General features: G+C 40.9%; 6 protein-coding genes and 1 non-coding gene across 12 annotated transcripts; 3 read left to right on the top strand and 4 right to left on the bottom strand.

Annotated features, from left to right (window-relative positions):
• The first annotated feature begins 70,984 nt into the window (after nucleotides 1–70,984).
• Nucleotides 70,985–143,963, top strand: LOC131685318 (tetratricopeptide repeat protein 28). 2 transcript variants are annotated; one of them, XM_058968962.1, is made up of 6 exons: nucleotides 70,985–71,033; nucleotides 135,302–139,281; nucleotides 139,342–139,481; nucleotides 139,537–139,719; nucleotides 139,780–141,123; nucleotides 141,184–143,963. In XM_058968962.1, the coding sequence occupies exons 1-6, from the start codon at nucleotides 71,004–71,006 to the stop codon at nucleotides 143,481–143,483; spliced, it is 7,977 nt and encodes a 2,658-aa protein (XP_058824945.1). In that variant the 5' UTR covers nucleotides 70,985–71,003; the 3' UTR covers nucleotides 143,484–143,963. The 2 variants fall into 2 exon arrangements, with proteins under 2 accessions (XP_058824945.1, XP_058824944.1); XM_058968961.1 differs by lacking the exon at nucleotides 70,985–71,033 and adding an exon at nucleotides 135,055–135,171.
• LOC131686474 (U6 spliceosomal RNA) lies at nucleotides 78,992–79,097 on the bottom strand. The gene has a single exon (XR_009305130.1). It is a non-coding gene; the product is annotated as a U6 spliceosomal RNA (small nuclear RNA).
• Nucleotides 143,964–159,803: 15,840 nt separating the features above from the next.
• LOC131680959 (uncharacterized) lies at nucleotides 159,804–165,419 on the bottom strand. Its single transcript, XM_058961673.1, has one exon. It carries the CDS (start codon nucleotides 165,417–165,419, stop codon nucleotides 159,804–159,806), a length of 5,616 nt encoding a protein of 1,871 aa, XP_058817656.1.
• A 14,327-nt stretch (nucleotides 165,420–179,746) lies between these two features.
• On the bottom strand, nucleotides 179,747–181,993 carry LOC131685317 (CDP-diacylglycerol--inositol 3-phosphatidyltransferase). Its single transcript, XM_058968960.1, has 5 exons — nucleotides 181,807–181,993; nucleotides 181,460–181,594; nucleotides 181,014–181,167; nucleotides 180,789–180,952; nucleotides 179,747–180,733 (listed from the first exon to the last, which is right to left on the bottom strand). The coding sequence occupies exons 1-5, from the start codon at nucleotides 181,853–181,855 to the stop codon at nucleotides 180,561–180,563; spliced, it is 675 nt and encodes a 224-aa protein (XP_058824943.1). The 5' UTR covers nucleotides 181,856–181,993; the 3' UTR covers nucleotides 179,747–180,560.
• A 15,678-nt stretch (nucleotides 181,994–197,671) lies between these two features.
• On the top strand, nucleotides 197,672–283,901 carry LOC131685315 (homeobox protein 5). Of its 4 annotated transcripts, none has more exons than XM_058968956.1 (8): nucleotides 216,799–217,376; nucleotides 217,476–218,410; nucleotides 244,587–244,685; nucleotides 255,550–256,233; nucleotides 256,302–256,736; nucleotides 256,825–260,017; nucleotides 260,080–260,868; nucleotides 280,357–283,901. In XM_058968956.1, exons 2-8 carry the CDS (start codon nucleotides 218,054–218,056, stop codon nucleotides 280,407–280,409), a joined length of 5,610 nt encoding a protein of 1,869 aa, XP_058824939.1. In that variant the 5' UTR covers nucleotides 216,799–217,376; nucleotides 217,476–218,053; the 3' UTR covers nucleotides 280,410–283,901. The 4 variants fall into 4 exon arrangements, with proteins under 4 accessions (XP_058824941.1, XP_058824939.1, XP_058824938.1 ...); XM_058968955.1 differs by having other exon boundaries at nucleotides 216,799–217,877; nucleotides 217,951–218,410; XM_058968958.1 differs by lacking the exons at nucleotides 216,799–217,376; nucleotides 217,476–218,410 and adding an exon at nucleotides 197,672–198,182.
• On the bottom strand, nucleotides 198,196–199,802 carry LOC131685316 (uncharacterized). The gene is made up of 3 exons (XM_058968959.1): nucleotides 199,742–199,802; nucleotides 198,630–199,661; nucleotides 198,196–198,573 (listed from the first exon to the last, which is right to left on the bottom strand). Exons 2-3 carry the CDS (start codon nucleotides 199,282–199,284, stop codon nucleotides 198,200–198,202), a joined length of 1,029 nt encoding a protein of 342 aa, XP_058824942.1. The 5' UTR covers nucleotides 199,285–199,661; nucleotides 199,742–199,802; the 3' UTR covers nucleotides 198,196–198,199.
• Nucleotides 219,325–227,131, top strand: LOC131685314 (uncharacterized). Of its 2 annotated transcripts, XM_058968953.1 has the most exons (4): nucleotides 219,325–219,791; nucleotides 219,857–219,917; nucleotides 219,981–226,788; nucleotides 226,854–227,131. In XM_058968953.1, the coding sequence occupies exon 3, from the start codon at nucleotides 220,180–220,182 to the stop codon at nucleotides 226,552–226,554; it is 6,375 nt and encodes a 2,124-aa protein (XP_058824936.1). In that variant the 5' UTR covers nucleotides 219,325–219,791; nucleotides 219,857–219,917; nucleotides 219,981–220,179; the 3' UTR covers nucleotides 226,555–226,788; nucleotides 226,854–227,131. The 2 variants fall into 2 exon arrangements, with proteins under 2 accessions (XP_058824936.1, XP_058824935.1); XM_058968952.1 differs by having other exon boundaries at nucleotides 219,325–226,788; nucleotides 226,854–226,914; nucleotides 226,978–227,131.
• Nucleotides 283,902–288,358: the final 4,457 nt, after the last annotated feature.

Below are 288,358 nucleotides of genomic sequence, written 5' to 3'. Positions count from 1 at the left end.
TGATATTTTTTACATTGATTAAATGTACTGTACTGAGGACAAAAGATAAAACGTTTTCGCAAAACAGCACACGAAAACATAAACGACGCCGTAACTAATACCAGAGCTAAACAAAATTGACATCCCTGCGTGAACTTGGAAGAAAACGAAATTCAATTCATGCCCGGCGCGATGAATGCTATGTTTGATTCGTTTCCCTCGTCATTCGTTCTCCCGACACAGTGCATTCAGGTTCGGATATGTTCGGTTTCAGAGACAAACTGAATTTTGTTTCTGTGCTAGCTCTGAGGGGGATTATAGAACAAAAGTGCACCAGATATAGATTATGCAGTTCACTTATGCTCGAAAATGTAGAAGATGCCAACTTCTGCCTTCAAACTGTCCACATAATAACAAATGAATGCTTTGATGAAGAAATTTATGTTTCCTCTGGACTAAGGCATTCGATTCTGCATGAACTTTCAGCCAGTTGGAAAGTTAATGAATGAGGGAGGCCGTGAATCTGAATGTTGGTTTCGGTAAATACAGTCAGAAACAGGCATTTGATTTTGAATTTTCGCAGCACTGACTAATACTGCTGATCCACGGTAACAGCCGAAATGACAGTCGTCAACAATGTTCTCTAGCGTATATCTAAATCACGCAACATGAGTGACCTCTGCAATAACACAGCAAAGATAATGCCATATATCTATTGTTCCCCTATACCTATTTCACCCGATTCTACTCTAATATGGGGAGGGGGGTAGAAATTTGTGACAATTTGTTACGTGGGGGGAAGAGGAATCAAATTTGGACATTTTTGTGCTACGTACTTTATGAGAGGTTCCTAAAAGCGCTAGCATCCACGACATAAAAATATACCCGCGATAAACAGATAAAAGAACAAAATAATATGCAAACGCTCTTGCCTTTCGCGATAATGCAAACCCAGTTGCAAATGCGATCATTCACGTCCACGATATTGCAATCATATAAAGTGGAGAGCTCAATTTCTTCCTTCAACTGAACCGTATACACTGGAACCTCTACGAATTAAATCGGGGTTTCGTAAATTGAATTAGTTCGTAAAAAAGTGATTTTGTTCGTAAAAAAGATCGTTTCACATTCTTATTGAAATTCGTTGATTGAGCACTAACAATATGGGTATTTTTGGAACGGGTTTATCAAAGAAATGTTAAAAATATTCCCGATAACCCTAACAATATGGGTTTTTTTGGGACAGGCTTGAGAAGTAGATGATGAAAATGTATATTTTGCGTCATTTTGAATGTGGCGACTTCTGATTGAGCAATATGCTCGATAACCCCAACGATATGGGTATTTTTGGAAAGAGCTTGACAAGTAGATGATGGAAATGGATGTTTCTCGATATTCTCGATAACCCTAAAAATATGGGTATTTTTGGAACTGGGAAATTTAGGAAGGTTACTTCCAGTTGAGCAGTATACAGTGAAGACCCGATTTTATCAGCCCCCGATGTTGTCTGCCATCGATTTTGTCTATCCCCGATTTTATCAGCTCCCATGAAAATCCTCCAAGTCGAATACGAGTAAGTCCTTTTTCTCATCTCAAAGATGCAAAATGCGCAAAAAACTGTCCCAACAAATATGTCCCGTTTTTGTCAAAGTCCTTATTTTGTCAGCCTAAAATACACCAAGGGGCTAATAAAAACGGGTTTTCACCGTACTCGACAACCCTAACAATATGGGTATTTTTGGAACGGACTTGACAAGTATATGATGGAAATGGTACTTTGATACCATTTTGGAAGCCAGTTGAGTGAAATTATGAATAACCGAGGTAGTTTTGAAAAGGGCTTGACCAGTAGATGACGGAAATCGATGGATGGCGACATTTTGAAGGCCAAGATAGAAACCAAATTTTTCTATGACATATCATCACTAATCACTATATCAAATGGTCGGCGTTAAGTCAGACCGGACTAAGTGATAAAATATTGATGTAGAGAAAAACGAGTTTGAAATTTGAATCGTAGAATCCTTTACATTATAATTGATAATTAATTTTTGCCATAATTCTTGTTTATTGTTACATATTTCAAATCTACCAAAGTTGAATGTAACTGACGAAATTTCTTATCCAGTGATATCATTATCTCATTTTTTGATGTTTTGCGACTTAGTCCGGTCTGACTTAACCGTTCAAATCTACTCTATGATTCTCCCATTTCGAAAATTCCCATATTGTTTAGATTATGGAGAATTTATCTAAAGAAAAAATCGCCATCTTGGGTTTCAAAATGGATTGAGATATCGATTTCGATCATCTATTCGTCAACCACATTGCAAAAGTACCCACATTGCTGAAGCTATTAAGAATTTATCTAATCCGGAACTCGCCATTTTAGATTTAAAAATGGCTTCAGGCATCGATTTCCGTCATGTGCCTGAAGCCATTCCGGAAATAGCCCCATTCCGGAAATAGCCATATTGTTGAGGTTACAGCAAATTTATCTAAACGGGAAATCGCCATCTTAGATTTCACAATGGCTTCAAACATCAATTTTCGTCATCTACTCGTCCACCTCATTCCAAAAAGACCCATATTGTTGAGGTTACACAGACTTTATCTAAACTGGAAGTTGCCGTCTTGTGTTTCAAAATGCCTTCAGACAGCGATTTCCGTCATCTACTCGTCAACCTCATTCCTAAAAGACCCATATTGTCGATGTTATAGAGACTTTATCGAAACCGGAAGTCGCCACTTTAGATTTCAAAATGGACTAAGTAAGACAGCGATTTACATCATCTATTCGTCAACCACATTTCAAAAGAACCAATACTGTTGAGGTTGAGGATTCTCAACCTGGGGTCCGCGGACCCCTAGGGGACGCGAAGTCGCTGCAGGGGCTCCGCGAAGAAAAATATACCTCCCAAGTGCGGACTGAAATTTCAAGTCTTGTTTCCTAACAAACAGAAAATAACATATTGATTGCATACAAAATCGATGTTTATCGATGGGCGTCCGCTGCAACCCCGGGCGATTTCTAAAGGGGTCCGTGGTGCGAAAAAGGTTGAGAACCGCTGGTATAGGTATTTATCTAAAAAGTTACGTCAATCGAATATTACGTAAAAAAGAGTTCGTAGATGAAAGTTCCAGCGTACTCAAAATTGAGCGTCAGAATGACGATCGGTGCCAACATTCAAAACCCCCCGCCAATATGCAAACGGCTACACGGTTTGATAAGCGATTTCAAGTACGCGAAGTTATACACATGCTAGCATACGTGACAAAAAAAATCCCACACGATCAAATTCGTTAACATAGATGCGCTCGCGCCCTTCGCGATAATACACACCTGGTCACGCATGCAAACATGTTTTTTTACTTTTATTTTATTTAGAGATCAGAAAAGATGCTCAAAAACATCCTGAGCATGAACAAAATATACAAAAACCAACCACTCAAGGAACGGGTTTGAGGTGCTACCCGGCCCGCTTAAACACCTACTCTTTAACGGAACCTTATTCCTTCCCTGCACTACTATACGACAGATCTTCAGGAAGGGTTTTTTATGTGCGTAGCACACATCCAACTACGATTTTTGATGCTTTAATCACGAGTAGTGTAATTTATGTTCATGATTTCAGGATCTTGGTCACGTTTTTCGTAATTTATATGCACGTTATCGTGATAATTTATTCTTGAGCTCACGTTCGAATTCGACATGGTTCACAAAATCGTAAATGATTCGCGGTATCTTGTTTTGTGAACTACATCACTAATAAGATTCGTGACTGTACAATATATTTTTGAGGCTCAGCGCAGCTTTCGCTTTCTGTCCAGACATCACATTGAACCTTATCGACTGAATAATGATGTTCGAGGTCCTAATAGTTTTCTTATGACTGCCAACACTGTTTGTGAAAGTTTAGTTTGTTTTTCGCGCTCCTCAATTTTTGTTTATATCATTGTAATTATTGCCTCGATATCCTGCAAAACCGTTCAAACTTGTTATCCAGCCTCCGTGTTCACTTGCCGAATGACGGTGTTTTGCTCACACGCAAGGTAGGACCGCAATATCAAGGTATTCTGGACAAGCTGAAGCAGTTTGCTGATTTGCCACTACCGCCATACCACCGCTACACCGCCACCTCGCCACTCCGTCACCTCGCCACTCCGCCATCTCGCCACTCCACCACCATCACTTCCACTCGCAGTTTACAAAAGTGTCACCATCCTGAACAAAATATCAACATAACACACGACCAAATACCGCCCATCAATTTGCTAATTCATCATACAGCAGAAATAAACATCATCGCCGCTGCTCTGTTTTATTTCTGCCAACCGAAAGAACATATACATCCATCAGTTGTCATCCGCCTTCCTGAACTCCAGGTGCAGGACAAAGGTGAGAAGTAATTCGTAGTTGTTTTGGTTAGTACTTTCTTGCGCTCCTTCGATCTTGTACCTAAGTGAATTTCGTACCCAAAAACATACCTGTCATCATCTTGTAGAGTGTAAGTGGCGCCATCTGTTACTGAGCATTTCAACTAGTAACCCTTACACTACCGCATATCGTAAAATGCCTGGATTTTGTGAGAGTTGTACTGATAAGTTTTCCGATGGTCGTATGCTGTAAAATGTGGCGGTTTTTGCTCTTCGTCATTTTGCGCTAAATGTTGTGGACTAAACGACGAATTATTTGCCGCTGTTGTTAACAAGTCTAACTTATTTTGGATGTGTAACACCTACAAAAATATGGACAAAGCACGTTTTCGTAACGCATTAGTGTCCGTTGAGTCCGCAAACCAAATGGTGATCGAGGAGCTTAAAAATTCAATTCGCAACGACATACTAGAGGAATTAAAGGTAGAAATTCGGACCAACTTCAAAACGTTGATAGACGCTGTACCAAAAACGCCGATTCCTGGACCGCGACAATTTTCCTTTAATTCTGCTAAAAGAAAGAGAGACAACGTCGATACAGGCTCCAATCCTTCTAAGCTGCTACGTGGTACTGATGCCGCCGGTTCATTGACACCATCCATCGCTGTCAATCGTGAAGATAAAAAGTTTTGGTTGTACCTGTCAGGAATTTCGCCCGATGTCTCTGATGAAAGCGTCACCAAGCTAGCTGCGGATAAACTCGGAAATTCGAACATCACTGTCGTCAAGTTGGTCCCTCGTGGCAGAGATCCTAGAACGCTGAATTTTGTCTCCTACAAAGTTACATCCTGTATTGCCTGTTCCCGAAGTTACTGCACATTCCGAGCAGTTTCTTTCCGTTTACTACCAGAACGTGCGAGGAATGAGAACGAAAACACAAGAATTCCATCTAGCGCTTTCTTCTAGTGACTACGACGTCATTGTCCTTATTGAAACCTGGCTGCGCGAAGACATATTAAACGCTGAGCTTTCGTCGAACTACGTAATATATCGCTGCGACCGCAACTCAATAACCAGTCATCTGCGTCGAGGCTGTGGCGTCCTAATAGCGGTAAAGAACAACCTCGTAGACTCGCAGCTAAGCTTGTCTGGAATTGAACGCCTGGAGCAAATCGCCGTGCGTATCGCCCTCCCGAATCAATCTGTATATATTAGCTGTGTTTATCTCAGGCCAACTCGTGATCCGGATTAGTATCACGCGCACGCTAATGCCGTTCAAACAATTCTAGACAATGCGGGCAGCACCGACACTGTTCTCGTCTTTGGAGACTACAATCTTCCACGCCTTCAGTGGTCGCTCGATAACGATCTAAAATGTTATCTACCTATTAATGCCTCTTCAGAACAAGAAATAACTGTAACGGAGTGGGGTGGGCGTAGCGTATTGGTAAATCGATTGCCTTGTACGCAGCGCATGTGGGTTCGAGTCCCGACCCCGCACATAGGGTTAGAAATTTTTCATAAGAGATTTTTCCAACCCGAAGAGGCGAATGACCTTAAGGTTAAAACTTCTATAATCGAAATAAAAAAAAAAAAAAAAACTAACGGAGTCTATGGTTGCAGGCGGTCTGTACCAGATCTGCTCATTGACGAATGTGAACGGGAGGATCCTCGATCTTGCATTCGTAAACAACACGGATATCGTAGAGCTGCTTGAACCTCCGACTGCTATTCTCAAAGTCGATCCTCACCACAAACCGTTTGTCCTGCGGGTAGATGTACGTACCAACACTGGAGATGATTCATTTCATTCGATTGACGAGCTTGATTTTGACTTTAACCGTTGCAACTTTGACGAAATCTCCGCACTGATTGCCACTGTCGACTGGACCGACTTAATGTGATGTAATGAGCTTGACGAAGCAGTCGCGCTATTTTATGGCAAAGTATATGACATACTCCGCCTAAAGGTTCCACTGAAACGAGTCAACATGAGGGTGGATTTCAAATTTCCATGGTGGAGCGCTGAGATTCGTCGTTTGCGTAATGCACTGCGAAAACGACGCAAGCGTTATTTCCGCCATAAATCAGACGAAAACAAAGTTTTTCTTCGACGGATAGAACTGCAATACGAAACGGCCCCGAATTCCGCTTTTCGTGAGTATTTGAATCATGTGCAAAATAGCCTTCGCGATCACCCCGCAACATTTTGGAAATTCGTTAGCAGCAGAAAACGATCTGGTAGTACTCCCACTGATGTTTTCCTTGGAAACGCAAGCGCGCAATCTCCAGCTGATACCGTAAATTTGTTTGCTGATTTCTTTCGCGGAGTGTTTAGAAGCGACTATACCGTCCCTTCGGAAGAGTATTTGGAAACATTACCATCGTACAACATAAATCTCCCCCGTCCCACTGTAAGCCGAGCTGACGTCTTGAAGGCTTTGACTGCTGTTGATTCGTCGAAAGGGCCTGGCCCCGATCATCTCTCGCCCCAATTTATAAAAAGCTGCGCCCACTGTCTCTTCCGGTGTGCATCATTTTCAATCGCTCTCTCGCTGAAGGCATTTTTCCTATCGCCTGGAAAGAAGCTGCTATCGTTCCCATTCACAAGGCTGGAAATATTCACAACATCGAAAATTACATTGTCTCGGAGTATCAACACGGGTTTGTCACAAAACGATCAACAACTTCTAACCTGACAGCTTACACTTCTAAGTTGTTTCCCGCCGTCGAGAAGCGTCATCTGGTGGACGCAATTTACATCGATTTCTCAAAAGCTTTCGACAAAGTACCGCACAACATCGCAATCTTGAAATTAAAGCGTTTGGGATTTCCCACCTGGCTGACTAACTGGTGCAGTCGTATCTTACCGATCGTTCGGCATTCATGAGTATAAAAAACACGCGCTCAAGCACATTCAGAACACCCACAGGTGTCCCGCAAGGCAGTCATCTGGGCCCGCTTATTTTTATTCTGCTTATTAACGATATCTGTAGTCGGATCAAGTCTGGGAAATTGCTGTACGCGGACGATCTCAAAATCTTCCGAACTATCGCTTCTGCACTTGACGCCGTAGTGCTTCAAGAAGATATCTGTACTATTCAAGAATGGTGCACGCTTAACGGAATGGAAGTCAACGTTAATAAATGCACAGTAATCAGTTTCGGACGCTTGGTTACTCCAGGACGTTATGAATACAGCCTAGTAGGAAGAACAATTGAAAGCGTCGACTCGATCCGAGACTTGGGAGTGCTCTTCGATTCAACTTCGAGCTTTTCCGACCATATCACCGCGACAACTGCTAAGGCTTTCGGAATGCTGGGCTTCTTAAAGCGGAACACGGCGGACTTCGATTCTACGCACTAAAAGCACTTTACTGTGCCCTGATCAGAAGTGTTCTGGAGTATGCTGTGCAAGTGTGGTCACCATACCATGCCGTTCAAATTGACCGACTAGAGCGTATACAAAGATGTTTTGTGCGATTCGCCCTCAGGAAACTACCATGGAATGATCCAGTTGTGTTGCCTCCTTATACCGATAGATGTATGCTACTCGGTCTGCAGACTCTGGCGACTCGCCGTATCTTCCTGCAAAGAGCTTTTGTTTTCGACTTGCCGTTAGGGGATATCGACAGTCCCGATCTTCTCTCGGGCGTTAATTTGTATGCGCCTCCTCGTGTTCTCCGTAACCCCACTCTGTTCTGGATCCCTAGACACCATACTTCATATGAACAAAATAATCCACTGGAAAGATGTTGCCGCAGATTTAACGAAGCTTCTTCAGTGTATGATTTTAACGTTTCCAAGCATAGATATAAGATATTAATAAGAAATATATAGTTTTAAAATGTGTCTGTACGGTGTATACCGAAGATAAGGAAATAAATAAATAAATAAATTATATCTGCTTTTCGCACCTATTACTAGCCGCTATAGGCTAGTAATAGGTGCTAGAAATCTGGAATCAATTTACGTATACATGAATAACAGTGTGTTATTTTATGCACTATTTCGCGAGCACGGATATTGAATTGTGACTATTATATTTGGAATCATGAACTCGTTCATGACGATTGAAAGGATTCATGAATAATATTCCGGGTTTCGTGAAATAGTGCACGAGTATGTTTTCCAAAAGCTATGAATAAGATCACGATTCAACCTTTGTTTTTATGAATAATACTCATAAAATTGTGAACTAGTTCACGTACGGAAAAAGGATTTAGTAATGTTATCGCGGAAACTGTGACTGAAGTTCACAAAGCAAAAACAAATATTTTCCCAAATAAAAAGCGTTATTTAGGCGTCATCGACTTAAAATGAAACATAATTATAAAACACTTGTTTTTATTTCATGGTCCTGTTTCCGTAACGTAAATGGCACATGGCACATTATTCACGTTTTTGGGAACAATTTTTTCGCGGGTAGTGACAGGACTAGCGCTGGATTTCTTGCGAGGATTCACGCTTGACTAGGGGATTGCTTAGGAACACAAATTGTGTCTCCGTTTTTTTTGAGCTAGCGTCAATCCGATGCTAGCTTAGTCCTGTCACCAAGTTAGTGTCGAATTCTGGTGAGACGAAGTCTAAATGGAAATTCCATGACTAATTTAACATAAGGAAGGCCCAATAAGCCCTCCCGGCCTCTTCGATGCATCACTATCGAAGCGTGTTGCAACTAAAATCTCAAAAAAACTTTCTGTCTATATGAAAAGCTACAATTGTGTTCAATAGAGTATGAATGGATATTTTCCTGGGTCACACTGTAAATGGAGATTCACGAGTAAACTAGTATTAAGTGTTGCTAATAATCTGGGAACCAGCATACGAGGCAAAATTGAATTCATGTGCTGAGTATCTTGAACTATACACACGGTATTGAATGTGAAAATGGTTAAACATATTTTTTTAACTCGTGAACTTATTCATGATCACGTAAAATAGATCGTGATTAAAATGATATAAGTCAAGAACATCCTCTCGAAGCAATAATGAATCCATAAATAATATTCTGATTTCAGTGAAATTGTTTACGTTAAAATTATTGAACCATGCACATATCATACGATGTAAACTAAATCATGAAAGGGGAAACCTATTTTATGGTTTTGTGAATGGATTCATGAATAATATTCTGAATCGTTTGAAAATAATTCACAAGCAAATATCACGACTTTTGTTTTTATGAAACAATTCGTAACCACGAAAACCAGATAACGATCGAGATCGAATGAATCATGAATCAGTTCACGTCGTACAGTCGGGTCACAAACAGGTTTTTTTTAATCCTGACAAAGGGGATTGTACCCTTTGCGCAATTTTCACCATTTGTTTCAAAAAACTTTGCAGTCGATTTTCTACGATCCAAGTGACCCTATGAATCCTTCCTTATCGAATAATAAAAGCGATAATAAATAATAAATTATCATGAAGTTATGAACTAGATTCAATTAGCTAGAGATTACTGGGTAGGGAAAGTTATGAAACTTAGAGCCATAGTACTCAAGTGAGAGCAAGGATGTGAAGTAAACAGATCGGAAAACTAGAAGTGGCAGGGTCATTAGAACAGGCTTAATATCGTGCGGGCTTAATTTTTGCCTTTGCCGGTTGTCACGGTAAAGATAGATACGTCTACCTTTATCAAGGACACATGATAGTGAACTCGAGTGATTCGTAGTTATTCTGCCTAAGCTCGACCCTCATTATCAGAAGGCAAAAATTAAGCCCGCACGATATTAAGCCTGTTCTAATGACCCTGCCACTTCTAGTTTTCCGATCTGTTTACTTCACATCCTTGCTCTCACTTGAGTACTATGGCTCTAAGTTTCATAACTTTCCCTACCCAGTAATCTCTAGCTAATTGAATGTCGTTAAAACGTAAAAAAAAAAAAAAAAAAAGAAAATGTGACTAACATAGTCGAAATAAAAAAGGGAAAAAAGTTATGAACTAGCTCACGGGCAAAAAACGCATAGATATTAACGTAGTTGAAACCACGACGGAAGTTTCCAGGTCAACATAGCCTTAAAATAAATGAAAACAATATTAATTTCTAAGAAAATCGAAATTTAATTCCGCCCAATTCCGTGCGGTGTCTCATTAGTTGTGAAGAAGTTTCAACCGCCCAAGCAAAAAATCCTGTAAAATGTGAGGGTAATCTCACAACTACGACAAGTTTCCAAATCTAGCTCCGCCCCGGTAGTCGAAATGTGCCATGCCATGTACCAACGCCGCATTCCTATCAAAATTATATTAATTGAAGATAATAAAATGTCCACGACAGCCGAAGCCCTGGGCTTGCCGAGCGTCCGAATATCCAATCCTTTCCAATTTACCTCAGCAGCAGCGACGGTTTCGCAGTGGCACCTGTTCGGGTAGCGCTCAGCTTCCTCCGATGCCATCATCTCGGAGGGTTTGGCTATATAGGTATACATTGTGCACAGTAGTTGTAATTAATTAGATATTTCAGCAGACCGCGGCAAGGCAGGCAATCAAGTCGAAGACCTTCGAAGTCGGAGATTGCAAAACCCTAATAACAGCGAACAGGAAACTGGTTCTGGATCACTCCGCCGTCAGCGCCTTAAGGGGCGAATCTGCCGGGAACAATCTGCGATAATTTATCTCATTTCTGCCGAAATGACAATCTATTATTTTTATTTTTATCCATTATCTTGATTCCGACTGCGCGCGGGGAGATCCACGCGAAGCGAAAGCCCGAACCCCGGGAACGGAGATGCTCGAGCGCTGATAATGCTCTTGCGATTGCGAGAATGCACTGAACCATCCCACAGTCACAGGGGAGTCGAATGGATTCGGTGGATTGGTTTAGCGAAAATAAATGCCGCAGTCTTTCCCATTCTCAACCCTGTATCGGTCGACGGTGATTATGCTGCAAATTCGGTGACATCCAAGCCGGGAACTATTCAAATTAGCCCGAGATTCGGCTGACACTGACGGCGGGAAGTTGAGTATCAATCAATTCCCATGCAGGGTTCGTCGCTTGGAAGCGGTTGAAGTCGCTTTCAATCGAGGTAAAAATAGCCGTGGCAGGTTGCATTCTTCCATTCAACCGATCACAGACCGGTGTAAATCGAGGAAGAGCACCATTTGAACCGCATACGGCAATAAATTATCTCGCGCTGAACGCCTTCAGCAGCTACGTAGTCAAATAAAAAGCTGAGGCGACGACAGGTAGAAGCGAAAAAAGCCCCCTCTTTCGGAACAACAAGCAAACCATTAACCCAGTGAAGAAACAACAGCCGCGCTCATCAGAAGCTCCCTCCGTTTCTGGCTGCCACCGGCAGTCAGTGCCTAGATTTGTGGCGGCGCAATCTAGGCTCTGCTGTGGCATTGCATTGCATATAGTCCAGTGTTGCACCTGTGGTACCTCATAGCAGCCAGGACAGGTAACCGCGCTAGAGCGCGCTCTGATTTATAGCAGTCTTCCGTGGAACTTTACAGCCGAAGCCGGTGAAATCAGTCCAGTGTCAACTGGAATCGAACCACGTGTGGCGGATAATTTACGACCGGGAACGGGAGCCGTTCCGATGATTTCCGGTGGAGGGGGTATAGGCTGTCCGGTATGGGACTGTGGAAAGCTGTTGAAATTGAGATAGTTATCGTTGACTTGAACGATGTTGTTACTGTAGATGATTCTAAAGAAATTTATTAGGATTCCTTACATTTAAATATAATTCTAGTAAGTCAATTCGGGAAAGTTCGGTTTGCAGAATCCGCTTCAGGGTATTGTGTATTGACAGGGCCGCAACGTAGCGCCCTTGGTGGAGTCGCAGTTTTGTGAGCCTTTGGTGTTTACTTTGGCAACTTTGACCTATTTTATGCTAACGCCTTGGTGGGGGTCATCCTGTGGTGAGTTGGTTGGTTGTAAAATAGTAAGCCGAGAAAAACGCTGTTCAAAATTTACATTTTTTTAATTCGTTTATTTGACACGGCTCAATGCGTTAGCTTAGAGGAGCCAGGGGTCTTTTATATATTTACAAGATGCAAAAATAAAAAAAAATACGGCAAATTTTATTTTCAGCCTGTAAGATCTCCTGCGCGCAACTTGCTATTGCAAGCGGAGATCTTTTTTCGCGTCGGGAAGAGGTCCCTTCTCTCGTCAACTTCAGGGATATCCATGTCTCTCTCAATTTACATTTTCATTGAATTTTTTTCGATATTTTCTAAACAAACCTGGTAATCTTAATTATGCATCGTAATTCAGTGGTGATACAGAAAACAAACCAACAGATAACTCATTTTAGACAAAAATCCATACGGGACTCTTATGCTTTTATGGGCAGTAAACGGTGCACATCATTAGATTCAAATTTGCAGTCCAAGTGCCGTCACAAGTTTTTGTTATATTAAATATTTTTGCACATGCCAGTCAAAAAAATTCTACGATCTATTGCTGATTACACATTCTTCGTACTATTTGCTAAGAAACTTGGTAGCATCCAGTCATACATCAAATGATAAAAGATGACCACATTTACTACACTCTGACTTTTCTTGCACTGTATTATATATTCCTTAATTTCTGTCTCTGTCCATATCTTATTTTCTTTTGCATCAAACATGATCCGCTAAGTATTCTAAAGACTTCGAAAGAACTGACGCAGAAACATTCAGCCGCTTTAGAATTATGATATTCTGCTGGTGACGACAGATCTTTTATGATAAACTACAGCGTTCACAATCCCGCTCACAAAGTTGAAATCGGCGGCGGGGTCATCGATTCAAGTTTGTCATGAATTGTTCAATAGCGATAATTTTGAATGGCAATCACACTGGACGGGACCAAATTGTGTGTCCCTTCAAGTTCGTATCGTGTGACTTTCGGCAGGGTTTATTTGAGACTAATTACACCACTGCATTAACCCTTTCATGCCCAACTTTTTTCTATTGCACGTAGGGTTTCAAACATATTTTGCCTAAAAAATGGTGGGATCAAGAAACACGAAAAGACCATTTTCATAAAGAGGGTGCTCCCTTGCAGTGTTAGAAGCTCAATTTGTACCTTCCAATGCTCAATACAATTCTCCAAGAATATTTACAATAGTCCAATTGCATGGAAAACGTAGCCAAAGACAGCCTAAGTTGATAAATTTTATCAGTTTTAAATAATATATGAATAATATATGAAAAAAATCATTTTCCTTTGTCAACATTAATTCATTAGCCTAAGTTGTTTTTGTAAGAAAATCTTGTCTCAATCAAAAGTTATAGCTGTTTAAAAAAGTTGTTGTCCGCAAACAACATGGGCATGAATGGGTTAAATACAAGCATATAGGCCAATGTAGCAATATTGCCTGCTTGGCGATTGAGTAGAGAACCATTAAGATGTCTCTTGCATTGGGAATGCTGACAAGTGCTACCGCGTCCACATGCCCGCTCACAAAGTTAAAATCGACGGTGTTGTCACCTTCTTGATTTTGTCATGTGAGGATCTACTGCAGGACGGGGTTGGCTGTTTTAAGAACTCGTTGCGCAATCGAGTGAAAATGGGACATAATTTTGTGTCCCTTCAAACTCGCATCGTGTGACTTTCAGTCTGCGACTAATTACGTCTTTGTACTAAATACAAGCCAATAGATCATTGTAGCAATAATGCTTGCTGGGAAATCGCGCAGAGAACCATGAAGATGGCTCTTGCATTGGGATTGCCGAAAAACGATTGTTGGGACAGCCCAAATGGTCCTGGCCCGTGTTCAAACAGCACCAGAGGAATGTGAATCGTTTCCTTAAATTACACTCTAAACTCTGCACACATTCTAAGCAGCCACTCACCACGAAAAATCATTATGCTCTCTTCGCTCTGGACGAGTGTGAATCTGACCATGTGGGGACATCTTTTACTGCTACTAAAACTATAGGCAATCGCCAGAGCCGTAGCGAAGTCTTCTGCCGCCCTTGGCGGAGACTCAGTTTTGCGCCATTTGGTGTTAACTTTGGTTTTCTTTTTACAGTTAGACTTTCGAACATTTTTATTGTGCATAAAGAATGGCACACTTGTCCTAACTAAGTTTATAAATCAGATGAAGATTTCAGCGCTCTGCTAATGCTGGCGTCCGAGCCGTGGGTCTCGAATTGGCACATAGGGTTCTACCCATGATGTGTAACCGGTGTTTTGTGAGTATATTGAACTCCATTTAATCGATTGGAACAGTCAGATAGGAGGGGATAGGTTTTATCGGACGCATTCGCTACACATGAACACCGTTGGGAACATCCAAGAAGAAATTTATCGAACAGAGACTACCTCTCCGTAATTTGCGCCAGGTCGTGCAGTCATACCTCGATTGAAGCATTATCCATGTATGCTGACTTTAACGTTCTCATATTCGGCAGCGTGCTGCATATTGTTCCACTTGATGAACGACTCTATTTATACTATTTCTGTGTTTTTGGCAGTGAAGCCAATTTTCATCAAAATTAACGCTCATCACCAAATCAAACCTGATAGTAATCCATGGTTTCGTTGCACGAACATGTGTACAGACGAAAACCTTCCATGGTAACCTGTTTTCAAGTTGCAAATAAATCTGAATCGATGAAAAGCGTAACCAAGCTCGCTTGTTTGCAATCCTTCCATTCATTCATTCCGCGTGATCATTTTTCAATCTGAGTATGCTACACTATCTTCGATCGTTATCCATTCAGTATTAAGGCACGAGCTCTATAAAATTTTCCGCATTCAATCGAAGTGATTAAATCAGTTTTGACACTTTAATTTAAGATGAGCTTTTAACAGCTATAGTTATGGGCCCTAATGGCACTAGAACTTCGACTATATCATTGTCAATATACCAAAATATCCTCATTTTAAAACTGACAGAAATTTCAACGAATTTTATTTGATTCATTCATCAAGCATCGAAAGTTATCGATTGCGATGAGAAAACATCTCCATTTGCCCGATCATCACTCAATGCTGAGTGGCCTCTGACAACACGTGGTACATAATTTATTGACGAATGAAAATTGCTATTTGGCGCGTTATGTATTTGGATTGTACCGCCTACTACTAATGCATCACTTTGGATCATCAATATTTTCATCAATTACCATCACTGGTTTTTGGAATACTTCTGTTCTTTTTTCGTGTGCTGTATGTTTTTGTCTTTTTCATCTTTCCTTTCATTTTTTATTCGTTTTGCGCATGATTGTCACAATACCTAATATCTTTCTCTAATATAATGCAGTGTACGTGTCCTACGTCCATCTAACCTTTACTGAATAAATATTTTATTAATGTGTTGTTTCTTCCGTTGCTGTTTCTTTCTCGGCGACACTCATGAGTGCAGATGAGAATGTGTAAACGACTGCACGGTTTTAGAGATGCAATAATACAAGCAAAATTACAAACGTGCTAGAATACACGACATACAAACGCCCAGGCGATAAAAAAGAACGCACATAATAACATACAAACGCTCGAGCATTTTACGATAATGATAATCCGGTAGCAAACGCGATCATTCATGTATAGCTACGCCCATGATCTCGCATACATGAAATCCTCTCTGAGATTAAATCAACGTATTAACACGTACGAATTTATAAGTGCGGTCTCAAACGCCGACTTACAAACGCCCGCTCTCACAAAATCATAAATCGTACTCTTTCGGGAGCTCCAATTCTAAAATACGGAACATTTATACACTAGACAAGTTTCAGAGCGCCATTACTAGGGACTCCAATAAGCACGGTGAGCTCACTTTCTCCCTTCATCTAAACCATGTACTCAAACTTAAAGATCAGAATGGCTTCCCTTGCGAACACTAAAGCCACGCGAATATACTGTAGTCGTAAATAAACGAAATTAAACACGCGAAGCTATTCACACGCTAGCATACGCGAGATAAAAACACGCGATCAAACATGTTACCATATAAACGGTTTTGTCCTTCGCGATATTACAAATGTGCTGACGCACGCGAACGTAGAATCGCGATCATTTGCGCACACCTACGGCCGCGATCTCACATACATAAAATGCTCCGGTGATCAAGTCAAGTCAAGTCAAGTGATGATAGCACTTACGAATTGATAAACGCGGTCTAGAGTGCGATTATCAACGCGAAGCTACATACACGCGACACAGGCAAGCGTACGCGATCAAAACCCGTTAACATACAAACGCTCGAACCCTGCGCGATAATACAACATCAATGCGAACATGCAATTGCAATCGTCCACGCAAACCAACGCTCATGATGTCGCAAACATAAAAACGTTGTGCTTTGGTTAAAAAGCTCACCCACCAACTTACAAAGGCGATCTTTTCTGCAATTATACAAACGCACGTTCTCTCGCATGAATCCGTCACGTCTGGAAACCCCAAGCGTCGGTCTTAGCAGTCTAAGTCTAGGACTTTAGTAGGACAATTCTCAAAAAAAATCGCCCAAGTACACTAGAGACTAGACAACAAGTATCAGGGCAACAAAACCGGGAACTCTAGTTGTGTGAGGGAACTCATCCTCTTCTAGCATCAAGAGCCAACGCGAATATGCGAAAAGTCACACGGTTATACAATCGAACTTGTACACGCGAAATTACGAAAAATCTGGTGATATTTGAATATTTTGATAACTTTTGTTTTGATCTATATAACTTGAAACGGATCTGAATCAGTTCTATCGTTTTTATGGAAACGTAATAGAAAAAAACTTTCCTCTGCAAATTATTTTGTTGTTTTTAAATTAGTTATGGAATAAACTTTTCGACTTCGTCTTATCAGAATCCGACCCGAACTTAGTGCCAGAACTAAGTTAGCGCCGGATTCACGCTTACTTCAAACGACGTAGGCACTATTTGTGTTCCTGAGTGAAGCACGATGTCCCGCAATGTCCTCCATAGGGAGAAATACACCTTAGGGCAGTGGTTTTCAACCAGGGGTGAATTCACTCCCAAGGATGTATCAGACTATTGTAGGGAATAAATTGTGCGAAGTAAACTTTAATTAGCAAACATTCCCGTCGGATATTTGTCATTAAATATTGTTTAAGTGTGTCTAGAATTAAGATGTTGGCTGAATGTCTTCAGGAACAGGTTTCCAATTGAAAAAGTAAGGTTTCGTCAAATTAAAAATCAATTTTTGATGGGTAATAGTTGAAAACTACTTTAGAAAGGGGTTACGTAAACTACTTTAGAAAGGGGAACGAAAAAGATCGAAAACTACTTGCATAGTGCATCTTGCATTGGTTTGCTAAGCCGAACCAAGTTTCGATTACATTAATTGTCGCCAGAGGTTTTATGAAATGGTTTTAACGTAGAACTACATTTTTGTTTCCAATAGGGAGGGTGCACTTTTCAACTTCAATAAAAATAATATGTAATGATAAGTGATTAAGTTTTGAACGCTGATAATTTCAGCCATGTCAGGATACATTTTTCATATCTTTGCACAGATCGCTAAGAGGTATTTTCAAGTCTGAGTCAGTCGAGTGTTTTCAGTTTTGGGAATCACGATGAAACTTGCACCCGTATCCAAGCGACTGGTTTTACTCCCGCTGCCATCAAATCTTAGCCGTTACAGAGTTATTGTATTTTCCTGAAATTGACTTGTTTGTCTTCAAATCGCTCTAATTCAAAAAGTATACTTTGACTTTCAACTCGACTATTAGTTTCATTGGAATGGTGAGAAAATTTCATATTAAATGGCGTCCCCATATCTTTGAGTTATTGAGTTTATGTAACATTTGAGAAGGACAGTATCTAAAAGTCAGCGTTGTGCCTTTTTCTTAGAGAAAGGTTATACAATCACTCTGAACATCGCGATCGCCTGGAGCCATTCGAGACCGTTCATCGAGATCGGAAAATGTCTGTATGTGAGCTTATGTGTGTATGTGGCAAAAACATGTCACCTCTGTTTCTCAGGGATGGCTGGACTAATTTTCACAAACTTAGGCTCAAATGAAAGGTACTTCCCATCGGTCGCTATTGATTTTTTTATTGATCGGATTTCCGGTTCCGGAGTTACGGGTCGAAGAGTGCGATCACACAGCAAATTCCCACTTAAACTGGAACCACCAGGATATCGAAATGATGTAAAACTTATTAAAACGGGTGCAACGTTTCTTGAATTTGCTAGTCTAGATCAATAATGACTAAGCAAAAACGCTTTCACGACATTGGCCACCTACGAAAGTTCTTGATTCCATATAAGCAGGAACTGAAAAATGCATTTAATATTGAATTCAGCAAATCAAAGAGAGTTATAGGAAATGTTGATTTGTAGCTCAATTCTTGCTTATGCTTTTGTATCTTACGTGTTCACGAACACATTTAGAAGACAATCATTTGCACTGTCTTGAAACTCTGTTTATGGTCTTAAAATTATCACGTGAACTAATTCACAAAACTACAACAGAAAGAGTAACTTAACCCAAATCATGCCCCACTATGTTCAAACCGTTGTTGTTAGTTGTATCATTCATTCGAACAGCCCAGCCGCTCAATAATTTTCTATTCATTCTCAATTTTATTCGCTCTGCGAATGTCTCTATTATAGCAAAACTACCTTGAACATGCATTGCACTATTAATGTATGCTTGGAAATTCATGTCAATATGGAACCTAACTGGCCACTACAAAGCAGATGACGGTTTTGGTCGCCAACTTAAAATTTGCGTCACTGACAGTGGTTCGACTTCACAAAAAATTGGAATACTATTACTTTACTCATTTTTGTTCCGAGACCGAGTTCATGAAACATAGTTTTTCCCAACTGTTGGCGAGCTCCCATAGGTTCGAGCAATAGATATAATAAAGGTATTAGCACATCGAACTTTGTTATTTGTTTTACAAGGTTCAGTCAGTCTCATAACTCTCCGAGCTCTCGATCGAAGCAGTTCGTTTTCTGGTGCTGTGCATAAAGTGAACAAGAATATATATTGACAGTGAAGGTCAACTATTGTTTGAGGCAGTCTTTGTTCGCCGGTGCCCAGGCTGGTGAAGTGAATACCAGAATTGCCGGACACGCCGCTATATAAGCTAAGTATTATTTTTCTTTCTTTCGTTTCCCTTTCCCCGATCGGTCTACTTTTCCCTTTACCCTGAATACAAGTTTCATCTCTCGTTTACACCACGTGCTATCCTCGTGCCTAAATGGCCGAGGGCGAAGGAACATTGGATGGGAATGATATTCCCATGGATTTACCGGATAAACCCGATATTACTCCCTCCCCTGATCCCCCCAGTCCTCCCCGTATTAAAACATACCCAGCCAGTTCAAATGGACCCTGGGTGGTGTATTTCCGGCCCAACACGAAATCGCCCAATATTCTAGAAATATCACGGGAGCTGACTGCTAACTACACGGCCGTAGCTCAGATAACACGTGTTCGAGCTAATAAGATACGCGTTATAGTAAATGACCTCGATCAGGCAAACCAGATTGCTCGCAGCGAGCGTTTTACGAAACAATTCCGAGTGTATGTGCCTTGTAGGGCAGTGGAGATCGATGGAATAGTCGCCGAACCGGGTCTAAAGTGCGAAGACCTGTTGAAGTACGGGGTTGGCTGCTTTAAGGACCCTTCACTTCAAAAGGTGAAGATTCTGGAATGCAAGCAATTGTATTCCGCAAAAACAGAAAATGATAAGACGATTTATTCTCCGTCAGACTCGATTCGGGTGACTTTCTCCGGGTCTGCTCTTCCCAACTATGTCCTCCTGGATAGGGTTCGCTTACCCGTTCGCCTGTTTGTACCGCGGGTAATGAACTGCAGCAATTGCAAGCAACTGGGCCACACAGCCACTTATTGTGGCAATAAAAAACGGTGCGGCAAATGCGAGGGAGAGCATGAGGATGACGCTTGCGGTGGAGAAACTGAGAAGTGTATTTACTGCGGGGGCCCTCCGCATGCTCTTAAGTCATGCCCGGCGTACAAGCAGCGCGGGGATAAAATTAAGCGCTCCCTTAAGGATCGCTCGAGGCACTCTTATGCAGAAATGCTAAAGAATGCTTCGCCATCTGTCCCTTCCGAAAATTCCTTTGCTCTTTTGGCTGGCGTTGAGCAAGAATCTGACGACCCACAAGAGGGAACATCATTGGTTAACCCAGGGGAATCCAGGAAGAGGAGAAATCCAGCCTCCCCTACATTGCCTCGTAAGGGTGCCAAGGTGTCGTCCACTCAGAGTGCGCCATCTACAACCAATAAATCCAACGGAAGTGATGCACAAAAGCCGAAGCAATTTGCTCCAGGACTTGGAAATATTAATTCTAACAAGGAGTACCCACCACTTCCAGGGACACCAAAAACCCCAAGTGTCCCCGTTTTTCAAACAGATACTCAGTCCAGTAACGGACTAATGAAATTTTCTGACATAGTGGACTTAATTTTCACAGCTTTCAATGTTACTGATCCTCTTAAAAGCCTTCTGATACGTTTTCTCCCTATAGTGCAAACATTTTTGAAGCAGTTGACTACTAAATGGCCCCTCCTTGCAGCGATCGTATCCTTCGATGGCTAAGTCATCGAACGAGGTCACCGATTCGATCACTGTTCTACAGTGGAACAGCAGAAGTATCCTCCCGAAAATCGATTCCTTTAAATTTTTACTAAATAGTTTAAAATGTGATGCTTTCGCATTATGTGAAACTTGGTTAACTTCCGATATAAATCTCAACTTCCACGACTTTAATATAATTCGTCTGGATCGAGAAAACCCCTATGGAGGAGTACTTTTGGGGATCAAAAAGTGCTATTCTTTCAACCGAATTAACCTCCCTTCAACACCAGGCATTGAAATTGTCGCTTGTCAAGTTTTAATCAAAGGTAAAGACCTTTGCATTGCTTCCATCTACATTCCTCCTAGAGCCTCGGTAGGGCACCGAACGCTTTGTAATATCACGGAATCCTTACCGGCACCGCGGCTAGTTCTGGGAGACTTTAACTCGCACGGTACGGTATGGGGTTGTCTTCATGATGATAATAGATCAACATTAATCCAAGATCTTTGCGACAATTTCAACATGACCATCTTAAACACGGGAGAAATGACGCGGATTCCTACACCACCAGCACGCGCAAGCGCGTTGGATTTATCGCTTTGCTCGACATCGCTACAGTTAGATTGCATGTGGAAGGTGATCCCTGATCCCCACGGTAGCGATCATTTGCCTATCGTGATTTCAATTGCTAACGGTTCAAGACCATCGAAAACAATCAATGCCTCGTATGACCTCACACGGAACATTGATTGGAAGAGTTACGCGACCGCGATATCCGTTAAAATCGAATCCACTCAAGAACTTCCTCCGGAGGAAGAGTACAGGTTTTTGGCTGGCTTGATTCTCGACAGTGCGAATCAAGCTCAGACTAAACCAGTACCCAGCGCGAATACCCATGGACGGTCTCCCACACTGTGGTGGGATAAAGAGTGCTCAGAGCTGTACGCGGAGAAGTCCACTGCATATAAGGCCTTCCGGGAAGACGGGTTACCCGCTAGCTATCAACAGTACGCGTCGCTAGATAGGCGAATGAAGAGTTTAATGAAAGCCAAAAAACGCAGTTATTGGCGCCGGTTCGTCGACGGGTTAACGAGAGAAACAGCGATGAGCACTCTTTGGGGTACGGCTCGACGTATGCGTAACCGTAATAGTACCAACGAGAACGTGGAATATTCAAACCGTTGGATATTCGCTTTCGCCAAGAAGATCTGTCCGGACTCTGTCCCGGTACAGAAAACGTGCCGCGCCGCGTCTCCTCCCGATACCGCGAACGAAACACCGTTTTCGATGGTGGAGTTTTCACTTGCTCTCTTATCATGCAACAATAACGCCCCAGGGTTAGACAGAATCAAATTCAACTTGCTGAAGAATCTGCCTGACACTGCAAAAAGGCGCTTGCTGAACTTATTTAACAAGTTTCTTGAGGGTAACATTGTCCCTCATGACTGGAGGCAAGTGAAGGTCATCGCCATTCAAAAACCAGGAAAACCAGCCTCCGACCACAACTCGTATCGGCCGATTGCAATGCTGTCCTGTATTCGGAAGTTGTTCGAGAAAATGATCTTGTTTCGCCTCGACAATTGGGTTGAAGCAAATGGCTTACTGTCAGATACACAATTTGGCTTCCGCAAAGGCAAAGGGACGAACGATTGCCTTGCGTTGCTTTCTACAGAAATCCAAATGGCCTATGCTAACAAAGAGCAGATGGCATCAGTCTTCTTGGATATTAAGGGGGCTTTTGACTCAGTTTCTATCAACATTCTCTCAGAGAAGCTGCACCAGCATGGTCTTTCACCAATTTTAAATAACTTTTTGCTAAACCTGTTGTCTGAAAAGCACATGCACTTTTCGCATGGCGATTTAACAACATCGCGATTTAGCTACATGGGTCTTCCCCAGGGCTCATGTCTAAGTCCCCTGCTCTACAATTTTTACGTGAATGACATTGACGATTGTCTTGCCAATTCATGCACGCTAAGGCAACTTGCAGACGATGGGGTGGTCTCTGTTACAGGACCCAAAGCTGCCGACTTGCAAGGACCATTACAAAATACCTTGGACAATTTGTCTGCTTGGGCTCTTCAGCTGGGTATTGAGTTCTCCACGGAGAAAACTGAGTTGGTTGTTTTTTCTAGGAAGCGTGAGCCGGCGCAACTCCAGCTTCTATTAATGGGTGCAACGATCAACCAGGTTTTCACATTTAAATATCTCGGGGTCTGGTTCGACTCTAAAGGTACCTGGGGATGTCACATTAGGTATCTGAAACAGAAATGCCAACAAAGGATCAATTTTCTCCGAACAATAACTGGAACATGGTGGGGTGCTCACCCAGGAGACCTGATCAGGTTGTACAAAACAACGATATTGTCGGTGATGGAGTACGGGTGTTTCTGTTTCCGCTCCGCTGCGAACATACACTTCATCAAACTGGAGAGAATCCAGTATCGTTGCTTGCGCATTGCCTTGGGTTGCATGCATTCGACCCATACGATGAGTCTCGAAGTGCTGGCGGGCGTTCTTCCGCTAAAAAATCGATTTTGGGAACTCTCATATCGATTGCTCATCCGATGCGACATTCTGAACCCGTTGGTGATTGAAAACTTCGAGAGGCTCGTCGAGCTTAATTCTCAAACCCGATTTATGTCCTTGTACTTCGACTACATGGCACAGAGCATTAATCCTTCTACGTATACTCCCAACCGTGTTCGTTTCCTAGATACTTCTGATTCTACTGTATTCTTCGACACATCCATGAAGGAAGAGATTCGTGGAATCCCGGACCATATACGCCCTCAAGTGATCCCCAATATATTTTATAATAAATTCCGAGAAGTCGACTGTGACAAAATGTTCTACACTGACGGATCAAATCTCGATGGGTCCACTGGCTTCGGTATCTTCAACAATACTATCACCGCTTCATTCAAGCTCAATGATCCTGCTTCAGTTTACGTCGCAGAGTTAGCTGCAATTCAGTACACCCTTGGGATCATCGACACTCTGCCCACAGATCACTACTTCATCATTTCGGACAGCCTCAGCTCTATCGAGGCTCTTCGTGCGGTGAAGCCTAAAAAGCAATTCCCGTATTTTCTGGGGAAGATACAGGAGTCCTTGTGTACGTTATCTGAAAAATCTTATCAGATTACCTTTGTTTGGGTCCCCTCTCATTGTTCTATCCCGGGCAATGAAAAGGCCGACTCATTAGCAAAGGTGGGCGCATTAAATGGTGACATATACGAAAGACCAATCTGCTTCAACGAATTTTTTAGTATTTGTCGTCAGAGGACACTCAACAGTTGGCAAACCTCGTGGAGCAATGGTGAACTTGGACGATGGCTACATTCGATTATCCCAAAGGTATCAACGAAACCTTGGTTCAGGGGGATGGATGTGGGTCGGGATTTTATTCGTGTAATGTCCCGACTTATGTCCAACCACTACACCTTAGATGCACATTTGCGGCGTATTGGGCTTGCGGAGAGTAGTCTGTGCGCTTGTGACGAGGGCTATCATGACATCGAGCACGTTGTCTGGGTATGCGCCGGGTATTTGGACGCCAGGTCTCAGTTAAAGGATTCCCTTCGGGCCCGAGGTAAACCACCCAATGTCCCAGTTCGAGATATGCTGGCAAATCGTGATTTCCCCTATATGTCCCTTATTTATACTTTCATAAAAACGATAAATATCCCAATTTAGCCCCTCTCTTTTTATTTCTCGTTTTTAGAAGTTTCCTCTTGCCGTGTGGAACCGATATGCTTCAGACTGCCACTATATAACCGCCGTCGCCCTTATCACTACGGAATCTGAAGCGAGAGCGACTCGAGGTCCGAAGGATTCCCTTTGAAGGATTCCCCGCGGGTCCGAAGAATACCATCCGCCAATCCGACCTACTAGACTGAGGCGCAAATTTGTTTCGCTGATCTCCCGTTTGCCCGAAAGTTGCAAGTTTTGCTCTTCTCTACCGGTCACCATCTACGCCTTCTCTCCCCTGTCCTTGATACAACTGCTTCTACAACGATTTTGGAAATGACCAAGCATAAGTATCAGATAAAAAATCAAATTTGTATTCCGTATTCCTAGTTTTAAGATAGTTGCAAATTCTACTCTTTGTTAAAACTATTGTCCCCCATCTTGTAAATAGAATTGTATCCCTAGTTTTAAAACATCTGTGAAATTTTTCATAAATATTTGTTCCCCCTTTTGTGTACCAAACTATATTGTTAGTTTTAAGATAACTGTAAATATTTCCTAAAAAACTATTACTATTGAATTCCTTGTTTTAAAATTTTTCATAAAAAAAATCATTTGCCCCCTCTCTTATATATAGAATTTTTTTTTTCTAGTCTTAAGATAGCTGTAAATTTTTTCTCTTTTATAAAAAAAATATTTCAACATTGTAACCTCCTAGTTTTAAGATATTCAAAATGTAAAAACAAAAGAATTCGGCACCGCGAAGCTAACGCATTTGTGCCTATCAAATAAACGAAATGAAAAAAAAAAAAAGGTTCAGTCTGAAGTCCGCAAAGAAAATGAGAAATCAACTGAGCGTCAACAATACGTTACAGATCCACAATTCATACTTTCATGATCCAGTTCATATTAGAAAATTTGAATTTGAATGTTTCGTGTTCCACTCATCAGTAACTGACAGCAACTTGCTGCCAGTTAGAAGATACATCCAAACTAACGCCGAAATTGGCGTCAGTTAGACACTACATCCTGGGTACAAGACCTAAGTTGGATTTGTTTTCGAATTTTGCAAAATTAATAGAAAATTTAATAACTTTTACTTTTGTGTTACATTCAATTAATTGGCAAAATAAGATTTGTTTTTGAAATTTTTCTCATCGAATGTCTTTCAGTGTATCCCGTAGTGTAGTAAGTAGTGTGCTGTTTGCAAAGAATCAACCGAAGCGAAGTCCATCAAAATTATAATTATGGTACGGCATCGAAATGTAAAAGCAATACTTTGCTTATATTTTGTTCAAAACAATGCAGCGTAAGTTGAATGCTTTCAGAAAAAATAGACTCTGCGACATTTGAGCTCGACATTATTAGCAACAGAGGTCTGAAAGTGTATAAACATCACTTATCCACACTTTTTTGAATGGTGGTTACAAATAAACTGCAAGGTTAGGCGTACAAAGCTTCTAATAATCATTATCTGTGCCTGCACAGCTGTCAAACGTTCACCTTGGTGAAAAGGAGGTTATCGCAGGCGCAAGATCATAACCGCTTATAACTTCATAAATTTTCTCCTGTTCGGGGAGTAGGATGGGTGTTGCTGCGCGACTATGTGACATTTGTGGAATTTCTCACTCTAGTAGTAGCTGGGCAAACTTTTTCTACTGATTTTTCTTCCACCCAATTTCCCCTTGGGGAAATATTGCTACAAAGCGACCATGATCACATTCTTCTGTTTATCTCACAGATGAAAAGTCACATGATTATCTCGCCATTTCGCTCTCTAAATTCAACTTAGACAATCTTCGACGTCTCTCTAAATAGGCCCATTATAAGACAAGTTCCACCACACCGCTAGTTGGATAAGTGCAGCTTTTTAATTATACCGCAACAATAACTGCTTAACATCCCCGTTAGGAGGCAACGCGCATCGCAAGGGAAAAAATATTTCATCGCTTTTCTTGCTCACCGAGAGACCATCCCGCCGCCGAGGGTGCTGATCGGTTTAGCTGCCATCGGGAGATAGTGTCAGTGCGAATACTTTTCAGTGCGGTTCAACTCGGTAGCATACTCAAAGCTATCAGGAATCAGCTGATTGGATTACCCGTACGTTTCACCCGCCCTCAAGCCCAAATCATCATCTTCGCGGCGAACAACCGGTGAAACTGATAGTACCCCTCCGCGCCGGGAGGACGCCGGGTTGGCGAGGATCGCTAAAATTCCATCACGATGTTTTTACCCGCTGATGATGACAGGTCTCCGGTGACATCGCAGTACGTTCCGACCGGAGGGATTCGGTTAGATATAGGAATTTGTACTCTGGGGAGAGATAGATTAGATGAATGCCTTCAGCGGAGCTAATGGGGGGGAGAAGCTTTGACATAGTAACTAGCTTTGTAATTAGTGCTACCAATACCAATAATAATAAATTTATTTTTAAGGGAATGTTTTTTTGTAGTGAGATAAGCAGCAAATTCCTATCTGCCGACATTGAAAAAAATGTAACTTAGTTGTTTCAGAATTAGCCTTGGCCTTTTACAGTCAACACACTTAAATTCGCTAGAGTTTTTAAAGTCTTTTTCGTTCAGAACTTGGACGCTTATATATAATTACTCTTGCACATCATAGTTTTCATAGCAAGAAACTGATGGTAGCGTTTTAATCTTAAAAGGGTTGATTATCCAGTAGCGAAAACTTAATATACTAAAAAAATATTGTTTTGTTTCACTTACAATTTAAGATGTGTTCTTAACATACAAGTGAATAATTACCACACCGTCGATCTTAACTTTGTTCACGGGTACATAGACACGATAATCATACGTGAAAGATTCGTCACAAGAAAACCTCAACGTTTAAGTTATATGGGCGAACATTTGAGATGTCGCTCACGGCCAAATAGTGTTGTGTCAGAGCATCCGAAGTTTTCAGAATTCTATGCGGATTATATGGTCCGGCAGAAGATTTCATGCGGTTCGATCGAGATCGATGGATACGATTTCAAATGACTGCTATTTTTTACTGATTACGATAACTTGCTCACCGCTTGTTTAATCTTGTCGTCATCATCCTCCACTAAAAATCTTCATTGGCGAATCTACGCCCGCTGTTTTCGAGGACTTTTACAACACAGCATAGCCCTGATGTCCATCAAACGTACAAGTGTAACGCCATATATTTATGGTGTGAAATATTTTTTAGGAAAATTTAATTTATTTTAATCATGACTGTCGTAAACGATTCGCTTTACGAAGTCACTATATTTTTTAATTAATTTTTGAACAGATTTTTTCCGTGCTTGATTCAAAGTAAGTGATTAAATGCGAAAATAAAGTTTAAACATTTTGGAGGCTGCCCAAAAATAAAAATTACCAGAAGTTTGAGGTTTCTTAAAACCCAACGTGTCGGAAATTTTAGAAAAAAATTGGAATTGGTCTTCACAATTCAAAAGTGCATTGCATGGAGAACTAGGAATGTTCTCATGGGAAGGTGCCACTGACAACGGCCATCTTTCATCATTCCAGCAAACCATAACAACACGTAAGTGCTTCGAAAAAAGGCAAACCAAGCCTATACCAATAGTCTAATAGGACATCATTAAGGTATGCTACGTTCGAATTTAGAATTTTCAGAATCTGAAAAAGATTTAAATGGGAAGTATATGAAATATTCGAAAACAAACATTACGTTTCGATGAAAAATTCAAAATGTCAGGATCTGATGTCAAAGAAAAAACTAATTGTTTAAAAAAAATCTTCCCGGGACTTTTTTTGTAACCCTAATTTTTTTAGCGATCCGGACGGTGAAACAAATCCAAATATTACCAAGGGTGTGGGGCTCTTGCTAAATTTATTTTTTGAAAAACGTTAGAATGGAAAAGACTTTAGTTCAAAACCAAAAGTTGTATGAAGCTATTGTAAACAAAAAATCTTCCGTTTAGTCACAATTCTTCGCGGTAGTTTGCACATTTGTTGTGACCATCGAATTTTTCACACGTACTGAAACGCTAAATAAAACAAAACTAAAAATTACCAGCAGTTGGGAACCCCTTAACTAAACCGTTCTGAAGGAATTTTGGAAAACATGGACCGTAGCTTAACATTTTAAAAACAAACAAGTGGGAAATTTTCGAAAAAAGAACCGAAAATTTTTAGTAGTGTTATCTTTAAATTGGATATATAAAAAATTTAATAACATTAATTAGAAAAATAAATTGCTGTAGAACAAGACACTGAAAAATGGCTTTTTGGAAATAGAAAGGTAGAAAATGGAAAATTAAGAAATAGAACAATGTAAAATAAGAGGATGAAAACAGAAAATAAAAAAATTAAAACTGTTACATATACATTAAAAATGAAACACGGGAAATTTAAAACAGAATAAAATGTAAACTTTCGAAACACAGAGTCGGACCATGAATGTAAAACGAAAAATTTATGGCAGGAAAATAATTAAAAGGTAATTTAGCCTTTAACTATTTTCGAAAAATTCAGAATGGTAAATTGAAATATGGGAAAGAGAGAAATGGAAAATTCAAAACTGAAAATTTTAAAAGATGACAAACACACAAACAGAACATTGCTAAATGGAAAAGTGGAAAATCAAAGAATTGGACATTAGGACAATGGATGTTTAAAAATGCTGAATTGAATACTGAAAAAAGAAATATTCATAAATGGGAAGCTAAAACATAAAAAGTGTAAAAGGGAAAATTCCGATAAAAGAAAATAATTTTTTTGAAAATAATTAAATAAAAAATGAAAAAATCTGATTTACATAATAAAAAATCGAAGAAGGAAAAAAATTATGGAAAAGAAAATCAAAAATTGAAAATATCGAATAGGAATATAGAAATTTATTTAATAATTTTATTTTATTTTATTTACAATTGGTAAATAAGATATTGTTATCTGGAAAACATGACATTAACCTTCTTAGCAAAGTCACTCCCAACGATTTACTATACATATCCCCGTCAAACTGAAACGGCCGGTACGGTTGTCCTCGTTTCTTCTTTCTTTAAGATTCAAAACAATTCGTTAATTAAATTATTCATTAAATGAATAATTTTATTGCCGTCTATTTTTGAAACATCTTCAAACCCAACTCTGCACAGTAGGCCCATGCGACATATGAAAATATGCTTTAAATATTAATATTGACAAGAAAAACACTACAGAATAACTGCAGTGTTTTCCAGGATGCTTTTCAATACTGGCTGTGTAAGGGTTAGAATATAATAGAAAAATGGAAAATGCAAAATAAAAAGTCGAACATGAAAAAATAGAATATTTAAAAAAATAAAAATGGATCTCTCAAACATAGTAAATCGAGTATGAAAAATTGGAAGAAGGATTATCGAAAAATAGACGAGAAAGTGGAAATTTGTACACTGGTGAAATAAAGCTTGGAAAGTACTAAATAGCTTTGGGTAAAGTAGGAAAATGAAAAAATTAAAAATTTTAAATAAAAAACCTGTTTTAATCCACCTAGCGGTGCAATTGTGCCTTTCTCATTTCTCTAAACTATGGCACGGAGGCTTTTTATGTTCAACATAATTGTGGAAATGTCCATTACATTCTTAGGGGAGTGAACAGTAGAGGGGGGGGGGGTGTAACCCCTCTCCGTAAACCATCAACTACGCCCCTGTTAAAATTCAGAAACCTTATGCGAGTCGAAAAAAATTTGGCCTGGATTAGGTTGACGTTTTTCAGAGTGATTGCATAACCTTTCTATATGAGAAAGGCAAAAATGAATAGGTCGAAAAATGGTAAACTAAAGACTGAAAAATGCGAAAATGGAAACACATGTATGGAAAATAGAAAATTTATAAAATGAAAAATTAAAATATTAAAAAATTAAGACGGAGAAATGGAAATCAAAAAATTTAAAAAATGGTGGAATAGCGAATTAAAAAATAGAGAATTCGAAAATAAAATTAGGTTATTGAAAAACAGAAAAGTAAAAATTGAAAAATTGAATTTTGAAGATGGAAAAATGCCCCATTGAAAATTAGAAAATACTAAATCGAAGAATGAAAAAAAAAATTAAATTGGAGATTGAAAAATTAAAAATCGGGAAATGAATTGTAGAATAGAAAATAGGAAATGCTAAAACGAAAAATTTAGAACGGGAAATTGAAATGCTACAAAATGGAAAATCGAAATGTTCAAAAATGTTTAAATGTTAAATTGGAACGTAAAAATCAAAAATTCAGCAACGAAAAATAAAAAAAAACGGATAATTGGTAACCAAAAAATTGAAAAATTTATGGGAAAGTAAAAACTTTAAAATTGAAAATTGATACCCGCGCAAAAAAGGATGAGTTGCAAAACTTTAAATACTTTGAATTGAAAAATGGAAAATAAATAAAATGAAAACTAGAAAATTTGAAAATTTAAGATCTACAAAATGAAAAATACAAAAACGGAGAGTTTAAAAATTGGCAAATACAAAAATAAAAAATTGAACACTTCCCAAAAAGTGGATTTTTTCAAAATATGGTATTAAATTTTGGTGGTGGAAAATGCATAATTAAAAATTGGAAAGTTTTAAATAGGAAAATAAAAAAAAATGGAACATAAAATTAAAAATTTAAAAATCTGGACATGTATTATTAAAGAAAGGAAAATAGAAAAATGGTAAAATGAAAATCAATAGTTTGAACAATGGAAAATCGAAAAGTTAGAAAATGGAAAATAAAATTGTTTAAAAATATTAAATTGAAATTTAAAAATGGGAAATTCTAAAGAGAAAAATTAAAAAATGGAAAATAGAAGAATGGAAATTTGGAAAATATGAAATTAATTTTTTTTTTAATTATTGGGAAGAAATTTAAAGAATTCAGAATTGAAAAATGAGATAATGTGGTAAATCAAAATCTGAACAATGTGAATTAGGAAGATTAAGTAATGGAAATCAGATATTAATTAAAAAATTAAATTGAGCATTGGTAAGTAGAAAAAAAATTAAAGGTAAAATTGAAAAATTTAAAATCGGAAAATGGGAAATGGAAAAATGGTAAGATGGAAAATTGAATAAGAAAATATTGAAAAATGGAAATTAGAAATCAGGGGACGGGCATAGTTGGTAAATCGATTGCCTTGTACGCAGCTCACCTGGGTTCGATTCCCAACCCCGCATATAGGGTTAGAGATTTTTTCAAAAGAGCTTTCCCTAACTCAAAAAGAGGCGAATGACCCTAAGTTTAAAACCTCTAGTACCAAATAAAAAAAGAAATTAGAAAAATAAAAAAAAAGAAAATCAAATAGTTTAAAAATGTTGAAATCATAAATTATAAATTAAAAATAGAAAATTCACGAGCGAAAAATTAGAAAGTGGAAAATAGAAAAATGAAAATTCGGAAAAAATGAAAAAAATAGAATTGGTAGATTTATTAGGAAATGGAAATTTGGAAAATGGGATTTCAATAAATGGAAAATGAAAAACGTAAAAATTAAAGAAAATTGAAAACTTGAATTTTTTTAAATTAAGATGCGAAATATTAGAAACTGGTGCATTGAAAAATAAGAAAAAAAGGAAACATGTATAAGACTCAAATTTAAACATGAGGAAATGGAACTTAGAAAAGTGGTACATTGAAAACTGAAAAATGTTAAGGAGGAAAATTGAAAAAATAAAAATGGATATTAATAAGAGAATTTAATTTTGGAGATAGAAAAATTCAATACATTGAAAGCTGGAAAATCGGAAGAAAATTAAACTGAAAAAAAAACAAATTAAACGATTTAAAGTCGGTAAATGGAAAACAGAAAATTAATAAAATGGAAAATTGAACAATTAAAAATTGAGAAATGGAAAATCGAAATGTTAGGAAATGTTAAAATGTAAAATTTCAAATTAGAAATGAAAAATTAAAAAACGAGCGATTAAAAATGAAAAAAATAGGGAAATTGAAAAGTAGAGAATATAAAATTAAATTGTTTTAAAATCAAAACATTCATGGAAGAGATAATTTGAAAAAAAAAAAAAAAAGAGATTCAAAAATTGAAAATAATAAATTAGAAAACTGAAAAATTTAAAAAATTTAAATTGAGAAACAAAACATTGAAAACTGGCACATTTAACAACTGGAAAGGAAAAAAAATAAAAATTAAAAATTTGCCAATGTAAATTCGAAAAATGGTAAATTGAGAACTAAAAAATAAGAAGATGGAAAATTGAATATTGGAAAAAAGCAAAATAGAAAAATAGTAAATTGAAATATTCAAAATTTAAAATATAATTCTGGCTAAATTTAAAAACGGAAAATTCTAAAATAAAAAATATAAAATTAAAAAAGTTAAAAACTGAAAGTTGAAAAAGGTAAAGTTTTGAAAAATATAGATATAAAAATTAAAAAGTTGGAAATAGACAAATAAATATTTTATAAGGAAGCGGCAACTTCAGAAATTTAAAAAATAAAGAAATGATCAATGAAAAATTGGAAATTAGTCACAAATCATACATCGGAGTCTAAAAAAAGGAAATAGATCCGATGTCCTATTTGGTCACAAATCCGACATCGGAAACTAAAAAAGGGGAAATAGAAAATTGTAAAAAATAATGAATTGAAAAAATTAGAAATGGTAAATTGATAAATTGAGAATTAGAATAAAACTTAAAATGAAAAGTAAAAAATGGAAACTATAAAAATGTACCAATAGATAATATAAATTTTAAATATAGAAAATTTAAAAGTTTATGGGAAAGTTGAAATTTAGAAATCGAAAATGAAAAATGAGAAATCGGAGAAATGAAATTTTTATAAATTTAAAAGCAAAAAACAACAGAAAATCGAAAAATTGAAAACTGAAAAATGAAAAATTGGAAAACTGCAAAATGTAAAATAGGAAGCTGGGAGAATGGAGATCTGAAACATGGAAATATTATAAAATGGGGAATGTAGAAATGGAAATAAGAAAATTAGAAAATTATGGTATGGGAAAATTTTAATTTTTAATGTAAAAAAGGAATTAGAGAAATCGATAGAGGTAAATTGAAGCTTGAAACTCAAAAAGTGATGAATGGGTTATAAAAATGGATTTTTTTTATTTTGTTCTGCTAGCAGTCCAATTCGTTGTGAATATTTGATGGTCACATAAGGGGCCGTTCATAAACCACGTAGACTCATAAGGGGGACGGGGGGGTCTGGCAAAAGTCTACGTTTGTCTACGAGGGGGGAGGAGGAGTCTTTGAAAAAGTCTACGTAGACTTTTATTTTTTGTTATTCTCGTATTACTAATTATAAATGGGATTTAAAGAGAGTTGTATTCAAAATATCGGTGTATTCAGTATTTATGCAGACACTTCAAATCTAGTACACTATTGAGGTAATTACTCGTTAAGCGACCACTCAACCCAGAACCCACGATTTTTTTTGGACAACCTCACACAGTGTTGTTTCTTGCGTATATTTCGATATAGTTTTGATCTAGGAATAATACAGAAAGACGATCGCCCAAAATTCCTCTCGTCGGAAGATTTTGACTGTGAAATCATCTGAGACATCACTAGTTAGCAGACATGCATGGACCATTAAATGCATGAATCTTAAAAACGTAAAAAATGGTCAAAGTTAAGCATTGTAACAACAAAACACCCGATTTTTAACAATAAGTGGATTAATTTTATTTTTTTATTTATTGATTTCGGTGGTTAAAGCAGTAGTGTAGTTAAACTTCTACAACAAAGTGTTTACTCGAGTTAATCAGTTTCTCTTGCAATCATTTGCACTGATTTCAAAATCTTTAAACACCCGTTAAATTTTAGGTCTATATATTGAAATTTGTTCACGAAAAGTGAAATTTGTGTACATGTTTGGTTTATTATTTTATTCTAGATGATAGTACACATCGACAGTATTATTTCGTAAATGTTTCTTATAATTTAACAATTTTGAATGCACCAGTAAGGCTCAAAAAGTGTTTAGCAATTCTGCATTGTTCGCACACTTCGGCCAAAATTTAAGCTAGTTATAGCAATATATCTTTTTACATATATTTGAGTGACTAACCTTGAAAAGAACTATTCCAAACGTTGAACGAAAGAAGTACATAAACGTTGGAAAGCACCTTGAATTAGTACTAATTGATTTGATCAATTATAGACAAAAACCAATGTGAAACACCTTTCTTTAATATTTAAAAAGCTTGAAATAAATCTGAATGCTAATTTTTAATTGAACATTATAATGTGCTTCTTGCTAATTACACATTTCCCGCGAATAAAAAAATTAAAAGTCTACGTAGACTTTTGGTGGAGGGGGGGGGGGGTTTGGTAAAAGTCTACTAAGGTCTATTAGGGGGGAGGGGGGGTTAAAAATTCTCAAATTTCGGTCTACGTGGTTTATGAACGGTCCCTAAGATATTGAGTCCCAAAGAAGTATTTTTTTTTCAATGCAACGGTAATAACGTAGCTTGACGGTAAACCTCCCCCCCTTGACATCGAACAAAATTAAAAAAAAAAACTAAAATACGATGTTAGTTAAATGAAACGGGTAAGATAGTCTTATACCCCTTTAAAAAAGCTACGTAGCATGACATGACACCCTACCCCCCTGTCTTCACACACTATCACAAAATGCAAAACACCCTCCTGCCCCATATAATGCTCCGTCATTTATGGATTGTCCCTTATGATATTTTTCATCGAAAATTTTTGGTTTCAAACATTTTAAGTTAATGTATTTCAAGTAATAGGAATTTCGAACGTAGAACTCCTTGAAGAGTTACATATCTTTTCGCAGAAAAGATTTTTTTCAAAGGATATCAGAGTTATAGTTTTTTAAAAGTAGACACTTTTTCATTAAAAAAATAAGCATTAGTTTATAAAAAAATTATAATTGTCGTAGTTATTGCCTTTTTTCATAAACCTCTATCTAGGGATAGCCTTGTACGGATATATTTAGGACAAACGTAATGCAAATATATTTTTAGGCTTTACATATTTCGTTTTCTTTTTTTCAATTGACATTAAAATATGTCTTATTTTAGAGAATAGGGATTAATGTAGCTCTATATCTGCCTCCATAGTGCCTAGAAGCCCCGAGTTAGCTTACAATGGCTTTGTTGATTCTAATCAACAACAAAGTAGCAAAACACGCTACTGATTATGCTTAAATTATTGGTATTCGTTTGTTCCCGTTATCGACAATATCGAATAGTCGGATCCTGACTGGTGTAGACAATTATATCAAACCGCTTACTCTAATTAAGTGAACATAATATATCGACAAGGCTATAAGCAAATGAAACACTGAACATTGCATCAATTGATTGTACATATACTTTTTATTATCATGAGAAAGGTAAGCAGCTCAACTCTCCGTCACCACTGTTTTACCAGGAAAGCATACCCGATTGGTGACAGTTCAGTTGTAACCCGAACTGCAAACGGCTGCTACAGCCGCAGCGAACTCCTGGCAAGCTGCTTACAGTAGCAACTTTTTTGCGAGGCAAGGATCAATAAATTTGTTCTTATTACGGCACGAAACTGTTCGTATCATTCTGACCGCCCGACTCGGCATCGCTTGATAGCGCAGCTATTCTCACAGATGCGCAAAGATCTCATCATCTCGGTGCCGGCTGGGATGCGCAACCAACGCGACGACGCTCGGCGCAGCCCATCTGCAGCCATAATCAGATTTGCTTGCGCTGCTCTATGCACCAGGAATGAGGACACGAGAACCGTTCCCAGTGAAGAAGCACCTACATACTACTAGGCTGGAGCTGGCGTAAATACACAAAACGATATCGCGATATCTATTAAATCTAATTGATGACTAACTTCAATAGCATTACACGAACCACTTGAAAAAGAGCCGCTTGTGACCGAGATCGAAATCGAGAACATCTCCTCCGGTGCCTGCATAGCTGAGAATGGGGAGGATGTACAAGGCAAGAACCATCTCGGACTGTCTTTTGAATTTATTAATTACCAAAGATTGAGAATTAAATATTATTAGCAATAATTATCATTATCTCAGGGACGGGTTGTCGTTTTATCTACTTTTCCTACTCGTAACTGTCTGTAGCCATTCCAAGTGTACAAGATAGGTTTTGGGTTTCAGCAGCAGTCACATAGAGACGGCCGATCCAGAGGGAAAACAATATACCAAATGTGAAGAGGTACTCGGAACCTGTACTGATACTGAGACTGGTTGAAGGGTTTGCAGATAAACAGGGTCGATAAGGGCACTCTGCTATCCGCGGAAGAAAAGCTAAGAAGAATTAATGTCAACAAGCACTCGCAGAAGAAATAAATTGGAGAAGCTATTCACTAACCTTAAACCAAGGGGGAAGTGTTTTTTTGTTGTTATAATTGAGATATGTCTTCTGTCTAGATCTTCCCATGCTTTGAGTTCCAGCGCCCATTTCTTGAAGTAAATTGTAACTCGTAATCTAATGACACTTTTTTTATCTAATTTATGCAATTTGTTGGTTAACATGATGTCACAGCAATATTGAAGTAAAATCTAATCAGAAGGAAAGTTCACAACTCACATCTAGTCGTTTCGATTCTCTCCCCTAAACCATCATCGCCCTGAGTTGTACACATTTCAGCAGTGTCACTGGGTGAGAGAAAACGCCTTTTGTTATGATCCTACACCATTACATTGTGATTGCCACCTAATTGTCACCCTCTGGAAGCACCATCTAACTTTTAACGGTTCTTCCCGGTTTCTCACGCCACTTTGCTATTATCTCTTCGTCGAGTTCCCCAAAAAATCCAGCAGTTCTTCATGATTGCTACACGCTACACACAAACCCAGAAATGCGTGTCCGACGAGATTGTAGAGAAAAAAAAAAGAATCCACACTTCCTTACCTAACGGCAGTGGCAGGTCGGTGTTCCCGTGTAGCATCAGATATGCTAAATTATCTCAGCACCTTCTACCATGGCTTCTCCACTCACGCTGCCACTGCACGCACTCGCAGGGCAGGGATTCAGTAGCATGGCGTCCACGAGACAAAAGCACCATCATCATCATAATTGCCCGGTAATAATCGAATCTCTGGTTGCTCTAGAATTGCCCCACCGACCGTGGCTGAGTTCATCGTAGAACCCACCGGTTCCACCACGCACCGAGAGACAAGCCCGAAAATGATCGGACCACAACCCGTACATGTAATCAAAAGCTTCCACCTTTCACCCATTCGGATAGTTCGCTGGATCGATGGATGAATGTTGAGCGATAGAGGGCCGAAGAAAAAACCGGGCAGCTATCAGCAGCGAATTATTCCCGGGTCCAAAAAAAAAAACAGAAATCTCTGGGCAAGTCAGTGCGTTGTTTAATTTGTGGGTTCCGATAGAAGCGGAAATTCGGATTTGGAACTCGAGGTTATTCCGAGAAAAAATGGCGCAATTTTCCGCCAAAATACTGCTGATCGCTTGCGTCCCAGTAGGAGATTATAACCATCAAACATTTCATGGTTTTGTAAATGTTTGAACGATTAGTCGATTTGACTCTAATTGAACGTTGGATGAGTATTTATGTATACTTTTCAACAAACTCTAAAATCTTTTTCAATAGTCTACCTTCCTATTGATATTAGTGTATTTTTGATATTGATAATACAACAGACAAGAATAAACAGAATTGCCTTGCTGAATGTCAACTCTAGTTCCTTGACTCTGGTTTCAACATTCAAATATTTCGGGGTTTGGTATAACCGTACAATAACCGAAACATGGTGGAGTGCCCACCCAGGAGACCTGATCAGGCTGTACCAAACAACGATATTGTCGGTGATGGAGCACGGGAGTTTCAGTTTCCGCTCCGCTGTGAACATACATTTCATCAAACTAGAGCGAATCCAATATTGTTGTTTGCGTATTGCTTTGGGTTGCATGCACTCGACACATACGATGAGTTTTGAAGTGCTGGCGGGCGTCCTTCCATTGAAAAATCGATTTTGGGAACTCTCATATCGATTGCTCATTCGATGCGATATCTTGAACCCGGTGATGATTGAAAATTTCGAAAGGCTTGTTGAGCTTAATTCTTAGACCCGTTTTATGTCCCTGTACTTTGACTACATGGCGCAGAATATTAATCCTTCTTTTTGCAATCCCAACCGTGTGCATTTCATAAATTTCATTTCATTCTTCGACACATCCATGAAAGACGAGATTTGTTGAATTCCGGACCATACATAGTGGTGCCGAACATTTTTTATAATAAATTCCGAGAAGTCGACTGTTCTAAGATATTTTATACCGACGGATCAAACCTCGTAGGGTCCACTGGCTTAAAAACGGACGTGCCGAACCCCTTTGCGAAAAAGTGGTTTGGCGAGGTCTCCCCCCAGAGGGGAGGGTAGTGGAGCGACGGGGGCTGCATCCGACAGCACCAGTGACCCCCCAGCAGTGGTAGGAAATAGCCCTACCAACGCACTGGACGGGCCACTAACTGCGTTGCGTAAAGTTGTGGAGCAGCTCGATAGCATCATCGAGTTCGCAAATGCGAAACAAAACATCAGCAAGGAGCCTGCTGGTGCTCCGAATAGCTATTCGAGTCGTAAAACAGGCTGAGTTCCCCTCGAAGGTCAGGGGCAAGCGCAAGACGGCGCCGAACTTGAAGCAACCTAGGAAGTCACCAGGCGAAGATGCAAAGAGAAACACCAAACGGCGTGTAACCGTGGCGGCCAAACGCCATCTGGTCGATATAAACCGGGGCGCAAATGACCCCGCCAGGCAGAAAAAAGGCACCAGCAACCCGGCGCAACCGAGACAGGGAGCGAAAACCCCTGGAAGCTGGTCAGTATGAGGAAGCCGACGCCGGACGCACCTTGACCCGCAATGAAGGCCAAGGACAGAGCGAGGCCGTGTGGTTAAAGACCGACAAGGACAAATATGCCGACGTCCTAAAGTCAATGCGGGCGGCCGAAAGCCTCTTGGCCTTCGGGCAAGGCGTGCGCAGCGTGAGACGCACCAATACAGGCGAAATGCTCTTGGTGCTGAAGCGAGGCGCACAATCTAGTGCGGTATACAAGGCCTCAGCCCAAGAGGTCCTGGGTGAAGGCGCCCAGGTGAGATCGTTAGGGGCGGGTATCACTCTCCAGTGTAAGCAACTGAACAAGTTCACGACCGTAGATAATGTCGTCGCTGCCGTCACAGAACAATGTGGCGCAGTAATTGAGCGGGCCTCTGTGCGCTTGAGAGCGGGACCCTCTGGCACGCAAGTAGCCTACCTCAGGCTACTGAAAGTGGAAGAAAAAAAAGATACCGTGAAAGGAAAACTGAAGATCGGCTGGTCGGTATGCCCTATTAGCATACCCCAGCCGCCTTCAGTGGATAGGTGCTATCGGTGCCTTGAGTCCGGCCACAAAGCCTACGAGTGCAAGGGCATAGATAGGAGCAAACTATGTCGTCGCTGCGGCGAGGAGGGACATAAAGAGCGGGGTTGCACTAAGGCACACAAGTGCCTTATCTGCACCGCTAAGAAGCAAGCCCATAAACATGCTATGGGCGGACCTTCGTGTCCCTTCGGTGAGTTAAATAAGAAGAAGCCGTGAACGTCACACAGCTAAATCTTAACCATTGTGCAGCAGCCCAACAGCTGCTGTGGTAGTCGGTCTCGGAGTCGAGGACAGATGTCGCCCTCGTATCAGACCCGTACCGCATCCCTGCCGGCAACGGCAATTGGGTGTCGGACGGGTCTGGGATAGTGCCAATCGGTACAACGGGACGGTTCCCGGTTCAAGAGGTAATACACTCCTCCGCCGAGGGCGTTGCGATTGCCAAGATCAATGGTGTGTTCTATTGTAGCTGCTACGCTCCACCAAGGTGGCCCATAGAACAGTTCAACCAGATGATCGACAGACTCTCGTCCGACCTAGTGGGCCGGAAACCGGTAGTCATAGCGGGAGACTTTAACGCTTGGGCAGTAGAGTGGGGCAGCCGCTGTACAAATAGCAGGGGCCAAGCGCTACTGGAGGCGCTTGCGAAACTCGACGCTGTGATAGCCAATAATGGCTCTGCTAGCACATTCCGTAGAAACGGGGTGGAGGCATGGATTGACGTCATTTGCCAGCCCGGTTCTGGTTCCAGGCATGGAATGGAGGGTAGACGAGGGCTACACCTATAGCGATCATTTAGCAATTTGCTTTAGGATCAACTATGGTGTGCAGCATCCGAGGGCGGGAGATCCCTGTCAGGTACGCGGGTGGAAGTCCAATCACTTCAACATCGAAGCTTTCACCGCGGCCCTGGGACTGGAGACCAACACCGACAGTCTAAGCGGGGATGCGCTGGTAGCCGTCCTATCACGCGCGTGCGACGCCACTATTCCGAGGAAAACCCTGCCAAGAAACGGCAGACGCCCGGTATACTGGTGGAGTGCCGAGATTGCAGCTCTACGATCAGCCTGCCTCAGAGCTAGACGCAGGATGCAAAGAGCCCGCACCGAGGATGCAAGAGAGAACCGCCGTGAAGTGTTTCGAGCTGCGAAATTGGCTCTTAACAAGGCCAATAAAAGCAGCAAGAGGACAACCTGTGTGAGAGTGTCAACGCGAATCCGTGGGGTGACGCCTACAGAATCGCGATGGCCAAGACCAAAGGGGGCTCTCCACCACCAGAACAGCCTCCGGACCGGTTGGCGAAGATTATCGAAGTACTCTTCCCGTCTCGAGCCACAAGCCCCTGGCCACCTGCACTAGGAGATAGTGCGGGCACGGCCGAAACAGTGGCTCCGGTGACGAATGAAGAACTACTCGCAGTGGCTAAATCCCTAGCAATGAACAAATGGATGGAGTTCCAAACAGCGCTCTCAAGGCAACGATCATAGCGAACCCGAACATGTTCAGGCTAGCTAAGCAGAGATGCCTTGACGAGTGCCGCTTCCCCGATAGATGGAAAAGGCGGAAATTGGTGTTGTTACCGAAACCCGGGAAGCTGCCAGGCGACCCATCGGCGTACAGATCTGTCTGATCGACACGACTGGCAAATTGCTTGAGAGGATCATCCTCAACAGGCTAACCACATACTCAGAAGGTGCAGACGGCCTGTCAAGCAACCAGTTTGGCTTTCGGAAGGGTAAGTCCACGGTGGACGCTATCAACTCAGTGATAAAGACTGCCGAGATAGCGATCCAGCGAAAAAGGCGAGGCATTCGATACTGTGCGTTAGTGACACTTGACGTGAAGAACGCATTCAACAGCGCAAGCTGGGATGCCATCGCGCTCTCGGTACACCGGCTTAGCCTACTGGTGGGTCTGTACCGGATCCTGGAAAGCTACTTCCAGAACCGCGTACTGCTATACGAGACCGATGCCGGTCAGAAAAGGGTTCCGATTACCGCCGGAGTCCCGCAGGGCTCGATCCTAGGCCCGGTGCTATGGAACCTCATGTATGACGGGAATCTGAGACTGAAGTTCCCTCCTGGGGTCAAGATCGTCGGCTTTGCTGACGACGTAACCTTAGAGGTCTATGGGGAGTCAATCCCTGAGGTAGAACTAACTGCAGAACACGCGATCAACACGGTGGAGGAATGGATGAGCGCGAGAGGCCTGGAGCTCGCTCAGCATAAGACGGAGGTAGTTATCGTCAACAACCGAAAGTCAGCACAACATGCAGTTATCCATGTGGGAGAAGTCGTGATCACCTCACAGCGGAGTCTGAAGTCTCTCGGAGTCATTATAGACGACAAGCTGACCTTCGGCAGCCACGTCGACTATACATGCAAGAGAGCGTCGACTGCTGTTGCGGCTCTATCGAGGATGATGTCCAACAGCTCAAAGGTGTGCGCCAGTAGACGTAGGCTACTAGTAGGCGTTGCCGTATCTATCCTCAGGTACGGCGACCCGTCATGGTGAAGAGCACTGAGGATAACCAGTTACCTACAGAAACTGGAGAGCACCTACCGCGTGATATGCCTCAAAGTGATGACTGCCTACCGCACGGTATCACACGATGCATCCTGCGTGATAGCGAGCATGATGCCAGTCGGGCTGGTCATTCGGGAAGATGAGGAGTGCTTCTATCTGACACAATTCCTGTCAGGCCATGGCTGCTTCCGACAGTACCTCCACAGGTGCGGGCACGCGGAGGTCCCAGCCTGCCCTGACTGCCCAGGTGTCGACGAAACTGCCGAACACATACTGTTCGTATGTCCTCGGTTCGACGTCAAAAGAAGAGCAATGCTTGACGTCTGTGGCTGGGACACAACCCCTGATACCCTTATTCAGCGGTTGTGTCAATGTGGAGAAGTGGAACGCAGTCTCGACTGCAACCACCCAGATTGCTTGTATGCTACAGGGAATCTGGCGCACCGAGCAACAGACGACGGGCACGGCTAACTAGTGATTGGTTAGTTGGAGCGAAAAAGGCCAAGCGCAAAAAAAGGGAGTGAATGGTCTGTTCATGCTGAGGCAGGTTTGGCGCAGCGACTGGCAACCGCGTAAGGGGTAAACCCAGCCACCTCGAAGCAAGGCAGAAGAGCGAGTGTATAGGCGTATATGTGCACTGCCTCATGCCAAGATGGGAGGGTCGTAGCGTAGTATGTTGGGACTTAGCTATTGATACCTCGTGGCGTGGCAGAGGAGTGAAAGGGTGAGCATCCAAGTCAGCCTCACATGGTATGTTAGAGGTGAGTTACTGGACTTCATGTTATGTTTATTCAGTCTGAGTATCTGTCCTGCTCTGTATATTGTGTTTCAAATTAAACCAATTTAAATTTTAAAACTGCTTTAAATTATAAAACAAACCGCTATGCTGGTAATGTAATTGTTTCAGTTCTAGTTCCACATTGAAACAACTATATAAAATAAAACGCTGCAGAGCATGCACTAAGTTCATTATTAAGCTTCAAACTGAAACCAGTTTAATAACACTCTAATTTATTAAACAATTTCATTTGTATGGCCATTAATCGATTAAGCAACACTTAACCTAAAGATTGTTTACCTAAGTTCATTAGTATATTATTGAAAATTTAAATGAAAAATTAAATTTCATATTTCGTGGAAGAACAGAATATTTCCTTTGGCATTCATCATAGCCCTGCATACGAAACTACCCATTTTGAATATATTTTTTGGATAGACCAGCCTATTTTTGTTAGATGAATCAGCTAAATAATGCCAATCAACTAGTGAGATAATTGATTAATTGAAATAATTGTTTAGTTTAAAAGTATTGCAGAGAGTATGGTGTTGTACTTGGTTTTCGATTTTTCTTACTGTTAAATAACCTTCAATAAATTATGTTTTAATGGGGAGGATGTATGGAAAATTGTAACATATGGGAGAAGGAGAGTAAACTAGAACTAGTGTCGATAGTTGTGATAGATGAAATAGATAGCTATTGAAAACAATATTTTTGTAGTTTCCACTAGTATCACAACTTTACCACATATGATTCACTAGCACCTACATTGTTAGCAGTAATTCTCATAGGCCCCATCTCGGAACCCATCAACATTCCATCGCGAGTGAATTATTGTAAATATGATCCGCCAGATATATCCATCAGCAAGATCAAGTGCAGTCTCCTCCGTTGGAACGAAACCCATTCGGTTATTCTGCGGTCTGCACGGTACTTTGCGAAATGAGTATTAACTTCTCAGCATCGACAGTGCCTTGCCTGTGTAAAAAGCTGCGGCTAAAAGCAATCAAAGCGACACAGGAGAAATATCATTTTGCGTCGGATAAACTTTATGATAGATGCATTTTTAATTGAAACTATATCTAACTGATGTCATTGAAGGGGGGCTAAGAACATATTTTATCTGCACGCAGCCGCGCTACATTCCATCATCATTTGCTTCGGTCGATTGCGGCAGATTTATTTCCTTTCTTTTCTTTTACCCCCATGACCATCTGGTCTGGCCAGTAAAACCGACGAGATTGAAGAATTAGAGATGGTTTCCGATCTCAATGACCCCGAAGGTGATAAGCGCCTTTCGCCTGCGGGGTTAAGCCTTCCAGCCAGCCAGACAATGGTACATCTTCATACCTGTACCGGAGATTGCCCGAAGGGAGTTAAGGGGCTGCGAAGTTATTGGGTAATAAAATTCTGTACGCCCGATGCTGGAACGCATTGTGCAAGTGCATTCTGAGTGGGCCGTACGGAGGTTGAACAATTCAATTTGAGCCTGTGTCACAACATAACAACGTTCGGGAAGGCCCGATTTAATGGATTTGTGTTGGTCGTAAATCATCCAATCACGATCTTTCAGAGAAGGATGCCACCAACATCCTTCGCGGGGTTTGAAATCTCCGGGAAGGGGTTTACCGGGTATGCTACAATCCGAAAAAAAGGTATTTTCAGGGCAGCCAATGACCGATTACGATCACATCCTGATGCTTGCGATGAACCATAAAAGTACACTTAATTAATAAACAATTAATGGATACGGTCCGTTTTCGAGAGGAGGTTGACCTTCCCGCGTCAGCAGCTTTGCAGGTGTGGGCCGACTTTCGCCAGGCTTCATCACTTATAATAATAATAATCGATACGGCCCGTTAGAGTGGTTAGGAAGGATGAAATATGCTCCACCGTGAGGCTGCGTCGACACAGTATTTCACACTTTTTCCATACCACTCGCTCATTCATTGGTGGTAAGCTGCACCATAACGACCCGGTAAGTAAGATGAGGTTTGGCTTTGGATAATTATAGGCAGGCAGCTTAGGTCAGGGGAGGTCCGATGCGGTTCGGGAATCCATCAGCGCGCGGCAGCAGCCAGCGCGAGAAAACGATGACTTTTACGGCACACCGCTTATTAGGGAACAGGTCGCGAAAAGTCGTAAAAATAATAATTTAACAGCCCGGCTTAAGTGCAGTGCTAATTGAACAAAATGGCTGATAAGGAATACCTACGACTGTTTGCCCGTTTCGGATTTTCGCTGGTTCCGTTTGGGTTGGGGTTTGGGGGTTTGAAATCTACACTGGATAAACATTTTACTGTACATTTCTGAATCTTCAATCAGCGTATAATCTGACAGATATTAGATGTGTCCAAATGAGATAAATTTAATGTCGGTGTGGCTTGGGAACATTTTTGATGGAATTGAGTTGCGTTCACGTAGAATAGTCCAGAATATATTGGCTCAAATGGCACGTTCCCCGTATGTAGTCGGGGATTTGTGCCTTGCCGTGTGTTTTCATCATTTCCTGAGCGGAAGGAAAGGACAAGGAGGTGAGGGGAAGTAGAATTGGAAGGGTGGGAAAAATAACAGCACAAAAACAAAAATAAACAACCGGTAAGTTAAACTCACAAGTAGTTCAACTTGCCTGCGAATGAGCCTAAAGCTCTTTATCACATTGGATAAGAAACTTTAGTATGTCTCTGAGTTTCAGTCGTCCAAACATGGTTTCGTCTATATAAGGACGGCTGAAGACTCGAAATCGCAATTGCGCTACCGCTGGACAGTTGCATATCAGATGATATGAGGTTCCGTAGTCGGATTCACAAAGATCACACGAAAAAGACTCAGCGCGCTGAATAGTTGCCATGTGATAATTGAGTTTGCAGTGGCCGGTTAAAGACCATGGTCAGCATGCCGCAGTGGAGCTTCGAAAAATGTAAGAGATTTTTCGAAACCACTGGGCATGGTTGTTCTAGAAACGCCTTTGTTTGGCGACACGTTTGTAGATTTCTCCAATAATTGCGGTGCTCGGACGATGCCCAGGACCGTATTTTTTCCCTTATCCAACTTGTCGAAATTGGCTGCACGGGCTCAGGACCAACGAAGTCAATCGCTGAACCTTCCCTGGCCATTCCATTCATTTCCAGTAATACCGCAATGTCCGGGAATCCCGGACAAAGAAGATAGTGCTGACAATGCTTAGTTCTTCGATTTGGGTTCGGCACGCGATCACTAGCTTAGACCGGGATTTGTCTGAGCTAAGGGCCTTGATTGCAGCCTGACTATCGGAGCAGAAGTTTATAACTCTGCCGGACAAACTCAGTTGAAGGGGCGATTGCACCCCGTACATAATCGCAAAGATTTCTGCTTGGAATACAGTACAGTATCTACCTAGCGAGTGAGATTGTTCCTATCTCATTTCACGACAGTAGACACCAGCACCAGCACGTCCCTCCATCAGAGAACCGTCAGTGTAACAGACCACTTGCGTTTGTTGTTGTCTTTCCATAAAGCCAGATAACCACTCCTCTCGAGAGGGAATCTTCACATGGAATGTCCTGTAAGGAAAACTACAAGTGAGTGTAATATCGCTGGGAGCAAGAATATCTCCACCCCCTGTAACCATTTGTGACCACAATCGTGTATGACTGGTAGCAAGATCAACATGATTACTGTTCCAAAGCCCAGTAACCTGCAGTCTGTATGCATATGATAGTGCTTCTTGTTTGAGGTATATGTGTAATGGTTTGATATTTAGAAGTGCCTCAAGAGCAGCAGTCGGAGTCGTGGTGAAAGCACCAGTCAACGCCATGAGCGCCATTCTTTGCAGATGGTTTAGCTTTGACTGGACTGTCACCACCTCTCCCCTCTGCCACCACACAAGGCATCCGTATGACAGTATTGGACGTACAATTGTCGTGTAAATCCAATAGATGTATTTAGGTTTGAGACCCCAGGTCTTTCCAAAAGTTCGTCTGCACTGCCCGAAGGCCATGCACGCTTTCTTGACTCTGAACTCAATGTGAGCAGACCAATTCAGTTTGGAATCCAATATGACTCCAACGTATTTGACTTGATCTGCACACAGCAGCTCAGAATCAAAGAACTGCAAGGGACGAACCCCGGTTGTTATTCGCTTCTTCGTGAAAAGAACCATTGAAGTTTTGCTTGGGTTAACTGATAGTTTAACTTGTCGACACCACTGTTCGACAGCTCTTAATGCCTGTTGCATTAAGTCAAAGATTATTCCGATGCGAAATCCAGTAATTAGTATTTTGTAATCGTCAGCAAACCCGTAGGTTGGAAATCCAAGCTCATTGAGTTTCTTCAACAAGCCGTCAGCTACTAAGTTCCATAACAAAAGTGACAGAACGCCGCCCTGAGGACAACCGCAAATACTCAACTTCCGTATCTCAGCCTGTCGCAGTGACGAGCAAAGTATGCGGTTACTAAGCATTGCGTTTATCCAACCCGAGATACATGCAGGTATCCCATGACCGCGCGTCGCTTCCAGAATAGACTGGAAGGACACATTGTCAAAAGCACCCTAAATATCTAGGAATACACCCAAGCTAGATTGCTTGAGCGAGAAGGCTTTCTCAATGTTGTAAACAACATCGTGAAGCAGAGTGATCGTGGATGTCCCACACTGATATGCATGTTGCATTTTGTGCAGTGGATATTCAACTAAACTAACGTTCCTGATGTGATGATCGATTATCCGTTCTAAAGCTTTCAGAAGAAAAGAAATTAAGCTGACAGGCCTAAAACTCTTGCCTTCTTCATAGCTTGAGCGCCCCCCTTTGGTAATAATTCTAACAGTCATTTCTCGCCATGCTTTCGGGATATACCCGGTAGCAAGACTGGAAAGCAGAATCTTTTTCAAGACATGTTTAAGAATATCAAATCCCTTTTGCAGTAACACGGGAAGTATTCCATTTTTTCCGGGTGATTTGTATGGATCAAAGCTGTCAACTGCCCACTTGACCGATTCAGTGGAAACCAATGTGCGTGCTAACGCCCACGAGTCCGAATCACCAGAATGAGATCTGTGAACATTGTTCAACTCCGGATCGATACAACCTGGAAAGTGTGTGTCTAAGAGACAATTAAGAACATCTTTTTCGTCCGTCACATAAACACTATCTCTGGTTTTTAAGGAGTTCATCTGAAAATCATTCGATTTGGAGAAAATTTTATTTAACCTGCTAGCCTCGTTCAGACTAGAGACATTAGTGCATAGGTTTTGCCAGCCAGCCCGTTCTGCAGATCTAAGACATTTCTTATATGCACTACGAGCTGACCTGAAAGCCCTGGAGTCATCACGCTGACGCCGGTTCCAAGCTCTTCTCATGACTTTCTTCATTCTTTCAAGCTCAGCCCTCCACCAAGGGGTTCCCCTAGTCTATTTAACAGTACAAAGTGGACAAGCTTCTTCGTAGGATGCTAATATGAATAAGTTTGTCGTATCCACGACGTCATCTAAGTCGTCTAGTTGACTAATTGTTGGAAAATATCCATGAAATTTAGTCGCCAAGTTTTCCATAAAGAGGTCCCAGTTTGTAGATTTAGGATTACGATATGTCACCACATTGAAGGTGACATCAAAATGATCGAAAAATATATATTTATGATCGGATAGAGACGGTTCAGTTTCATTTGGAAGCTACCAATTTCCCAGTTCATGCAAAATTCAGAGCAAAGTTTTATGTCTAACACCTCCTCCCTCCCAGACCTCGCAAAAGTTGGTCGGTTTCCCACATTCAGAATATGGAGATTTGTACTACTTATGTACTCCATCAGTTTTGAGCCTCTCAGATTGATGTCTGAGCTGCCCCAAATGATGTGATGAGCATTCGCATCACTGCTGATAATGAGCGGAAGCCCATTTCTACTACAATATGATACAACGCTTTTGAAATCATCAGAAGGAGATGACTCGTTATGCGGTAGGTATGCTGAACAATATATATTTTTTTTGTCTACATTTCCGACAGTCAGTGTAACTGTGACAACACAGATATCGCGAGTTGTGAGCTCCGATATGAGACACGCGTCAATAGCCTTATTTGCAAGAATGCAGCAGGCATTTCACGTGGGTTAGTCATGCCTGTCTTGTTGTAAGCAATGAAGGCAGTGTTAAGCAACTTTCCAAAATAGAAGTTTCCTTTATGGAAATACGGTTCTTGAACCAATGCTATGGACGCTTTACCTTCCTGCATGAGTCGAGATAAATTCATAGTTGCTGTACATTTATGTTGGAGATTGATTTGTGCTATTCTAACCATTGTTGATTAGAGAACTGTACATTTCATCTCCAACATAAATTGCACAACAACCAGAGGACACCAAGCGAGTTGGGATGTTAACGCATATAACGAGCCATATCAGGTTTAAATGGGACACGATCATCTGATTCCCACGATTTGCGAAGAAAATGTGTCAGAGATTCGCATAACACAGTAAGGGCAAAACCCAAAATGCTCCGTGCGCGACTGGCATATTTTAGACCCTCCAGTCATCAAGTCCTCGGCATGGAACTACACCTTGACTTAGGGTCTCCTACTTTCGGTCGCCTCCTACGACATGGGAGCAGGACCCCAGTAGCTCAATTCTTGGCCGGATACCACACGGCCTCTGGGCAGGTTCATCTAAACACATCGAAATTTGATAATCGAAACTCAACAAAACTTCACCGAACTACCATCAGCCGAGAGTCTCAGCAAACCCCCAGCCAACAAAAATTCGGCAAAATTAAGTGGATCATCGGTGAAAAAACTTCGGTGTGTAGAGTGAACGTTCCGCTGCGTAATGCAGCATACTGGGGAGTTCGCCCAAATCTTCCCAGGCTCCGTTCGCCATTGAGAATGTTTTAAACCCCCTCAACAATTTTACCCATAGCACGGGTCGCATAACACTATGGAATTGGGGTTCCCTGTTTGGTGGATTTTTACCACTGGAACAGGTAGTCCGTAGTGTAATTCTCAGCCGGTTGAAACATCCACTACCGACACTACACGGCTTATCTAGGCTGTTCGGAGAAAGAAGCTGACAATAAAGGACAACTTCCATAGATGGCCGAACAGCCGCAACAGATGTGTCCAAATGAGATAAATTGAATGTCGGTGAGGCTTGGAAACATTTTTATTGGAATTGAGTTGCGTTCACGTAGAATAGTTACAGGATGAGTGAACCCGTTATATATTATAAATTAGTATCCAATACGATTTTAAGATTAGTTTTTAGCGTTTCGGATTCTGCTCATCAGTAACTAGTACCATCTTGGTGATAGATAATAAATCTAATTTAGCATGAAAATTGGCACTATAGTTTAACGCTCAATCCTAAATCCAAAAGATCATACGTCTTGCATGAACTAAGCAACTGGCTAGCTCCGAGTGATGTCTCGGGAGGTTCCCACAGAAGCTCTGGTTTGCTGATTAGATACGTATAGTTTGGTCTGAGTAGGATAGCGACTGATGTTTCTTGTTATCAACCAATAAGTGATCTCTGATTATAAAATTCTGCTATAAGATCGAGAAGAAATATAGCACAGTTGTAGTGAATAAAGTGTTCGCGAGTAAGGGCCAATACTGTTAGCATTTTTTATCATATTTATCAATAGTCGATTGATCCACTTTAGACTTAGGAGATGAAAGAGGAGCCTAAATACGAATTAGCACAAAAATGATTCGACAAAATTTTCGGGGCAGGAAACATAATACATAGGTTCATAACAAGCGTTAGGAATATTTCTTAGTCGGACCTGTGGGTGATGCAATTTCAGAAATTTTTTCGGTGATATGAAAACCTTCATCAATATGGGTGTCATTTGAAGGCGGGTGGTCAGTAGACATCGGAAATTGATGATTAGCGCTATTTTGAAATCCATGTTACCATAAAACACTGAAAACCGTTATCAATACTCGATGTCTACTGACTCAAATGACACCCATATCGATGATGGTTCCCTCCATTTTCTGGTAACCGGAAGTCGCCATCTTGGATTTCAGTATAGCGTGAATCATCCATTTTCGATGTGTACTAATCAACGTCTTTCAAATGACACCATTATTGATGATGGTTATCAGTTATGTGGTAACCGAAAGTCGCCATCTTGGATTTCGAAATGGCGGTAATCATCAATTTTCTATGTCTACCTACCTTTTAAATGAAACCCGTATTGATGATGATTTTCGCTGTTTTGTTGTAAGCGAATGTCGCCATCTTGGATTTTAAAACGGCGTTAAGTGGGGCGCCTGGTGTAGTGGGCAAAAAATCGACTACTAGTCGCTTAATTAGTAGTATTGAACCTCTAGAAAAGCAATCTCGGTGGCCACGCTGAAACTTCTTTTGCTATAAACAGCCATGCATTCCTCGCGCGTATTTGCTGTAAAACACGCAGATTTCAATCTAGAGGGATTCCATGAGAAGCCGGCCGACCACAAAATATGACCATCGTCGATTCGAACGAAACTTTGAAGTTGTGTTCGGTTTATTTATCTACATTATTTTCTCTGACAATTGCAATATTTTGATACAAGAGCAATTTTTCAAAAGTGTGTAAACATTTGTACATGCATCAATTTCATTTTTTTTTGTTCGATTACTGTATTTTATACAGCAAAACTTTCTGAGAACGAGTTTCAGGGAATAAATACTTATGTGCGAAAAAAATATACACTGAAAAAAATGTTGTCATTTTTCACAAAAACAAAAATTTGTGTTAAAAATTTAAATTGCAAAAAAACCCATTTCTTCTAATTTTTTATGTTTTAGAAACAAAAATGCGTTAGTTTTTGAGATATTTGGAATTTTGTTCCAACAAAAACAATTAATTCGTGTGATTAATCCCTTTTTAAAAGTGATTCGCGTTACCTCATCATAAAATGTCAAAAATCCAATGTTTATCGTTTTAAAGACGTAAAAGAAACTTTTTCAGTGTACTTGGATCATGGAGAAGCTTTCAATAAAATAGTTTTCGTAACAACAACTTTTGATATGTTTTTATAATTCATACTATTTGCAGTAAAAATACAATTTTCTTTTTGAATATGATTTTGAATGCTATTTTAAATCAAAATGCTAATAACAAAAATTTTCTGAAATGTAGTAGTTCTCGAGATATTTTAAATTTTGTTTTAACAACACAAATCTTTTGTTTTCTTACGACCTTTTCAGAAGTTATTAGCGTTTCTCCTTTAATAATAATTAGTTTTTCAAAAGGCCCATCAAATTTCCTGTAACTTTCTCTTTGACATCAAGGTGATATTGTAAACCAGTTACAGGAAATTTTATGGGCCTTTTGAAAAAGTTATTATTGTTGATGGAAAACGCGTATAACTTCTGAAAAGGTCCTAATAAAGCAAAAGAATTATGTTGTTAAAACAAAATTTGAAATATCTCGAGAACTACTACATTTCAGAAGATTTTTGTTATAAGCATTTTGATTTAAAATAGCGTTTAGAATCATATTCAAGAAGAAAATTGTTTTTTTACTGCAAATAGTAAGAATTATAAAAATATTCCAAAAGTAGTTGTCAGAAAAAAAATTTCATTGAAACCTTCTCCATGATCCAAATGCACTGAAAAAGTTTCTTTTACGTCTTTAAAACGATAAACATTAGATTTTTGACATTTTATAATTGGGTTACGCGAAAAACTTTTTGAAAAGAGCATAATTACACGAATTAACTGTTTTTGTTAGAACAAAATTCCAAATATCTCGAAAACTCTCGCGTTTTGGAAGATTTTTGTTAAATAAATTTTGATTTAAAATGAGAGTTAGAATTAAATTCTGTAATAAAATTACAGTTTTGTATGTCAATTAGCATGAAATTTAAAAACATGTATAAAGTTATTGTTAGAAAAACTTTTCTACCGATAAGTTCTCCATCATACAATCACATTCAAAATGTTTCTTTTCTCTCCAGGTTTTTATTGACAAAATTTAAAAAATCAGAAAAATGGGTTTTTTAACAATTTAAATTTTTAACACAAATTTTTGTTTTTGTTAAAAATGAAACAATTTTTTTTCAGTGTATATTTTTTCCGCACATTAATATTTATTCTCTCAAACTCGTCCTCTGAAAGTATTGCTGCATAAAATATAGTAATCGAACAAAACATTTTAAAGTAACGCACGTATACGCACTTTTAAAAAATTGCTCTTGAGTCGAAATAATCTTACTGATTGTGGAAAATGTTTAGTCTTTCATGCCGATGAAATTCATAGGAATCCAAGATGGTCGATACATGTGTATGTGTAACCTATCGATGAATCACAGAAAACTGAATACAAAATTTTCTTCCTATTATTTTGATGAGCGAATTTAACAGCAAAGTATGAGATTTTCCGGTTTACATGAAACCATTTTCCGAAACTCGAACTTTTTTCTATTTTATTTTGGTTCATCGAGTAACTACAAGTCCAAATGCAAATCTTATTGAAGTTCCAGAGTCAGACAATTCTATCGAGAGTTATCGTGTTCGTCGAGGCGCTCCTCGACGTACAAATGGTTGGACGTCTACTCTTGGAATGCTCGTATGTGTGGCTCTGGGTGACTGAAAATATTTTTTTCGTACACAATGAATGTAAAAATAAATCTTAACATTACACAAAAGATCCCATGTTGCCTGGCCTTCAAAATCGTAAAACAAAATAATTTTCGGTTTGAGCACTTTACACCAGACGCCCACCTTAACCATCTATCTCCGTAGTCTTCCGATCACTCCCTTTCAAATGACTCCAATATTGATGATGGTTTGCTCACTTTTCTAGTAACCGGGAGTCGCCATTTTGGATTTCAAAATTGCGTTAATCATCAATTTCCGATGGCTACTGACCACCACATTTCAATTGACACACATCCCGAGCAAACGGAAAGCCCATAATAACCCCATGGCCATGGTCCAATTTCACCCATCGCCATGGTCCGGTAGATCCCATATAAAAATCATATTTCGGTGTATTTATGGGTTATTGAGACCTTTTGATGGTATTGTGATGGTCGTGAAAATTGGCACGGACCATATTTATGGTCTTTCCAAGGGATTGTATGGTGTCTGAGAATTTGCTCAGGATATTGGTTTTGGATCTCTCTATATTCTGGTAACCTGAAGTCGCCATCTTGCATTTTGAAACGGCTTTAATCATCCAGTTTCATTGTCTTCTGAACACCCCAATTTCAAATCATCCATTTTGATTATGGTTTCCACAGTTTTGTGGTAAATGGAAGTTGCCATCTTCAAAATGGCGTTAATCATCCTTTTCCATTGTCTTCTGACCATCCCCTTCAAATGACACCCGTATTAATTATGGTTTTCACTGTTTTATGGTAACCAGAAGTCGACATATTCTCATTAAAACAACTTTTTACACTCTAGACTAGTGGTTTTCAATCTTTTTCATTCCAATGACCCCCTTCTCAGTATTGATCCCCATGACGTATCACTTTCTGAAAATCGTTTACTATCATTACCCTGCCAAAAAAAATTTTTTTTCGATTGGATGAAAACCATAATTTTACAATCAGGAACCTGTTCCTAAGCACTCTTAGTAAGCATTTCAATTCTGAAACAACATATAAAGACAAATATAAACGGGAATGTTGTATAACAAATTAAAATTTGCCCCGCATAATTCACCTACAATCGTCTAATTTACCCCTGGGGGTGAATTCACCCCCGATTGAAAACAACTGCTCTAGTCCATTACGGCACATGATTACTAGCTATTCGAATGAGCTATATAAACTTCTGATCATTGCAATAGCGATCATAAGTGGAACACCATGGAAACGTTGGTATGGGTGTCGCAAACAACGTGTAGCTGTGTGGTTAAATATTGTATTGCACAAGTATTAGGTTGGTTGAACAGTAAGAATGTGGGATCTTATCGCTCACAGTTCGAGAGCGAAAAAAAACAGATGCATTTACGCTCCCGACGATTTATTTTTAGTGTATCAATTTGACAAATGGATAAGTACTTTTAAGTCGTTAATTCGTGAACACAGAATGGAAAACTAGATTGTTAAACAGGAAGCGTGAAAAAATAACTGCTTCTTGTGTTTAGGTTTTTTTAGTATATTGTGGTGTATAGGTGTATTTAGTAAGAATTTTTTGCCGGCATCGGTAACATAGTGCAATGATAAGCTATGGTTATATTTCGACCATGCTGTTGAACTGTCGTAGAACTGTCAGAATCGGCCAGAATGGTTATTTTATTGGCTCATCCAAAAAATCCCTTTTGTAGCACATACATTTATCTGTTAGATCGGATTGCAATTATCTTTAAATCAAGGCTAAGACTAGAAGCCAATATGGGACGTCTTCCTTTGTTAAGTACAAAACGAGCTACACAAACTAACAGACACTAACATTCTTCAAATTGTTCAACATTCGAATAACACCACATTCCGCGTTGTCATTCAAAGATTCCCGTACGCTGTACCGAAGAATTACTGCGAGGTCAACGCCACAGAACCAAGAACTCACGCCGCTAGTGCATTATGGCCTGGACTTGTCAGTATAATGCTGATAAAAACCAACTTGGCTACATTTATGACGCCAAACATCGGCTATGAAGATGAAGCTATAAGCCACCACCACCACACCGCAGCGCATCCTCCACCGCCACCTTCAGCCTCATCATCATCATCATCATCATCAGACCGATCTTCTCCCTCTAGTCCCTCCAGTCGGTTGCTAATGTCTATTGGATTACAGCCTGGTGATTCTTACGAGCACTGAAAAGCAGGACCAGCTTCTAAGCTCTGATAGAGCCAGAAAGGTGCATTATTTGCCATTACCTGCAGCATTACACCCTTCGATTGCATTGTTTGCTTTGGCCGATGGTGCACATTCGAGCAATGCAACACGATAATGGGTTCCTCGGGCGCTTGGTCTAACTCTTTCGTGGCCACTTGCCACTTCTAGGTAGGGGGGGGGGGACAAACCCCTCACCATTTCGTATTATCTCCGGGAACATGGAAGGGTTAAGCGAACGGTGGCAGAAGACATCAGAAGACGGGGTGCAGATAACAGCAACGGCAATAGCAGACGGGACCTGAAATGTAATTTAATGAATTTATTAGTGCAACGGATTCCGCAGATTAGGGCGGGAGGGGGCAATTGCGCTGCTGGCTGCCAAGATACCATCGCGCTTCGGTTTGCTCGGTCAAACATGACATTTCAATGGGTTTTGATTGCCGATGCCTGCACGGGTAATGAGCGACGAAAAATGTTGCCCAGTCCCCCTTGTGTACGAATGTAGGTAGGTACCGATCCCCTCAGAGGAACTCCCAGCGGCAATAGATCATCCGTGGCGGATCGAGCCAAACAATGGACATGGTGCATCGTGGCGGCCTTACGACGAAAAATACATATGCAGCAGGTGGGACCTGTTATAGTCGCCGGGTTGAGTACCCATACCTTCATTTTGCGCCGAAGATTGGATCGATTTGACAAATGGGATGATAAATGCGGTAGTTAGCGGGTTCGGATAGCCTCGAAGCGGAAGGAATAATTTTTCGTCCAATCGTTCGAGCTAGATTGTTAGATAGATTTATGTACTGTAGGCCGGGACGGTTTGGTGAGATTAATGGGGCAGTTGAACGATAAGCGAATAGAACTACTAACTGGTGGCATAAATTGATTTTAATAAGTGTGAAAGATACATGAACTCAGAAGTCATATTTTTTCACCCGTTGGTGCTACTGTCCTCGATCGCTTGTCATTTGTGCCGTCTTTATGTGGATGAGGGAGCTCAAAATTCTATGGCAGAGAATTTAGTGGAACATTAGATAAGAATTTGATAAGAATTGGATATGGTTTTGAGAAGTTTTAATCAACTGAAAGAGAGGTAGTTGAAAAGAACCAATAAAGCTCAGTCTGCTTTCCCGTCTCATACAGATCAGTACGACTTGAACCTTCGTTCGATCCGGTCGCAAATCTTGATAGCTGGTTTACCTGGAGTTTTTCAACAGCAATAGTCTTTCTCAAGACTATCTACATTTTCTTCTCAATCTGTTTTTTCAAAGTTTTTCAAGAAGAATTCAGCCTAAAGATATATTAAATCTTCCAACATGTCTGGGTCCTCCAAAAAAGGTCGTTTGCCAAATTTTAAAAAAGAATTAATTCTCCACCCGCAAATCCAATTGATTGTAGAAGCTAATTCGAAGTTTTATCCAACCGTGAAGCTGAAGAAATTTGTAAATTTCCTCGCATTGTGCGTAATACCAATGAGAAGAAACAGCAATCTCCTCCGCCGATGACAGTGATGATCTCTGATTTCAGAGTCTTTCAAGGTGAGCTTTCGACGTTCCTTCCGGTCATGAAAGCCTGTTTTAAGATTGGCCGAAAAGGAGATTGTGGCTTGATTGCCCCTTTCTGCCCCGAGGTATGAAAAACGGCGATTCTTCATAATATGTCTGAAAAAGACGCATGGTAGTGTTTGATTACCCAGGGTTCGTAATATAATTTATATATGTCTCAGCATTATCAACAATTGTGTATTCTGCTAAGAAAAATCTCTACTCGCAATTTTTTCAAAATGAATAACATTCGTGAATGTTGAATTTTCTAACCATCCTCAGTGCCAAAATCTTGAGATAAAGAAAATAAAATCTAAGCATTAAATATGAGTTCAGCGTCACAAAATTACCCCAATGTAAGGATTTTGACCGCGCTTCCAATTTCATTTTCACACAGAGAGCGAGTAAGGGCGCTATAACCCTGGCTCATTAGCCAGGGCAGGGCTAATGAGCCAGGGTTAGGCGTGTTCCATCCCACGAACATAGGACCTAAGGAGTGACATTAACCCTCTTAGCAAAGTCACTCCCAACGATTTATCAAATCACCATCAAATTGAAACGGTTGTGTACGGTTGTCCACGTTTCTTCCTTATTCAAGGTTCAAAATAATCCGTTGATTAAATTATTCATTGAATGAATAATTTGATTGCCGTATAATTTTAAATCATCTTTATTTTGTACGCTGCACAGTTGGCCTGGCCGCTTTAATGCTTGTGTCATATTCAATATGTGCCACAAACATTAATAATGACAAGAAAAATTGTGGACGTCTGCAATTTTCCAGGATCCCTACATGTATTGGCTGTGTATGTGTAGACTAGACTAGAGACTAGACGCTTCCAATTTCATTTTCACACAGCACTTCGTTTACTACAAATAATCTAGGTAGCGTTACGGAAGAAAAATTGATTTTTTTTGCACCAATCAATGTTTGAATTGATGACTGCAATGCTAAATTTTACCTGAATGTTTGAAGCTTTTCAAATTGGTTGGGAATTTGCCAACAAAATTTTAATGAATTTAAAGTTTAACAATGACTTTAAAGAATCATTTAAATTTAGAGGAACCCATGGCTATTCAGACCTACCTAAGTAAATCGCTCTTTTAGGTGAATAGATGTGAAAGAATTTATCGGTCATAGGTCCTAATTGATAGGTTGAAACCTCAGCTACATTTTGGAACCAAAAAATTAATTTCCACCGCTCCATGATAGCGCTAGCCGACGATTAGCAAAACTCTACATTTTTTCATCCTTTTATTAAATATAGTTAATTCGGACCTCCCTACGAGACAATCCAGACCGCCAATTTTTTTAGTTCTTTATACATGGAATTGTGTTTACCTATGAAATCTTTATTGGAGAAACTCCTGAAGATGTAAAAAAATGTTAATCTAGATAGTCACAGCTGTCGATTGGTAGATCATATATTTTTTTACTGTGCTGTGTGCAATCGTGTGCGCAGTAGCAAGCCGCTGAACGGTGGTTGATGTAATCGGAGGTCCGAATAGCTCCGTACGCTCATTTCGCACAAAAGTGGTGTGCGTCTTGTCTTGTTTTCACACAAACAAAAATCATTCCATAAAATAGGAACCTCAAGCTTTCCAAAACACTTATCTGGTATTTTTTCACTATTCACTTTTTTTGTTTCCTTTATCACGGTTTTACCATTATAATGTTTTTAATATTTAGGATGGCAAAAAAATGAAACACTTTGTGTCTCCTTTCTAAAAAATGCAAAATGAGATTCATCAGTCAAAATAATATTTAAGAATGGCGCTTCCACGGATATTTACGACAGTCATGAAGTCTTATGATTTTCTGAGAAATCGAGGGGGTTTGGAATACCCCCACGTTCCTAATAGCCCTGGTCCCATTATTAAATTGAAATGCTCGTTCATTAAAATAAATTCTGAAAACTGATTTTGAAGCGTCCTCCCTGGTAGAAACGAAGTGCACAGACTGATGGCAAATATAGAAACAGTACAAATTATGAATAACAGTATGACAAGCAATTACCGACGAAACCTCTGACAGACAACTGCTTTAAGATGGTTATTGTATTACGCCGCGATAGTGGTGCATCAAGGATACCGAGAGGGCTTATAGGCCTTTTTTATGTTTTGTATTTTTTCATACTCTGCACCATCCCTAACTAATGGTCAACCGCAAGCAGTGATGTACCAAATCGGGTTTTTATAATTTTGGGGAAAAAACCCAAGGTTTTTTCCCGGTTAAAACGGTTTTCTCGCGGGAAGATTTTTTTGATATTTTGGTAATTGAACATTAATGTATTGTTATCCAAACATTTTTATTTTATTTATGAGCATTATTGCCATAAAATTTTGCATGTATATGAATTCTGAATGGCTTTCCTCGATTGAATCATTGTTATATCGGTGATCCAACATTTCTTTACAAATATTGTGGTTAAATAAGTGATAAAACTTTTCAACACGTTTTGGGCTAAGTCGATTGCGTTTCTTACTGTGAATTCACCTAAACGTATTAAACATTTTTTCTACTCTTGCTGATGTAGTTGATGCCGAAAAAATTCGGATTGGGATTTGTGAGAGTTCTGATTATGGTTCATACTAATGACGAATGTCAAGGCCACTCGCTTTCTGCATATTACTCACTTATTTTTCAACGAACTAAATAGGAATTTTCTAAATTTTGTGTAAATACCTACCTCATTTCGCTAAAAGTATAGGAACCCCTAAAATGAGTAACAAGCAGAATAAAATTATTCTAATTTTCACTATTATTTCAGTATTATATGAAACAAGTTGGAATATGGAATGGACTTTTGGATGGGGGTCGACTGTAATAACTATGAGGTTATGTGTTTCGGCTATGCAGTCTGCGGTTTACAAAAACACTACTTTGTCTTTATCCGACGTTTCGGTCCGTTTGGGACCTTTTTCAAGGATTCGATAATGTGTGTGTGACATCGGACCACAGAACACACATTATCGAATCCTTGAAAAAGGTCCCAAACGGACCGAAACGTCGGATAAAGACAAAATAGTGTTTTTGTAAACCGCAGACTGCATAGCCGAAACACATAACCTTATGGAATGGACCAAAATTAAAGTCGCTGGAACAGAAAATGCTTTGTAAACCCGTTATACATATATTAGAATGTGAAATTGGATTTAAACTTCAAGTTTCAAAATCGGACACGAGCTTTTCGATTATGTCCTACAGAATAAAAACAACAAAAAAGTATATCCGGTTCTTACAAAGGACTTTTCTTTATTCAACTTTTAATCTTGAATGTAACGTTGTACGGAATTTCCTGTGAGCGAATTATACTCGAGGTTCATCCTTGCCGACTTTTTCGGGTAAGAATATTCTAAGCGATTGTCATGCTCAAGGATCTCTGTCCGATTTTTACACTTGATGTTTATATTCGATTTTTACATGCTAAGATATCTGGAGTGGATTCTACAAAGTATGTTTTATCCTTGCGACTTTTATTTTCGGTCTCTCAAATGCAACCCAGGGACAACTTGACAGATAGTGCTTGTTTCATATATGTACCACTTATTTGATGGTGGCGCTAGTATGCTTTCTCTGCACGAGTACCACGAACAACGAAACGAAAAAGTTACAAGAGAAAAGCGTGTTTCGTTACGTGTGTTATGTACGCCGTCAATGCGGCTAGAACAACATTTAGAAAAAGCGTAATTCAAAATGTGGTTAAAAAAAATTATTATTAGAGAATAAATTTATCCCTAACTGGAAACCGTCAGCAATGTCACATAAATCTTATTATAAATTTAGCTGCAAGTCGTGGTTTTCAGTATCCGGCTTACCTCCTTCCTAAAAATGTTTTAGTTTTCTTGTTGTGTGAAGTTTGTAGTCGGTAAATCATTGGTTCATACTCTGTTGCGTTTCGGCTTCGTCTCATCAGAAACCGACACTAACTTATTGCCGAAATAGATTAGCGCAGGCTTGACGCAAATCCCTTAAAACTAAAACACACTTTGTGTTTCAATCGAACGACTGATCAAACGTGATGTCCCGTTCGAGCAGAAGTTATGTTTATGCCGATGAGACACAGTGAAGCCGAAACTTGTCTTGGCTTAGCAGGCCCATGCGAAAGCACTATGCTATATTTCACCCTAAGGAGGAAAATTTGGTAAAAACCAAAATTTCTACCTAGGGTGGAAATTTGTTGGTAAAAACCAGTCTTTGTACAGGAGGGCACAAATCCTTATTTCATACTCTGTTGCGTTTCGGCTTCGCCTCATCAGAAACCGACACTAACTTATTATCGGAATAGATTTCACCCTAGTGAGAAATTTTGGTTTTTTACCAAATTTTCCTCCTTAGGGTGAAATATAGCATAAATCATTGGTGCTTTTTTCTCGTGAAATATAAATGAAAAAAAATTGGCCGATGAAAATAAATCACCAAGCTTAACAATTCGTGAACCTACGACATCTTGTTTCAAGTTCATTAAGAACGTCAAGAATTCTAGTATTTTGATCGGGAAAATAAAAAATATATGTAGGATTTTCTACCTATTTAACAAAATGGGTTTTAAATAGAATTTATGTGATTTTATCAGAATTCTGGCAGCAAACCGGTAGTGCTCAGTTTCAGCAAGAATGCTGCCAGGAATGTACAATTTAGTTCGACTCCTGCCAGAGTTTTGTTCGACTTTTGCAATTATTCTGTCCGGCAGATATTGCGATGGTTTTGGTACGGATCCCTTCAGAATTATTCTGGAAATTTACTCCAGTCCAGATTGAAGCCTAACGGAACGGCATCTACCGAAGGATTTCATGACTAGGGAAATGTTAATTCGATCCGGAAGATTTTCGGGAATTGCAATATAAGTGGAAGTGACTTGATTTTGAAAGTCATCTTTCTTGTATTCCCGAAAATCGAATTTATTTTATTTTGGATTTTTTAATTTTCAAATGGAATCTATGAATGAGAACAGCTTCTAATTTGAACAGAGAAATAAATTTGATGATAGAAATGCTTAAATTGTTTATTTTTTACAGATATGGAAAATAATATATGGGATGCGCGTTTTTCACATTTTGCTCCATTCGAGCCACCATGACATCACCAAATCACCACAAAATTTGCTTATGAGTTCAATATATGGCAGCTGTTAAGTTGTTCCCGGGCTGCTCAAATGTAAATGCAAGATTCTTTAATCCTCCGGAAGTCGCGCTTATGGCCCACTGAATGAGCAGCCGCTGGTGCCCTAAGACGATTTCGCTAGATTTTCAGAGCAGCGTGCACTCAGTGCACTAGCGCGACTACCGAAAGGATAAAAAAACATTAAATGAACCTTATACATTCGATAAAACGAAAAAACCCATATTTCGTCCGGGTTAAAATGATTTGGGAAAAAACTTGGTTAAAACCCAAAAATAAAAACCCGGGAAGATGGAATTTTTCCCATCGGTACACCACTGACCACAAGCCTCTGCGCGTTGATGTGTCCGACTGGCGGGTCGATGGGGGCTGGCTTTTACTGTGGGCCGGGTTTGCAAACATTGATCCACAGTTTAATGGCAATGTTGATGGATGGGGCTCGCAGTGGGGGTCATTGTGTGTCAATTTGTCAGTCGACTTCGTCATTGTGCAAAGGCTAATGGCTAGTTATGGAATTTGCGTTTCGACTTCGTCTCATTAGAATCCGACACTAACTTAGTGACAGCACTAATCTAGCGCCGGATTGTCGCTAGCTTCAAAAAACCAGAGACACAATTTGTGCTCCTGAGCAAACTAAACCCCGACATCACGCTTGACTATGGGTTTGCTCAGGAATACAAACTGTGTCTCCGTTTATTAGATCAATCCGGCGCTAGCTTAGTCCTGTTACTTAGTGTTAGTGTCGGATTCTGATGAGAATCCGCGCCGCTCTAACATGTACCCTCAACTGGGAGAGAAACAAGTGAATTACAAAATAAAATTAGCCCATTGCGCGAAAGCGCAATCGCAGTTCATTTTTTGTAGACACGTCCTAGACCTACCGTGCGCGAAGTGGAACAGTTCATCAAGATTAAAATGGAACTTGTCCTTACAGAAATGTCACACATATAACTACATCATACGAGACAAGTAGTACTAATAACGTTCAACTCCTTAGCCGAGGCAAAAAGCTTCGTAGCGAAGAACAACATGCAACAAGACGTCGAATATGAAAACGTCAAAACTAAGATGTATATGGATCTTGATCTTATGGAAATTCGCCTATATGATCTGGTACCTAGTACTAGCACGGATTATATTATATTAAAATCTTCGAAGTATTGAGAAGTTAAATCGATCTCTAACAACACTTGGAGAACCATCTTCTCTAGCATTTTCAAACGGTTTTCGGGTGATGATAATGTGGCTGGACCAACCTATACCGTATTACTTGCACGATAAAAATTGTTCTTTTGATATAATCAATTGACTGATTGCTTCCCCTAAAAATGAGGTAGAAAATTCATTTCCCCCACTTAATTTAGCTTGAAGCTCGCGGCCTTCAGCAAAGTTCTATAAAATATTATTGCAAAGAACTTTGCTGAAGATACTAAAGCTCTACTTAGCAACGGTAGCGAGATATTTATTTATTTATTTATTTATTTATTTATTTATTTATTTATTTATTTATTTATTTATTTATTTATTTATTTATTTATTTATTTATTTATTTATTCATTTATTTATGTATTTATTTATTTATTTATTTATTTATTTATTTATTTATTTATTTATTTATTAGAATGTCGGGGCAGTCAATAATGTTCGAAAACATATCGTAGATAAACATTCTTTACAAGAAAGTGCGGCGAGACTCTAACGTTGGTAAATCTAGCAACATGGATCTGTTATTATACAGCTGAAGACAGATAGGGTAGTTTCAAGCCAGTTTTCTGAGATATTACTTTGGACGGCGTTGTATAGCACCCGTACTCGTACAGTATATTCTAAGGTGCTCCGGACCAGTTCGCAGTATATAGATTTCAGCGCGAATAAATCAACAAAATCAACTGTGTTCCGTTTCAGAAAGCCCAGTGTTGCAAAAGCGTTCGCCGTTGTTACAGTGATGTGGTCGGCGAAACGATGTCATGGACAGAATCCACCCACTCGATGACACAGGCTTGAAGAGTATATTCGCAACACCTTACAATTGTCAAGCGCCAACAACTTATCACCTTACATTTATCTATGTTAATCTGCATGCCGTTAAGTAAGCACAATTTCTCTTTATTGTCTATACATTCTTGAAGCATAGCAGAGTCGAGTCCTGAGGCAACTGAAAGAAAGATTTTCAGATAATCAACGTACAGTAGCGCCGGATTGATGCAAGTGCAGAGATCGTTGATGAATAAGAGAAAGATAAGTGACCCTAGGTGACTTCCTTGAGGCACACCGGTTGGCGTTTCGAACGTGCTTGAACGTGTGGTACCGTAAACCGGGGTGACTTTGATCATCGGGGTGACTTTGATCACTCGAAATTTTTTTCGTAGATCGCTTATTAAACCAGATTAGTCTACCGAATCATTTTAGTTTGAAATGATTTTTACTCTAAACTTATGAAAGACTGGTTTGTTATACTTTTTGAGTATTTTGTTCGGTTTTTGGGTACAAAAACTACAAAAAACCGAAATTTTACTTTACCTTATTTTTACAAAGCTTCATAAAGTGTCTATTTTTTATGAAACAAATAAATCTCAGAATTGAGCAAGAGTAATAAATTACAAGCGAGATTTTATTTTCCTTTAGAGTGGGATGTACCAAATTTACTTTTAAGAGTTTATTTATTTTAAATACATTTTTTTGTGAAACTAGTTGTCAATTATTTCAATTTTTTTTAAGCTAAAACTCGCAACTTTTTTTTATTGTTCAATATTCCAACGTGTTAAAATGGATGAAACATTTTGTACATTGATAAAGCACTGAAATAAAACAATTTTGGCAGTTTTAAAGGTTTTCAGAATCTTTTATTCTAGTTGGACACAAATTATACGAATTTTGGTTACTCGAATTTTACAGTACATTGAATACTTTGTATAATACCAATTAACATCTATTTAACAATGAGCATCTTTCCAGAATTAGTTTAAACAAACATTTGAATGAAAAACATTGACATCAATAATTTAATGTGGGTGAACATGCAGGTTATCAAAGTCACCCCGGAATACGAAAACGGACATCAACTTGAAATCATTTTTGGAAAAGTAGTACAGCGGACAATTTTAGGTAAAACCATCCAGTCTTGTTCTCCTTACATCAGTACATGGTTTAAAAATATTAAACTTGAAAAAAATGTCTTGCGTCTAAACATATGCAATGATTACTTCTAAAAGTGATCAATGTCACCCCGGTTTACGGTACCAATTGTAGCCATCTGGTTACCCCTCCAGGAAAACCTATTCGCTCCAGTTTCAAAACTGCAATGTTGTGGGCACCTTGTCGAATGCTTTCGCGAAATCAAAATATATTGCGTCCACTTGTTGACGCTTCTCGACATGCGGAACCAGAAATCTTGTGTACGTCATCAAGTTTGAAGTGTCGGAACGACTTTTTGCAAATCTGTGCTGACATACGTCAATTATGTTAGAAGATGCAGCGCATATCGCCTTATAGATAAACTTTTGCAGAACTTCAGCTAGACAGTTTAATAACGAGATTCCTCTGTAGTTTTCAATATTGTGGATGTTTCCAGCTTTATGGATCAGAACGATAGCAGCTTCTTTCCATACAATTGGGAAAACATTTTCCGAGATTGAGAGCTGGAAAATTACGCTTACTGACGGCGCCGGTGGTTGAGTGGTAAGCGTGATAGCTACTCATATCAGTTGGGCTGGGTTCAATCCCAACCGAAGACGTTGAGATTTTTCTGAGGTGAAGAAATCTGTGGTTACGTTTTCCTTCAGAAGGGAAGTAAAGCCGTAGGTCCCCGGTCCATGAGTTTGATGGATCGATATCTAGATATGGAGTCACCTCTCTGACGTCGGTAATGAAGAAGTAGAATCCAACTTCTACACTTACTAACAAATATCCTCCTCCTGTGATACTTGTGGGTGGGGTCGGCAGTAGTATATACGACCTCTAGTAAAAGCAAGTATCGGACTAACATTCCTTCCCTTTCCATCCGCGATTTACGTTCGGGCCTGACCTGATCAATACACACATTAGGATTACCAGGAGTTGCACCTTGAAAGATGTTTCGCTATTCCTAAACATAATTATCTACTGATTCCCTGTGCAACTTCAGCTAGTCCAGATCGATAACGGTTCAGCAGCCAGGGATGGGCGCACAAGCTCAAGCTCAGGCTATTGAGAGCTGGAAAATTTTGCATACTGGTGCATAGAGAGCTCGAGCACAATGTTTCATAAACGCAAGAGGCAAGCAACCCGGACCAGGCCCGTTCAACGGATCAACGCTGGATAGAGCGCTGAATACATCGGCATCCTTTTCGCTTTCGGATGAGCTAGATTGATAGTATACGTTGGTAATGTTTCAAGGTACTGTTGCAATGACTAGACAGGAGGGCAAGTAAATACATCTCGGAAGTGCTCTGCAAAAAAGTCCGCCGACTGGGCTGCCAACCATGAATTTTTGTTTCGAAGATAGACATTTTCTGGTAAATCTCCGGAACGTTTTTTTGGTATTTATAAACGTCCATAATGTCGAGGGATTATTTCGCAGGCTGCGTTGGACTTGGTTAAGATATTCCGGAGTACTTGGTTGTTTCCGGAGTACGCTGCATAGGCGACCAAGCTCGGGATTCCACCACGGAAACTTATAATCTGCTTTTCTGCTGATACGTTTTTAGGAGCATTACGGCGAAGAATCTCATATATTGCCTCGTAGAACGCTGCAACTGCCTTATCTAGATCGTTTCCATCCAGCATATCACGCCAATTGACTGCACCAATGTCCATTGAGACTTCATCGAGGTTGCATCGAGTAAAGTCAAAGTTGAGATTGTCGTTGATTGTATCAAAAGCGTCATTACCATCAGAACGCATATCAAATCTTAAAATGAAGGATCTACCTTCAGTATAGATGTCGGAGGCTCAATCAGTTCGAACACGTCCGTCCCCCAGCGACCAGCGTTTCTGTGATAGCCATCTCTTGTTCCGATGTTGCATTTTCAAGAATGTAGCCCTTGAGATCGTTATTGAAGATCCACCGAACATGAGGGCGATTGTAATCGCCTACAGCAAGTACATTGTCTTATCGGTTGGTCTGCTCAAGAATATTCTAGACCGCAGAGTACATGTCAAGATCGCTGTTCGGTCTCAGATAAATGCAGCAAACATATAAATATCGGCCTGGCAGTGAAGCGCGTACGACAACCTGTTCTAAATGTTCACATCCAGGTAACTTTACTACAGCTCCAGTTAGATTTTTCTTTCTCGCTATAAGAACACCACCCCCGCGGGTTACATGGCTGGTAGAAGAGTTGCGATCGCATCGGTAGATTGCGTAGTTCGTCGATAGCTCAACGTTTAACCCATTATTGCCCAACCTACTATATATAGTAGGTGCTAAGAATAACTCCTATTACTCAAGTAATAACGCAGAACAGGCATTATCAAAGAGTTAATATTGTTCATATACTCTTGCCGAATATGTTTAGAGAAGTTAGAGTGGTTTAACCGGTGTTTATGTTTTGCTTTTAATAAATTTTTCCTTAAGGGGTTACACATTTTTGTTAGGATGAAAAAAATCGAATATTTGTAAATTAGATATTCTGAAACTACATACGCTGAGGAAAATTTTCTCAAAGTTTCATTAAGATCAGAATACTACAACTTGAGTTACAGCTATTCATAGATACCTACCCATTGACCACTAGTAGGCGGTGCGTAGTGTTTGATACGCTAGACCGTTGACAAGCTGCACCGACAGTAAAACTCGATTATCTCGGAGTTGTATTTTGTTGAAAAGTTCATCCGCGGCCATCACGATATCTCAGGAACCGATTACCCGATCAATCTTAAATTTTCACTGGTTGTTCCTTATTATATCAGCTACTTTAAGTACAAAAATAATTTTACTGGAATGACGACATCATTTTTCTTCGATCGGAAAACGCAATTTGTGATACGCGTGAAAAATAAGTTGGGCAATAATGGGTTAATATAACATCACGAAGTCAGGTTTCGGTTAGAACGATAATATCGTAGTCACAGGAAGTGAGGCCTAGCAAGAAAGCCTGCGTTTTATTTCTCATTCCGCGGACATTCTTGTAGTAGACGGACAGGAAATCATGTGCTGTATGCGACTGTGTGCTATTAACCAAAAGATTTTCAGAGAGCGGATTATCATTTAAAGCAACATACTCGCGTAAGGAGGGAGTTCGGAAGACTCTCTCACGCAGGGTTACTTGCGATAGACACCTTAAATACAGTTTTTCTAATATAGATCTACGATTATTTTTACATTAAATAAATCTTCTGCAAAGGTTTCGAATCTGTAAAATGCACATTTTTTGATTAAGACGATGAATCTGTAACTCCAGAAACAGTTAAAAGTTATTATCAATTGTCTAATATATTTAGATCAACTTACACCTTAAGCAACTTCCTTAAAAGCAAAAATTCGTAGATGTCTTTGATTACAGTTGAAAGTACTGGCTTGTTGTCTTCGATAAAATATAAAAACCTTTGTCTGACCGAGACTGCTTGGTAGGTTACGTTTAAATCCAATATTCAATAGTACCAGCTCGAGCTGAGCAAGAATTTTTTTATAGTTAGCGAATCATTTTTCAAAATTAGTAAACGTTATGCACTGTTGTTACGGGGAGAAATAAATACAACTATAGCACTAGCTAGTATAAATTACTTTTTTTATATATACAAATGGCATAAAAATGTATTGTAACATTCTTGATTTTAATAATCGGACATCGGCTATTGAAAAACAATCTATATTTACTGCAGTTAAATAAAAAAAATAAAGACAGAAGGCCATATTGTGTTGATGTGAACATCGTAAAAACAGTGTCCGCGATCAGGGGTAAGTGCTACTTCCAATACGGGAAACCTGGCACCTTTAAAAATAATAAGAGAGTAACCGGAGTTACCGGCTTAGACCGATGTATCATCCAGTGTTGCGGGGCAATATTGCAGGTCATGGCATCTGGACACAGAGTTAATATTACTATAATAAGCAGTCTTCCCATATGCACATCGAACACAATGTTCGCTCTGGTTCTGTGCTTATATTAAACCAACACTTCGTGTATGAACTCAAACACGCTATTCCGTACCTAAACACGTGCACATGTTCGCCTGCACAACCGAACCCAATGTACGTACACGGTGTTCCTACACGTAGGTTCGAGGCACTAGTTTTCTCTTCCTGACTCTTATCATCACTAGCATGGACTCTTTTTTGCCTTGTGCAAATCGTTCGATGTTCAAGGCGAACCCGTACATCGAGACGAAGTATGTTCGAGGTTGACCGCGTGCACGAAACTTTGTACACAGGTACAAAATGGTCGATGTTCAAGGGAAGTCTGATAATAACCATTTTCACCATTCAAAACTAGAAATGTTCGATGCCTTAATTGCTACGTAAAGTTTGTTAAAAAATGCTTCCATAACAAAACATTGAAATTACTCGAACCTATCAATATGAGCGGAACAATTCATTTCAAATGCCAATCATGTTTAACAGACGAAATAGAAAACACGTCGAATGCACGTCGCCGTTGCGCATAATATGCCTTTGCGTTCGTCATTTGTCAGTAAATTGAAATTTTAGGTTTAGCAAGGCAAAACTGAATTGTAATATTAAAAATATTTTATTTCGACAGTACAAAAATAATCTGATTATGTTGTCCATTTCTTTGAATGGGATTGGGACTCCACAGTCCAAAAATTTTCATAAATTTTTCGTGCAAAAATGTTGGGACCAATCGAAAAAAATGCAGTTACAGCTTTGGTTACCAAATGTCCGAGATTCTTCGAATATTCTCAAAGGCACGCACATAACTTTAAGTTTAGGGTTTAGTTTGTGTATATATTTTCAAAAACTTTCCAACAAGGGCAGTTTTTTTATATTGCTAGCGTTTGCCTTCATGACCACCTAAAAAAGTGTTAATATGACGGAGGTGAGTACAAAAATAACAGTCTACCAGTAGTACCGGTCTAAGACGGCATAGTGAAAGATGCCGTATCCAATCAAGGAAGTATGGAGGTTCCGTGAGATTTCAAGAATCGTGGTTGTTACTGTTAAAGGTTTTCGTGTAACTTTGTCCGCCGATGGTTCCAGATGTGATGAAAAACTTAATATTTGCCACAACCGCGGTTTGCTTGCCAAACAAGGATTTTGTAGCGAATTTCGAATTTATTCTTCCACCTTCTGTACAGCTTCCTTAAACAAGTTTTTCCACCGAATTTGCTCCACTTGAACAGAATTGGATATGGATTTGTGAAAATTTTAACAGCTACTTGTATACTTTCCTCAAATAAACATTGTTATTAAATATTTCAAAAGAAGCGTAACGTTAGCAATTTTTTTCCTCTTATTTACAGGTACGCTTGTATATGGCTTTTTACCACAAACTAAACTAAACTCGGACAGTTGAACTGAAGACAAATCGCCTCGGACGGAAATGTTGAACTCGCAACAATCGTTTGACCTGGTGAGTAAAAGACCGCGAAGTAGGACACCGATAGGTGCGCGTGATTCTTTTCCACAATGCTGGACTCTGAAACTGGAAACTACCCCCCCCCCCCCTCTACCAGGTAGGTGGGAGCCCGCATCCCGCGCCTGGCATTCAGGAAGCGTGACTTTTAGTGGAAAACCGTGTATTATGTAATTTATACAGCTCATCTATTGGTCCGGGTGTCTCATTATTCCTGAGCTACCGCTTGCGACGATGTTTTCAACCGGTACAGCAAACGACCGAGAGAAATCGGCACAAAGAGAGGAGACTACACCGATTTGTACGCGAATCCGCGAATTCTTCAAAGTATAAGAATCAAATCACTGTTCGCTGCTCGCTCTCCACAAATACCCCCGTTTCCCACACCTGTCTCAAATAAGAACATCAGCCATCAGCCCGGGCGCGGTGGTATCGACTCTCGACCAGTCCCATAGAACGGAACGGTATAATTTCATGCTTATTTCATGTTTACTTGGCTTTTCTCGTCAGTATAAAGCGCGTTTCGAGTTTTGTTTGGTTGCGGCAGGAAGAATGTCTTCCCGTTCTTCACGCTGGAGGCCTCCCGCGCGCTGGCTGCCCCCAATTCGCAGAACAACAACCAACATCGTATTCAAATGGATTCGTTTCTCTCTCTCCGAAGAGTTTGCTCTTCCGCGTGAATTACCTACCACCCGGTACGGGGCTGAACGGCGATACTGGTGGTAGGACCGAAGCGAACAACACGTACAGAGGTCGATGCAATTTTCGCATCTTGTTAAACACGACGAGGAAGAATTCTCTTTCACTCTGGGGGCAGCCCGGAGTCCCAGTTTGCAACATGGGCCACCGCCGCCGCCTCCGGTACGGTACACTGCGGGCTGCCACCACAACTTCCAACAGCAGGGTGGCAATTATTCACGGCCACAATACTGAGGCTGCGCGAGAACTCTGACGTTGGTAATACGAAGCCGCCCCAGAGGTCACCTCGTGGCGGCATTCCAGCGTGAAAAAGAGCTCAACTTTCGCGCCATCGATTACCAGACTTTCCTCCGCATCAATTAGGTTCGCCGGTTCCGTTAACTACCTGACAGAAGCCTAAAAGATCGATTAGCTATAGGCTCAATCCTGAACGGTGGAGTGGTTCAAATTTTTTGACTAATTTATGATAATGCTAATAATTATTCGGAAAACGGTAGGCTGCAAAAAAGCACCGACCTTCATTACCACGACAAAAACGACAATCTATTCGAACCGTGGATCCTGAGGGAATCGAACGCGTCGTCGGCCCCTCGCATATTCAACTGACAACAGCCAGCAGCAGCACCAGCAGCGTTCCGCTGTCATCAGCATGTCAGGGGCACTATCAAAATCCATCAATCAAAAAATTAATGACCACCAGAAAAGCGTGGCTTCTTGAAGCGCGAAAAGTGGCTCAGGGGCCCGGAATACGAATGAGGTGCTTCTGGTGGGTCTAACGCGTCTCCCATGCAATGGAGGCCATTCATTGCATCGCGCTTCGGCAACCACGTCGATCTACTTTCCTTTTGCATACGATGGGGGATTTGTTCGGTTCTTTTTCGTAACTTTGATGGCCCTTTGTCATGTGTTATTAAGGAATGGCTAATCGATCGGTAGAAAATTCGACAATCTTCGTACGCTGGTTTGTCATGTGCAATTTCATTAGGCTCGGCGTGATGAAATCGGGCTTTGGCTCATTTTACCCTTGAACCATTTGACCTTTAGAAATATAGAGACAATAGGAATAGCACAATAACATATAAATATATAAATCGAAAAATATAGAATATATTGAAAATATATGTAAAATACACAAAATATTACCAATAAGAAAATATGAAATTTGAACGAAAAATATTAAAAAATATAAATTATAAAACTTGAAGATTTTATCAGTGCAACGGATTATACAGATTAGGGGGAGAGGGGGCAATTGCGCTGCTGGCTGCCAAGATACCAAAATATGAAAAATTAAGACACTATGGAAAATATACTAAGCATACATAAAATAGAACAGTGAGAAAATCTATAAACTATAAAAATATTGAAATCAAATAACATATAAAAAATACAGAAAAATTGAAGAATATTGAAAATATTCCAAAATTAAAAATTTATAAAATATGAAAGCATGAAAAATCTACAACTATACAAAAGAATACAAAAAATACCAAACAACGCTAAAAATACAGAAATAAATAAGGAATATGAAAAACTCTAGAAAATATAACAAATACCAAAAATGTTGAAGTGAAAAATCATCAATATTGAGCAAAAACTATAGAAGTATAACAAAATATAAAAAATATAGAAACTAAAAAAAATATTAAATTTACCATGAATAGAAAATATAGAAAATCCACAAAACATAGTAAATAAAGATTCTACGACAAATATGAAAAAAAGAAAATATAGAAAATATTTAAAATATTTCAAATTATAAAATTTAAAAAAAAATATAGAAAGTACAGAAATTATTGAAAATATAAAAAAATATAATACAGAAGCTTCAGGAAACATAAAAATATAGAAAAACTATACACAAAATGCTATAGAAGTATAGAAAACAAAATAAAGAAAAATATAGAAAATAATGTGATACAAAACATAAAATAAATTTTGAAACCGTGAATAATATAGAAAATATAGAAAACATAGAAAATAAAGAAAATATAGAATATATTGACAGAAAATATAGGCGGCATTGAAAATATTTAAAGCTAAAATTATAAAACATACTGAAAATAAAAAATATCTTAAAATTAAACTGAAAACAACAATAAAAAATAGAAAATGTAAATCAAATATGGAAATTATAAAGTATGTAAATAAACTCAGAAATATAGAAAATTTTGGAAATATAGAAGATTTGGTAAATATAAAAAATATTAAAAATATAGCAAAAATAGAAATAATAAAAATATTGACAAATTTTAAAAACTTGCAAAATTCCGGAGTTTTTGATGGTATCCAACGGAGAAAACAGCTCGAAATAATGCTTTAAGCGAAAGAAATTATGGGAAAAATTCCCCCCTTAGGCAAGCATAACGGTTTGTGCATTGAGCCAGTCCCAAGGATTACATGCCTCTGAGGGGATATTTTTCACATAATTCCTTTCGCTTAACTCACCATCTCGATCTGTTTTATTTGTATGAAAAATTCAATAATTATGAAACATATTGAAAATATAGAATCCATAGAAAATGTAGCAACTGATGCAATGACAGAAAATATAGAAAAATTGGAAAACATTGAGAATATAGAAAAAGAAAATATAAAATTTAAAAAAACATTGCAATGCATTGCAGAGCTAGTAAATGTATAATAATTCTGGTTTCGGGTTAGCAGTTTACGAAGTTTTTAAACGAAAAAACGTTTTTATTTAAAAATTTCGTGTACCTGTGGAAATAGAACATATAAGGTATACAAAATATTAAAAATATAGAAAACAGAAATTTTTATGTTTTCTATATTTGCTTTAATTTTGAAAACATAAAAAAATATAAATGTAGTTAGAAATACAGAATATGTATCATAAGTAGACAATATAAATAATTTAGAAAATATTGAAAAAGCAGGAAATGGAATGTTTCGATAATATTAAAAATATTTAAAATATAGAAATGATAAAAAATATGGAATAAAAAATAGTAATATAATCATTAAAATAACATAGAAATATAAAAATAATACAGAAATTTGTACATTAAATTCAGAAAAATTTAAATGTAAATCAAACAAATGTCTTCTGATACAAATAAGATAGAAGGGAAGCGAGAAGCACTAAACGTAACACAAAGAAATCGAAACGGAGATAGAGAAATGGAAAACAGCAAATTAAAACAAAAATGAATAACATTACAACAAAACAGCAGTATATAACAAAATACTGCAAAAAGAGAAGCTGAAAACAGAATAGAAAAGATATAAGTAAAAATATAACAGAAATCAGAACATAGAAAACAGAAACGAAAAACGGAAAACAGAAAACAGAGAACAGAGAACAGAGAACAGAGAACAGAGAACAGAGAACAGAGAACAGAGCACAGAGAACAGAGAACAGAGAACAGAGAACAGAGAACAGAGAACAGAGAACAGAGAACAGAGAACAGAGAACAGAGAACAGAGAACAGATAACAGAGAACAGAGAACAGAGAACAGAGAACAGAGAACAGAGAACAGAGAACAGAGAACAGAGAACAGAGAACAGAGAACAGAGAACAGAGAACAGAGAACAGAGAACAGAGAACAGAGAACAGAGAACAGAGAACAGAGAACAGAGAACAGAGAACAGAGAACAGAGAACAGAGAACAGAGAACAGAGAACAGAGAACAGAGAACAGAGAACAGAGAACGGAGAACGGAGAACAGAGAACAGAGAACAGAGAACAGAGAACAGAGAACAGAGAACAGAGAACAGAGAACAGAGAACAGAGAACAGAGAACAGAGAACAGAGAACAGAGAACAGAGAACAGAGAACGGAGAACAGAGAGCAGAGAACAGAGAACAGAGAACAGAGAACAGAGAACAGAGAACAGAGAACAGAGAACAGAGAACAGAGAACAGAGAACAGAAAACAGAAAACAGAAAACAGAAAACAGAAAACAGAAAACAGAAAACAGAGAACAGAGAACAGAGAACAGAGAACAGAGAACAGAGAACAGAGAACAGATAACAGAAAACAGGGAACAGAAAACAGAAAACAGAAAACGGAAAACAGAAACCAGGAACCAGAAGCCACAAACCAGAAATCAGAAACTAGAAACCAGAAGCTAGAAAACAGAGAGACAGAAAGACAGAAAGACAGAAAGACAGAAAGACAGAAAGACAGAAAGACAGAAAGACAGAAAGACAGAAAGACAGAAAGACAGAAAGACAGAAAGACAGAAAGACAGAAAGACAGAAAGACAGAACGACAGAAAGACAGAAAGACAGAAAGACAGAAAGACAGAAAGACAGAAAGACAGAAAGACAGAAAGACAGAAAGACAGAAAGACAGAAAGACAGAAAGACAGAAAGACAGAAAGACAGAAAGACAGAAAGACAGAAAGACAGAAAGACAGAAAGACAGAAAGACAGAAAGACAGAAAGACAGAAAGACAGAAAGACAGAAAGACAGAAAGACAGAAAGACAGAAAGACAGAAAGACAGAAAGACAGAAAGACAGAAAGACAGAAAGACAGAAAGACAGAAAGACAGAAAGACAGAAAGACAGAAAGACAGAAAGACAGAAAGACAGAAAGACAGAAAGACAGAAAGACAGAAAGACAGAAAGACAGAAAGACAGAAAGACAGAAAGACAGAAAGACAGAAAGACAGAAAGACAGAGAGACAGAAAGACAGAAAAACAGAGAACAGAAAACAGAGAATCAGAGAACAGAGAACAATATCCAGAAACCAGAAAACAGAAAGCAGAAGACGGAAAGACAGAGAGTGAAATACTGATAAACAAAAAGACAGAAAGACGGAAAAACGGAAAGACGGAAAGAAGGAAAGACGGAAAGATGGAAAGACGGAAAGAAGGAAAGACGGAAAGACGGAAAGAAGGAAAGACGGAAAAACGAAAAGACGTAAAGACAGAATGACGAAAAACAGTACAACAGTAAGACAGAAAGAAAGAACTACAGAATGATAGAACGACAGAAAAACGGAAAACAGAAAAACGGAAAAGCAGAAAAACTGGAAGCCAGAAAAACAGGTTAACAGAAATACGCATAAACAGAAAAATAGAAAAACAGGAAACCAGGAAAACAGAAAACCGAAAAAACTAAACCAGCCAAAAATGCGAAAATTTACAAACAAAAAAATAAAAGGAAACAGCATAAAGGACGGGAGACAGGCATAGCGTAGTTGGTAAATCGATTGTCTTGTATGCATATATGTCATTTGCGTTCGAATTTTTCTAATTTTTCTAACCCGAAGAGGCGAATGACCTTAAGGTTAAAACCTCTATAATCGAAATTTAAAAAAAGCATAAAGGAGGAAAAACAGAGAAACCGTAAAACAGAAAAACAGGGATGCAGAAAAACAGAACAAGGAAACATAAAACCAGCATAACAGAATAATAGAGCAACATGAAACAAAATTAACAGAAAAAAAGATATGCCACAGCAGATAAACAGAATTACAGAAAAAAAATTAAAATAGAGAAACGAAAAAATCGAAAAAAAAGGGATAGAAAAATAAGAAACAGAAGAACAGTGAACAGAAAAGCAGATAAACGGAAAGGCAGAAAAACAGACAAACAAGCACAAAAAAACGAAAAAAAACATAAAAGGAGGAAAACAGAGAAAAAAACAGAACACAGAAAACTGGGAAAACAGAAAAACCAAAAAACTAAAAAACAGAAAATAAAAGAGAAACAAAGAAACAGAAAACAGTGAAACAGAAAATCGGAAAGATAGATATATAAAAAACAGAAAAAAGGGTGAACAGAAAAACAAAACAACAAATACAAAAACAGGCAAATAAAAAACAGATCAAGAGGATAACACAAAATAGAAAAACAAACAGAAAAATCAAAAATCAGAAGAATAGAAAAATAAACAATAACAAATAAACAGAAAATGGAAAAAAATACACAGAAAGGCAATAAACAGAAAAAGTAAAATCAGAAAAACAGATAAATAAGAAAAGAGAAAAACCAAATAAAAATGGAAAAACAGAGCAACAACATGAAAATGGAAAAACAGAAATACAGAAGACCAGAGGAACAGAAACATAGAATAACAGAACAACAGTAAAATGAATAAAAAAAGAAACATATAAAAACATGAAAACGGAAAAACGAAAAATAGAAAATGAAAATCAGAAACAGTTATGTAATTTGCGTTTCGGCACTAACTTCAAGGCTGTAATAAACCAGCGCCCGATTGACGCTAGCCCCAACAACAGAGATACCATTTATGTTCCTGAGCTAACTGCTAGTGAAGCGCGATGTCTCGCAAGAGATAGAATTCTGCTTTAGATTGATAAAATGAATAGTGAATGTTCCGATTTCGAAATATGCCGCTTGGTCTAACAGTAGCGTGATTAGTTTTCCAGCTAGTGTATCCTTGTCGGTAGGCTTATCATTTCCTCGCGCAAAGTTGCGTTGCGTTGCGTTGCGTTGCGTTGCGAAGCACGGTGCTATTCGTAGATTGCATACTAACGATCATCATGTTGCCTATAGGTAGTTCAACTCATCTTGCTTGTGAGATAAATGATCGGGAATGAACTTTATCTCTTTTGAGTTCAGTAAACCAATAGCATGAGAATCATTATTGCCGGCCACGACCATCTTCACCGATACTTAGGATAGGGTAGGAAATGTTGATGTAATACCTACTTAGAGAAGGCCCCCGACTCAGCGACGCTTCCATAGGTATTACGGAGTTGGATTGAAGGACAGGTATAGGTCTAGGATTCGCCACAAGCAGGCAATGCGACCACGAAATGAATGTTTTTATGCGGTGGGATGGTTAGTCTTTGAGTATACAAATGCTCAAAGCAAAAAGACATTTATTTATGTTTTTCTTGTGTTTAAACTCTGGATAGGCGGCCATCGAGAGTAATTACTTTTTTTCCCTAAACTACAGCAATTTGAACTCCAAACAGCCGGCCGTAGGAGTATTGCGGTCTTGCAAGCTAAATACGCGCGGCGTTCGGTTTCCGAAGTCAAAGGAGAATGATAAACATACTGCGACGACATGGATTAAAATCTTATTCCGGGCACCCGGCACCATCCCATCGCTCGCCTGAAAACTCTATGAATCAAGTTACATTCCGTGAGAAAAAAAAACCAAATAAACGAATATTTATTAAAAAAAACTGGAAAAACTGGCTCAAATTCAAAAAACTGGAAGTTTCCCCCAATTGTCCGCCTGACTGGATGTTGCAAAAAAACTTGAGGAATCCAGTCCAAACTGGAAGGTTGGCATCGCTGGGTGTCACTGGTAAAAATGTGGAACGCTTCACGATTTTGCGTGTCATCCTTGCGCAGGGCCATGCTAATCTTCTCTGTATCGTTCCAATTTTAGTATATGTTCAGCCGAAGCTAGGACTTATCATTTCCTCGCGCAAAGTGCACAAAAAGTGAAATACAATGGTAAAAATTAGAGCAAAACAAAAGCACTGCAGTGCGCAGATCACCCGCATAAAGAGAAAACTTTACAACGAAAAAGTGAAAGATCTGCGCTTTAAAAGATGCACGATTTCGCACGAAGAGTCACCTAGAAGAACTTTTCTGTGTCTCACCTCTTTTGCAAACAGAGATAACAGCAAATCAAACTAAAATTCAGATAAAATTTGATCGGAAGAACTATTTAAACATATTTTTCACTGCGTACATGTGTTTGGGACCAAAATGCACAAAACAGAGCGTCTTTATCTCTACTCTTTTGTGTGTGGACCGCCGGAGTAGAATGTACACATGGGAGCAACACACTCAACGGAGTAAAGAGGTATGCTATAAAAGAGAAGAGCGGTGCTTCGCGATGAAAAGTGCAAAGAGCGTTTTTATTCTTCTCTTTTTTTTTGCTCTGAGGTGCATGCCATCACTGCTTGTCGGTACAGAGGCACGAAGGTTCTATGTAGGTTGAAGCCCTGGAGACAAAGCGGAATTGAGTGAAGTTTCGCAGTAACTTATAGTAGCTCATGAAGATGCAAGCCACGAGTGCGTACAGGACCATCTCGTCGAAGGCATTCTGCCTTAATGCGGAATACGGAGAGAATTGGAATTCTCACCATCATTCCGTTCCACATTCTACTAAATTGCTCATCATGTTTTATTTAAACATGGCAGAAATGGTAGATGGACACTAGACTGGCTCGTGGTTGTATGGAAAAAATCAGAGACATGGAATCTTCTTAAGAATTTTTCAATATGTTTTTTCTTAGAGGCGCTGGTGTTTCAGTGGCAAGCGTGACTGTTTCTCACGCTAGGTGGGTATGGCTTCAATCCCAACCAAGGTCGTTGAAATTTTCTGAGGCGAGAGATCTCTCTGGTCACGTCTTACTTCGGAAGTAAAGCCATTGGTTGCGGTATTAGACGCTCAGTGCAGATAGATATATTACTATTGATGGAAAAGCGCGAATAACTTTTGAAAATGTCGTAATAAAACAAAATAATTGTTTTTGTTGAAACAAAATCTACAATACGTATCTTGAAAACAGCAATATTTTCGAAAATTTGTGTTAAAGAAAAGAATGTAATACGAAAATTTAATTCGATTAAATGACCTGGAAAATCGCATTCGAGAAAATTTACATTCGGCAAAATGACATTCGGCCAACTGACCCCTTGGTCAAATAGCATTCGGACTACCTACATTCGGTAATTTCCAATCTGCACTCCAACCCCATCCAACGAATTATACTCATGCGAACGACTACAATGCCTGAGAGACCGATCGTGCCTTCAAAACTCTTCGTTCGTAAAAAGCAGACCAACATTCCTTCAAATAACCAAGCACACATTCCATTGTAACATATATTACCAACCTTTTCGAGTTTGCTTTCCGCAGTCTCTCCCTCTTTCCCTGTCTCTCGCTTTCTTTCTTTCCCACCAACGAAAAACGGCCTTCATTGGCAGACCAAAAAATCACCTTAAATTTATGATAGCAGATTGGCTTATCTGTGATTCGATAATTTTCTCCCCTTTGTTAATGAAGAAAGCATATCGAAGAGAAGGTGGGAAACGAACCGGCGCGAATCGCTAGGATAAAGCGGACCCCAAGCTGGCCTATATCATATTGAAATTTACGACCCGCGCCAGATGCCAGTCGAAGAAGAGAGAGGGCACCAAAAGATTAACTTCCACGCATGGGAGATTTATTGGCGAATTGTGCGTAAGATTGGGCCCCAAACGAAAACCATCCCACGGGGACGGGCGGGGTGGCCAGGTCTGACTATTTGCTAAGCTAACGATTTCGGTGACAGATTTCAATTTTCAATAAATTGGGTTCTGGATGTTAATGTTTTGATTTCTCGTAAATCAACCCAATCTCATCGGCCACTGAAAGCGCGTGATAATTAATGACATGTCGTAACAAACAGACGGCCTGGCTGGAATCACGGGATTGTCTAGTTTTCGCCACCGCCTGCACCTGATGGGAACCGAACCGAACCGTGCGGCCGGAAATTAAAGAGATTGGATCAGATCTGCACCCGTAGATCAGCGCGTAAACGGTCAGCTTAGACCAATCAGCTTTATCATCATCATCATCATCGGCAACAGCAGCAGCAGCAGTTTCAACTGTTTCGTTTTCCAATCCCGAACCGAGCCGAGACTGAAACTGAACACACCGCCGCCGCAGCACCGCCAGTATAGTTAACATAATTTCCAGTTGCTTCCGAGGGAAGCTGAATTGATAGTAATTTAATGTTACACATTCATCGGAAAACGGACCGCGCGGTAGATGCACCGTAATTGCCAGGCGCACAGATATTGATCGTGAAGAGCATGTTAGGGCCAACCCGTCACAATTGCGACGGCCATGACCGGGGCTCGAGCACAGCAGCAGCAGCAGCCAGCAAACGAACGGGTGGATTCGTTCGAAGGGTGTTCTACGGTCGTGAGTTGACCATCATCACGAAGTTGCCGTTGTTAATGTGCGGCAATTTCTGGAGCAACTTCGGTTCAAACCATCCCGCAGCAGAAAAAGGACGCTAGGGGAAGTTGCTGTGCACTAACGTGCGTAGTGGAGTTGTTTCGTTTAATTTCTCTGGTAATTGATGGGGGGATTCCTAAATGAAGGGCAATTTTAACGGGTGTTTTTGTAGTTATGGGAAATTTCCCTGATGGGCTGCATTCCTGGTGGATCGTTGCTACATGGGCTCGCTATATGCATCGGTAGGCATGGGAATATATTATTTCGATCGATCGGAAAGCTTCGATTGGTAGGAGGAAATATCCAAATGGAAGCTGCGAGCAAATGTAGTTTCACGAATTTACACCTTTTTGGGGCATGGTAATAAATTATTTCACTTTCCAATCCCTTGAGAATGTTTCTTAACTTCCAATTAGTTATGAAGCAAATCCAGGCAGGTTCGCAGATCGAAATCAAACCATTTCGGTTTTCTTGACACTCCGTGAATATTTATTATTTTTCCAACGATGATAAAATAATGATTTTAACCATAGTATTATACATTTTTGGTTTTACATTCGCAAATAAATATCATTACTTGAAGGCAATCAAACAACATAATGTGCACAACATGATTTGAATCCAATTTTCTTCTTAAGTAGTAACACAGCAAAGTGCAACAAAGTAGCGTTAACCGTATCATATTTAGTTGACGCAAAAATATCAGTTTTTTCCTTTTGAATACAAATTGTGTCCTATTTCCAATAAAAAACCTGTTTTAATCCACCTAGTGGTGCAATTGTTCCTTTCTCATTTATTCAAACTATACGGAACAAAATTGTTCCCAGAATCATGAATCCATGGAACAATCACGATTTTGCGTTATGAAAACAGGACCATGAACAAAAATCATATGCTTTATAATTATGTTCAACTTCCCTTCAGTAACGCCCGCATAACGCTTATTTTAGTGGAACTGTTTGGTTTTATTTTGTGTACTTCAGGCACGGTTACCGCCAAGTCATTTCTAATGCGATTCTCAGTACAATACAATTTATGAATAATGTTCACAACTTTATGAACATTATTCATAAAACCAAAGGTTGACTCATGATGATTTTCATAGATATAGGAGCCTTAGTTCACAAAATCAAAATATTCTATATTTTGATATATTCTCGTGAACTATTTCACGAAATTCAAAATTTTATTCATGAATCCATTCAATTCTCGTGAACTAATTCATGATCTCTAATATATTAGGTGCGATCCAATATCCGTGCTTGTGAAATAGTTTACGATATCATGAAATATAATTCATGTATTTGTGAACTCATGATACCTTGTATAAGTCACAACTCACGTTCATTTTTGTGAAATAGTTCACGAAATCATAAAATATTAGTCATGTATTCGTGAATTGGTAGAAGATATCGCTAATCATTTACAGTTTCATGCAACATGATAATGCAATTTTCCCGGGAACTGTTTCACAAAATTTAGGGTATTATTTGTGGAATCATTTTTATTCCATGCAATGTTTTATAAAATGCCCATCTGCTACGACCATAGCAATAGACACGAGCATTAGATATAAAAAAAACTATTAGGACCTCGAACATTGATATTCGTTTGATAAGGTTCATGGTGATGGCTGGATAAAAAACGAAAACTGCGATGAGAATTCCAAATAGTGTGCGTGATATAATTCACAGAACAAGACATCGCAAATCAGTCACATTTTTTTGATCCAGTTCATGTGTGTGTGTGTTAACCTTGCTATCTCCCACTAGCTGGTAGTGATTTACAGAAAAAAGATGTTTGCATGTATTTAAACATTCATGCAAATAACTTGGTTCACGGATTTAGGAAGGTGTTAGCTCAATTGACTTTCCGATGACCCATTTCGTGTACAGTGCCAGACATGTTCCGAGGTCATCGTTCCATCAACTAGCCCCGCCTTACTGTAATGTTTGTATCAATTGGATTGTAACATTACAGTAAAACTTTCGATTCCATTTAAGCAGGCAATCGACGCGTATTTAATATATTGGTTCAATTTGTATATATGTACAAGAAAACTTACCATTTTTGCAGTTTTCTACCTTCATACCTATCCCCCATTTATGTCTCCTTTGACTCTGAACCACATTTCTTGAATTCCTGCTTATTTAAGAAAGAAAAGGGGAAATAATAAAAAAGAACCGATAGACTCCGTGTTTTCCTCAGCGCTTCCGTTTCTCTTAGTCTGGTGTCACTGCCTGTTGGACTTGTGTAAGTTGTTCCATTGGAGATCTCCAAGGAGCTGAAATTGGAGGAAGATCTGACTTCTATCCAGAAGTATCAGTTTTTCACATTAATATATTATATGTGTGCACTACAAAACAATCCCGTGTATAATGCAACCATTTTTTGAACATTTATATGTACATATACACACATATACACATACACATACATAGATACACACATGTATACATAAAAAATATACACACGCAATCATACACACATACATATACAAATACCTACATACATATACGCATTGTTCATACATGTATGCATACATACACACATATACACAATTACATACATATACTCGAGTTGAAGGAGGACCCCACGATTAACAGCTCAACTATACAAGAGATTATTACCACATCACTGGGTGAAAGGGCAGAAGCTAAAGCCTTAAGCCCGTAGACAGTGATTATGTGTATAGACCAAGATGATATCAGGACTGTGCACTGAAGCTGCATTTTAACCTGGTCGAGTTGCACATCTTTCCAAGCAAGTGAAGTCAAGTGGATTTCCATTCGCACATTCTAATCTACTCTCCATATCATTATTTATCTGCGTTGAGGATAAGTTTGAGTATTCCAACACTGTTTATTGCGCATTTAACAAAAATGTGCACTGTTGGGGTAAGACCGACAGTTTTAGGAGGGGTAAGATCGACACACTATTTATGGTTGAGTTCATTTTTGATTCAATGCGAACGACTGGGAGTTGTTTATGGTATTCTACTTTTATAACATCATGTTAATATTTGAAATATACGGAAACTCTGGTATTTGCATTTATTCCTTGTCAATATTGTCTAAAGCCGGCCAAAAAAATTAAAAATCAAATTGAGCGCGATTCATAGTTTTATTATAAAACGAAAGGAAAAAGGATAATCTAATACGAGATTCTAAAATAATATTAAATAACAATTTACATCGACTGCCGGATTGTTGATCAACAGAGTTCTGAAAAATCATAACACGAATCGGATAATCGGATCTTTACCATAATACAAACCAGTGTTGAACATTATTTATTCACCATTTTTATGATCCAGTTCATGTTGTCACTTTATTCCGAATAAAAAAACCGATAGTAACCAAAAAGTAATAGATCACCATTAGGCGAAGAGAATTTACGAGTACCATGATAAAACTGCTGATATCATGAACATTAGTCATTCGTGTCAAATTTGAAAGTAAGTTCTAAAATAAAATATTACGATAACATGAACAGATTTTTTTTAAAAACATGACTAAGATCCAGAAATTATGAACATGAATTACTCTATTTATGACTCGAATATTACGATAACATGAACAGTAGAGTGGCTCGCGGTTGTATGGGAAAACTTCAAAATGATTTAAACTAGCGGGCACTTTTTGAGTTCCTTTTGTGGTCCCAAATTCCTGTGCAAAATTTGGTAGCGATTGGTTGCTTCCTGGGTTTGCGCATTGCGTTCAAAGTTTGCAAGGGCTTTTATATGGGGAAATTAATTATTTTGCATTTACCGTAATAAAGATCGCTATTTCACTGAATATGAAGACCCAGCTTTATAAAACTATAGTTCAAACCTTGGTTAACAACTTTGTCGAAGACCGTAACTAGCTACGAGTTTTCAAAAAATAGTTATAACGATTTTAAAACTTATGGTCAAATACAAATGCAGAAATTGATTACATTTTCCAACACTGCCAGTGCACTACCGACATCGACATTAACAAGTTTAATAAATGAGAATATATTCATCGCAGAGACTTGGTACCCTTGAATGAAATGTTCAGAATAAATTGCTGAATATCATAGACGTAGTCAGAAAATGAAAAGACGAGGGGGGGCATGTGTACTCCCCAGTCCCTGTTTAGATTGTTTTGTATAAGACAAAGAATCATTACGTCCTTGTAAATGTCAACGACTGAACTTTCTTAATATTTTGATAGACCCAAATATGAATCATACTACAATCTTTGTTGTGGGGAATAACATTTACAATATTTAGAATTTACACCTACAAATTTATGTGTTGTTTTTGCTTGGGGCAAAAACTAACTCAGGTCTGGAAATCGTGTTGGGTTCCTGAAGTATATTTCTGGTACGCCAACATCACCTCTGTTTTGCGTGAACCTAACTCAATTTCATCAAAAAACTCTTGTTTGAAATAACTATTCTGGTTTCGTTCCTAGATTCTCAAACGAAAACGTCAATAGAAACAATTCCGAGACTTCAAGGAATCTAAGGACATGATTTTTTTTAAATTCTGACTCTGAACGGCTAAGAAATAGGTTTTTAGAATATGTAAAACTTATAAACCGCTGTACCATTTTAAATGAGATAACAGTAGAGCCCTTAAATAGTAGCACTCAAACACGTAAGATTAATTTTTAATTCGGCGGTTTAAACCTGCGTTGAAGATGTGCTCCTTATGTTATACTAAACTATCTAAACAGGGAACTGGGGAGTACACAAGCCACACCCCCTCTTGTTTTCATTTTCTGACTACATCTATGTTATTCAGCAATTCATTCTGAACATTACGTTCAAAGGTACCAAGTCTCTGCGATGAATATGTTCTCATTTATTCAAGTTTAAAGTATCGCTGTCGTGGTGTACTGACAGTGTTGGAAGAAATAATTAATTTCTGCATTTGGATTGAACCATAAGTTTTAAAATCGTTATAACTATTTTTTGAAAACTCGTAGCTAGTTACCGTCTTCGACAAAGTTGTTAAAGAAGGTTTGAATTATCGTTTTATAAAGCTGGTTTTTCATATTGAGTTAAATAGCGATCTTTAATAACGTAAATGCAAAATAATTGATTTCCCCATATTAAATCCCATACAAACTTTAAACTCAATGCGCAAACCCGGGAAGCAACCGACCGCTCCCAAACTTTGTACAGGCATTTGGGACTACAAAAGGAACTCAAAAAGTGCTGTGCTGAAAAATGTCATTTTCGAGCCACTCTAATGAACAGCAGTTACAAAAATCGTTACTTTGATCCTGAAATCATGTACATGAATCACTCTACTCATAACTAAAATATCACGATAACGTGATTAGAATTTACAAAAATCGCGACTAAGATCTTGAAATCATGAATTTTAACCCCGCTAGTCTGACAAAAAATGCGACAGTAAACTCATGAATAAGATAGCACAATAACGTGATGAGAAATCATAAGAATCGCGAATAAGCTCTTGAAATCATGATCAACATTTGATAGGCGGGGGGGGGGGGGGGGGGGCGATACTACCACCAACTGCATATATGTAGTACATTCCATTTGAGACTTGTTTGGAGAAAATCGGTTCGGTCATCTCCGAGTAACCGATGCGCAAATGTTGGTCACACAGAAATGCACACATACGAATACACACGTTTTCCGAACTCAACGAAGTGAGTCGAATGGTATAAGAGTGTCGGCCAACAATTCCAAGCAATTTGTAACTCATTTTAATTATTTTTGCATCATTTATACATATACCGGTTTATATGGGAATTTCGCATATGGCCGCATACTTCAACCCGTAACACAGGAACCAAAACTTCGATTCAAAGGAAAATTAATCGCATTCGATAGGGATGTTCTAGCTTTCATTTGAGACTAATTTTGTGAAAATCGAGTTCCCGAAGCTTCCGGTTCGCCTGTCCAATGTGGTGAACGTGTATTTGATTGCGCATCAGTGAGCTGAAACTATAAATCCAAACAATTTCGAACACATTTTATGAAGTTTTGCATCTTTTAGACACCATGCTGGTTCCGATTAAAATGGGAATTTCATGCGTGACCCCGCTCTTCAACCTGTGACTCCGGAACCGGAAGTCGGAATAAAATGAAATTCAATAGCAGTTAATGGAAACGTTGTGGCTTTCACTTGAGACTAAGTTTCAAGAAATCGGTTCCATTTCTGAGTAACCGATGTGAATATTTTTGGTCACAGACATACATACACACGCACACACACATACGCACACACGCACAGACATTTGCATAACTCGACGAACTGAGTCGAATGGTATATGAGACTCAGCCCTTCGGTCGGGTAAAAAACCGGTTTTCAGAGTGATTGCATAGCCTTTCTATAGGAGAAAGGCAAAAATATCGGGATATTCGGAAGAATTGCTGAAAATGCCTGTTTTACAACTATGTAGAAGATACCTAATTTTAATCGCTCTCCGTTGAAAAGTTAATGTTGGCGCCCTCTATCCAGTAACATTTGGAACTGAAATATTCCAACTAAAACATGACTCCTATTATTTACTATAATGATTCTGAACATGCTATTGAGCTAAACCTAACCATTAGTGCACAAAAATGTTTATTTCATGCAAATCGAGTACAGATACACAGGCATGCACTGCTAGGCCCCATGCATAACTGACTCAGACATCACTTCGCAGAAAATATAATTACTTCTTTCAACAAAGCCTAGCAGTCTTCGACAAAGTTGTAGACAATTAAATTATCTTTCCTACTTTCGCTTACAGTGATGTTACGATGCATTCAGTGCAACCTAGCAACGGAAATGCGAGGTAGTGGGTTTTTTACATGTAATGTGGTGGTGGTACTAGGAATCGACTCAGCGGTGGGCCGATAGAGGTCATTTTTTGTTGTAACTCTACTGGGCATGCGCTGTGTATTGTTTCAACAAATCACAGCAATTGGGTGGCCTTCGGGTCCGAGGAAACTCACCCAGTGTGCCAGTTCGGGATGTACTGGCAAGCCGCGATCTTCCTTATTTGTTCCTTGTAAACACCTTCCTAAAGACCGTAAATATACAGATTAAACCGCCCAGGTGACACGAAACATCTCTGTCGAAAGAATTAACAAATACGGGACCTACAGCACAAAAGTCGTACGCGCAACTCGGTGTGTTGCCGATCCGCATCTGAGCTGTACTATGAAGTAGTCTGGAGTCAATCTACTTTCTACTTCTGCCGTAGTCAGACGTACAATCGAGCCAAGTGAACAACAGGCCTCTCGATCTAGTGTGCATTGTCTCGAGAACAAAGGAAACATCGGACTATTCTTGTCATCATGAGTAAAATTAACGAAAAAGCTCTACTCCGACCCAACGCAGCGGTCGTTGACTTTAAATTTTGTTTAAAACGACCGAGTTTTAGTGAAGTGGAATACCTTCTGAAGGTAAAAATGCAACTTAGACTTACGGAAGTGTTGTACCTTCAGTATCATCATCTTCGCAGTGGAGTGTTAATATCATTCAACACGTTAGCACAAGCCGAGCGTTTCATTTTGAAGAACAACTTAAAACACGTGGTTGAAAGTGACAACGTTAGAATTAAGATTCCCGTATATATTGAGAATGATTATATAGATGTAAGGTTATATGACAAAATGCATGTCGCAATACGGAGAAGTAGAATCCGTTACACCTGATACTTGGAGAAACTTCTTCCCGGGTACTCCTAACGGCGTTTTTGTAGTGAGGATGCGGGTTGAAAGGCCTGTACCCTCCTACTTGGCAATAAAACTCAGAACTCACGGAACTACAATTATGCAAACTACGCTATGCACCCATGAGGGGCAAACTCCTACGTGCAAGTATTGTAATTAGACAGCTCATCATGGACAACCTTGCGCGGAAGATGCAGAGGAAGACGCATCTCAACCGATTGCCGACTCATCAACGGCAAACCAACCCAAAACAGAATTTTCAATACCAATGCCTGAACCACAAACGGTGCCCAAATTTGTGGCAACAGTTGCACAGAGCATAATGAACAAAGCATCCAGTACCACATAATACACAAAAGAAGCATCCAGTACAACATTGGCAAGGATAACAATAACAGTGACGGATTCACGCTGGTCAACAATAAGTGCAAGAAACAGGGAAAAACATCTGATCGCGGACACCAAGCCGGCGTCGACCTGGACGTGAAAAACAAAAAAGAATTAAATGACCCCCAGATGCAGATTGCCAGCAAACCCCGCGAAAAAAGGTCTCCGCTCGCAATAAAAAGTTGCGCGCGCGAGATCCAATATTATAATAATATTTATTTATATTTTTATTTTTACATTTGTAAACATATAAAAGATCCACGGCTCCGTTAAGCTACCGCTATGAGCCGAGTCAAATAAACGAATTATAAAAAAGTAGTCTGGAGGAACGGCGTGTCAGTTCACGATGTCTCCTGATGAAGGTCATCCGAGTCTAATCAATGTCATCGATCTCCCGCATGCATGAAGCCGAAAGTTAATAGCTGTCATCGTTGTCTACCGTCTTTCCTCCGTCTCTATATCTATATACCCAAATATAGGAATTTAACCCTCAATATCACGTCGATCCATATTTACCCTTAGTGTGTTTTTCTAGCTTCGATTGCTAAATTCAATAATCTCATCAAAAATGCCCAACCGGATGCCAGGATTAATCATTGTTTCACAGATTTTCAATATGCTGTACAGATTTCTAACACTTCGCAGGATTCCACAGTTTTCTGTTATAATCTGTGCATTATAACAGAAAACTGTGGAAAGCTGTGCAGTTTTACAGTACAGATTTCTCAATTTTTGTATAAAGCGCTAAATGTTTGCCTCCAGGAAAATTTAAAAAAAATCCTTCTTAATACACCTAGCAGTAAGATGAGACATTTCTTACACACATCACTGTGGGATTATTCATTGTTTTACAGTAAGGAAATGTAGTCTAGCTAGGTTAGGACGGGTTTGTTTAGAGGCTGATATCTTGTTTCCAAGACAATATTTTTTAGCTTGTAGTACACTATTTTGTAGATATATTATGTGGCTTAATGTCTGCGAATGGAAAATGTTTACATGCAATTTTAAATAAGACTCAGGATCAATTTTCTACATGACGTCAAAATGGCCAAAAAAAGTGTCGTATAACGTATGCGGAATAAAATTTAAACAAAATTCAAAAGGCAATTTTTTTGTAGAAAACCCTTTATTGAATGTTCTCTCTATATGAAAACATTTGTCAGCTTTTTAACTTAATGTAGAAAAAAAATTTGAGCTCATTCGAGAAGCTTTACGACAGTTTGCAGGAACTTTTTGCAAAGGAGTCGAAAAAATTGATGTTGGCATATTTTTAATTTCTTTCTTAATTTTGATTATCATTTTTGTTAGTTTTAGGTCGAAAATTATGAGCATTTACTCTCTGCTTCATATTATCCCCGAAAAATCACATTTGGACGCAGTTGTGGTACATTTGGACGGATATCAGCCTTTTGTACAAAATATCTACCATAATCCTCCAACGCGCCAAAAATGTTTTTTGGCATAATAGCTAAGTGCCAGATTGGGCGTTCGCTGCCATTTTGTTCACATGGTATCTCCTAGTGGGTCGAAATTAACACTGGATATTTGAAATGAGTGTGCCTAGAGTATGACGTTTAGTATGGTGCTTTGCGCAGGGTTGCTTTTTTGTTTTAATGCTGGAAGCGTTATCCAAATTTCATTCCGCGTACGTTAGGTTGGGACACTTCAAACAATTTAAATAATTAAAGGCAATTTTAACTTTAATGCATTATATTTATGTTTTGGTTAATATTTATTTGTTAATTTGTATTTTAGAATAAGAATAAGTAACTGAACGACTTATTTACTTCCATTTGACAAAATTAATCCAACTCACAGTTTTTACATGTAAAACTTGTACGCATGCGTAATTGTAGGGGAGACTGAGGAGACTTGATCCCCTTTTTTATTTTTCAATCCAACTCCTTGAAATGATAAAAAAAACTATGTATTTTTTATCGTTTTATATAGTTTCTAGGGATGACAGCTAATTATAAAAAATTGCGTGGAAATATTACACTGGACATGAGCTATGAGCATTCTGGAAAACAACAAAAAAAATGGAAAATTCTTAGATTAGTGGAGACTCGATCCCTAATTTGGGGACACTTGATTCCTCTTTGATAGCGTGTTTAAATGAGCATGTAGGGTAATAAGCTTATTTTTGCCATGTTTCAATTATTACCCTAACCATCTGAAGCCTTTGGTTAGAGCAGCGTCTGCCATATTTGCTAAAAGCATTGGATAAAATGGTATTGTGATAATTGGGGTACTCGATTAGAGTTTTTGCTGCGCTTAAACAGAAGAATTTCATCATTTTCAAGACATTTTTGTTATTATATTGGCTGTTAATAACAAAGCAAAAAAGTTGAAATAATAAAATTAATAAATAATGAAATAATGTGGTACCCTCTCTAATAGGGTAAAATTAGGTACCTTACCCTATTCGATGTTATGAATGGATTGCGGTATTGATTAGATTGTTGTGATTAGATATTGTTATTTTTGTTACTATATATAACGCAACTCTCACCTGATTTTTTTACGAATTCCCCAAATCTCCATGCAATTATTTGAAAGCTATCTTTTTTTTTTTTTCAATTTGTTTATTTGATAAGGCACGTATGCGTTAGCTTAAAGGTGCCATTTTTTCATTGTTTTACATTTTGAATTTCTTAAAACTAGGGGGATACACATTTCAATATTATTTTGTTTTATATAATAAAACTAAAAAAAAACTACAGCTAACTTATACATATAAAAGAGGGTATAATATAATATTCGTAAGATTTGGGGGACGGGTCATTTGTGTGTTCTTTGTATAGTAATTCACTTTATGATTTTTAGAAGGGAGATTGTAGAAAAAATAATTATTAACTAAGCGGAACATTTTACAAGCTTATTAACTAGAGATAACTAGAAAGAGTGGTTCAAGATTAAGGGGAATTAATTAGGACTATTTTAAAGTAGTGGTACTGTTGCGCATTTCTTAACGAGATTAAATATTGTTCAACTAAAACTAGAAGATAGGGGGGCACATAAATTTTGGGAAGATATTCAAGGGGAGAAGGGGGTGAAGTCATACATCTGTGTATCAGAGACATGGGAGGGTGGGTGGACAAGGCTGAAGGGGGGGGTGAGATATAAACTTTCAGTTTCCGGCATCAGGAATTAACGGCCAGGATTACAGATTCGAATGGATTGATCAACTAACACTAGAAGATAGGGGGGCACATAAGTTTTGGGAAGATATTCAAGGGGAGAAGGGGGTGAAGACATACATCTGTGTATCAGAGACATGGGAGAGAGGGTGGACAAGACTGAACGGGGGGGGGGATATAAACTTCAGTTTCCGGCATCAGGAATCAACGGCCAGGATTACAGATTCGAACGGATGTATCAAGTATTGGGACGCCGGGCGGTTTTCCTCGAGCCGGCAGGGGTTCCTCCAGACGATTTCGTAGTACGGCTCAGATACGGATCGGGAACACACCGCGCTGCGCGTGTGATGTTGTACTGTAGATCTCGTGTTGTTGGTTCATTCGACAGATGTTTTGTCTCGTCTTGGAGTCGTATCAAACCATCGTTGGGGTACGGTAGGCGGAAGAGGGCACTTCTGGGAATGATAAGAGAAAAGATAGGGGCATTTAAATTTGGATATTGATGGTTTTGAGGAACGTGTATATAAGGGACATGTAGAGAATATCGCGGCTTGCTAGTACATCTCGAACCGGGACATTGGGTGATCTTCCTCGGGCCCGAAGGGAATCGAATAGTTGAGATCTGGCAGAACAGTACTCGGCGCATGCCCAGACAACATGTTCGATTTCGTGATAACCGTTGCCACAAGCGCAGATACCGCTAGCCACGAGCCCAATACGCCGGAGATGTGCGTCCAGCGTGTAGTGATTGGACATGAGCCGAGACATCACGCGAATGAAATCCCGACCCACATCCATCCCTCTGAACCAAGGTTTCGTCGATACCTTAGGGATTATCGAATGTAGCCACCTTCCCAGTTCACCACTGCTCCATGATGTTTGCCAACTTTCGAGGGTTCTCTGATGAGTAATACTGAAAAATTCGCTGAAGCTAATTGGTCTTTCATATATGTCACCTTGCAAAGCGCCCGCCTTAGCTAAAGAGTCCGCTTCTTCATTACCTGGAATGGAGCAATGCGAGGGAACCCAAACTAAGGTAATCTTGTACGATCTTGCAGACAAAGCACGCAGGCGCTCCCAGATTTTCCCCAGAAAATATGGAATGTGCTTTCTAGGTTTCATTGAACGGAGAGCCTCGATTGAGCTGAGGCTATCCGAGACAATAAAGTAATGATCGGTGGGCAAAGTATCAATGATCCCAAGGGTATACTGAATAGCAGCAAGTTCTGCGACGTAAACTGAAGCAGGATCATTGAGTTTGAATGAGGCGGTGAGGTTTTGATTGAATATACCGAAGCCAGTGGAGCCGTCGAGGCTTGACCCGTCGGTGTAAAACATCTTGTTGCAGTCGACTTCTCGAAATTTACTATGAAAGATGCTTGGGATCACTTGCGGGCGTATATGGTCCGGGATTCCACGAATCTCTTCCTTCATGGATGTGTCGAAGAACACAGTAGAATCAGAAGTATCTAGGAAACGAACACGGTTGGGAGTATATGAAGAAGGGTTAATGCTCTGTGCCATGTAGTCGAAGTACAAGGCCATAAATCGGGTTTGAGAATTAAGCTCGACGAGCCTCTCGAAGTTTTCAATCACCAACGGGTTCAGAATGTCGCACCGGATGAGCAATCGATAGGAGAGTTCCCAAAATCGATTTTTCAGCGGAAGGACGCCCGCCAGCACTTCTAAACTCATCGTATGTGTCGAGTGCATGCAACCCAAAGCAATACGCAAACAACAATATTGGATTCGCTCTAGTTTGATGAAATGTATGTTCGCAGCGGAGCGGAAACAGAAACTCCCGTACTCCATCACCGACAATATTGTTGTTTGGTACAGCCTGATCAGGTCTCCTGGGTGGGCACCCCACCATGTTCCGGTTATTGTACGGAGAAAGTTGATCCTTTGCTGGCACTTCTGTTTCAGATACCTAATGTGACATCCCCAGGTTCCTTTAGAGTCGAACCAGACCCCGAGATATTTGAAAGTTGAAACCTGAGCAATAGTTTGACCCATTAATTGAAGCTGTAGTTGCGCTGGTTCACGCTTCCTTGAAAATACGACTAGCTCAGTTTTCTCCGTGGAGAACTCGATACCTAGCTGGAGGGCCCAAGCAGACAAATTGTCCAAGGTATCTTGCAATGGTCCTTGCAGATCGACGGCTTTGGGACCTGTAATAGAGACCACACCGTCATCTGCAAGCTGCCTTAGCGTGCAGGAATTGACAAGACATTCGTCAATGTCATTCACGTAAAAATTGTAGAGGAGAGGGCTTAGACATGAGCCCTGGGGAAGGCCCATGTAGCTAAATCGTGATGTCGATAAATCACCATGCGAAAAATGCATATGTTTTTCAGACAGCAAGTTTAGCAAAAAGTTGTTTAGAGTCGGTGAAAGACCATGCTGGTGCAGCTTCTCAGAAAGAATTTTGATAGAAACTGAGTCGAAAGCCCCCTTTATATCTAGGAAAACTGATGCCATCTGCTCTTTGCTAGCATAAGCCATTTGAATTTCTGTTGAGAGCAACGCAAGACAATCGTTCGTCCCTTTGCCTTTGCGGAAACCAAATTGTGTATCTGACAGTAAGCCATTTGCTTCAACCCAATTATCGAGGCGAAACAAGATCATTTTCTCGAACAACTTTCGGATACAGGACAGCATCGCAATCGGTCGATACGAGTTGTGGTCGGAGGCTGGTTTTCCTGGTTTTTGAATGGCAATGACCTTCACTTGCCTCCAGTCATGAGGGACAATATTACCCTCAAGAAACTTATTAAATAAATTCAACAAGCGTCTCTTGGCAGAGTCTGGCAGATTCTTTAACAAGTTAAATTTGATTCTGTCTGGCCCTGGGGCTTTATTGTTACATGATAAGAGAGCAAGTGAGAACTCCACCATCGAAAACGGTGTTTCGTTCGCGTTATTGTGAGGGGACGCGGCGCGGTAGATCTTCTGTGCCGGGGCGGAATCCGGACAAACCTTCTTGGCAAAATCGAATATCCAACGGTTTGAATATTCCACGCTCTCATTGGTACTGTTTCGGTTTCGTAAGCGCCGGGCCGTACTCCAAAGAGTGCTCATCGATGTTTCTCTCGTTAGCCCGTCGACGAACCGGCGCCAGTAGCTACGTTTTTTGGCTTTTATCAAACTCTTCATGCGCGTTTCCGCCATCGCGTACTGTCGGTAGCTAGCTGGCAGCCCGTCGTCCCGGAAGGTCTTATACGCAGCGGCCTTCTCCGCGTACACGTCTGAGCACTCTTTGTCCCACCATGGATTGGGAGGACGCCTGCGTGAATTCGCGTCTGGTACGCGTTTAGTCTGAGCTTGAATCGCGGTATCGAGAATCAAGCCAGCCAGGAACCGGTACTCTTCCTCCGGAGGAAGCTCTTGTGTCGATTCTACTTTTTCGGATATCGCGGACGCGTAGCTCTTCCAATCAATATTTCGTGTGAGGTCATACGAAACATTGATTGTATTCGGTGGCCCTGAACCGTTAGCAATATTAATTACGATTGGCAGATGGTCGCTGCCGTGGGGATCAGAGACTACCTTCCACATGCAATCTAACCGCAGCGATGTCGAGCAGAGGGACAGATCTAAGGCGCTCGGTCGCGCTGGAGGGACAGGAATCCGTGTCATTTCACCCGTATTCAAAATAGTCATATTGAAGTTGTCGCAAAGCTCATGGAGTAGGGTAGATCGATTATCGTCATGAAGGCAACCCCATGCCGTGCCGTGGGAGTTAAAGTCACCTAAAACTAGCCTCGGTGCGGGGAGGAGTTCCGCAATAGCGCAAAGCCGTCGGTGGCTAACTGAGGCTCTAGGGGGGATGTAGGTGGAAGCAATGCAAAGTTCTTTGCCTTTAATTCTGGTTTGGCAAGCGACAACTTCAATGCCTGGTGTCGAGGGGAGGTCGATCCGATTGAAAGAATAGCACTTTTTGATCCCCAAAAGTACTCCTCCGTAAGAGTCTTCTCGATCCAAGCGAATAATATTAAAATCGTGGAAGTGTAGGGTTATTTCTGAAGTGAGCCATGTCTCGCATAGGGCAAATGCATCGCATTTCAAATTATTTAGTAAGATTTTAAACGAATCGATTTTCGGGATAATGCTTCTGCAATTCCACTGTAGAACAGTGATTAAATCCTTGACCTCGTTCGATGAATCAGCCATCGAAGGATACAATCGCTGAAAGGAGGGGCCATTTCGCAGTGAACTGCATCAAGAATGTTTTTACTGCGGGGAGAAAGCTTATCAAGATACTTTTAAGGGGGTCAGAAATGTTTAACGCTGTAAGAATACGGTCCACAATGTCAGAGAAATTTATTAAGCCAGCACTGTTTTCTTTCTCTGGCTGAGATATGGGAACACTTGGGGTTTTTGATGTTCCTGGAAGTGCTGGGAACTCCTTTTCTGAGCTCAGGTTACTGAGACCGGGAGCGACTTGCTTCGGTTTTGCACCAGTACTTCCTTGAGTAGTTATTTTAGGGGGACCATGAAGAGACACCTTCTGGCCTTTACGACGAAGCTTGGAAGAGGAAATGTTCTTCCTTTTTCTACTACTTCTAGGCACAGCAGAAGATGTTCCCTCCTGGGGTTCATCACAGTCGCCTTCGTCAGTAGACAAGTTGGTAAAGATGTTCGTAGAGACAGGTGGCGTAGCTATCTTAAGCATTTCTGCAAAAGATCGCTTAGAGCGTCCCTGAAGGGAACGCTTAAGATTTTCCTCGCGCTGTTTGTACGCGGGACATGAAGGGAGATCATGTGGGTTTCCCCCACAGTAGAGGCACTTTTCGACATCTCTACCACAGGAATCATCCGCATGATTCCCACCGCATTTCCCACAGCGGGCTTTATTGCTACAATGGGAGGCTGTGTGTCCCAATTGTTTGCAATTAGTACAGTTCATGACCCGCGGCACAAAGAGGCGAACAGGTAGACGAACCTTGTCAAAAAGGAGGTAATTAGGCAGGGCAGAGCCGGCGAAGGTCACCCGATAAGAGTCTGAGTTGACGTATGTTTTCTTCCCGTCAGCTGCGACTGATGCTGAATGCAAACGTTTGCATTCCAGTATCTTCACTGGCTTAAGCATGGGGTCTTTGAAACAGCCAGTCCCATATTTTAGCAGGTCCTCGCAATTCAGACTCGAATCGGAAACGACCCCACTGACTTCAACCCTGCTAGCTGGAATATACACCCTGTACTCCCTCGTAAAGGGCTCGTATCCAGCAATATCGTTTGCCTGAGTTGAACTGTTAACCACCACCCGAAGCTTATCAGGCCGAATTTTCGATATTTCTGTCACGGCCGAATACCGATCCGTCAGAACTCGAGAAATCTGCAACAGATTCAAACACTTTTTTTCTTTGGTCCGAAAGAAGATCACAAATGGCCCGGTGGCCGAGCTCGGATATACCTTGAGCCGGAGAGCCGATTTTATTTCGACGTCCATCTCACCTTGAGATGAACCGCCGTCAGGGGAAGTCATTTTTGCACGGGCCTATTGCCCAGTGCACGTTATTAAGACAACCAAGAAGGGGAAACGAAAACTAATACTTAGCTTGTGTATGTAACGGTATCCAGACGGCTTACTAGAAGAACACTGTTTCACTTCACTGACCGGCTAACGGTACTCAGAAACACAAAAGAAGGGAAAAAATACTGAAACCTCAACTAGGCGCAGAGTGTGTAAATAACCTTGAACGCGGATTAACACTATTTGTCGCTATAGAGTGTACGGACCGATGACAAAAGACTTCTATCTCGACTGAGTGCTCGATAACGAATGATTGAAAGCTATCTGTTGTTATGGTTGAAGAACGTCAAATGTGGGATGCGTGGTTGCTACGTATACTGTAGTAAATAAATAAAGTTAAGTTTCTGTATGATGGAGCCTTCATTTTTAACACATTATTTTTGTTATTGTCTGGCAACAATGACTTCAATTCTTCTGTTGTAAATTTGGTTATGTTCAGTGGTGTGTATGAAGCATGGCGAAGGGGATCAAATCTCCACGAATTTGAAGGGATCAAGTGAACCCTTTAGTATTTATTTCAGCAAACTTTAAAAAAAATATGTTTGAACAAAAAAATCAGCTCAATCATAACGTATTCATATAATTGATATTCTCCTCTAATTCTGTGTGCAAAAGTATAATACGTAGTGGTGATTTTATCAATTGTATAAAAGTTTTAAAATTTAGAAAATAAATCTTTTTCGGTTCTTCTGAGATTTTTTGTTTTAAATCGGTAAAAATTCGGTTACACATGTCCAATTTCTTTTTTTTTGGCATTAAAGAAATTTATTTTCAGATAAAACTACGCAACTTTCTAGTATATTCGTTTAATGTATTCTGATCCGCCTTTGACTTACGATGATGGGATCAAGTCTCCCCGGGGATCAAGTCTCCTCAGTTTCCCCTATGGTGTCCCAACCTATACGACACGCTTGTCCCAACAAATTTTTCGAAGAAAAAAAAACCACTGAAGCAAACGCAAAACCCTGATCGGTAATAACATTTTAGATACTCCTTAACGCTTTAAAATTATTTACGTTGAAATTTGGATCAAAAAGATTCAATTTAAGATAGCGCAAAAATCAGCACAACAAAAAAAATTTCGCTTGTTTTTTGACACTGCTCAGTGCAGGTGTGACAATAATGAATTATAACTTCAACTTGATATAAAAAGTGAGCTACGATCGAGTCTAGTATGTGCTAAAAACACAGATGGCAACACTGCATAGAAACGAAAATATCGAGCTGTCCCAACCTATACAACGTCCCAACCTATACGTCAATCCCTTACTAATGCAAAGTAGACACTCAACTAAAGATGGGATAAGAACAGTTTCGAATCCTGCATGAATAAAACCACAAATAAACTGAATTAATTATAGAAAATCAATAATACAAATGAAATTAAGAAATAATAAAGCAACAAAAATGAAAAAAAAATGTCAATGTTAATAGAAATTAAATAAAGAAAGTAAATAAATCAAATCAGATTAGCTCATTAAATGAATAATTAGTCTGTACTTAAAAATTGCTTTGAAATTAATAGAATAAATTAAATTAACTCAAACTAATAATTTGAATGAAATAAATAAAAATAATGTCTGAACATGAAATGAACCAAATGAATCAAAAATTTAAATAAATGAAAACAATGAATGCAATGAATACAATGAATACAATTATTGAAATGAATACAATTAAAACAATTAATACAATTTATACAATAAAAACAATGAATACAATGAATCGAATCAATGAAATGAAAAAAAATGAATTAAAGTAATCAAAACAAAAATAAATTAAATAAATAAAATGCACACATAAAACAAACAAATCAATTAAAAAACGAATAGAATTGATAAAATGAATAAAGAGAAGAAGCAAATAAGCAGAACAAAATGAATTAAAAATTTAAAAAAAAAATTATTTGGATTTGGAAAAAAATTTCCTGAAAAGTATAAAATGTATCAAATGTATAAAATGTATCAACAAGAAAAAAGAAAGAATGCATAAAATAAATGAAAAGAATAAACTGATCACGGTGAATTCAAATAGAATGAACTCAAATGTACAAAATGAATAAAAATAATGCTGAATGAAATAAATAATCGAAATGCAATGATCATATATTTAAAATTAGTAAATATTCAAAATGAATAAATTTAACAAGACATGAAATTGAAATTGAAGAAACTGAAAAAATAACCAAATAATTCAATTCAAAATTGGAATAAAGTCAATTAATAACACGGGTTGTACGAATTTGAGCACCATTGGCTCAAAATGTTCTGAAATGTTTGTGAATATCTCATTATTTGAAAAATGACTAATTAATATACAATGGACTTTCTAGAGTTTCCATTTTTTTCACCTTTTCGTTTTCGTTCTTCTTTTCTTGCTGGCGTCAATTAAGATTGTCTGGTGTTTTTACTTTATTGCTGGACGTTAATTAGTTATCAGGAACCTGCAATGTTCAATTTGTTTTGGAACTCAAAGATGTCTTTTTGGTCGCAAGCTTCTGGATTATTGCGCAGAACACAATTTCGGGTTCAGTATTTTGACGCGCAATTGGAAATAGTTAGGTGCGATTAGGTCACATGTGCTTTTAAGTCCCTTAAATCGAGAAAGAGAGAGAGAGAGAGAGAGAGAGAGAGAGAGAGAGAGAGAGAGTATGTGAATCGTGAATGAGACATTTCAAATAAATAATAATTCATTTGCATTGAAGTAGATTATGTGAAGTATCCAGGCTATGTCGTTCCAGTCTTACTTATAGCATATGAATTGTTTCTTTCGGATTTATCGTTCCAGAGATATGGAATAATGACTCTTATACAAAACAGTACAAGGTAAAAGAAATAGTTCAAACTATCAGAATAAGTATTTAAATTCTCGGAAAAGCAAGTGGCCATTGAAAGTGCTCCTGGACACCTATAAATTTCTTTTGGGGTATGACGATACTTGTCTTATTTTTGCAAATAAATGTTTAAGTCTCATTGATGAAACACATGAAATATAGCACAGGCAGCAAAGCAGCGCACTTGCCGTTGAGGACGAGGCAAGTTCGAGACTTACTAGAGGTAATTTTCGTGAAACATTTTTCATATCGCGTAAAAATAACATTCCGTTAAGTTTAAAATATTCATTGAAATGCATTTGAAGAGAGACAATCACAGTTCTAAATAGTATTACAATATTTTTTTTTGTTCATTATGCAGAAACTGAGAGCCAATTGAAGCTTTCTAATAGCATGAGTAGTGTAGATATCAGGCTTTCAAATTTGACATTCGTGTAATGGTGCTATATAATAGCATTAATAATGTAGAAAAATGATTGTTAATCTCTGTACAATAACAGCAGAATTTTTCGCCATTTCTGGCATTATATCAGCATTTTATCAGAATATAGCAACCTGCGAAACTTGTGCACGCAGTTCTCCAGTGCACGCGGAGATTCTTTTTTCTTGGTGACAAAGTATTTTGAATTGAAGGTGTCGATTTCAACTTGGTGATTTTCGATGTCGTACGCGTTTTTAACTTTCTTATTTTTTCTTATTATTTATTAGTACTATGCTATATTTCTCCATAAGAAGAGCATTAGGTAAACAGCCTTATTCTGCATTCTGATGGATCGCTTCCGCAAACGACTGTGCACTGCATTCTCCAAAGGTTGTTACGGTCAAAGATTAGTCCAACAAAAATGTGTGCGGCCTAACAAGTTTCGCACAAACTTCTTGGTCGCCGTAGAATTGCATCTTGCTGACAACTGTCGAGTCTTCTTGAGGTTTCGTTTCGCTATTATCCAATATTTTTCGGTTGTGCGGAGCTCTAGCTTTATGAGAGGATTAACTCTCCTAGGGCACCGGACGTTGTTCACTCCATGTCCTTTTCCGTAACGGCAAGGCAGAATGGAAGATTGGGTTGCTTGAGGAAATCCAACAGACGTTTTTTCAGGCACTACTGCACAAAAATTTCCTGGTTGATGGTCCCGGTTGTGATGTAAATGTCGCTCTTCAAACCGCAGGAACAGATGGCCTGCCACACGAGCTATTTTTTGCAACCTTCGACAGCTTAAAATGTTTGAAAATCTCTGCCACTTTTCCCATTCCAATTAATGTATAATATTACTGTCCGAGAAGCTGTTTAACGATTGCCGTGACGTAGGCTTCGCCATCCTGTACCAAGCAATCAAACTTCGTCAGACCTTTATGTACTGTTTCCGCGATTGTTCTCTAAACAACTTGTTTCGCTTATCGTCCCGATCTGGACTAGCTCGATGCACGGCTGTGGACGACACTCACAGCCGTGCATGTGACATCTCGGACGCAGAGGGGTGGGTTCCGCTTGAAACAACTGACCACTGTTTTGGTCGCTTTTGCGTCTTCCGGCTTTCGATTTCACCCCGATCCAAGTTTGCTTGGCCACTTTCAATAATTTCACCAGTTTAGTGTGCGAGTAGCTCGGATTTTCGCGATGCACGTGCAAAAATTTGCTCCGTTGCTCATTTTGCCTCGATGCCATTTTCACAACTATAGAGCAAATGTGAAATAGTCGACATGATACTAAATATTTTTCATTCCGGATCGACTTTAAATATTCGGATTTAAGTTGGGTTTGGGTGCTCCAATTTTAAATTGTTGGGACTCTCCTACTTTTATAGGACAAAACTGATACTTGACTTGGTGATTACCCCAAGAGGACACCCCGTCCTCTCAGTCATGAATCATTAGTATCAGTGTGTAAGAATCGGTTTTTTAGTTTCAGTTCTGAATTTTTAACCTTGAGATCTAGGACCTGGCCTGAAAGCACTGAGAACTGACATACAAGTAAAGTTTTCAATGTGTGTAAGAAATAAAACTTTTTTTTGAAATGCCAGCAACAAGTAGCAACTTGCCACTAGCTGGCGCTACGATCAACCAGCAAACGGACCTTGCGTGCAAACTTGGATACAAAGGTGATTCACGCATGCGAATCTGTATGCGATGGTGATTCTCAACGTATTTTCATTTAAATGTTTACACAGGTTTTTCGGGAAAGACATAGTTCAACTATCACTCGGATTCAACGAGTACCTCAATGAAACTCGACGGACTGTTAAACAAACAACATAACAATTGAAGTTTTATCGAAAGATATCGTCTGCAAAATTTTCCCAGACCTTTTTTTTCTCTCTAAAGCTCCAGCTCTTGATTCCACATGCACGGCATCACTGCCCGACCGATTCCGCTTCTCCGCAAAAGGATGCACCAGTTCGCCGGGCAAAGGGTGAAACGATTCTTCTCATTACACCGTGCCCTCTGCTACCGGGCTCATTGGCCGTGACCGTGCAGGTCATTCATTTTTCGCCGCGCCTCGATTTCCCGGCTGGAACATCTATTTGTCTGCCCCAGCTGAGGGATAAGAGATCCGTGTACACTTCACAAAAGTGTAATTACATTTGGCAAGTAGCCGGCACCGGGAACCAACCGAACCGACCGACCAACGAAACCTTTTGCTGTTTTTGATGAGTTTTTCAGGTCACTTTATGATCCCTGCACGACTTTTAGTCCCTTAGCTTCCCCGGGAATCTTCTCCAACCGGTCGCTTTATTATTTTTTTTTTTCGTTCGTTGGTAACAAAGTGTGCTTTGAAAACCTTTAGCTTGATGGTCTGTTTCTTGCCAAACGCAACATAGAAGGCCGTAACCAATTTCCCACTCGCTTCAATTTTTTCGCGTGTGTTTTTTTTCGGGGCCAAGAAAAAGTAGCTGATTGCTTTGCTTTCTTCGGCGGTCACTCGGTTCGATCGGTTGAAAGGCGGGCACAGATCTTTGGCATTGACTTGGCCGTACCCGCGATGGTGTACAGACAAAATCGATGTTTTTCTCATGCCTTCTCGGACTCGGCTTGGGGAAAACAATGAACCTGTTGGAAATGATGGCGCGGTGTGAGCGGCCAACTTTTTAAGCTGCTGGGAATCAGATCTTTGCTCGGCACACCGGAGTTAAACACACGTGACAAATTGGATTGCTTGGGAAATGGGGTGAAATTTAGGTCGATTCCTGGTAAGAAGAATAACTGCACTTAGGGGACAATTGATGAAAACGTGAGATGTGACGAAATATTCTCTAACCGTTTTCAATTCCTCAATCGATGATCAACTCGCAGCTTTCATTAAAATTGATCAAAGTTGTTATTATCTGCTTTATCGTCTTTGTTATCAAAATCAAATGTAGCATGCTTCAAGTTTCTCCTTAAGCACTATTATCGCCATCTCGGACCCCCTTCACTCGATCAGTTCAGCTGGCTGGCTGGTCCGGTTCTCTTCCACTATTTCCCCCCATCTCAATCGCTCGGGCCGGTCGCTCGGTCAGTCGATCGAACCTTATCGTAAAATTACCACGTCTTAAACATGCGTTCTTTTGCATATAAAACACATCCATCCGCTCGTCTCATCCCGGGCCCCCTTTTGACGCGGCACCCATCCCGGGAGCTGTTTTTCGCACTCGTGCCGAGATTTTTGCGTGCTAATCATCGTGTATCTCGGTAGCTATTTGGCCGGAAGCGGTCCACTCCCAGGTCGGTAAGGTTGGATTGTGTGTGTGTGATGTGGATTTGCGAGAGAGTTGGTTCATTTGGCTTTGTTTTTGCATGCGCTTCACTTCTTTCTTGTTGGTTGATCATTTTTTGTGATGTGTTCGTGGCATTTCTGTGATGAGTTTTGCTAAGTTACAAATGATAGGGTTTGCTGATAGTCATAGGTGGCTCCAACTCGTTAGTTAAGCATGTGTTACACACCAAATTATTCCTGTCGAATCTATTTTTTTGCCCAAATCGGCACAGATAAATGGTGTACGGAATCACAAGTAAATGTTCGTCAAAATTCACCCCGTTCAACCGAAACTTTTCAAACTTTCTTAGGAAAAAAAGTTCTATGCTATCTTTCTCCTTAGTGGAGGAAATTGGAAAAACCCTCTTTGTGCGTGAAGAGCGCATAACCTATAACTAAATTTGTTATAGAATTTGCAATTCGACTTTGTCTCATCAGAATCCGACGCCAACTTAGCTTAGAAAGTTTTCGTAAAAGCAAGCATATTGGGAATATTCGAGTTTGTAAATAATCGGCGTGGGTAAAAAGTTTCGGCGGGGCGCCGTCAGCCTATCGTTCGGCATCTGCGTATGTTAGAAAGTACCGGCGGCGACGATGCACATGTTTAACCGAAAGTCGCCATCTTGCTTTTCAAAATAGCCTCGATGGTCTATTTCTGTCTTCTAATGACCACCCCTCTCAAATAACACCCATATTGAAGATGGTTGTCATTGTTTTGTGACAAACGGAAGCCGCCATCTCGGGTGTCAAAATGGTGTCAATAATCAGTTCCGGTCATCGACTGACCACCCTCTGTCAAATGACACCCATACTGATGATATTTTTTTCTGTTTTGTGGTAACTGGAAACCGTCATCTTGATTTTTATAAATAGGCATAAAATGTCCATACCGAAGTTCGAGCAGCTGTAGGAGTGTATGATTTTAAGAACTTCGCATTTCGTATAAATCTATGAATCCAAAAAGCTGCAATGATAAAAAATTAAATGCGTTTTCTAATCCTCTTTCGGAACAGCTTTGCGGTGGCCAAGATTGGTCCAATTCATGTCCATTGTGAAGGGTCATTGCAGGCCAATTAAAAAAATTCTACTTACATTTATGATTTATTTCTTCAAAACTCCTCCGTTACCCTATTTGTATGACAGACATACCCCCACGGGGATTCCGAATAATTACGAGACCGGTCAACGGATTCAAACGCTAATAGGAACACAGAAACTGGACTAAATTCCAAAGCTTGAGCTTGTGCGACCATACCTGGCTGCTACTCCGTTATCGATCGGGACTAGCTGATGTTGCACAGGGAATCAGTAGATAATTATACTTGGGAGTAACGAAACATCTCTTTCAGTGTGCAACTCCTGGTAATCCTAAATTGTTTTATTGATCAATATCGGCGCCGGCCAGACCCAAACATAGATCGCGGAAGGAAAGGGAAGGAATGTTAGTCCGATACTTGCTTTTGCTAGAGGCCGTATATACACTACTGCGCACTCCACAAGTATCACGGGAGGAGGAGATATTTGTTGGTAAGTATAGTAGTTGGATTCTACTTCTTCATTACCGACGCCAGACAGGTGACTCCATTATCTGGACTAGATTATCGATCTATCAACTCATGGACCAGGGACCAACGGCTTTACGTTTCTTCCAAAGAAAGACGTGACCACAGATTTTTCCACCTCAGAAAAATCTCAACGATCTCGGCTGGAATTGAACCCAGACCAACTGGAATGAGTGGCGGTCACGCTTACCAATCAACCACTGGCGCCGTCATAGAAACTGGACTAAATTCCAGATCTTTTAAAGCCAGAAATTGACGAAATGAGAGCAAAATTAAAATACAGTTTTCAGATAAATTATTACTTGTAAAGGTTGATTTGTATCACTACACGGATACAAATCCGTTACTCGAAATGAGAAAGCTGACTCACGAATTTCGGAATATAGTGTTTTTCATGTTATTAAAATACACCATGAATTCATCACAATATAATATTATCATGAACAATTTGTTTGTAACGCAATATATGTGTTACGCTTTTTTCGTCAACGAGTATAATTTGAGGCGTTTTAATGACGATTCTGATTCCACGTACAGTCGAGATTCGCTGGTTGGTCACTTCTTAACTGGGCCGCTGGGGAGAACCGACAACAGTTATCTAGTATGTATCTTTATAGGTATAGTTTCACTCTTCGTAAGTAAACACAATTAAATGAATTTCTTAATTCAATCTCCTCACGCGTCAATTTTAAAAAATCCGCCATATTTGTTTACATCGTTTGGAGCGTTGTTTTGAGTTTATTAACTACGATCCAATATCCGTGCTCGTGAAATAGTTCACGAAATGATGAAATATAATTAATGTATTCGTGAACTGGTTCATGATATCTAGTATAAGTTACAACTCACGTTCATTTTTGTGAAATAGTTCACAAAATCATAAAATATTATTCATGTATTCGTGAACTGGTTCATGATGCCTAGTATATGATTTACAATCTATTTTGCGTGCTAGTGATATTTAGAAGATATCACTAATCATTTACAATTTCATGCAACATGATAATGAAATTTTCCCGTGAACTCTTTTACAAAATTTGGAGAATTATTCGTGGAACCATTTTTATTCCATGCACTGTTTTATGAAATGTCCAGCTGCTAGTGACCATAGTATTGTGCTTTTCACCGAAGATTAGCACGCGACGGAATCGAACCAAAATTGCGAAAAAATTGAAAATATATACTGTTGGCTCCAATCGCAAAATTTAGAGCAAACATCGGGAAAAATAGAGGCCCTGTTGGACAGAAATCGAACGGTCATGAATTGACAGTTCATGAATTTATTCACCTCTTCACTACCTGCTGATCGAAAATTGCAAAGTATTTGTTACTATTTATTTGGTGCTCATGTCATTTATTGATACCCCATTAGTGAGCTTTTTTATACCCCACACGATTCCTTTGCATCCTCTTAAGCTTTTTTCTAATGGTTCAGGACAAATAGTCGTTCGAAAACTGTTCATATATCGATCGATTTTTCTGCTTTGTAACATTGCGAAATTGAATAGCTTAAATCTTAAAAATGGCCGTTTCGCAATCTTGTCGCTATCTTGTTTTTTCGCAATTTTTGCCAATTTACAGTGATAACCACAATAATAGACACGAGCATTAGATATTAAAAAAAACCTATTAGGACCTCGAACATCGTTTGATAAGATTAATTGTGATGTCTGGATAGAAAACGAAAACTGCGCTGAGAATCCCAAGTAGTGTGCGTGATTTAATTCAGAGAACAAGATATTGTGAATCATTCACATTTTTATGATCCAGTTCATATTGTCACGTTATTCCGAATAAAAAAACCGACCGTTGAAGCGGTCGGTCCTCGGTAATAGAACACAATTAGGCGAAGAGAATTTATGAATAACATGGTAAAACTGCTAATATCATGAACATTAGTCATATTACTATTCGTGTCAAATTTGGAACTAAGTTCTAAAATAAAACATTACGATAACATGAACAGCAGTTACAAAAATCGTGACTTAGATCCTGAAATCATGAACATGAATCACTCTACTCATAACTAAAATATCACGATAACGTGAATAGAAATTACAAAAATCGCGACAAAGATCCTGAAATCATGAATTTTAATCCCGCTAGTCTGACAGACAAATACGATAGTAAACTCATGAATAAGATAGCAATGGTCCATTACATATTCAGTACGATTTGCACATACATACAATGGATCGACAGCCACGAACTTGAGAAGCTATGTGTCGAAGTTGAAACACTTGAACCCAGCAGCGGATCCAGGAGGAGGGTTCGGGGGTCCAGACCCAGACCGCGAAAAAGTTTCAACTTGTTAACAAATTTTAAATTAGTTTCAATTTTATAGTAGTTTTCTAACTCAAAATCATTTCAAACCTAAATTTTCACTGGTTTCACAGACCTACTAGGGAAGTTTATTTTGGAGGGACTAGAAAAATTTTTCGGAGGGCGGTGGTATTTATGAGGGAATGTGGGTTTAGGGAAGGATAGTGTGTGATGGGGGGGATAGACCGGGACCGTCAACCTACGATGTTCAGAGTGATTGCATAACCTTTCTATATGAGAAAAAAGTAAGGTGAACTTATAAATGTGGGACATCACTTTTTTCACTTAAACTACCATAACAAACGAACAAAACGCACCAGGGCTTCAAAATTTCGAGAAACATCGTTGATTAAGCTTCAAAACCAACGCTAAAAAATTGGTGCAGTTTGTTTGAATGGAAAAAAAGTTATTCTGGAAAATTAGGGTGAACGTATAAATGTGGGATACACTGTTTTTTCCCATAGGACCAATGTCAAAAACTTCAAACAAAGTAAGCTGAGGTCTAAAATTGTCCAAATGATATGAAATTTGGCATCTGAGTTTACTTTGCTATTTGTCACAATAGGAGGCCTGTGAGAATTCAAAAATTTGTGTTTTTTTGCAATGCCCTAATGCGGGTGCGAGGGTGGCCAAGGGAGGGGGGGGGGAGTTGATGAAAGGTGGAGGTATTAGAGTGAGTGGGGGACGATAGTACTTCAAACTGATACTACATATCCATTTGAGACTTGTTTTCAGAAAATCGGTTCGGTCATCTCCGAGTAATCGATGCGCAATTGTTGGTCACACACATACGAATACACACGTTTTTCGAACTCAACGAAGTGAACCGAATGGTATAAGAGTGTCGGCCAACAATTTCAAGCAATTTGTAATTCATTTTAATTATTTTTGCATCATTTATATTGATTACCGGTTTATATGGAATTTTCGCATGTGCCCGCTTACTTCAACCTGTAACACAGGAACCAGAGCTCCGATTCAAAGGAAATTTAATAACATTCAATAGGAATATTCTAGCTTTCATTTGAGACTGATTTTGTGAAAATCTAGTCAGACACTTCTGAGAAGCAGATGCGAATTCAACTCAGGAACATTACCACTTTCCCGAAGCTTCCGGTTCCGTCGAAGTTGTCCAATGTGGTTACATGGATTTGATTGGGCATCAGTGAGCTGAAACTATAAATCCAAACATTTTCGAAGTTTTAGATCTTTTTTCGATATCATGCTGATTCCGATTTATATGGGAATTTCATGCGTGACCCCACTCTTCAACCTGTAACTCCGGAACCGGATGTCGGAATTGAATGAAATTCAATAGCAGCCTATGGGAACGTTGTGCCTTTCACTTGAGACTAAGTTTGAAAAAAATCGGTTCAGCCATTCCTGAGTAACCGATGTGTTTATTTTTGTTCACATACATACATACACACACACATACGCACACACAGAGACATTTGCCTAACTCGACGAACTGGGTTGAATGGTATAAGGGACTCAGCCCTCCGGGCCTCGGTTAAAAAATCGGGTTTCGGAGTGATGGCATAGCCTTTCTATAGGAGAAAGGCAAAAAGGCTTAAGCCTTTAACATGGAAACCTTTTTTAACGACGCGCAAAGATTCAGTATGAATTTGATAACGATAATCCCCCCTTAAGGTGTTTACAAATATAATTGTTACACGGTTACGTTTCGGCTTCGCCTCATCAGAAACCGACACTAACTTTTTGTCGGAATAGATTAGTGCCGCTTGACGCAAATCCCTTAAAACTGAAACACACTTTGTGTTTCAATCGAACGACTGATCAAACGTGATGTCCCGTCCGAGCAGAAGTTCTGTTTATGCCTATGAGACACAGTGAAGCCGAAACTTGTCTTGGCTTAGCAGGCAGAAACACAAAGTGTGTTTTAGTTTTAAGGGATTTGCGTCAAGCCGGCGCTAATCTATTCCGACAATAAGTTAGTGTCGGTTTCTGATGAGGCGAAGCCAAAACGCAACCGTGTACAAATAATTACTTTATCATATTTTTTGACATTTTGCATACAAAAATCAGCAAAAAAAATTAAATTTTTTCTACCCCAATTTTTGAAATTCTTGCTTTGATATTCAATTACAAGTATTATTTTCACTTATGTCTGAATATTGCAGATTTTATAAACGTGGGAGCAAAAATGTGAAGTTTTTAATGTCATTGGATATCCTAATCTAATATATACACAAATAGACATGTCATAATGAATTTGATGCTTACAACAGGATGTCATACCATTAAATTCTAAATTTTACGGGAAAAATCGAAAGAAATTTTTTTGCTGATTTTTGTATGGAAAAAGTAAAAAAACATAATAAAGTAAGCTTACCCTATTCATAGGGTTCTAGAGTGCCACGCACCAAACCTTCTTAGATTAATATTGCATACTTTAGACAGTGAAAAAAGTGCCTGTTCGTGCATTTTGGTGCACCTTTCTTTCTTATGTGTAGTTGAAGTTGGTGTAAAAAAATGCAAAAATCTTCAATAACTTTGAAATGAATGAGTATTTTTAGATACAGTCTTCGACAATATTATGTAGTTTTGATACCTACACATTTGTCTTGAACATAGTTTGCACGATAAGTCACAATGAAAAAAGTTATATTAAAAAAACATTAGATTTAAGGGGGTTGCCATAGAAAACGCCTTATAAATCGATAACCTTTAGTCCTACAAGATCAAATTCTTCAACAAAACTCTTCACTATGAGCATTCCTAAAACTTTGTCGAAGACACCTCGACCTGTGAATATATTCGATGGTTTGGCTTCTAGTGAATTAAGTTCACGTTTTTGGCGTTTCCGACCACTGCCTCCTCTCGTGTCGGGTCGTTGTAAAGGATTTCCCGGATCGACGAAGGGAGTTGATGCTGCGAGCGGAGATCATGGAGTTCTACAGTACTCCTGGTGTTACATGTTGAGCAGAATGGCGGGTCGGCGGTGGAGACTGTGTGGGGGTTGTGTTACTTTTGTGTGCCCCGCGCGTAATCTGGACAGAGCTCTCTGCTCTGATCTATTGTTGCGTGCTGTCCATTTATCGTGGCTCCCCTTTATCTTTTGAAGATGTCCCGATTGCCTCCTCCATTGAGAAATGAAGTCATCGAGGACCTTTGCCTTAGTTGAAATTGAGTTGGTCAAAAATTTGCGGGACAGTCTCCACGAGTTGCTAATTGGTCAGCGTTTTCATTGGCACTGATCCGGCAGTGGCCAGGTATCCAACATATGGTGGTCAGCGCGTCAGAGGTGGTCTCGATGGCCTGGATGTACGGGTACCAGGATTCTTCGGTTTCCAATGCCGAGATACCCGATGGTGAATCAGAGAGGATGATCGTCGGGATATCCTGTGGTTTTCGGGTGATGGCTAAAGCGGTCGCTGCCGCTTCCACCGAAAAGACAAAGCAAGTTGAAGGCAAGCGGAAGGCAATACCAGCTTCGATACCGCTGACGCCTATCCCTACCCCGTCGTTTAGTTTGGATCCGTACGTGAAGATTAAGTTGTGGTTGGAGTATTTCTCATGGATCAGTTTGCGGTAGTTCGCCCGGGCAATTCCGGGATGAGTTCCAGCTATTAGGATATTTTTAGACTGCTGTCCGTATTGGGACCCCGGTCAGCCGATGTGCGGTTGCGAACTCTGTGACAGGAGTGAGGAGTGAGGAGAGAGTATATGTCAGTTCAACTCCAGTGAAGGTTTTGTTGAAATTCTGTCCGGAATCGGGGAAAATACGAAGGGGTTCTCCTCGTTTTTCCTTCTTTTTCAGAAAAGAAGGGGACAAGGCTGCATCAGCTGAGAGTGACGAGAAATGCTTTCCTAGTTCATTGGCGATTTGCAGTGGCTCGATGGTGGTGACCCCATTAGTGATGAGAGAGAATCCTAGTTGCCTCCGTTTTCCACTGAGGGCATTGACCGTTCTCCACAGCTCCGTTGTCGTGGAATCAGAAGAGATACCCTCCAGGAAATTTGTCCAACTCGTGTTTTTAGTCACTTCAATAGCTTTTCTGGCCAGGAGTGGGTGTGGCAAGGGGTTCGCGTGGGTTGAGGATTTTGTCCTGCGCGAGCGGCTGCTGGGTTTGGGTGTTTTGATGTTGCAGGGCGATTCAGTGTTATTTTTGCTGTGGAAGCTCGCGTGAGTCCCTCCTGGTTACCGCGGGGTGTATGGCGAGGGGTACACGAAGTCTGATGGTCGCTTGATTGTTGTCTGGGTCTGAAGGCAACTGGGTGCCAAGAGCATCCAAGGATTGGGCTTAGCGGTCGTTGGTTTGGATTCGTGTCGGTATGGCGTGCCGGCTGTCGTCCTCTGGGGCCTCCGGATGGAGATTGGCCGAGAGAGCTCGGTGCGCCGCTAGATAGGCTGGATGATGGTGGGGGTAACATAGTTGGGGGCCAGGGAGGGAAGGTCCCACACCACAGCCACCGGAGGCTCGTCGGTGGAGGCCGGTACTAACCCGGACGGGGTCGGTGTGCTTGTTAGTTGCTGCAGTTGTTTCATTGTTGTTTGTTGCTGCAGACTGTTTGTTCGGTAAAGATGTTAATCGGACCTATGCTGCCTGCTGAGGACCCTGGTTTGGAGATTGGATTTCTTGATTTATCGTTGTTGGATTGGTCTCGGATCTTCTTGTTTCGGTCTCGTTTTTTTTTTTGGTTTGTTCCGCTATCTAGTTCTACTGAGTTATTGTTTGCAGGCTGTTTCGTTGACTTCAGTTGTGCAATCTTGATGTTGTTGGCTGCTCCGAAATTTGCTATTAGCTGGACTGGAAAAGGTTCCGTCCGGCTTCAGATTGCGCTTGCGTCGGGGTTATGATTCGTTCTAGTGTGGTTATTTGTCGGGTTGCCGCGGTGGGCACTGTGAGTGGGTTTGATGCGTGGTCCGATGGGAGTTTGTTTGGATAATTGATTCTTGAGGTCTCCGAAGGCTAGTCGTAGTACGGCCATCTCGTTTCGGTCCTTTCGATCATCTCAATTCATCCAAACTGTGTTAAATTTTCAAGTCCTTTGCGAAACAAAACTCCGTTTTTTGCAAAAAAAAATCAGCATCTCTGAAACTTCGGTATATGAAAGAATGGACTTTCCCCTTTCATTTGCAACAAACATCAAAATAATCCGTCGGGTGGTCCAGAGCAACTTTTTTTAAACATTTTTTCGTGAAAACATCGGTTTTATATTGGAACTAGTTCACATGTCTACCCATAGATGGTGCTTCAGACATTCGAACAACACTAAAAGTGAGAATCTGATAGACAATAAAAGTGGCTACAACTTTGTTAACAACTCAAAATCGATCTGAAATCATAAGTGAAAACGTAGGTTTTTCACGAAAAAAAAACTTCAAATCAAAAAGTTGCTCTGGACCACCCGACTGATGCAGATTTTTTTAGTATAAAGTTGCTGTACCAAACACACCGTGTACTATGCAAAACTCAATTCATTATTTCTAAGAACAAGTGTAGAAATTTGGCATGTGATCGGAAAATGTCAGGTCAATTTTGATTTAGTTCTTCGTGTTTTATAAAAGAATTAGTCCCTAGAATAATCAAACCAAATAATCTCTTCTAAGTTTCTGCTTGTACTGTGCTCCAAAGTCTTCATCGAGAACCATCTACGTGAGTACATGGTATCCTACCCACATAGCCTCACAAGCCCCTGCAAGATCGAAAACCTAGGTGCCTTTCCGAAGGGCAATACAACTGCGCAGCATCCCCATCTCGGAACTAACTTTTCTCTAATGAATAAAATCGTGAAGTAAGATTATGGTCTTTCCGTGAAATCGTTCCATTATAATCTAATTATTACCTCACTAAATTCTCCGTCGTCACTCCGGCTAAGTGCTACCAGAACGGACTTGCGCTGCTCGGCTCTGGGAAAAAGATACCACATATCCCGGCCACCGAGCAGTGGTGTGGAGTAAAAGATTAGACATCGCTGCCTGCTTGGCGAGAGATTCATTCTATACCTACAAAACAGTCGTGTCTAGCGCATTCAACGATTGCCCCATGTGCCATATCGGCCGGCGGCCATTCGGGAAAGTGTCCCCACCCCCTCGCGCGATTCTATCGTACAATCGGCATGGAGTGCATCTGATTGCTGTAAACTCTCCCCGTTTGTTGGACTGTTTTCGCATCGTAGCGCGAATTGTCCGATTGGACTTGCCATGCAAAGCAGGCTTATCCACGGCAAAAGCGGAAACACACGACTAGCAAAGCGCATGAGCAATGGGGCTCACTTCGCACAAACTCCCCCTAGAGATGATGATTAAATAAGCAGGGCTCTCGTGATACATTTGTGCTTTGCACCGGGATTTCTCCCCATTTTTGGTCGCATCCAACGTAAGCGCATCACGCGCGCACACCAAACTACGCTGGCACGAATTGGATTGGTCGGCAGTTGAGGCCTAACATTTTGAACCCACTTCCTGACACCGGGGGTCACTTCGCCGCTGTTTTCAACCGCTCACGTATACGAAAAATAAAATCAACTACGTCTGATCGACGTGCCGGTTGTTGCCGTCGTGTCCTGGAGGCGGGAAGGGATCCACCGAAACGTTGTTCAAGTTTCGCATCTCTGGAAACGGAGGTGCCCAATGTTGATTGCTAGAAAAGCTCCGATTTGAGCACCGTGCTCAGCACTCTTCATGGGCGAGTTCCAACAAATAGACAGAAAGACACGGCCACGGGGTCACTAAAGTGTTTCGTTAAATAGCTTTAATTGGCTGCACATAGAGGTACACAAATGCGATGTCGCGTCGAGACGGAAATCGAGCTTGCTCTATTCAAATTAAAATAATGTTTCTCTCCCACCGAAAGAGCCCGGATCGATCCCGCTGAACTGACCCCAAACGGTGACTGTATGTTTACGCGAGAAGGAAATTTCTCATGATTCCCGTTCCGAGCAGTTCCCCCGTCGGTTGAGTTTCAGCTTGACCTCCCCGGTGATCCGATCGTGTCAATTGGCTGCCGGAGCTGCTGCTGCTGCTGCTGCCAAGTCTTTTCAACGGGAACAATTTAGCTGCTTGCCATGTTTGAAACCAGAACGTCCGGGTTCCTAGAGTTTTTTTTTCTATCCAAACATACCGAAACGGCTGCGTGGTCTGCTCTCCTCCCTCCAGCGGGGGACAACCGACTGGTGATGAAACAACTGATGAGAGTAACCACCACTAAAAGGCAGGTACCGCGGGGAACAGCAAATATGCGATGCGATTCGTGATCGTGTCGTTTGGGAAACCAGCGCGCAGCCTGCGACGTGGCAGGAATGAGGAATAAATCATCAGTGCGCTACTGTTTGAATCGACCGCCCAGCCTGCAGCACTGTGGTAAGTACGGCAGCCGGCGCAGCAGCAGCAACAGCCAGCGCAGTAGTGGAATCGGTAATGAGAACCCCGCTCGCTTGGTCACATCGGGAATCATGCGGAATCGAATATCTAGGTACGGGTCGCACATGCAGTCGTGATCTAATTTATCTAAATTTTTGCTGAGGTAACTGCTTTGCGCATTTGGAAGAGGAAGATGAATACCTTCTTTAAGCAGGCCTCCGGGGAAGGATAATAGAACGGTCTGGCGGATTGCTTAGAACATCTGAAGGAGCCCAATAAGCTATTTGTGGTTAGAATTAGTTTTAACATATTAAGTTACAGTACTGCGATTTCACTACGAACTTTACGAAAGATCAAACTAGTGATTTGGGATTTGCGAGGATAATAAAATATAGGGGAAAATCGTTTCAGCTTGCTTTTGTTGGTGTTTGTTTCAATACTCAGCTTCTAAGTTGTTCACGTCATACCAATCTATGGCCATTTGTCGTAATGCCAATATGCCAAATCCGACCAAAACAGAACGGCACAATTGCGTTGTTTTAGGAAAGGCAACATACGTTTTCCAGGCACTCCTACACATAAGTTTCCTGCTTGATGGTCCCGGTTGCGATAAAAATAACGCTCTTCAAACCGCAGGAACGGATAGCCTGCCAAACGATATATTTCGAACTTCGACAGGTTAAGGGGGCAGGGTAAAGGTTTCAGCAAGAAAAAAATCACTTTTTTTACTTTTTTTTGTAGCACTTTGGGTGAAGCGAATTGACCAAAACTTTTGTATATTATAATTCATCATTTCCATAACATTCTGTTTTTTTTCATGCAAAAATAATAACAAACGACTCGGTGATGAAGCTTTTTGTAGAAGGTCTCTGGAAAAACACGATTTGCGGTGATAACTGCCATTCAAAAACTACTTAACCGATTTATTTCCAAATTTGCATACACATTCTATGTAAAAAATACCTAACCCCTACTTTGAGATACTAGATAATTTTTCGATTAAAATGACGGAATTTTAGGTGAATGATAGAAATTTGACTGATTTTTACAAACTTGATTTCAAATGAAATATACAGTAACTCCCTTGACTGCTGATAAATTTCATTCGGTTCTGGATTCTGGTTCCGGAGTTATATATTAGTTAGTAATGTCACACTGTAATTTCCCATATAAACCATTACAATCGTAATGCCTCAGAGGTTAAAAACTGCTAGCGAATGACGGATATCAATAGTAGCATGTCTGTAATAATATACGTACATGGAACTATTGAGAACCAGAGCTACAGGTCCAAAGCCCTGGTAAAGGAGGATGGTTGTGATGATCTGGGCCGCGGTCACCACGTAAAGCAAGATAGATCATAACCCCAATTCCAAGGCGTGAAGCGACCCGTGCCGAGGAATGAGTGATCGAGGGGGTGAAAAAGATGCTCGATCGTTAACGGAGCCTGTGGGGTACCTGGGCAATCCCCACAGTAAGCGTCCCTTACCACGTTAATGCGGAGCTCTGGCGTGGCGGACATTTATTCTCGCGCTACTCGTGGGTTCAAACATGGAGATAAACAAAAACAAAAATAAACAAACAGAGGTGCCAAACCCCTTTGCTAGAGGTGGTTTGGCGAGGTCTCCCCCCGTGGGGAATGTAGTGGAGCGACGAGTGCTGCATCTGATAGCACCAGTGACCCCCCAGTAGTGGTAGGAAATAGCCCTACCAACGCACTGGACGGGCCACTATCCGCGATGCACAAAGTGGTGGAGCAGCTCGATTCAATAATCGAGTTCACTAGCGCAAAACAAAACATAAGCAAGGGGTTAAAGCAGTGCCTCCTGGAGCTCCGGAAAACTGTTCGTGTCGCAAGACAGAAACAGCAGGCTTATGCCAAGAGGGTGGAATGTCGGGAGAAGTCCGACAGAGAAACCCAGACAGTGGCCTCCAAGAGAGAGGGAAGAGAGAAGGTCGATACAGGCACTCGGCCCTTGGGCAAGATGTGAATATGCTTCGAATCAAGATATTAGACTAATAAATGATATTCTTTAAATCCAGCTACCAGAGCCATGGATACAACCGGATACAAGTGATTAACATAGAATATTGTAGCATCTTTCTTGTACTTCAAATACATATAGAGTGGTCTGCCCGTTTTTGCCCGTTCATGAATTATTTGAATGCAAAGTAGGCCATTTTTCGAATAAAAATCGTGAATATCTCAGAATCTGCTCAACATATTAAGTTGCTTCCTTCACCGAAATTTTGTATAGCATTAATTGTGATAGTTTTGTAGAACATTTTGAACTTCCAAAAAATATTGGAAAGAAGTTATAATGAAAAAATTGATTTTTTCGGTATTTCCTCTAATAATGCTCTATATCTCAAAGACTATTAAAGGTAGACTATTACCACCTTCAGTAAAGTTTCTTGTAGAAAAATTTACTATAACTTTGCAGAATACACCAATTTGCTATCTCTAACTATATGAGAAATAAATTTTGAATCTCACTTATAGGAGGATTAATCATCAAACTTTTGACCTATAAAGATGGGGCGTCTCATTGTCATAAATTCTTCCGAAGATAGTATATCGCTATAATTAACCATTTCGAAGTTATTTAAAACGATCACGTTTTTCGCGTTTTGGACCACTGTACAGTGACGAATGAAGAACTACTCGCAGTGGCTAAATCCCTAGCAATGAACAAAGCTCCAGGGCCGGATGGAGTTCCAAACAGCGCTCTCAAGGCAGCGATCATAGCGAACCCGAACATGTTCAGGCTAGCTATGCAGAGGTGCCTTGACGAGTGCCGTTTCCCCGATAGATGAAAAAGGCAGAAATTGGTGCTATTGCCGAAGCCCGGGAAGCCGCCAGGCGACCCATCGGCGTACAGACCAATCTGTCTGATCGACACGACTGGCAAAGCTTGAGAGCATTATCCTCAACAGGCTAACCCCGTACGCAGAAGGTGCGGACGGCCTGTCAAGCAACCAGTTTGGCTTTCGGAAGGGTAAGTCCACAGTGGACGCTATCAACTCAGTGATAAAGACTGCCGAGATAGCGATCCAACGAAAAAGGCGAGGTATTCGATACTGTGCGTTAGTGACACTCGACGTGAAGAACGCATTCAACAGCGCAAGCTGGGATGCCATCGCGCTCTCGTTACACCGGCTTAGCCTACCGGTGGGTCTGTACCGGATCCTGGAAAGCTACTTCCAGAACCGCGTACTGCTATACGAGACCGATGCCGGTCAGAAAAGGGTTCCGATTACCGCCGTAGTCCCGCAGGGCTCGATCCTAGGCCCGGTGCTATGGAACCTCATGTATGACGGGGTTCTGAGACTGAAGTTCCCTCCTGGGGTCAAGACGACGTAACCTTGGAGGTCTACGGGGAGTTGATCCCTGAGGTAGAACTAACCGCAGAACACGCGATCAACACGGTGGAGGAATGGATGCGCGCGAGAGGCCTGGAGCTCGCTCATCATAAGACGGAGGTAGTTATCGTCAACAACCGCAAGTCGGCACAACATGCAGTTATCCATGTGGGAGAAGTCGCGATCACTTCACAGCGGAGTCTGAAGTCTCTCGGAATCATTATAGACGACAAGCTAACCTTCGGCAGCCACGTCGACTATACATGCAAGAGAGCGTCGACTGCTGTTGCGGCTCTATCGAGGATGATGTCCAACAGCTCAAAGGTGTGCGCCAGTAGACGTAGGTTACTGGCAGGCGTTGCTGTATTTATCCTCAGGTACGGCGGCCCGTCATGGTCAAGAGCACTGAGGGTAACCAGTTACCCACAGAAACTGGAGAGCACCTACCACGTGATGTGCCTCAGAGTGATATCTGCCTACCGCAGGCAGAGAGAATCAAGAATCATTTCTTGCAACGGAGATGCTCTGACCTCGATTTTGATTAAATTAGGACGCTAAAATGAAAATTAGGCAGCCTAGGGTGGTTCTAAAAGTTTTTTTTTTTAATTTTTGCAAAAGTGAATTTTATTAACTTCTTAAAACAGATACTTTGAAAGTTAACAGAAACATTTTGATTTCCTAGGGTAGTCCTTAGTAACGAGTTAGCTAGAGTGGTTCCAATTTATCGAAATCTGATGAATAAAAAATGATGTAATTTTATACATTTGTTTGTAGACCTTCAGTCCAATCTGAATACCATCGTAGAAAAAATCATCCCTTCATAGCTCTTTAAGAGATAATCCTCAGGTACTAATTTATGAACGTATGCGTTTAGAATAGTTATAAAAGATAGCATATCTTCAGGTGTTTGAAAGAATGCCTTAAATTTTTGTTTTATTGGTTTATTTATTTATAGTTACCGCCAAAGCTATTAAAAGATGACAGGTTTATTTGATTTTAATGAATATCTCAAATCATGCCCTACTATGCTCTATTCACAGTTTCTCATACGATGCATACTGCAGCTAAGCCGCTCAATACTTTTCCATTGATTTTCAATTCCAGTGATGATATAAATATCTCTCCTTGTGGGTACTGACTTGGTTTTTTGTTCGAAAACATCCTGAGCATACTTTGCACCGTATGTGTATGCTTTGAAATAGAGGCGTGAGCGTTTTTGCATGAAACTCTCATCAATTTGGAAGTGAATTATTGAGGGAGATTTTGAATTTGATTGTTGATTCAATAGGGAGTTTGCACTTGAAAATAATTATTGCATTACTGGCCAATAACTAAAAATCAAGTAAAAAAGAACACAGTATTCATAGAAAGATATTATAATAGTTGCAGTTAGTTTGCCTCGTTGGCTTGTATTTATTTGATTTTTTCTATACTGCAGATAACTGTGAAAATGTAGAAACACGAGTCATAGTTGCAAGACGGTTAAGGCGTACTTATATTTGTATCAAGGAAATCGCCCCAAACCCAGAATTTACAAGCAGCGTTCAGAAAAAGAAATCCACCGGTGAATAATAATGCAAAACTCATAAAATCAAAAAATACCATGCGTCTCCACGAAAAAAATAATTTTACAAATGTCCAAATATCAACCTTCGGCGTAAAACGGCGCAAGATGGCACCATGATTTTTGAAAACTGGATAAAATTCTACTCAGTTGTACTAGATGTGATCCTTCAACACGCTTTTACCGATAAAGAGATGACACTGTGAATGTGAATAAGTCCGCGTTAAACAACATAGTTATATTGATTTTATGGGTAACTTTTGAAATACTCATTATTTCTCAAATCTAAATACACCATTGAATTCCTGAGATGATTTTCTATTAGAAACGCCTATATGTGTTGTTAAATTATCATTGTGGTACTTATTAAAGCGAGATGAAGTGGTATGACCTTGTACGGTTCAAAAAAATGTAGCACTTATATTTTTCAACCGATTAACTCAAAAATTTGGCGAACACAGCTTTGGGTAATGTACATTTAGAAAAAAATATAAAAGGTGTGAAAATCGACAATAAATTTTGGAGGTTTTGACCGGCCCGGCCCCACTGTGCAGCGTTTGCCATCTTTGTTCAATACATTGAGTCAAATTTTAGGGCAACAATAGGGGCACTCATTTCGAGTTTTCGTTGCATTCAAACACGACTATTTCACCGTTTTCAGGGCATTTGTATTATTATCTTGGTTCTTAAAAACGAAGCAAAGCTGTTGATGCCAATTTGTACGCATTCCATTGATTGTAGGCCGAGCAATTAAAGAATTAGGATGGTACCCTCCCAAATAGGATGAAAATAGCCACTTTACCCTAAATATTACACTTGTTTGTTGAAAGTGAGTAAGCGTCGACTTTCGTGGTAGTCGTGGGATATGTGCTAAGTGTGATAAAAATTTACTAGGCATTTCCACAATTATATTGACCATAATCATCTGTTGAATCATAGTTTGGATAAATGAGAAAGGCACAGTTGCACCACTAGGTGGATTAAAACAGGTTTTTTTTTTCGAAGCCAATTTTGAATCTACGTTATGCGCCGTTGAACGGAAAATCGGGTTGGATTTTAACCTGAAATATCCTGTCTTGCGAGAAGTCTCCTCAGCTTCACCAAAAATGTGCGTTTGAAGCAACTATCCTAGGTTCGTTTCTATAGATTCTCAAGCAAAAACGAATTAGAATTAGAAACCTACACTTCGAAAAAATCAGTTCAACTCCTTAAATATGTGCAAGAACATTGAATCGAAAGTTTGATATTCGTTTTCCCTGCAATACGACCAAAAAATCCGAAAAAGTCGGATTAGTCCATAGCTTTTTTGGGTGATCTTATTCCCCCGATCTCAAGCGCAGACATAAAAAAAAGTTATAAAATTATTGAGGCTTCTGTCTGAAAGGACCACGTAAACACTATAGGCAGTTAAAATTCTGCTGAACGGAAGGAAAATAAAATCCGAAAAAATTAAGCCTCCACCAGGGGGTGGAGTCCACTCCACAGTCCACACACTCACCGCCAGCAGTCCGTAGTCGCTGCACCATCATCATCCTCATCATCACCCTGGCTGCAGCGCAGCGGAGCCGTAATCGGAGCCGGCATGACTTGACCGAAAATGGTTTGACCGCGCAGATATGATACCACTGAGATCTTTCACTGTTGAGGATGCCGCGATGATATTGATATTGAAAGTGAGAAAAATCTGCCTGGTAATGGCGATACGGCCGGCGGCGGTTCCACCGCCCGAGCGGCCTTCTAATTTAGGCACTTTTCTCTAATAGTAATCACTATTTTTTCTCGGTTCCTGCGGTTAAGATTCTGATTGAGTCGAGAAGAAGGACTTCCTCTGTTCTGCTGTTGTCGGCTGGGCTCTGTGGTGGGAGTCGAAACCGAAAGTGGTCCAAAAGCGGTTAGGTGATATCTAGTATAGGTGTGTATATTGATAGGTATGAGGCAAGTGTTTGATTGTGAATGAAATCAACGATTGGGGAGTCGAAACAGCACATGAACGACGGAATATAGTGTATAGTGACGTTGGCGATAATATAATGATACACATAATGGTCAGCTAATATCTCATGGGACTCCCGTGGGGGAGTCCATTTCTATTCCACCGGGATAGTGGCCGATTGGAAAAGTCATCTCCGATTCGATTAATTCGTCTTGTCTTCTTTTAAATGGCAAAAAGTTCTCGTCGATTCCCACATTCCTGCACACATCCGTAGGTACGGAAATATATTTTGTTTTGCACAAAGCATAAGCGAATGGAAGTTGATTTGATGTCGGTTGCGATGAGTTTCAGTTTCAGACACCTTTGAATGTGTTATTCAAGTCTGCCCTAGAACATATGTAATTACTGGTTTCGATTCAAAATTTGGTTGAATTGATCGGCTTCCTGCCGATGCTTTGTTTGTATTTGCTTGACATCGTGCATCTCGGGTCAGCTAGAAAATATAGTGATAGTCAATTCAATTTCAAGTTTCATATCCACACAGATTTGTGTCTACCAACGGTCTGGTTTGTTTATAGTTAACGGATTGAATAGTTAAATAAGAAGTAATGAGTATGGCTACCCGCATTCTCACAATACAAACGCTCTCGGAGAAATAGTTACTTGTTTAATGTTTTGTATACGCAGGTTATTCTACACAATAAAAAGCCTTGACTAAACTTCAAGCAAACGAAAGAGGACAGCCAACTTCTAAACGTTATCTGTACTACATTACGCACGTGGTGTATTTGTATATTTATTAACTACTTCCATGAGGTTAAATTAATTGTCATAAATGGTCCATTTCACGCATTGTTCGTGTAGGATATAGCAGAGATTCCCTTCAAGCCTGATTGTTACAGTTTTTTTACAAAGTCCAGTTAAACAGATAAATTCGCAAATCCTACAGTTTTTATTGTATGTTACCACGTTTTATTTTTTCAGGGGTAATTGTGAGAAATATATATATATATATATATATATATATATATATATATATATATATATATATATATATATATATATATATATATATATATATATATATATATATATATATATATATATATATATATATATATATATATATATATATATATATATTAGACCTCTCCACATTTTGAAAACGTTTTGAAATATGCATCGGTCAGCTCAAATTCTTGTTCTAGGTGTGAATTTAAGAACTTTCTCCAAAAATGGCTTAATTTGGACATGATTTAGAGGTGTCTCCAATCAAAAATCGTGTTTTTGATATGTTTCTATAGAAAGATCACTTACATTCTGATTTAATAGGCTCTACAAGCCCACATGTCGTCAAAGGTTGTTCCTTAGACATCTCTTAACATGTTTTAACAGGTGAACATAGCTCTAATCGCACTAGAAAATTTGTTAACTGGATTTTCATATAGGAAAGTATATCAAAACCAAGGAAAATTAGTAGCATTTTTTCGTGGTTTTGGTATTCTTTTCTATATAAAAATCCAATTAACAAATTTTCTATTGCGATTAGAGCTATGTTCACCTGTTAAAACATGTTAAGATATGTCTAAGGAACAACCTTTGACGACATGTGGGCTTGTAGAGCCTATTAAATCAGAATGTAAGTGATTTTTCTATAGAAACATATCAAAAACACGATTTTTGATTGGAGACACCTCTAAATCATGTCCAAATTAAGCCATTTTTAACGAAAGTTCTTAAATTCACACCTAGAACAAGAATTTGAGCTGACCGATGTATATTTCAAAACTTTTTCAAAATGTGGAAAGGTCTAATATATATATATATATATATATATATATATATATATATATATATATATATATATATATATATATATATATATATATATATATATATATATATATATATATATATATATATATATATATATATATATATATATATATATATATATATATATATATATATATATATATATATATATATATATATATATATATATATATATATATATATATATATATATATATATATTATGTTCCGTACAATAGTCAGATTTCCGGGGATTCGATTATCTACGAATTCCGAACAAAATTCAACTGTTAGCTGAAATTACTGACAGTAGTGAGAATTTTTGCCAATGGTTTGGGTCTGGGCACAGTCCACTCTTAGACTTTTCTCGAAAACATATTTGGATAAGGGAATAGTATTTCTCAGGCCTGTCTTTTTCATGAGTCTTTTCATGAAAACCTCTTGGTGTCGATTATAAATTTTGGGATGTTATCGGCTAAATCAGTAATAAAAATAATCGGAAACGACGTATTGTCAATTTATCCGACAGTTTTGGTGAATTTATTCCACCTTTAAAAAGGAATTCGTTTTTTTGTTAAGTGTGTTTGTGTCCAACATAGGTTGTCCGGTGTATTACACTAGTTTACAAGAAAAATGAAGCTTCAAGAAAAAGTATTTTTAGACTAATTTTGGGTCGCTAAACACGAAAACAATATTCATTTTTTTTTTTTGTTCAAAGAAGCGATTTTGTGATTTTCTCAAAAAATCTTTTTTGAGCACTTTTTGTAGTTTTTAGTCAACATTTCGTGTCAAAATCAATAACTTAATTTAGTCAATATGCAGGTTGAAAGGTGCCGAGAGCCCTTTCCAAAAAACATATAATATGTGTCGATCATATGTAAATTTTTTAGTGCTGCAAGCGACCAAAGTGCATTTTTGACCATTTTTAAAAGTTACTCATTTTAAATTGATTTTTTTTACCAAAAAACAAGTTTTTTCGGACCTTTTAGAATCTAAGATGACAAATAATATGTTTATGTTAATTTTATGCCAAATATCACTAACATCGGATGGAAAATGTTGATGCTATTGCACATTGAGCGAAATGGAAATTTTATGATTTTAGCGGACCCTACCCTGGTGCGGCGGTTTAGAGTCTCATAAGCTAGTCGTCAAATATTCGAGTCCCTATCGGGAAGGAGTCTCAGTGGGATCGTAGCACTAGCCACGTAATATTCTGTGAACTGAGAATCTGCTGTGAAGCCTGTTGAAGCAGAAGGCTAAAATTCCTTTAATTCGTAAAATATGTACTCACCACAGACAAATCAAAACTTTTCAAACGATATTTCCACATTTTAAAAAGAGCACTTAGTTGTACAATGAAATATCCAAAACCATTCAAATGCCGCAGGATGGATGGATGCAAGCTCGAGAAGACAGTACCCAACACAAACAATAACTATCAAGTATAGAAGATTATTTCAGCCGAAAGTATGATTGTGCGAAAAATAAAAAGTTACAATTTTCTCTTAGTGCTTCAGACCATCTACATTTTTCATACGACTTTTGTGAGCATTGGATTAAAATTTATGCAAAAAGATTATTTATCTCATTAGATTCTAAAAGAATTTTCTTCTGTCCTTCATTTATTATAGAAAATTTACTAGAAATATGCATTTTTTTAACAAAGGTCGAGCATTAGACTTTTTTTTTACTTTGGTCGATTGTAATCATAATCAATGTACATTTCTCGACAAACATACGATTACGGCTTAAAAGCCAACTGTCAAAATTATCTTTGAAAGGAAATTCCGGACAAACCGTTACTGGCTAAACGCAGTTCATAGCAGTTAATGCAAGAGAAAACTTTTTTCTTTTGTTTACTATAAACATCTGTGATTGCCTGGTAACAGTTTGTCTGAAATTTCATTTCAAAGAGAATTTTGACAGTTGGATTTTAAGCCGTAATCATATGTTTGTCGAGATTTGATCTACGCATATTATACATTTTCGGAAAGGGCACATCAATACCTTTCGAACTGTTTCGATCGGATCCTGTTTGAACAAGATATTGACAAATAACTAAAATAGTGCCCAGAAACACCTTTTTTAAAGAAATCTTAAAAATGCTTCTTTGAAAAAAATGGACTTGGTTTTCGTATTCAGGGATCCAACAAATAACTGAGGAAACACCTTTCTTCTTAGCTTATCGCGATTACCTTAAAATTGTTAAAATCTGTCACATCAGATTCTGAAACTGCATTTTTCTTGTAAACTAGTGTAATCTTATTTAAGACCAAAAGAGGTATGTGAAAAACAGAGCAATTTTCACTCGGTGCCTAATAACATCACCAGTTTTTGTCGGATTTTCGTGATCTTAGGCTTAAAATTCACGTGAGAAGTTTGCCTGTCACATAAGATTCTAAAAGATTTTTTTTGCTGATTTATTTTTTTATGAAAAATCAACCAAAAATTAGTAATTTTACCGAACACTATCTTTATCCCCTCTTTCTCTCCTAAAACGTAAAGAAATAGTTTTTGATTTTTTTTCTTCAGTAAAAACTACTTATTCCTAGATTTCTCCCTCTCTCAAATATGTCACAAAACGTAGCATTTTTATACATATTTTCAGAATAACACACTGCAAACGAAACAGGCAATGTCGCCCACTTAAACACTGCTTAAGGCCAATTGCAGCGGGCCGTGATTCTGAATGTGATATTCATTGTACGGTTCAGATATGTGTGGGCGTAGAGACTGCGCGATCGCGTGTATCATCGCGAAGGCCTCGAGCATTTTTACGTTAACGTGTTCAATCGCGTGTGCATTTGTATGTCCGTGAGCGAACGTATAAATTTTATTTTTTAACCATGTGCCTTTTGCATATTTGCGTGTGTTCTTGGATCATCGCACGCGGACCGTGAACCCGAGCAAACGAAAAGCCCATGATGTCCCCATGATCATGGTCCATGGTCATGGTGTTTTGAAAGTGTTGACCATAACCATGTTCCGGAAAATCCCATTTAAAAAGCATATTCTGGTGTATTTATAGGTTTTCGAGACCATTTCATGGTGTTTTGATGGTTGTAAAATTTGGCGCGGATCATATTCATGGTATTTTTATGGGGTTGTATAGTGTTTGAACCCATAAGAATTTGCTAGGGATTTTAATAATTCAATTTTGGTGTATCGCTCATATGCTAGAGGAAAATAAGGTCTTCCATATCACTAGAGTTCCCGGTCATGTCGCCATGGAAGGTGTTGTCTAGTTGATATGAGCTTTACTTTTTGATTGGTCCAACTGAATGTATGTACGTAAGTTGCTAGGACGCAGGGTAATGATTTCCGGATGTGACCGATTCATGATCGCGCGAACATGGACGTTTGTAGGTTCTCGTTTGAGACCACGTTTGAAACTTCGTAAGTGCTAAAACGTTCACCTTGTTACCGGGATATTATCAAGTTTTCGCGATCGCGTGCATGCAACTTTGCGTGTACAAAACTCGCGTTCTTAGATGGTCATGCGAACCGTCATTCTGATATTTAGTTTTCGGTGTACAATTCACATGCTTACAGGCAGGGATGAAGTGCACCTCAGAGCAAATAAAGAGAAGAATAACGCTCTTTGCACTTTTCATGCGTACCACCGCTCTTCTGCTTCACAATAAACCTCTTCTCTCTGATGTGTGTTGCTCCCATATGTGCATACTACTCCATGGCTGCACACCTTAAAGAGTAGAAATAAAGAGGCTCTTTAGTGTGAATCTTGGTCCCACACGCACGGAAGCAGAGAAAGCAACAAAAAACCATTTTAAAAACGTTCTTCCGATCAATCTTTATCTGAATTGTAGTTTGATCCGCCTTCCTACCTGTTTGTCAGTGAGGGGAGGCACAAAAAGTGACTCTTCAAGGTGACTCTTTGTGTGAAATTTTGCAGCTCTTGGTGCACAGATGTTGCTCTTTTTCGTTTTCAAGTTTCTCTTTTGTTTTGTGTTGCTCTATTTTTCATCGGTGTATTTCGCTCTTTGTGCACATTGTGTGAGCAAATCTCGCGTGTTTTTCGTAAACGGCCAATACGCATACTGTCAAAGTTCACTTTGAGAGAAAATTCCAGACAAACCGTACCTCATCGAGACTGGATGTTAACGTTTTATGAAAGAAAAAAGTTTTGTTTTTGTTTGCTGTTGTGATTTGTAATTGGCGATTAATCGTTTGTGTAGAATTTCCTCTCAAAGTGGATTTTGACAGCATGCTTATTGGCCCTTTTCAAAAAAAAACGCGAGAAATAACAAGTCTGCTTACAGGGAATGAGTTACCCCTTATCACTAAAGTTTCCGGTCATGGAACGGGTTGTCCAGTGGATATGAGAGCTTTCTTTTTAAAATTGGTCCAATTGAATGTATGTACCTAGTCTGCTGAAGGATAGAAACTTCCGGAAGTGACCGATTCATGATCGCGCGAGCACGGGAGTTTGTAGGTTCACACTTGAGACCGCATTCGAAAAGTTGTAAGCGCTGAGACGTTCACTTTATCACCGGGATGTTACCATGTTTGCGAGATCGCGGATGTAGGTACCGTGAAAGGTCGTGAAGGGCTCAAGCATTTCTAAATTCGATTTTATAATCATGTGGCGTGTACTCTTGAATGATCGCGCGCAGACCGTGAATCTGATGCTTAATTTTTAGTGTATGTTACAGATGGTAGAAGAAAGTGAGTTTTCCCATATCACTAGAGTTCTTGGTCATGTCGCCATGCAACGTGTTGTCAAGTGAATATGAGTATCATTTTTTTATTGGTCCAACGGAAGGCATGAGTTTAGGCTGCTAGGACCGAGGTTAGACGTCCGGATGAGACCGTATCATGATCGCGTTTCAGTTTATAGGTCCTACAACGTTTACTTAACTACCGGGGCCTTTAATGTTGGCGGAAACGCGGGCGTAAATATGTGTAGATTATTGCAATTGCATTGTTTTGGATACGATGTATTAGCACACAATGGCACAGAGGTATCGTAACCAAACGGCTTATAGTTCCTTTTTGTACGTGAAATGGATTTGTACATTGATGTGTACCACAATAGGTCAGAGATCGCTTCTATAAAATATAATTATTTGTTTTTGTTATGTTACTATGTTTTAATTGCCGCAAGATTATACTGAATTGTTTTTGTTGGCAAGTTTCGTCAAATTTAAGACTAAGAGGAAAGCAATGAAATTGAAGGACGGATAGATGTTCTAGAGCAAACCAGTTATAAACTTAGAACGGAGAACTAGGACTAGGCAGGCTCATATGGACATGATCGAAAGGAAATGTGAACAATCTTTTGCTTTTTGCTGGTACGAGTTGGGCTTTCCACCCAAGTCTACCGCATGGTCGTTGTTAGAACATAACTCATCATCATATGTTACCGCCGACGTCGGCGTGTTTTTAGATAAACTCGGTTCATGTTGCGCACCAAACGCCAAGTGGTGGCAAAATCTTTAACCATTTTTTTCATATATCTGGATGATTCTTGTCATGCAAACCCGATAATTGTTAGCCGAATTGGTACAAAATTTAAGAGAGTCTCATTGTGACATGGGAAATATGTGGTTGATGCGGTGTATCATTTTTTTGGTCACCTTACTATACATCTATTAACATTTTTTTTAATGCTAGGGGCTTATTAGTTCAATAGTGCCCAGGTGCCTTGGGTGGTCTTAAGACGGCTCTGCTTTTAATAATAAATTGACCTTAGAAAATGAACTATTTTCAATCGAAAAACGCGAATAGCTCTATAATCGAAAGCCGTCTTTGGTATAGTTGTGTATTTTAATAGTTTGCAAAACTTTCTATCACATTATAAAATTCAAAGATAGTGTCTTCGGAATATATTACAAATAAGTTGCTCTTCCACATTATTTTTAGAGAATAATCAAGACTCTCAACCAGGGTTGTTAATGCGATAGATTTAACGTTATCGTTTCAACGCGATATCGTTGAATCGATTATTTTTCCGTTAAATTCAATGGCGTTGATTTTGGCGTTAATTTCATCATTCATCGTCAACGCACTTCGATGAATGTAACGTTAACGTTAACGAAAATTTTGCGTTGATTTCTATTTTGAGCATGCATAGAATGGTGCTTATGCCATCTAATAGATGTATTTTTTATATGTGTATACAATGTATACTATACATATTGTCTTTGAATAAACTATGTTTCTTACTGACTAAAATGCTACGCCAACTTAAACCCTTTTTTAATTTAAACATTTCTCTACTTACATTAAAGTCGAAAAAGTGAACCGCCTTAACGCATGGACACACCGACCCACACTTATATTAGATATAAAATAATAAGGCTGCAATTTGATTTTCCTTGGACTACCAGACTACCAAAAGGATCCAAACATGAGTACAACTAAAATATTTCTAAAGAAATCTAATTAAAGACGTCATATCAGTAACGAAATGAATATGGGTGAGGCTTGCAAGACGAAATAATTTTGTCAAGTAGACCTAAACTCCTCTAAGCCATTCGTATTGTCGCCTGAAACTAGCGGCACCAGAGCGTCGCTTCTATCTGACTTTTTTTAAATTGGAAAGAAAATGCATTATATATGTGGTCTGCTATAGTCACAGAACGATACAAAGGCTTGTGTACACTCTTGAAGCAGTAGCTTCGTCGCATTTAAACAGATAATTAAATATATTAGAAATGAACAAAACTTTGGATTTCAAATGATGCCTCATATTGACAGCTCTTCCCAAGATAAGCTCTTCGTGAGAATTTTTGAATTATGGGAAATTTACCATGAATTACGTTTTTATGTTGCGAAATAAAGATTTTTTTGAAGGAAATGCGCGCGTGAGGGTGGTCCAAGGGGAAGGGAGTGATGAAGGAGGGAGGTGTAAGGGCAAGGCTGGGGGGGGGGAGGGGCGGCGACGTAATACTCAACTGCATATTTTGCCTTCCATTTGAGACTTGGTTTGAGAAAATCGGTTCAGTCATCACCGAAGAACCGATGTGACTTTAATTGTGGAATATGCCCGGAATTCCGGAATCGTCGATAGTGGACAATATATTCAAAGAATGTTTGATTGGCAATCAGTGATCTAGATCTGCGATTGGAAATAATTTGGTGATTATTTCAATAGTTTTTAGCCTCTGAGGTATTACGATTGTACCGATTTATATGGGAAAATCCAGTGTATCCTTACTAACACCCCTGTAACTCCGGAAGCAAGAGTCAGAACCGAATGAAATTCAGCAGCAGTCAATGGTATTACTAATCTTTCATTTGAAATCAAGTTTGTAAAAATCGGTAGAGAATTCGTTGGGGAATGGGTGTGATATTAGCTTAGGAACTTGGTGGGTTCCCCGGGCCCCGGGGGCGTCATGAACCGTCATAGGTGGCCAATGTGATCAAAACTGCTTTAATTGATCATTAGTGATACAGACCCGAAAACTAGAGTAATGTTACATCAATTTTAATATGTTTTACATCATTTTAACATCATGGTGGTACCAGTTTATATGGGAATTTGCTGTGTGACCGCACTCTTCAACCCGTAAATCCGGAACCGCAAGTCAGATCAACTAAAAATTCAATAGCAGCTTATGAGAGCGTTATACCTTTCAGATGAAACTAAGTTTGCGAAAATCGATTCAGCCATCTCTGAGAAAATTGTGTGAGTTTAAATGACACACACATACACACACACATACACACACACCTACATGCACACACACATGCATACACACACAGACATTTGCCGATCTCGACGAACTGAATCGAATGGTGTATGACACTCGGCCCTCCGGGCCTCGGTTAGAAAGTCGATTTTTACAGTGATTGCATTATATGCATTGTATTATATGAGAAAGGCAAAAAACACCGCTTCATCGGCTAAAATAATGATCAAAATATTATTTTGTGTATTTTGAACAACTACCGTAAAAAAACTGACAATATGTGAAGTCACGCGCAAAGACGATTGGTTATTTCAAAAGCATAATGTATGGAAATGAGTGCCGATTACCGAACTTACTTTGACATTTCGACGGACCGAACTAGTACTTCTTGAACCATGGGAAATCCTTGAGTCCCCCTCAATCAGTCACTGGTATTTTTCTATCTGAATGTTTGAAGCAGATAAATTTCCTAACTCACTACTAGGAGGATTAATCATCGTGTCGATCAAATAAGAAGGGAGATTTTACTCCGAGAATTCTCTTCTAAAAACCTAGTTTTTGCGCAATGTAAAAAAAAACAGTGTGGGACCAGTGTGCGATGCTAGTTTCTATTTATACTACCTAGTGTCAAATGCAAAATATTGAACACAATGTGTAAATCACGGCCTACTTTGACAGCTGTAAATATCGTTAAAATAACGTGAACCGTAATTAACTAAACACATTGCATTGAGATTCCACCATCACTCGTACGTATCCTGCCATTCCTCAACAATGACCTCGGGAGAAGCAATAACAAAACAAACATCACAAAATAAGCTGCTCATTTTACTCCATCGTCGTTTCCTCCGATCGAAATTGATTTTCGCGGATTCCTTATACCTGTACCTGTACCAACAAAAGAACGCAGCAGCTAAACAAAACACCGCCTTCCAATCTACCTCAATTCCTAACCCAAGCCTCCTCGCGTGCACCGCTCGCCACCCAGCGCGAGAAAGAAAAACCCTTATCAAAATTCCATTATCTATTTCGGTTTCAACTTACCGCTACCACCACCACCACCACACCATCCCAACCCATCTCAATATACACACGCACACAAACATACCCGCCGAAGCACACCGGGAAGAAGAAAGCCTTTATCCGAGTGATGATGAAAAAACGATGATGGCCTTGCCGAGAGCACTGTGCGCAGAACGATAGCCGCACGCTGCGGTGCGAAGAAACATCGAGTCGAGACCCAACAGCAGATTAATTAGCGCTGATTAGATCGTTTCCCTTCGCGCATCAGCAGCCACTCGAGAAGTGACCCCTGATGTAGAGGCCCTTTTGTAAACCCTATACATAGCGGGAGCGAACCCCACCAATGTAACCAACACAAACGCACAGTTGATCGTGTTGTTCGGAGACTGGGAGGATCAAATCTAGTTGGCGTAGCTTAGTTCTAAATAATGCCCTAACCGACGCGTCGCGTCGACCTCAGCTGCAGCTGGACAAGGAAAACATTCTTTGAAAAATTATTCCTGTTCAAAAGCAACCTTCGATTAATTTTCTTCCCAGCCGAACCGAACTGAGTTTGTTTTTTTGTGAGTGAGTGTGTGTGTAGGGTTCGTAGGGTCCAGTAAAAATCGTGCGAGGATCATTTGCGGTGAGAGCCAAAGAGAGTGATGATTAGTTCGGGGAGAGCGGGAGAGTTAAGTATAGAGGACAACAATCTCCAGCAAGAAGACTACTGCGATCAAGCGTCAAAATTTCTGCCAGTGCTGCCAAACCGTGGCAGAAATGATGCAAGGGTCCAATTGTAGAAGCGTTCGAACAAAATGTAAGCCTTTTTTCTACTGGAAATGTAGGTACAATTTAACTCGATCGCATAATGCATCCGAGAAAGATCGCATCATTCTCACTGCTATTAAAGCGGATCGATTGTCCGAGTGAAGGGAACAACTCTTATGCCGGGCCGGGAGGACAGGGTGCGATGGTTTGGGTTGTAAAAGGCTAAAATTGAACTGAAAATTGAGGCTTTCTTTGCAGCCGCAACCAACCGATGCAATTCGATTCGCTTCTTCTCCGACGACTGGCTTGTGGACGGTCGGGCTGGACCGAACCGGACCGGACATATCGAAAGGTACGACGGTGAAGTGAGTGAGTAGGAGCGAGTGAACTCACCGCGAAAGAGCAAAATCATGCGGTAAAGATGATAGCAATCATAATAATTGATTACACGTATACCTCCTTCAATTTATTTATCAAAATCTTCACCCGCTGTTGGTTGGTTGGTTGGTTCGGTCGACGGTGGAAGATTGGAAAATGTACGAAAAAGCACTGAGTCGAATTCGCTTAATAGTGGGTAGGTAGGTACGCTTCTGTGAAGTGGAGGATCATAAAAAAAACCGATCGATCGGTGGGTGAGCGTGAGCGAACGGGAGAATTTGCCCGATCAACAGAGAGCGCGCGAGAGAGAAAGAGTGAGTGATGGTTGTGATGTTATGCCTGGTGATCGGGAGGTAGCCTCGTTTCGATCTCTCCGTTCTCGCACGATCAGTTTACTTCGGGCGTACGCGAAAAGCGGACACGTCGGGTCCGTGCTGTGCTGCTGGTGCCGTTTTGTCGTGATCTCTCTCGCTTTCTTCGCTGCCCGATGAGGGCACACAAGTTTCAACTGTCCGAGTTTATTTTTTCGGTACCGTAGCCTAGTTCCAAAAGAGACAAGCACGCGAACCCCATAATTACCTGTCGCGTTCATTGTGCACTAATATTCGTATTTTCTTACGATGTGTGTTTTTTTTTTCTTCTCGGATTTTTTTTTACAGAACGAACCGGAAGGCACGCCGGAACTACCGGCCGCCAATCGAGCGCTATTCCTGGAGAAAGTGCGGCAATCAAACACTGCCTGCCAAAATGGGGACTTTACCACGGCAGTGCAGCTGTACACGGACGCGTTATCGTTGGACCCCAGTAATCACATCCTCTACAGTAATCGATCGGCAGCACGGCTCAAGCAAGGCCAGTTTGCGTTGGCTCTTCAGGATGCCACCAGGGCACGGGAGCTGTGCCCACAGTGGCCGAAGGCTTACTTCCGTCAGGGAGTAGCGCTTCAGTGTCTTGGTCGCTACGGTGAGGCACTTGCAGCTTTCAGTTCAGGGTTAGCCCAGGATCCCAACTCAAAACAGCTACTGGCAGGGCTGGTGGAAGCATCAATCAAGAGTCCGCTGCGTCATGCTTTGGAGCCAACGTTCCAGCAGTTGAAAGCGATGAAATTGGATCAATCGCCATTCGTAGTGATATCAGTGGTGGGTCAGGAACTTCTCGGTGCTGGTCAGTATCATTCAGCGGTTACAGTGCTCGAATCAGCCCTACGAATAGGATCATGCTCGCTCAAACTGCGAGGTTCAGTGTTTAGTGCTCTTAGTTCAGCCCATTGGGCTTTGAATCAGTTGGATAAAGCGATTGCCTACATGCAGCAGGATTTAGCCGTAGCGAAAAGCCTCGGCGATACGGCTGGAGAGTGTCGAGCGCATGGAAATCTTGGATCAGCCTATTTCAGTCAAGGATCATACAAGGAAGCATTGACGTCTCATCGCTACCAATTAGTGCTGGCAATGAAGTGTAAAGATACTCAAGCAGCTGCTGCGGCTCTGACTTCTTTGGGACACGTATACACCGCCATCGGAGATTATCCGAATGCGCTAGCTTCACACAAACAGTGCGTACAGTTGGTGAAACAAATGGGTGATCGGTTGCAGGAAGCTCGCGAGATCGGTAACGTCGGTGCAGTCTACCTTGCCATGGGAGAATTCGACTCCGCTGTCGATTGTCACACACAGCACCTTCGGCTAGCAAGAAAACTCGGGAATCAAGTGGAAGAAGCCCGCGCCTACAGTAACCTCGGGTCAAGCTACCACTACAAACGAAACTTCACCCAAGCGATAACCTATCACGAAAACGTTCTTCGGATAGCTCAACAACTCGGCGATCGAGCCATCGAGGCCCGTGCATATGCTGGATTGGGTCACGCAGCTCGCTGTGGCCACGATTTCCACCAAGCCAAACGGTGGCACGAAAAACAACTGGAAATGGCATTAGCCGCTCGAGATAAGGTCGGCGAAGGTCGAGCCTGTTCGAACCTCGGAATCGTTTATCAACTGCTAGGCGAACACGATGCCGCCCTGAAACTTCATCAAGCTCATCTGACAATCGCCCGGCAGCTGCAGGATAAAGCGGGAATGGGTCGTGCCTATGGCAACATTGGCAACGCCTACTCCGCCGCCGGATTCTACGAACAAGCCATCAAATACCACAAACAGGAACTAATAATTAGCAAAGAAGTGCACGATCGCAGCGCGGAAGCCTCCACTCATGGAAACTTGGCCGTTGCCTATCAGGCACTGGGTGCCCACGACATGGCACTTATGCACTATCGAGCCCACTTGAACATTGCTCGCGAACTTAAAGACACGGCCGGTGAAGCCTGCGCTCTACTAAACCTCGGAAATTGCCTTAGCTCCCGACAGGAGTTCGCCCAAGCCGTACCGTACTACGAACAGTATCTGATGCTCTCACAGGAACTGGGAGATGTCGCCGCTGAAGGAAAGGCATGTCATTTTCTCGGATACGCCCACTATTGTATCGGAAATTACCGCGAAGCGGTTCGATACTACGATCAGGATCTGGCCCTAGCAAAGGATCTACAGAACAAAATGAACATGGGTCGAGCTTACTGCAACTTGGGACTGGCTCATCTAGCCTTAGGAAATACGGCTGGGGCTTTGGAATGTCAGAAGTACTTCCTAGCGATCGCTCACATGACCAATCACCTACCGGGGAAGTTCCGTGCACTGGGTAACATCGGTGACGTGCTGATACGAATGGGTGACGTGGATGAGGCCATTAAGATGTACCAACGTCAACTTTCGTTGGCAAGGCAGGCACGCGAACGTGGTATGGAAGCTGCCGCTTGTGGAGCCCTTGGACTGGCTCACCGGTTGTTGAAGAAGTTTGACAAAGCGTTGGGTTATCACACGCAGGAACTAACGCTACGGCAGGAGATGGGAGATCTTCCGGGAGAGTGTCGTGCCCACGGACATCTCGGAGCGGTGCATATGGCTCTGGGGAATTATACGCATGCCGTAAAGTGCTACCAGGAACAACTGGAACGTGCACAGGAGCTGCAGGATTCTGCGGTGGAGGCGCAGGCTTTCGGGAACTTGGGCATTGCTCGCTTGAATATGGGACACTATGAGGATGCCATTGGATATCTGGAACAGCAGTTGGGAACGTTGGAGCAGGTCAATACGCCAACAGCGCAGCATGACAGAGCGAGAGCGCTAGGGCACTTGGGAGATTGCTACGATGCTTTGGGGGATTACCACGCCGAAGCGATCAAATGTCACGAGCGACACCTCGCGCTATCGATTGCACTGCAGAGTCCGCGAGATCAGGAACGTGCCTATAGAGGGTTGGGAAATTGCTACAAATCAGTCGGAAACCTTCAGGAAGCTTTGGTGTGTCTGGAGAAACGATTGGTTGTGTCCCACGAGTTGGGCAATCCGGAAGCGAAAGCAGCTGCCTACGGTGATTTGGGTAGTATTCACAGTGCACTCGGGAACTTTGAACAAGCGATCAACTGTTTGGAACACCAGCGAGATATCGCAAGGGAACTGGGCGATCGGGCGTTAACTTCCGACGCGATCAGTGGTTTAGGAGCGGTCTTTCTGCAGATGGGAGACTATGACGAATCGCTTCGTTTGCATCAACAGGATTTGGAGTTGTGCGAGAATATGAACCACGTCGTACTGCAGGCGAGAGCTTGCGGCAATCTGGGTTCGGTGTATGAATCACTGAAGAATTTGAAGGAATCGGTGCGATACTTCGAGAAGCAGCTATCGCTGACGACCGATCGTTTGACGAAGGCTCATGCTTGTTTGTCGCTGGGAAGAGTCTATCACATTATGGAGCAAATACCGCAAGCGGTTAGCTTCTTACGGCAAGGTCTTGCCATTGTCCAGTCTCTGAACAAGTTGGAAGATGAAGCGCGCATTCGCTATCGGTTGGGACTGTCGCTGCTGATGTCCGGAGATGAAGACAATGCTCGACAACAGATGGAGAGTTCAGCTCAGATTTTGGAATCGATTAGAAGTGACCAGGTGACGCCAGAGGCGCGAACTAATCTGTACAATTTGCAGACGTCCTGCTATCAGAACTTGCAGAAGATTCTGGTTAACTTGGGACGTAACGAGGAGGCTCTGGTAGCGGCGGAACGGTGTCGCTCGCGAATGGGGGCAGATTCTAACCAGAGCGCGGAAAATTCTTTGAATAATAGAAAAACGTTGCTGACTTGCAGCGAATATATCTTCGATACCGTCAACAAGAGCAAAACCAATATCATTTACTACAGTTTGGCCGGGATGGAACTGTACGCGTGGTTCCTGTCTCCGCAAAAACGAATCGTGCGTTTCCACGTGGCGAAAATTGACGAGCAAGCGCTGCAGATGAAAAAGAAACCGACGGCGGCTGAGGCCGGCGATAAAACGGATACCCTGCTGGCACAGTACATCAATTTCGTTCGGGACAATTTGGGTGTGAACTCCGGGAATGTCCTGCAAGAAGGTGACGGCAGCGGTTGGAAGTCGTCGAACGAGAATTTGATCGACGATTTCACCAACGAACGGGCCGGTTTTCTGCGGATGGTCAACCGAAATCATTTGCTGAACTCGAGCAACTACTCGCTGAGTTCCCTGTTCAGCTTGGGAAGCGTCGGTGGTTCGGTGGCCAGCTTGCAAGGATCGACAAGGTATGTGACTGGGGGCCAATGGGTGCAACGAAATACTGATCACCTTACTTTTTTCTCCAGATCCATTGGAAGCCTCCAGGGTTCGACCAGATCTAGACGTTCAAATATGCTTCCTCCATGGCAGGGACCGTCCTGTTTACATGTACTGTACAATTTGTTACTCGCGCCGTTTGAAGATTTGCTTCCGGATATCAATACTAGTAAGTATTGTCATTTGTACTGAATACGTGAAACTAAGTTTTTGAATTCTTTTAGCATCCCGCATCGGACGACGCGAGCTTATTTTGGTTCTGGAGAAAGAACTCTACCTGGTACCGTTCGCTATTCTACGCAGTGGAGATGAATCGGGGGAATACCTTTCCGAGAGATGTTCGCTACTGACCGTACCCTCACTACACACGCTGAGACAAAAAAGCAGAATCAAGACCCGAGAACCTGGTAAGCTAACCTCAAATACATTGCCAGTCCGAGACCCTAATGGAAACAAACTCTCCACAGCGGAAGGCCTTAACAGTGCACTGGTAATCGGAGGTCCAAAAATCCCAACGTCCCTCTCGGAAACATGGGGCTGGAGTGAATCACCAGCCTCGTTACAGGAAGCCGCCATGGTGTCGGACATGCTAAACACAAAACCACTGGTTTCATCCAGCGCAACAAAGGAAGCGATTGTCTCCGAATTATCAGCAGCGGAATGCGTCCATTTTGCGGCCAATGTAAGCTGGAAACTGGGTGCTGTTATTCTAAGTCCAGGCGAGGTTCTGGACTCCCAGACGCAAAAGCGATTCTATCCGAACGCTTCCGGCGAAATAGAAAATGACGAAGACAACAACGATTTATCTTCATCCAACATGGAGATTCCACCGCTGTCGGACTTCATACTTAGCGCCGCGGATCTTCTGGCTATGAAACTAAGCGCAAAGTTGGTCGTACTAAGCTCGTATCATTCAGTTGAACCAATCACGGGAAGCGGAGTAGCTAATCTAGCCGGTAGTTGGCTGTTTGCCGGCACTGGTGCAGTGCTAGTTTCCCTGTGGCCTGTTCCGGAAACGGCGGCAAAGATCCTGCTAAGAGCGTTCTACTCGGCCCTACTACAGGGAACCCGTGCCGCAAAGGCCCTAGCCGAAGCCATGCAAACGGTTCAACATACGAAGCATTTCGCTCATCCTGCGAACTGGGCAGGCTTCATTCTGATTGGAGGGAACGTCCGTCTTTCCAACAAGGTAGCCCTCATTGGACAAGCTCTTTGTGAGCTTATGCGAACTCCGGACAAGTGTCGCGATGCTTTGCGCGTCTGCCTGCACTTGGTAGAGAAGAGTTTACAACGAATCCACCGTGGACAGAAGAACGCCATGTATACGACTCAGAAGAGTATAGAAAATAAGGCCGGCCCGGTCATTGGATGGAAAGATCTGCTAATGGCGGTCGGTTTCCGGTTCGAACCAGCGGCCAATGGTATTCCGTCCAGTGTGTTTTTCCCGCAGACCGATCCAGAGGATCGATTGTCTCAATGTTCGGCCAGTTTGCAAGCTTTGCTTGGCTTATCGCCTACAACCCTCCACGCAATGTCAAAACTAGTAAACAACGCGGATATTGCAGATGAAATCATCGGCGTCATGAGAAACGTGGTTACCCAGTTCCCATCGAAGGGAACGATCGACAACGAAAGCATCGATATTCCTCTCAGTGTTCGACTGTGGAGAGTTTCCGGTTGTCACGAACTGCTTGCCTCGTTAGGTTTTGATCTGATGGAAGTCGGTCAAGATCAAGTTACACTCCGCACCGGCAAACAGGCGAATCGTAGGAACTGCCAATTCGTCCTACAATCGTTGCTAGCTCTGTTCGGTAAGTTTCGCGAAACATTCTTTGTTTTTGACGCTTGTTCTAACGTTTCCTATCTTACAGACACTCAAGAGGCTCCAAAGAGTCTAGGAATCGAATCCAGCAGCAGCTCTGAATCGTTAAACGAAGACACCTCCGATGACGCTCCAGCTAAGGCACCTAGCCCAACACCCACAGCCCCTGAACAGCAGCGAAGCGTATCTCCAGCGGTGACCGTGAAAAGCCAAGCCAGTTACAACTTTCCCCGACCCCCGCTGCCATTTCGGCGTGTTCCGTTCCTGAGCACCCGCAGCGCTTTTATTTCGTATGTCCGCAGACGGGGCGAACCAGACGGTGGACAAACGGAGGCTTCCGCCCAGGTACCGCTAGGAAACCAACAGGCACAAGCTCAAGCACAATCAAGCAACGGAGCTTCGAGCAACCTGGATTCCAGTTTGGCGAACACAACCGACAGCGAACTCTCCGATGGCTACACCACCCAACAGATACTGATGAAGAGCGACCATCTGGCCAAAGGTTTAGGATACTCGAGCCTTAGAGGCACCATCAAGGTCAGCCGCCCGGGTGGTGGAGGAGAAAGTGATGCTGCATTCACGCCAAGTCCCCCGGTAACACTGCAGAACGTCGATCCAAATGTTTCATTGGCATTAGCACACCAAACCCGAATCCGTAACCTGTACACAAACAACGGAATCGGAAACTACGGTCACGAATCCACCCGAGAAATACATCACCATCAGAATCCTAACCTGCGACGTCCGGACAGTTCTAGCTCTGCCAGTTCTGCTACCGATTGGGAAGGATCCGGACACGCTACCGTGCTTCGGCGAGCTAACCAAGGAGGCCATCACAACCTGCCGCCACTTCCACCACCCCGACAAACACTTCCGATGGTTGACAGTCTTCGGCCACTGGCCCCCTTAGCTCCAGTTTACAACAACATCACCGGTGGAACTCTCGGAAAATCTCAACCCAACGGTAAAGGCCTAAACGTTCTCGAATCCACCAGTTCCGACTCGGAATTCGAACGTAGCTTCGATCTGCCATCAGCTTCCAGTACCGCTACCATCAGCAGCAAACTGACGAGCCTGGCGCATAGTCTTCAGAGCATGCGAACTCGTAAGTTGAAGATGCAACCAGCGCAGCAACCGCCACAGCCAATGATTATGTCCCGCAAAATGGTCGACCAGTTTGCCTTCATGGATCGTCTCAGCTGCCGAACAGAGATTTCCTCCTCTAGCTTAAGCAATCACGCAGCTCCTCCACGAAAACCCCTATCCACTCTGCCAGACGACGAACGAACGCTCAATTTGAACGCCAGCAAACTGTACTTCAACCCAACCGAGGCGGAAATAATTCCTCTAACGGAAACTTCCGCCGACCTTGGACTAAGCAAAGCACCGTCCGCCAGTATGTCATCTAATGTAGCTTCCACTAGTAGCAGCAGTAAGGAAAAAGCCACCAGCAAAAACATACAGGACTCAATTCTACGCCACATGAGCCGCGAAATGACTCCGACCATCTCGGAAGTCTACCACGAGCGCAACATCGGACTTGGTTTAGCCCCGTCCCTGTCCAAGCTACTGCTAAGCAAAAACTACGACGATTCACCCGATATCAAAGCATCGACTGCAGCGTCCATGCTGAACAAACCAAGCGCTCTAACCGTCGGCAACCTAGCCGAAGCCATGAATGAAATCGAAATGAATGCCACCACGTCCACGAAACTGGAGGAAGGTCAGTGCAATATCTGCAACAGCCCGTCGGATCTCCTATGTGGATGTAGCAGCACTTCTACCGTAGCAGCTGTCGCTGCCATGACCGCTGCCCTCGGCGCCACAACCATCACCAAGAAATCCAACTCAAAACCCTGGCTCAGCAACGTTACTCCCAACATTGTCAAACCCGGTGACCTCACCACGGCAGATATTCTCGAGCAGCAGAAACAGCTCAAATCGACCGTAAGTGGTTTAACCAGTAACATGTCCTCCTCAACGGAGAACTCCCTCTCCACGGTGGTAAAACGAGGTGGCAGTCCCTTTTCCGATCTGTCCCGCCGGGACGAAGGAGACGGCCGAAGCGTAGCGGATTCCCAGTGTTCCGGTAGCTTCCGGACTGACATTACCGGTTCGACGGTAACTACCACTTCCAAAAGTCAGCAATCGCAAATAGCGGTTAGCGTGCATCCAAGCGCCAGTGGAGTTCAGCAGAATGGCAGCCATGTTGCATCGCAGCAACCGCCACAGCAGCAGCTGCAGCAGCAGCAACAACAACAACAATCTGTTCCCGCACAACCGGCGATTGCCGGAGTGCAACAAGCGACGAACCCTAACCAGCGAAGCAAATATATTATAGATACGTAATTTTAGAAGGTTTTATGTACTAGAATTTAGCAAAATTCAAAGCCATCAAAGAACGTTTTTTAAGCAAAGTTTTAAACTGTATAAATAGCGCATTTTTACAAGGCTCATCGTGTGACGTAGCGTAGTCGTAGTCGATAGGTGTTTTATTGCTCATGTTTCAACCGAAAGGAAATTAGATTTTAACAGCATTTTTTTAGGCGTAACCGTCAACACAACGAACTGATTAGGTAGACACTGATGACAACAAACGATACACTAATATATTGAGATACGAGAAGCCACTTTGAGATTATCTAGGGTCCCTATGGTAAGTAAGTAAAGTTAGAGCAAAAAAAAAACAAGGCATAAACCCAGTGTACAATAGCCTAACCGAAACCTTTGTTATAATACTCTTCGCTTGTAGGTAGTACATTTGATTGGAAGCTGTCCACTTTTATATTTTTTATATTTGTATAAAATGTATAATTTATACTTCATAGCCCTTCCATGAATAAAATTTTTTAGGACAAAACGTGTTTGAAAGGCTCATTTCATGAAACCGAACGCTTCTCAATTACCATTAGGAAGACGTAAAGAAACGTTGATGTTTGTGCATCACGTGGCAGTCCAATAACCAATGGCAGTTTGATCCATCAATGTAAAATATTTGACAGTTGTCGCGTTATCGGTTTGGGATTACTTGTGGACGTATGTAACTGAAGATTCCACAAAGCTTTTCCCTCGGTAATGTGTCGGAAACATTTATGAATTGTGCACAGTATTGTACGAAGAAGGAGTGATGATCTGTACGATGTATTGGAAATACATGAACATAAAAGATCTATTTTCTATCGGAAGCAAAAACTCCATTTTTTTAAATTTATTTATTACGACTTATGCCGATTTCGGTTTTAGATCAGAGTCGCCCTAGGTTCGCTCTAATATTTACAAAATCCATACAAAAGTGACAGCTCAGAGCGAACCTAGAGCGACTCCGTTCTAAAAACGAAATCAGCATTAATCGTCAGCATAACAGAGCTCTAGTCCTTTCATGTTTTTACTATATTGTCCCTGCCTGTCAATCGGGTTTTGTTGATGTACACACCAAAAAAATCTGAATTTTATCGTTGACGTAATTGCAAACATGACACAATTCAACAAACCGTAATTTACGAAATGACGGAACATTACCGTGTTCCGTTTAATTTTACATGAAATTTATACTTTACATGCGCAATAACATAACATTACACTTCCTACCATTCAGAACAAACGCTGTATGTGGAGTAAAATTACATGATTTACGAAATTAAACGTCATGTAAAATTAAAATCAAACGTAAAACTAAGTCATTTTTGATGCTCGTATATGTCAGGGTCAGCAGACGTAAATTTACACTATTTTTTCTAGGTGTGTAGGTTTGCGACGATTTATTGCCGTTCATGGTAGGAAGTTCTCGTTTGGTTCTTATTATGGGTCGCTGCTGTAAAACCATCTTCGACGACAACTATTGTGGGGGTGCTGGTTGTTGGTTTGGAGGTATTTGGCGTACTCATCGTTACTTCGCTGTTTGTAATGGCGATTTGCTCTGTTGTACTGGGCATAATTGTTGTTGAGTTAGCATTTATTATTACCCGTTTCCTCGTTTGTGGTTTAACGGCAGGCAATTGTGTACCGGTCTTGATCGAATTTTCCTTAACACTATCTGAAAATACACAACGAATCAATAAATGATCTAACCAACTATCCTTCAATGTACAACTTCCCCCAACTTGGAAAATTGATTAATACCGACGTCGACCTGGTCCGAGCTTAGATTGCAAAACTCTTTATCGCGGAATTCGATGTTATTCCAAAACTCTATCGCGGAATTCGTTAAAAGCGAAAATATTGGCAATTTTGAAATGTTATTAGTTTAAGCAACCACCATTGGTGAAGGTAATAAACAAAAACATGTACAGTTAACTCTATGTCGATATTGAAGGGACCATCGACGTAGGGAGAGATCGAGATATATAACAGAATAGTATTTTTTCAGGACATCTTTACCTTCAGGACATTATACCACTGAGAACAGAATACAAGTAAAGTTTTCAACTAGTGTAAGAAATAAAATTGTCGCTTTGAAATGACAACAGCAAGAAGCAACTTGCCACTGGCCGGCGCTTCGATCGGCCAGCAATCGCTATACGGGTCTTGTGTGCAAACTTGGATACAATGGGCACTCACGCATGCGAACCTGTATACGATGGTGATTTTCAACGTATTTTCATTTTAATGTTTACACAGGTTTTTCGGCAAAGTTTGTTCTAACTTATATGTCTGTTCTCTGTGATCATACTGCATGCCAGGAAACGAAGATAGTTGCTCGTCTTAGGGAGTAATAATAGAAGACGGCGTTAAATGTGCGTCCGAAGGAAACATTTGTCCCGCATTTTCATACATACGCTGCCACAGCCAATAAATGTGCAACATTGGAAATTGTTTTGACCATGGGAATTCCATTTTAGTACTGTAGTGTCGGAATTGATTATATATTTTCAATTTCAATTCCCCTGACTGTGAGAAGTAAGTTGAGGTTTGCTTATTTTTTGTATGCAGATACAATTTTTTGACAATATTGGGTAGAAAAAAAGATTTTTTGCTGAAGACACTTGACGATTTGAATGTTCCCGAAATATTTCAAAAAGGCATTTATCCTAATCTCAAAAAATAAATATTGTTGCATATTTCGCTAAACTCGTTTACGCGAATGATGGAAATGTTAGTTCCGGGAGCTGTACGCAAAAACGATCTTAAAAAATCATTCGCATAATGTTTGCTCAACTCAAAGTGCTTCGTATAAGTTTGGTAATATGTTCATTAAATGATCGAAGCTTTCATTTCAGCACTAAATATTTTCTATTTCATAGCCATTACGGTGAAGAGCTAATTTTAGCCCTATTATGGAGGGGAGGGCGCAAAATTTCAAAAATTACTGCTGCTTGCAATCGATGGAATGCGTATAAATATGCATCAGCATTTTTACTTCGTTACTAAGAACCATTACCTTTACCATTTCAGCCAATGCGTTGCACAAAGATGGCAGACGCTACTCTAGCCAAGGTCTTCAAATGAGCAGAGTGATCATTAGAGTGGGACATGGTTATATGAAAAAAATAAAATTTGGCTCCGAGTAACTTTTTGGGTCCCATTTAGCTCCCAGAACAACTCTGCAAATTTTTAGCTCGATCGGTGAAACTATATTTTTGCGCCCACGGTTTAAAGTTTACATGGGATTTCGTATGGAAAAATTGTCTTTTGCAAATTAATTCTTCCAAGAGTCGCCCGTTATCTTCTAATTTTTAGGACAGATATCTGATTTTTATAGGAAATTTGTCAAGGAAACAAAGTCTAGAAGACTGCAAAATGATCTGATGCTTATGGAAAAAGTTATTAAATTTCACTTTTCATAGCATCACTGCTTCTGACGGTCTTATTATATACAAAATTTTTAACTTTCTCTTATTATGTACAAAAGAAGCCTCAATTTATCCCTCAAAACCTTGCGAAGTGGCCAAATAGTATAGATAAACGATTTAGATACGTTAAGAGAGGATTAAAACAAAATTGCGTATAATTGGACAACCAATAGCAGTGGTGCTAGAAAAAATTAATATTTTATCAATTGTCAGAGCATCAATCGGTTTCTGCTTAATAACTTTTTTCTCAAGCATCAGATCGTTTCGTGGTTTTCGAGACTTTTTTTCTATGTTAAATTTCCTATACAAGCCACATAACGATTTATTTTTAGGAAGTAATGGGCGACTCCTGGAGGAATTATTTTGTAAAAGTTAACTTTCCTATACAAAATCCCATTGTAAACTTTAAACAGTGGGCGCAAAAATATAGTTTCACTGATCGAGCTAAGAATTTGCACAGTTGTTCTAGGACATAAATGGTACCTAAAAAGTTGCTCGGAGCTGGAATCTATTTTTGTCCCACCCTAGTGATCATAGTAACATTGTGAAAACAAGCTGATTACCCTATATAGGCAATATTTCTTCAAACTCCAATTTTTTTAGATTTCTGAATGCTAATTTTCTGCAAAGAAATCATTCGCCCTTCTGAAGATTAAATATATTTCACTGAAAGTTCGTCGCTGTTGTGTCTTATGACAAGCGCCATTTTGCACATTTCGAGAAAAACGATTTTTAAAGTAAAAAATTGAATATCTTGAAACTTATAAATGGTATAAACAATTCAAAGAAGACAATTGAGGCATTGATATTCTCTGTCACTCACGCGAGAAGAGGCTTATCCAATGTCCAACTTTTCCGAGATAAAATGAGTCGCAAAATTCTCCGTCTCCACAAATAGCGTGAGAATAATTTTGCGGATAAAATTTTATTTGATTTTTTCCTTCTCACCGGAGAGGGTGATAATATTTTAACTTCGTGGAAATCAATAAAAACTTCAAAATATACAGAAGTACGATAGACTTGTTTTTTCGTGTTTTAGAATAGCGACAGCAAGGCAGCTAGCGCAAAAAGGATACCGTGATAAACTCATTCCCTCATTCTCCGGCAGTTTTATTTATCCGGAGAAGTTGTGTGACTGCCAATAACTTTTCGTGTGAAAATGTGAGTTTTTATTGTCGCAGTAGCAAATTATCCGGTCGCATTTATTCATATGAGCGATAAATGCAATGCCTGTAATAGATACTTCTATTAAATAAATTTTATTCTGTATTAATCTCTCAAATATTACGAAGATCAGTTGACTATGTTGCGAATTTTTACTATAAATGTAAGCAAAAGTCGCACTTACACGTGTCATAAGTGTGTATTGATGATAAAATTTGTATGGCGTGTCATAATCGTGCATGGAAAATTTTCCATAGAAAAATATCATCTATTATTAACTTTTATTCATATCTTTGGCTTCATTTGGTCTATAAACGCTGATGGCTCCAGGGATTGGCACGCAAGGGCACTTGCCCCCCCCCCCCCCCTATTCGACCAGAATCTATTTTGGTAAAAGATATTTGTATTTCCCTACTTCAATATATTAATATTCTAGAAGTGATCAACAAGGCGATCATTTATTTTTTTTTGTTATACTTTATTTAACCAAGTAAAAGCTAATTAATTCAATTTGGTAACAAAATCTATTTTGAATTTGTGCAAGCAATAAGCAAAGTATTAGGATTGTGGTACCAGTAATACCGGCATCGAAAATACGGAGAATAATAAGTAGGTACCGGTATATTCGGAACTTTTGAAAAAATTATTTCCATTTTATATATTTAAAGTAGAGCTAAGACTTGACGAGAATCAAAATGGCATCGCCTTCAGAAATCTATCCGGTAATAACGGGGGTCAAATGGCACACTCAGCAGTAGATCTACCTTTACCAGATCACCAGATCAAAGTACCAGTGCTACGAAAATTCAAAATCAGCTACCTATTTCTGCTTGCATTTACTGAAACCGACATTCAGATTCAACGCCTCCCTCATTCATTCACTTTCCAACTGACTGAAATTTCATGCAGAATCGAACGCTTGAGTGCAGAGGAAATATAAATTCATTCACTAACCAAAGCATTAATTTGTTATTATGTCGACAGTTTGAAGGCAGAAGTTACCATCTTCTACATTTTCGAGCATAAGTGAACTGCGTAATCTATATCTGGTGCACTTATGCTCAATAATCCCTCTCAGAGCTAGCATAGAAATAAAATTCACTTTGCTTCTGAAATCGAACATGTCCGTACCTGAAAGCGCTGCGTCGGAAGAACGAATGACGATGGAAACGAATAAAAAATTTCATTCATCGCAGCGGGCAGGAATTGAATTTCGTTTTCTTTCAAGTTCATGCAGCGATGTCAATTTTTTTGAGCTCTGCAAAGTACATTCATTTTTGCCTTTCTCATATAGAAAGGTTATGCAATCACTCTGAAAAACGTCAACCTAATCCCGGCCCGGAGGGCCGAGTGTCATATCCCATTCGACTCAGTTCGTCGAGATCGGAAAAAGTCTGTATGTGTGTGTGTATGTGTGTGTGTATGTGTGTGTATGTGTGTGTGTATGTGTGTGTGTATGTGTGTGTGTATGTGTGTGTGTATGTATGTGCGTATGTGTCAAATAATGTCACTCATTTTTCTCAGAGATGGCTGGACCGATTTGCCCAAACTTAGTCTCAAATGAAAGGTGCAACCTTCCCATCGGCTGCTATTGAATTTTGGATCGATCGGAATACTGGTTCCGGAATTACGGGTTTCAGAGTGCGGCCACACAGAAATTTCTCATATAAACTATAGGAAAAATTAAAAATAGAATTTTTATTTTTGATGTTAAATGTGTTCAAGGTGCATGAAACGTCGAGATTTGATGCAAACTCGAAAAAAAAATTGACCACGATTCACTTTTTTGGATTTTGGCACATTTTTGCCTTTCTCATATAGAAAGGTTATGCAATCACTCTGAAAAACGTCAACCTAATCCCGGCCCGGAGGGCCGAGTGTCATATCCCATTCGACTCAGTTCGTCGAGATCGGAAAAAGTCTGTATGTGTGTGTGTATGTATGTATGTGTGTGTGTATGTGTGTGTGTATGTGTGTGTGTATGTGTGTGTGTATGTGTGTGTGTATGTATGTGCGTATGTGTCAAATAATGTCACTCATTTTTCTCAGAGATGGCTGGACCGATTTGCCCAAACTTAGTCTCAAATGAAAGGTGCAACCTTCCCATCGGCTGCTATTGAATTTTGGATCGATCGGAATACTGGTTCCGGAATTACGGGTTTCAGAGTGCGGCCACACAGAAATTTCTCATATAAACTATAGGAAAAATTAAAAATAGAATTTTTATTTTTGATGTTAAATGTGTTCAAGGTGCATGAAACGTCGAGATTTGATGCAAACTCGAAAAAAAAATTGACCACGATTCACTTTTTTGGATTTTGGCACATTTTTGCCTTTCTCATATAGAAAGGTTATGCAATCACTCTGAAAAACGTCAACCTAATCCCGGCCCGGAGGGCCGAGTGTCATATCCCATTCGACTCAGTTCGTCGAGATCGGAAAAAGTCTGTATGTGTGTGTGTGTATGTGTGTGTGTATGTGTGTGTGTGTGTATGTATGTGCGTATGTGTCAAATAATGTCACTCATTTTTCTCAGAGATGGCTGGACCGATTTGCCCAAACTTAGTCTCAAATGAAAGGTGCAACCTTCCCATCGGCTGCTATTGAATTTTGGATCGATCGGAATACTGGTTCCGGAATTACGGGTTTCAGAGTGCGGCCACACAGAAATTTCTCATATAAACTATAGGAAAAATTAAAAATAGAATTTTTATTTTTGATGTTAAATGTGTTCAAGGTGCATGAAACGTCGAGATTTGATGCAAACTCGAAAAAAAAATTGACCACGATTCACTTTTTTGGATTTTGGCACATTTTTGCCTTTCTCATATAGAAAGGTTATGCAATCACTCTGAAAAACGTCAACCTAATCCCGGCCCGGAGGGCCGAGTGTCATATCCCATTCGACTCAGTTCGTCGAGATCGGAAAAAGTCTGTATGTGTGTGTGTATGTGTGTGTGTATGTGTGTGTGTATGTGTGTGTGTATGTGTGTGTGTGTGTATGTATGTGCGTATGTGTCAAATAATGTCACTCATTTTTCTCAGAGATGGCTGGACCGATTTGCCCAAACTTAGTCTCAAATGAAAGGTGCAACCTTCCCATCGGCTGCTATTGAATTTTGGATCGATCGGAATACTGGTTCCGGAATTACGGGTTTCAGAGTGCGGCCACACAGAAATTTCTCATATAAACTATAGGAAAAATTAAAAATAGAATTTTTATTTTTGATGTTAAATGTGTTCAAGGTGCATGAAACGTCGAGATTTGATGCAAACTCGAAAAAAAAATTGACCACGATTCACTTTTTTGGATTTTGGCACATTTTTGCCTTTCTCATATAGAAAGGTTATGCAATCACTCTGAAAAACGTCAACCTAATCCCGGCCCGGAGGGCCGAGTGTCATATCCCATTCGACTCAGTTCGTCGAGATCGGAAAAAGTCTGTATGTGTGTGTGTGTATGTGTGTGTGTATGTGTGTGTATGTGTGTGTGTATGTGTGTGTGTATGTGTGTGTGTGTATGTATGTGCGTATGTGTCAAATAATGTCACTCATTTTTCTCAGAGATGGCTGGACCGATTTGCCCAAACTTAGTCTCAAATGAAAGGTGCAACCTTCCCATCGGCTGCTATTGAATTTTGGATCGATCGGAATACTGGTTCCGGAATTACGGGTTTCAGAGTGCGGCCACACAGAAATTTCTCATATAAACTATAGGAAAAATTAAAAATAGAATTTTTATTTTTGATGTTAAATGTGTTCAAGGTGCATGAAACGTCGAGATTTGATGCAAACTCGAAAAAAAAATTGACCACGATTCACTTTTTTGGATTTTGGCACATTTTTGCCTTTCTCATATAGAAAGGTTATGCAATCACTCTGAAAAACGTCAACCTAATCCCGGCCCGGAGGGCCGAGTGTCATATCCCATTCGACTCAGTTCGTCGAGATCGGAAAAAGTCTGTATGTGTGTGTGTATGTGTGTGTGTATGTGTGTGTGTATGTGTGTGTATGTGTGTGTGTATGTGTGTGTGTGTATGTATGTGCGTATGTGTCAAATAATGTCACTCATTTTTCTCAGAGATGGCTGGACCGATTTGCCCAAACTTAGTCTCAAATGAAAGGTGCAACCTTCCCATCGGCTGCTATTGAATTTTGGATCGATCGGAATACTGGTTCCGGAATTACGGGTTTCAGAGTGCGGCCACACAGAAATTTCTCATATAAACTATAGGAAAAATTAAAAATAGAATTTTTATTTTTGATGTTAAATGTGTTCAAGGTGCATGAAACGTCGAGATTTGATGCAAACTCGAAAAAAAAATTGACCACGATTCACTTTTTTGGATTTTGGCACATTTTTGCCTTTCTCATATAGAAAGGTTATGCAATCACTCTGAAAAACGTCAACCTAATCCCGGCCCGGAGGGCCGAGTGTCATATCCCATTCGACTCAGTTCGTCGAGATCGGAAAAAGTCTGTATGTGTGTGTGTATGTATGTATGTGTGTGTGTATGTGTGTGTATGTGTGTGTATGTGTGTGTGTATGTGTGTGTATGTGTGTGTGTGTATGTATGTGCGTATGTGTCAAATAATGTCACTCATTTTTCTCAGAGATGGCTGGACCGATTTGCCCAAACTTAGTCTCAAATGAAAGGTGCAACCTTCCCATCGGCTGCTATTGAATTTTGGATCGATCGGAATACTGGTTCCGGAATTACGGGTTTCAGAGTGCGGCCACACAGAAATTTCTCATATAAACTATAGGAAAAATTAAAAATAGAATTTTTATTTTTGATGTTAAATGTGTTCAAGGTGCATGAAACGTCGAGATTTGATGCAAACTCGAAAAAAAAATTGACCACGATTCACTTTTTTGGATTTTGGCACATTTTTGCCTTTCTCATATAGAAAGGTTATGCAATCACTCTGAAAAACGTCAACCTAATAATTTTTTTTCGACTCTCATAAGGTTTCTGGATTTTAACAGGGGCGTAGTTGATTGTTTACGGAGAGGGGTTACCCCTCCCCCCTCTACTGTTGACTTCCCTCCTTTAAAAATCTCCTTAAATCACCCCTCAGACCACCACCCCATCCAGCCCTCATACCCCTCCCTTTCAACCCCATCATCTTTAAACCACCACTATATCACAAAGCATACCAATTTAAGCTCGGGAGTCGTTCGTTCATGGGACTTTCGCCCTCCTCACATACCCACCCCCGCATGACAAAATGAGTTAGCAAGCAGATAACATTGATCTAATGCTGATTAGGCTAATGGAGTATTATATTTTTTTATTTCAAGTGTTTCACCGTCAACTCAAGTTCGTGGCTGGCATGCCATTGTGTATAAGTGCAAAGTGTACTAAGAATGTAATGGACATTTCCACAATTATGTTGAACATAAAAAGCCTCCGTGCCATAGTTTAGAGAAATGAGAAAGGCACAATTGCACCGCTAGGTGGATTAAAACAGGTTTTTTTATTTTGTAGCACCGTGTTATCATTACCTAGGGGAGACTGAGGAGACTTGATCCCCTTTTTTATTTTTCAATCCTACTCCGGAATTATACAAAAAATAATCATAAAAAAATTACATGGAAATATTATACTAGACATGAGCTATGAGCATTTTTGGAAAACAACAAAAAACTGGAAAATGCTTTGATTAGTGGAGACTAGTTCCCTAATTTGGGGACACTTGATTATTTTTTGAAAACGTGTTTAAAAGAGCGTGTAGGGTAATAAGCCTATTTTTACCCTTTTTCTATTATCATCCTACCCATCTCAAGCCTTTGTTTAGAGCAGCGTCTGCCATATTTGCTCAACGCATTGGCTCAAATGGTGTTGCGATAATTGGGGTACTCGATTAGAGTTTTAGCTGCGCTCAAACAGAAGATTTTCACCATTCTCAAGACAATTTTGTTATTATATTGGCTCTTAATAAGAGGCGAATGACCTTAAGGCTAAAACCTCTATAATCGAAATAAAAAATGGCTCCTAAGAACAAAGCAAAGAAGCTGAAATAATAAAATAATAATGAAATAATGTGGTAATAGGACAAAAATAGCTACCTAACCCCATTCAATGTTATAAATGTATTGTGGTATTGATTAAATTGTTGTGATTATATATTACTATTTTTGTTACTACATATTACGCATCTCTCGCAAGTTTTTTTTGCGAATTCCCCAAATCTCTGCGCAATTATTTGAAAGCTGTCGTTATTATGGTTGAGGAACATCAAATGTGGGATGCATGGTCTCTACGTATACTGTAGTAAACAATTACACTTAAGTTTCAGTACGATGAAGCGTTCATTTTTGACAGTATTTTTTGTTATTTTATGGCAACAATTACTTAAATTGTTCTGGTGTGAATTTGGTTATTTTCAGTGGTGTGTATGAAGCATGGCGAAGGGGATCAAATCTCCACGAATTTGAAGGGATCAAGTGAACCCATAGCATCTATTTCAGCTAACTTTAGTACAAGTATAGTTGAACAAAAAAAATCAGCTCAATCATAACGTATTCATATAATTGACATTTTCCTATAATTCTGTATGCAAAAGTATAGTATGTAGTGGGTGACTTTATCAATTGTATAAAAGTTTGAAAACTTAGAAAATAAATCTTCTTCAGTTCTTCTGAGATTTTTTTCTTTAAATCGGTAAAAATTCGGTTACACATGTCCAATTTCTTTTTTGTGTTAAAGAAACTTATGTTTAGATAAAACTACGCAACTTTCTAGTATATTCGATTAATGTATTCTGATCCGCCTTTGAGTTACAATGATGGGATCAAGTCTCCCCGGGGATCAAGTCTCCTCAGTCTCCCCTAATGTTACGCATAAAAGGTTAGATCATTTAGGCATGGGACTTTTTCAAATTCGTGTATTTTTTACCCTTTTACCCTTTAAACTATCTAAGATTGGAACATAAATAATTAGAGCTTATCTCATGGGAATAACTGAAACAATTAATCCGTTTTTTTAAATATGCATACATTTTCCAATGCCATCAGTCAGTGCACACCTTCTTTTAGTCACTGCCTCGGCTAACCGACTCCATCAATTCTCCATCTGTCCGATGTCGCTGGTGACTGCTCCTTTAATCTTCAGTTCGAGTTTCATTATCGCTCAAGATTTTTCTATTGGACGGAACTGGTAACAATTTTGCGGATTCCGCTAGTTTGAGATGAAATGACTCCTATGCTTTTGAGCTATTGTAGCACGCAACCCGTGCGCACTGGAAAGATTTTGGGGGCTCAGACCCATCCCACGAGGATTTAGAATAATTACCTTTAAAAATGTCTTAACAGTAAACAATACTGCGAGCCGTTTGAATCATAAAATGTCATTTGAGTTTATACACTCTAGAAACAAGCCGTTGAAAAAATCAAGGAAAAAATATTACCAGGGTGGCTGGAAAGGGATGTAAGTCAAACTGATCGGCATCTCTTAATCGGTTCCTGTTTCGACAAGTTGCGATAATATCAATAGTTGTGAGTAGACACAGCAAAGGTCAGTCAGCGAACTAGCAACGGGAGATAAGGAAAAACACGAACGAGCCACATGAAGACCGTTGTCAAGAGAAATTTCACTGCCGATGATATCTCCGTCGCAGTTGTTGAGAGCTATATGGCTCACGAAAATGGGCATCGATATCGAGAGAAATACCGCCGCCGAGGAATTCTCAGCGCCAGCTAGCATCTAAATAGGTACGAGTCGCACCAAGAAGGAAGGAGCACAATCCATCCTGAAGTAACACCTAACGATGGATCCGGGGGATGCGGATTAGGGTAAACAAGAGGTTTAGGTTTAGTTGGCAGGCTGAACTACTACAAACCACTGCAGTAAAAATTCGATACTACCACAAGCTAGCACGCAGCGATGTTTGTTGAAGAATCCTTCTTGATAACATACATTGACTCAATTTGTTGAGCTGAATCGATTGGTACGGCCTTCCACGGCTCGGAAATAAGAGTTGAAGAATTTCTGTACCTTTCTTTTTTTAAATTGGTTTATTTAGCACGGCTCAAGGCGTTAGCTTCACGGAGCCGTAGGTCTTTCGTACCTTTCGTAAAAATATCAAAACCATACCTTCCCTTGAGAATTTCCGGCGCACGGGCCTGGTAGCACGTCCTTGCTGTTATGAAAGCTGACTAGATTTGGCCGACACGTAACTGGACCATCATAAAAATTAATGAAGTGTAAAACCCGTTTATTGGAGCACTCCCTTTTAAATATTTCCAAATTCATAGTCTAATCCGTCACAAAATAGCCGGTTTTCTTGCTAAAGGTTCAGATCCCTCGTCAAATCTTTTTTTTTCGTGAGCTTACCCACGAAAACAAACTTACATCTCCTAGAAACCTTGCAGTAAGCAGGAGCCATTTTTGAACCCCGATTTGTTTGAAATTTCCATAGACTTCATCGTCGATTTTTTCGCCAAACCATAATTCAAGCTATTGAGATCAGGTTTGATTTTCCGAATGACCTTCAACCACAGTTGACAAGAATGGATGGCAGTAGTGAGGGTTTCCTTGTACTTCTAATCACTCGAGCCACAGTACTTTCAGGATAATCTAAGTTCCTGAGTTGACGCTGAAGGTTTTTCGAGCAACTATAACACAGTTATTTTTGTTTTCTCCTCCTAGATGAGGAATAACTCGGTACCATGTTGGTTTAAAACTGTGAAATATATAGCCAAGCAAAAGTGTAAACAAACAATAAAAGGCTTTTAAAAGCTTTCCGAGATGAGCACAAAAATTCTAATTTCTCGCTTATCTGCATTCCGTTGAACGAGGAATCTGCCCAAAATCAATGGAATTCCAAGGCTACTAATTTAAAGCGACTCGAATTTGTTTGCCAAAATGATAGATTGGTCTTGTCCCTTTTTATTATTTAAACAATATATCAGGATTCATTCACGGAAGCAATATAGTAACATAACTGTACAGTGTACACACTGTTATTTGGAAATTCAGAATTTAAATTTGATATTGAGGGTATTTGAGTAAAATCTGATAGCAAATTGAAAGCTAAACTTGATGTTGTGAACAATTGTTCTTTGTCATGAAACGGATCTGCTACCAGTGCACTATGAGAGCAAATATTTAAAAAAAACTGTTGAGATATTTCGATGATAACAAAATAAGTACTCAATTTAATTGTTTTCCCAAGAAAATGAAAAACAAGAATTTCTTTTGGAAAACGCAGAGCGTAAAAGTACAAAAAAAATGACATTAAAATATTTCAGAATATTTTCTAGAAGTGAAAATTGAGCTTAGGCTTATGAATGTCACCTTACTTCACCCATCCATAACAATGCCTATCCAATGCAGAACAACTTAAAGTACGTAGCTGAAAGTTACAGTATTAGAATTATGATTCCCGTGTATAGGGAAAATGACAGTTTAGAGGTACAGTTATATGAGCTATCAACGCTTACCCCTTTAAACCAAATAAAAAGTACACGTCATAATTTGGTGTTGTAGAATCCGTTTCACCTGAAACTCGAAGAAACTTTTTCCTGAATATGGCTAATGTTATTCTTGCGGTGAGAAGGCGGGTACAAACAGGGCCGGCGGAAAGCGTGGGTAGCATGGGTAGTACTACCCACTCGAAAATAACCGAGTGGGTAATTACCCACTCGAAATTTTGAACCATTTCAAAAAATTTAGATGTGCAACGCATGTATCTCGCACTACACACATTTGAAAAGATCGATGTACCACAATTCCATTTGCATAAACGAACGTGATTTCATGTAAATGTATTGTAAGCGTGTGCATTGCGAAAAGGGAAAACTCCTTACTAATGGACCCCTCACCCTATGCTTTCTACCCACTCGGGCGTAAAGTGTTTCGCCGCCCCTGGGTACAAAGATCTATCCACTCTTGACTATACAATTCAAACACAACGGAATTATAATTGAACAAGCCACGCTATGCATCCATGATGGACAGATTCCTATGTCCAAGTACTGTGTATTTAACGGGACTAAATGTAAAAATTTTAAGCGGAAGATAGTCAGGTGAATACATCACAACCAATTGCCAACACATCTATGGCAAATCAATCCAACTACAATCACCAGCTTGCCAAATTTGTGGCAACTGTTCAACTGAAAACACAGCATCAAGCACCCGAACATCAACAGCCAGCGCTTTCAGCGCGGCTTTTGTGACCTGTAAGTGCAAAAGGCAACGCAAAAATCTGATCATGAGCACGAAAGCTGGAATTACCGATTAGTGATGGACAGAATAGTTCTGTAAAAAGAACTAGATCACATGAACCATTTTTCCGTTCAGTTGAATTTTTATTCGTATATACACACCTAGAAAAAATAGTGTAAATTTACGTCTCCTGACCCTGACATATACGAGCATCAAAAATGACTTAGTTTTACGTTTGATTTTAATTTTACAACGTTTAATTTCGTAAATCATGTAATTTTACTCCACATACAGCATTTAATCTGAATGGTAGGAAGTGTAATTTTATGTCATTGCGCATGTAAAGTATATGTTTCATGTAAAATTAAACGGAAGACGATAATGTTCCGTCATTTGGTAAATTACGGTTTGTTGAATTGTGTCATGTTTGCAATTACGTCAACGATAAAATTCAGATTTTTTGGGTGTGTAGCGAATGATTGTCGAAAGGCTGATCTGGAAAGGCCGGAAGACATATGCAGTATAATTTTTAAGCGAAAACTCTCTTTGAGCGTTTGCCAACCGAAATGTTACACATATTCGTTGGCCAGCTGTGAATGATGAAATGACAGAAATAGAGAGTGAGAGGGATTTTTCTATTCTTCTTGAATGTCGTTATTAGTCTGTTCACGCACTTCACAACTCTTCTTACTTACTGGATCTTTAGAAAGTTTTGCCGTTGTTTTCACCTGCTTGACCAGGACTTTCTTCTGCTTCCACTGCACCTTCCGCTGGAGATCGCGCGCGAGTTAAACGGGTTGGTAAGGAACTTTGGATATCGCGAAATGAATAGAACTCGAAAACTATTTTTCTGCGACCGACACCACTGATTGCTTTTAACTATCTGTCTTTATTTTATGTTGTTTGTGTACATTTTTTTATGTGTGTTTATGCTGCGGCTGTTTGACAGCTGTTTTCGCGATGCAGAATCCATTTCTGCTTTATGCTCGCACAATGGGTTTGAAGTGTGAATCTTATGGTAAGTATCTTAACATTGCATTTGTTTCTAGGGTTAGTTTAGTTCACTTATTCTTAAATCTAGGTAAGTATTTACAAGTATATACAAAACATAAAATTTCATTTTCATTTCAGGTTCGTATTGGAGAATTAGAGGTGAGTATTGAACATTCCGGCCGCCAATGAAATTTTAAGGAATTCAACGGGCATTAGCGGCGGAAGTTCGAGCTTCTTGCGATGACTGACGTTCAACGGGATATGAAGACCTGGATTCGTCTTCTCGGTACAGGCCTCCTTACAGCTTCCAGGATGATTTTTCGAGGTGCGTCGGGTCCGACTGCAGGATACTGTCCGGGAGTGGTGTGCTGTAAAGGAGGAACATCTGTACGCGAACTGTTGGTTTGACAAATTAGGATGGGGTACTTAACTTGAGTCAAGTCCCAGCCGGGGGTTCTAGGAACCCGCACGGCGAGGCTTGGTTCTTTACAGGTGAACCACGAACCGCTCGATACCCCCGAGCTTGGGCCAGGATCTCGTCTGGCGACTCATTTCCCCGAGTAGGGGCCGGGAGCTCGTCCGGCGGCTCTGTACCCTGAGCAAGGGCCGGGATCTCGTCCGGCGGCTCTGTTCCCTGAGCAAGGGCCGGGATCTCGTCCGGCGGCTCGGTTCCCTGAGCAAGGGCCTTCATTTGGCGTTGTTGACGTAGGGCTGCTAATTGGTGCGGGACTCTGTGCTACGATGGGTGGCGCTACTTCAACTGGAAGTAAGCAGAGCTTCGGGATGGCGCGTTGAACGATGCCGAAGGTCGACTTCACGGTGGCGACACGAACAAGGCCGTCAGGGCCGGGATGAACGCTGAGCACGCGTCCCAGGGGCCATTTCAACGGCGGTGCTCTCTCATCTTTGAGAGCGACGATGGAACCAACGGCTAGATTGTCCATGGCTTCTGTCCAGCGGTAGCGACTTTGCAGGGTGGCGAGATACTCCTTGTGCCAACGACTCCAGAAATGCTGAGTTAGCTGTTGTACTCGTTCCCATCGAGACAACCTGGATTCAGGAACTTCACGGCAATCTGGATCAGGTACCGCATTCAACGGACGACCAATCAGGAAATGTCCTGGAGTCAGAGCAAGCTCATCGGATGGATTGTCCGGCAACGGCGTGATTGGGCGAGAGTTTAGCATTGACTCGACCTGAATCAATGCGGTTTGCAGCTCGGATTCGGTTAGGTGGGCATTTCCGAGGATTTTGCGAAGCAGGGTCTTCACGGATTTCACGCAGGCTTCCCAGATTCCACCGAATGTGGGAGAGCGAGGTGGGATGAAGTGGAACTGTATTCCGTTGTCTGCGCATTCGTTTGCTACGGCATCTTGGTGAACTTGAGTTCGGAAAAGCTTCCGCAGTTCTTCCAGTTCTCGCTGTGCTCCAACAAAGTTCGTGGCGTTATCGCAGTAGATATGCGCAGGCTTTCCTCTACGGCCGACAAATCTTCGCAGGCTCGCAATGAATGTGCTAGTGGTCAGATCCGACACAAGGTCCAAGTGCACGGCTTTGGTAGCCATACATACGTATACGGTGATGTAGGCTTTGAAGAATGGCGATCTCTTATTTCGGAGTGACGTTCTCACGTACATTGGCCCAGCCAAGTCAACGCCAACATTCTGAAACGGGTACGCCTGGTTGACCCGAACAGATGGCAGATCCCCCATCAGCTGCTGCAACGGCTTGGGTTTGGCACGTGCGCATACCATGCAGCCGTGAACAATGTTGCGAACCAAGTTCCGTCCGCCGAGGGGCCAAAATCTTTGGCGCAACGAGGATAGTAGTAAGCTGGGACCGGCATGGAGCGTCTTATGGTGTTCTCTCGTGGCGATCATGTCGGTGAAACGATGTTTGGGGAGGACGATCGGGTGTCTTCCGTCGACAGGTATCGCTGCATTGTGAAGCCGGCCGCCGACACGAATAATGCCGTCTACGAGTGTCGGGTGCAGATACCGTAGCTTGGATTTACGGTTTACTTTTCCGACGGTTTCAAGTTGGCGTATCTCGTTGGCAAAGTACTGCTGTTGTATGCGACGGACCAGATTGAGCAGAGTGCGATCAATGTCAAGAGCCGTCAACGGGCCGACAAGAATAGGCTGGTGATTCTTACGGTGGAGACAATTAGCGGCGAAACGTCGAAGAAGTGTGCCGATCCGAAGTAGCTGACGAAGACTGGAATAGCGATCGACGATATCTGACGGTTCTACGCTCACGACCGGAAGGGCAATAGTCTGTCGGACCTCCGGTTGGTCTGAGTTTGAGGTCGCTACGACGTACTTCGCTGGCCAAGGAGCGAATATTAGTTTCAGCCACTGCGGTCCGTTCCACCACAGTGCACTGGCAAGGAGTTCATCGAGGTCCATTCCTCGAGAAACGAGATCAGCGGGATTGTCTTCGGATGGGACGTGATTCCAAACGGCGTGAGACGTCAGCTCTTGGATTTCAGCCACTCGGTTGGCTACGAACGTTTTCCATGTCGATGGAGTTGCGGATATCCAGTTCAAGACGATGGAAGAATCGGTCCACAGATATGTGGTTGCGGTGATGTCGATGCTGTCCTGAACTTGTTTCAGAAGTCTGGACAGGAGTTGAGCTGCGCATAGCTCGAGGCGTGGAATGGTTTGAGTCCCCATCGGAGCGACCTTGGACTTAGAAATCACCAAGCGAACTGTACAAGGGCCCTCGGCAGGTATTGACCGGAGATAGATGCATGCACCATATGCAGACTCTGAAGCGTCGCTGAACCCGTGAATCTCCAAGCGGTCGTAACCCGGACGTAACACATGGCGAGAAACTCGAAGGTGGGCAAGTGCTGAAAACTTCTGGTGAAATTCGTGCCATTCGTGAGCGAATCCGTTAGCCACGGGTGTGTCCCAGTCGAGATGGAGCTTCCAAAGACTCTGCAGCATGATTTTCGCCTTTGCAATGGTCGGTCCAATCAAACCTAAGGGGTCGAAAAGACTGCTGATCTGAGAGAGGATCGTTCGTTTGTTCAGAACCGTGCATTCCTTCCAATTCGGCGTCTTGAACGAAAGAAAATCGGTCGACGGTTCCCAGCGGAGGCCAAGTGCAGTCACGGAGGACTCGTGGTCCAAATCGAGTAGTGTTTTCGTCTCTCGGAGCTCCAACGGAATGGTATCAAGAATAGCTTGACAATTCGAAGACCATTGTCGGAGAGGAAGTCCTGCGCATGCGAGCATTGCAATGAGCTGGTTGCAGGTAACGGCGAGAGATTCAGCATCGTCAGAACCGGACAGCAAATTGTCGACGTAGAAGTCGTGGCGGACAGCGGGTTCCGCCAGCGGAAAATGTTGCCCTTCATCATCGGCGAGCTTCTGCAGCACCCTAGTTGCCAAAAATGGAGCACTGCTTGTGCCGTATGTGACGGTGCGGAGCTGGTAGCTCTTCAGTGGAGCCTCGGGATCGTCGCGCCAGAGAATTCGCTGCAGCGGTTGGTCGGTGGGATGGACCAAAATCTGCCGGTACATTTTTTCAATGTCCGCAGATAACACGAACTGGTGGATTCGAAAACGGAGGACAATCGTCACGAGAGTGTCCTGGATTGTGGGACCAGGAAGCAGGACATCGTTCAGCGAGATACCGGACTTCGAGCGGCATGATGCGTCGAATACGGTACGAAGCTTTGTAGTGGTGCTGTCGAGTTTCATCACAGCGTGGTGTGGAAGGTAGTATTGCGGTTGCGCGTCGATTTCATCGGGGCCAATCTCCCGCATATGTCCCAATCTCACGTACTCGTGGATGAACTGCTGATACATCGCCTTCTTATCGGGACTCGCACCGAGTGATCGTTCCAGAGAGAAGAAGCGGCGGGTGGCGTTGTATTTGTTGTCCTTTAACTGCCAAAGCAGCTCGTCACGCTTGGGCAGCTTGACGACGTAGCGGCCTTCGGAGTTGCGGGTGGTGTTCTTCAAGAAATGTTCCTCACAGTATCGTTCCGACGGAGACCATCCCTTTGCATCGTGGACTTCTTCGAGCTGCCAGAATCGGTTGACCAATTCATCGATTGTGCAGGGATTACTGAACTGGCACTTGCGTGGATCGCTGTGATCGTGGTTTTCCAATAAACACTCTCCGGAGACGACCCAACCGAACTCTGTGTTCTGCAGAAGCGGTAACTCTTCCCCGAGCGATATCCTGCCGTATCGAAGAATTTGGAAGAAATGGGCGGCACCCAGAATCATGTCGATGTCGCCAGTAACAGCGAATGTTGGATCTGCAAGCTCCACGTGCTTTGGAATCGGCCAGTGGCGGGCTTCTACCGTCGACTGGGGCAGCTTGACGGTAATGGAAGGCAGAACGAGCATGGAGCATTGTACGGAGAAGGGAGTGACTCGAGAGAAGATGGTTATCGTGGCCTGGTATTCAACCAGCGTTGTAGTGTTTCCGATTCCGCTTATCGGGATAGCATGCGGCAATCGGATGCGAGGAAGCTGCAGTCGTTCGCAAAGAGCCCCAGAAACAAAGTTGCGTTGGGAAGCACAGTCCAGCAAGCAACGAGCAGTGACGATGCGACCTCTACCGTTACGGATATTCACTAGCGCCGTCGGAAGGAAAACGGTTCCAGGAATCACTTCACCAGTATGTGATACGAGGGCAGTCTGAGAACTCATGGAAGGCGCATGCATGTGGGATAAGTTTGCGATTGAGGTAGAGGTAGACGGTTGCTGGATGGGAGCTTGCGAAACAGACTGGGGTGACAGTGAGTTTGGAGCATGCAGCGCAGATGCTGCGGTGAGAGTCGGCTGGAGGGCAACACAGCAAGTTGATCCGGTGGCTTGACCAGAAGCGGGATTGTCGTCAGAGGGCTCAGTATGAAGAAGCGTGTGGTGCTTCTTGGTACATGTACGGCATCTTGACCCAGAACAGTTCCGGGCATAATGGGAACTCGATCTCAAACAGTTAATGCAAAGGTTTTTCTGTCTTACCAGGTCGATCCGTTGGCGAAGGTTGAGTTTCCGAAATTCCGGACAGCTGTACAGGTAATGACTCTCACCGCACTTGTCGCACGGCTTCGGCTTGCTGGCGCTGGAAGAGGGTGCACTGGATACTGCAGTTTGCTGTGTAGCTGCGACTGGAAAAGCTGCTAGCTTGGATGTCGGATTTGGCTTGCTGCGAGGAGGAGCGGTGTTCGAAGTGGCTGAAGAAACTGCTTGCAAAACTCGAGCGTAGTTCTGGAGGAAGTTTACCATCGTCACGTATGATGGCATTGAAGTTGACGCACCAGTGCTTGTGTCCTCTGATGTGCCGGCGGTTCCTCCCAGAACCGAAGCGATGTTGTCAGCATCGAGTTTGCTACAGTGGTTCTCCCATTCCCGGAGCGTACAAGGATCGAGGCGTATAGATAGCTGGTAAACCAGGATAGAGCTCCATCGGTCGGCTGGTTCACCCAAGCTCTTCAGAACGGATATCTGCTGCTCGAAGCGATCGATCAGCGCAAGCAGATCTTCAGCTGATTCCTTGCGCATCGCTGGAGTGTCGAAAAGCGTCCGAATGTGACACTTGATTAACTGCCGGTTGTCCTCAAAACGCAGCCGCAACGTTCGCCAAGCGTCCTTGTAGCCCTGCTCGCTTATTTTGATAGGGTCGAGAATGCGCGCTGCCTCCCCTTGAACGAGGCCCTTCAGATAGTGCATCTTCTCGACCGCACTGATGTCGCTCCGGGAACCTACAGCGGATTCAAACGAATCGCGAAAAACACACCAGTCTTCCAACTTACCGCTAAACTTGGGTAGGTTAAGCTCCGGAAGCCTGATGTTCATTGGTCTCGATGGTGCGGGGTTGGCAGAAGGGGGAGAACGTATTTTCTTCGCCAGTTTGGCCAAGTAGAAGGACCGAAGAGCATAATAGCGACCGTCGAACAACTGCCGTTCCTTTTTCAGGTCGATTGGCTCCTTATCGGTGGAAAACATCTCCAATTTCACCACCGTCCGGTGAAACTCGTCGTAAAATTTCTCCAACTTTTCCGCCCACGCTTCTACTTGGCCCGCAAACTTACTGTCCTTGTCGAACTCCTTCGCATAATATTCCAACAAAGCCATTGAATCGACAATATTCTGCTTCGTCAGCTCCAACTCACTAAATTTCCTCTCGTCGGCCATTTTCTTCTTCGGTAGCGCCGTATTCCCGTTCACTCACGCACTTTTCAACCTCCAAGAATCCAAAATGCACCCGAGCAGTCAATTTGCCAAATAAAAATTTCACCGCGAAACTTTAACACTTTTTCGAAAATCTCTCTTCAGAAATATTTACGTTCCAGCACGGCGCGCACCGTTCAGGCAGTAGGTAAACAATGCACACTACCTACGCTATCGTCAGCTGGCTGTGTCTCGCACGCACTACTCGTTGTGACGATGTAAATATTCTGCGATGGTGGATTCTTGGAGGGAACACTATGCGGTTTTGTTTGCACTACCGCGTAAAATGGCTAGTTTGCCGCTTGGGGACGCTACCGAAAATCACCTTTCGCGCACTTTTTCTGGCTCTACCCGTCTTCAGCGGGGCCGTTCTTTGCGATTTTTTCGCCTATTCTGGGCAATTTACAATCACTTTTTGCCTCTTCTGGGCACCTTTAGTTCATCCGGTTCGAAGGACCAAATTTATGTTCACGCACTTCGCTACTCTTCTCACTTTTGGATCTTTCCGAAACACTTTTCTCCTATTCTGGGCAGTTTTCTGTTCACTCGCGGGCACTTTTTCTTCAAGATCCGGCTCGAAGGACCAAATTTATGTTCACGCACTTCACAACTCTTCTTACTTACTGGATCTTTAGAAAGTTTTGCCGTTGTTTTCACCTGCTTGACCAGGACTTTCTTCTGCTTCCACTGCACCTTCCGCTGGAGATCGCGCGCGAGTTAAACGGGTTGGTAAGGAACTTTGGATATCGCGAAATGAATAGAACTCGAAAACTATTTTTCTGCGACCGACACCACTGATTGCTTTTAACTATCTGTCTTTATTTTATGTTGTTTGTGTACATTTTTTTATGTGTGTTTATGCTGCGGCTGTTTGACAGCTGTTTTCGCGATGCAGAATCCATTTCTGCTTTATGCTCGCACAATGGGTTTGAAGTGTGAATCTTATGGTAAGTATCTTAACATTGCATTTGTTTCTAGGGTTAGTTTAGTTCACTTATTCTTAAATCTAGGTAAGTATTTACAAGTATATACAAAACATAAAATTTCATTTTCATTTCAGGTTCGTATTGGAGAATTAGAGGTGAGTATTGAACAAGTCAATTTCCAATTACCACAAGATAGCATCCATGATAGTTTGCGAGACGATAGGTCAGTTCATTGTCATTCGTTCGCCTTAAAATTAATCCCTTGAAATTGGCGATCTGCTCTAGGCGAACTGACCAATTCATGTCTAAGCAAATTAAATAATTACTACTGTGCTTTGGAAAGGAACTCCCGTTCACTCTTTCTATTTGAAGAACCAGTTCTCCTGAACCGCTCGCGAACAGATTTCCCATCTTTACGTGAATGATAAGAGAAAAGTAAATGAACCTCATGATGCAGCAGGCGACAAGACACGTGTGTTCCCGCCGCGAAAGAAGCGATAGTAAGTATAGCACGTACTAAATCCGACGAACACTCAATAACATTTGGTTTTGTTTTTAGTTACATTTTGTAAATATATAAAAGACCCTCGGCTTCGTTAAGTCACCGCAATGAGCCGTATCGAATAAATGAATTATAAAAAATAGTTATTTCATTCAAGGATGGTGTTTGATTCACTAGTCGCCAATCCCTAAATATGAACTGTTTTAAGAAATTATTCTAAAATACGAAGTTTCTAAATGTATTTATTTTTTAAATGGTCGATAAATAATATTTTATTAGAAAGGCGTGTCCCTCCTTTGTCAGCCAGCTGGAGCCGCCTAAGTCTATAAATAGTCGGTTAGATTCATTTTGAAGGAAATGAGTCAGGGAATCTAGAAAGAATAGTTATTTTTGGTTACAGTGTTGCCAAGTGTTCTATATTCCCAGTTTAAAACTTGACTTGGCATTTTTCTCACAATTCGTGCATTTTTGTTTTGAAAATGATTATGCCATTGGCTACTTTTTAGATCCCTTTCCCATGAATATAAGTTTAATCCCTCGTTTACACCACGTACTATCCTCGTGCCTAAATGGCCGAGGGCGAAGTAACATTGGATGGGAATGATATTCCCATGGATTTACCAGATAACCCCAAAATTACTCCCTCCCCTGATTCCCCCAATCCTCCTCACATTAAAACATACTCACCCAGTTCAAATGGACCTTGGGTGGTCTATTTCCGGCCCATCACGAAATCGCTTAATATTTTAGAGATCTCACGGGAGCTGACTGCTAACTACCCGGCCGAAGCTCAGATAACACATGTTCGAGCTAATAAGATACGCGTTATAGTGAATGACCTCGACCAGGCAAACCAGATTGCTCCCTGCGAGCGCTTTACAAAGCAATTTAAGGTGTATGTACCTTGCATGGCAGTGGAGATCGATGGGGTCGTCGCCGAACCGGGTTTGAAGTGCGAAGACGTGTTGAAGTAAGCTTTAACATGTGAAGATTCTAGAATGCAAGCAATTGTATTCAGCAAAAACTGAGAATAATAAGACAACTTATTCATTGTCAGACTCGCTTCGGGTGACTTTTTTCCGGGTCTTCCCTCCCCAATTATGTCCTCCTGGATAAGGTTCGTCTACCTGTTCGCCTGTTTGTACCGCGGGTAATGAACTGCAGCAATTGCAAGCAGCTGGGCCACTCAGCCACCTATTGTGGCAATAAGAAAAGGTGCGGCAAATGCGAGGGCGAGCATGAGGATGACACTTGCGGTAGAGAAACTGAAAAGTGTATTTACTGCGGGGGCCTTCCGCATGATCTTAAATCATGCCCCGCGTACAAACAGCGCGGTCCCTTAAGGAACGCTCGGAGCGTTCTTATGCAGAAATTCATAAGAAAGCTTCGCCATCTGTCCCTTACGAAAATTCCTTTGCTCTTTAGGCTGGCGTTGAGCAAGAATCTGACGACCCACAAGAGGGAACATCTTTGGTTAACCCAGGGGAGTGCAAGCACTTGGACGAGTTCGCGACCGCAGAAGACGTCGTCGCAGCCGTCAAGGAGCACTGCGGCGTCACAATCGAGCGGGCCTCTGTGCGATTGAGGGATGGACCCTCTGGCACCCAAGTAGCCTACCTCAGGCTACTGAATGCGGATGCCAAAAAGGTAACCGAGAAAGGGAAGCTGAAGATCGGCTGGTCGGTATGCCCTATTAGTATACCCCAGCCGCCTTCAGTGGACAGGTGCTATCGGTGCCTAGAATACGGCCATAAAGCTTACGAATGCAAAGGCATAGACAGGAGCAAGCTATGTCGTCGATACGGCGAGGAGGGGCATAAAGAGCGGGGGTGCACTAAGGCATATAAGTGCCTTATCTGCACCGCTAAGAAGCAAGCCCATAAACATGCTATGGGCGGACCTTCGTGCCCCTTCGGCGAGTTAAATAAGAAGAAGCCGTGAGAGTCACACAGCTAAATCTTAACCATTGTGCAGCAGCCCAACAGCTGCTGTGGCAGTCGGTCTCGGAGTCGAGGACAGATGTCGCTCTCTTATCAGACCCGTACAGCATCCCTGCCGGCAACGGCAATTGGGTGTCGGACGGGTCTGGAATGGTGGCAATCTGTACAACGGGAAGGTTCCCGGTTCAAGAGGTAATACACCCCTCCGCCGAGGGTGTGGCGATTGCCAAGATCAATGGTGTGTTCTATTGCAGCTGCTACGCCCCACCAAGGTGGCCAATAGAACAGTTCTACCAGATGATCGACAGGCTCTCGTCGGACCTCGTGGGCCGGAAACCGGTAGTAATAGCGGGAGACTTCAACGCTTGGGCAGTGGAGTGGAGCAGCCGCTGTACAAATAGCAGGGGTCAAGCGCTAATGGAAGCGTTTGCGAAACTCGATACTGTGCTTGCTAATGATGGCTCCGCTAGTACATTCCGTAGAAACGGAGTGGAGGCGTGGATTGATTTGACCTTTGCCAGCCCGAGTCTGGCTCCAGGCATGGAATGGAGGGTAGACGAAGGCTACACCCATAGCGATCATCTAGCAATCCGCTTTAAGATCAACTATGGTGTGCAGCATCCGAGGGCGGGAGATCCCTGTCAGGTACGCGGGTGGAAGTCCAATCACTTCGACAGCGAAGCTTTCACCGCGGCCCTGGGACTGGAGGCCAACACCGACAGTCTAAGCGGGGATGCGCTGGTAGCTGTTCTATCACGCGCGTGCGACGCCACTATGCCGAGAAAAACACTGCCAAGAAACGGCAGATGCCCGGTATACTGGTGGAGTGCCGAGATTGCAGCTCTACGGTCAGCCTGTCTCAGAGCTAGACGTAGGATGCAAAGAGCTCGCACCGAGGATGCAAGAGAGAACCGCCGTGAAGCGTTTCGAGCTGCGAAACTAGCCCTTAACAAGGCTATTAAAAGCAGCAAGAGAGCGTGTCTCGACAACCTGTGTGAGAGTGCCAACGCGAATCCGTGGGGTGACGCCTACCGGATTGTGATGGCCAAGACCAAAGGGGGCTCCTCACCCCCAGAACGGTCTCCGGACCGGTTGGCAACGATTATCGAAGTACTCTTCCCGTCTCGAGCCACAAGCCCCTGGCCACCTGCACTACGAGACAGTGCGGGCACGGTCGAAATGGTGGCTCCAGTGACGAATGAAGAACTACTCGCAGTGGCTAAATCCCTAGCAATGAACAAAGCTCCAGGGCCGGATGGAGTTCCAAACAACGCTCTCAAGGCAGCGATCATAGCGAACCCGAACATGTTCAGGCTAGCTATGCAGAGATGCCTTGACGAGTGCCGTTTCCCCGATAGATGGAAAAGGCAGAAACTAGTGCTGTTGCCGAAGCCCGGGAAGCCGCCAGGCGACCCATCGGCGTACAGACCAATCTGTCTGATAGACACGACTGGCAAACTGCTTGAGAGGATCATCCTCAACAGGCTCACCCCGTACGCGGAAGGTACGGACGGTCTGTCAAGCAACCAGTTTGGCTTTCGGAAGGGTAAGTCCACAGTGGACGCTCTCAACTCAGTGATAAATACTGCCGAGATAGCGATCCAACGAAAAAGGCGAGGTATTCGATACTGTGCGTTAGTGACACTTGACGTGAAGAACGCATTTAACAGCGCAAGCTGGGATGCCATCGCGCTCTCGTTACACCGGCTTAGCCTACCGGTGGGTCTGTACCGGATCCTGGAAAGTTACTTCCAAAACCGCGTACTGATATACGAGACCGATGCCGGTCAGAAAAGGGTTCCGATTACCGCCGGGGTCCCGCAGGGCTCGATCCTAGGCCCGGTGCTATGGAACCTCATGTATGACGGGGTTCTGAGACTGAAGTTCCCTCCTGGGGTCAAGATCGTCGGCTTTGCCGACGACGTAACCTTGGAGGTCTACGGGGATTCAATTCCTGAGGTAGAACTAACCGCAGAACACGCGATTAGCACGGTGGAGGAATGGATGAGCGCGAGAGGCCTGGAGCTCGCTCATCATAAGACGGAGGTAGTTATCGTCAACAACCGCAAGTCGGCACAACATGCAGTTATCCATGTGGGAGAAGTCGCGATCACTTCACAGCGAAGTCTGAAGTCTCTCGGAGTCATTATAGACGACAAGCTGACCTTCGGCAGCCATGTCGACTATACGTGCAAGAGAGCGTCGACTGCTGTTGCGGCACTATCGAGAATGATGTCCAACAGCTCAAAGGTGTGCGCCAGTAGACGTAGGTTACTGGCAGGCGTTGCCGTATCTATCCTCAGGTACGGCGGCCCGTCATGGTCAAGAGCACTGAGGGTAACCAGTTACCTACAGAAACTGGAGAGCACCTACCGCGTGATGTGCCTCAGAGTGATATCTGCCTACCGCACGGTATCACACGATGCATCCTGCGTGATAGCGAGCATGATGCCAGTCGGGCTGGTCATTCGGGAAGATGAGGAGTGCTTTGAGCTACGTGGAAATAGGGGAGCCCGCGAGCGCACCAGGGTGACCTCGGTCGCCAGATGGCAGCGTGAGTGGGACAACTCCTCGAAAGGTAGGTGGACCCACCGGCTGATACCTAGCATATCGAGCTGGGTGGGAAGACCCCATGGGGAAGTTCACTTCCACCTGACACAATTCCTGTCAGGCCATGGCTGTTTCCGTCAGTACCTCCTCAGGTTCGGGCACGCGGAGGTCCCAGTCTGCCCGGACTGCCCAGGTGTAGATGAAACTGCCGAACACATACTGTTCGTATGTCATCGGTTCGACGTCGAAAGAAGAGCAATGCTTGACGTCTGTGGCTGGGACACAACCCCGGATACCCTTATTCAGCGGATGTGTCAAACGGTGGAGAAGTGGAACGCAGTCTCGGCTGCTACCATCCAGATTGCCAGTAGGCTACAGGTAATCTGGCGAACCGAGCAACAGACGGCGGGCACGGCTAACTAGTGATTGGTTAGCTGGAGCGAAAAAGGCCAAGCGCAAAATAAGAGAGTGAATGGTCTGTTCATGCCGAGGTAGGTTGGCGCAGCGAATGGCAACCGCGTAAGGGGTAAACCCAGCCACCCCGAAGCAAGACAGAAGAGTGAGTGTATAGGCGTATAAGTGGACTGCCTCATGCCAAGACGGGAGGGTCGTAGCGTAGTATGTTGGAACTAAGCTATCGATGCCTCATGGCGTGGTAGAGGAGTGAAAGGGTGAGCATCCAAGTCAGTCTCACATTGCATGTTAAGGGTGAGCATAAAAGTCAGCCTCACAGGTTGGTAGAGGCTAGCACAAAAGTCAGCCTAGCAAGGAATGAAAAAGGTGAGCACAAAAGTCAGCCTCGCATGGTATGTCAGAAGTGGGGCCTAAGAAAAATGTCCCACATGGGATGCCAGAGGGAGTGACAAAGGTACAATAGAGTGACACGATTGAGAGTGAATCAGGTGATAGGGTGAGCACCCAAGTCAGCCTCACATGGATGGGTAGGGCGAGCACAAAAGTAAGCCTAGCAAGGAATGAGTAAGGTGAGCACAAAAGTCAGCCTCATGTGGGAGTGTTTGAGAGTGAATCAAAGTGTGATTGAGAGAGCACCCAAGTAAGCCTCATACAGGATGTATGATCGCGCGAGTGAGAGTGAATGAGTACATTGAGTACAGCCATCCCCCCAGAAGTAATACCGAGAGGTAGTTCCTGGGAGGAATGATGGCGGAGCCCAATGGAGTTTAGTCGGTATTAATGGCTGGTCACCATTCGAGTCCGACACGCCCCCAGTGCACCCCGTGTGGTAGATTGGACCCTACCGTTAGCACGTGTACTGGGCTAGGACATAAAGGTCTTCTCCATTGTAAAAAAAAAAAAAAAAAAAAAAAAAAAAGGGGAGTCCAGGAAGAGGAGAAATCTAGCTTCCCCTAGATTGCCTCGTAAGGGTGCCAAGGTGTCGTCCCCTCAGAGTGCACCAACTACAATCAATAAATCCAACGGAAGTGATGCACTAAAACTGAACCAATTTGCTCCAGGACTTGGAAATTTTAATTCTAACAAGGAGTATCCACCACTTCCAGGGACACCAAAAACCCCAAGTGTCCCCTTTTTTCAAACAGATACTCAGTCCAGTAACGGACTAATGAAATTTTCTGACATAGTGGACTTAATTTTCAATTTCATTTCGATCACTGTCCTACAGTGGAATTGCAGGAGTATCCTCCCGAAAATCGATTCCTTCAAATTTTTACTAAATAATTTAAAATGTGATGTTTTCGCATTATGTTAAACTTGGTTAACTTCCGATATAAATCTCAACCTCCGCGACTTTAATATAATTCGTCTGGATCGAGAAAACCCCTATGGAGGAGTACTTTTGGAGATTAAAAAGTGCTATACTTTCAACCGAATTTACCTCCCTTCGACACAAGTCATTGAAATTGTCGCTTGTCAAGTTATAATCATTGCATAGCCTTCATCTACATTCCTTCTAGAGCCTCGGTAGGGCACCGAACGCTTTGTAATATCACGGAATCCTTACCGGCACCGCGGCTAGTTCTGGGAGACTTTAACTCGCACGATACGGTATGGGGCTGTCTTCATGATGATAATAGATCAACATTAATCCAAGATCTTTGCGACAATTACAACATGACCATCTTAAACACGGGAAAAATGACGCGGATTCCTACACCACCAGCACGCGCAAGCGCGTTGGACTTATCGCTATGCTCAACATCGCTACAGTTAGATTGCATGTGGAAGATGATCCCTGATCCCCAGTAATTTCAATTACTAACGGTTCAAGACCATCAGAAACAATCAATGTCTCGTATGACCTCACACGGAAGAGTTACACGACCGCGATATCCGTTAAAATCGAGTCCACTCAAGAGCTTCCTCCGGAGGAAGAGTACAGCTTTTTGGCTGGCTTGTTGCTCGACAGCACGAATACAGCTCAGATTAAACCAGTACCCAGCGCGAATATCCATAGACGGTCTCCTACCTCGTGGTGGGACAAAGAGTGCTCAGAGCTGTAAGCGGAGAAGTCCACTGCATATAAGGTCTTCCGGGAAAACGGATTACCCGCTAGCTATCAACAGTACGCGTCGTTAGAAAGGCGAATGAAGAGTCTAATGAAAGCCAAAAAACACAGTTATTGGCGCCGGTTCGACACTGCAAAAAGGCGCTTGTTGAACTTATTTAACAAGTTTCTTTATGGTAACATTGTCCCTCATGGCTGGAAGCAAGTGAAGGTCATCGCCATCCAAAAACCAGAAAAAACCAGGCTCCGACCACAACTCATGCCGACCGATTGCAATGCTGTCCTGCTGAAGTTGTTCGAGAAAATGATCTTGTTTCGCCTCGACAATTGGGTTGAAGCAAATGGCTTACTGTCAGATACACAATTTGGTTTCCGCAAAGGCAAAGGGACGAACGATTGCCTTGCGTTGCTTTCTACAGAATTCCAATTGGACTATGCCAGCAAAGAGCAGATAGCATCATTCTTCTGGGATATTAAGGGGGCTTTGGACTCCGTTTTAATCATTCTGTCAGAGAAGCTGCACCAGCATGGTCTTTCACCGATTTTAAATAACTTTTTGCTAAACCTGTTGTCTGAAAAGCACATGCACTTTTCGCATGGCGATTTAACAACATCGCGATTTAGCTACATGGGTCTTCCCCAGGGCTCATGTCTAAGTCCCCTACTCTACAATTTTTACGTGAATGACATTGACGATTGTCTTTCCAATTCATGCACGCTAAGGCAACTTGCAGACGACGGGGTGGTCTCTGTTACAGGGCCTAAAGCTGCCGACTTGCAAGGACCATTACAAGATACCTTGGACAATTTGTCTGCTTGGGCTCTTCAGCTGGGTATTGAGTTCTCCACGGAGAAAACTGAGTTGGTTGTTTTTTCTAGGAAGCGTGAGTCGGTGCAACTCCAGCTTCTATTGATGGGTGTAACGATCAATCAGGTTTTCACATTCGTAACCCAACTTTGTACCGGGAAACAAGTGCTTTTTGTTCTCTCCGGTGTGGTTTAGTTTTTTCGGTAGTACGAAGGTGCTTGCTGTGGCAGAGGCTGCAGTAAAGCATTTCTAATAAACAGTCCCGCGAGTGATAATTATTACCTGCGCTATCAGTGAAGTGCGTTACTAAACAGTTTTCTTGCCTGAAAGACGACTTTGTTTAGACGAGCTATCTACTGTGTGAAGGTCACGCGGGTGCGGATAAAACAAACGAAGGATCAATTCACCTACCAGCTCGTCAGGAACCAACTGGTGAAGTGTTTCGTTTTTTACTTTTCTTATCGATTTTTTCTTCTCTTTATTGCTTTTTGATTTTTTATTTTGATCTAAGTTAAACAGTGCGGTCGAGCGTGTTGCTCCCGCAACAAAATGGAACAAACAGAAGGATCACCCTCCGAATACGAATCTTATGGGGAAGAGGAACGTATATCTGATTCGGAGACAGATAATGTTATGGTCGATCCACTTCCCCCCAATGTCTCACAGCCCCCCCGAGTCAAGGTTTACCAGGATGGATCCGCTGGTCCTTGGGTGGTATACTTTCGGCCCAAAAATAAACCGTTAAACAGCATAACTGTTGCACGGGAGCTGACAAAACGTTACTCGGCCGTAACCGAGATTAAAAAGGTTCAGTCAGATAAACTGCGCGTAGTCGTTACTGACTTGAAACAGGCCAATGAAATCGTTAGCAATAGCCTCTTTACGCTGGAGTATCGCGTCTACATTCCTTCTCATGATGTGGAGATTGACGGTGTGGTAAGTGATGCGGGTCTAACTGTCGATGATCTGATGAATGATGGGGTTGGCCGGTTTAAGGACCCTAACCGTCAATCAGTTAAGTTAAGTCTCCGGGTCAAACCCGGAGGGATGACAACCCTAGTCTTGTACCCGGAAGTTGTTCGAGAAAATAATCTTGTTTCGCCTCGACAATTGGGTCGAAGCAAATGGCTTACTGTCAGATACACAATTTGGCTTCGGCAAAGGCAAAGTGACGAACGATTGCCTTGCGTTGTTCTCAACAGAAATTCAAACGGCCTGTGTTAGCAAAGAGCAGATGGCATCAGTTTTATTGGATGTTAAGGGGGCTTTTGACTAGGGTTGCCACCCCTCCGAGTTTGACCCGGAGACTCCGGTTTTCGGGAGCGATCTCCGGGCCGCCGGGCTTATCATCAATTTCTCCGGGTTTGGTGAGAAGAAGCATTATTTATTTATTTTTTTTTTTTTTGGAATTAATAGTTTCTTTACAAAATATTTAAAAAGTCTAAGTGAATTATTACTCTGGTTCAAATTTAGTTTTGCCCGACTAAACACTTCGTTTAAAGGTGGCGAAGAGTAGTTCACCAAATATTGCTGATTTCTTTTACAGATCATTGAAAATGAAAAACAAATCAAATTAACTACAAATTAGGGAAAGTAATATTTCGCTATATGCTACAATTGGGTCATTAGGCCATATCCTTTATTTGATTTTTTTCGATGCAGCCAACGTTAAAGATACGTAATCGAACTTCTTTTTCACTTTTTTGTATGCAAAATAACAAATACAAATTATTTTATAAAATTAAATTTTCACAATAAACACCTTCCATTGAACTACCTTGATCTCTATACCTTTGCTGGGATAACTATCAAAAATGCTAACCTATGTGGCTAAATTCACTGTCAAGAAAGACCGATAGTGTCAAACGAAGACGTATTTACATGTTTTTAGGAAATGAATTCAACATCATTCTGAAGTTTTAAAGGTTGAGCATATATATTGTCATATTTAGAAAGATGAGTTCCATTGGTAAAAGAAATAATATAAGGATTTTATTCTTCATTTAATGACCCAATTGAAGTGTTGCATCCCACTAAGTCGCTGAAAATGGTGTAAAAAGTTATTTTGCTGCAAATTTACCAAATCACTTCACTGTTAGAGGTGCTTATCACCACCTGCACCAAGGTATGGCAGATTTGATCGAATTCAACTGACTAGGTGAACATCAATCGAGTTCTTCCAGTATTGTTGCTACTCCGACCCTTAACTATTGGCTTAGGATGTGAGTTTTGCGCCCTTTGTTGCGCCATTTGGTGATGAATAACCGACACCACATAGTGCTTCTCAGGAGATACCGCTGTCATGCCCCATTTGCTATCGTTTTCCCGTTAGTTATGAAGGAGAGCAACGCACGTTCGACTTATCCTTCACAGCGAGAGTAGCTGGTGCTTTTGTATTCTTGGCACTTAGTCGGGGAAGTGAAATACTACACCAGATTAAACCGACAAATCGTCCTCAAACGCGAAAAATTTACAGCTTTACTTTAACGTAGTAATAAAAAGCGATTACAGTGCTCTAAAATGCCGAGCAATCACTTTCTGTCTAGTTCCGCTCAAAATCCACCAGTGAAAATCTCCGGGTCAAAGCTTCTCCATAGGTGGCAACCTTACTTTTGACTCAGTTTCTATCAACATTCTTTCTGAGAAGCTACATCGCATGGTATTTCAACTTTAAACAACTTTTTACTAAAAATGTTGTCGGAGAAGCACACGTATTTTTCGCATCGACATCGACGATTTAGCTACATGGGCCTTCCCGAGGGCCCATGTCTAAGCCCTCTTCTCTACAATTTTTACATGAATGTCAGTGATAAAATGCCTTGTCAATTCCTGCACACTAAGGCAGCTTGTAGATGAAGGTGTGGTCTCTATTACAGGTAAGCAAAGCTGTCGATTTGCAAGAACCATTGCAAGATACCTTGGACAATTTGTCTGCTTGGGCCCTCCTGCTGAGTATCAAATTCTTCACGGAGAAAACTGAGCTAGTCGTATTTTCAAGGTAGCGTGAACCAGCGAAGCGTGAAGAGCTTCAATTAATTGGTCAAACTATTGCTCAGACTTCAACATTCAAATATCTCGGGGTATGGTTCGACTCGAAAGGTACCTGCGGATGTAACATTAGGTATCTAAAACAGAAGTGCCTACAAAGGATCAACTTTCTCCATAAACTAACCGGAACATGGTGGGGTGCTCACCCAGGAGACCAGATCTGGCTGTACCAAACAACGATATTGTCGGTGATGGGATACGGGAGTTTCTGTTTCCGCTCCGCTGCGACCATACGTTTCATCAAACTGGAGCGAATCCGATATTGTTGTTTGCGTTTTGTTTTGCGTTGCATTCACTCGACTCATACGATAGATCTAGAAGTGCTGGCTAGCGTCTTATATCGATTGCTCTTCTGATGCGATATCTTGAACCCGTTAGTAACTGCAAATTTTTGAGAGGCTTGTCGAGCTCGATTCTTAAACCCGATTTATTCCCTTGCACCTCGATTACATGGCACAAAAGATCAACCTTCATATTATCCCAACCGTGTCAATCAAGCATGAGGGACATGCTTTTGATTGAACTGTATTCTTCGCCACATCCATGAGAGATGAGATTCTTGGAATTCCGGATCACACACGACCGCAAGAGATCCCAAGCATCTTTCATAGTAAATTTCGAGAAGTCGACTGCAACAAGATGTTTTACACCGACGGGTCAAGCCTAGACGGCTCCGCTGGCTTCCGTACATTCAATCAGCTCATTCAAACTCAATGATCCTGCTTCAGTTCACGTCGCAAAACTCGTTGCTATTCAGTATACCCTTGGGATTATTGACACTCTACCCACCATTCATTACCTTATTGTTTCCGACAGCTTAATAGAAGCTCTACGTTCAATGAAACCTAGAAAGGATATTTTATATTTTCTGGGGAAAATATGAGAGGTGCTGTCTGCTTTGTATGTAAGATCGTATAAGATTACGTAAATAAAACAAATCAAATCAAGTACAAGATTACCTTATTTTGGGTTCCCTCGCATTGCTCCAATCCAGGTAATGAAGATGTGGAATCTTTAACTAAGGCGTCTACGATAGACCAATCTGATTCAATTAATTTTTCAATATCTCTCGTCATAGGACGCTAGAAAGTTGGCAGACATCTTGGAACAATGGAGAGCTACAACGGTGGCTACATTCTATCATCCCGAAGGTATCAACGAAGCCTTAGATCAGAGGAATGGATTTGGTTCAGGATTTCATTCGTGTGATGTGTCGGCTCATGTCCAATCACTACACGTTAGACGCTCATCTCCGACGTATTGGGCTCGCAAATAGCGGTATCTGCGCTTGTAGTAACGCTTATCACGATATCGAACATATTGTCTGGGCGTGCGCCGAGTACTGTTCTGTCAGATCTCAACTATTGGATTCCTTTCAGTCCCGAGGAAAATCGCCTAATATCCAGTGCACTGATAACAGATTCTCAATATCCGTCAATATACAGATTTAACTGCCCCCATTTTTTGCATCATTCACAGAAGAGCCCTCTTCCGCCTGCACCGTTCATCAACGATGGTTTGATGCGACTTCAAGCTGACACGAAACATCTCTGTCGACTGAGCCAACAGACACGGGACAAAAATCTTTAAGATGAAGCACGACGTCGCGGTAAAAATGGATCAACGCATACTGGGACACACTGCCGTTGCTATTATAGAAGCCCTCCCATCCTCCGCCACAGTCGAACCATAGCAACCAGCGTTCATCAATCGTTCCGATCATGTGTGCGGGATGAGTGAAAGGGTTACGCCACAAATAGCAAATATATATCTGTTACGAACACTTCAAGAACTTATGTATTTTCCATCTTGTAGTTTACAATTTGTTCATGCCCAGATGTCAACCTGCTGCAGTAACCTTTCTCTCACTGACAACGGATCACACTGAGACGCCTCGAATCCACCGCTACAATCAATCCATCGATCGTCAGCCGTTCCGATTCTGTTCGCGGGAGTTAAGAAAGGACTCCCCAACCCGCTCAAAACGACAACATTGCTGCATTTTTGCTTCAAAACAATCAAAACATCTATAAATATTTCTAACTTTATTGCTAAACAAATACAATTACATATATAAATAAATTAGTGCAACATCTATTGTTTATTTCTACAATTTTGTTGTGTTGATAAATAGTATTTTCCTCACTTTTGACTCACAATAATAGTTCGCTAAATCGCTACAATAATTTGACTAACATTTTTTCGCCAACAAGTTGAAAGATTGTTTCAAATTATTCTAGTGACGATCATTCCCGAATTCATTTGAATGGTTCCAGCTATCAACTCATGTGCTCTGTGGAATGATGAAGCTGCGTGCTTTTGATGTAATTAGAAACATCCGCTACAGTACACATTTTAATATAAAATACAGTCACCAAGATATAGTCAAGATACTTCAAAACAACTCTAGTAATAGGATCAGTTCAAATATATGATTTGACACAGACTTTACCTTCTTGTTGGGATTTTCGTCAACATTGAATAGGTCAATTTTTTTAGAAAACAACTTATTCCCTACAGAAGACTTGCTTCGTGAAATCTTCTTAATCTATGAAATATCAGCACGATTATCGTCATTTTCTATCGGATAATTACGTGAGGAGACTTGATTTTTACTAATGACAAAGATACACAATACAGATACTACCCAGCTTCGATAGTCTCTGGAGAATTATCAAACATTAAGTTTCCAATTTGCCTTTGTTTCGTTCGTCCTTTTCTGAGCTTACGTTTCGCCTAATTTTACCGTTCACGGTTTGTCTCCGATCCAGAACAAAAACACTCAAGACGATATTTGCTCACCTTCAAACCGGATAGAAATTGACCCTCAAAGGAGAAGCTCCAGCTTATTGTGGCTTCTTGGCTGCTTCCCGCTGCCGCTGAGCTTCCCGTTCGGCCACATCAATTACGCCGATGTTCCTGCTGGCAACGTAACCATGGATGACCGAAATGGCCGTCTTAACGATGGCCACCGGGGCCGATATGATTGCCAGCAGTTTGAATGTTGATATGCCGAGGACTGAAATAGTGTAAGTCAAGATTCACTGGTTCCGTTTGAATACTTTGATACTCACTTAATGGTCCAGGAGTAAAATGGAGCAAATATAAAGCTGCGTAAAACAGCTCATTAAACAGACACATCAAACCCAACACGATCCGGTTCGTATAGTAAACGCGCATTATCGGATTACCAGACATGTCGATAAACTTATGCGAGGTTTTGCCCTGCAAAACTGTCCTGTAAATCGAACATCGAACTTAACCGGCTTGCCTAATCGATATATAGAAAAGCATCTTACGTATGCAAATAGAACCAGTGACAAGAGACATCTATCGCCATGGACATCTGGAACCAGAACATATAATCCGGATAGAAGTAGCTAAGAGTCACCAGTAGGCCCATAGTACCGCAGCGATCGGTCAGTTGGTCCAACATCGCACCGAATTTGGTTGCTGAAATTTGACAAAAACATGTCTATAGCTTGCTAGTGTTTGATTACCTTAATCATAATAATCAACAAAAACGCAACCTTACAATTACAACCCTATCATAAAAGATAATAATTTAATTATCCCCGCCACCCGATAAGACTCGAATCACGATTAGTGTTCTATTTTCAAAAGCACCCTCGCTGACCCGCGCCCATTATTATGCAACCGAGCGATTTAGAGCAGAATTCAATACCAATTCCGTTACACATAGCTGCTTAATTTAATTAATCTAACTCCCTCGACCGATACTTACATTGGTTGAAGTGCCTTGCAGCATGTCCATCGAGTGCGTCCAGCACCACGCTGACTATGTAGCACCACCCGGCAACTACATAGTTGGTGGGCATGTAGTAGAACGAAACGATCGCCAGCACGATTCGGGCATAGCCTAGACAAGAAACAACAAATAAATCCCAAATAAACAAACCATCCCGAATCAAGAGCAAAATTTTATTGCGCTGTAAGTTTGGAGGAAAAATCAATTTTCCTACCCCCACCAGCGTCACTTCGCATGAAGCACTGGGTTCGGGAGATGTGACTTCATTGCTGGCAAATTACTACAAGGGCGAAGAAAGGACTTATTCGGTCCCCAAAACTTACCGATCAGATTTGGCACGAATACGAAAATATTTTCCTGCTCTGTGGACATAATGATAAACAGCTGGAAGATTGTGTATGTATTCACACTTTTCTCAATGTAGAACTCTAATTGATTTTCAGTATCTGCTACAAAATAGCAGTAACCTTTTCGCACTACGAAGAACGAATCAAAACTGTGGCGAGGGAGAAACTTGAACTTGGCACACGGGAGAAAAATAATAATTTTGAGGAGTTGCGAAAAAACAAGCTGTCATGTGATTGATAAACAAAATGTATGCGATGTTTTTTGCGAAATTTAAAAGACACGATGTGGGAATGGAAAGGTGTGAACATCAAGCATCATTTTTGAAAATAACCTACGTCACATTCGACACAAGTCGAGAAAAATTTTGAATTTGAAAATTCGATAGATATTAGAGATGGACGAGTGAATCACGAATTGATCATAAGAATCGACTCTTCAGAAAGAGCGAATGAATCGCGATTATTTTTTTGAAGAGCTGTGATTCACTGAAGGAGTGACATTCTATTATAAACTCAACGAGAGCTAAAAAGAACCGAAAGAATTTGCCATGATTATGAACCACTCTAAATAAACAAACACGATAAACACATAAGCTCTGTTTGTCTACACTGCCGTTCTACGCCAAATTGTCCCGTGTTGAAAATCTAGCAACTGAGAAAAACGCGATTGAAGATGAAAAATATACTAGCAATCTGGAGGGAAACGGTGCAACAAATAAAGCTTTATTGTCTAGAATTACGTTCATAGCAATTGTTTCCAATATAATCAGTTCAATTTTTAATTATAGAGATCCAACTTACGATAGTTTTTACGAAAAATGTTAAGTGGGACTGTTATGTCAAGAAATCGCACAGAAACCGGAAAATTTTACGCATGTCAGTCCCACCACGATATATGCAAATGATGTTCATTACTCATTTTTTTACAAAAGGATATGTCGTGAGTTTTTTTTTGTTACTCGTGAGATTTTTTGCTTCATCACAATCGCATAAGATTTATTTTAAAAAACAAAAAAATCGTTTTTACGTATTACAAATAAATTTTTTTTTTAAATAATGTTATATTATGTATATTGGACCTAAAATTTATCGAATGGAACGGAAAACTATGTATAGCTTAATGACCCAATTGTCGCCCTACAATTTGACCAATGTGTTAAACAAAAATAGCAGACACTGCACTAATCAACGGCTTCAAATGGGTAGCGTGATAATAGAAACATGGCGAAAACAGGCTCATTATCCTAGATGCGTTCGCCATGTTATGCAAGCGACGACGGTGATGAAGAGCTTTACCGGACTGATCTCACTGCTGTAATTAATATTACCACGGCCATCTCTTTTTAATGAACCTGTATTTTTCCATCAATTTTGTCAGTACCCGACATCTAGCGTATTGTACTTCTTAACTAAATGCTATGTTTTTATTTTTTTATTGTCCACTTTTTTGTGTTTTTTGTTAGTGGGACAATTATGCGAAGAATTTTAACAATGGGACAAACCTAGGGGCAGATCACTCTAGAAATGTATAACAAATTTGCATCAAATTAGAAAAAATGCATTTAATTTCCATTTTTGCATCAACTTTGCACTCCCTCGCAGAAAAGTTTGTTTAACAAACGTCCTACACAACCTGCAGCATAAGTTCTTTTAACTTACTTTTGAGTTGTGCGTCGCTTTCGCACTTATTAGTGTTGTCAAAAACAAAACGAGAGATTCGACTCAGTCGAGGTCTTCCGTGCAGGAAGGTACTTTTGAGTTGTTTGGGGTATACCAAATACAAATATGTTAATACGGAATACTCTTGCAATTTTTCGAGGACACGTTTTACACAACCCTGTACCTTGAAAGGTACAGTGTCAAAGTGACAGTGTACCTTGATGAATTTTCTAGAAAACTGGCATTGCTGAAAACTTGGAAAACCATGGAAACTGTTTATTGTTTTGGTAATCAGAAAAAAAGCAAAGGAATCAAATGAGAAATATATTAATTTGTTCTGGTGGACTTGAAGTAAGTAAAACTGATAAGATAGACAATCGAAATTGTATTAGCTTTGCATTCGCAGGGAGATCTATGGCGAGGTCGGAATCAAAGTACAGTATCTCTTGTGCAAGTGTGCAATTTCCCGATATGCCTCAAACTACCGCATCACATCAACCACATGCCAAGTCATAACCGAAACCAAATGAAGGGTGTTCTACCGAAAAGAGTTTAATTTGTTAGTGGGCTTTCTTTCGACTGCTAGAGCTATCCATAAATGATTTTGGTGAATGGAATTGTCTTACTACTTCGTTCGACTGATTCCGTAACTATACTATACTATAAGAACAGGTTGCAGGTTATCGTTTTGTCGATGAGTTTCCGGTCAGATGCTGGAGTCGATATCTACCTCAGTCTTGATTTGATGCCCTACCTTACCTGTGGTAGATGATCCATCTTCGGGAATAATAGAACTAGTATAGACAATAAATCGTCTAACCCAGGCTCTGGATCTTCTGCTCAACGCTGAATTATAGCTGCCCCAAACGTACCTGAGCAACAAAGCGGAACTTCATAAAGAACCTCAGGAAACGCAAAAGAGTAATATCCAACGCGGCTGTTTTCAGTTGCATCTGGCTGCTAGTGACCTTGAATGTCTCTCTGAACTATAGTGGACCTGACCTATAGCATTTAGTGATAAATTTGCATTTGTATCTTTTAGTACTTTATTTTCTTCTCCGGGTTTGAAAATGTCTTATAAGAATAGTCTTTATTGACCTTTTAACGTCAGTTATTTAGTTTTACTAAAAGTCAACCGCAAATTGTGCCGGCTATAATCTACAACCATGGCTTGGGTTATTTTATCTTGTATTAGCTATTTAAAAACCAAATGATTTTTAAACCTCGATAAGGTTTTTTGCCATTACTTTGATATTTTAAATATATTTGGAATAAAAAATAAATTCGTAGTTTCCTTGTATTTACCATATGACGCTGTGTTCATTAGTCATTAATACCTAAACGCTCGGGTCGACCTTTTCGCATTTTTTTTTACATTTCACCGGTGAACCAGTCAAATGTGTTCGTAGTTTGAAAATAATTGAAATGGTTCTTACACATAGTATACTGACACCTATACTGACTGTCATTCTTGGAGTTATTTTTTAAATGGAAATGTTAATCGGACTATTTTGGCAAGCAAAAAAACAAGCAATCAACAAGCAGAATGCACATCTGCGATATAGAAGATAGTTTCTAGAGCATGCAAAGGGCTGCTGTTCCACTTATTTTAAAGTGTAAACATTTATCCCACTTAACCACATTGCAGGGCAATGGGTGTACCCACAGCAATCAAAGTCAAATTTATTTAACTATCATATGTCATAGTGAGACAACTATTCTGAGTAGTACTTGCAGCTACAATTATTGATTCTTACTTTTATAGACTATACTAGGCTGTGCACAGGACGAAATGCGACTTGAGCTCGTTGAAGGTATTTTCGTAAAATCCAACCCTCCCGCAACTTGACGTTTAGCCTAAGTTACTTGAAACCACCGTGTTTCGAATGATGTCGCCACCATAGAACGCCGTCCACTAATTGCGATACTGTAAATTTATATGCGAGAAAATAATTTGGTGACGTCTTTTACGAACTTGTTTTCTTTATTTACATTCGGAAGAGATAATCAAGATGATCATTTCAAAACAGCGTAATAATTTAAGATAAATACAAACAAGTTAAGGATTACAAATTGTGCCGAATGTAAAATATAAAATGCATGATTTGATTTGATTTCTAGTGTGAACTTTTTCCTCTCCCATTGCTCTTGAAATATCTTTCGCATATGACAATTCTCGAAAGTTTGTCGTTAATCTTTAAATACATTTAGCTTTGTGATTATCATTTTTCACTTCGCATTTAACAAAGGCAGGATTGACTTCGACTGTTTATTTCTGAAGGTAGAGCATCTAACTGATAGGTGCTGCGACATGTATGGTGTAAAGGTTTCCACGAAATTCAGAAGTGATGACAGTTCATTTTTTATCGGAGAGGGAGCAAAACAGTCCAGTATCATTGTGTGTGTTTTTTACATTGCAATACAAATATTACTACCTAATATCTTAAGACTAAATAAAGGTGCTCACTAACTAGTATAAGCGCCGCTTGTTTGTATGCTGTTTCCAAAAAATCATGAATCATTTAAAAATATTGCATCGGAACAAAGATGCATTTTTATAACAAAACAACACCAAACGCCCAAAAAGTCTTCAAAAATGAATTATCGAAAGTAAAAAAAAATTGAACAAGAAAATTTTCACTGTGAACAAGTTTACGCTTTTTTTAGAAATTGTTCTTGAATAAAAATTGATCCGCCATTTTAGACCCACAGACCCAAATAAAGTGGTTTCAACGATTTGTATAGGAGCTGTCAAGTTGTTCCCCCTCTGGTAAAATCGTACTTATCACACGTGTTCTGTCGCTGTCTCGGACTAGACACGTCAGAAAAGGAAATTCGTCCAGCTACCATCTTATAAACTGATTTTCTTCACAATAATCTGTCAACGAATTCTAAATTCTTTATGCTGTAAAATAGACAAAAATCTCTAAAATAAGAAAATAAAATGAAAAACGGATTGAACGAAGTAACTGCCAGCACAGATACTTTGAGCGTAATTCCAACGACAATTCGACGCGTTCGTTTATTTAGACAGACACTGGATACACGTGTTCGATTTCAACGTGGAATATCCTCTTAAGAGCCACTACTCCGAAGCTTCGATCATCATGACAAACGGGTAAATATCCATTCTGCAGCACCATTTTTGATCGACTTGTCCAGTAGCCTGATCATTAATGTAAGTTCTCGCTGTGTTCTCAATTTATCGTCCATATTTTTTTTTTCAAATTAATTCAAATAAGCCAGATTCCATGTACCAGATTAAATAAAATGTCGATGAATACGCGATATTTTGCAGATCAGTGAACCCGAGCTTAACGGGATAATTTGTGTACACAGCATTGAACTTCTTGAGTAGCATTCGCTAGGTCGAAGGAATAACGGTCACAGTAGCAAAATGGTTTTGGTAAGCCTATTACTGCAAAGTGGAGTGGTCGGCCCGTCTGTCCCATCAATATTCACTGAAATAAAAGTACGGTTCTGTTATTGCTGTCAATTTTTGCTGGAAGTTTCACAGAAAAGATTTGTTACCTTATAACTTGCATCGAGTTCACCTACAACCTATGCTGGCTGCCGGCAGCAGTTTCATAGAATGAAACCAAATTTTTCACAAAAATGTAAACATGTGTTGTCAAAAAATAGACCTAAGAACGACATGCTTTGGTCGGATTTATTAAAACGTGTTGCCATTTCGTAGTGTTCTTCAGTATTTGCGACTTGTCAACCAAAAATCATGCATAGGGTTCTTTAAATCTAGTTTTCGGTGAGTCAAAAAATGATCACCCTTTTGTATGGAACCTTGGCGTATTTAATTTGTATTTGGGTATACTCAAAATTAGGTAAATTCAACTTAAATTAGAGTATAAAAAACCTATCAATGAGTTATAATTTTTGCCGTGGTTAAATGGAACACGGTTTACCTAATTTTAAGTTCCCCCACGATACCACGAGATTGAGTCAAAGGAACTCAATTTTAGGTAGTTTTTCGTTTCCGTGTACTTGTTCGACGTTTTGTTGAATGTAGGGCTAATTTTTCGTAGGGTTTTGACGTCTTACACGCAACGCAAAATACATTACGAATTTCTATTTTGATGGAAAGAAATGCATTTAATTCAGCTGATTTTTAAAAATGCATCACAAGTGATCTGCCCCTAGGGACAAACAGACTTGGTATTTTTTCGCGGATTCTTCGAACAAACTTTATGCTTTGTTATCAATTTTCATTTCAAATGAGTAAAAAACTCCCTTAAGGTTGAATAGAGAATGGGCAAAAATCGAAAACGAAAAAACCTGTTTTTTTCACACCGTGTGTTAGATCTTCATAAAAATCAATCAGCAGTACTGTAACAATATTCTACATAAGCTGATTGATTTTATGAAGATATAACACACGGAGTGGAAAAAACTGCTTTTTTGGCTTTCGATTTTTGCCCATTCTCTGTCCAACCTTAATTGAAATATTATCTCGAAAACTCAACGTAGGGGTTAGATATCTCATACATAGAATGTGTATGCAAAGTTTGAAATAAATCGGTTAAGTAGTTTTTGAATGACAGTTAACACCGCAAATCGTGTTTTTCCAGAGGCATTCTACAAAAAGCTTCATCACAGAGTCGCTTGTCGATATTTTTGCATAGAAAAATTACATAATGTTATTGAAATGATACATGATAATGTACAACAGTTTTGATCAATTTGATACAAATTTTGCTACGCAAATGAAGTGTTTTCTTCGTGCTGAAACCCTTACCCGCCCCCAAAACACATAATAAATACGTTTTTCCCGTTTCATCTCAAACAGTTCCGAAACGAATCGCTGAATCGATCAAAAGAGTCGATTCCGTTTAGTGAGTGAATCGGACACGATTAACTAAAACTAAAAAGCATCCGAACACCAAAATCTTATGTCAAATTTATTTTACACGGTAAAAATACTTTACCCATTTTATGTATTCAAATTGCCCATTTTCGGAAGTTATTCGAGCTGCCAAAAAATGGGTATTTTTTGTTTCTAACAATGAGTACTTTTTATCCATTTCACAACTATTCGATGAGGTAATGCCAATGGGTATATTGATCTTAATAATTGGTGAAAAATTCTTAAAAATTATTTCAAGTGAGTTAACCTGCAAACTAAGGATCGTAGCGGAACCTGCAAATTATCGGCCTGCATCGAAGTCCATGGCGGAAACGGAACATTTCGGCAATGCTCAAAAAACAACGGCAGTTTAGACTACTGAGGATGTTGCAAATATGCACCAGTTCGGCATTTTTAGAGCAGCCAAAAGATCCAGCCATCAAAAAGATGCAAAAAAAATTACAACACAGACGTGGTAAATTACAGAGACTTTATACACAGACGGATAGCCAAACGGATAGACAAAAACTGAAACCAAACAAGCATGAAGGTATTGTGAGGATGAGTAAAAAGGGAATCTCATGCGAAGCTTATGCCGTGATGCCAGTGTAAGTTTGTCTTACTTAGAATGAAATATTTTATTCAATATTTAGTTTTTATATGCATGACGATTGCCATGCATACATCGATACATAGTACATAGGGTCATAGCGTTAGACGCCTGGAGTGACAATTTGCTGCGCCGTATCCATGTGCCTTGCACGTCATCAAATGTGCAGCGTCGACAATAGACCTCGGTGATCGACCGCTCGAGTTGGTCACCGGTGTGCTGTGCGAATAAAGTTCGATTGAGTACAGTCGAACTTTATATAGCACGGTATAATTTAATTAGTGGGACGTCACACCTATCCCCTACAGAAAATGATGAGACTTCAGGTGAAATCATTTTATACACTCCAGATGCCTATAAAATCATATCTTAGTTTTATAATATTTTTTTTCCATTTTTTCTTCTTTTCTTCTTTTTTTTACTTTTTTTTTGTTTCTAAATAATTAAATTTTGCACTTCTCGGCAAGTGCTGAAAGTAATGCAATCGTTCCCTTCCTTTTACGAGGATGAAAATATATGATTTTCTGTATATAATATTTTGTAGGTTTTAGTTGTTTTCAAGGTCTTACCACTAATGATACGCATTGGCAGGCTTAATGTTTTTACCGTTTCACTCAGTTTCTTGTTTTTTTTGAGCTAGTATCATGCTGCTGGTTAGGCTTATTCTAATTTTGTTAATTTAAGGTAACCACAGTAGTCTTATCAAATCATAATAAAATTAGATTTGTGGTTATTTAATCACTCTATTTTTATGCACAGTTTGTTCTTCTTTTGTCTCACAATGTTCTATTACAATGTTGGGATGTAGGATGTTTTTTATAATAAATGGACCTGAATATACTGGATCTAATTTCCTTCTGTTCTCTATTTTTAACCAAACTTTGTCGTTAATTTTTACATTTAATGGATTTGTTTGATCGGCTTGATCTTTTATTCTCATAACTTTGTTTTTATTTAGTAATCCTCGAGCTTTGGAAACTGTTTGTTGAATTTTGAATTTTAGTTCCGAATAATAATGTTCATGATTGTAGACTGGATCTATAGTGTCTGCATTTTTCAAATATAATGGAAAGTTAACTGGTTTTCCAAATACAAGTTCAAAAGGAGCAAATTTTATATCTGAATGGGGTGAAGTATTGTAACAAAAGGCATAGTATGAAATAAATGAGTCCCAATCATTGCGCTCTTCATTAACGAAATGTCTTAAGTATTCGTTAAGAAAACGATGATTTCGTTCTAAGCTACCAACTGTTTGAGGATGGTAAGCAGTTGCAAAGTTATGATCTATTTTTAATATTTTACATACATTTTCAAAAATTTCATTCTTATACTCAGTTCCCATATCTGTTTTTATTGCAGATGGACAACCGTATATAAGTACAAAACTTTCGATGAATGCTTTCGCTACTGTTATAGCTTGCTTATCCACTAAAGGTGTGATAATTACATATTTGGATAAATCGCATTGCAAAGTGAGTGCATAACGATTTCCATTATTTGTTTTGGTAAATGGACCTACCGTGTCGATTGATATCAAATCGAACACTTTAGCAGGTGTTGTTGTGTGAATAAATTTTTCACTTGTTTTCATTTTGTGTTTATTTTGTTTACATAGAATGCATTGTTTGACATAATTGGTTATTGTGGACTTCATATTCGTCCAATAATAGTTTCTTCGTAATTTCATCAATAGTTTATTTATACCTACATGTCCTCCCAAGAGAGTATTGTGGTTTTCAGCTATGATGTTTTGAATATCTATTTTATTTTTTATCACTGCAGCTTTTTTATATAGTATTATACAGACGTCTTTTAATGTTTCGTTGCAGCTTTCTTTAAATTTTTGAACGTTCATTTTTTTGAATATAATGCTGCTTAATTCTAGCGCTAGTTTCTTTATTGACATTTTCTTGGCCATTTCATTTATTTGCTTTAACGCATTTTGGACATCTATAACATTTTTTTTGTAAGTAAGTTGCACTGATGCTAACTCTTTTTTCTTTGTTTTTGATGTGATTTTTATTGATATTATCGAATGGCGCATTTCAAAGACCAATTTTGGTAAACTGAAAGCGTCTATATTGTTGACAGATTCATAAGCCCTGAGGTGATCAGTCTCAGTAGCATTATCAACTGTTATTTTGTTTTGGTCGATTTTCCCAGTTCTAGACCTAGTTTGAACTGGCAGGACAAGTAGTACTTCAGAATTGATAGTTACGCGTGAAAGAGCATCAGGTACCGTATTATTTTTGCCTTTCACGTATTCGATATCAAATGAGAAGTCTTCTAAATCCGTTCTCATCCTTGTTAATTTGGAGGATGGTTCTTTCATCGAAAATAAATATATAAGAGGTCGGTGATCAGTTTTCACTAAAAAGCGTCTTCCATATAAATATGGTCGAAAATGTTTGATTGCCCAGTGGATGGCTGTTAATTCTTGTTCTATAGTAGACTTATTACTTTCTCCTTTGGTGAACATTCTACTAGCGTATGCAACAGGTAGTTCAGCATCGCCATGTAATTGAGATAACACAGCTCCGCATGCTAATTTAGATGCGTCTGTGCTTAAAATAAATTGTTTATTGAAGTCCGGAAATTGTAAAATTCTTGGTGACATAAGCTCTTGTTTTAATTTTTCAAACGCATTTTTACACTCTTCACTCCACTTGAAGACTGCATTCTTTTTCAGAATTGCATTCAATGGAGCGGTTATATCAGAAAAGTAAGGTATGAACCTTCTGTAATAATTACAAAATGCGACAAAACGTCGTACTTCGTCCGCATTTTGGGGTACCGGATATTTTTCAATCACGGAGAATTTTTCCTTGTCAGGTTGAATTCCTTCGGCGGATATATGATGTCCTAAATAAGTAACATCTGCACAGAAGAAATGACATTTAGCAGGATTTAGCTTGAGATTAAATTGTTGGAGTTTGGTGAACACTCTTTCTAAATTTTTCAAATGGTGGTCAATAGAACATCCAATGACAATAATATCATCGATGTACAGAAAAGCACATTCCGGAGGAAGACCGCTTAAAGCTATAGTCATCATCCTTTGAAAACTATTGGGCGAGATTGACAGTCCAAATGGAAGTCTGTTAAACTCATAATGCCCTTGATGTGTGGAGAAGGCTGTTAACTTTTTTGAGTTTTTGTCTAGTTCGATTTGATGAAATCCTGACATCAAATCAAGAGTCGAAAAATATTTCGCTCTCCCAAGTTGGTCCAGAATATCATCTATTCTAGTTAGAGGAAATTTGTCGGCTATAATTTTTTTGTTAAGTTGACGAAAATCACAGACTAAACGATGCTTTTGATCTTTAGTATTGGATTTTTTCGGTACTAACAAAATTGGTGTGTTATAAGGTGACGTGGAGTCTTGAATAATTCCTTTCTCGAGTAAATCATTAACTTGTTTCGTTATTTCAGCTCTGTGAACTTCAGGAGTTCTGTAGTTTTTTATGTATACTGGTGTGTTGTCGGTAATATTTATATTTTGTTTATAAAAGTTATTGCAGGTTAGCATATCACCTTGCAAAGAGAAAATATTATTAAATTTTTTGCATAATTCTATTAATTTGCCTTTGGCTTCAGCATTTACACCATCAATATTTAATTCTTTCATGAGATTTGTATTTCGGTTTTCCTGGTCAACATCTTTGAACGTATACATTGTATATTGTTGTAGAGGGATTATCTGTTTAGTAAAATTTTTATCAATTATTACTGCTTTATTAGTTGTGTTAATGAATTTAGCTATTGCATGTTCTGAATTAACGATAGCGTTTCCGCAAAATACTCCGGGTTGAACTTCACATGACAGTAAAACGTTATCTTCTTTGGTGCTCTTCGTATTTATTTGTCTATAAATCTCACAGCGAGGTGGTAGGACAATTGTATCTTCACAAGTGTCTTCAATTATTATTTCAATTGGACCAAGGCTAGTAGCGCATGTTAATGTCCAAGTGTCATAATCAATATTACAATGATATTTGGTGAGAAAGTCTCGACCTAAAATACCATCTGTCGGAATTGGAAATTCGTCATTCACTATATGAAATTTATGTAATAGCGATACACCATCGCTAGTATACAGTTCTGTAGTCATAGAACCTTTAGTTTCAGTTTTGATATTGTTTATTCCCGTAATCAAGCATTTGTCAGTTATTGTGATAAATTCGTCTTGGTTTAATTTATTGGGTTTCAGAATCGATATCTCTGCTCCCGTATCTATCAAAAATGTACAAGTATAATTTGAAATTTTGGGTTTTAAATTGATAAAATTAGTTGGTTTAGTATGAATATTGAAGATGTATCTGGTCAATGGTTCCTTATTTGGGATAATGGGACTGCTTGTTGTGTTTGCTGTTGTTGTTCTTGCGGGTTGCTTATACCCCCAACATGCTGAGCATGTTGATTCTGCTGCTGCTGCTGCTGTGGCTGTTGAGGGCCTTGCCAGTTTTCCGCATCGTTGTAAAATATTTGATTATGTTGACGAGTATTTCCACCCCGTGTGTAACTTTGTCCGCGGTTATTCTGGATTCCGCGGCCTCTATTTCCATTTTGGTGTCCCCGATAATTGTAGTTATTTTGATTGAAAGGGCGGTTTTAGTAATATCCAATATTTAGTCTCCTGGCCATCTTGCCACACCGCGTGCTGCTCTAACGTATTTATTATATTTATTTGCGGATCTCCGCTTACCGTAGGATTTTTACTTGTACGCGACCCCATTTTTTTAACTGTCACTGGTTGAGTGGGTAGCGGTCGGACGGCTGAATCTCGGTTAACTTGGCTAATGCTTAATAGTCACGTACTCATTCTCGATAATAGTAAGGTTCGTTCACTTGGTCGTAACTTAGCATCAGGTCACTTAATTCACTTGGTCGTAGTTTAACGGAATGGCGTATCTCACAATTTGGCTAGTTCTCTTTCTTTTGGTTACTTTTCTTAGCACACTGGACGAATTTTCCACCACTGGAACTCCTCACTTTTATTTGTATAAGTTCTTCTGGAGTTATTGGCAGTTGCTGTGCGATCACTACTAATCAGTTGGGTCTTTAGATCTCCATTTTCACTTAACACACGCGAGAACGGAACGAGCTGTTAGGATTCGCGGATCTACTGTACAAGTGCGGGTTCGTGCCGCTGGTAATCACTGCTCGGATACGAGCCACGGTCTGCCATGTAAGTTTGTCTTACTTAGAATGAAATATTTTATTCAATATTTAGTTTTTATATGCATGACGATTGCCATGCATACATCGATACATAGTACATAGGGTCATAGCGTTAGACGCCTGGAGTGACAATTTGCTGCGCCGTATCCATGTGCCTTGCACGTCATCAAATGTGCAGCGTCGACAATAGACCTCGGTGATCGACCGCTCGAGTTGGTCACCGGTGTGCTGTGCGAATAAAGTTCGATTGAGTACAGTCGAACTTTATATAGCACGGTATAATTTAATTAGTGGGACGTCACACCAGTAAATATTCATGATTGCTAGTTTTACTGTTTTTGTCTCCGCAAGTTTGTGATTTTATCGACTTTCGTATCTGAATACAGTCGTGATTCGCTGGTTGGTCACTTTTTAACTGGACCGCTTTTCAGTTGGCCCTCTGCTAGCTTGACCATTGCCCAATTAAAAAGCACCTGAATGCCAAAATCTCATGTGAAATAGGGATCTTTAATTTGGAAAAATTGTGCCAGTTTTTCATATGTATTGGTAGCGGGTGTCCTTACGAGTACACTCATATCATTCTTAAACCTTAATTATTCTTTTATGATTTTTAAATTTAAGAAAACCAAATTAAACTCAACCAGCAAACTGACAGTTGTCCTACTAAATGACGTATCTGCAAATATCTCGTTCGCCTCATTGTTAACCGGGACAGCACCCCACACAGCATGATCTGGTACTTTGTCAATCCGCTAGCAACCTGCCATCCCAAGTTTCATCTGCAAACTATGGTAGATCTGATAAGGCAACCTATAGGGTCGTGCAAGTCGCATGGGTTTGGATGTGTTATTGTCCTAAAAGGAAACAAACTAAAAAATGTTTTTTTCAATAGTTTCGGGCCAAAAAATTGAAAAAGGACTGAGATATTAACTCACGGTACTAATTTGCATCAGAATATGCCTTAACCCGCACACTTCTAAACATCCCTATTTGCTTTGACCACAGAGAACAGACATATCAGCTAGAACAAGCCTTCCCGAAAACCTGTGTAAATATTTAATTAAAACTACGGTGAAAATTCACATCACGTAGAAGTTTGCGTAAGTGAATCAACATTGTATCCAAGTTTGCACGCAAGGCTCGTATAGCGTTACTGGCCGATCGTAGCGCTCGCTGGTTACAAGTAGCTACTTGCTGGTAACATTTCAAAACGACAGTTTTATTTCTTAGACACATTGAAAACTTGACTTGTATGTTTGTTCTCTGTGCTTTGATAATCAATCTTTCAATATTCAGTGATCTCTCTACAAACATATGGATAGGGCTCAAAAGCCAACTTTCACTTTGATCGAAGACTTCATATTAAGAAGACTGATATTTCTTTCCTTCCCCCATACAAACGAGAAGCGACATAGGTTACAGCGCCTCTATTGGAGGAAGGTAGGAAGCTTCATGTAAAAGTGTATATGTGTGTGTGTGTACATCAGTATGGGAAGTACCACCTTTACCTGCAAGTAGCGTTGCTGTTACTGTCTCCAGATGCTGGACAGAGTTTCCAGTCTTCTTGATATGCTGTTTTCGCTTTGATGAGAAATTCCGGAGGAACAGTTGTTCGCTTAGCACAGCCGTTGATAGCAAAAAACAGAAATCTTTTCTTTTTCGTTAACTGCTATGCAACGTGCTTGGCTAATAATGGTTTCTACAGATTTCCTCCTCAAAGTGAATTTTGACATTTGGTTTTGAGCTCTAATCATATGTTTGTCGAGTTTTCGACATCTGTCAGTCGGTCTAACTAGCGAATCAAGTTCGTTAGTTGGACAAAGGGTGTGACTCAATCAGCGATTCACTACTGTACCCGAGGGGCAAGCACTAAATCTTCAATACGACACAGTGCTGAAAGTTGTACTTGATAAGTTACTTTAGGCACTGAGAACTGGTATACAAGTAAAGTTTTCAACTTGTGTAAGAAATTAAACTGTCGCTTTGAAACGACAACAGCAAGCAGCAATTTGCCACTGGTCGGCGCTTCGATCGGCCAGCAATCGCTATATGGGACTTGTATGTAAACTTGGATACAATGGTGACTCACGTATGCAAACCTGTATGCGATGGTGATTTTTAACGTATTTTCATTTAAATGTTTACACAGGTTTTTCGGGAAAGTTTGTTCTAGCTTATATGTCTGTTCTCTGTGCTTTAAGTGCCATAAAGTAAATTAATTACCACCGGTATTTAAAAAAAAATACGTGTTAAATTCATTGTAATTTAATTACAGAGAAGATTTAAAGTACAGTGCATTCAACGTTGGTGCATTTAATTATTGCCAATATGTACTTTAAATACTTTAAGTACTTGCACATCAACATTAATTACATTGAGTATTTTATTAAGTACAACATTTTATTAAGTTTCATAGAAGAGCGAATTTCGTTGGAACTTGTAGAACGTCCAGCAAGTGCCCGTTTCGTTTCCGCTTCGTCATCCGAATCATTTCGAAGTATTCGAGTATTGTCAAGTCAATAAGCCAGGTTGAATCTCCATCAAGTCCATCAAGAATACCATCACATTCATCAGGATTCTGGATTTCAATGATCAGATGCATCTTACTCGTAAAAGCGGCATTCTTCAGATTCGATATTTTCTTGTTGCATTTCAAAACTATGCCTTTGGGCTTATCGCGTTAAAAAGGTCATAAATTCGATTTGGAATATTATTTTTATTTACTTCTAAGTACGGACTGTGTGAAAATTATCAAAAATTCAGAGTCAATTTACTTTTGCTCGATATGCGCACCTGGCTATGGCTTTGCGACGGTCAAAAACGAATCGCAATCTGCCCGAATGTACCTTGGCCACTCACGGACGAGACGGGTGTAGTTTTTACTTCGGACACTACTCTTCAAAATGGCCCAGAGAAAATAATTCATTGGATTTGCGTCTGGGCGGATACGAGAGCCATTGTTTAGTCGTAATGAAGTTCGGAACATTGGTTTTCAGCCATTCTTGCTTCACTGTGAGATGGTTCCGAGTCTTGTTGAAACGCCCATGGTATACGACTGAAATATCCCAGTCAAACCTTTCCGGGACCAGTTCGAAACCCCTAATGTATATGTACATTGATTTGCTTATTTTTTGGTTAACATTCAATTTTTACACATTTTAGCTTTTCATAGTTCGTTTTTTTTGCGCTTTGTTAATTCTAACATGTATGTTTGCAACTTGCAATAGGTTTAAACATTGTTTTGTTTCATTTAAACCCTGAATGGTTTCAGAATGGATTTCAGCTGAAATAAAATTGTCAATACCGACTCAATTAGTTTTGGAATCGGTTGTTGCATTTGAGCTCGAATCCATTCACGATTCCGAACCTGTTCCAGAATAGATGGACTGGGATATTTTAGTTTCTCAGTGTAGTTGGGAAGCGTTCACAGAGCTATATCTCCGAGAAAACATCGCCCGGAAATTGTCGATGTTTTAATAAATGAAACGTCACACGATAACTGTCAATTGATGGCAGGGAATGAAAAATCCAAGAAAGTGTTCAAAAGAGAGAGCTGATGGTGATGCATAGAGTTTGATGGCAGTAGATCCAGGAAGAAATTGTTATCTATCAACAGAACCGGAAAAGTTAGAAAGTACGAATATACCAAAGGATCCTGAGGGTTGTGTGTTTACATCCGGAACAGTATTAGCCAACACAGGATGTAGAAGTGCAAAGCAAAATGTTGTCCCCTTTCTGGGACGTTGACGAACATGATGAATCCCAGCTGTTGCGGAAGCCCCTAGAATAGCATAATGAATCCTTATAGGTTGAAACGATAAAGTTCAGTGACCAATCTATGCATAATGAACTGACAAAGGCCGTGATATATCGTTAAATCATTCGTGACAGTATAACGAGAATAGGATAGTGAGATTTCAGTTTATTTCTAATATCTGCTTGCAAGAGAAGGGCTAGTGTTCGCTTAATTCTAAATCTATTTCAGTCGGAAACAAAGGAAGAAAAATATAAAGAGCAACTAACGTCGATTGTCGCCCGTCGAAGGTAAGTTCTCCTTATTTCTAAACAATGGGCAAGAAAATCTCGCGCGAATTTTCAATATCCATCTTATCTGGTAGCATCTCGTCTCCAACCGGAATCAAATCCAACACATTTAAGTTAGCGAACGGATCTTCCTCATCCACGGCAATCGGTTCCAATACTGCTGTCAATGTTCTCGTCGATTCACGTATGGGTGAAAGTAGCGAACTAGTGGCGATATCTTGAAAGTTTCTTTCGCCAGTTCTAGTTCCCTTTTGGGTCTCCCACCATTTGAGGTCATCAACAACAGTGATTACTTTCGGTTGCTTTGGTGCCCTCTTGGGAGGTTGAAGGGTAGCCTTCCTTTGGTACTTTCTTTTCATTTGATTTACACCGGATGTGGAAGGTTGCACTTCTGAAAAAGAAAAACAGTTTAGTCAAGAAAGCTGTCGTTATCAGTGAAACAAGTACCCAGCAATGTGTATCGCTTTGTTGGAATTGTTTTGTTCACGGTAGCATCCGGTGCATTCAATTGCGTTAAGGTTTTGAACAAGTTTGCACTGCCTAGTGAATCCTGCATAACTCCGTTCTGTTCGTCCGTTGGTGTCGCAACCGTAACGGCCGGCATTTGCGTTTGCTGGCACGAAACTGGCCCCGTAATTGCAAAGTATTTTTTGCCATCCGAGCCAATTCTCTGATAAACTGTTGCCACCACGGCAATCGATACGCTTTGGCTTTCCTCTAGTCCTGCACCACCACGCTGGGATTCTCGAAAATCACTATTCTCCGCCGCCTTCAAAATACTGTAGTCCCCTTGCTCCAACACACGGACAATCAACGGAATCTCGTTGATCATGTGCAGCACCGCAAATGGAATTTCTCCTCTGGCTTTGGATACCGCCATCGCAGGAGTTTTTATAGCTGGAATTATAACCGTTGTAATACTAGGCGGTGTTGCCACTGGTTTCGGCTCTTCCTTTTGTTGAACCAAACCGTGCACCTTCTGCTGGTGAGATCTCAGCAGGTAACACTTCCCGAAAAGTCCACCGCAAAGGTCACACCGATAGCCCTCCGAATCGGTTACTGTTCCATGAACCGTTTTGCGATGTTGCACCAAGTTGGACATTACCGTGAATTTCCGGTCACAATCTGTACACCCAAATAAATTTCTGGTCTGGTTGTGCACCTTTAAATGTGCCTGTAAGTTGCCTTTCTGATGAAAGCTTGCGTCACAAATTTCACAACGGAATTCCTTCTCCGGTGAGTGAATCTTCCGGTGCGTTGAAAGCACCGATGCTCGACCAAAGCGCTTGCCGCACTCGGGACACTCAAATCGGGACGAGTGTGTCGTGTTCAAATGTTGGTCACGTGTGCTTTTCGATTTGAAATTGTACCCGCAAACGTTACACAACCAGGTATGGGGAGCACAGCTACCGGTAGCCACGTGGCGATCGTAAAAGGAGTGATTTTTAAAACTACGACAGCAAAGTGGACACCGATATGCTGTGAAGAAAGAACGATATAAAAATGCAGCATATACAGTCTGCAGTTGTTGGCCCTAAGTCCACTGCTAAGCAACTTACCGGCGGAATTCGGCTCCGAAACGAATGCTTCTGGTTCATTCGGAAGTTGACAGGAAAATGATAATTTCCTACTGACAGTGAAGTTACTTGGGAAGGATTCCAATATCGCTGGATTGCTTGGATGTTGGCTGATGGGAGAAAACATTGTCATTGTGGATTTTGTTTTTGCACAATATGAAAAAAGATTGATTTCGCAATATAAATAATTTTAACACACAATTTTACAAAATATTTGATAGGTTTTCCAGTATCTGCAAATATAACAAACAGAAGATTATTTTGAATTTTCTCTTGTTGGACACCTCACCGAGATAATTCGAAGCGTCAGCCGTCACACACGCGTAGAGTAATTAAAACTTTAAAAAATACCAAAACGAAACTCCAACTCCATTTTTGATAGTTTGAACTGTCAAAAATAGAAATGGCGGAGGACACAGAAGACACTCAAAAAAATTCTCATCAAAATTACATGTGATTATTTTCCACCCGATTTTTCACGTAGATTTTACATGGCTAAAATTTAAATCATTCAGTACAAAGTTAAGTGTTTTTTATGTAATATTCAATGAATTTTCACGTGGCAATCACCTGTAGGGCTGGGAGTACCGGTTGTACCGTTACCGAAAACCGTCCAAATATCCAATACCGAAATACCGGTTTTATAAGCATAAAAACTACAGGTAATTTCGGTATTTTTGTTACGAAAAATTGCTCAAAAATGCTTCATTGTTTTTTTTTAATATTTTGAAACTTTAGAATTACTTTAAAACATTTTTCGCTTAAAAAGCAACAGTCTATGGAAAAGCAAAGTAAGATCTTACAACAAACTTACTCGCCTTTGCATGGAAGAATATTCTTTCACATTCCGAGATGTGTTCTACAAATAAACCAAGGGTGCCCGATGAGTAACCCACTCTCTCCTTTTCTTTGTGAACTATTTATGTCAAAACTAGAAAAATGTTTGAAAGAGAAAAGCGAGTTACCAAAACGCTGGTGGCGATGCGTTGATAATATATTCTGTATTATCAAACGTAAAAATTTATCCCGGATGTTGGAAACCATCCCGCATAAATGTCCAACATATGCCAACCATTGAGTCAAACGTTGAAAAACCATTTTCAATATGGTTCGTTCAACAATAGATTAACCATTGCCTAGTATAATATCGAACATAACCAGTGTCGTTTTTCCATACTCAACCATACAAACAAAGGGTTGTTAAGAACAGTCACCATACCAAAATATGCTGTTTTCCATATACATTTGGACAACATACCATTCAAGAACTATAGAGATTATGGTGACATGCATATTTTAGATCTAACGATGCATAAAATATTAGGTGGAGAAAAAAATTTTCTTTCCCTTCACATTTCAATTCTATCGATTGATGAAGTTTTATTTTGTTACACGCCAACTTCTGAAGAGAGTTTCATAGACACTATGTGGACTGACGCTTTATCCAACTGAGCTATCGCCGTAATATTGTAGAACGAGGATTTTTGATCATGTCAAGCTACAGGTTTTTAGAGCTGCGTAAAAAGATATACGTATAACAAAGACCACCAGAGCAATATTAACCTATGACGCAAAAGTACAATGTAGTATTCAAATCTTCAATATAGGATACGTGGAAGATATTGGAAATGGTAACTAAATAAGTATGGTAGTATAATAGTTGAATTATAATGATGGAATGTATCAGTAGTATTCCCTATACGGTGAGTATTATATGAATAGTTAGGAAATGGTTCCGAAGTTTTCTGGAATGGTATTTATTTATACGAGATTAACAACATCCATAAAAATATCAATTTTACACATGAAGAAGAGAACGATAGCAAATTGCCCTTCTTGGATGTGCTTGTAAAAAGAGAGGGAGGGTCCTTGACTTTAGAAATATATAGGATACCTACAAATATCGAAAGAATTATACCAAATACTTCAAACCATTCTTACCAGCATAAAATGGCCGCTTTTCGTCACACATCCCATAGAATGCTTACTTTACCATTAGGGGAAGAAGCAAAAATTAAAGAAACAATTCATTATCGAAATAGGTAAGCTCAGCCAGAGCAAACTATCCAATCAATAATTAATAAAAAAAAATCTAGAATGCTTAATAAGTAAAATCTCACAACATTAACTCCAACAACTGAACATTTAAGAAGGTGGCGGTAGATTTCAATAAAAATACGGCTTATCCACTTAGAACAACATTAAGAAAGTTTGGTATAGACCTAGTTTTCAGTAGTCGAAACTACCAACTACAATCAATATATGGATCCACAAAGGATCCGATAGAAACAATGGACAAACCAACATTAAAAATTCGGTTCAAGGAGCATATTGCAGAAATAGTAAAAGCTTTTGGGAAATCTGATAAAGATTTACCATTCCACTTCAAATCCAAGGTAGCCGAACACGCTTTTTCAGAAAAACATAACCTAACATTAGAAAATATTAAAATTCAACGTCAAATCTCTAATCCGTAGCTGAAAGCCTAGAACTTTTCAAACATTCCTCTCCTTCCTTAGTAAATCACGACCAAGGTAACGGATATTCAGGGCTCTTCGAAATATTACCTACGTGCAAAAAAACGACCACAGTCTGATCAAATGGTTTCAAAAACTGAATAGAACTGTTCATATAACATTTTTGAATACCGGTGACAAATTTGACCTGTGTATTGTCTATAGCAGTGATTCTCAACCTGGGGTCCGCGAAGTCATTGCTGGGGGTCCGCGAAGAAAAATATATTTTCCGAGTGCAGATTGGAATTTCAAGTCTTGTTTCCTAACAAACTGAAAAAAAACATTTGATAGCATACAAAATCGATGTTTATCTGTGGGGGGTCCGGAGCAATCCAGGGCAATTTCTAAGGGGTCCGTGGTACGAAAAAGGTTGAGAACCGCTGATCTATAGTAAATATAAAACCTTTTTGATGCTCTGGAACCTGTTCAACTGATGAATATCGCCTTCAGTAAATTTTGAAGCATTTGGATAAGCAGAAAACAGAGACTTCACATCTGATTTTCTAGGCACTTGTTTGTCAAATCTCGGAATGATAACTGGATACTTTTTGTGCTTATCGTCGCACACTTTTCTTGCTACGATGCAAAAATAAGCTGTCGAATCATTTACTCAAATAACGTGTATTGAACGATTACTTCTTAGTAAAGTATGACTTTAGACCAATGTTGAATATGACTGGTTTGTAAATACCCCTTGTTATTCTTATTTGTTTTCTAATTACCACTTTTTACCGATTTTTTCAATTCCAATACCGAAAATACCGGTTTTTTTTAAATGCCTCGGTTTTCCCAACCCTAATCACCTACAGGAATAATAATTCTAAGTATTCTAATAATACTTTTTATACAGTATCTCATCCGTTTCTAACAGTTCGTATCCTGAATAGGTGAATATCGTAAGAATTAAACTTTGAAAATTCGTAGTTTAACATCAGCTTGACTTTGACGACTTTCGTTGCTGAATTTAGCGTAAAATTGTTTGCTTGTTTACCGTAACGCTGTGTCGCCTCTGTTCTGCAGTGCTTTTCCATCGGTTTATTCTTGATAATGGGGCCTGTCGTGTATTTTGTACGCTTATGAATGTTAACTAAGTGGTTTTCCTACTGTATGCATAAGTCTTGCCTAAACGATCATCACCGAAGATAAATTAGCCACATTAAGTTGAGTGTCTGCAGCGAATAAAACTGCCGGTGCCTTAATCATTCACCGCTACCTACGTATACTGCTGAAACAAGCGACCAGAATACTAGGTACCGATCACCCGATTACTGCTGTGTGTGAACTGTTCGGTCAAATAGCAAAAATGATCTGCTACTAATGTTTGTTAAATATAGAATCGGACGAAAATTATGTTACCTGTAAAGGCTTTTGCTCCGACGAATATCATGCTGAATGTGTTTCAAGCACTTAGCTGTACACAACAGCGGAACATCTTATGGATGTGCACGCCTTGCACCGACATCATAATCGATGCTCGTCACTTTGAGGCATCTAAGAGACGCAAGTTGCCATCGGAGTCTGCCGGCTTTGTACCCGGCCGACCTGATATTGTTGCTTCTCACACAATCACAAATTGAAAACTGTGCATTGGAATTATTTCAAGAGATGCGTCAATTGAAGCAACAGGTCGCGGCTATCAACGAAACGATTGTTGGTAAATCGTACGAAGTTGCCCAATCGTTAACACACTCAAGCTCTCCTTCAGACGCATCTTCTCCGTTTCTGGTCTTGGTAATTTGTCTAACTCGTTACCGAGCTCCTCTGCTGGCTATTCTTCCGAGAGTAAAAAAATCAGTCACTGAAAGGAATATCGCGGATATGGTAACAAAATCACTCGGAAAGAACCCTACCGTTGTTAAAAACCTTGTACCGGACTGGAAAGAAACAGCTTCGATGCCTTTTATTTCTTTCAAGGTTGGAGTAGATTTGAAACTGAGAAATGCTGCATTGTCGCCATCAACTTGACCGAGAGGGACTTGCTCCCGGGAATTTCAAGAGAAATTAAACATATGGCAATCTACAGAATAAGTGTTTTTGTGTATGTTAAGTTATGTAAATTTGATATGCTGTGTGTATTGTGACGAATAGTACCTATGTAATTACTTTAATAGCAATTTGTATGGCGCTTTGCGTCAAAGATGAAGCAAAATAAATATGTCAGTTGTTAGTTAGCAAACTAATTACGTATCTAAGTTATTGTTGAGCAGATCGCGTCGACAGAGAAAAGAGGCAACGAAATATCAAAAAACTGCTATTCCAAAATATGTATTTTTTAATCGACGAAAATAAATTCATTGTTTTTTTTGAAGCCAATCGGAACGCGCGTAGTAATTTTTCTTGTTGAAAATTTATTTGAACATTTGGTCCTTCATGGTCGAATAAAGTTTTGAACGATGAAGTGATAGTATAAATAGGAAATATCGCGAAAAATATTTGATATTTGCGAAATTAAGCCCGATAGCGAGGCTATTGTTCGTGAACAAAGCCTTCGTTCGAAATCCAGGGTTGTTACGATCACGCGGATGTGGCGATTTTGGCGGATTTTTGCGGATGTTCATTTATTATTTTGTTTAAGATGTATACTAATAACTTTCACTTCAATCGCTGGAAACGCTAATCCCTCAGAGAAACGAGTTATGGTTATGAAAATTAACCTGAGACTCCGTTATGCCGCTTTGTAAATATTTAAGGTGATTACAAATAATATGAACAAGGTTCCAGTTATGATTTTTGAAGTTTCATTTAAAAAAGTCGAAACACGAATGGTAATATATTTGGATTCAACTACAAAAATCTGCATATTTAAAATCGATCCGTTGTTTATTGACCGGAGAAGTGATCCTAGTCGATTATACAAGCTTTTGACAGCAATCCGTTCACGAAGTTGAAATCCTGTGCAAAACTTTTTGACAGGGTTGGTGTTTACTCAAGTTGCCAAGCGATGGAAAAAGGAGCAAATTAGTTCTGCCCAGAAGTAATGAAACCACGAAAGAGTCGGGTACGAGGAACTCACGGGAGATGAAAATAGCAAAATACCACCGTCTGTGCAGTTCTGAAACATTTCAGGGAATGTCTGTTTCCCGAACGTGTAATCATGGCGTCGCACGTTGTTGTGCTCAACAAACTCTGTGCTGCACAGTTCGAAATAGGCTCATTCGGAAAAGTTTCAGAACCGGATCGTAAAGCAAAGCAGTACGGCAAAAATGTGGGTTGGAAAGCTGTATGCTGACAAAATCAAACGGATGCATCCTTATGGATAGGGTGACCATATCAAGCGAGTAAAAAACCAGGACAGTTCAAAGGGAACTACCTACATCCATCACCTCTTAATCGATTGTGCCTGCTCCCTAGATTTTCGATAGGTAAAAAGTTCCAGGTTCTGGCAGGCAGAGCTACTGCAGTAATACATTTCTGGGGTCGGGCAGGCATAGCTCAGCCAAAAAGTCTCATGAGAATTCGATCACCGAGCTCTTTTCTTCAGATTTGTACACACACAGTTTTTGCTTCATAGCCATCAGTGAAGGCCACATGATGTTGTTGGGGAAATCGGCAATTATGAATTTAGCGGATGAAACGAAATCATCTGTGCATGACAGGCTAGGAATTATCAGCACTAAACACACGTCATTGAAGTAAGCTAGAAACGTAAACGGTTCCAAGTAACTCCCTACGCTATTCCTGATTTAAAAATAAGTACCTGGCAATCTCCAATGACCATCATTATATCTCGATTTGAAATTAAGGATCGAAACATCTGCAAAAACTACCGTTGATTACAAATTTCTCCATTTTATCACTTATTATAAGAAAAAACAGCGGATCGGCTGGTGTAAATAATATCAGTTTCAGCGCGACCTTCCATACTCCCTGTTATGTATGATGCAAAATTCAGCAGGTTATTCGCCGTTCAGCGTCCAGGCGTGAAGCCACGTTAATCGTGGTTTAGGTACTGTTTCCATTGACCCTGAATTGGTTCCTCAATCATCAGTTAGAGAGAGAGCAGTTGGGACCGATTTGTTCACCCTCGCTTAACTTTTAAACCATGTTCACCAGTGCGTTTTAAAAGCCGCGGGTCTTTTATTTTTTTACAATAAGTAAAAATAAAAAATAAAATGCTAAGAATGTCGGTCTTTCAGATCTTGTTGACGCAGTTTGCTGCTGCATGTTGAGATCCTTTTCCTTGGCGGTGAAGCCGCTTGAGGGTCATTCAGTCTGCCTTCTCTCGCGTTATCGTTCCCGTCCATGTCATCATCGGTACTGCTTTCTTGCTGTTCACGATCAGAGGTTCTTATTTGTTTCTTGTTCTTGCGGCTCGCTGTTGTAAATCCACTTTCATCGGTATTTTCTTCTTTATTGGCGATGTTAGTTGTTCGTTTGGGAGCGGTTGTCGTGGTCGTTGTACCTGCATTATTGGTTAATTGGATCGTTGTTTTTGGTTTATCTGATGGTGTCGGTGGCTGCTTGTTAGAGTTGGCTGTAGTAGATGAGTTTTGACTAGTTGCTTCGGCGCATGTTTTTCCGTAGTGGGCTGTATGGTTACAGAATTGGCATATTGGGGTCTACCTGGGATATGTGATTAGCGTTGTTTGCTTATAGGTTACGCCGTCCCTCGATGATTTGCATTCGATAGTCATGTATGAAGGTATTGGTTTAGTCACTCGCATCCTCACAATACGAACGGCGTTTGGAATGCCGGTGAAAAAATTCTCCAGGTGTCATTCGTAATAGATTCTACTTCTCCATATTGCGACATGATTTGTTTGATGTCATCTTTCTTAGTGCGCGGGGACAAATGATGGATACGCACGTCCACCATGCCGTTTTCCATATGCACGGGGATCTTTATTCTGGTGTTATTAAATTTGACCTCGTGTTGCATGTTGTTCTTTGCAATTAAGTTTTCGGCCTGTGCTAAGCTTCTAAACGTGATCGAAACACAGTTTATTACGTGATGTAGCTGAATGTACGTAACTTCAGCGAGATTAAGCTCCATTTTCACTTTTACTAATTGCTCCACTTCCTGAACTGTGGGTCTAACACGAGTTTTATTAAAGTTGATCGAAATCGTGTTATCCCGTAGCACGGGCACTTTTGTTTCATTTGGCAAACTCATTTCACACCGCAACAATACAATATTGTTTGTGCACTGATACGATATGGACTGATTGTGCGATAGGCACCAATCGGCTTGTAGGTAGATTTGACTGTTTCACTTGTGCGGAATTTGCGGTGTTTCATCGCCATAGGTAGCGGCCAGTTTGGTCCACAACTGGAATCATTTCGATTTGTTCGACTGTCAAGTTTCCTTGTAAACGGACTACAGGTCATTAATATGCTATGTACATACGAACGGCTTGATCCTTTCCTTTTCAATTTCCACGTAATAGAAGAAAGTTGTGAGATTAAAAAAGACTGCGATCTGAACCTGAGGAAATAAAGCGAAGACTCAATAAAGAAAAATATTTTAGGCGTACAGGGCAAAAACCAGGACAAATCAAGCGTTTTCCTCGACTTCCCAGGACACCAGGACAGTCATTGAAAAACCAGGACATGTCCTGGGAAACCAGGACGTATGGTCACCCTACTTATGGACGATGAAACGTGTATCTAATAGGATTTCGAATAGAAACAGAAGTTTTATATTGTCAGGGGTCGCTGAGTTGTTCCCAAGAAATACAAGTTTGTTTTTGCGGATAATGTTGCCGGTAAATTGTTGATCTGGCAGGGAATCTGCAACTGTAGCTTAAAGACTTCGATTTTCATGGCAGCTAACCAGACAATGAAGGCTAGATTGTTAGAAATGTGGCATTTTCAAATGCATGTATTTGCTTAACCTTTCTTTCAATCGAATAATTTTCTAAGGATGAAGAAAAGATAAAAATTTATTTTGCAAAGACAACTGAAACGAAACCGTTCGTCGTTATTTCGAAGAAATTCACGTGCTTTTCTGTTGTTGTCGCTCTTTATTCGGCGCTCATCTTCTGCAGTCACGGTCTTGGCCTGCGAATCCCTAATAAAAAAAAATTATACACGAATTTTAACCCATATAGTCCAACGATTCCACATATTGTTTGGATTATACTCTGAACAGGTCATTACCCTAGTAACAATTGTAGTTTTATGATAGTTTTATAGCCACTGATAAAACATAGATTGCACTTGTAGCGTGCTATAAAACTACAATTGTTACTTGGGTAGGCTCTTGGATCATAAGATATTTATTAGGGATTCCACCAATTCTTCATTCGACTAATGTCGCTGAAGCAATCTTAATAATCGCTTAATTATCGTCCAATACTTCGATGTTAGACGGAGTTGCGAACAATTCAGTGGATTCTGCTCTTTTGGGGTGAATTGGACTACATTGTTGTATCTTTGTAGCACACCCTTGCCGTAATGGCAGCTGGGTAAGTTTGTCCAAAATTCAAATACAAATTTGTATTTGGTTTGTCCGAACATAACGATCCATAATGGGCCTTAATGAAGGTTAACATCCGTTTGTTGAGGGACTTCCTTTACTTCCGAACTCGTAGCATTATCTGTCACGAAAACACTGTTTTTTGTAACAGGAACAGATCCCTTGCCAAATCATAATTTTTCGTGATCTTTCCGGCGAAAAATTTAAGCACCGGGATTTGTTTAAAACCGATTATCGCATAGGATCAATCAAAACACATCCATCGAAGACTTTTTCGAAGACAGATCCACCGCAAAGTACAGCGATTAGTATTCTTTTTTAGGTAAATTACATCCGAATGACCTTCAACCGCAATTGACGATATACGGTTCCATTCCGAGACTTGGTTTTCACGATACTGCGTACATACTTTAAAAAAATCTCAATATTTCACGATGATCGGAGCACAACAACTTGAGTTACAACCTCTTAACCACTCATAGGTGGAGCTTGGTTGATGTTGACTATGTGTTTGAAGTGTACGGATTCCTGCGCAATCAAAGCAGCTGCAGTCAACTGAGTTCACAAGAACCATGCATTTATTAAAAAAGAATGCATTAATTACTAGTCACTTTTGGGGACCCTGATCCAAGTTTTGTCATATTCTTTTGTCGTGACTAAGGTAAGCCGTCCTTTAAATATATAGGCCTCGTTTTAAAAATCAGGAAAAATATGGAGGAAAAGTTTTTGAACATTAGTAACTTTCATTGTGCTGAACAAAATCACATTATATTTGCACCAATCAGTTGGAAAATAGTCACCAATATTGTATTAAACTTCGAAGTATGTATGACTTCTATGGGTAGCGCAAAAAATTCCGAAGGTGACACGAAAAAACCGATATTTGTTAGTTCCGGCAGAGCCCATTAGAAACATTCTGGTAATTACCCACTCGAAACATTGGATTAATTGAAAATCTGCCACATATGTGTCTCGGGCACACAATAAGCGCATTTGAAATCCTCGATGTACCAAGATCCCATTTGCATAAACACGTTTTATGTGAATGTAATGTAAGTGTATATTGCAAAATGTAACAAATTTCCAGTAATAAGCCCTCATCCTATGCTTATCTTACTACCCACCCGGACTAAAAGTGTAACGCCGGCCCTGAATATGGTGCACCTAAGAGACCTAATCGAAAATTGGGGAGTTATATAAGTCTCATGCATGCATTTTTGTGCAAAGTACTTCATTTATCGTTCGCTAGTCGAATGAGGATGCACGGTCAGATGGTGCGATATGAAGAAGGCAATCAGAATTTTCGTCGCCCATTGTTGTGCATATTATCTTTGTTAATCAGCCTTATTCTGCATTATGACGAATCGCTTTTTAACGAATGTAGTTTGCATTCTCAATAACGTCATATCAAATTCAAACGGGAGTCAGATTCTATCCAAATTACATTCGTTAATAAAACAATTATAATATTGTGTAGAAAATATTTTGCGTTGTAATATTTAAAAATATCTCTGAATAATATCTCTGAAAGCTAGGAATATTTTTAAGTACCAAGCCACGATATGTTTAGCCTATTAATAGAAGACGGTGGACAATACATAAGAAGTTTCCTATAATATTCAAATAAAAACCATTGCAAGTTTTAAAGAATTATAGGAATTTGAATCCATTTGTTTTGAGAACCGTGCAAAATCTCGCGCGGATTTGGTGCGTTTTTATTTTGTCATCTTCCGTAAAAAACGATGCCGATAAATAGTAAAAAGAAGCCTGGAGGTACAGACTCGTCCTACACACCGATAAGTGAACAACTTCGTGAAAAGCAGAAAAAGGAAGAAGCCAAAATGATGAACGAACAACTAAAAGTGTTGGTACACCAGAGAGGAGCGGTGCAGAGGAAGTTATCACGCATTCGAGGTGCGCTACTCGAGACAGCGGATATGCCGAATCCTAACCTCAAAAATCTCTGCTTCCTTTAACTGCAATTGAAGACGGTAGAGCTTGTCTCGCTCTATCTCTCTCTCTCTGACGAAAAACGCAACGAGCAAGAACAATATTTTGTTTTACTGTATCGATTTTGTTGGCTATTTTCGGCAAAATTAAGACAGAGAAACGAAAGCAATGAAATTGAAAGACGGATAGGTATTCTAGAGCGAATTAGTTATAAACTTAGAACGGAAAACTAGGACTAGGCAGGCTCATATGGACATGATCGAAAGGAAATGTGAAGAGTTCTTTGCCTTCTGCTAAGTAGGAGTTGGGCGTTGCACCCAAGTCTACCGCGTGGTCTTTGATAGAATATAACTCATCATCATGTTTTACCGCCGACGCCGGCAAAAGAAACTTCACAAATCCTCTATGTTTCGATCATGTCCATATGAGCCTGCCTAGTCCTAGTTTTCCGTTCTAAGTTTATAACTGATTTGCTCTAGAAAACCTATCCGTCTTTCAATTTCATTGATTTCCTTTCTCTTAGTTCCTTTGCCTAGTTTTGATGGAACTTGCGAGAATTGGTTTTCGTTGAAATGTATGTTTCAAAAAATAATGGCTCGTTATGAACCTGAATCTCCTGCAATCAAACTTTACCACCTACGCAACTCTCTAACAGGAAAGGCATCAGGCACAATAGACGAAGACTTGATTATGATGCGACTTGGGCATTGTTGGCGGAACGATTCCAGGATAAATATCTTATTATCGATAAGTACATTGAAGCACTTTTCAGTCTTTCGGTCATAACGAAGGATGTAGATTAGAGAAAACTCGTAAATTCTTGTTCTAAACATATTGACGCATTCAAAAATTTGGAGCTTCCCTTGATAGGGCTAGGTGATAGATACTGATAAATGTTCTTTCGTCAAAACTGGATAAACACGTGGGAAATGCGATAGATTGCCGGTCACTTGCTGGCTTGCAGGGTGGACACCGAATCAATGAGTGCCCGTCATCCAGTTCGCGTAAAAAAAATGCGGAAAACGACATCACACACAGTTACATCAACGTTGGTTACATTCTGACGATCAGAAACTAGATGGTCAGCCGAAACAACCAGAAAATGCTGTTGTTACGCGGTCAGGCGACCAACAGAGACGATCCGATACCGTATCCAGCTGCCCGAGCTGAAAAAGCTTCGACACTGTGCTCAAGTCAATTCACCGCACAAGCATACTATTTTATCAACGGCGGGTTTTATGGTGTATGGACGCAGCAGTTTCCTTCACCAATGTCGAGCACTACTCGATTCTCTCAGTCACAGTTTGTAATGGAACGATTTGCGAATCTTCTCTCACTGGAGAAAGAATCAGCACATTTTTGGTGAATGGTTTGAACGGAGCCGACACTCGAGTCCGTTTTATAAGAAACATTGCGTAGATATGTTGATTGGTGTCGATGTGTTTTGGATACAGACCGCACCAACCTCGCTTTAGATCTTCCGATGCTTAAGAGACACGGAGTTAGATTGGATAGTTGATGGTTCCGTAGTCCATCAAGATGTGGCAGAATCTCGTACGCGGTGACAGAAGACGCCAAGTTGAGTGATATTCTTGAACGGTTTTGGAAATTTGAAAGTTCAGGCGAGTTACGACAGGACGGATCATCCACAAACGACGAGTGCTTTACTCATTTCCATCGTTCTCATTATTGCACCGAAGAAGGGAGGTACTGGGTGATTTTTGGCAGACGTTATCTAAACCTAGAGCGACGACTCGACAAAGAACCATTTTTTAAAAAAGTAGTACTGTGATTTCGTTCACAAATATGAGCTGCTAGGACACATGCGTGAAGTTGAGATGTAGCAAGGAGTCTCAGTGTTGCACCCCTTTGGAGTTAACTTCGGTTTTCTTTTTCAGTTCGATTTTAAAGCAATAATTTAGTATGTACTTGGAAATGGTACACTTATCCCGACTTGTTTTATAACTTATCTTTACTTAATTTCTAAAGCAAATCAAGATTACAGCGCTCTCCTAAGGCTGACGTCCCTTTCGGGGCGTAACCCGGCCTACAGTATGCTACGGGTCTGCTCATGTGCAATGAAATTGTTGAATGTTGCGAAATTAGTCACCGCTAGCAGCTTTGTCAATGAATATGCCGCGGTGAATGTGATGTTAGGTAAGTGTCTAATGGGGTTTTCGATTGATTGACACCGGTGTAGTGGAGTGCACTGAAACTGCACCGTTTTTGCACTTTCTAGCAGAAGTGCAGAAAACTGGGTATGTTCCATTGACACTTCTGCTAGAAAGTGCAAAACCAGTGCAATCCACTACACCGGTGTCAATCAATCGAAAATCCCATAATAGAATCCAACCGGAAAGTAGTGTTTATTAAAATGTCCTTGAAGACTTCAGTTTTAAAGAATGAAAATTCCACATCGATATGTGAATTTGATAAAAATTCTATAATATTTTACGAACACCAACTGGTTGAGCAGAACTCGTTGGTATCATTTCGATCCAGCTCATTGTTTCTTCACAAAAGAAGTTTTGTTATTTTGACAGTTTTGGTTGAAAATCGTGGGGAATTGCTTGCAGACCTCCCACAATGTGCACAGTGGACGAAATACATTGATGAAAAATTGAGCATTTTTGCGGAAGGCTTTATGAAATCAGTTTGAAGTGGACGGAGTGCGCAATTATCCGGGGAATTACGTGTTCAGTGAGGAGACGTTTTATTGGAGAACGGAAAATTTGTTTCTTCGTCAAGCGTTTTTATTCCCAATAGTTGGAAACTCATAAACACACCGGAAAACCTGATTTTCAAAAGATTCGACACACGCTCGTTCGTGTTTGACTGTCGCTTATTTTCATAGTTTCAAGTAAATCGTGAACTGTGTCTTTGCAAAATCAGTTGACGAAAGTGTTTGAAGACGACAGATGGAGCATCCATTCAAGAAACGATATATCAAGACCAGTATACTGAGGAGAATGTTTAAAAGTTGTTAACTAGTTGGTCGATTGTTTATCACGGTACATATTATTGGTTTAAATCGCAGCCCAAAGTGAAACAAAAATGCTCTTAAAAATCAGTAGCTGATAAAAGCTTTTCCGCCTTTTAGCCAGCAACTAAGAAAATCGGTAGCATCCAGTCATACATCGAGTAATGATAGGAAACTAAATTTCTGCTCTACTATCCCCTGATTTGTCTTTCGATTTCTCATATCTTCAAAAATTTATGTCTATTTTCTCGAATTCATTAAGTTTTCACTTTGCACTGGGTTCTTGGTCCGCCCATAAAGGAATTCTTCTGTAAAAGACCGAGCTTATGATGCAATGAATGTTGAAAACATGTATTATCGAAGACTCCTACTTTCTTTTCAAAATCATACACATTGAACTCGATTGGACCAAATTTAATCTTATTTCTGATTAAAGATAATCAGCTAAATATTCTAATTTCTAAAAAACTGGCGCTGAAATTTTCTGCCGTGATGGATATCTCGAAAGTCAATCTTTTATGAAGGATATGCCGCATTTACATGTCCGCTCATGTAGTTGACACCGGCGGTATGGCCACGGATTCGTAATTGTTTCAACGACTCTTTCTTCAGTGAGGGCAATCGCACAGGATGGGACAAAATTGTTTGTCTCTTCAAACTTATATTGGGAAATCGAAGCCTCCTTCGAGGAGGTTCGCCCGCCGTCGTCTGTTTGTAGCGCGCGTCAGGTTTTGCACTAAACACAAGCAAATGGGCCATTGCAGCAAGAAGGATCGATGCGTCGAGTGTGTAGAAAATGATTAGGGAAAATCTCTTAAAAGACTTTTTAAGCATACACAATTCCATTATATTCATATGCCGACTATAGAATTAAGAAGTGAGTGGATCGTCGATCAGAAACCAAATTTCTTTCATATTATCATTGGAAACAATATTCACTGAGAAACTAAAAGATGGCTTATGCCCAGTATATGAAATATATATTTGTATTTGTCCACACTATTTTTACAGTAAACGGCAAGTTACGGCGGGTAGCCTAAAACAAAGTTTCAATAGCCTACCTCTCGCCATCATGTATTTAAACCCGCCTTTTTGTTCACTGGGAACACACTCGTTTTGCTGCACTTTTTGGCATTTCGTTTAAATGCAATTATTTACTTCGCTAGTCTGAAATAGCCATCCCCATTTCGATTTTACATTGAAAATTACTGTACAAACGATAAAGTTTGTTGTTTGTACACACAGAAAAAAAATGTTGGCAAAAATAAGAGTTTTTCACTCTTAGCCAAAAACAACCAACGCATACTCTTAGTTTAAAAATAAAACTTTTGTTTTGAGTACTATTCTTTATTTGCTTAAAAGGAAAACTTTTACTTTGATTATTATTCTTGAATAATTTAAAAGTTTTACTTTCAACCTAATAGTTGGCGTTGGTTGTTTTTTGCTAAGAGCGGAAGACTCTTACTTTTACCAATATTTTTTTTTCTGTGTGTATATTGAAGCATACTATCAATTTTTTCAGTAGATTATTGTAATATCGATTGTAGGAAAATGGGCCGATTTTTTAAGGTAACAAAATTGATGTTGTCACAAATCGGGCCTAAAAGATCGAATGCAAAAAATCGATGTATCGATCAAAAAGAGCAATTTTGGAAAAATCTTATCGACATCGCCCATTCCTAGCTATATCTTTTTTAGGAATTGGCGATGTCGATGCGCTTTTTTCAGCTTGAAAAATCATTTTTTTGCATGCGATCTTTTCGGTTTTATGTTTTACAACATCGATTTTATTGATTCAATAAAATCGATTTTTCTTTCAAAATTCCCATTGTTAAAAATGTGATTTTTCCTTTGGATTTTTCCACAATCTTTTTACCTCGAAAAATCGATTTTTTGCGCCTATTTTTCCCGGTTCAAAGTGTGACAACATCGATGTTTTGGAATTAAAAAGATCGATGTCAATTTCTTAGAATTAAAAGGATCGATGTAGCATCCGCAAAAATAAAACAACCTACAGAATAAGTTCTTTTAACGTAAATTTAGGTACTTTTGAGTTGTGCGTCGCTTTCGCACTTATTGGTGTTGTCAAAAACAAAACGAGATATTCGACTTAGTCGAGGTCTTCCGTGCAGTAAGGTATTTTTGGGTTGTTTGGGGTACACTCAAAATTAGGTGAATTCAACTTAAATTTAAGTAAATTAAACTCAAGGTTGAGTTATGATTTTTGCGGTAGCTAAAAGGAAACTACCTTCAGCACGGTTTACCTAATTTAACCTTCCTGCACGATACCACGAGATAGAGTCAAAAATACTTAATTTTAGGTAGTTTTTCGGTGGCGTACAGAATCGATTTTATTTTTCAAAATGCTCATCACTAAATTCTTTTTATTCGGGAGCTTACACGAGACTACACTAAAAAAAGTAAACCTTATGCCTATTGATTTTACACATAGATTTTTGCAATTAACGGAGGCATATAGACACTATTTGCTGGCACAATAAACCTAATGTGTGTATTTACAAGAAATATTAATCTGACATTCACATTTCATAACTATTAGGCACATAAAACCTCATTCTATAACAATATGCACATATAACTTATGTGTGTACATACATAGTTTATACAGTTGACACATAGAAAGTATGTGTGCGCGTGATAACAATAGCATTTCTTCTTCATATGAATTTTAAGCGGTTTGAAGCAAATAGAATTAACGCTTGGATTTTTTTCAGTGTAATATTGACATTCCATTTAAATTCTATAGAATCAATATTTTCAAAATTACCTTACACCATCAATAATATTGTTTTATTTCCAATATTTTTGCCCGCGTAGGGTCCTCTTCAAACTAATTTTTATTATATTATTTGAATAATAAGTTTATTTTATTTAAATAATAAATTTGATTTAAATAAGCATCCTTAGCGTCAACTGCATAAAAAACACCCGAAATAGCACATGATTGATTGACCCAGTTATATTCCAGTATTTCCCATTATAAGCAATCGCACCGTTTGTTAATAGAACTCATTGAACATCGAAACTCTCCACACATCATCGCAGTCAATCTGCACGCTTGAAAGCAATTTCCATGTTTCCAATTTGTCTTCGATTATCGATGCACCCTTCTTTGATGCAGCGGCCATTGCTGGCAGCACTGTTCTCACGGACAAAAAGCCATCATCGCACATCGCCACTGCTGGCGAATGTTCTCTTTTTCTGCACTCGACTCTTGCTTGCATTGCAGCAGTATAGCGAAAAGCGAATTTGAAACTCTCGAGTCTGGTCGTCGTCGCCCCATCCGTTCGTGAAAAGATAGCCAGTGCAAAGAAGAGCAAGTGTGTGCTTTTCGCGATTTCGGTGGTAGAGGAAAAAGACATTAAATTTTAGGTTTTGCGTACGGTGTGTTGTGCGAATTTTTTTTTCCATTTTCGCCTGGTCGGAACTAGGCAGAGAGCAGAAATTTCACGGCGAAAATGAGCAGAATGTTTCGATTGACTCGCAAAAGAAGAACTCGTTCGAATCAGTGGGTGCAAGAAAAAGAAGAAGCAGTTTTGGAGCTGCAGCAAATAAAGTGAAGACTATACTGTTCAATAATCAGGAGGGGGGTTAGTGTAGAGAAAAGGAAATTTTTTGAGACCCCCGTATACCTCGTACTACCAAGAGACACAAACACATTCATAGATCGGGAATCGCGGCCGTGTCGGTCAAAAGCCAGCCTCAAAAGTTCTGTAGCCGTGTAACGTCGAAGTGAGTCGTGTGCATGTGGTTGTGAGTAATAAGTCGGGTGCGTGCAATAGTGTGCGTACGTACGGTGACATTTTCTTTTTTTCTACACAATCATCGCAGGCAGCAGCGATTTCGTTCGCGATCTTTCATCGTTCCAGAGAATTTTTATTTCGAATTTCGCGGAAATTGCTATTCAAGAAGAAGTGAAGAAAGAACTCGTGGAAAATGTGAACCGCGGAAAGGCGGAGGTCTGTGAGTGAAGTGCGAACCTTTTTCAGACATGACGTCCTGCCAGCAGCAGTCGACTTGGTTTCACAGCGAGACGGAATAGTTAAGGAAGTTTTTTTTTTGGTTCTAACTGGAGGAAGTTCAGTGCCCGAGGGAAGTTCTCCTCATAGCTATTCATGATAGGATAGTCGTTCGAGGAGAAGAAAAGTCGGGCCATTCCGAAAAGAAATCTGCGGCCCATTTTTAGTCGTTTTTTCTTTCTCTTGATTTTGGGATTCCAAAGTGAAAGCACAGGTGTGTGTTAGTGGGAATTTTTGACAGCACTGCTGGTGTGAACACATTCAATAACCTCGCCGTAATCTTTCAGTAAAGAAAACGAAGCAATCGAATAGTGGTAGCCGTACGACAAGTGGAAAAAAGGAAGCTCTGCCACTCCGGATATAATTTTTCTTCGCTTCACGCTCGCCAACATGGCTCCGTCTCCGGAGCTCGGGGGCCAAATCAAGGCCCCCGACAAGTCTGGAGCGGAAGCAACAAATATCGCGACTGGTAGCGCAACGCCGGAAACGAGCCCACCCACAGCAACAGCAGCTACCGGCAGTAGTGGCAGTAGCACTTCGCAAACGTCCTCATCGTCTTTCGGAATACGACAATTATTCACAGCCGCTGCCAACAGCTCCTCCGTCACCACGGGAGTAACAGCGGTGTCGGCTGTACCAAATTCTACGTCAGCTTCGGCTAGTTCCAGTGTGGCTACCGGTACCGGTTGCTCTTCGACGGGAGTAGCTGCTACGGCCACAGCAGCATCCCAGCAGGATACCAGTAAGGTAAGCGAACAGCACCGTAGCTCGTGGTGTTGTATTTACGTCTCTGTCAAATTGGAAGAAAAAAGGGGCGTTTTTTGACGACGGTTGTCGATTATCTTTCGGTCGGAATGTCTGGTGTAATGGAAAAAAGACAAAACCGTATTAGTTGAATGTAAATTAACTAGCGAGAATGCAGTCTTTGAGCGACGTTGAAGTAAAACATTTTTGCTACGTATTTGAATGAATGAAATTGCAAAAATTTCTGATTCAGCCATATTTTTGACGTTTTCGGCAGTGTTGCCGGTATATCGCATATTATTTATATTGACGATCTTGTCGATGTTTTTCGACTGACAATGTTTTGAGTGTGTTTAATTACAATCGATTTTACTAATTTATGATAAAAAATGTTTGTGCATTTAATTTTTTTATTCATTACGATCGAAATAAAAAAAAATCGATCGTACAGTACATTTTTCTAGGATGTCTGTGAGGGCCAAGACAGTAGAATTAAATGTTGACACAGTTGCATCTTTGCAGATTCCATAGATCCTTCGTGATTTTTTTCGTTTTTTATCAAATGTACCTTTTCTAACTATACATTAGGCGAATTAATTCAATACACAAACATTCGACAACATACCACTCCTTTGAACTTTACATTGTAATTGTCAGAACTCTGTGTAAACTTTATCGAAATGTAATGTAATTCCAAAAAAGTCTCTAAAGTCTTATTATTTTTAATAGTCAAATACCAATCGGAATTAGCAAAGTTTGAACGAAGCTTTTAAGATGACTTGCACACAGCCTGTCTGAGGCAGGTTCAGCGGACGACGATGCAAAATTTGCCAATCTTTTTAATGAGACCAGAAATGTGCGAACCCATGATCATGGGACTCGCTGCCGGGACACGGATTACGACTGATGGTAAAAAAAACTGATTATTTTTGTACAATTTTGGCTAGAATGTTGTGTGCCATGTTCCGAAAATTCCGTGTCTAGTGACTAATGCCATCTGAATTATTAAACAGCCACACAGTAACTAACTTCCATTCGAATAAAATCTTGAAACTCACCCGAAATTGATGAAAACTTTACTGTTACGGTATGTCCCGCTGACCCCTTCCAACTCCACGGTCGACCACCTGTCGGTGAAGGACAATTTTGATGTGAGGACCATTTGAAATGGAAGGATAGGAATAGGGAAGAAGGACCGTTTGAAATGGAAGGATAGAAAAAAAAGGAAAAAAGGATCGTTTGAAATGGTAGGATAGAAAAAGATAGACGTCATGCACAGATGAGAGGAAGATATAAGAAAAAAATATAGATGAAATTTGTTAGTTAGTAGTTGAAAATATAGACCATTGAATTCGTGAACATCACAAGCAAAAATTTAAATCCCGTAAGTAGAACCTACGTCGGAGAGGAATTCTTTTAATCCTTACCCTGAATTATATTCCTTAACAGGTGATAGTAGCACAAGAATACTGTCGGTCAGAACGGACGGTGTCGGATTGTTCAAGTTAAGGTTAGGACAAACGTGGCGTGAATTTGTTCGCCCTGAAAATTAACATTTTGATCCAAATTGTAGCTTTAAACGGAATAGTATTCCACCTGCACAATTGTTGGGAAGAAGAAGGATTACGTATTGAACCGATGTAAGTAGCGTATAAGTTTCCTAGGGCATTTCATTAATAAAGCTCCACAGCTTTTAGCTGAATCATGCTGAAAAGCCGTTTATTCAATCCACCCAACAATCTAAAAGATCGGTTCAAGATAACCACGAAGCAATGCCGAATTGTACAGGAAGTGCCCCCACCGTGGAAACACACTGTAACCAGTGTAATGAACCTGACACGGATCGGATGGTAAGCTGTTGTCACTGCGATTCGTGGTGGCATTTTACCTGTGTGGGTGTGAACGACAGCATTGATGCGACAGACCGACCGTTTACATGCCCAAACTGTCAGAGACCGTCGGCACAGATTCCGGTGATTGATGCACCCGGAAGCAAGGCTAACAGCAAAGCAGGAACGAGCACTTCAACCTGTAGTGCTGGAGCAATAAGGGCTCGCCTACAGCTCGAGAGACTTGAGGCCCAGAAGGCTTTGGCGATGAAGCGTATAGAGTTGGAGCGCCGGGAGCACGAGCGGAAGATGGAGCAAGAGAAGCAGAAAAAGGAAGCAGAGTTTGAGCGGAGGCAATTGCAGCTAGAGCAGGCGGTAATGAACGAGTCATTCCGTTTGAGAGAGGTGATTGACCTAGGTGGGGAAGGCGATGAAGACAACCGGAGTGTCGCCTCAGTGCAGAGTTCCTTCAGCAAGGTACAGCAGTGGAAGGTCGCCCATTCGACGTTGGTTGTCCCGACGGAAAAGGCTCCAGCTATTGGTACGAGTAACGCGACGACCGCAACTGGAATACAAGCTAGGCAGGACGGCATGCAGCAACCAACTAGCATTAACGAGGGTATTCTAGAAGCAGCGTTGGCAGGTATTTCGTTAGGGCAGTCAGGGTTTGAGCCAACGTTAGGGGGTATTATCGGTCGAGCCGAAAGCACAACAGCGCCAATAGTTGGTAGAGGTCAGGCTAACATTTTCTCGGTTACCTCCGCGCTCGCCGGGCCTAGCAAAGGCATCGCAAATGTAATCCCCAAGCAGCATGCTTTCCAAAACTATCCCTTTCCTCTCACCCAGCCTCCTCCAGCAGGCAATTCGTTTGTCATTCCGCGAGTTGGTAATCCGAATTTTGCAATCGCCGCGCAATCGACCGCAGTGAATAGAGATAGTGCAGGCCCAATTAGAGGTCCAGTGACAGTGGAAGAATTACTGGGAGGAGAGTATTCCCAGTCGTACGCCGGCCAACCGTTACCGTCTGTGATCCCCACTGAGCAAAGGTTTTCGAGAAGGCAGACGGTGCCACCAGGAATCCAATTGGGACCGCAGGAGCAACCACGGTTTGCGGAGTTCCAGGCTGGTGCGCAGCAACCTCCGTTGCATGACGAGCAGGCGTATTGGGGACCGACACCACGACAATTGGCGGCAAGACACGTGATGAACAAGGAGTTGCCAATCTTTTCTGGTAATCCGGAGGACTGGCCGCTATTCATTAGCTCGTACGTTAACTCTACTCAGACGTGCGGGTTTTCGAACGAGGAAAATTTGGCGAGGTTGCAACGGTGTTTGAAGGGGCACGCACTTGAATCGGTGCGGAGTCGACTGTTGCTACCGGCGAGCGTCCCAAATGTTTTAGCTACGCTGGAGACACTTTATGGTAGACCGGAATTGTTGATCCATGCGTTGTTGCAGAGGATCCGAGGGGTACCTGCGCCAAAACAGGAAAGACTAGATACGCTAATCGGTTTCGGTATGGCGGTGCAGAATTTTTGTGATCATCTGGAAGCCGGGAGGCATGAAGCGCATCTCAACAATCCGATGCTACTGTTCGAGTTGGTAGAGAAGCTTCCAGCACATATGAAACTGGACTGGTCGCTATACAAGCAGCGCTGCGGGGAAGTGAACCTACGTTCTTTCTCGCAGTATATGCAGACGCTCGTGCGAGCGGCATCCGACGTGACCGTGAACTACGATCCTAGGCCGCAACCTGTACAGCAGCAGCGAATAGTGAAGGAGAAGAACGGAAAGGACAAAAACTTCTGCGGAACTCACTCAATGGAGGATTCTTCTTTGATGGCGACGAACAAAGAAGCATCTGGCGTTACGATGCGCCCATCAAGCCCAGCGTGTTTCATTTGCAAAAACCCGGGGCATCGGGTAAAAGACTGCTCAGAGTTCGACAAGAAAACGGTCGATGAACGCTGGGAGACAATACAGAAACTCGGCTTGTGTCGGCTCTGTCTTGGAGCACACGGAAGGCGCCCCTGCAAGAATCGCAAGCAATGCGATATCGACGGGTGTCAACGGCGTCACCACCCTTTGCTGCACTCCAAACGGGACACAAATGAAGCCCAGCAGGCCAGGGAAAACGGAAAGACGCCAGGAAATGGCTGTAAGAAGTTTGGGAACGACGGAAATTCGGCGAAGAATGGGTCCAGGCAAGTATCGAATGAAGCTAAGCCAAGTAGTTCCAAAGCTGTCACCAACCATCATTCCGCTGGGAAGACTACGCTTTTTCGTATTATTCCAGTGACTTTGTATGGGAACAATCGATCTGTGTCCGTGTATGCTTTCTTGGACGACGGCTCGGAGAGAACGCTGATTGACGAAGAGTTGGTAAAGGACCTTGGGGTTGTAGGAGATCCGCAACCATTGTGCTTGCAGTGGACGGCGAACGTGAAGAGGTCAGAAGCTAATTCTCAACGGGTCGCATTGGAAATAGCAGGACGGTCAGGGGCATCCAAACATTCTTTGTCGGACGTGCGCACCGTAAGCAAGCTGGACTTACCACGACAATCCTTGCGGTACGCGGAACTCGCAGAAACCTTTCCGTACCTAAAGGGCCTACCGATCGATGATTACGATCAAGCGGTACCGCGCATCCTCATCGGAAACGACAACGCTCACGTTACATCGACACTCAAGCTACGAGATGGCCGACCGGGAGAGCCGATAGCAGCAAAATCACGTTTGGGATGGACGGTCTACGGATCCAACCAGGACAAGTCAGGGGATATCGTTCATAGTTTCCACATATGCGAGTGCCAGGAGGCCGAGCAGACCCTACATGAGCTCGTGGAGAAGTTTTTCTCAGTCGAGAGTCTGGGTATAATGGAAGTCGCCCATCCTGAGTCCGCGGAAACTCAACGAGCAAATCGGATCCTGATGGAAACTACTAAGCGGGTCGGACAGCGATTCGGAACTGGGCTTCTCTGGAAGTACGATAGCTTCGAGTTCCCGGACAGCTACCAGATGGCGGTTCGACGACTGCAGTGTTTGGAAAGGCGTATGCAGAGGGAATTACTCATCGGCGAAAGTGTGAGGAGACAGCTTTCTGAGTATCAAGCGAAAGGGTACATACACAAAGCGACCCGGAAGGAGCTCGATGATTCAGATCCACGGCGTACGTGGTACTTACCTTTAGGAGTGGTCATCAATCCCAAGAAGCCGTCCAAGGTTCGTATCTTCTGCGATGCAGCGGCCAAAGTGGATGGAGTCGCACTCAACACGATGCTGTTGAAAGGGCCGGATCTGCTAAATACGTTGCTCAATGTTCTATACGGTTTCCGGGAGAAACGGGTCGCTCTGTGCGCGGATCTGAAGGAGATGTTTCACCAGATTTGGATTCGACGAGAAGATCGACATGCGCAACGACTGCTTTGGCGAGATGATCCTACACAAGCCCCCGATGTGTATTTGATGGACGTCGCAACGTTTGGTGCAACGTGTTCACCGTGTTCGGCACAATTCGTGAAGAATTTGAACGCTAAGGAGCATTCAAGACAGTATCCAGTTGCAGCCGACGCAATTATCCGGAAGCACTACGTGGATGACTACTTGGACAGCGCTGACGACGTTGACGAAGCGGTGAAGCTGGCACATGAAGTCAAACTGGTCCACTCTCTCGGCGGATTTCATCTGCGGAACTGGCTTTCAAATTCCACCGAGGTTCTCGCACGGGTCGGGGAGAGAGACCCAGTCACAGAAAAGTGTCTCCAGCTGGACAAGAACAGTTCAACCGAACGCGTGCTCGGGATGTACTGGAAGCCGGTCGACGATGTCTTCACGTTTACAACGACGCTAGCGGTGGGTGCGGAGCATCCAACTAAGCGCCAGGCACTGCGAGTAGTGATGAGCCCATTCGATCCGGCAGGATTGTTGTGTTTTTTCCTCATACACGGCAAGGTACTAATCCAGGAGCTGTGGAGGGCGAAGACGACATGGGATCAACTAATTCCGGAGGAGTTACTTGGGAAGTGGATGCGGTGGACGAGTTTGTTCAAACATCTGGACCAGATTAGCATTCCGCGTTGCTACTTTCCGCAACGTTCGGTGAAAGATATCTTGTCGCTGCAACTGCATATCTACGTGGATGCTAGCGAAGAAGCTTATGCGTGTGTCGCTTACTTTCGGGCGGTATTTCCGGATGGGATTTCTGTTGCGTTAGTCGGTGGGAAATCCAAGGTGGCTCCACTGAAGGCACACTCCATCCCACGGTTGGAGTTGATGGCAGCGGTAATCGGAGTTCGCTTGATGAAGACCATCCTCACTGGGCACTCGCTCGTAGTCGAGAAGACAGTGTTATGGTGTGACTCTAAGACGGTGCTGGCTTGGATAAATTCAGATCATCGAAGATATCGCCAGTTCGTAGCTTGCCGAGTAGGTGAGATTTTGTCCAAGTCGGAGGCGAAGCAATGGCGTTGGATATCATCGAGAAAGAACGTCGCCGACGATGCGACAAAGTGGGGAAAAGGGCCGTGTTTGTCCTCAGGCGGCCGTTGGTTCCGTGGTGACAACGATTTATATTTGCCAGAAGATCAATGGACCGTAGATGCAGATTCAGTCGGCGCGACGACCGATGAAGAGCTGAGGTCGTGTTTGGTGCACAAGGAGGTTATCGTACCGCCACAACTTGTGAGGTGGGAGCGATTCTCGAAACTGACGCATTTGTATCGATCGGTAGCACATGTTCATCGCTACGTACAAAATCTACGGCGAACGGTAAAACGAGAGACTCGACTGGACGGACCACTCACTCAAGAGGAATTAGCAACAGCCGAAACCACAATCTTTCGTTGGGTGCAGTGTGAGCAGTATCCGGACGAGGTGGCGACTTTGTCAGTAATGCGGGACACGCAGCCAGGACAACAGGCGCGGCTGGAGAAAACCAGCAAAATATACAAACTGTCTCCGTACTTGGACGAAGCAGGTGTTATTCGTTCTGATGGAAGGATATCTGCTGCGACCGTCGCCGCGTTTGACACTAAGTTTCCAGTAATATTGCCGAAAGCCCATCCAGTGACTAGACTGCTGGTTGAATGGTACCACCAACGATTTCTTCACGCCAATGGCGAGACTGTCGTGAACGAAGTGAGACAGCGTTTCCACATATCGCAGCTGCGCCCGTTCGTGCGTAAGGTGGCTAAAGAGTGCGCCTTATGTAAAGTCAAGAAGCCAAGTCTGGCGACACCCCGAATGGCTCCACTCCCGGCGGCCAGGTTGCAGGCGTACGTACGTCCATTTTCCTACGTAGGCGTCGACTATTTCGGGCCGATCGGCGTGCGGGTGAACCGAAATATTGCAAAACGATGGGTAGCTCTGTTCACGTGTATGACCACACGAGCAATCCATCTCGAAGTCGCTCACACACTTTCAACGGAATCTTGCAAGATGGCGATCAGGCGTTTCATCGGACGCAGAGGAGCACCTGTGGAGATCCGCAGTGACAGGGGCACAAATTTCGTGGGATCGAGCAACGAACTTAAGCAGGAGATGGGCAAAATCGAGCGCCAGCTTGCCGAAACGTTCACCAACGCGAACACGAAATGGGTGTTTAACCCACCTGGATCACCTCACATGGGTGGCGCCTGGGAGCGTCTAGTGCGGTCGGTGAAAACCGCTCTTACTGCAATGGAGTCTTCTCGAACGCCGAACGAAGAAACGCTGGCAACGTTGCTAGTGGAAGCTGAGAGTGTGGTCAATTCGAGACCGCTAACATATATTCCTCTGGAGACGGCGCAACAGGAGGCTCTAACACCGAACCACTTTCTTCTAATGAGCTCGAGCGGCGTAACGCAGACTCCGAAGACGCTTACGGATCCAAGACAAGCCTGCAGGAACGACTGGAATCTATGCCGTACAATGGTAGATCAGTTTTGGCGCCGGTGGGTGCGGGAATATCTTCCTACCATCGCACGTCGTACCAAGTGGTTTGAGGAGACGAAACCGATCGAGGTAGGAGATTCGGTGATCATCGTGGAGGAGAAGATACGCAACGGATGGATTCGAGGACGTGTAGCCAAGGTTGTGGTGGGCCGAGATGGGCGAGTTCGCGATGCCGTGGTGCAGACTCCCGACGGAATGGTGCATCGACCTGTAGCAAAGCTGGCGCGGATCGACATAGAAAAGGTGGGGCTTCAGCCGGGAACAGCAGAAGGTAAAGCTGAACCGGAGATAGCTAACCAGCCTTACGGGTCGGGGAGTGTTACGGTATGTCCCGCTGACCCCTTCCAACTCCACGGTCGACCACCTGTCGGTGAAGGACAATTTTGATGTGAGGACCATTTGAAATGGAAGGATAGGAATAGGGAAGAAGGACCGTTTGAAATGGAAGGATAGAAAAAAAAGGAAAAAAGGATCGTTTGAAATGGTAGGATAGAAAAAGATAGACGTCATGCACAGATGAGAGGAAGATATAAGAAAAAAATATAGATGAAATTTGTTAGTTAGTAGTTGAAAATATAGACCATTGAATTCGTGAACATCACAAGCAAAAATTTAAATCCCGTAAGTAGAACCTACGCCGGAGAGGAATTCTTTTAATCCTTACCCTGAATTATATTCCTTAACAGGTGATAGTAGCACAAGAATACTGTCGGTCAGAACGGACGGTGTCGGATTGTTCAAGTTAAGGTTAGGACAAACGTGGCGTGAATTTGTTCGCCCTGAAAATTAACATTTTGATCCAAATTGTAGCTTTAAACGGAATAGTATTCCACCTGCACAATTGTTGGGAAGAAGAAGGATTACGTATTGAACCGATGTAAGTAGCGTATAAGTTTCCTAGGGCATTTCATTAATAAAGCTCCACAGCTTTTAGCTGATTCATGCTGAAAAGCCGTTTATTCAATCCACCCAACATTTACCGTAGGATAATTTTCAACATTTGCGAGCAATCGGATCATTAAATGAAGAATAAAATTCTCCTTTTATTTCCTAAACCGATAGAGCCCATATTTCTAAATATAATATTAAAAGGTGTATCGAAGTTATAGGTCGATATACTCAAAATAATGAAGTCCAACGTACCATACTTCGATCGGATCAGTTTTTCTTCACTTTTAAAAAAACTTCAAAATTTTGAATTTATCTTCAGTACCTCATGGAAAGCCCTGCTGTGAAAGCGCACACCGCTGTGGTTTCTGAATAGAGAAACTTAACCCCCGTTAAAAACTGAGGTTTCTTCAGAAAAATGTATTATTGTTGATAAAGAATCGCGATAAGCATATGAAAATAATCAATTAACCCGATATATTTGTCTAAGCACCTCAAAAAAGGTTCAGTTTAGAAAGCACTTGTCTATTTGTGTAGATAGGGGCCGTTCATATACCACGTGGACAAAAAACCTTTATTTTTTAATTCCTTCTCCCCACCTGTGGACAAAGGTGGACAATTCCTGTACCCCTACCCCTCTCCCTACGATGTCCACGGGTTTTCCATTTTTTTTGGGTAAGTTCAGTAAAAGATGTCCTAAAATGTGTTCTCAAAAAAATTTCCGAACAATATACATATATACTATTCATTTTTAGATACTATGTAAAGATTTACATCTCACTGTTTAAAAATTGAATCTTGATTCGACCTTTGAAGGGTGGCTTGGTTTTTGAGAAGGTAATCCCTCGCGTCACCCTGTCCGGGTGTGGCGAGGGGCCCACAGTTAAGATAGGTTGTATTGCTGGTGCTGGGGGTAGGATACGATGGGTTGTTGGAGGGCCGTGGTAAACCCTCGTATCACCCGGTCCGGGTGTGGCGAGGGGCCCGAAATTGATGATGCTGAAATTTGTTGGTTGTCCGGGATGAGTGATTGCTGCTTGGGCATTCATTAGATGTTGTCAAGAAGACCGGCATCTTTAATAAAGTTAAGCCACGGTGTCTTTTTTTAACAACTTTATGCAAAAAAATTCAGCATCTGAAACTTCAGGATATGAAAGAATGGGCTTTCCCCTTTCATTTGAAACCAAAATCAAAATAATCCGTCGGGGGGTCTAGAGCAACTTTTTTTTTTGAAGTATTTTTTCGTGGAAACATAGATTTTTCAATGGAACTAGTTCATATTTCTGCCCCTAGATGGTGCTTTAGACATTCGAACAACACTAAAAGTGAGAATCTGATAGATTATTTAACTGTCTACAACTTTGTTACTAACTAAAAACCGATTTGAAATTATCCCGAAAAGTAGTTTAATATTTTTACGAATTCTAAGTCTAAGTTGGTTTCACAGAAGACCTAGTGGTTTGTTAATTCACAAGCACTTTTTTATTTGACAAATAGTTGTGTTTAGTTCAATAGTGAATTCAGCGGAATTTGAGAGCTTGGAAAGTCATCTTTTAGCTGAAAATTATAATTCCCTGATACAGGGAACCATTCATATTTTTGGGATGAGAAGTTTTAGATAAGTGTTGACCAAACTAGTATGATATTAATATTCTTTTCCATGATGGTAAGTGATTCCTCCCGCAGAAACAGCCTTTTCAATTATGTATGCCTTCTTTTTCATTTTTTCGATTGTTCTCAGGGATGACTGATAACTATTCTTACATGTATCTCCTACTCTGTTAGCATCTTCGTATAAAATTCACTTGTCCTGAACTTCAACCTTTTATTTGAACAAACTCAATGAAACTTTTAACGCACCATTGCAATATTTCGCGGATTTCATTGCAACGTTAACTCAATGTGACTAACAGTGAACAAAAAACTTTGAGTTTTTGGATCAAGATTATTTTTTTTGGGATATATTCGAGGACTTCTATGAATTTAAGGTTATTGTTGTACTCAAATCATATTTTGCTTTCAAAAGTAATACATATCGCATTATCTAGGATCAATTTAGTAACGATATCTCGCATAATTGATAGGAAATGGCCGTAAAATCCAACTGCCACAATATGCTTTGCGGAGAAAATTTGAATAAATCATTTCACACTAATCACTAATTTGGACAGTTACTACTGTGGTTTGCGTTAAATTAGAAACGGTGTGTCCCAACATTTCGTCTTGAACGGAATTATAATATGTAAGCAAACCCTTGTAACCAAGCAATACCCAAGCAACCAAAAGTTCGTATAAGGGAGCTGCACAAGCTTCTCGTTTTAAGTAATTTTTCAGTACGTTTTATGGTCTAATAGCGGCTTAAGCAGCTTTCAAGTTCCATTAAAGCTTAAGCAGCTTGAAAGTTCGCTAAGAACTTTACGTGAACTTTAAAGTGTGCTTTTTAAGTATTATCCGAACTTCTGGTTGCTTGGGTACCTTCCGATTAATGGTAGTCCCTTCGAACCTATCGGGAAAGATTACAAACCAAAAGCACAAATAGTTTTCTGACTCTGTCAAACATCCTAAGTTCAATTAGAATTGTCAACGTAATGAATCCCGTCTAATATTTTCATGCCACTAAACCCAATTATTTTTATTTTGGTAATATAATAAGTGCGAGAAAACATATTTCATTATAGCTTTGTTAAAATCTTAAACAACTTTTCCGGATGATTTCAGATCAATTTTTAGTGGTCAACAAACTTGTAGACAATTAAATTTTCTATCAAAATCTCACTTTTAGTGTTATTTGAATGTATAAAGCACCATCTAGGAACAGAAATATGAATTATCTCCAGTAGTAAAACCTATACTGCTACGAAAAAGACTTAAAAAAAAAAGTTGCTCTGGACCCCCCGACGGATTATTTTGATCTTAGTTTCAAATGAAAGGGGAAAGCCCATTCTTTCATATTCCGAAGTTTCAGAGATGCTGAATTTTTTTGTATAAAATTGTTCTAATAAATACACCGTGAAGCATAAACTCCTCTCTCGCTGGGTCGTTTGAGAGGGCGTCGCGCATGGAGAGAGGGAGATGTTTCAGTTCTAGGCAGTTCAGGAGTATGTGCTCAACAGTCTTCCGGTTGCCGCACGTAGTACGGATGGGTGGTGGAACGTTCGAAATCGTGTGTTCGTGTGAGGTTCTGGTATGTCCGGTTCGCAGCCGGGAGAGTGCTTTTGTGTTCTTTCCAATCCTAACGGTCATCCCATTTGATGAGGAGACCCTTTATCTTCTGGAGATGACCACGTTATGCCCGCCAGTGGGAGACGAAGTTATTGTTGAGCGTTTCTTTAAAGTGGCGTATGATGTCGACAGCTGGTACCTCCTTGATAAGAATCCTGCTGGTTTTCCGTCCCCGGGCAGGGAGTCAGTTTCAGCGTTTCCAAGAATGCCGCAATATCCGGGGATACAACATAGGGTGGTGAGGGGATCTAATTCGTTTTCGATAGCCTGGAGAAAAGGGTGGCAGGTTTGGCCACTCTCGAATGAAGATAGCGGTTGCAGTGTTTTCTGATTTTTGGACCAGAGCCAGGGCAATAGCTGCTGCTTCAGCAGAGAAAACAGAGCGTTCTGCTTTTAGGCGGACGGCTGAGCTGGTTTCGTTGCTGCTGACTCCGACTCCAACTTCTTTGGTATGTCTGGAAAAGCGTCGCTGAATTAACTGTTATATGTGGATTGTGCGACCTCGGAGTAGCCCGGCCGGGATGGCCTGAGGGAAGTGTCGATGTGAGGGGACGGATGTTCCAAGGGCGAGGCCAAATTTGAGGGAGTCAGTCAAGTGGGAGAAGGGCGGCTCCGGCAATGTTTGAATAGATATCTTTGGTTGTTTTTAATGTTGCGGAGTCGTTTCTTCCGAATGCACGCTCGAAAATACTCGGGGCATATTTATTTATATTTACGTTTTAAAGATTCATCTTAATAACATAAAATTGAGGTAATCTATGGATTCTTGAATTGGCTTGTAATTTCAACCACGAGCTTTCGAATCCAAAATTATTGGTATTTGACTAAGCCACAGAAGATTGAATCAAAATATTCAGGCAAAAAAAAATTATCGGATTTTATTTCGCGCAATTTCCTCTGATTTTTTTATTAGAGTTGCCATCACACACTCTTCTTTTATAGGCACTTTGACTATCTTAAAAACTTGAAAAAATTTGGAAGTAAGCGCTCACACCAATGACGACGCAAATTTATTTATTTATTTTCTTATAAAAGACAAAAATAAAATGAAGAGTTCACGTGGGCATTTGCAATACCAGAGAATTGACCAAAATCTAATAACAATTACTTTCTTCAGTTCTTAGCGCTAAAAATATCAATTGAATTGGGTACAGAACTGATTAGGTCAAACCTTCTGAACATGCAATAAATTCCCAAAAGGGAAAAATCGGAATAAACCACTTTGTGCGTTAAGGGCACAAGACCTAACTTAAATTAAGTTTTGCTTTTTTGTGTTTCGAATTCATCTCGTCAGTAACTAGCACCATCTGGGTGTCTAGTTAGACTACGTATCTAAAACTAGTACCCAAATTAGCACTAGTTAGACACAAAAAATTCCAAACAGTTCACACGACATATGTGAACGCCTAAAGCCACATATCCCGAGTGATGTCCCGGGAAGCAAATATAGCTCTGGTTTGCTGACGAGAATTCGAAACACAAAAAAGCAAAACTTAATTTAAGTTAGGTCTTGTGCCCTTAACGCACAAAGTTGTTTAGTCCGATTTTTCCCTTTTGGAAATTTATTGCATACTACCAGGCGTTTGGTTCTTAAACCAAAGGACAAGAGTTCGTCTTCGCTTTCTCGTCAGCAAACCAGAGCTATATTTGCTTCCCGGGACATCACTCGGGACATGTGGCTTTAGGCGTTCACATATGTCGTGTGAACTGTTTGGATTTTTTTGTGTCTAATTAGTGCTAATTTGGGTACTAGTTTCAGATACATCGTCTAACTAGACACCCAGATGGTGCTAGTTACTGACGAGATGAATTCGAAACACAAAAAAGCAAAACTTAACTTCTGAACATGATTCCCTCCATTCAATGTGGAAGCTTATTTTGCCACTCTTTTCAATTTTTCTTCAGATCCATGGCTCGTAATCGTCGGAGCAAATTTGAAACACACAGTAACTACACGCTTCATCTAACGGATCCGGAGCCAAACAAGACACAATATAACTTAATATAACATTTTTAACACTAGTTCTACTACACAGTTTGTACAATATTAAAATTTTCTTTGAAGGAAAAATCACAATCAATAAATTTTGACGTCCTACTTAGTCGACGTCAACTTCTTTTTTTCGTTTTGTGAGCCCAATTGTGCATTGAAAATTGACAAAATCTAAAAATATTTCTTTCATATTGTTTGGAACTGTCTAAAGTATGATATAAAACCCTAAACTTCAGTCTGTTATCGTGTCAGTTAAAAAAATCGAAACTTTTTAAATACTTTAAGAACATCGACATTTTGAATTCTTAACACGCATATACAAAGGCTTTCGTTTTAGTTCCTTCATGTAACATAGGGAAATTAATCTAGAACACTTTGTCTTACATGTGGCTGACAAAATCTGTTGTAGAAAAATTAAACATGGGGACTAATAAAATGATATCTTCACTGTAGTCAGTACTTTGCACCGCTTTGAAAAGAACAGCGCTAATAATTCTTAACGAAGTAGATGCACTGAGCTGTCCTTAGGCGACTCGGTTACGTAGAACGTCAAATCATGGTCAAAGGAATATCCTGGATGATGGTTCCACCAAGCAAACGAAAGAAAAAAGTTTACTGTGCGACGATGTATAAAAAACTGAATCACTCGATGCGTTTGAACAAGCATATTCATAGCTAAAAACATCCAAGAACCAAGATTCAGCTAGTTTCTGGATACGATATATACCTCTTGTTGAGGTTTTATATCATAAAATTCGGTATGTTGCCAATTGGCAACAATATGCATTTAAGAGTTACAATAAAATAAGTTGGCTATATAACTTATTACATATCTTACATGTCTTGCTTTCACTTTATAGAATACTAGCTAATACCCATCGCGCGTTGCTGCGACTTTCAGTGCAATAGGAGGAAAACACAATTTGTGCCGAAGCGCCATCTGGCGGGCAGATAATCTCCAACTAATAGCACACAAACACGCCCCATACCAAATACCTACTGTGTGCAAATTTTTACGGAAATCGGTTGAGCCGTTTGAGAGTCTATAAATCATATACATACAAACTTTGACTTTTATATATATAGATAGATAAAGTGATCGACATTCGTTTCACTTATTAAAACGATTTGACCAAATAAAAAATTATGACATTGATGCATATACCTTAAGCAGACCCTCCACGACACAAGTATATTGTCAATAGAAATATTGACAAAACTGCTTCAATACGTTAATCTCATTTGATTTCTACATGATCAATATTTTCAAGATGCCCTTACACTATCAATATATTCACCAATAAATGATATATTGACATTATTTTTGCTCGTGTAGCTTTAGACGTGTGTACTTTAGAAACAGTTTTTTTTAACATATAACAAATATATTTCATGAAGAAAAAAACCTTGTGTTGGTTCGATTATCCCGATGATTTTTCTGCATCCTACGGATAATCGAATCTGGTCTGTATGTACCGTTGCACGACAATCAAAACCGTTTGACCAGGTTTTCTGGAAAATCCGCCACTGTGCAATGGTCAAATAGGCCAGTATTAGTTTTCGGATGGCTTTGGAAGCTCAGCTGGATTTATGCGGAAAATTCCGCTTAAATCGAGTAAAATCCCCAAAAAGCATTGCCGGAGGATGCCGAATGTGTTTTTTCTCCTATTTTATAAAAATGTATTGATAATTGTCAATTTTTTTCCTTTCCTAAAAATGCCATTACCCACCTTCCACTATCTTGGCTCTCGGTGGCAAATAAGCAACCGCGTGTATATGTGTTTGTGCTTGCGCTTCGCCATGGCTGCCAGCCCCCTAATCATTCCGTCGTGTGTGTGTTCGTTCTTCAGCAGTTCGGTGCGATGTCTGCTGTTGCTGCTGCTGCTCGTCCATGATGGTGTTTTCGAATTTCCTACTTTACGGTGTGTGAGGGTGTCCGTTCGCCAGTGCCGACCGATGATGAGTCGTCCACATACATGGTAGTGTTGGTGCCTATCGCAAGACAAAGCTATAGCAGCACACAAAAGAAGGCTCCCCAAAAAGTCTACACAAACATGGCGATGTGTCAAAAAAGGTACAAGTGAGATAGTGGCGAACGGGTGATTCCGTTGTCAAGAGCGAGATGGTCGCACTTTGTTGTTCTGTTTTGGTTGTCTCTCTGTGGCCGTTGTTTTTTTTTGCGAAATGGGATCGATGATCGGATTCTCATAAGAATTTTATTTGAAATAAGAAAATATTCTATTGCACTTAAGGCTTAGGGCCCATTTCTCCACCAATGCATATCTTTTAAACAGGTTTATTATGGTATGAAATCTGACATAAACGTTAAGCGCAGATGGAGACAACATACCATTTCAAACTCAGAGACACGTCTTCTAAAAAATCAGCGTCAAGTTAGGAAATGCATAAAAAGGATGAGCAATAAGCATTGGTACTTCATTCCATGGACGGATTTGATCTTATATTTCGGCTAATGTTCTTTACTCGTTTAAGGCAAGTAATCGAGAAATCAAAAGTCGATTAAAAGTTTTCTTAAATCGATTAAATTGATAACGTGCAGACCCGATTTTATCAGCTTCGTGTGAAAATTGATTGTTTGATGGGCTCTAGCAGACAAATCAAGTTGAATTCGTGTAAATTCCTTCTTGAGCTTATTTTTCTTATCTTAGAGATTTGAAATATGCGAATTTTTTTTATTTGTTTTAAATTTTGCGCTGTCAGACCCCCTTAAGGGAAGTTTAAGCTAAATAATCAGGAGAGGTTATGAGGCTACATCTAGGGACTAAGGAAGAATATTTTAAGAGCTTCGGTTTCTTAGAAAGAAAAATATATGTACAGATTTTATCAGCCCAAAATTCACCAAGGGGCTGATAAAAACGGGTCTTCATTGTATTCTTTCATTGACAATATTCATGAAGGGATTGCTAATGTCAAATAGGTAGTATAATCGCTGAGCAAAATACCAAGCAGCTTTGGCCAGATGAATCCACTATGATCTTAGCCTGTTATTCTGACACCACAAAGGAAAAAAATGACAAGCGCCTTAAAAATACCGTAAATAATAATTATTATCCTACTCGAATACTGTAATCAATCGATTATCTAGACTAATTAATCGGTTCAATTAATAAAGCAACTCTCATCACTAGCGGATAATCTATTACAGTTAGGATTTGATTTTATCAACCTTATATGAAAATCTGTCTGATGGTCTCTAGCAAATGAACCAAGCCATATTCGCATAAATCCGTTTTTAAGCATATTTTTCTTATCGAATGGTTGCACAAATAAAAATATCGATTCCTTTTCAAAGCAAAAACCCTGGAAAATTCACTTAAGGGAAATTTATACTTAATAATAAGACTATGTTGTGAGGGTTTGTCAAGGGACTAAAGAACCTTATATCTTAGGTTTATCAAAAAGAATTAAAGGAGATACCAATGTTCCCATTTTGTCGGCGTAAAATTCATCATGGGGATGACAAAAAAGGGTCATCACGGTATTTACAAAAATTGGACAGACTAGAATCGATTCGTAGTGTACAGATGATAAGGTACCCTTACATCACAAGAGGTGTTAGTAATATGTTTACTGAGCAGTAATGTCACTTTTAATGATCGTGTAAACCAAATGATCGAATTCCTATACAATTCCAGCGATCTCATTACTTAGTAATAACACGCTTTTTGCGCGTGTAAGGGCCCCTATACTAGAGGTGCGATTTCAGGTAAAACGCCGGCGCGCTTACTATTTTTACCTGAAATTGTCGGCGCGGCGGCCGCAGCGCGTCGCGCCCCTCTACCCTATACTGCCCAATTGCAAGTCAGTCCCATGTTCTATGAAAATTCCTATCTACGTGGGACAGAGTTGCGATTATGGACAGTATAGGGTTAATACTACACTCCTTCCGTTAGTAGACACAGAACACAATATTAGGACTGTCGCTACCGTTTTCTCTGTTTGTTTCGCTCTCGTAGAGTAATTATTAGTTTGACATCTATTTACCGTATGTTTTGGACAGCCATAATCCGAGTCTAGTGTATTGAGTCTAGTCTGCCCATAATCGCAAGTTAGTCCCATGTTCTATGGGATCCCCCTATCTACATGGAATTGACATTCGATTATAGGCAGAACTGACCCATGACACTTCAGTGCTACACCGAGACATCATTAATTGCACTATTTGGTAGCTATTAGTTCTTAAATGCGCAAGGTAAACTTTTTTTTTTAAATTTGCGGAATTGTTCACTTTGTTACGTTGCTATGACTACTATGAGATGTACTTCGCAGGTTTTTTTTGCATCGATTATAGAGGAGGAGTCCCTCCCCAAGGTTTAGGGGTTTGACGGTATTGCAAACATCATCAAGCATCAATTGCTTTCAGATGGGTATTGCATTACGCCTCGATAGTGGTGCATCGAGGAGATCGAGAGGGCTTATGCGCCTTTTTTAATGTTATATGTATTGTCATACTCTGCACCTGCGCATATCAATGCTAAACCACTGGTCTATGCGCGGTGGCGTGGCCGACTGGCGGATCGACGATCGATTGTTCTATTGGTGGTATTCGTGGACGGGGCTCACGGAGGGAGTCATTGTGTGTCCATTTATCGGTCGACTTCGTCATCGTGTATATACTAATTAAATTAATTTAATAAAGTAGAATAAGTAGAAACCTATCAGTTGTAGCTTTGTGATAATCGTAGTTTTTCGTACTAGTGTACAACAGTTATGTGCTAGTCGTATGTGTATCTATGTATGTACTCGTATTTATGACAGTTGGGTCAGGGAATGGATGCAGAACTGACGTATATGATAGAATAGTGGCTAATACTTCTGGTCATCAATCTGAGAATTTGGTTCTATTCATTGGGGGAAGTCGGGCTGGATAAATTAAGGTAAAATAAATTTACCGACGAACGCGAGTCATCCATTCCCGGCCAGCATAGCATGATGAAAGTCTAACAGCATGCAATTGTCGTTAATGATAAATATACAACATTTGCTGCATTTAGACAAGTTTGATTGCATGTTACATGTGTTTTTCTATTCGACTTCATTAGTCTGTTTTATTTGTACATCTATTAGTTTGCTTTTCCATTATTTATGTATACCAAAATAGTATTGTTCAATTTATACACTGCTAGTCAAGCTCTTGGCATCTTTTTTTTTTCTGTATTCGGCATGTTGTGATTCCTTTTATTAGTATATCTCTACTATACGCTATCTATACTCATATAGGTACAAACGCTCATGACGTTCGCGATAACACAAACCTGGCCACAAACGCGACCATGCAATTTCAATAATCCATATATACTTACGCCCGCGATTACGCCTACATGAAAACTCCCCGGTAGTTAAGTAAACGTGGCATCTTTAAACTTCCAAACGCGGTCTCAAACATTAACCCACCACTCGTGCGACGGTCACGTCCGAAAGTTTTACCAGTCTGGACTAATACCTTCAGTTGAATCAATCAAAAAAGTGACGCGCATATTCACTAAACAACACGTTCCATGGTGACATGACCTGGAACTCAAGTTTCCCCATAGGGAAACGGACTATCATCTGTACCATACACTAAAAATTAAGCATAAGATTCACGGTCCGCGCGATCAAACAAGAATGCACGCTACATCATTATAAAATCAAAATTATACACGCGAAGTCACATACACGTGACAAACACATTAATATACAAATTCTTGAGCCCTTCGCGATCATCCCCGGCACCTACAACCGCGATCCAGTAAACATGATGGCATCCCAGTGATAAAGTGAATGTCTCAGCTCCTACCTAAAAACTCCCGCACTCGCACGAAAAACCTAAAACCTAACTGAGCCTAAAAACTCCCGCACTCGCACTATTATGAATCGGTCACTTCCGGATGTTTCTATCGTTGATATCAGCAGACTAGGTCCGTGCCTTCAATTGGATCAATTAAAAAAAGAAAGCTTTCATATTCACTGGACACCACGTTACATGGCGACATGACCGAGGACTCTAGTGATATGGGGTAACTTACTCCCTGTCAGAATGTGAATTGTACACCAAAAACTAACTATCAGAATGAAGGTCCAAGAACGCACGCGTATATAGGAAATGCCACACGGTTACAAAATCCAGTCTTGTACACGCGAAGTCACATGAACGCGAGCACACATGACAAACACGTTAGCGTACGAACGCTTAAGCCCTTCGCGATTAACAACGCACACCTACGTTCGCGATCGCGCAAACTTAATAACACCCCAGTAATAAGGAGAACGTTTTAGCACTTACGAAGTTTCAGACGCTGTCTCAAACGCGAACCTACAAACGTCCGTTTTCGCGCGCTCATGAATCGGTCACGTCCGGAAACCATTATTCTCTGTCCTAATAACTTAGGTCCATACATTCCGTAGGACCAATCAAAAAATAAAGCTCATATCCTCCAACAACACGTTCCATGGCGACATCACCGGGAACTCCAGTGATATGGAAGATCTCACTCTCTTTTAGCATTTTAGCCGTACACCAAAAATAAAGTATTAGATCTGCGGTCCGCACGAATATCCAAGAACACGCGACTATATGCGAAAGGCACACGGTTATAAAATAGAATTTATACACGCGAAGTTACATACACGTTAGCACACGCGACATACAAACGCACACGCGATCGAAGACGTTAACTACAAATGCTCGAGCTCTTCGCGATGATACACGTGATCGCGAGTCCCTACGCCCGCATATACCTAAACCGTACAATGAATATCACATTCAGAATCACGGCCCGCTACAATTGGCCTAATGCAGTGTTTTATTGGGCGACATTGCCTGTGTCGTCTGCAAATTGTATGTGATTCTGACGGGGAGCCCTTCCGAGAATCTAGCTCTACAGCTCCAGTAGGACAACTCGAAAAAAAAAGAAAATTTCATAGAGATCCAAGAAATAGATAGAAAGTTACAACGCTTCGAAGCACGATTCGTCTACCATGAGCAGTGGTAACTTGAAATTTTAAACTCGATTATCTCGAAATGTCGTTTTTCCAAAAATAGCTTTTCCGTGATCACGATTGCCAAAAAACCACTCAACCGATTTTCTTCATTTTTTGCAGTTGATCGTTATTAATTTCTTCTCGTACCTGAGCGATTCCTTTTTACACATAAGCTTTTGTTGTATATATAAGAATCTTTTAATACAATTTCTAGAGCTTAAAACATCGTTTTTTAGGGAAAACGTTCCCAAATGCAGAAAAAAAAATTATTCAACTAAGGTTCGTTAAGGTACGAAGATTACTCCTATTCTAATTGAATTTTATGAGCTTTAGTTGATCTATTGGTGTTCAATCGTGATCACCGCAAGCATCTTAAATAAAAGAGTTTCGGGAAAAATGCTATAACTCCGCGAAATATCAATATACACACTAATGCTTTTTTCACAGAAAAATATGCTACCAAAATATTTAGCACTCGGCATGATACTTTACCTTGATGTGGTCCAGGGGCTTTTCCACCAAAGCAGTATTACAGTGATTATATCACAGAAACTTGGGATACGATTATTTTCTTTTTAGTTAGGCTACGTTGTGATCAATTTTAGTACTTAATTTGGCGACCTTTATTATTCACTGCCATGGTCAAATAATCTACAATGTGGGTTTAGGGCCCAATTCTCTCTACAGGCACCCTTCTTTTGTTGCTATATTTTCAATTAGATCCGTGCTAACACTCACTAACACAAATTATTATCTCATATACACTAACAATCTCTCATTCCAAACGTACAAACGTGGCCTACGCGATAACACAAACCTGGTCACAAATACGAACGCCCGCGATCTCGCCAATATTCAAACACCCCGATTTATTAGGTGAACGTTGGATCCTAAGAACCTAAGCTCGCGCAATCATGAATCGGTCACGTCCGGTAGTCTTCGCCCTTGATCTTAGCAGCCCAAATTCATGCCTTTAGTTGGACCAATAGAAATAAAAACTAGACAAGACGTCCACGCGCAATCATTGAAAAATACGCGAGCATGCGAATGGCCACACGCTTATAAAAATAATGTGTTCACGCGAAGATACATACATACTAGCACACGCGATAAAAACGTCCACATACAAACGCTCGAGTCCTTCGCGATCATCCACGCACGACCACACCCACGATCTCGTAAAAAGTATAACACCCCGGTGACTAAGTGAATGGTTTAGCATTTATAAATTAACAATCCCGGTCTCGAGAGTGAACCTCCGAATGCCCGTGTTCGCACGATCATGAATCGGTTTCGTCCGGAATCCCCTATTCTCGGCCATAGTAGCATAAGTCCAATGCCTTCAGGTGGACCAATCAAAAATATAATGCTCATATCCACTAAACTACATAAAAATCGAATGTATACACACAAGTCACATACACGCGACAAACAAATATAAAAATGCTTGAGCCCTTCGCGACCATCCCCGCAACCTATACCCGCGCTCTTCCAGACCTTAGAACATCCAGGTGATAATATGAACGTCTTGTAATAACTCAAATGCAGTTTCAAGCGTGAACCTACAGTCCCCCGCACTCGCTCGATCATGAATCGTTCACGTTCGGAAGACTCTATCCTCGATTCCAGAAGTCTAGGTCCATGCCTTCAATCGAATCAATTAAAAAGAAAGCTCTCATATACCCTGGACAACACGGTCCATGGCGACATGACCGAAAATCTAGTGATATGGAGTAACTCACTCCCTGTCAGAATGCGATCCGTACACCGAAAACTTAATATCAGAATGACGGTCCGCGTGACACATACACACGAGCACACGCGACAAACACGTCAACAAACAATACTTCAGCTCTTCGCGATCATCTACGCACACCTACATTCGCGATCGCAACACTCCGGTAAAAACGTGAACGTTTTAGTACTTACGAAGTTACAAACGCGGTCTGAAACGCGAACCCGCAAACGCGCGCGATCATGAATCGGTCAGGTCCGGAAAACTTTATCCTCCATTCTAGTAACTTAGGTACATACATTCAGTTATACCAATCGAAAAATAAAGCTCATATCCACAAGGTAACACGTTCCTTGGCGACATGACTGAGAACTCTAGTGATATGTAAGAACCCACTTTTTTTTCTAGAATCTGAACCGCACACGAAAAATTAAGTATCAGATTCACGGTCCGCGCGCGATCATTCTAGAATACACGCGAATATGCGAAAGCAAACGGCATTTATACAGAATGTATGCACGCGAAGTTACATACACGTTAGCACACGCGACATACAAAGGCACACGCGATCGAATACGTTAACGTACAAATGTTCGAGCTCTTGGCGATGATACACGAGACCCTACGCTTGCACATACCTGAACGGTACAATGAATATCACACTCAGAATCACGACCCGCTACAATTGGCCTAAAGCAGTGTTTTAGTAGGCGGCATTGCCTGTCTCGTCTGCAAATTGTAGTATGTGATTCAGACGGGTAGCCCTTCCGAGAACCTAGCTCTACAGCTCCAGTAGGACAACTCTAAAAAAAAGAAAAATATGCTACCAAAATATTTAGACGGCGCCGAAACTTCAAAGCTAGTACACTATTGAGGTAACTACTCGTTAAACGACCACTCAACCCAGAACCCACGATTTTTTTAGGACAAACTCACACGTTGTTTCTTGCGTATATTTTAATATAGTTTTGATCTAGGAATAATACAAAATGACAGTTCTAAAGACGATCGCCCAAAATTCCTCTCGACGGAAGATTTTGATTGTGAAATCATCTGAGACACCCCTAGTTAGCAGACATGCATGGACCATTAAGCTTCCGGCAGTCGCGCTAGCGCACTGAGTGCACGCTGCTCTGAAAATCTAGCGAAATCGTCTTAGGACACCAGCAGCTGCGCTCGTTCAGTGGGCCATAAGCGCGACTTCCGGAGGGTTAAAATGCATGAACCATAAAAAGTTAAAAAATGGTCAAAGTTAAGCATTATAACAACAAAACACCCGATTTTCAACAATAAATAGGTTAATTTTTTTCATTTTTTATTTATTAATTTCGGTGGTTAAAGCAGTAGTGTAGTTAAACTTCTACAACAAAGTGTTTACTCAAGTTAATCAGTTTCTCTTGCAATCATTTGCACTGATTTCAAAATCTTTAAACACCCGTTAAATTTTACGTCTTGACCCTATGCAACTCCGTGCAAACCGGCTCTACTATATTTATCTTCGAAAATATTCGGGGTTAAACTGTGATAATTTGCGATAATACTCTAAGGTGATACGGCTATTAATTACATAAGATATATAAATATTTTTGGGAAGATTTCAATAGCTTCGTTCCCTTAATCAAATTAGGCAATTTAGATCATATTATTATCTTAGAAATATTGAAATTTGTTCACGAAAAGTGAAATTTGTGTGCATGTTTGGTTTATTATTTTAGTCTAGATGATAGTACACATTGACAGTATAAATTTGTAATTATTTCTTATAATTTAACAATTTTGAATGCACCAGTAAGGCTCAAAAAGTGTTTAGCAATTCTGTATTGTTGATGTAGGTCGCACTTCGGCCAAAATTTATTATAGCAATTAGTTATAGCAATATATCTTTTTACATATACTTGAGTGACTAACCTTGAAAAGAAGTATTCCGCTACATAAACGTTGGAAAGCACATTGAATTGATTTGATCAATCATAGACAAAAAACCAATGTGAAAAACCTTTCTTTAATATTCAGAAAGCTTGAAAAAAATCTGAACGCTATTTTTTAATTGAACATTATAATGTGCTTCTTGCTAAATTCACATTTCCTGCGAATAAAAAAAATTAAAAGTCTACGTAGACTTTTGGCGTGGGGGGGGGGGGGGGTGGTAAAAGTCTACTAAGGTCTACTAGGGGGGAGGGGGGTTAAATATTCTCAAATTTCGGTCTACGTGGTTTACGAACGGTTCCTTAAATAAATAATAATAAAATTTCTTATTGTTTATTTCATGAGCTGTTGTTCAAGGCAACATTACGTCTAATGGGGTACACCACTTACATTCTACGAGGGATATAGAAAAGCGACTGCACGTAGGATCAGAATTAATCAATGTAGCTTTTAAAATGCCTGTAGCGAACAATCTTTATGACATTGATACTATGTTCGTGTGACAATCACCAGCATCATTTTCCATCAAGAGTTCCCAGGTCAAACGATAAATGCAAACATGTCAATCCTATAGATCTGACTGGGTTAATTTAAACTCGAAACGCGTCCGCAAAAAAATAAATAAAAACGAAAGCGTTACTCATCATCACCGGCCGGGCAGTTACTATCTTATCGCACTTTGTGCTGAGTGTGATGTGAATCGTAAAATCTGGCATATCGTCGTTATGCCAATCATTATCACGCGGTATCAGAAGGTCCGTTCCCACTAAATGTTTATCAGTAAGTGACCATTGTAGATTCCGAAAAGTGGCCACCTTGGATTCTTCCGAAACGAAACGTAAGAAGAATACTGCGCTTTTCTTATCTAGCGTTGCTAAAATAATCCTAGTGATAAAGATTGTTATGGTTTTAAACGGGGGTACATACAACTTGCAGTAACTGAGTGAAACTTATGTTGCCTAGGTTGACAAAAAAAGAGAAAAAAATCATGCACAATCCATTTCAACTCAGATGTCATTCCTTGTGTGCTGTCGCCCCCGAATCCGAATTGTGCCCTCGTTTGCGCATGTCTCCAGAACATATGATTTTGAAATTTCCGTCCAGGCTGCTGGTGTGGACTCTGCTCCGCTGTTCTTTTGTCTCACTCGCTGGCTGCTCTGCTTCGAACGTCGAACGATCCACCAGTCGCAGCCAGCAGAGCCAGTGTGCGACGCGAAAGAAAGGAAAAAATTAAAAAAAAAGAACTCTTTTCTGTACATAGTTGATTCTTCTATCATGAATGGTAGCGAGAAAATCGTTCGATGTCGGTTGTGTACTACTTTCGATTAGATCACGTGTGTGCTGTTCTGTTTGCTCTCGGTACCCTCGGGCGAAACGCTTTTTTTCCAATGGATACCGTGTACAATTTTCACGAAATGATTGATATAATAGATGTAATCTGCACCCTCCGAACCGAACTCCAACCGATCAACGCTGATAGCGATGTGGCTTCTGCAAATCTCGTACAATGCAAGGTTAGGACCTTGTCTGATTCTCACGGGTGCAAAAAAAGGGGATGAACAGCCTCGGTTCATTCGAAACAGATAATCACAAAACTATTAATGCAACAAACAACAACAGATCCACTAATGTGAACCGTTTTTTCTTCTTTCTTTTCTGACCCAAACACAGATCGATAACATGGCGGAGAGTGATCTCAAAGCGCTTCTGGAGGAAGCCATTACCTACAAACGTCCGAAGGACCGGGAGCACAAAAGTGCAACGTTCAATGTGAGTACATATTTGCACCAGCCAGCAACAGAGCGCCGCTAATGACTTTCAAGCGTAACACACAGGTGTGGGATTTTTGTTTGCTAGAGATTACATAACGTCGCGACGTTGAGTCCTGTTGGATGCGATATAAATTTGACACTTTTCGCCGTGCTGTGCAGAGAGCATGTCATCATGGGAAGAAAATAGGTTCCTCCTGTCAGAATATAATGTGCTCAGTGCGGCGGTGGTTGTTGCGCTCTCCTCCTTGCTCCTCTGTAACATATTGTTTACGTCATTGCGAGTATGGTGGGGGCGATAACAACCACACACATAGCCGGCAGGCTTCGAGCTGACAGTTCGTATTGAGAGTCCGTTGTATTTTGCGAAGAAAAGACGTTAAATTCAAACATCTTTTTTAATTCATCTAATCCTGCGATTGTGCTTTTCTTATGTATGCAATCTTCAAAATAAATTGTTCCTATTACACTTGGAGCCTTCAAACAAGAATTCATAAATGGCTTAGATTGGCTTCCGCAGAAACTTCAAGATTTCCTTTATTGATAGTGTTTGATTCGTACTATAAAGGGGATCCAACATCAAATTGCATCACGGAAAAAACGCTGTTGAAAATTACCTTGTATACCGATCCTTTTCAAATTTTCATTCATAAGCTTTTAATATATTTTCATTCAACTTCAATACCATAACTGTACGTTCGAACTTTACCCTTAACGCCACTCATTAGGTTCTGTACAATATCTGGCTGTACGGAAACCCACTCTTTATTCGTGTCTTACTCAGATTTGGCCTCCTTCCTATGCTTCCGTAGTGCTAGCTTCATAATTGTCAAGTATTTTTGGACGGGCCTTAGTTCCGATATCCTTGGGTACGATAGTAATTCCGTTGGCTTCGCACCACTCCAGGACAACATTTAAATAGTGGCACGAAACTAGATCCTGTCAGAAGATTATAGGGCCCTCGCGTTGCTTGAACAGAGGAAGCAGATGCGTCTATGGACACTCCTTGAAGTAGATCTCCTCTTTTACAGTCCTGGTAGTCACGAACGGCGCATTCCGTTACTCACATGAGCAGATCGCTTGCCAAACCATGTATTTATTGGCAAACTTTGAAAGTTTTTGATTTATTACTTCCTCCGGAACATCAAACTTGTGCTGAGTGATGAAGAACAGTAGCCCCAGAAATCCTTCTTGACGTAAGTCTCATCATCCATGATGAGCCAATGATGCTTCGTCAGAATCTGGGTGTACAGTTTCCAGGCCCGTGACTTTCCCACCGTATTTTGCCATTTGCCATTTGGAGCCCTCTGCACTTTTTACGTATGCGATTCCTCCCAGTCCTTGACTCTCTGAACGAAAGACTTGGACAGATTCAACTGTTTGGCCACGTCCCTGACCGAAGCATTAGTATTCCGCTTAAACGCTTTCACTGCATGATTGCGATCCTGATCACTAATAGAACATCCATTCTAACCCCCTTTCTCCTTCCGTTTTATGCTCAGAATTTAGTAGTAACGTTTAATCACACGACTCACCGTTGACTGCACGATTCCGATTTGTTTTTCGATGTTCCGACGAGAGAGCTGCGAATTTTCAAGAGACTTGCGCAAAATAAATTCGCGACTGTGCTTTTCGGGTGACGCTATATTTTCCCATTTTTAAAAAAATGTAAGTACAGTCAAAACTGTAAATACACTAAACTACTCCTATCCAAATTTTCGAAAGAAAGCGCCGAATGGGTTTTTTTTCGACAGCATTTTTCCGTGTTGCAATTTGATGTGGGACACCCAGGCATTGCATTTATCACTCATATGAGTAAATGCGCCCGGATAGTTTGCTACTGCGACAATAAAAACTCACATTTTCACACGAAAAGTTATTGGCGCTCACACAACTTCTCCGGATTAATACAACGTGTTATTTCTCCGGATAAATAAAACAGCCGGAGAATGAGTGAATGAGTTTATCGCGGTATCCTTTTTTCGCTCGCTGCTTTCCTGCCGTTATTCCAAAACACGAAAAAACAAGTGTATCATATTTCTGTGCCGCTTTTCTTTGTAATTAAGTGTATTTTTTGAAGTTTTTATTGATTTCCACGAAATTAAAATTTTATCACCTTCTCCGGTGAGAAGGAAAAAGTCAAATAAATTTTATCCGGAAAATCATTCTCACGCTATTTGTGGAGACGGAGAATATTGCGACTCATCTTATCTCGGAAAAGTTGGACAATGCCTGGGGACACCCTCTATCACATTCAGAATCACGGCCCGCGGCAATTAACCTTCAGTAGTCTTTTAGTGGGTGGCATTTCCCGTCTCGTCTGCAATTGTAGTGAATGATTCTGATGGGGTGTCCTTACGAGAATCTAGCTCTTCAACTCCAGTAGAACAATACTCGAAAAAAAATATTTCAATTTGAACGAAATATTCTTAGAAGGGTTTAGAAAAAAAGCAGACCTTCAGACCAGAGATTTCTTGTAACACGAGGAGGAACAAATCAATTCATCCTTGAAGGAATATTGGGACAGACAATATTGCTCGACAACATATCGGAAAAGAACATTCTTTGCAAGAAAATAAGACGAGACTCAAGCGTTGGTAAATTTAGGTATGCTGCAGTTATTATATGGTGGTAGATGGATAGGGTCGTTCCACGGCAGTTTTAGAGCAAATCGTACAAAGCTTCTCTGAACGCGCTCCAACGGGTATCTTTGAGCGGCGTTGTATGGCGCCCATACTTGTACAGTGTACTCCGAAACAGCGCGCAGTATATAGATTTCGACGGAACGAACAAAACGAAGATATTTGTCCAATATCTCCCAAATCGCGAATTGAAATCACCCTCTCGATGACACAGCTTTGAAAGGTGTAATCCACCAAGTGCCACTTCTCAATTTTGGCTATATCATCTTGGAGCACAGCAGTGTCGTGTCCGGAAGCAACTGAACACTTTCTCGTTCGTCTAGATCGTCAGGGTAGAGTAGTTTTCCAGACTTAATGTGAGTGCAGATATCATTGATGTATAAGAGAAAGATAGATGATCCCAGGTGACTTCCTTGAGAGCGCCGGATGTCGTTTCAAATACGCTTGAACATGTAGTGCCAATTCTAACGAAAGCAAATCGTTCGTAGAGGTAGGATTACAGTCATCTTGTTACTAACGGAGGAAAGCCTAGCAGCAATTAATATGGGGTATGTTGTAAAATGCTTTCGCGTAATCAAAAGTATCATTATAGTTGCTATATCGTCGCTGTTGTGCTATCTTATGACAAACGCCATTTTGGGGTAAACTGAGTTAGATATGCCACATTACTTGTCTAAAAAATCTCTACAAAGTGGCGTTTACAGAATTTTGACATTCTGCTTGGTTACTGAGATATAGCGAGAAACGTGCTGAGAAATTTCTAATTTTTTGCTTCAAATGACTGTGTCTGGGGGTTGGCTCAAATTATCTTTATGTATGAGATGTTTTTATATGTAAAACTATCTGATAAACACAATGGCATAATCATTTTCGAAACAAAAATGCACGAACTGTGAGAAAAAAAGCAATTTAAGTTTTAAATTGGAAATATAGCATATTTGGCAACACTGTAACCAAAAATAACTATTTTTTCTAGATTCCCTGACTCATTTCCTTCAAAATGCATCTCACCGATTGTTTATAGACCAAATGAAGCCAAAGATATGAATAAAAGTTAATAATTGATGATTTTTTTCTATGGAAAATTTTCCATGCACGATTATGACATGCCATACAAATTTTGTCATCAATACACACCTATGACACGTGTGAAACCGACTTTTGTTTACATTTTTAAAGAAAACTCGGAATGTAGTTAACCGATTCTCGTAATATTTGAGAGATTAATGCAGCATAGATAGAAGCATCATTTGTCTTCTTTGAATTATTTATACCATTTATAAGTTTCAAGATACTCAATCTCAAACTTTAAAAATCGTTTTTCTCGAAATGTGCAAAATGGCGCTTGTCATAAGATAGCACAACAGCGACGATATATTGTCTTCGAATAAGTAATTTTCGTACAGACTAAAACACTATACTAAATTAAACCTATTTTCAATTTGAACATTTCTCTGCTAAAATAAAGTCAAAATGGTGAAAAACGCTATCTACCGGGTTATTCTGGCCGCACTGCATGCGATGACCAGAGTGTCGAAATAAGTCTATTCTCCGGAACGTTGAAGTCGAGCTGAGCGAGAATCAGACGGCAGTCAATGTTGTCAGCAAGAAGATCGAACACAAAAAGTCGCTGCAGAAAAACACACAACGATACTCATACGGTGGTAGTTCAAATCGACTTCGCCAGGGAAGCCGTCGAAGGGTATACCGGACGAAGCTCTTTTGCACCCGTTCTATGTGATTAATGTGTACGGTGTGATAGGGGGCCCTAAACGATAACTCCATATTCTAGAATGCTGCGTACCAGACTGATGTACAGTACCTTCAGGCAGTAGACGTCGTTGAAATCTTGGGTATTTCGGGTTATGATTAGTCCTAGTACTGCATACACTTTATTTGTTACTGTATTGAAGTGTTCGATGAAACGTAGTTTAAGGTCAAGTATAACACCAGGGTCCTTGATTGATGAAACTCGTTCTACTAGAGCAGCCCTCATTGTATACTCAAACGTAATTGACGAGAGTATTCGTGTTAATGTGATTATGTTGCATTTCTGAATGTTTATAGTCATTCCATTTCTATCACTATGTCTATTTGAAATGCACAACAATCTCCCAGAATTGTCATGATGCGATAAATTTTCAGATCGTCTGCGTACACCACCTTACACGATATCAATTCGCTGCAAATGTCATTCACAAAGAGATTCGTCGACATTGTTGGAAGAGGCAGCGTACAACGCATTGTAAACAAAATTTTCCGGCACTTTAGCCAGACAGTGCAGTAGTGAGATTCCTCTGTAATTTTAATATTATGGGTGTTTCCGGCCTTATATATTGGAACAAAAGCAAGCTACTTTCCATACATTTAGGAATACGTTTTTCGTGGCTGAGCGATTGAAAATAATGGTTACTGAAATAGCTCTCAGGCATATTATTTTATGAACATAAGAGGTATGCAATCCGGACCCGGTCCCTTCAACGGGTCAAAGTTGGTCGACCGCTCAGTATATCGGCATTACTTACGTTAGGAAACCGGAGACTGATGTTATGCGATGGCATTGTTTCAGTGTACTCCTAAGTGATGAGTCTAAGAGCGCGTACTCTTGGGTGCTGGATAAGAGTGTGAGATCCAAGCGAGTGTGGTTTTTTGATATTGGAATCTTATGACTAATAATCATTAGACCGAGCGTTTGGCGGACAGCTGTTATGGATGTGTCTACTTTCGAATGGGGGGACATATTGGTTCAGCTGGTCAAAGACACATTTGATCTTGGGCATAGTGATCGATTAAATCGATTCAGATCAATGGACTGTCATCTATAAAAAATGATCAGTAGAATGGCTCGAATATGACATTTTTCAGCACAGCACTTCTTGATTTCCTTTTGTGGTCCCAAAGTCCCAAAGCCTGTGCAAAGTTTGGGAGCGTTCGGTTGCTTCCCGGGTTTGCGCATTGCGTTCAAAGTTTGTATGGGATTTTATATGGGGAAATCAATTATTTTGCGTTTAGGTTAATAAAGATCGCTATTTCACTGAACATAGCTTTATAAAACCATAGTTCAAACCTTGGTTAACAACTTTGTAGAGGACTAGCTACGAGTTTTCAAAAAATAGTTATAACGATTCTAAAACTTAAGGGTACAATCCAAATGCAAAAATTCATCATTTCTTCCAACACTGTCAGTACACCACGACACCGCTACTTTAAACTTAAATAAATGAGAATATAGTCATCGCAGAGACTTGGTACCTTTGAATGAAATGCTCAGAATGAATTGCTGAATAGCATAGACGTAGTAGGAAAATGAAAAGAAGAGGGGGTGTGACTTGTGTACTTCCCAGCAACCAACCGCTACCAAATTTTGCTCAGTCATTTGGGACCACAAAAGGAACTCAAAAAGTGCTGTGCCCGCTAGTTAAATCATTTTGAATTTTTCCCACACAACCGCGAGCCACTCTAATGATCAGATTGAAGGTTGATGTTTTTATCGCTTAACTCGCTCGAACTGTCGCTCTGGCTCGTGAAGATGGCGAGTAACACTCGTCTATAACTAATCGGATTCACTTTATAGATCAATTTACTCTGCCTTAACATTATCCATACATACTAAAAATAATCTATAATCTATCTTTGCTTGACTTATTTTTTCTTTTATTACTATATCAGATTGCACCTGGGTTCGAATCCCGACCCCGCACATAGAGTTAGACATTTCTTATAAGAGATTTTTTCTAACCCGAAGAGGTGAATGACCTTAAGGTTAAACCCTGTATAATCCAAAAAAAATTATCGGATTCATACTCACTAACACAATAAATTGCATATTCTCTCACATACACTCGCAATCTCTCCCATTCTAATCGTACAAACGCTCGTGGCCTTCACGATACACAAACCTGGTCACAAACGTGAACATGCAATTGCAATCATCCACACTTACTTACGCCCGCAACCTCGCCAACATTTAAACACCCCGGTAATTAAGTAAATGTAGTAAATTAAGTATAGTAAATTAAGTAAATCGGTCTCGTCAGGAAGTCCTTACCCTCGATCCTAGAAGTTTAGTCTGATGCCTTCAGTTGGACCAGTATAAAAATGACGGTCATATAGACTAGACAACACGTTCCATGGCGACATGATCGGGAACTTTAGTAAAATGGGAGAACTCACTCTTCTAGCATCTGAACCGATCACTGAAAATTAGGTGCCAGATTTACGGCTCACGTGCGATCATTCAAGAACATGCGAATGGCCACACGGTTATAGAAAATAATTTATACACGCGAAGTTAGACGTTGGCACACGCGACAAACACGTTAACATACAAACACTCTAGGCCTTCGCGATCATCCACGCACACCTTCGCACGCGATCTCGCGAACAGAATAATACTCCGGTGACTAAGTGAACGTTATAAATTCACAAACGTGGTCTCAGGAGTGAACCTACAAACGCCCGTCAGATCATGAACCGGTTATGTCCGTAAGTCCCTATCCTCGGCCCTAGTAGGATAGGCCCAATGCCTTCAGGGAAACCAAACAAAAAATGACGCTCATCAACTAAGCAACACGTTCCATAGCGACATGACCGGGAACTTTGATGGTATGAGAAAACTCACTCTTCTAGCATCTGAACCGTACACTGAAAAAAAGTACTAGATTCGAGGTCCGCGCAATTATCTGAAAGCACTGGAATATGCGAATAGACATACGGTTATGAAATTGATCTTATACACGTGAAGTCACGTAGGGGAATTGTGGGAAAAACCGACACCCCACAACATTTCCTAGAAATCAAATTTTTATTCATTTCATAATAATACATTATTATTAGTACGTTTATTTAGAGCATTTGAAGAAAAATTGGATTTACGTTAGTACGCCGAATGTCATAAAAATAAACAAAACATACGACAGCAGCGTTCCTACTCGTCTGGATGTTAAATTTCGTTGGTAGATTTTAAGGTTTTAACCGAGCAAAAGCATTTTAAAATAACCACATTTTTCAGTACCTATTATTATCGGCCTGTCCTATGATCAACTAGGTGTATTGAAGACGAGTTTGAGAAATTCAATATTTTTAATTGCTTTTGTAAAAAAATGTGCGCTGTTGGGGTGAAACCGACACCCTGTGGTTAGGGTAAAACCGACACGCTGTTAAGATGGTTGTGTATATTTGCGATTCATTTCAAAATACTGGGGATCTTTGTAACACTTCAATTAGCCTATTAGAACACTATAGTATTAGCAGAAATACACAGAAATACTTTTATTGTGTTTATTTCTTGTAAGTCTCTTTAAAAATCAAAAATTGGAATTTTTGCTTATCTGATTCTATCGAAGCTTTTGCAATTTCTGCAAAAAGCTAATCAAACCGAATTTCTAGTGTTCTCTTGGTTTGTCATAGACGAACTTTATCACAATGAGACAATGATGTTATGTATACCCCAATAGATCGTTGATGATCAGAGTCCGAAAAATCAAATCTGAAAAAGATAGTTTTACTACGAAGTAGTACTATAAATAGAATGAATCCAATTAGGAGAATGTAGAACGCTTGAAAATCTTCTCTTACGAAATAAAGTGACACTGGAGGTTACAATGACGTGCGCAAGGATTATTTGGAAATACTCATATCAATAAATAATCCTATAGCATAAAATACTCTTATTTATAGCACTACGCTTTCGAACTTTCTTCCCCTCACTACATGATGAAGCAATAAAAAGCACATATTTGCATCATACATACTCACACTTTATTAATCACGCATATATCTCATTTTTAATAAAGATAAAGATTTTAATAAAATGGAGAGAAAATAAATTAAAGGGGGTGTCGATCTTACCCCTATGGGGTGTCGGTTTTACCCGCAGTGCCTACAAAAAGTCACTTTGTTTTCCAAGTTTTACAACCAATAATTGTTAATGAAATTAAATTTTTGAAGCGCTGAAAAAATTAAGTCTTGTTAAGAATTTTCTGAAGAAGAATTCTGCATAAAAACTATAATTTTATTGGTTTTGTGGCAACTTAGAAAAATTGTTTAGCTTAAGGTGTCGGTTTTAACCATAATTCCCCTACATGCGACAAATACGTTAGCATACAAATGCTTGAGCCTTTCGCGATCATCCACGCAATTCACACTCGTGATCACGTAAACATAACATCTCAGTGGTAAGGTGAACGTCTCAGCACTTATAAATTTTCAAACAGTGGTCTCAAGCATGAACCTACAAACTCTCACGCTCGCGCGATCATGAATGGGTCACTTCCGGAAGTCTCCATCCTCTGTTCCAACAGTCTAGGTTCATGCCTTTGGCTCAAATCAAAAAGGAAAGCTCTCATCCACTGGACAACACGTTCCATGGCGACGTGACCAGGAACTCTAGCGATATGTGGTAACTAGCTCCCTTTCAGAATGGAAACCGTGCATCGAAAACTAAATATCAGAATGACGGTCCGCGTGACCATTCAAAAACACACGCGAATTTGTGAATGGCCACACGGTTACAAAATCGTATTGATACACGCGAAGTCACATACACGCGAGGACACGCGACAAACACGTCAACACGTAGGTCCATACATTCAGTTCAACAAATAAAAAAAAAGTTCACATCCACTAGACAACACGTTCCATGGCGACATAACCGGGAACTCTAGTAATATGGAAGAACTCACTTTCTTCTAGCATCCGAACCGTACACCGGAAATTAAGTATCAGATTCACGGTCCGCGCGCAATCATCCAAGTACACACGCGAATATGCGAAAGGTACACGGTTATAAAATATTTATACGCGTAAAGTCACATACACGTTAGCACACGCGACACGCCATCGAACACGCTAGCGTACAAACTTTCGAGCCCTTCACGATGACACATGCTACGCCCGCACATATTTGAACCGTACAATAAATAGCACATTCAGAATCACGGCCCGCTGCAATTGACCTTAAGCATTATTTTACTGGGTGATGTTTCCCGTCTCGTTCGCAATTGTAGTGAGTGATTCTGCCGGGGAGCCCTTCCGAGAACCTAGCTCTACAGCTCCAGTAGGACAAGTCTCGAAAAAAATATATATAGTTCGATCGACTACCTACCTCCGTTTAATATTGCTGAAGTTAATGAGAATGTAAATAAATATTCGCTCGTAAAGGTTGTAATTCAGAATAAGGTTGGCATTGCTCAACTAATGTTTTGCATGGTACCGGAGCTATCGGTACGATGCGACCCAACATATTCAATGTGTACACGTCGAAATGGTGCAGTAGAAGCTAGCCAGAATTATGGAGCAGTTATAACCAGCGGCTGTAGCGCATGTATAAGTTTGTACCAGTTGCCTAATATCAGTATCAATGTTTGACCAGTACACGAAACTTTAAGGGCCTTGGGCGCTCGGTGCCTGATAGTTGTTTCATAAATCTAGAATGGTAACTGTATGGCACGATGAGACGAACACCGTAAAGTACCACATACCTGTACCAGTGAGTCTGATTTCATAATACGGTTAGGGGGTTTCCTGCCTGCGGTTCGCTTTCCGCGTCAGTATATGATCGATGCTTTCCTCCACAGCGAGAATGACTGATTCTGTGGATCTATGATGGTTACCAAAGGAAAGTTTTCGTTTATATTTAGCATGCCTCAAATCAAAAATCAGTTACTTCCACCGAAACTCTAACATCTATTCACAAAGAAGCAATAATATTATCTAACTTAAATTAATCTAAAAAATGATTGTGATGTGATGTGATAGAAAGCCAAAGTTTTTCCAGTGGATTCGGGTAGATTTACCGTAGCCTCGAAATGGGTTGTCACATAACTTTCATTTTACCGTTTTTAGAAGGTTGTAGTGACTAGAAAAAGAATTCAGACTGTTCAGTTCGGGATCCAAAAGATTCCAGAGTCGAACTCATGATGTCCAGAGCGCTAGATTAGTACAGTAAAATAGCATATGTATCAAAACAAGCAAATCGAATATTTGGCAAGCGATATGTACTTGCAGCAATCGAGATTTGTTTAAATTGCAAGCACAACTGTAAATCATCGAGTTTATCGTTTTGCAAGTAAAAAACAAATTTCAAATCTAGATGAATAAATTTTCCACAAGTATAATTGAAATGAAATAATTGAGATATTCCTTTTTACTTCAAAGAAATATTTAATCAATAGTATAATAACTAAAACCATTCTAATTCACTCCTCTTTCCGAACCGCACAGGAACTTCTCAGCAAGACAGAGATGGAAGACCAGGAACAAAACTTTTCCTTCACCAGCCGTGCTGTGCAATCCAAGCGTGCCTCGGGTCGACCCACGCAGGGCGGCTCGCTGCAGGACCTCCAGGAGGCCAGTCTGTATGATTACTACTACTCCGAGTTCCCCTTCGCAACCGAGTACTACACAAACCTGGGCGGCCTGGGAGTGACGACATCTCGGCGGCATCATGGCAGTGGCAGCTCGGGGGCCAGCGTCGGTCCTGGCGGAGGAGACCGGGTAACGAATCCCCGGCAGAAGAAGTACACAAGCTCGGTTTCATCCCGGCAGCGGGAGGGCGGAAGCCTCCCAAGCAATGTCAACATAGAGTATCCGTTTTTTAATGAAGTCGGACATCATCATACTACCGGAACGATTACCAAATTCAAAAAGCGGGACGGAGGAGCGAAAAGCGATTACGGTACCATGTTGTTGCCGGCTCCGTTGACCAGCGCCGCAGCGGCAGAGCTTATTAGTGCCGTGGCGGAAGCTGCCGGTAGTCCAGGACTGTGTGGTGGGATGAAAAATACCGAATCTCAGCTAATTGATGGCTGCGGGGGTGTCATGGGCACAGGACACACCGTCATCGATATGGGAGAGCTGGAATCTGACGAGACGCAGCATCTGCTGGCACACGATGCACTGCAACAGGTAAAGTCGGAAGGAATATTTTTACATGTAAGATATTGTTCAAAGTATGTGCTTTTTTTTCTTGTTAGAACCTATACGATTCGGGTCTGGATGAGTTCGAGGGAAGTGGCACTGATCTGTATGGAAGCAGCACGACTACCAGCGGTGGCAGCAGCACAACCGGCGGTGCCGGCAGTGGCTGCAGTGCATTGAAAAAGATTCCGCGCTTCCCAACAGCGAGCTACACTAGTCATGCCAAGCTGGAAATTGGCGAACCCTCATCCACGGTTCGACCGTCGTCGGTTCACCATGTCGATAAGACCGTGTCTCTGCCCATGCTGGAAAGCAACAAGAGCGTCGATATTACACCAATCCAACTCGGATCAAGCTATCAGGCAGTCAAATGTTTCGTATCGAGCGACAGCAGCAAAAGTGATCAAGCGAAGCACGTGATGATGGGCACGATCAGTTCCAACAACACCAAATACATCTCGACGCAAAGCTTCAATCAGATAATTTCGCAGGTAAGTTGACGTTTCTAAAATTCGTCTGATTCCAAATAGATTCCTGATGATACCCTGTTCAATCAATATCTAATCCCGCTATCCTTAGAAATATCTGGACGAAAATGGGAACTCGGTGCAACAGTTTGGGGGATCCGGTTCCTCCTCGACTGGTGGCGGTGGTGGAAGTGGTGTTTGTAGTAGCGGCAGTGGGGCGATTGGTACCACTAGCTCCACTCTGGGTGGGTCTGGTGGCGGCAGCGGAGGAACGGGCAAGAAAAGCCGCAAACAGCCTAAGTCGGATCGGAACACGGTTCTGGTGATACCGGAGAATATCGAGGGCTACCGAGGCAAAGATACAGACATCGAGTCGCTGGTTTGCTACATCGAGAATAAAAATAAACAGAAAGAAGGAAAGGGTGGAGGTGCATCCGGCGGAGGGGGTGGCAGTGGAGCAAACCCTAAAAATGGAACGCTGCTTAAGGTGGGTGCTAGTAATAGTGGCGGTGGTAATGCCAACAGCGCTTGCAGTGTGGAGAATGGCGTTCCGGAAGAGAAAGTTCCGAAGAAAAAGAGCGATAAAAAGAAAGAGAAAGCAAAAATAAAGAAGAGCAATTCCCTGGAAGAGCTGAGCAGCTGTAGCAGAAAGAAGCAACAGGCCGAAGAAGAAGAGAATACTCAGCAGCAAAATCACACGGTAGAACAGCAAGCAGCTTCCAGGGTGGTGCAAGATGCCGATTCGGTTGTAACTTTGCGAAACAATAAGGGTAGCAAAAAAGCTCAAAATAATAACGGCGGCACTGGAAGTGTGGTTTCTTCAAGTTCTTCGGCTTCGTCGACTACATCGTCACAATCTTCAAAGGAAACCCCGGCGAATAATAGCAAAAAGGGTGAGCAAAATTTGTGGGGAATGCAGGCGCTTAAGTTTTTAGAGAGTAGAAACAAACAGATATCCTATGTTAGTGCGAGTGAGAAATCGGAAGAGAAACCACCACCCAAGAAAGAAAGTAAAAAAGAAGCCAAAGATAGTGCGGAAGTGGCACTCCCTACCTTTAATCCCGGTAAAAAGCGTGATTCGTTACGTATGTCGGTAGAGTCTCTGTCGGCAGTTAGTGCAAGCGGAGGAACAGAAACAGCCGAGTTTCATGTAGTGACCAAAAAGAAAAAGATGAAGAAAAAGTCACAAAGTTTGTTTACCGAAGAAACGACCACAGCATCTGTCGGCACAAACATAACGAACAGACGGAATCTGACAGCTAGTCAAAGCTACAGCATGGGAGGTTCCAACAACAGCCGAAACACGAATATGACAGGGCGGTATCAGGCCAGTCATAACTTTACCAACGATCGCGATGTTTACATGAACTCGCTGGCCAATGACGTGTCGCGAAGAAAATCAACCTCGTCGATGCCACCATCCGAAAAGTCCGACTCCAGTGATGCTGACTCGGTACAGTCGCTTCCGATCGAACCATCGCGGAAGCAGCAACAGCAAAGCGGTCAATCTAACCGCAATCAATCCGGAGCGGGCGTTCCGCAGTCTTACGCCGATATTGCCCGGATTCCAAATGCTGACAAAATGAACAACAATCTGCTCGGAAGCAGCACAAGCAATAGCACGTCTCCGTTGGATAGTTCCAGCGTTGATAAGTGGCCACCGGTGCAGGCCACCAGTGAAGACCTAGCTCAAGCACTTAAATCATCTTCTGCTTTCCCTGAACTAGTCTCCGAATCATCGCTGCCACAATCACAGCATCCACAGCAGCAGCAATATCAACAGCATCAGTATGTGAATAGTAGTGTTAATAGCGTTAGTAGTAACAATCTAGGTAACAGTAATAAAGCGACTTACTCGCAGAGTCTCCTGATAGCAGCGACCACCAAAGCGGAGGAGGAGGAGTTTGTCAAGCACAGAACGGTCCTGGCTGCGTCTGCAGCAACAGCACCAGCAACCGTGGTCTGTGCAAAACTAGTTAGCAATGTAAATAGTGATCCGATGGTCAACAACAGCAGTAGTATCAATAGCAACTGCAATATCAGCAGCAGTAGTAGTAGTAGCAGCAGTAGTAACAGTAGCAACAGCAGTTCGAAGTTGGCGTTGCACAAATCGAAAAGTGTCGATAATACTGACATCTATTACTCTAATGAACACTATCCGGCACTAGAAAAGACTGTCAAACCGGCAAAGATAACTCCCATGTTTACTTCCAGTAACAATAGCAGTGCCGTCAGTCTGCAAGAACCGAAACCATTTGTCATTGGAAAAACAAGCCCAGCGAACACCGTGACTGGTCAGCCCCCGAATTCGACCTTAAATCCTGTGTCGACACCCACAGTGATTCCTATTTCCTACAACAGCGCAAACAATAACGCTCTGCCCGGTGCCAAAAAATCGAAGAAAAAGGAATCATCAAACATGATTACTAGTGTGTCTTCTTCCGTTACTCCCAGCGAAGTGGAATCGATAAACAACGCCCGGAATGTTGCCCCATACCAGACAACATTGGACTTAGTGAACAATAATCAGGTACTGATCGAAAACATCGACATTGACTACAGTCAAAACAATGGATTGGTCGACCGAAGTCCGAACGGAGCGTTGAATCTGCAGCAGCACCCGCAGAGCACTCCAAAGAATCACAATAGTAGCAACACTAGCGCCAGCTCTGTTTCCTCCTCGAATGCAGTAGCCTCCTCGAAGCGAAGCAAGAAGGAGAAATCTACCTCCCAGCAAACAACCGCCACCTTGCAGCAGTCACAATATCCGACGCTAAATTTAAACTCTACCAATGCAGCTGCCAATGCTAATGCGACTGCCAACTCGACGAACCATCGTCCAGCTGTGATTATCATGAACGACAACAACGAAGCGACTGGACCGAAACACGAATTCACTTTCGGTTTTGATATTGACCAAGAGCTGCTCTTTGGCGACTTCCAGGAGGAGGAAATGAGCATGATGGACCAACCACATCTCCAGCAGCAGCACCAGTCGATGCAACAGTACCATCACTATCACCAGCAGAAGCCTTCTTCACATCAACAACAGATGCATCACAACAGCAGCGGCAGCACCGAAAATGTTCCTTCCCCGGCGAGCAACACATCTATCCAGTCAACCGATCTCGGCTACAGTTCGATGCAGCAATCATCTCTTTCGATTTCGTCGCCTTCTTCTAGTTCGTCGCATCATAGCCAACAACAGCAACAGCAGCAGCAGCAACATCATTATCACAATCAGTCACAGCATCAACAATCACAACCAGACACGTACGAAGCGTTGAACAACTCGACTGACCCTGGTAAGTTCGATTAATCATAGCTAAAGTGATCAATTTTAAACCTTTTTCCTTTTCATTTGTAGACACCTACCGGGACAGCATCGAGCACAGATTCCACCAACCACCGCCATCGATGGTGCTTCCTCCGGCACCTCTTTACTCACAACCGCCGCCGCAGCTTCCTCCACCACATGTGCTAGCCGCTCAACAACAGCAGCAGCAGCAACAGCAACACCAATCACGACAACCTCACTCCAGCAGCAACAACAATCACTATAACCTCCCGCCACCGTCAGTCATTCCGGGCCACCACAATCTACAGCAGCAGCCTCCGCCAACACTGCCCGCTAAGCAGGACAGCGCAACCAACACACCACCAGCAATGGTAGTGTCGGCCACTTCACCACCGGCAATCATAACTGTTCCACCACCTCCGCTGCCACCGGCTGCTATCGTCACGACAGCACCCATTCCGACGGTGGTAGCTCAACAGCCGGTTCCGGTTGTAATCCTTCCGGCTGGACCTCCACCACCATCGGTGAACATTTCAGTCAACACCAACACGACCGGTTCGACCGGCAGCAATAGCCCTGCCGCTGTCAGCAGCAATACTAGTCTCATCAATCAGTCGACAGCGAGCAGTGGTAGCAACAGTAGCATCAGCTCGATAGCCTCTCAACAGGAACCGAAACAGCAGCGGGAGTTGCAAAGTGTGATGCAGGCGGTGGCAACGCCGAACGCGCCTGTTCAGCAGCAACCCGTCCCAGTGCAGGTTTGGGAGAAGGTGAAAGAGATTAATCTGCGATTCATCGCGCCGGAGCAGCTGCAGACCAATCACAACCACGATAAGATTGTGAATTTCGTCGGAATGGGTAAGTTGAGATATTGTGATTTGCTTCTGAACGATCTCTTGAAATTTGTATTACTTGTATTTAAAAAATTGTGTCCCTCTGACAATAAGTCTTAATGAACTAAACTAAAGATAGTTATCCCAATGTAACCACAAACGTTGACGAAATTGTGATGAATTTGACGAAGTCGAAGTACTCGGTAAAATCGTTGAAGCGACGAAAAATCGCTAAAATCTGACTATTGGCAGCGTAGTTAGTGTTACGCATTTCGATGTCTAGCAATGTTCAAGGGCGAAGAACTCGAGTTGTGTCGTACAGGTTTATTTGTCAAAGGAGAGTAGGTATATCGTACGCAGTCAACAAAAGCTTAGATATGAAAATGGTTTGCAGTGTCTACGTTCTTGCAGCATATGAAGACCTAATAACCTGCAACAACCACTATATGGTGGAAGGTTCAACGGATCATTCCAAGGCAATTGACGTAAAGCATATCGTATGAATTTGCGCTGGACAACTTCAATCCTTTCACTCCACGTTGCATGAAAAGGGCATCAGACGAGGTTCACAAAACGCCAACTGCAAACATAAAGGATCCCGTAAATAGTTGTAAATTGCGAACATAAAATCCAGCAATCGATTTGCTTTGTCAATAGTCGCTGATAAGTGCTTGATATCCGTCATAACGCCTCTACATGGTCATTGCGTTGTACCTGAGCTCCAACAATGTTGCGGTTGAAATGAAACAAGTCCCTTGTACGATGAAAATTGATGACAAAACATTTCGCAACACTAACGATCAACATGTTTCTTTGACACCAGTTGTAAAATCTATCAATTAGATACTGTAGCTCACGGCAATCGGCTTCATTCCTTATATTTAAAATTCCTTATTATACATCATATTAACATGATTTAATCTGTTCCACAATATTCCGCCACGTCACTCGGTCAGTTGCTGCTTGTCTCCAACCTCTCAGGTTCCCGATACTCGCCAGGTTCTGCTCCACTTAGTCCAGCCACCAGGAACGCTGCGCTCCTCTCCGTTTTGTACCTGCCGGGTTGGAGGTGAAAACCAACTTGGTGGGGTTGTTGTCCGGCATCCTCACAACATGCCCCGCCCACCGTATTCTTCCAGCTTGAGCTACTTTCCGGATACTTCCGGATAGAGTCGCGCAAGTTCGTGGTTCATCCTTCTCCTCCACACGCCATCCTCCTGCATACCACCGAAGATCGTTCTCAGCACCTTTCTTTCGAAGACTTCGAGTGCTTGCTGATCCTCCTCGAGCATTGTCCACGTTTCGTGCCCGTAGAGAACCACCGGTCTAATCAGTGTGTTGTACATGGCGCATTTCGTGCGGTGGTGAAGCTTCATGGATCTCAAAGTTTTATGGAGCCCATAGTAAGCACGACTTCCAGATATAATACGCCTTCTGATCTCACGGCTGGTGTTATTGTCCGCAGTCACCAATGAGCCTAGATAGATGACCTCGTCAACCACCTCGAACTCGTCGCCGTCGATCGTAATACTACTGCCCAAGCGTTCCCTATCGCGATCGGTTCCACCAGCCAGCATGTACATCGCCTTAGACACATTTATCTTCAGTCCTACTCGTTCTGCTTCGCGTTTCAGTCGGGTAAACAGCTCTGCTACCGTCTCCTTGTTTCTACTGATTATGTCCACGTCGTCAGCGAAGCACACGAACTGTCCGGACCTCGTGAAAATCGTGCCTTGCCTGTTGAACCACGCTCTTCGCATTTCACCTTCCAGCGCTATATTGAACAGCAGGCAGGACAACCCATCGCCTTGTCTTAGTCCCCTGAGTGTTTCAAACGGATCCGAGAGGCCGCCCGAAATTTTGACACAACACCTTACACCATCCATCGTAGCCTTAATCAGTCTTGTCAGCTTCCCAGGGAAGCCGTTCTCAAGACATGACAAGGAATATTTTAGGGTCATCGGAGAAAAACAGATTTCTTCCAACACATTAGAACAAAGACTGCATCATTCACGAATAATAAAAATACTAGCGAACCTAGTGTACTACCTTGAGGAATTTGAGTTATTGGACAAGGATTCAGATACGTTGTCATTTGAACAACGTGCTCGCGGTGTACAAGGTAGGATCGAAGCCAGTGGCATAATCTCCCGGTGCATCCTAGCTTATCAAGTTATGTTAGCAGTATCTCGTGGTTAACTGTGTCGAAAGCGGCCTTAAGATCAGTGTAGACCGTATCCACCTGGAGTTAACTGGGCTAACTAGATTCGTCTCAATCGATCGACAGATAGACTGAAGGTTACTGGGCCTTGGAACAGTAACCATGTTGATCTTGCTACCAGACATACACGATTTTGGTCACAAATGGTTACATGGGGTGAAGATATTCTTGCTCCCACACTCACTTGTAGTTTTCCTTACAGGACATTCCATGTGAAGAGTCCCTCTCGAGAGGAGTGGTTGTCTGGCTATATGGAAAGACAACAACAAACGCAAGTGGTCTGTTACACTGACGGTTCTCTGATGGAGGGACGTGCTGGTGCTGGTGTCTACTGTCGTGAAATGAGATTGGAACAAGCTCACTCACTAGGTAGATACTGTACTGTATTCCAAGCAGAAATCTTTGCGATTATGTGCGGGTACAATAGGCCCTTCTACTGAGTTTGTCCGGCAGAGTTATAAACTTCTGCTCCGATAGTCAGACTGTAATCAAGGCCCTTAGATCAGACAAATCCCGGTCCAAGCTAGTGATCGCGTGCTGAACCCAAATCGAAGAACTAAGCATTGCGGTACAGGTCGGACTCGATTATCCGGGGATTTGAAAAAAATCTCACCCCGGATAATCGAATCACCCGGATAATCGAATCAATTTTTTTTTTGCGTTTTTTCATGAATTTAAGCTTCATTCGTGGAGAAATTGGAAATAAAATGACCAGGACAAATTTTCCTATTATGGTAAATATAAATGTACCTATTTTGGCCCTAGTCGATTTTTCAGACTTTCAGGGTGTGATTTGTATTTTCAGTTGGTTTTCATTTATTATTCATATTGGTAACGAGTTAGCGATATGTATCAGTTGCTTATAGCTATTTGTACAAGAATTCGAAGATAAACTTTTTAATAAGGTATGTCTTTTGCAATACAAGTCAAACTCGATTACCCAGGGCTTAGATTTTCCGAGGTAACTGATTCGATTACTCGAATACCAGAAAAAAAAATTTAATAAGTAAACTGGGGGTCGTCTGTTTCTTGGCTCCAGTTTAATTTACTTGGAGTGTCACATATCACAGCTAACATGTCTAGTCATTCTAATTAGAAGAGTGCGTGTTGCGCACCCACAAAGAGATCCTTGTCCTTGTAGCATCATTTAGTTGACATATGCTGGATTGTCAGGTAATAACTACGCGTGTAGTCTTCGCAAACTGTACCACTCATACTTGTCACTAGCGAAGGACTACCAGGTTCCCGGGCGCCTCAGCGAGAAGTACTGCCGGCGCCCTCTTTACATAGCCTATCATTCATCTTTGCTTGAGCTACCCAAGAATTGAAATCACCTCCAGTGACGGCCGGGTCTCTTTTCAGAATCTCGTTAACCATTTCTTGACCAACTTTTTTCTACCACGTATAGGGTCCCAAAACTATTTTTCCTTAAAACTGTTGGCGTCAAGAAACACGAAAAACCTGGTTTAAGAAAGATAGGTGCTTCTTTTGCTACTGCTCAATATTTACCTTCCGATCTAGTCCAATTGCATGAAAAAGGTAATTGAGGGCAATCTAAATTAGAAAGTTTTAGCAGTTTTCAATAATATTCCCAGGCCAAGAAAATATTCCAAAATTTCATTTTCGCCGTTAACAAAAACTATCCCTGGCAGCACTGCTTCAGCGGAACCCAACCAGATTAATTGTAATAACTTCTGTTCTAATGCTAATATTTATAACTTTTAGTGCTCAAATGAAAGATCTTAGTCGCAGTTATTAGCCTTACTTGACGTTGTGTAAACCAAACGTTATAGTCATATAGAAACATGGTTGTTCATCAACCAGAAGGGCACGAACGGGTTAAAGATGCTATTGGAATTCTGAGCAGGAATCACTTATTGAAGGGGATAATGGGAGAAGAGCAATATTGTTTGTGTCAAAGTCCACTGGAACTCAAAGCAGGATATTCATCAGAATATTACACCGGATTCCAATGATAATAGGACCGTGATTCTGTCAGTATCTGAAATAAAGCATAATCTTCAGCAGAATTTTATCTTGAGAAATATTCCACTAGACATTTAAGAAGCTTTTCTCTAGAATCCTACATCAAAATTCAGAGAAAAAGCCGTAGAAACACGGATAAATATTGAATCGAAGTTCTGAAATAGATTCCATTGGGATGCTAAGACAACTTCGATCAGAATCTTGAAAAGTATCCAAACAGAATCCTGAGAAGCATGTCATCATTATCCCAAGAGATAGCCAGAAACCGACCGAGCAATGTAGGTATAATGACGTTTTATGTGGCCTACAGTAACCGATGTATTACGAGGAAAATGTACTTTTAGTGTAAAATTAAAAAGTTGCATATTTGGCAATATTGGCATTAAAAACTTTTCATTTTTTTGGAATCCCTACACAAATCTTTAAAAAAAATATCTCGCTGATTGATTCTAGTGCAAACAGTACCAGAGATATAATCCGAAGAAAAACATTTTTTTAAACAATTTGTTAAAATAACCGTTATGTGTCCAACAAAAAACACCTATAACAGGCCAACGAGGGTACCCGGGTACCCACAAATTAAAATGCTCATAACTATGGCTTCCTTTAACCGATTTTGACACTTTTAGATGTTATAGATTCAGGAACTCGTCCACTTTTGGATTCTGCAACATTGAACCGGATGAATGGATCTGGTTCTTGGTGATCCGGATTTTCCTGAGTAATGTTCCAGTACTAGGGTATGATTTGTAAATTTAAATAATGCCCTAGCAAAATGAGTATCAAAACACTTCAAATTGTCTCGGAAGTCTATTATTTATTGTTACGGGACCCTATGGTAGTTTGAAAAATGGAATTGGAATGGAATGGCCATTCACGGCCCTACGGGAACCTGCTCCGGAATGTCCGTTCCGTGGTGAAATCACCAAATGGTTCCAATACCATGAGATACAGTCTATTGATGCTATGCCAAGGATTTTGATACCCATATTGCTAGTATTCCATTGATATTCACAAATAGTATCCAAGCACTGGAACATGCTTCCGGAAATCCGGATTCCCGAGAACCGGTTGAAATAACCCGATTCATTTTTACCAAGTCTAAAAGTGGATGAGTTTTTGAATCCAAAACACCCAAAAGCATCAAAATCGGTTGGAAATTACCTTAGCTATTGGCATTTCAGTTTTGGGGGTACCCGGGTATCCACGTCGGCCTGTGACGTAGTAAAAAATTCAGGAGCCCCTCCTCACTGCCTTCTTACTACATCAAAAACATTATTACCCCAAAAACTTGACTTAGTGAAGTTCCAAGATGTCACAAAATTTCAATTTCCAGCTACGGATAAAACATCGGAATTTCATTATTTTTCAACCTAGAAAGGTATCCGGGTACCGCGTCGGACACATAACGGTTAAGAGTGTTCCCATGGACTGAGGGGCTGTTTAAACGACACAACAATTTAGGTTATTATATATTGGCTCTAAATGAACAATTTCTTCAAAACTGGTTCCAATCCATGAAGGTCGGTTCCAAGTTTTGTTTTTTAGGTCACTTTGCGCGGAATAACCCATATATAAGCTATTTTTGAGGTAGGTTAAAATTTGAGAGGAGGTTAACCCTAGACCTCCAAATTGCCCGAAAAAATGTTCTATTGACTGCAATGATCGAATTAGCACTATAATAAGACATTATAGTTGAAATTTGATTTTTTTCAAAACACCCGGATAATCGAATCATTTTCCCCGGATAATCGAATCACGGATAATCGAATCCCCGGATAATCGAATCCCCGGATAATCGAGTCCGACCTGTATTACTGGAAATGAATGGGCTGACGAATTGCCGGGCAGGTTCAGCGATTGACTTCGTTGGTCCTGAGCCCGCACTGCCAATTTCGACAAGTTGGATAAGGGAAAAAATACGGTCCTGGGCTTCGTCCGAGCACCGCAATTATTGGAGAATTCTACAAACGTGTCGCCAAACAAAGGCGTTTCTAGAACAACCGTGTCCAGTGATTTCGAAAAATTTCCTACATTTTTCGAAGCTACACTGCGGCATGCTGACTAGGGCTTTAACCGGCCACTGCCAACTCAATTATCACATGGCAACTATTCAGCGCGCGTAGTCTTTTTCATGTGATCTTTGTGAATTCGACTACAGAACCTCATATCATCTGATATGCAACTGTCCAGCGGTAGCGTAATTTCGATTTCGTGTTTTCGATCGTCCTTATATAGACGAAACCATGTTTGGACGACTGAAACTCAGAGACATACTAAAGTTTCTTATCCAATGTGGTAAAGAGCTTTAGGCAATTCTACTTCCCCACACCTCCGTGTCCTTTCCTTCCGCTCAGGAAATGATGAAAACACACGACAAGGCACAAATCCCCGACTACATACGGGGAACGTGCCATCTAAGCCAATATATTCTGATTCCTGATTCCTGATAAGCGATTAGAAAATTTTTACTAGACTCAGTAAAGTGATTCCCCGGTAGTTCTCAATTTTTCCTTTGGTTACGTGTCTTGTATACCGGAAACATGACTGAACATTTTCAATCATCAGGACATTTTTGTTGCTAAAGTGACACATTGCAAAGGTCACTAAAATATCGGAACACTGGGATCGCTAAAATATCGGAACACTTTCAGAGCAGCTGAAGGCATACCACCTAGCATAAGACGATTCAATTAATCCTGTTAAGACAGATGACTTCCGTTTAATTCTTCTATAGTGGAATTCAATTCCAGCCGTGCTCGTTGAGATTTTTCTGAGATGAAAAAATCTGTGGTCACGTCTTCCTTCGGAAGGGAAGTAAAGTCGTTGGTCCCCGGTCTATGAGTTGGGTGGACCAGAGTCCAGATAGTGAAATCACTTCTCTGGTGTCGGTAAAGAAGAAGTGATCTAACTTCTATACTCTTACGAATAAAAATATCCTCCTCCTGTGTTTCTTGTGGAGTGCGCAGTAGTATATACGGCCTCTAGCAAAAGCAAGTATCGGACTAACAATTCCTTCCCTTGGCTTCCGCGATCTACGTTCTGGCCTGGCCGGTATTGATCAATGAATACTTTTAAGCGTACCCTACACGGGACAAGAATATTGTCAATAAAAATATTGTCAAGACTGCTTCAATACATCAATCCCATTTGATTTCTACATGATCAATATTTCCAAGATACCCTTACACGATCAATATATTGATCAATAATCGATTTATTGACAATATTTCTACACGTGTATGGTCTGCTTTAGGATGAGCAGGAGTTGCACATTGAAAGATGTTTCGTTACTCCCAAGCATAATTATCTTCTTATTCTCTGTGCAACTTCGGCTAGTCCAGATCGATAACAGAGTAGCAGCCCAGGGGTGGTCGCACAAGATCAAGAGATTTATTTTTCTGTATTGCAGATAGACTCGACTGTTCTGAAATGGTGCTCCGAATTTCAGTCTTGCAGGTTACTCGAGTAGAGGGTTTGCCTCGAAGTCAACGACCGCTTTTTCTGGTTCTCTGCTAAGCATTACTTTAGCCGCTCCTTCTTCCAACATTAGCGCTACATGCCCCACGGCAGTCCTCCGATGTCAGCATGTACAGTAGAGTAGAGTAGAGCTCGACATAGGGTAGACGAGCCTGTATTCATCTCATTAGTCATGATGCCACACTATTTCGTTGATAACTCGACTTAGGGTGACAGGATTGCGCTTAAATAGGTATAGCCCCGCCATTTTATTTGGCGACTATAACCAGTCGAACCTGCAATGGCGTTTTCCTGAGAGAGATTTACCGTTCATTGACCCACTGCTCTCTCATATGCCGGCCGGCAGCTGCGCTCTTATCGACGGGTTCAACCTACAAGCATTTACCCAGAATAACACCATATTGAATCGGAACGAACGCCTTTTGGATCTTGTTCTTGCAAATGATACTGCTTTACCAGTCACTACCGTGTCCTCGCCCATCGAACCTTTAATTGATCTCGATGCTGATCACCCTGCTCTTACTGTTACCTTTAGTATGCCCACTCAACTTGTTTATGAAGAGCCTACTGTTACGAATTCTTTGGACTTTCGCCGAGCCGATTACGCCACATTGAATGCTATGTTATCTATCATCAATTGGCACCTCATTGAATCGTCCACCTGCATTGATGAGGCAGTAAAGCATTTCAGCGCCATTGTGGAGAATGCTGTCTTAAGTGTTGTTCCAGCTAAACCACCCCCGCAAAAACCACCGTGGTCGAATCAACGATTACGTACGCTTAAGCGAGCACGATCGGCTGCCCTTCGGAAATATTGCAGTTCTCGTTTGCCCTATTTCAAACAACAGTTGAACATCACAAGCAACCGGTATCGTCACTACAACCATTACCTCTACAATCGACATGTGAAGCGCACACAAGACAACCTTCGTCGTAACCCCAAACTTTTTTGGACGTTCGTCAACTCAAAGCGAAAGGAAACTAGCCTGCCTCGGTCCATATTTTTGGAAAATGCAACTGCCTGCAACGAAAGCGAGAAGTGCAATTTGTTCGCAGAACATTTTAAACAGGTATTCCACGATAGTTCCGCCACTTCGATGCAGATAGAAGCAGCTATTCGTGAAATGCCACGTGACGTGTTCGACTACAGTATTCCGCATATAACTGAAAGCATGGTAGCGACTGCCATGCAAAAATTGAAGTTATCCTTTGCTGCCGGCCCTGATGGTATACCGTCATGCGTGCTGAAGCGATGTGCACTCACTCTCTGTAATCCGCTAGCTAGGCTGTTTAATCTCTCGGTTCAGCAATGTGAGTTCTCTGCACGCTGGAAAATTTCCCACTTATTTCCAGTTCTAAAAAAAGGTGACAAACGCAATGTCTCTAATTATCGTGGAATTACTTCTCTGTGTGCCTGCTCAAAGTTATTCGAAATAATCGTGAGCGACACTCTGTTCGCCAGCTGTAAGAGTTATATTGACAGTGAACAACATGGCTTTTACCCAAAGCGCTCCGTATCCACCAACCTTATGCAGTTTACCTCGAACTGTTTACGGAACATGGATGCTGGGTGGCAAATAGATACGGCGTATATGGATCTCAAAGCAGCATTCGATCGAGTGGATCATGGAATACTCCCAGGAAAATTGCAGCGACTCGGCGTCTCAGCGTTGGGTGTTGCTTGGTTCACATCATTTCTGACAAACCGTCCTGTACAGGTCCGAATCGGCTCGACAACTTCGGAATCGTTCACAAACCGGTCCGGAGTTACACAAGGCAGCAACCTCGGTCCGCTACTGTTTTCAATTTTTATAAACGATGTCGCATCGCTACTACCATCGTTTGTTTTTATGCAGACGATACGAAAATCTCTAAAATAATTAAATGCCTTCTCGACTGCCTGGAATTACAAAGAATGTTGCATCTGTTTGAGGAATGGTGCACAAAAAACTATGGGCTTAAGTATTGCAAAATGCAGCATGATTTCCTTCCATCGGAAAACTCAGCCCATTATTTATGATTACCAAATCTGTGGCTGCTCTCTTACAAGGACAGAATGCGTTAAGGATCTTGTCGTTTCTTTAGATCGTGAAATGACCTTTAGACTCCACTATGACGATATCCTGTCAAAAGCCAACCGACAATTGGGTTTCATCTTTAAAATTGCTAGGGAGTTTCGTGATCCGTTTTGCTTAAAATCTTTGTACTGCTCGCTTGGACGCTCATTGCTAGAATCCAATGCCGTGATATGGAGCCCTTACCATGCAAACTGGATTGCCAGGATTGAAGGCGTTCAATAAAAATTCGTAAAGTACGCTTTGCGGTTTCTGCCGTGGCGAGACCCAATTAACTTACCTCTATACGAGGAACGCTGTCGTCTGTTAGACATCGAGCCGCTGGAGGTACGAAGGATCACCTCACAGGGAATCGCTGCAAAGCTACTCACAGGCGATATTGACAGCTCTGCTCTGCTTACTCAGCTGAATTTGTACGCTTCTGAGAGACAACTTCGTCGTCGTAACTTCTTGCTCCTGGAGTCACGAAATACACAGTACGGACAGCACGATCCGCTTCGATTCGTTTGCTCGCGATTCAACGAACTTGCTGATTTCTTCGATTTTAATGTATCGACTAATGTGTTTCGTCAACGAGTACTTGATAATTTTCGTGTTGTTCGTAATGTTTAAATTTTTGATTAGTTTTAAGTTTTCATTGAGACAATTTATGTCATATGAAATTATACCAAACAAATAAACAAATAATCATCTTTGCTTCGTTCATAAGAAGCAGTACAGTTAAAATTTTGCCTGGAAAATGTAAAATGCTCGCGTTTGAGTGAAGCGAAAAGTCGAGTACAACGTACCCTTATTCATCCTATCATTTGAGCAAATGCGTTGAATAGAGACAGCAAATACTGCTCTAACTAATGTGTTCAAATAGGTAGGATGAATAGAGAAGCTAAGATGAATTAGGGAGCATTTTTAGCACAGCTCTTTTTGAATTCCTTTAGCGGTCCCAAAGGCATGTGTAAAATTTGAGAGCGGTCGGTTGCTTCTCGGGTTTGAGCATTGCGTTCAAAGTTTGTAGGGGATTTTATATGGGAAAAGCAATTATTTTGCATTTACGTTAATAAAGATCGCTATTTCACTCAATATGAAAAACCAGCTAACAAGTGTTCCAAGTGTCCATGGCTGTCTGTAGAAGGTGACATTCATCACCAGATGTTTTCTCTAAGAAGCCAACGACTCATTTCAGGACAGCTACCGCCAGTGCCCATCGACAGGGAAGTACGCCGGTCTCAACGCAGGCGGCTTTGGCGGGGGTGCTGGGCAGTAGATTCGAAGCCAGTCTGACTGCTCCGTGATACAACGATAACAAGATATCTACTAATCCCTCCCAATTGCGACTAGTTATCTCGAGGCCGTAGAACAAGTGACTATGGATGAGGGCCTGTCTGATATTGAGTGCGGTTCGCCTTTTGCACTTCGGGTTACGCGAGCTGATGCGAATGAGTCGTTTTTTACTTTCGCAGTCGGAAGTGCGGGAGAAAAGTCATCTTCCGGTCGATAGTCACACCAAGAATTTTAGGCTCCTTCCGAAAAGGGAATTACGGTTCCAGCAAGTTTGACTTGCCTGCCGGTGGCTACATGATGGGAATTGCAGCAGTGCGGAATAGCGCATTTTGGGGCTGAGATACTGAGTCAACGCACCGGCCGACAGCATTCACGGCTGCCTGTAGTTTCAGTCTTGTGCGACCAATTGTTTTTCCGTTAGCTATAAGTATTATATCGTCGGCGTAGACAAACACGTATATACCTTTCGGAAGCGTAGCAAAAAGCGAATTCATGCTGACCAAGAATAATGTGACTGCCAAGGCTGACCCTTGGAGGACCTCGTTAGCTTCCCGAAACAGGTTCGACCTCTAATGCCCACCCTGAAACTTTCGTCACTGAGGTGCTGCTTGAGGAAGCAGCCAAGGTTTCCGCTAACACCCCATTGGTGCAGCTGGCAAAGTACTCCTTCACGCCATACCGTGTTGTAGGTCTTGGCAAGATCTAGGATGGCGATGTCTGCAAGCAAGTCGTTGACTATGGCGTCACTTACTATTTCATCAAGTCCCTTACGGAATGCGAACTTTCGATGGTCGAGAAGCTTCTGTTCCTCGAGGAAGGTTATCATGCGTCTGTTTACCATTCTTTCCATCGTCTTTCCAATACCGGGGGGATGGCTAATGGGTCAGAAGTCATTCGGGCTCCTGACTCCCTCGCATTTCTTCGGAATAGGAATCGTGAGAGCGGCTCCTCCAGCTGTCTGGGAAGGACCCGCCTTCCCATATCTTGTGGAATCCGTTTAGGAGTGCTCGCTTGCCAATCGGGGGTAAATGCCTTATCAGGGGATAACCAACGTTTTCGAGTCCCGCTGAGTTGCCCTTTGCAGTACTCAGTGTGGTGGACAGTTGTATCCCTGAGAAAGGTTTGTTGTAATCCTGGCTAGCGTGCGGACTGAATGTTGTAGGATTGGCTTCTATTTTCCTCTTTGTTCTCAGGAAGGCAGGTGGGAGGGAGGAGTCCCAAGAAAGAAGGGCCAAGTGTTGACCGATTGCATTAGGAATTTCAGAGGGCTCAACTGTAGTGGTACCGTTAACCGTTAGTGCGAAGCCGTTTTGCCTTCTTTTGCCGCTTAGGGTATTGACCCTTCCCACAGATCCGGAGTCGACGAATCGGAGCTGATCCCGTCCAGGAAAGATGCCCAGCTAGCCTCCTTGGCTTTCTCGATGGCCCGCCTGGCCTGGTTCCTGAGGCGGCAAAAATCCGCTGATCTCTCATCCCATCGATGATGGTTAAGGGGGTTATTTTTAAGATTTCGAAGAGCTTTTCGTCGATCTTGCCCTCGCTACTTCTGGGTTGCATCGTTTTGTAGCCTGTGTCATGACCGCTACAAACTCATCTGGTGTATAGTCCCGGTCTCGATCGAGCGCATCCGAAATGATAAAATTACGTAATTTTCCTACGTTACTGCCTTCCTGAGGGATGTAAATAGACGCTACTGTACAACTTATGGGCAAGTTGATTTTTCTTCCCACTACAATGAGGTCGGTGTCCAATTTTACCGACTTAGACGGTTCCTTGGCCAACCGTCTAGTAGATGTTCGACCCTTTGGCTGATTGCCAAATGTGACAGTGACTGAACCAAGGTGATGGATCTGTGTTTCCCTTTATGTGTGTCTCTTGGATGGCTTGATAGATGGGCGCAGAACGCGCAATGATGCGTTGGAGATCTACTTGGTTTTCTCTCAAGCCCTTGGTGTTCCATTGGATGGTTAGTGTGCAGTTTGTTTCGACGTTGGCCTGGGACTGGAGCTATTCCTGGCCGGACTGCTGCTAGATACCATTTGGATGGGTCTTGTGGAAGTTAGAAGTAAGAGTGGTGACGAGTCCGCCGCGGGTGTACATTCAGAGGGTCTTTCTGTAGAAGAGGTAGAGGTAACAGACGTTGGGTTCAGGTGGGATGAGGTTGTAGGGACTTACCCGGGAGGGCCCCGGGTTCTCCGTACCGGCAACCGTCGTGGACTCATCGGATTTCACCGGTACTTCCCGAATCGAGTGCGACACGGGGAAGGAGCTTTTTTGCTGCATGGTGAGCAGGTTTTGTTATTAACATTGTCAGGTCTATTGGTTTCTTCGTGAATTTTGAGTTTTGACGTTAGTGCGGCTGGTTTCGTACCGTCGGACCCTGAAGAAGGTAAAGCGCGACAGATGGTTCCGATCGGGTTATAGAATTGGTGGAACTTACCCGGGAAGGCCAATCGGTATTAGGTTTGTTAGTTGCTCTTAGCCGAAGCAACGGGTCAGGCGACGGATGGTTGTTTCGATGGTTGGCGGCAGAGGGCCGCCTGGCGGGTATTGACTGAAATGATTTGGGGGTAGTCGGTTGTTGACTGTTGCATTTAGTCTGGGTAAAACCCGGGCCCACGCCGACTGTCGCCGGGGGTGCATCGGGAGGACCCGGAACAACCCCGGTCCGGGTCGACGCGGGCGGATTGTTTGTTTGGTTTCGACTATTCAGGCTAGAGCCTTGTTGTCTCTTGCTGTATGCAGAAACCGTCTCCACTCAAATCGGTCCATTGCTGCTTGTCGCCAGCCTCGCTGTCGTCGAAGGGCCCGACGGTCGTCCTCTATCTGGTCGATCCACCGTGCTCGCTGTGCGCCCCGTCTTGTTCCTGTAGGGTCGCCCTCAAGAACCATCTTCACCGGGTCGTCGTCCGACTGAGTTGAGTGTTGTTGGGTTTATTCAGAGATGAGGTTCGAGTAGTCAACGTCCAGTGGAGGTTCTTGACATAGCGTGTTGAGTGGTGTTGATGAGCTGCAGCGAGACCAGGATATAGTAGAGTCCATGATTGGCGAAGGTAGTGTTATGTCGGGGGTAGTTTTCGGGTTGGGGCTTCTGGATTTGTCAGTGTTAGTTTTCCTATTGTCTTTCTCTTTTTGACGGCTGGATCTCCTAAGCTTCGCTTGGTTGGACAGACCAACGGAGGTTACGGTTACGGGGGCTGGTTCGATTAACTTTCTTTTCTTGCGCTTTGTTCCCGTGAAATCAGTATCGTCGGAGGGAGTGTTCTCACGGGAGTGGACAAGACGGCTTTTGGTGGAGCTCGGTGACAGCATTACGCAGTTTGGCTATTTCTGCAATCAGTGGCCAGCTGTTTTTGTTGTTTGGCGCATTGTTCTTTCAGGTAATTAATTGTCCGATCTTTGCTTTTCTCTTGGGCCATGATTTCATCTAGAGTTGTTAACGCCTTTTGTAGATGGGCTGTTACTGTGTCCCGTTGATCATCCTTGGTGTTTCCTTCGGCAATGCTCGCGTAGCTGGGGCCTTGCTGCCGTTTAGTTACTAGAGCCTCAGAGAAAGTCTAGTTTTTGTCGATTCTGATCTTGGGGATCTGTTCCTCCTCGACAAATTTGGGGCACTTCCTGCTTAGGATCGATTGTCCTGCTCCGAAGTTGATGCAGAGGCTAGGGTTCTTGCAGGGATTTTCCTTAGATGTCTCGTGTTGTTTTTCTGCAGTTCAGCAGACGGCGGTGTTGGGGAAGAAACGGCTGCCGTGCTCGAAGTGACCGCACTTGAAGCACATCATCGGCAATGGATAGTACGGGCGGGAGATTGGAGCCAGAGGAGGAATGAATCACCAGTCGTGTATTGATCGGTTTACCTTCAAGCATTTTTGTTATACGTCGAACATTCGTAACACCCTGAGCTCTTCCATGAGTCGAGCTTCGTCGACGTCTTTGGTGTCAGGGTCATAGATGGCGCCCTGTACTAAGTTGAGTGTTGGATGGGAGATAACTTCCATCTTTTGGCCGCCTATAAGCTGGTCCAGCTTCTTAAGGGACATGAAAGCTTTCTTAGATCTGGTTCTAAGCACATATCTGGATCCTCCTTCGTTGCGCTCACTATATTTCTTGGGTCGATTCCTAGCACTGCCTGTACCGATTTCATAATGAGAAAGGGATCAGCTGGGTGGCATGGTTCTTTTCCTGGTGCATTGACTGCACTGTAGAATATTGATCGGCTAAGATTATATATAGATCTATAAATTATAAATCGGCTAAGGGGAGGTTCCCTGCCCCAATCGGGGGAGGGGACGTGGCATTTTGCTTGATAGATGAAGGTTTCGTCACGACACTCGTACTAGTCACCTCACACGCGTGCAATTCGCCGATGGTCGGCAATTTTATGGAGTGGTAAGTTTTTCACAAGGTTTGAAAATTCGACTTGGTGGAGACGCAAGTTTTTCACTTATTTTGAAAATTGGAATTGGTGAAGGCGTTGTCACGTTTAACAGTTTGAAATTAAAGTTTTGGTGGAGGCACGAGTTGTTTACCTACTTATGAGTAGAGTTCAAAATATTCAAATTCATTGAATGAAAATTGATCACATTCAGCCGCATTCATTTTCAATATTCAGTGACGCAGCTGAAAACGTCAAACGAACAAACCGCCCATTTATCCATGCAGATTTTCATTCGTCTCCGATTATTACACGAAACGACCGTGCAGCCAGGAATCAAACGCATCAAAGTAGGTCCTGGCACAATGTAAGCGGTGATGATTGTTGTTTCATGTGCTTTTACCGGTATTTGAAAACATTTTCCTAGATAATTAGTGAAATGAATATATTTTCCGATATTCAACTGAATGAATAAGGATGGATATTCGAATGAATATTTTTTCTATTCACCGCGAGTCGCGTCAGGTTCATTTTCAGCCGTCAAAAAAGAGCTTCGATTATTTTTAACACTGTTACACATACACCTTAGGGACCATTCATAAATTACGTAACGCTTTTAGAGGGGTTCGACAAATTGTGACATGTTGTGATGTATGGGAGAGAGGGAGTAAGCTAGAACGTTACATAACATGTTTTTACAGAAGAAAATTTTTTTTTGAAGATTTTTCTATGTAATAGGGGAGGGGGGATAGAGTAATTTGTGACAATTTGTTACATGGGGGAGAGGGGAGTCAATTTTGCGCAATTTTTGCGTTACGTAATTTATGAATGGTCTCTTAAACAAGAAGCGCTATCATGTGCATACAGACTGCAGGTTCTTTGAAATAGTAACCATGTTGATCTTACTATCAGTCATACACGACTGTGGTCACAAATGGTTACATGGACAGAAGAAATTCATGCTACCAGCGATATTACACTCCCATGTACTTTTCCTTACAGGACATTCCATGTGAAGAGCCCCTTTCGAGAGGAGTGGTTGTCTGGCTATATGGAGATTGACGGCTCTCAGATGGAGGGACGTGCTGGTGCCGGTGGCTATTGTCGTGAAATGAGATTGGAACAGTCTAACTCGCTAGATAGATATTGCACTGTATTCCAAGCAGAAATCTTCGCGATTACGTGCGTTATAAACTTCAGCTTCGATAGTCAGACTGCAATAAAGGTCCTTAGCTCGGATAAATCACGGTCCAAACTAGTAATCGCGTGCCGAACCCAAATAGAAGAACTAAGCATTGTCGACACTATTTACTTGGTCTGACGGGCACTCAGACCTTCCGGTACTACTAGAAATGAATGGACTGATGAATTGGCCAGGACAGGTGCCTGGCCAATTTCAACAAGTTGGATAAGAGAAAACATACGGTCCTGGGCTTCGTCAAAGCACCGTAATTATTGTAGAAATCTACAAACGCGTTGTCAAACAAAGGCATTTCTCGAACAACCCTGCCCAGTGATTTCGAAAAATCCATTTTTGAAACCCTCTACTGCGGCATTCTGACCACTGCAAACTCAATTATCACATGGCAGCTATTCAGTACGCTGAGTCAGTTTCATGTGTTGCGCGTCAGTTTCATGCATGCGGGTGCAACAGCGACCGTAATCTACACGAGCTGGCGAAGAATTATTTCACATGCGAGGATGTGGGAAACCAGTGGTCGAACTCGTATCTGCGGAAGAGCAACGAGCATTGTATTGGAGCAGACCACAGTACGTTCGGAAGAGTTTCCAGAAAGCTATGGAATGGCACCGCGCAGACTTGAATGTCGGGAACGTCTGATGGCTAGGAATCCGTCTCTAAGGGAGAATTAAAACCGACAAACAGAGGAGTACCAGGAAAATGGTTATGGGCACGAAGTTAACGACGAGGAGTTAAAACAGCAGATCTTAAGCGAGTCTGGTACCTGCCACTGGGAGCAGTAGTGGAGCCGAAAAGCCGGAAAAGATGCGGCTAATTTGGGACGCGGCCGCCACGGTCAACGGGATTTCGCTCAACTCTATGCTGCTCAAGTGACCAGATCAGTTGGCATCTTTAGCGGGCGTTCTATCTCTGTTCCGCCAAGTTGCGTGGCGCTTTCAGCAGGCATCAAGGAGATGTTTCACCAAATCAGAATCCGTGAGGTAGACCGACATTCGCAACGGTTCCTATGGCGTGATGATCCCTCGACTCCTCCTAAGATTTTCGTCATGGATGTAGCCACATTTGGGTCGACCTATTCCCTAGCGTCAGCGCAGTACGTGAAAAACCATAATGCAGCAGATTTCCGAAGCTCGAGAGACAGCGACACAGGCGATTCAATTGCAAGGAGGGTTTTCATTGCGCAATTGGCAATCTAACAGCGCGAACGTGCTCCGGAATCTGGGCGAGCTCACGGATGCAGATAACAAGCACTTGTTTCTGGACAAGACTAAGCAATACGAGCGAGTATTGGAAATGCTCTGTCTGACTGATGAAGACGCGCTCAGTTTCTGCATTCAGCTGAAGGACGACGTTCAGCAGATCATTTACAGGGACTCACGTCCAATGAAAAGGCAAGATCTACGATGTCTTATGAGCTACGTCCTCTGGGATTATTGAGCTTTCTTCTGATACATGACAAAATATTGCTGCAAGACATCTGGCGTGCAGGAATCCAGTGGGATCAGAAGGTGGATGAATCGCACCTGGAACGCTGGCTTATCTGGACTGCCCTGTTGCAACGGATATCAGCCATAAGGACTACCAGCTGTTATTTCCCACGAGCCACGAGTGAACACTATCACCGTTTGCAGTTATTAGTGTTCGTCGATGTGAGCGAAGCCGCATATGCAGCGATCGCGTATTTCCGCATAATCGACGCGGATGGTATTCCCAGATGCACTCTGGTAACTGCGAAAACCAAGGTTGCACCGTTAAAATCTTTGACGATACCGCGATTAGAGCTGGCGGTTCTCGGCGTACAATTTATGCGTTTTGTTCTGGAGTCCCATACAACAGTACTAGTAACGGAGCGGTATTTGTGGTCAGATTCGTCTACGGTTCTGGGGTGGCTAAGAGCGGATCCTCATAAATATTCACAGTTCGTGGCTTGTAGAGTCCGAGAGATTTTGACGGCGACCGATGTCAGCGAGTGGCGATGGGTGCTATCGAAGCTGAATCCGGCAGATTTAGCTACAAAATGGGGGAGTGGTCCATCCCTGGACGCTGAAGGAGTGTGGTTCAAGAGACCTGCGTTTCTGCTGCTAATCCGCTGACGAGTAGCCAAAGCTGAGAGTGGCTCGGCAGATTGTTGAGGAAGCGTAGAAAGTATCGAGCATCGGTTCGAACACACAGAATGTCGTCGACGTAACGTATCACACGCTAATAGAGTCGTTTGGAAAACTATCGCGCTTGCAACGTAAGCGGAAAGGAGACTAGCAACACAAAGCTAACCTAACGGCGAAGGCAATTTATTGAAACGAATTCGATAGGATTCGTCCTTAAAAATAAGACAGATTTATGGTACATTTGATTTTATGTAAAATTTGTGTAAATGTAGCTTGGCATTCGAGCAAGTGGTCTATTTGGGATGATGACATTCGTTTGAATGGTCTTTTTTGGGTAATGATATTCTGGTAAATTGTCTATTCGGACGACGTCATTCGAGTAAATGATTATCAGGCGTCATCGCAGTATCCTTACACTGGTAAACATAATATTGATGCGGTTTGAGTTTGATGACTTCTCTAAGGTCTTTGCAAGCAGAGTAAGAAAACTGCAGCTCATATATATTTTTGGACAGTAAATTTGAAATTAATGTAATATATTGTGAAATTTTACCTACCGTTCTTCATCTTGCTTGATCTTTGGAAAAGCAGTGGTTCTAGCAATGATTTGAGAAGTTAATAGGAAAAGACACAATCAAACGGGTCTTTTATCGCTTAATGATATACTTGTACTTGTTAGTCTGTAAATTAAAGCCTTCTCGGTCAATGTTATCTGTTTTGTACCTTTTGCTTCTATATGCGCTTAATTCATTGCTTTCCAAGATTTAATCACATCTCTGTTTTCGTTTTCAGCTTGGGAGGACATCATCTGTGTAGGCAGCGCCAAGTACTACGACGGACAATAAGCTTATGTACGCCAGTACAGCATAGAAAAAATCAATGGAAGCGAAACAAATGATGCGGGTTCATCCACGCAGAAAAAAAAAATCATTAATGACATCAACACAGATAACGCGCGGACTGAGACGAAAACATGAATGCCAGAATCAATACCATTAACAGGTAGCAGGAAAATGCAAGACTAAATCGAGCAGCAACAAGAATCTATGTCATTGTAGGAATAGAAAAAAAAGATGGAAGAAAGAAAAAAAGAATCAAACAATACCTAATGCCAAGCATTAACAAAAAACGAAACGAGAAAAAGTCACAGCTAGGGAAACAAATGCGTACACGTGTGATAATACTATCGAGCAGCGCAACGTTGGGAGTGGTGAGGGTGGGGATTAACACACATACATAAACATAACCAGAAAGTGACACACACACGCGCAGTGTAGATCCACTGTTACTTTGCTTTTCAATGAGTTTCTTCTTCTCTATAGTTTTAAGCAATAGAGCTCACAGCTCTGCCAGTTATTACCAATAGCCAATGTAAAGTAGTATCCAATCAACTGCGAAGCGGAAGGTGCAAACGGTTTCTTCCTACACAGAAAATGTCGCCGCTCATCGCCGTTGACATTGCTGAGTGGATGGATAGTTGTTCGCTATCAAAAATGCCTGCCTGTCTGCAAGTCTGTTAATCTATCTTGTTTTCGTGTGAAAGAAAAAAAAGTATACATTTGATACAAGCCATCGGGGCAAATTGTTGTACATTATTTAGGCGGAGGAGAGGTTGAGATTTGAGTTGGTCATAGTTACAGAAAGAGTGAGAGAAAGATGTTTGGTTGCTTGCTTTAGTTAACTCTTATTAATATTATTAACATATTGTTTATTTTATTCAAGATTCTTTAGTTTGTTTTCCGTTTTTTATTGCCTATTGTTCCGGGAAGATTTAGCATGGCACTTGAACGAAAGAGTGAATGTTTGAGTAGGTTTAGGGCCAATTTGCGTAATAGTGAGGATAAATGAGTGAAAGAAACAGTTAATAAAGAATATCAGTTTTTCTGTAAGTTTAAACAAAGGATATCACTAAGCTTAGTCACTGTATAGAGAGCAAGTGCGTGTGTGCGCCCGCGTAATGTAAACAAGATCGAAAAAAAGAGAGATAAAAAGTGTCCCATAACACCTAATGTGATTTTTAGTAACTAATAAATGGTAGGCAAACAAGAAAAATTAACACGCAAGGACCGATAAAGGAAAGAGGTTCGTTTCCACTGAGCACCCCTCACCACCGACGTGTCTCTCCTTGCAGAGATGGGCGCCCTGCATCCTCATCGCGAGGCGCGTGAGAAGGAAATATAATTTAAACCATAAAAACATAGAGGAAACAAGGACTGCTGCAGCTTCAAAACTGTATCAAAGTTACTGACTGTATTTAAGAATATATTAAAAGAAAAGAAAAAATAAATTATATTTAAAGAAATGAGAGGAAACATAGAATGCTTACATATTTAGTATCTAGTAGCAAAGAAAATTGAAGGAAAAACCGATGCTGGTAGCAAGGGATGCTGCGCAGCAGAAGCAAAACCAAGTGAGAAAACGTAAGAAAGCGAGTGAAAATACAACGGCGAAGAACGATCCCTTAGATAGTTTCGGAATAAAAATTAAAAAAAAAGTTAAGGATAAATATTATTTCTACTAGCAAACGCTGTGAAAGGAGTAAACTAATTACACCACCATCGTCATGCGGAGTGAATGCACTCATCATCCTTCCAACGCATAAACACCAGATGATTATTTGTGGGGTTCGAGTATATCACAGGCGTAGCTTCAGATCTGTTTCCGTTGAAATTTGTTCTTCCAAACTCCTACCCAAAAATTCAATTAGGTCTGAAATGAAAAAAAAACTGATTTCGAGCGATGAGCCTTATAATTTCATAAGTTAAATTTATCTTCGATAAAACATTTACTCTAGAATATCATAATTTGAAAGATGTGCTATCGCAGACATAAAAAAACGTCATCCATGTCATACTCCGCAATGCGATTGTGTTGTGAACTAGAACCTACACTCCGCATGGTATCTTTCGGTGAAACGACTAACAGGCTCATTGTGTTCGTTATCGTAGTATCTATTGCCATCTCTTCATAATCATCATCGCTCACCATCGTTAGCCGGCAAATTTCAGTGTGTGCATGTGTTAATAAAAAAATGAGCAAAAATAGGATTCGAGTAAAAATGTATATTTTTCCTGTTGTTGATTTCTATTATAAGATTAATTAGCGTGTGAGTGTGTTTGTATATGAATGTGAGCCTGAGGAGAGCGAGATATAACAACGGGAAAAGTCGTGTAATATGTTATTGTTTCGTTCCTTTTCTCTGCTTTGGAAAAAAGGAAGCAAAAACAACTAGAAAAGTGAATCGATATAATTCTATATATATATACAAACGTGCCCCAAATCAACCGTGAAATAAGTTAATAATTTCCAAGGAAATCCGGGGTAGAAGTTTAGTTTAACGATCAAAATGAAAAAAATATATATATCGAAACGTAAGCGCGATAAAAAATGAGCAAAAATACTTTTGTTAAATAATTAATAAGTCGAAATTGCGAGAATGAGAGAGCGTGTTGTGGTACGAGACGGTTGCGAGGACATTCAAAGTAGCGTGCGCTTGTCGGTGTTTTTCTTCCTTCTCTTTCTGTTCAGCCGAAGAATAGGTGAACTTGTGGGCGTGGCTTGTCGTTGAGAGCGAGAGGTTGCAAATATTTATTAAGAGCAATGAAAAGATTTCGCGAATTCCGAAAGATGTTTCGGAGCGTTTTGCTGCTTTAGCGCAAATAGATGTCAGAGCATGCGAGTGAGCGAACGAAAGAGATAAATGCTTTCGATGGGCAAATGTGATTAACTTATGTATATTGAAAAGCTAATATTAACTCTATGCGAGCAAACGAAAAAAAAAGAACCTAGCAGAGTGTGTGAATCAGGAAAAAAACGTTATTAATTTGTATTGTACTAAGAAAAGAAATAAATCGCGTGTGTTCAGTGTAAAGAGCATGAGCAATTGAGCATGTAGGAATGAATCGATTCGCTCGAAGACTAGGGGAGCCAAAGGCGGAAAATCCTGAGTATGAAAGGGTCGGATGATGGTCAATCGCAAATGTAGAGAGGGTCGAAACAATTCACGAAAAAAAAACAAGTCAACAACAACTGGTGTAGCACATTGTGCTATGACAGTGGGAAAAATATTCGAGGATTTCACGCTAAGTTGAGTGTGAGAGAGCGAAACAAAAAATCCGCAACAGCTGCTAGCGCGTGAATCACACATACATTATAAATGGAGCAAGTGAAGCAGCAAGGCAAAACAAGCAAGGACAGTGTATGTTGCATCTAAATTTAGGGAAAACGAGGAAATTAAATTCAGAAAATGAAATGGAAGACCGAAGAATGTTTTTAATTTATGTTTGTAAATTATTATTGAGAAAAAGAGAAAAAAATAATAAAACAGAAAAATACAACAGGATATGTTTTATTTTATAGAAAGCCTTGTTATTACGGTCGAGTGTAGAAGTCTTCTCCCAAATGGGCACAATTTACAATCCGCCCTTACGTCGGCTGTCGCAACCTAGGCGTATTCCCGACAAGCGCGCACAAGGGCTGTGATTGGACCATCGATGTTTGGTCACGCAACATAATCGCGCGTACGGTCGATATCAAGATACCCAAGAAAAAGAAAAAAAGCTGGATCTCCAGTGTTTCGAAGAGAGATTGCCTCAATTGGCCATCTTTTATGGCACCAACTCCCGGGTGTGGCTCGTCTCCATGGATTCTATCTCCACAGTTTGCTGGAACTGTGCGTTATAACGCCTGGGACTTCACCAAGTCCCCCTTTAGTCACTCGTTCGGACCGTCTCGGTTCGAACAGATGGTCGGCCTCGCCCAAAATCAGCATGTCGTCGCTGAAACCGTTAAAGCCCTGATAAGAGCCTTGAGCCTCTTCAGCTAGCGAGTCGTACTCGGTGTTTCCTGCTGCATAGCAGCATCTTCAGAACTGACTCGAAATTAATAATCGTTGGCGGTCTCGATATGTTCGACGGCCTTTTTTGGTAGTTTCCACAAACTTAGCGTCTCTGCTGATTATCCCCTTTCGTATAGATTGATCCATGATCGGTAAGCCTTGTGCTCGGGTGAGTACCTAACTGTAGTGTCCGGTACCTGACATCGGCCCTTATTTCGGGTATCACTTCACGGTGTAAACGTAGTGAACTGCCGTTCTACGCATAATTGTCCCATGTTGCTTTTTGGTCATTTTCACTTTTTTTAACCAAACAGTCCTTTTTGATGTATATTTTCAGAAAACACATCCAAACCATAAAGTTTGTTCGAAGACTTCGTGAAAAAATACCAAGTCTGTTTGTCCCATTGTTGATATTCTACGCATAATTGTCCCACTAACAAAAATCCCAAAAAAGTGCGCAATAAAAAAATAATTACGTAGCGTTTAGTTAAGAAGTACATTACGCTAGATGTCGGGCACTGAAAAAATTAATGGAAAAATACAGGATCATTAAAAATGGCAGTGGCAATATTAATCACAGCAGTGAGAACAATCCTGTAAAGCTCTTCATTACTATCGTCGCTTGCATAACATGGCGAACGCATCTAGGATAATGAGCCTATTTTCGCAATGTTTCTATTATCATGCTACCCATTTGAAGCCATTGGTTAGTGCAGCGTTTGCTATCTTGGTTCAACAAACTGGATCAAATGGTAGGGCGACAATTGGAGCACTCGATTGGTACTTTAGTTGCGATCAAACACTAGCATTTCATCGTTTTTAGGCCATTTGTGTTATTAGATTGGTTCTTAAGAACGAAGCAAGGTTGTGAATGCCAAATTAATGCACTCCATCGAGTGTAGGCAGAGTAATTAATGATCTTGTGAGGTACCCTTCTAAATAGTGTAAAAATAGGTACTTTACCCTATGTCCAATTTTGATAAAGCAACAAATCTCCCGAGTAACAGAAAAACTCACGACATACACTTTTGTAAAAAAATGAGTTATGAGCATCATTTACATAGATCGTTATGGGACTGATATGCGTAGAACTTTCCGGTTTCCGCTCGATTTCTCGGCATAACAGTCCCACTTAACATTTTTCTTAAAAACTAACGTTAATTGAATCTCTATAATAAAAAACTGGACTGATTATAATGAAAACGATTGCCATGAACGTAATTTTGGACAATAAAGCTTTATTTGTTACACCGTATCCCTCCAGATGGCTAATACAATTTTCATCTTCAATCGCGTTTTTCTCAGTTGCCAGTTTTGCAACATGGGACAATTGGGCGTAGAACGGCAGTGAAGTGATCAACACCCAATGTACTGGATACTAAGGTGTTACAATGCTGTATTGCTCTCTCGCTCAATTTATGTAACTTTATTACGTAATAAAGTTCAACTCCATATATTTTCCATATATCTGCTGTCCACGTGCTTTACAGAGATCGAGCGAGAGAGCAATTAGGCAATCCATGAGACGTTTCTGATCAGCTGATTATTTCTTTACTTATCCTGACGTTACTCCGAGGGGTGCGACGTCCAACAATATCGTTGATTCGATCCAACATCAAACGAATCAGACTAACGAAAGATGTTCGTCGGACGAGTTTTTCTGTTCGCAAGAGTAGACCTGTTGACAGAACCCACCGCTGAATTGTCAAACAAACGTCTAATGGATTGCCTAATAGCATTGCCACACCTTAGTATCAACCTCATTGATTAACACCTTATTCCGGGTCAATGTCGTATATATATATATATATATATATATATATATATATATATATATATATATATATATATATATATATATATATATATATATATATATATATATATATATATATATATATATATATATATATATATATATATATATATATATATATATATATATATATATATATATATATATATATATATATATATATATATATATATATATATATATATATATATATATATATATATATATATATATATATATATATATATATATATATATATATATATATACTCAGGTATCTGCTACGCCGCCATGTTTTGTAAGCCAAGATCTAAAACGTCGTTTTAAGGTCGATCCACAATCAACGGAATCGATTCCATACGACACGGCTTATTGATGCTCGAATTCGTTTTATTCTCGATGAATCATGGTGTAAAGTGTTTGTTTTACATCAACATAACCGGCGCTATTCTGCGCGGCGTGTGACGACTAATCTCACCTCACTCTAAGTGACTTTTCTCACCCAATTCAGAAGAGTCACTTCGAGTGACGTGAGACGCCCATTTAACCGCAATGGAGAATCTCACCTCACCCGAGTCGACTCTCAGGATCGAGTGAGAAAAGTCACGTAAAGTGAGGTGAGATTAGTCGTCTCACGTCACACGTCGCGCAGAATAGGGCCCAACGAAAACATCACTTTTCTTCCATTTATTGTCCAATATTTTAGCTCGATGACAAACATCTAAAGATCGAGTCATGCCGTATCGTTTTTATCTAGAGTGGATCGAGCTTGCAGCAAAACGAGCAGAGCAATCAGAACTGTCAGTGGGGCCCATAATTTGTGTGCCCGCAGAGATGTTGGCTCATGTCAGTTCAATATAAACGGGATAGGGATGCCATATACGTGTACATACTGGTCTGGCGAAGATGGCACTTTGGTATTCGTAAGATGAATCTTACATGAGTGGTGTGAGTGATCACAGTATAAATCGACTTGCTTTCGTCATAGCGGTCGTTCCGCTCCCATTGAATAGTGTGACCGCTATGACGTCGACCCGTTGTGCTTCTGGAACCGTGTGTTCTGCCACACCTATATATATATCCATTGATTCGTGATAAAATGTGCACACGCAGAAAAAAAATAGTAAAAATAAACAAATTTTGGTTTTAAATAACAATTTCCCCTTTTGATATAGTGACAAACAAGATTCAGGTTTGATTAAATCAATACTGTTGGTTGAAATTACCAACTAATTCATTTGTTGGCTTTTCAGTAGTTCCAACAAATATTTCGTTTGAAACAACAAAATCATGATAAGTTTAACCGAACAAACAAGTTTGAAGAAACAAAAACAAATCTTTTGTATCAACCAAAGGAGAGAACAACTCAAATTTAGTTGAAATTAAACAAAGATTCTGTTGGGTTATAACAAAGGGATCAGATCAGATCTAACAAATTTTATTTTGATTCAACAATTTTTCTATTTAAAATGTAAACAGAAGTATTTGTTGAACTAAACCAAATACATCTTTTCAAAAAACGCCCATTTCAGCTTGAAACAGTCATTCGCCACGTTTTAGATTCAACTAAACGTTGATTCTTCTGCGTGTAAGAGTTCATCCGAAGTGATAACTTGAATGAACTCGGTGTTATGGTTTTACACCAAACGACAAAACCCCAGACAAAGAGCCGAACGAACTTCGTTTGACAATTGGTCATTGCACAGTGACGTCATGCACTAAATGTGACAGGTGGTGATCCTGTTGATTACATTTTGAACTTGATTATTTGTATTCTCAAAATGATATATTGGGAAGCACTTGAAATATATTGGGAATCATGTTTTTGGAAGTATAAATGTTCTATAGAAAGTCATACAATTAAATTGTGCTATTCCCAAGTATATGAAAGATCTAATAAGTGAACTAATTATTTGTTTATCAATTACTTCTAGTGTTCTCTGAATCGGTAAGTATAGTATAGTTTTGCGGTAAAATTTCTTGGGAATTTTAATTATTAGCACTAAGCTTATTTTAATGGAATCCACATTTGTTAAGTCCAAACTGTAAACAAAAGGCCCAGCACCTGTCAAATTTGTGAGGTTAAGGCATTTCATACAATGGTCAATTATCGGTGGTTTGTTTACAGAGGAGTTACGTGAGTTTGGATGTGACAGATGAGC

This window comes from Topomyia yanbarensis, chromosome 2 (genome assembly GCF_030247195.1).
Source record: "Topomyia yanbarensis strain Yona2022 chromosome 2, ASM3024719v1, whole genome shotgun sequence".
Taxonomy (NCBI): domain Eukaryota; kingdom Metazoa; phylum Arthropoda; class Insecta; order Diptera; family Culicidae; genus Topomyia; species Topomyia yanbarensis.
The sequence above is the reverse complement of the archived record's forward strand: the minus strand, read 5'-3'. Positions and strand labels throughout refer to the sequence as shown.

Bases quoted from the DNA above. Each gene is read 5' to 3' on its own strand.
- LOC131685315 (XM_058968956.1), top strand. From the start codon at position 218,054: ATGGCTCCGTCTCCGGAGCTCGGGGGCCAAATCAAGGCCCCCGACAAG. The intron at 244,686-255,549 runs GTGAGTACATAT...CGAACCGCACAG, and splicing joins ACAAAAGTGCAACGTTCAAT to GAACTTCTCAGCAAGACAGA. The intron at 260,869-280,356 runs GTAAGTTGAGAT...TTTCGTTTTCAG, and splicing joins TGTGAATTTCGTCGGAATGG to CTTGGGAGGACATCATCTGT.
- LOC131685316 (XM_058968959.1), bottom strand. From the start codon at position 199,284: ATGTCCAACTTGGTGCAACATCGCAAAACGGTTCATGGAACAGTAACC. The intron at 198,574-198,629 runs GTACTTGTTTCA...TTTCTTTTTCAG, and splicing joins AAAGCGATACACATTGCTGG to AAGTGCAACCTTCCACATCC.
- LOC131685317 (XM_058968960.1), bottom strand. From the start codon at position 181,855: ATGTCCACAGAGCAGGAAAATATTTTCGTATTCGTGCCAAATCTGATC. The intron at 181,595-181,806 runs GTAAGTTTTGGG...TTTCTTGTCTAG, and splicing joins ATTCGTGCCAAATCTGATCG to GCTATGCCCGAATCGTGCTG. The intron at 181,168-181,459 runs GTAAGTATCGGT...GTCAAATTTCAG, and splicing joins TGCAAGGCACTTCAACCAAT to CAACCAAATTCGGTGCGATG.
- LOC131685318 (XM_058968961.1), top strand. From the start codon at position 135,130: ATGAGGGCACACAAGTTTCAACTGTCCGAGTTTATTTTTTCG. The intron at 135,172-135,301 runs GTACCGTAGCCT...TTTTTTTTACAG, and splicing joins TGTCCGAGTTTATTTTTTCG to AACGAACCGGAAGGCACGCC. The intron at 139,720-139,779 runs GTAAGCTAACCT...AACTCTCCACAG, and splicing joins AATCAAGACCCGAGAACCTG to CGGAAGGCCTTAACAGTGCA.
- LOC131680959 (XM_058961673.1), bottom strand. From the start codon at position 165,419: ATGGCCGACGAGAGGAAATTTAGTGAGTTGGAGCTGACGAAGCAGAAT.
- LOC131685314 (XM_058968953.1), top strand. From the start codon at position 220,180: ATGCCGAATTGTACAGGAAGTGCCCCCACCGTGGAAACACACTGTAAC.